This window comes from Xenopus laevis, chromosome 1S, assembly GCF_017654675.1.
Source record: "Xenopus laevis strain J_2021 chromosome 1S, Xenopus_laevis_v10.1, whole genome shotgun sequence".
Lineage (NCBI taxonomy): Eukaryota > Metazoa > Chordata > Amphibia > Anura > Pipidae > Xenopus > Xenopus laevis.
The window spans coordinates 104051065-104339422 of record NC_054372.1 but is presented as its reverse complement, the minus strand read 5'-3'; the positions used below and the strand labels follow the sequence as shown (position 1 = coordinate 104339422).

Below are 288358 nucleotides of genomic sequence, written 5' to 3'. Positions count from 1 at the left end.
CAGTTGCCAGAAAAATTATGCCATATAAATGCTGAAAATATAAATTTTTTTGGTTGCAGCCACTGAAGCACAGAGGCCAGAAAAATTATGCCATATAAATGCAGAAAATATGCATTTTTTTGGTTGCAGCCACTGAAGCACAGAGGCCAGAAAAATTATGCCATATAAATGCAGAAAATATGCATTTTTTTGGATGCAGCCACTGAAGCACAGTTGCCAGAATAAATATGCCATATAAATGCTGAAAATAGTCATTTTTTGCCATACGTTGACCTTGTAGACATTGTTTGCCCAGTTTTTTTGGTTGCAGCCACTGAAGCACAGAGGCCAGAAAAAATTAAACCAGTAGGGTTTGCACCCTAGTTTGTAACGGTGGCGGAGGGAGGAGGAGGACGCTAAAGGACAGCTGTGTGTGGAGTCATGAGGCTTGAAGAGAAGGACAGCTGCATAGAAGTCAGAACAAGTCTTCCGGCGTGCAGTAACCCTCCGAGATCCACCCCTCATTCATTTTAATAAAGGTCAGGTAATCGACACTTTTGTGACCTAGGCGAGTTCTCTTCTCAGTTACAATCCCTCCTGCTGCACTGAAGGTCCTTTCTGAGAGCACACTTGAGGCTGGGCAAGACAAGAGGTTCATGGCAAATTGTGACAGCTCTGGCCACAGATCAAGCCTGCGCACCCAGTAGTCCAGGGGTTCATCGCTCCTCAGAGTGTCGATATCTGCAGTTAATGCCAGGTAGTCCGCTACCTGCCGGTCGAGGCGTTCTTTGAGGGTGGATCCAGAAGGGTTGTGGCGCTGCCTTGGACAGAAAAACATTTGCATGTCTGACGTTACAGACTGGCCAAAGGGCTTTGTCCTTGCAGGTGTGCTCGTGGCAGGATTACTGGCACCTCTGCCCCTGGAATGTTGATGAGTTCCTGAAGTGACATCACCCTTAAAAGCATTGTACAACATGTTTTGCAGGCTGGTTTGTAAATGCCGCATCTTTTCGGACTTGTGGTATGTTGGTAACATTTCTGACACTTTATGCTTGTACCGAGGGTCTAGTAGCGTTGCGACCCAGTACAGGTCCTTCTCCTTAAGCCTCTTGATACGGGGGTCCTTCAACAGGCATGACAGCATGAAAGACCCCATTCTCACAAGGTTGGATGCAGAGCTATCCATCTCCGCTTCCTCATTATCAAGGACTGCATCATCCACGGTCTCCTCCCCCCAGCCACGTACAAGACCAGGGGTCCCCAAAAGGTCACCACTAGCCCCCTGGGAAGCCTGCTCCTGTTGGTCCTCCTCCTCCTCCTCCACAAAGCCACCTTCCTCCTCTGACTCCACTTCTGGCACCTCTCCCTGCGTTGCAGCAGGTGCCTGGGTTCGTTCTGGTGATTCCGACCAGAAATCGTGCGCTTCCAGCTCCTCGTCACGCTGGTCTACAGCCTCATCTGTCACTCGTCGCACGGCACGCTCCAGGAAGAAAGCGAAGGGTATTAGGTCGCTGATGGTGCCTTCGGTGCGACTGACCATATTTGTCACCTCTTCAAAAGGTCGCATGAGCCTGCAGGCATCGCGCATAAGCACCCAGTAACGGGGGAAAAAAATCCCCAGCTGTGCAGATCCAGTCCTACCACCCAGTTCAAAAAGGTACTCGTTGACGGCCCTTTGTTGTTGCAGCAGACGTTCCAACATAAGGAGCGTTGAATTCCAGCGAGTCTGGCTGTCAGAAATCAAACGCCTGACTGGCATGTTGTAGCGCTGCTGAATGTCAGCAAGGCGTGCCATGGCTGTGTAGGAACGTCTGAAATGGGCCGACACCTTTCTGGACTGGGTGAGAACGTCCTGGAATCCTGGGTACTTGGAGACAAAACGTTGGACTATTAAATTTAACACATGTGCCATGCAGGGCACATGTGTTAAATTGCCTAGTCTCAACGCTGCCAACAGATTGCTTCCATTGTCACACACCACTTTTCCGATCTGCAGTTGGTGTGGGGTCAGCCACCGATCGGCCTGTGACTGCAGAGATGACAGGAGTACAGATCCGGTATGGTTTTTGCTTTCCAGGCACGTCATCCCCAAGACAGCGTGACAACGGCGTACCTGGCACGTCGAATAGCCTAGGGGGAGCTGGGGGTGCACAGGTGTGGAGGAGGAGAAGGAGGACCCAGCAGCAGAGTAAGAAGAAGAAGAAGACGAGGTAGAGAGCGATGGAGGAGTAGAGGTGGTGGCAGAACCGCGTGCAATCCGTGGCGGTGACACCAACTCCACTGTTGTTGTTGAGCTACCCATTCCCTGCTTCCCAGCCATTACCAAGTTCACCCAGTGGGCAGTGTAGGTGACATACCTGCCCTGACCATGCTTGGAGGACCATGCGTCAGTAGTCATATGGACCTTTGGCCCAACACTAAGTGACAGAGATGCGGTAACTTGGCTCTGCACATGTTGGTACAGGTGTGGTATTCCCTTTTTAGAAAAAAAATTGCGGCTGGGTACCTTCCACTGCGGTGTCCCAATTGCTACAAATTTGCGGAAGGCCTCAGAGTCCACCAGCTGGTATGGTAAAAGCTGGCGGGCTAAGAGTGCAGACAAGCCAGCTGTCAGACGCCGGGCAAGGGGGTGACAGTCAGACATTGGCTTCTTACGCTCAAACATGGCCTTCACAGAAACTTGGCTGGTGGCAGATGACTGGGAATGGGAACAGGTGGTCAAGGTGGAAGGCGGAGTGGAGGGTGGTTCAGACGGGTCAAGGAGAGCAGAGGTAGAGCAGTAAGATGCTGGACCAGAAGGAGTGTGGCTTTTAGTTTGCCTGTTGCCTTTGAGGTGTTGCTCCCAAAGTGCTTTGTGCTTGCCGCTCATGTGCCTTCGCATAGAAGTTGTACCTATGTGGCTGTTGGGCTTACCAAGGCTCAGTTTCTGACTGCACTCATTGCAAATTACAATGCTTTTGTCAGAGGCACACACATTAAAAAAATCCCACACTGCTGACTTTTTGGAAGTGTGCGATCTGGCGGTAACAGTAGAAGTTGGCGGAGTTGGCGGTATTGGCGGCAATGGCGGGTGCGTTGGCCGGCTGAACACAGGTGCCGATACATGTTGTTGCCCTGCTGATCCCTGCGGGCTGTCCTCCCTGCTTCTTCTAAGTCTTATTCTCCTACTGCCTCTCTGACTCTCCGTCTCTCCATCTGAACTACCCTCCTCTTGCTCTCTTCTACTAGGCACCCACAAAACATCAATCTCCTCATCATCATTCTCCTCAGATGCATCAATTTCTTCTGACACATCACAGAAGGAAGCAGCAGCGGGGACCTCCTCCTCATCACTCATTATGTCCATCTCTATCGTGTTCTCTGCCAGAATTAAATCTGGTGTAAGGTCCTCATCTCCTTCATCTTCTTCTGGCAATAATGGTTGCGCATTACTCAGTTCAAGAAACTCATTGGAAAATAACTCCTCTGACCCCAGTGAAGAAGGGGCACCGGTGGTGGAGGAAGTGTTACGTGGGGTGGCCATAGCAGTGGAGGATGAGGAGGATGTTGTGGTAAAGTTAGAAACGGTAGAGGATGGGGTGTGCTGTGTAAGCCAGTCAACTACCTCTTCAGCATTTTGGGAGTTCAGGGTCATTGGCTTTTTAAAACTGGGCAATTTGCTAGGGCCACAGGATTGCATAGCAGCACGGCCCCTAGCACGGCCTCTGCGTGGCGGCCTGCCTTTGCCTGGCATTATTTTTAAAAAAAACAACAACAACAACAAAAACTCAGTTGGTTTTTCTGGAAACGATAATACACACAGCTAGATGGCGGGTTGAAGAAAACACTGTGCAAATAATGCCTACAAAGTCAACGTATACACTACTACAGCGGTGGATACGGATTACGTAAAATATATGAATGCTGCTTGAAAAAAAGTAACTCAAGTGGTTTTTCTAGAGACGATAATATTATCAATATTTAGACAAAATGTGAACAAGGTCACACAGCTCGATGGCGGGTTGAAGAAAACAGTGTGCAAATAATGCCTACAAGGTCAACGTATACACTACTACAGCGGTGGATACGGATTACGTAAAATATATGAATGCTGCTTGAAAAAAAGTAACTCAAGTGGTTTTTCTAGAGACGATAATATTATCAATATTTAGACAAAATGTGAACAAGCTCACACAGCTCGATGGCGGGTTGAAGAAAACAGTGTGCAAATAATGCCTACAAGGTCAACGTATACACTACTACAGCGGTGGATACGGATTACGTAAAATATATGAATGCTGCTTGAAAAAAAGTAACTCAAGTGGTTTTTCTAGAGACGATAATATTATCAATATTTAGACAAAATGTGAACAAGCTCACACAGCTCGATGGCGGGTTGAAGAAAACACTGTGCAAATAATGCCTACAAGGCCAACGTATACACTACTACAGCGGTGGATACGGATTACGTAAAATATATGAATGCTGCTTGAAAAAAGTGACTCCGGTGTTTTTTCTGGAGACGGTAATATTATGGATATTTAGACAGAATGGGAACAAGGTCACACAGCTCGATGGCGGGTTGAAGAAAACAGTGTGCAAATAATGCCTACAAGGCCAACGTATACACTACTACAGCAGTGGATACGGATTACGTAAAATATATGAATGCTGCTTGAAAAAAGTGACTCCGGTGTTTTTTCTGGAGACGGTAATATTATGGATATTTAGACAGAATGGGAACAAGGTCACACAGCTCGATGGCGGGTTGAAGAAAACAGTGTGCAAATAATGCCTACAAGGTCAACGTATACACTACTACAGCGGTGGATACGGATTACGTAAAATATATGAATGCTGCTTGAAAAAAAGTAACTCAAGTGGTTTTTCTAGAGACGATAATATTATCAATATTTAGACAAAATGTGAACAAGCTCACACAGCTCGATGGCGGGTTGAAGAAAACACTGTGCAAATAATGCCTACAAGGCCAACGTATACACTACTACAGCGGTGGATACGGATTACGTAAAATATATGAATGCTGCTTGAAAAAAGTGACTCCGGTGTTTTTTCTGGAGACGGTAATATTATGGATATTTAGACAGAATGGGAACAAGGTCACACAGCTCGATGGCGGGTTGAAGAAAACAGTGTGCAAATAATGCCTACAAGGTCAACGTATACACTACTACAGCGGTGGATACGGATTACGTAAAATATATGAATGCTGCTTGAAAAAAAGTAACTCAAGTGGTTTTTCTAGAGACGATAATATTATCAATATTTAGACAAAATGTGAACAAGCTCACACAGCTCGATGGCGGGTTGAAGAAAACACTGTGCAAATAATGCCTACAAGGCCAACGTATACACTACTACAGCGGTGGATACGGATTACGTAAAATATATGAATGCTGCTTGAAAAAAGTGACTCCGGTGTTTTTTCTGGAGACGGTAATATTATGGATATTTAGACAGAATGGGAACAAGGTCACACAGCTCGATGGCGGGTTGAAGAAAACAGTGTGCAAATAATGCCTACAAGGCCAACATATACACTACTACAGCGGTGGATACGGATTACGTAAAATATATGAATGCTGCTTGAAAAAAGTGACTCCGGTGTTTTTTCTGGAGACGGTAATATTATGGATATTTAGACAGAATGGGAACAAGGTCACACAGCTCGATGGCGGGTTGAAGAAAACAGTGTGCAAATAATGCCTACAAGGTCAACGTATACACTACTACAGCGGTGGATACGGATTACGTAAAATATATGAATGCTGCTTGAAAAAAAGTAACTCAAGTGGTTTTTCTAGAGACGATAATATTATCAATATTTAGACAAAATGTGAACAAGCTCACACAGCTCGATGGCGGGTTGAAGAAAACACTGTGCAAATAATGCCTACAAGGCCAACGTATACACTACTACAGCGGTGGATACGGATTACGTAAAATATATGAATGCTGCTTGAAAAAAGTGACTCCGGTGTTTTTTCTGGAGACGGTAATATTATGGATATTTAGACAGAATGGGAACAAGGTCACACAGCTCGATGGCGGGTTGAAGAAAACAGTGTGCAAATAATGCCTACAAGGCCAACGTATACACTACTACAGCGGTGGATACGGATTACGTAAAATATATGAATGCTGCTTGAAAAAAGTGACTCCGGTGTTTTTTCTGGAGACGGTAATATTATGGATATTTAGACAGAATGGGAACAAGGTCACACAGCTCGATGGCGGGTTGAAGAAAACAGTGTGCAAATAATGCCTACAAGGCCAACGTATACACTACTACAGCGGTGGATACGGATTACGTAAAATATATGAATGCTGCTTGAAAAAAGTGACTCCGGTGTTTTTTTCTGGAGACGGTAATATTATGGATATTTAGACAGAATGGGAACAAGGTCACACAGCTCGATGGCGGGTTGAAGAAAACAGTGTGCAAATAATGCCTACAAGGCCAACGTATACACTACTACAGCGGTGGATACGGATTACGTAAAATATATTATGGCTGCTTGAAAAAAGTGACTCCGGTGTTTTTTCTGGAGACGGTAATATTATGGATATTTAGACAGAATGTGAACAAGGTCACACAGCTCGATGGCGGGTTGAAGAAAACAGTGTGCAAATAATGCCTACAGGGCAAATAATGCCTAAAAGGTCAACTTATACACTACTACAGCGGTAGTAAAATAAAAAAAAGTAAAATAAAAAAAAAAATGAATATTAAAAAAAAAAATTAAAGTTGGTGCTGCTGAACTACTAGGAGCAGCAGATTAGCACACCAGTCCCACTCCCCAACACTGCTAGACTAATAGCACTGGGCTCTTATAGTAGTAGTAGTAGTAGTAGTAGTAAAACAACAAAAAAATAAATAAAAGCAGTCCTTACAAGGACTACTGTTATTGCAGCAGTCAGCAGATGAGATCAGAAGCAGGACAGCTGCCCACTGCAGCTACATACAGAGCACTGCAGTAGAAGGTAGATTACTAGCCAGCAAAGCTACCTAAGCTTAAATGTCCCTCAAACCCCTGCAGACTTCTGTCCCTCCAATAACAGAGCAGTATCAAAACGATTACTAGCCAGCAAACTTTCAACTGTCCCTGAAATCACTAACAGGCAGCAGCTCTCTCCCTACACTATCTCTTCAGCACACACAGGCAGAGTGAAAAAACGCTGCAGGGCTTCGGTTTTTATAGGGAAGGGGAGTGGTCCAGGGGAGAGCTTCCTGATTGGCTGCCATGTACCTGCTGGTCTGGGGTGAGAGGGCAAAAAAAAAGCGCCAACAATGGCGAACCCAAAATGGCGAACGTCGCGCGACGTTCGCGAACTTCCGGCGAGCGCGAACACCCGATGTTCGCGCGAACAAGTTCGCCGGCGAACAGTTCGCGACATCTCTACTGCTGAATAAAAAGCTAAATAACTCAAAAAGCACAAATAATTAAATATGAAAATCAATTGCAAATTTTGTCAGAATATCAATTCACATTAAGGGGCTTATTTACTAAAACTCAACTTTGTCTCACTCACTTTTTAATGAATTAATTTTTGAATTAAAAAAAATCGACCAATCGGCAAAAACCGAATTCCCTTAATTCAGCAATAAATATTTTCAATAAAATCACGTCAAAATCAAGACTTTATGAAACTCAATCAGAAAAATTTGAGACTTGATAAATATGACTGTAAAAGTTAACTCAAAGGCGAACAACCCCATAAATAAAAGACCTCGATTTGTAGGCAGGTCACAAAGGCCTAGGGTGGCAAAAAGCTGGGGAAGGCACACCACCAGCTGGCTGCATCTCCAAGAGGGACTGATTTTATATCTATGCTATTAACCAGGGTGCTCAAGCGAGCAGTTTTCTCTGCGCTCCCCTACAATTAGTTTTAATGTGTTCCACCACATGGGAGCGCAGGACGAAACACATTGTTTGATTATTTCTGGGGTTGTGCTCAAACAGGTGAATGTAAGCACCGAACGCAGGTGGAATGCAACATACTGAGCTCCACCTGTGTTTGGCGCTTACATGCAGGGCCGCCATCAGAAATCACGGGGCCCGTTCAATAAAAATTTCTTTGCCCCACCTAACATCACAGGCCCCGCCCTAGGCCCCCCCCCCACACCACAGTAAAAAGGACACCAAACATTTTCGCTAAAAACCCATTGGTGGCCAGGGTCCCCCCTACAAGTTAAAAAACTACTGGTGGTCAGGGCCCCCCCCATAAATGTTACAGAAATGCCATTGGGGGCCAGCCCCCACCCTTACAAGTTAAAAAAACCATTGGTGGCCACGGTCCCCCCTAAACAAAAACAATTGATGGACCCCCTATAAAAGTTTAAAAAAATGTCACTGATGGCCAGCCACCCCCCTACAAATTACAAAACCATTGGTGGCCAGGGTCCTCCCTACACCTTAGCAATTGGTGGACAGGGGCCCACCATAAAAGTTACAAAAAACTTTAATGATGGCCATGGCCTGCCCTACAAGTTAGAAAAACCTATTTGGTAGCCAGAGTCTTCCTCTACAAGGTAAAAAAAACATTAATGGCCACCCCCCCCCCTTACAAGTTAAAAGAAAATCATTGGAGTCAGGGGCCCTTAGAAAACTAAAAAAACAAAAAACATTGGTGGTCAGCCCCCCCTTACAAGTTAAAAAAAAGTTGGTGGTCAGGGGCCCCATAGAATATTTTTTTAAAAAAAATGGTGGCCAGGGGTTTAATAAAATAATACAAACACATTGGTGTCCATTAGAACTTACCTTAGGTTCTTCTTCCTTGTTCTCAGTGATGGAAACTTCTTCTGTTTTCTTCAGCTCCTTTCGTGGCTGAGGGTCTTTTCTGGGCTTCAGCTTGGGCTCCTTTCGTGGCTTCGGTCTTTTCGCGGCTTTGAGGCTTCAGCTTTGGCTCCTTTCATGGGTTGGGGTCTTTTCCAGTTTAGGCTTCATTCACGGCTTCTGGTCTTCAGCACTTCAGGTCTTCGGCGCTTTGGATCTTTGGCGCTTCAGGACATCGGGTTCAGTTCAAACACTGCCCCTTTAGGCCCTGGCCCGGTACAACTGTGCCCCCCTGATAGCGGCCCTGCTTACATGCGTCTGTGTGAGTATATCCTGGTTTAAAATAATTGATTGCATTTGGTCTTGTGCTCCCCTGCAATGGAACGCATTAAAGCTGAACTCAGGCGAGTGCAGGGGAAACCACTCGTCTGTAAGCGCCTTTACACTAAAAGTAAATTACCTAACCCTGTGAACAACCCATATAGAGGGTCAGATTGCATCCTTTTGCAGTGCGGCCATTTGCCATGATTCAGCTCTCAGACACTTTTTTCAAATTACTTAAAGGCATCTGATTCCATGTTTTGTTGGGATTTTGCCTCAATCACTCTCAAGTTTAACTTTAATGCACTGTATCTGACCTGTGTAGAAATAACTAGGGAGAAAAATGTTGATGTAGTCTTCACTCTTCGCTTGTTGTTGAACATTCTGACTGAGAGCAACTGGAACGCAGTTAATGGAACCGATTATAAACCTTTAATTTAGATGTTCCTAAAATTTAAGCCATTAATTTTGAAATGTGCTGGCAACCTTGTTAAAAATGTAAGAATCTGTACAACCACTTGAAGAGTTGCTTCAGGGCAAATAGAGAAGTTCCCTAAATTAGGCATCAGTGTGTTTCATTATTTTATTGATTTATCCTCTGTGGTTTATCAATTTATGTATAAGGAATGCAACACCAAAAAACATTCATCTGTGTATCTGTGAAAAATGATACAAAATTGTATGAATTCCAATTGCTTAAGAAAAGAATCACAGGGCCAGGCACAGCATAGGATGGAAGGTTTATAGCTCAACACAGTGACAAAATGAATTTGGAACATTTGCTAGTCAAGATAATCATCAACCTCTTGCCTCTCAGGGTGAAGGTTCCCAGCATGACTTGGGTTTATAAGGGTAGAGTGCATAAGAAACCAACGTCAATGTCAAAAGTCAACGCAGAATTCAGAAAGCTATATAAAGGCATATATACATATAGGGGTCACTTTCTCACTATTTTCTGAAAACCACTCCGTCCAAATCCGCACAGACTTCCTCCTCCCCTATTTATTAATAAATGTTCACTAATTATTCTTGTGTGCGAAAAGTCACAATAAAATTGCAAAAAAAATCTGAATCCTATGAGTTTTTCAGATTTTGCTCTAGAAACCTCTGATTTTTTTTGGAAACCCAGCTCAACTTCCAATTATTAACGGGACATCTGTCATTGACTTTTACACATTCTCAACAGGTCTGAGTTGGAGTACATTTTTTTTTTTAACACCATCTGACTTTTTTCGTTTTTTTTCTCTTACAAAAAAATCTTATTTTCCCCTTTAAAAGCCTGACCAGAACAATTGGGACTTTAGTAAATAACACACAGTGTTGTTTATTGGGAATATAACCTTACAATGTGTGTATTGTAATTAACTGGCCATGTGATATCAGAAAATGTATAGCTGTAATTTTATGAAAAACAACAGTAGCAGTTTTTCTAGGAGTGATAGAGATGAGCCAATTTTTTCACCTGATGCAGATTTGCTCGAATTTCAAATTTTTTTTAAAATCTGCACAAAAGTTTTGTTTCACAATAAAGACATATTTTTTTCATAAAACTGCAAGAAAAAATCGATTGACTCCAATGCATTTGAAAAAAATATGGCAAAAATGGTTGTTGGCTCCAATACATTTGGTGCAAGAAAAAAAAACTCCCATTGATGCCAATGCATTTGGCACAATAAAAATGTCCACTGTAGTGATGGGCAAATTTCTCCAGTTTCGCTGAAAAATTTGTGAATTTCCCGGGAAATTAGTGAAACAGGCAAAAATTTGCGAAACTCGAATTTTGACGCCCATGTTAAATGAAAAAAATTTTGACGACAGCATTAAAGTTGATGGGCGTCCGAATAGTGTAGATGCGCGACGGTTTTGAGGCAAGCTACTTTTCCAAATTTTTTTGACACTGTCGAATTTTCGAAAACAAACTTTTGCGGGAGTTTTGTGAATATATTAGCCAACGGCGAATCGCTGAAATTCACAGCGAATTCGTGCCTGCCGAATTTATATGCCCATCACTAGTCCACTGGTGAAATTGTGCCATTTCAGGATTGTTTTCAGCAGTATCAGGCCATAAGGTAAAGATGCCCTAGGCACACTACTGCCCCAATCGCTCCTCACCCAGATGTCATTAGCAGTTTTATAGAGAGAACCTTCCAAAATACCTAGGGATCAGTTACAAAGACAGGGGATAGAAGTTCATGAGCACAAAGGTGGAGAAAAAATGTGCTCATGTAAAAAGAAATTCTGTCCAATAAACTTTGCATCTCGTGCTGAATGAGAAATCCCACCTCAGGTCAGACTGCAGCAACTGCAGGCGCAGGCCAACCTAGTTCCTACTGCCTACCATTGCTGGCACCCCCTAACATGCATGTCTAATTGATGGGTCAGGTACAATGAGATTTCTTTACTTCTATCACTTACTTTATATCGGTATGGTGAAGACAGATGCCCGACTCCCCCTCTTTTGACAGTTTTGCCAATCAAGTCATGAGTGCCAAGTGCCTAAGGTGTAACAATCAGCTTGAGTGTTGATTTTAGACCCTATTGACTGAATCTCTGTCACCACTGTGCATGGGGAATGTATTATTGGTTAGGTATTGAGAATTAATTAATCACATGTTCTACCCGGAAGGGGAAATAATGAATAATTAGTTTGATTAATTGTATGTGTTCCAGTTATTGATCAATGTTCACACTAGGGAAAACTGTAATTTATTTCATTTGTTTCATATTTGTTTCATATCATTTGTATGTGCAAATAAATGTATACATTATATTTCCAAGCGTTTGTATTATAGGGTGTACCTTAATAGATGCCTATTGCCATTTTGCTCATAACTGCAAGTTATGTGTCTGTTTTACTCATATTTGGTCTACATTAGCTTTATTGGCAACGGGTGCTTTATTATAAATAATGAATGTGTCACAATGTAGAGTTTTGGCTAAGACCTGGTTATGGTCGTACATGTAGTTTTGTGGTTATATCTGTCAATTTCTGTCAAAATTCTGTTTGATGTCCATGGCTAGTATTTTTTATATTTTTCATCTGGAAACAAATATATTTATCTATGGGGTATTAGCTAAATGTGGTTGCCCAGCAGATATCAACATTAAATAGGAAAAAAAAACTTTTGAACTACTTAGGACTGAGGGTTCTTGGCCCTGATTAAAGACCCACATGGATCAATGGGAGAAATATACAGTATTTATAAACTCAGCAAGAGCTTAAATTGACCTTCTTGGGCCCACAGTAAAATAACTTATAACCCCTATTCCACACACTTGGGACTGCTGACTGTCCCGCCTATTCATTGGTGGCAGGGAATAGGCCAAGTGGGTTGCAGGGGTATCGCAATTACTGGACTCCATCTGCATTGATTGACCCACAATGGTATGCAACTAAAAACAGATAGACACATTTTATACTGACATTTTTTACTTGAGACAAGAATTTTTATAATAAATATTTCATATTTCTACCGCTGTGCAGCCAAAAGGAAAAAGACTTTTCATATCTCACCTAGATAAAATAACTCTATAAAAATTGCTTCAGAGTAATTGTGTTGATAATTTATACAGTTAAATGGAAATCCTTTGTAGCTACTGTGGCAATTTGAAATCTCATCTCTTCCATTAGCAACAGATCATTGTGTCTGCCAGTCACAGAAAATAGGATGCATGAGCTTAGGATACAAAACGGAAGATGGTATACTTGACCTTAGTGTCACATTCATGGAGATTACATGCAGCATGAGGCATGAAGTATTCCAAAAGTGTCAGAAAGAATAAAGCCAAAAAATACAGACCACTAATGGGATTCTTACCAATCTTTGGCACAATGAGATTTACATATCAACACAGACAAACAGATACAGTTAAGAAATTAATGCTGTGCACTGAAACATGATCTCCTGCTTTTGTTTTTAACTATTGCTCGTTATTAGTTCTCTTAAAGGGAATCTCAATGAATTGATGTAAAATTACTTAGGGGCACATTTACCTAGGGTCGAATATCGAGGGTTAATTAACCCTCGATATTCGACCGTCGATGTAAAATCGTTCGACTTCGAATATCGAAGTCGAAGGATTTTGCGCTATTCCTACGATCGAAGGAATAATCGTTCGATCGAACCTTCCCCATAGGCTAACATTGGCCTCGGTAGGTTTTAGGTGGCGAACTAGCGGGTCGAAGAATTTTTTTTATCGAATGGTCGAATAGTCGAACGATTTTTAGTTTGAATCGTTCTATTCGAAGTCGAAGGTCATAGTCGAAGGTCGAAGTAGCCCATTCGAACTTTTTTTTCCTCTATTCCTTCACTCGAACTAAGTAAATGGGCCCCTTAGTGTGCTGATCTGAGATATTTAGCATTTTTAGATAGGTAATATTAAGCTGGCCATAGATGCAAAGATATAGTTGTACAAATTAAGTTTTGTAAGATTTCCAGACTGTATGTGGATTGGTCGTTTAGTCAATCGGGCAGGTTAATGATAATTTCTCTGCATGTATTGCTTATCTGACGATATCAATGGCCGATTGTCACTACTATTTGTCAGACATAACTAACGTACGATTGCTGTCACAGGCAGATCATCGTCTGATTTGTTCTTGTTCATCGTCTGAATGGTGAGTAGCAGGTCGGAAGATTGTGACGTCTGATCGTTCGTCTGATAAAAGGGTAAAATCTGCATGTCTATAGCCAGCTTTAGGCTTTTTTCTCATCCTGTCATTTAAAGGGGGTGATGTACTTGTATGTTATAGAAGTATGTTATAGAATGGCTAATTCTAAGTAAATTTTCAATTGATCTTCATTATTTACCTTTTATAGCTTTTTTAATTATTTGCCTTATATTGCCTGTTGTTGCTGTTTTTATTACTCATCTTTCTATTCAGGCTCAATCCTATTTATATTCTAATCTCTTATTCAAATCAATGTGTGGTTGCCAGGGTAATTTGGACCCTAGTAACCAGACTGCTGAAATAGCATACTGGAAAGTTGCTGAATAAAAAGCTAAATAACTCCATAAATAATAAAAGCCAATTGCAAATATTACTCTCTACATCATGCTAAAAGTTAACCCAAAGGTGAATATAGAAATTGAATAGAAAAGACATAGACAGTTAGTTTTGCTGACACTTTAAATTTTACATAGTTACAAAAGTCTATCACGTTCAACCCCCTAGAGCAGAGAGTGTAGTTGATCGATCAATGCACTAATATTCCATATTAATAATCTGAATTTTTGTGGCTGTTACCAGGAGTGGCCTTTTACCTTTGATGTTTAGACTGTTATGCTATACATGTCTATTCTTTGTAATTTACACTTCCATGGAAAATATGCCCAGTAATTTTTGCTATAGTACTATTCTTCTTCCACTTGCAGTTCCACTGAATAAATGGCAAGAAAGAGAAAGAATAACTAGCTATGTGTGATATAACTTATTGCTAGTGTACTAAACTGCATTTAACTTGATATACGTCTGTTTAAAGTAATTTGGTGAATATCACTAAAACATATGCGGGAAACATATTGATTATTTATGAGAAAGAATGCTTTTAAAGATTCAGCTTTGCATTTGCATTAGGCAGGCAGGCATCCTTGTACACAGTTAAACAACAAGTGACAGAGCAGGAAAGTCAAGGCCATATATAGTCCAAGAGAAAAACCTGTACAAATGCCAAGGTTAAAAGACTTTCTGTGTATACAACTTTTTGCAGTGGTTAGTGAGTTGTTGACAGATGGGATTTACATCAATTGTAACAAGCAACTTTCATTTGGTTTATAATTTGCTTCATGGTAATTGTAAAGATGTCTAATCTGTATTTTTATTTGCAAGTTAATGGGGAAATAAAAAAATTGGATGGCAATGTAAAACTGTGATTGTTTTCATTTGTTTTAGTGAGCTACATACTGTCAGGTTATTTGCCTCTAGCTTGACAGTTAAAGGGATCAGAAGGTTACAAGTACTTTTATATTTCACTAGTAAGCATTGGTCCAACTAAATTACAGTTAAAAAAGATATTTCCTCTGGAACCCAGAAATGACAGACAGCAATAGCCCAACTACTTAGAAAAGCAAGAACAATTGACTCAAGTCACCACTTACACCCTTGTCAGTGACCCTGGAACTTTCTGCTGTGATTCCAACAAAGAACCCACTTCACCTTAGACTAAGAATTAACACAAGCAAGGTACTGATCATTACCAAGGACACACAAAGATCACACCACAGACAAACTGGATTAGAATAGAACAGTGTGATGGTATGTACAGTATGGGGGTTATTTATCAAGGTCCGAATTTATCTCAGTATTTCTAAGTTAGAAATCCAAGCAACTCCGATTGCCTGAATGGACCTTATTGATGAAGAGTTTTGCGCAAAAACTACTATTTTTTCTAGTTTTTTTGTGCAGAAACCACAAACTTATCGGAGATCGGTACGAACATCAGCACAGACACTGGAACTTTCCCCATTGACTTATACAGGACCTCAAGAGTTTTTAGATGTCGGAGTTTTGGATTCTGAGTTTTTAGTCCATCTGACTTTTTTTTTTCCTCTGAAAAGTATGAATTATTCGAAGTTTGGATATTCGGACCTTGATAAATAACCCCCTTTGTGTCTGTACCTACGTCACACAGATCGGGAATGTTGGAGACTAAGCAAAAGCAGGTCACCTGCTGGTTGCTGAGTTTATTTGTTACTGGACCAGGGAAATCATAGGGGGTAAAATTAAATACCTTATTTTTCCTTAAAAAATTGACACTTGTTTTTCTAGGGCCTCTTTTAATATTGTTTTATGTATATAGCACTGACATATTCTGCTGCACAGAGATTATACATCATTCATACCAGTCTCTGCCCGTGTACAGATTACAGTCTAAGATACCTATTACATACACAATAAAGTACATTTTCTTTATGTTTTTAATGTGTGGGAGGAACTCAGAGTAAATCTACACAAGTGCAGGGAATCCATATAAAGTTTTTGCAGGTAGTGCTCTGGCTATAATCCAACCTAAGACCCAAGCTCAGCAATGGCAGCAATGCCCAACCGTGCTGTCCACTTTTGGAACACCTAGTATTTTTTGACAAATACAGACTTCATGTATTTCATTATTATAGCTTCCAGTACAGACTTAATAAAATATATATATATTAATTAGCTGTCAGTGTCACAAACTAGCAAAGCCCTGTCAGGAACAAGTTCCATCTCCATACTTTATGGCACTACAGGAAATCAACTGTGTTACTGTAGGTTCATTTTGTTCCTGTCTTCAGAAGTCCAAACACTTGTCAACCATAACTAATTCGAAACACTATACACATGGTTATTTTTTACATCCATATGCAAATTGAAGCATATAAATACCTGGACGTTTGCTACCATTAGCCTGCAATTAAATAGCAATGTTTGCCATCGATATCAACTTTTGACATTCTGAAAAATGAGCATGCGTTTTTCAATAATGAGAGATGCGTTCAATGGAATTCATTATAAGTTTAATTACTTGGGCAGCAATGGAGGTGTGTGCAATTCGATCTTATCTTGAAACATTAGATTTGCTTGAACCCTCGCTTGTTAAATGAAACCTTTCATTGGCTAGCATCTATATCTAAGTTTGGGATCTACATAAGGGAACACATTCAATAACAGTAATTGCCTTTCAAGGCAGATATATTGTGTTATTGTTGCATGCTCTGCTCTCCCTGTATGTTTGGACCTATGCATTGCTATTTTTAACCTTCAACCTTGTAGCTGCAGTTGTATGGAGTTCGACAGGAACTCAACATTGTATTTTCAATGTAAGTTGGTAACTGAGACACAGAAGGATTTCACATGCCACATGATTCAGACTCAGCCCTCTCTGAAACTGAAACTTAAAAGGCAACTAAAGCCCTAAATGAAGTTGGCATGAAATGGATGTGTTACCTTTCTCTACCATTCTGCAGTCACAACTTACCTTTCTGGCTTCTCCAACAAAGCCCTTCTTGAAGTCTGGAAGCATGCCCTTGACATTCAAGTGGCCATTTACAAGTCCAGCCTTGCTAAATAGACATAATGTTGCACAATTGTGTCCATCCTGCCTCTTCTGCTGCATCGTGTATAAGTGTGCCCTTGACTCTGTGGAATCCACAAAGAACATTTCGTAATTCAATGGTTCCCAGAAAGTGTTATACTTACAAGCATAGCAATAGCAGACTTGTGACAAAAGAATTACACTTAAACATCATTTTAATGCAGAGCACCTGCAGCTAAGGTGAATGTAAGCCTTGCATTTAAATAGGCTTTTCTGAGGTTGTAATAAACCTTCAAGGTTTTCCTTTACTGTTACTGCATTATATTGCTTCTTTGCTTCCCTAGATATATGCTTGTTATATTTGCCCCTGGTGTTTATTTTATTTATAAATCATAACACCTTGTACATATCATGCAGTACTCCATGATCTCTATATTGCCCATTCCCAATCCCCAGCTTTATTTTAATGTAATAAATTACTGTGATCAAATAGCACAATAATAAAATGAATTCCCTTGCCATAATCTGTTGTCTCCATAAATGCTGCTGTCAATGAACTTTTGATTACTGCTGTGATGTGGTTTGACACTAGCTAGACAGTTATGTTTCCACCCCCTCCACCAACTCCAGATCTCATTGACCTTCTATCCAAAACCAATCATTCAGTCAGCAGCACAAGCAGTTATCAATACTGTTGACCTAGTGATTTATGGTTTAACCTCAGTATGCTTTGCTTTGTTTTGTATCTGTTTTTATTTTTATCTTTATCTGTACTATGCATTCAAAGATTTTCAGCAATTCATAAAATTAATATAATGTTCTGAAGATAGCTTTCAGGTTGAAATGTTTCGTAGCATATCCAATAAGATATAAAATTACCTTTCAATCTTGACAATTTGCCATTTAAAACACAGATGACACATTAGGTTTCTGGTGTTATAAACTGACCCTAAGCACACATTAAGTTTGAATTTGACATTCACCTTGGTCTGAATGCATGACAATAGCCTGCGAGGATCAAACTGGTACTGTTAGATCTGTTTTCCTACTGTACCACAGTTTTCTCAATACTTCCTTGTATTTATTTATGTATTTTGGCATGGTGTCTTACTATATCTAATACCATATTAGCCAGTAGCATAACTACATGTTACTGGGCCCCTCAGAAAATTCCTTTAGGACCCCTTTATATATCCAGAGGTTGACCTTTTTACCAATATATGTTCATATGCAATTTTTGTAGTCAGCACTCACCCACTTATCCACCTCTTAATGTTTAGACGGTGCACGTGTCCAGTGGCCCACAGTACAACCGGCTTCATAAATACTCCAATATATGACACAGCTCCGTTCAAGATATTCATTTAAAAAGCCTTTATTAGCATGTGGCTTTTAGATCTGCAACAAGCATGACGTTTCAGGCTCACTTACAGCCCCTTTTCAAATAAAAAGGGCTGCAATAAAGGCTTTTTAAATTAATATCTTGAATGGAGCTGTGTCATATATTGGAGTACCAATATATGTTGAAATTGCTCACTAATTAGGGCCTCATGGGCCCCTATACCTCCTGACCCCCACCCCAGCAGCCGCAGGGTCTGCTTCCTCTGTAGTTACACCCCTGGTAACAGCATAGGTAAAAGTCTGTGCAAAGTAATATGAGCACAAGATGGCAGTTCTTCCACATTGTTCTCATTGGATCATCAGCATGCTTAGCCAAGCAGCAAGTCAATTATCTTTTAATCAAAGAAAGGTCATATAAGGGTAGATCCACTGCAAACAGGTATTTTTTTCTGTCAAAAATCTGTATACATGATGCCTCAGTTACGGGGGCTTTTTTGCACAAAAGGTAACCTAAATAATTTGTGCTGTGATTTATAGAACACAAAGGCAGAGCTTAGAAATTGTATAAAGGGAAATTATAACCACCACCAATCCCCCCCCCCTTTTCACATAAGCACATAGGTTTATGTAGAAAATGTGCATGACCTCTCTCTGAATTTCCAAAAATAAATATATATTTTTTATTTTTTACACAAACATACCACATATTATATGATTCCACATATTAAAAAGGAAATCATGATGCAGATACCAGTTCCCCATCCTGCTTTAGTTTTGGAGTGATTCAACCCCCCCACCCACCCCCTTATTCCATTGTGAAGTGATGGATTCTGGGACTTGAATCTCTCTGCTCTGCTTTGAGCTTTGAAAACCAACCAGTATAAGCAGAGGGACTTCAAGTCTCAGAATCCATCACAATGGAACAAGGTGGGAGTTGGAGTTGCATCACATGGTTCTTATGGTTATGGTTCTTAAGAGTTATATGTTTTTTGTAAAAAAAAAAAAAATATATATATATATATATATATATATATATATATATATATATATATAGGATACAAAATGATGGCACTCGCAGGATTTTAGCTAAAACAGACAAAAAGTGTCAAAAAAAGAAAAGGTTTATTTATCCAACGTTTCGGTCCCACACAGGAACCTTTGTCAAGGAAACACAGTGCAGAGTGAATGTTCAAACTAAATAGCCAGAGAGAGGCTGGGTGGTGATAGAGCCCACCCACCACAATGACATCATGGGAAACACACCTGTAGGAATAAAAAAAGACCCTCTGGTTGTAACAATGGGCTCCTGCATGTAAAACAATTCTTTAGGTCCATTCAAATAGACTAACCCACACTTATTGTGGGACCATGGAATAGCGTGTGAAAAAAGGGTAATCAAGTGCCTTCTACCCTTGTAGTACAGTAGAGGTGGACAAGTTTACCGTAAAGGAAACAAAAGACACGGGCATCATGCTTGAGCTCATCCCTCATGCATCGGGAGGCTTTATAGATCCCTATCTGCCTAGTAGGCAGTCAAGCCTGTATACGCCAATATTGTATATACTAGGGGGTTACTGAGACACTGGAACAGCTTGCCAGCCGGCACCCACCAATTATGCAGAGGCATAGGATCAAAGGGGAAAGTGCATTTGCCGTTTTTCTCGGCCCACATAACTGTACAATGAATCAAATCACCTGCTACAAGGTCCATAGTCTATATATAGAATGACCAGTCCGACCTACAACAACAGGAGTCACTTAAATGTGTCCTAAACCATTGGGTCAATCAAAGCAAAGGTGCGAGTGAGAAAGCATAAGTGAGGTGAGATAAAAACAATACAGTAAATAGTGGACATATATGTATAACAAGACAGTCCCAGTCCAGCAGAGGTGAGCTACTACAGCACAGGTGGAATATATATATAAAAACAAGTCCCAAAGGTGCACTCCGTTTCCTGCGTAAATGCCCGGGTGCCAGCAAACATGTAATGGTATAACTGTAGGAACAGCGACAATAGATGATTAAGCCTTTGCAAACTTTGCAGCTTTTATTACATAAACCCATTATTTTGTGCTTAAAAATAAGCAGAAGAAAAAAAACCCATTATAGCAGAATCAAGCAGGTGTCATTTTCCCATGCATTACTAGTTTATGTATGTTTTAAAGTAAGTTATACTTGCAAGTTTAAGTTTGTATACAACTAGTTGAAAGATGTATCCATTTCCCATCGAAACAAGAAGCTGCTGATGTTACAGTAAAAAGAAAATTACATATATTCAAATAAAAGGTAGATTTGTCAAACTTGAACTGGGGAACCTACTAGTATTCTCATCAATTCCATATGTGCCCCATACTGTATATTAACGCTATCCTGTCATTGAGGAAAATGTTGAACATACAGGCATTTACAAATGCTCTTATAGGATTAGTACAACGGGAGTCATTTATGAAGCACCACACAGTTTGTGCCATGCAAAGATGGCCTCAGTCGCAGCGCAGTAAAATGGTATTCATTCAAGGTACTTGCAAAGGAGCTACCTTCGTCTCAAAGGTGGTGGTAGCTCCAGGCTTCTTGCACATAAAGAATTGGGCTCAGGTGTCATTTTGGTGCTGATTGCCAAAAAGAATGAAATGTAAGCAACAAAAATTTTAGTGTAATTGAGTTTGATGCACATTGATGTACACAGGCAACTGCACGTGTTTTACCACATTGCTGCCCCCAATGGCATCAAGCACATCATCAACTTATGACCACAATTATGCTGAAGTCGAAAGAAAAAATGCTTAGTTAGCCCAACTAAGCATTTTTTCTTTCGACTTCAGCATAATTGAGCTCTAAGTCCTCTGAATGGTTAATTCAGGCTGCAAAATGCAAATTGGAAAAAGGTAACTGCATATTATTTTGTTCCTGTGTGGAAAACAAATCAGATCTTATTACCAGTTGAATACATGGACATTGTTGTTCAATGAATAGTTATAATTGGATTTAAATTATTAAATTGTGTGGTTTTTGAGCAATAAAGCATTAAATATGTTTTTTTTTACTGGCCACGGACACTGGTTGATTGCTGGAGGCTGGTGGTACCCTTAGAAAACAGTTTGCACAGAGATCTGCTATACTGTACTTCTGTACATATGACAGAAGTACCACTGCACTTTACAGGGGTTGTTCACCTTTGAGTTAACTTTTATTATGCTGTAGAGAGTGATATTCTGAGACAATCGGTTTTCATATTATATTAGTCGTGGTTATTGAGTTATTCAGCAGCTCCCTATTTGCATTTTATGCTTTTTTTCTGCATTTCTGGGTCCAAATTACCCTAGCAACCATGCATTGATTTGAATAAGAGACTGGAATATGAATAGGAGATAGCTTTAATAGAAAGATGAGTAATAAGTAGCAATTACAATACATTTGTAGCATTACAGAGCATTTGTTCTCAGATGGGGTCAGTGATCTGCATTTGAAAGTCAGAAAGAGTCAGAAGAAGGCAGATTATTAAAAAAAACTATTGAAACGAAATAATGAAGACCAATTGAAAAGTTGCTTGGAATTAGCCATTGTATAACAACACTGAATGTTCTTACCAGCTACCTACCCCATATGCAGCTTTGTGTGGATCATCCTCCAGGGATAAGATTATAATTTCTGTTGGGAGAGGTAAATGTATCCTTAAGATCTGTCTGTGTTTTCCAAATATTACATTTGAGTATCTATGTATATGATGTAGAGTGGTTTAGAAACAACGAGCAGGGTGCTTCATCTGTATATTTGACGTGTACACCATATATTGTACAGTTTTGCGGTCTTTGTTGGTGCTTCATAAATATAGGTTTATGTTATTATTATTATTATTGTTGTTGTTGTTGTTGTTGTTGCTTCATACTAGGCCTACAACAAATACTAGTAAAATATATTCATACTAGCAATTTTAACAGATTCAAAGCCTGGTAGACAAATTGTTTAAGCAAAACGATTCCTGGTACTTTAATTACAATTTTAGCATCCACATGAATACATCCTTTAACAGCATAGTCTTGTATATAATCAAAGTGTACAGGATTATCATATTTTTTGCCTGGACTTTTTTCATTCAGCTGGCCTTAAAGCCCTGTGCTAAAGTGAAATGCTGTAAAAATAAACTTGGATCCAAGTGGCTTCAGCAATAACCATTTCCATTTTGGAAGATGAACAATGCTATGCCTCCTTTAACATCTGGATGGACCAATGTTTGGATGCAATTACTGCCTCAAAACGAAAACTTTTTCTAACTTTCAGTATGATAATACTTTATATGATAATATTATTTGTTTATATATTGTTTTCAGTTCTTTATATAATGGTTTTTTTTTAAGAAAGTGGCTTTTATATTACCTAATGTGAATGAAAGGGTATTTTCTATAGCTCTGCAAAGACACTTTGGAAAGGAGTGTTGTATAAGGAACACTATGCAATATAATGGCACTGTAGAAAGAAACTATAATAATGAAGCGTTTTTCTTTGACTTCAGGCAGACTAATGGAGTCAGTTACTCAATAGGAAGCAAGCAGTTAACATAGCTAACTCAAACATGCAGAGTAGATACTCCTACACTCTCCCATCAATTACACTGTGTTGGCATGAATGCAGACACGGATAAAATCGCATAGGAATTCTCAGTGCCTAAGGCACTAATTAAACAGTTCTTCAGAACAGAAGAGCACTAATTCACTGTTTTAAATTATTCACCATCACACGTTCCTTAAAGAGAAGAGAAATACTTATCCGCTATGTCGTGACCATAAGTGAACCTCACAAAAAATGTCCTGCAAATCATTTGGTTCTAATAGACTAAAGGAAAGATAAATAACAGCTACAAGAAGAGGTAATGTAGGAAACTGGCATGAAAAACCAACACAAGTCTTTTAATGTGATTATTATTCTAAGGGAAGATTAGCTGCTTTAGTACACATCAGGGGCAGCCTAAAATATCACAAAATGACTATAAAGAAAGAATGGAAGTCACAAATGTTCATGATATTAATACAATAACATTTTAGACCAGTTCACTTTGAACAATACAATTCTGTCCTGCTTTCTTGCTTCTGAACTTTGCAGAATTCAAATCATAACCGTAACACAATTACTCCAGCTGCTTCCACAGCTGCATCCCCAACCTTATTTACCCATGAGCCACATTCAAATGTAAAAGATCTTGGGGAGCACCACAAGAATGAATAAAAGTTTGTGGGGTGCCAAATAAGGGATATGATTGGCTATTTGCAACCCCTATGTGGACTGGCAGCATATGAAAGCTTTTTTCAGCCGGGAGTTGCAAAATAAGTTCTCACTTTAAAGAAGAACTAAAGTTTAACTAAAGAAGTAGGCTAGAAATGTTGTACATTTCTAGCCTACTTCTTTAGTAGGCTAGAAATGTACTTTTGGTACTTTGGCATTTTTAGCTAAATTTTTTTAAGGGTTTAGTTCTCCTACTGGGAGCAACATCCAATGGGTTGGTGAGAAAAATGCTGCTCGCGAGCTACTGGTTGAGGATCACTGCCATTAGACCATCATGTACAGCCTTGATTACATAATCAAATAGGGCCTTACTATTACCATTTGGATGAAATCACGTATTGGAAGGACGGGGGGGGGGGTTAGTTGGGCTGCTTTGCCTGCCTGTCCATTCTGAAGATTAATTTTTTTGGTGTGGGGCCAAAAGCCAAAATTTTGATTATTTGGATTAAATGGGGTCTATGGGAGATGCCGTTCCATAATTCTGAGCTTTAACATACCAGTTCCCATACCTGTATTTCCTTACATCTTTGCAAAATAAAGTGAATCATTATAAAGGCTCACACAACATATGCTTCATAGGGTCTATAAAAGATAAACAAAGTAGGTGAAGAAATGTGTAAAAAAACAGGGTTAATTTAAAAGGCATTATACAGTTGTTGTTTTTTTTTTTTGCTCTTGCTGAAAAAAAAAGTAAATATTGCTTGTCTAATATTGAAAACAATGATAGCATGTTAAAGTCCATTAATTTCCTTTACAAAGCTATTTTAAAGTAATTTTTTTTAATCATTTTTTTTTTTAATTAAAACCTCTGATAAATATCTGCTTCCAGTGGTGAAAAGATTACCATAAATCAGCAGGAGCTAAGCATTCTAGCTGTCAAATTCTAATAAAATGTTAAAATCAAAAAGATGGATTTATGACACAGCAGGCAGTATTTAATCCATTTCCAGTTTCACACCCCAGAAATGGTGTAAGTGTCACAGTTTTACTTACTCCCAGCTCACCCTCAATGCTTACTAGCAAACTCTGCTTCTGTTAATTTATTCTGCTTTTTCACACCTTCTTCCAATCCATCTCAGCTCGTATTCTGATCATTATTTGCGAATATGTATAATTCCACATGTTAGCTCACAAGTTTGGCTGAACATGCAGTATCTTGTAGGTTTTATGTATTGATTTGGAAAAAATTGGAAAATTATGAAGTGATGCAGTTAGTAAATAATACAATTTATATTAAACCCCCTTTTATTTGGTTAGTCTGTATTGTTCTTTACCCAGAGATTCGTCAAAATATAAAACTATTAAATATATATATATATATATAACATTTTATTTTTTAAATTTTAATATTATAACATAAGAAAGGGTTGTCCATGTCAAAGACTGTTATCTACTAGTAGATTTTGAGCTAGTGACCAGTAGATTATATGACCCCAAAATTGTCAACAAACACCTCACCCTTCTGAGGACTTCCCTTTCAGATTTTTAAAACAAAGGCTTGAAAAAGGGGTCCTGCTTTAATTTTAACATGTTATCATATAATGATGTAATGCATTTTTATGGCAGCAAAACACTTAAGTAGGGAAAGCATAATGTGCTAAAGTAACTCAAAATATACCCCACATTTATAAAGTCTCAGTACTCAAATATATGTGTTTTAAAGAAATAATACCATCATGCTAGAATGAAAAATCGACTGCAGCATGGCACTTCCCGCGAGGGAAGCATTTTTTAGGGAGATTAGTAGCCCCAAAGAAGAGGCGATTAGTCGCCGGGCGACTAAATCTTCCTGAATCTCCCAGTGTGACCTTACCTTTAGATTTTATTTTAGAGAGTCAGAGGGAAGCTAGAGCACCTGCTATTAGAGACAAGATATCAATTCCATAGGAACCTCTTTTAATTTAGTTTTTAGCTTAGGGATAGTAGTTTCATCATTATCTGCATCAGATATAAATCTTTGCATTTCTAGGTGAGACCATAAAGCTAAGACTGGTATGCTTCACTCTCAGGATATGCGGTGAAACAAAGTATATTGTATTTGTGTTTGTCTATGACAAACAATGCCAGAAATGAGAAATGAGAAAGGTTAAGGGCAATGGTACACACCTAATGTGGGCAAATATTATCCTCCGAATGATTTCCCACCAGTGATTTACATTATTGGTGTTTAGTTTTTCCAAAGTCATCCAAGGGAAAAACTTTGGTTGAGGATGAGGCTGGACTTGGTTGGGCCCATTAAAGATTTTTCTTCTCTAAAAAAGCCCATTCAGGGAATCATACAAAGATTGCAGAGTTTTTTCGGCATGAAACTCAGCATGAGTAAGTAAACTCACTTGGGGTTTCATTAAAGGAGAAGGAAAGCTATGGAGGCATTTTATTGCCAATAGATTAGCTGCAATAGTGCAAGCTAGAATGCTATATTTATTCTGTAGAATATTTTACCATACCTGAGTAAAAAGCTCTAGAAACTCTCTCTTTGTTTAGAATAGGAGCTGCAGTATTAATGTGGTGTGACATCACTTCCTGCCTGAGTCTCTCCCTGCTCTGGGCTCAGATTACAGTAGACCAGTGATCCCAAACCAGTAGCTCGTGAGCAACATGTTGCTCTCCAACTCCTTGGAGTGGCCTCAAAGCAGGTGCTTATTTTTGAATTCAGGGCTTGGAGGCAGGTTTTGGTTGTATAAAAAACAGGTGTACTGCCAAACAGAGTCTCATTGTAGGTTGAAAATCCACATACGTAGGTGCTACCAAATGGCCAATCACAGCACTTATTTGGCACCCCAAGAACATTTTTCATGCTAGTGTTGCTCCCCAACTCCTTTTACTTCTGAATGTTGCTCATAGGTTCAAAAGATTGGGGATCCCTGCAGTAGAGAATGGAGGGGTGGGGGGAGAGGAGCAAACTGAGCATGCTCTTGCCCAGGGCAATGAGGTTTAAGCTGAAGGCAGGAAGTCTGATACAGAAGCCCATGTGTACACAATAGAAGGAAAGAAATGCAGTGTTTCTTTTGACAGGGGACTCAGAGCAACATTACTTTGGGGGTTTACTGGTATATTTAGATGGACCTTTCTGATAAGGCTTACTTAGTTTTAACCTTTCCTTCTCCTTTAAAGATTTCTCGTGTCAAAAATGGGCCTCTTAGCCTTCAGCTGAACCAAATCCGAAACCATAATAAAAGTCATGCAACTTTAAAGTAACATAAATCTGAAGGCAACAATTTTCCCACGTGATGCTGTTTATCTATGCAATTTCTACTATTAGTGATCTTCTACTAACCTCTAATTGGAGTTTGGCACCGCTAACCTGGAATATTGTGGACAAGCTGATGGAAACTTGCAAATGTTTACAAATGCCATTTAATGTGCAACTGTAGCTTGTTAAAATGTAATCTACATTATACATACATCAAAAAGCAAAATATACATTTAGTAAGTTTCTGAAGTTTCTATTTAGGATACATGAAAGCATGTTGATGGCAGCCCTGCCATCATTTGTGTATATTTAGTCTAGTGAACAGTGAAATCATTTCAACTAGTTTTTTTTTGTGTGTACTTTTTGTAAATTAACATTTTTTTAAATGACTGTGTTCTCTATCTCTGTGAAAAGTACATGCTTGACAAAGGGGTATAGCCCTGAAACGTTGCGTTCCTGTGAATAAATTACGCACGGGGTCCTCCCTGCTTGAATTGCCGTGTGTACTTTTCTCTGAGATTAATTGGGAGGGTGCCGACCCCTCCAACACCGAGCACCAGGCATCCAGGATTGAAGGCCAGGGTGTGCGAGCGGACCTACTATCCAATTCGCTATCTCTGTGTCAGTTTAATTGCATTCCAGATTTACTGCATACAATTTCAATGGGCAGTTTCAGCATTATCCTTTTCATTTTGCCTCAAACCTAACTCTATTTGTACAGAGTCCCATCAAAAAGGCTGCAAATAGATTTGAAATACCGGTACATAATATTTCAATATAAAGCAATATGAGTGTGTAGAGCGAGTGCTCTAAACACTGGCATGACAAGCTCTTGAAAGCAATAGATACTTTGCTAATCTGACCCAGTGGCAAGATATCCCAGTGGGGAAGATGAATATTTAATAAAATGTGCATCTATTAAATGTGCTATCTTTCAGTTACAATATCCTAAAGGCCGCCAGAGGAATGCAAATTAACACCAAGCAGATGGCTAAGGCAAATACAAACCCTAGAGAGGAGTCTGATCAGGTATAGGTTCTCTGGCAGTGCTGCTATCAGGGGACATGCCTTTATTGGCCCACTTTCATCACTGGCATTTGTAACAATAATTGTATTTGTAATTCTCATACTATTACTATAAATATGCCATATAATGTAACTGCTATTGATGTAAATGATATCTCCAGACTGTGAACCAGAAAAAAAGCCATTAGGAGCCTCATACGCCAATAGAAGATTTTATAGCATGGACCAGTGTGTAGTGTATGTGATAAAGTTTCTTTGTACACAAGTTTTTATTTTTGCAGAAAAATACATCACTTCTAAAATGCACTACTCAAGGTTAAAAGAATATTACATTTTAGACTTCCAATGCCAGTAATCATATCTTCTTGATACTATTCTGAAGCCACAGCTGTAGTCCATGGACATCAAATCTGCTGTTCTTTGGTATTCAATTTAGTTTTTGAGTGTTGCAGCGCCTTGGTATCTATGGCCTTGACAGAGCACAGGATTTCTTTACCCCTTTGTTTGTGTATTCCATAGGAAAAGTCCTTTTAGTGAAATAAACTGGAAGCATCTTTCTTTTTACATGTATACAGTAAACACTTAAGTGGCACATATATGAGCTATTAAATACCTTTTGACAAGTGTAAATGTACATATTTGTAATGACAGCTACGATATTATTGCTTTGCTTTAGCAAACCTTGCCTTTAGCACTAAAAATTATGTATGCACGGGAAGGCTAAGATACAGACTTTTGGATGCATGTAATCTCTGCCTGCTGAGCTCCCCACAGGAGTTGGGAAAATCCTAGCTAGCATAATAAGCATGACTGTCACTGGCATAGTGTAGTCCATCTTCCATCAAACTCAATGCAAAAAAAAGTGTATTTTTATTTACTGTCTAGCCTGGCTATGCCTGGGTGCCAATAGTGCTATTGATTCAGTCTTAAGCATATCTGAATAATGCTAGCTTCACTACAGGGGTTTGGCTGAAAAATAAAAACATTAGGCTCTCACGGGCAACAAACCCAGCCAACCATGACGAGCTAGAATTAACCGCTACCCAACCTGAGACTCGTCTATGCTACATCAGAGAAAAAAGAAAGGATCAGGAAATAGTGGCATTTCAAAACATTAATGTTGATCCTACCAAAACTGTAGGTAAAATGTAACTTTAGGTATCCTTCAAATACAAATGAGTTTATGACAATTCTGGCACTTGTAGTTCACCTACAACTGGATCAACAAAGACTAGCTATAAATTCTAATCCAAAATCTAAACTGATGTGATCTAAATATCATCATTACTTGAAACAGAATCATGCATTTTTATATAATAAATTTAAAAATGCATATTATTCTTATTATCTTTTATATACTTGCATTTTAATGTATTGTACCAAGTTTCATGGAGGGTCATTTATCAAAACTGGGCAAATTTGCCCATGGGCAGTAGCCCATGGCAACCAATCAAATTGCTGCATTCATTGTTCTACTTGCTAATGCTAAATGCTAATGCTTGCTAAAGCTAATCACTGATTGGTTGCTATAGGTAACTGCCCATGGGCTAATTTGCCCAGTGTTGATATTTATTGTTTGTTTAAAAGGCAAATGCCATTACAAACACCACGATAAATAACTTGAGCAGAGAGAAGTGATGGAGAAAAGTGAGAAGAAACAATTTAATGTAATGCTTCTGATTTCCAATTTGTTTGTAAGTCTTTTGCACTTTACAGTTAGCTGAAAAATGTGTGTATTAATTCTATAAGATACATCTCTGGCAGGATTCTTTAAAAACTAAAAACATTGGATTTTTGAAATAATAACCGGTATAGGTTATCCAGAATGCTCAGGACCTGAAGTTTTCCAGATATGGGAGCTTTCTGTAATTTGGATCACCTTAGCATACATCTACTAAAAATCATTTAAACATTAAATAAACCCAGTAGAAATGGTTTTCCCTCAATATGGATTATGCAGGTTAGCTACCATCAAGTACACGGCACGGTTTTATTATTACATAGAAAAAGGAAATTATTAGAAAATTTAGAATTATTTGCTTAAAATAGAGTCTGTCGGAGATAGCCTTCCAGTAATATGGAGCTTTCTGGTTAACGGATTTCCAGATAATAGATCCTATACCTGCATTACCTTGAAAAGAAATGCAGCAAGCAGTGAGTAGATTTTTCACCTAAGTTTCGCCCCAGTCCATCTTCGCACATGAATACAACACAGCAGATGCTAGGAATTCTTCTTTTAATATGTGTGTTTCTTTGAATAATAGGCATCTCTGAAGTGAAGAGGTCTAGAATCCATGCGTAAGAATGGAGCACCCTACGCAAATGCAAAGGTTAACGGAACTACCTCTTTAGAAACCAAAATTTAATTTTCAACCTAATAAAGTAAAACCAAAGAGGATGACATAGAAGAAAACACATTTCCAGCTTGTTCCATTTTTTCACATTCTGTTTGCAGTAAAAACTGTTTACTTATTTTGCATTGTTGTGCATTGTGCCTTTGAAGCAGAGCCAGTTATCTGTGCAGTGTTCCGTTTCTTTCAATTCTGTGACTTTAAATTGCTCTGTGGTTTTTGCATTATAAACTTGCTGCATTTCCAGTGAAATAGGCTTAAGAAACAGATGAAAACAAGACAATTAGTATTGACATCTTTATTTCATCTCACTTTACTGCTTGTCATTGCTCACTTTCTACATTTTCATACATACTACAGTATATTTTTCGGCAGACAGGCAACCGTGTTTTCTTCACTAGGAAACATGATCACTGTACTATATGCTGGGAAAATAAGAATTCATTAAAATGCTCACTATAGGTTTGATAATTTCAGATGCATATGTTTTTTTATTGCAGAATACGATATTGGATTCTGAGCAGAGTTGCAGAATATATATATTGCTTTATCAAGCAAAATTGTAAGTAATGTTCTAAAAGGTAAAAAAGAAAAGCTCTCCAGATGCTGAGGCTTTGGAAGCTTCATTCATATGTGAGCACCAGATGTGCCAATAATATTGAATGGCTGATTATGTAAAACCCCCCATGGCGATGTCAATCATACTAGCACTGCACACATATGCATATTAGCCTCTCTTAGACAAAGTTCGTTTGGCCCTGATTAGTCAAGCTGCTATCACTTTTCCGCAATATATAAGCAGTGCTGTCAGGCGGAGGAAGTAGTCCTTTCAAATTAAATTAGCTGAAGGAACAGAGGAAATTCAATAAGTTACTTTGTAATTAAATTAAGAATGACACGTATGCATAAAGCAGCAATCAATGTATTATGGTAAAACAATGTCCATGTAAAGGAATGGAACAATTGTGAATACTATACTTTAGAACCTCCTTTTCTCATGTGTTGGGCCATATCTCTTATACAGTGTCATATGTGTCAGGGTAAAGTTATGTGAAGACTGTAATATAAAGTAGTAGTTTGATTGAATAAAAATTGTTGAATGTAAAACGCTTCTATAGGCCATGTTTATAAGTCTGATGCTTCTGCGGAAATAACAGTTTTTCAAACATGTTAATGCAACAAATGCATTATCATTATTATGCTTTCTTTATGTAGTGCCAACATTTGCCAAACCTCTTTGCAGAGACTATACATCATTCACAGTGTGTGTTCCAGTGGAGCTTACAATCAAACAAGGTCCCTATCACATTCACACACACCCTATGGTCAGTTTTATCAGAAGTCAATTAACATGCCCATATATTTTGGGTGGAAACCAGAGTATTGGAAGAAAATGAATTCCCAAGTCAATTCAAATGTAATGAATAATTTATCAACCCAACAGGCCCAAGTGCTGGAGCAAAACTGAGCCATCCATAGAGCACTTGCATCTGTGGAAGAGATATGAGCTTCACTAGGTGCAGAAAGAACTGCTGTCAGGAACTAGGGAGCCATGTATTTAATGACTGTATTTTGCCCCTGGTGCTCCCTAGCTTTCCAACGCAGGTTACATCCATATTCTCACTACAAACTCTAACTATAGCACTTACTTTAGAGTGAGGCATAGCTATTCTAGGAGCACAAAGAGCTACACATTTGGAGACAGATATCTGCAAATAAGGCATTTTTAAGGTATCTTCTAATTAAATTAACCATAAAACACTAGGGGTGAATTTGTCAGGCATGGCCCAGTGACTAAAATCATTCACCTGTTTTCCCCTAGGCTCAATAGCATATTAATTATAATAAAAAAATTGGGATACTTTACCAAAAAGACCAGCAAAAATCGGACTTTGATAAATAACCCCCGCAATGTTTTGGTTCTCAGTTTCCATAAAGCTATATATTCTATAAACATATAAGGGTGCATTCACTTACCAAGGCACAGTGAGTAACGCCATATTTCTTCTTACAAAGCATATTTTCACAGAATTCAGGCACCATTAGGTGATTCCCATGACACTATAGCATAGCACATATTGTCACAAGTTAAGGTGGCCATACATAGAGAGATCCGCTCGTTTGGCGATGTCGCCAAATGAGCGGATCTCCCTCCGATATGCCCACCTTGAGGTGGGCAATATCGGGCTGATCCGATCGTGGGCCCTAGGGCCCAACGATCGGATCCTAGCAAACGGGCGGTCAGATCGCGGGACCGCATCAACGAACAGATGCGGCCACGATCCGACGGGATTTTTAATCCCATCCGATCGAGATCTGGCCGAGTTACGGCCAGATCTCGATCGGGGAAGCCCGTCGGGGGCCCCCATACAAGGGCCAATAAACTGCCGACTCGGTGTATGGCCACCTTTAGACACAATTGCGCAGAAGATCATCAGGCATCATTTCCAGTGTTCACTGTGCGAGTGACATCTGTACCTAATTCTTTAAGCACAAGTCTATTAATGCTGGGTACAAAGGGAACCCTTGGAGTTACTTCCCTTTTTTTCAGTAAGCAACCGATTTGGGACAGAAAGCAAGAAGGACTAAGCGGCACCACGTGCAACTATACAGAAGTGCAAGAAGGGAATTTTTATAAAAGTACTTTTTCAAAAAATAGTTTTACACTTTGGGAAATTGTAGGGATCACAACTGCACTTCGGCTGTAAATGAGCCCTATAATCATGTTAGGCCTATAAAACATAGAGCACAATATATGACTGTATAAACATAACAGTCTCTTTATGAACCAATGTTTAATCCACTGATGAATGAATACCATCCTGATTTGTATTACCTATCCCAAATGGGTGTGGTTGTATGTCTTACTATACCACTTACTATACCATGTTCATCCCCAAATCAACTCTACATGCAAAGTAATGCTTCGTTTGTGACGGTCAGTGTTCCAGCAGTAATTTAGCTTGAGTTTTCAGAATGTGTAATGATAGACATTTGGCCAAAATGATCCAAAATGTATTCCGAATGCCTCATTTGCATTCATGCATCCATTCATTCATGAACAGAAAGTGAGCGAGTTCTAATCTCACACTTGATAAATCTGCCCCTTAATGTATTGAGATCCAAAGTACGAAAAAAACTCTGATCTGGAAAAAACCCTTAGTCCCCAGCATTCTGGATAACAGGTCCCTATAAATGGAAAATTCAGCCTTGATTAGACACTGATTTTTCTAATCTACTTATTTTTTAATATTGAAGACATAATATCCTGGCTGTTTGAAACACTATTACTGCTAAAGGGGCTCTGCTTCATTCTGTACAGAGAGATCTCGTGCTTAGGAGAAATAATTAGTTACTCGTTATCTTTCAGCTGCTCTATTTAATCAGATATTTGTTGTGTTTTGGGAAGAGGGTTGCCTTTTTTTTGCTCTTCCTTGCAAAACAAAACCCAAAACTCCCCCAAAATCTCAAAGGCTTGCATAGCACCTTCACAAATCTCCGCTTCTTCGGGGCGACTAATCTCCCAAACTGCCTTCCCGCCAGCTAGAATGTAAATCACTGGTGGGGTGGCACTCGGAGCCTCACGAGGAAACTTCGGAAAATGAAGAGCTCAGATTGCCATCCTGTTGGCGATTTATATTCTATCTGGCGGGAAGGCAGGGAAAGGCAGTTCGGGGAGATTAGTCACCCCGAAGAAGAAGAGATTTGTTGCCGGATGACTAATCTCCCCGAATCTGATCATGTGTCTCTGCTCTTACAGGGTAAGCGGTCAAAATTATGCATGAAAACCACAGAATATCCATGTATCCCGATTTTTCCACGGAAGGAAGCAGCGAGCCAAGTTTATGGAAGTAAAGGCAAAACTGTGACAAAGGCACATTCCCTACACTATGATCTTCCCAGCTCGCCTACGGATCACAGATGATGGAAGAACACATTTTTTTTCTTCACCAGACAATGCTTTTTCTTGGCTGGAGGCAAGGCCGCATAGAGCACAGCAGCGCAACTGATTCAAAGTGACTTAAAGTTAAACTAAGTTTCTACCAGGTCACTACCGGATATCCCCTTTATATTTACCTGACCTAGAATTGCCAGACTACACTTCTTCACTATAGCGAGGACATTAAGCTGGGAATGATTCCAACAAATTCATTGCAACAAGCCTTAGGACAGGTAACATTTGCACTGTAAAGGAATGCTAATTGATGGGGACAGCAACATGATAGACCTGTTGCCCTAAGAGCTAATATGCCACCAGGCTCTGACGGAATAGCTACTCAAACCCTTGTAGTCACTAACCCCTACATCAGTTTAAACCAAGTTGTACTTTTTGGGTATCCAACTCACCCTACTGATAGAATGGAGTGGGTGGGGAGGGGGGAGAAAGGGACAGGGGTGTTCATAAGTTTTTGTTATCTTTTCTCACAAGCTCACGGAGTATACCGTGCTGCTAAGTGTCTAAGTTTAGGATACAATACTGTTTTAAACAACTTTTACTTCCTAAGAATGGCTATGGTTAAATGTTTATCATGGAATATCAGGGGTCTTGGTGATGCGATCAAGCGGAGACTGGTCCTTGACTTTGCTCACAGAACCAAACCTCACTTTATTTTATTGCAAGAGACTAATCTGGTAGACAGCAAAATATTGGCACTCAAGAAGCCATGGATAGGGTCAATGTACCACTCTCTCTATTCCAATTATTCAAGGGGGGTGACTATACTGGTCTGCAAAACGTGTCCCTTTGTGTTTGAAAGGGTATTAACAGATAGGTACGGTAAATATGTGATTATTCATGGTACATTAATGGGAAAGAAATTTACATTAGTGAACGTATACATCCTGCCACCTTTTGCGGACGAAGCATTATATGAGGTGATGGAAAAAATTCTTACTCTCCCCCCCTCACCTTTGCTCCTGATGGGAGACTTTGGGCTAACCCTGAATTAGATAAGCTGCACCCTCCTAAGGTTGGTACTCCAGCATTTATCAAGTGGTGCTCACTGTTTAAAATGGTAGACTTGTGGAGAGTCCGTAACCAGTATGAGAAACAATATACATAGTTACATAGTTAAATTGCGTTGAAAAAAGACAAAGTCCATCAAGTTCAACCCCTCCAAATGAAAACCCAGCATCCATACACACACCCCTCCCTACTTTCACATAAATTATATTATCCATACCTATACTAACTATAGAGTTTAGTATCACAATAGCCTTTGATATTATGTCTGTCCAAAAAATCATCCAAGCCATTCTTAAAGGCATTAACTGAATCAGCCATCACATGCTACTCATCAAGTCATAATAACCTCTTTAGAATAGACCTAGCTTTAGGATGTGAAGAAATGAACGAATTGGTACAGAGTGTAAAAATCCTCACAAGAGGAATCTCGGACCATTCCCCTCTGCTTCTTAAGTTGCAAATCTCTATGGAATCTACAGATAGGATATGGAGATTGAGTCCCTACTGGGTGAACCACGAGCAATTGACTGAAACTATCCATAATAGTATAGAGTCATTCCTAGCAATAAATAAAGAGGAAGTTCCCTTAGACATAACTTGTGATGCATTTAAGGCCTACATAAGAGGTGAATATATTAACAATATCAAAGCATTAACAAAAAGCTTTGCAGCAGACATTATGGCCAAAACTCAGAAGGTGGTTGAAACAGAAGCTGAGTATGTACAGCAACCGATTGATTTAAATCTTAAGGACTGGCAAAACAGCCAAAGATCTCTGTCACTAGCCCAAATGGAAATTATCAAAAAACAAGCCCTCTACCAGAAAGCTAATGTCACGGTGGGCACCCAACACCAGAACAAATGCCAAGCACCCTGGTCTCGGCTCGTGCTTCACCTGTAGTGTGACCACCGTTGGCCTTGGGAGGAGCCCTCAGCTACTTGGATGCCACCAGGACTTAACGAGAGGTGCAAGGCTAGAGGTTCTGGATAGACAGAGGGGCACAACTGTAAGCTAGAGTCTTTAGGCCGAGGATCATGGTACAAAACAGGAAACCGAATCGTAGTCAGTACAGGTAGGGTCGAGGCAGGCAGAAGTCAATCGTAATCAGGCAGGCAAAGGTCTGCAGGGGAAGGGGAAGGTCCCCATAGGCTTCCTAACAATTTTCTGATCGAAGGAATATCCTTAGATCAATGGATTAAAATCCTTTGTATCATTCGATTTGAAGGATTTAATCGTTCGATCGAACGATTATTCCTTCGATCGTAGGAATATCAATAAATCCTTCGACTTCGATATTCGAAGTCGAAGCATTTTACTTCGGCGGTCTAATATCGAGGGTTAATTAACCCTCGATATTCGACCCTAGGTAAATTTGCCCCTTAAACAACATTTCTCACTTCCCAATTACATGTTTTTTCGTTACCTCCAGCGAAGGCATGCAATGGAAGCCCAATTTGGAAAACTGCCCATAGAACACCAAAAAGTCTGGAACTGGGTATTCATTCTCTAACTTAAATAAACCTCTGTCCCAATTTTATGCGCTACTAATCCAGGCAGACAACACCCCTCTTAACCAGTTATGTCCGAAATGGCAACGGGATGTTCCGCAGATTACAGAAGAAATCTGGGAAGATAAACATGACACAACATTTGAAGGGGACATTAGTAGTAGTGACAGAATGACTCAATTGAATTAATTGCACAGGATATACATTACCCCGCAAAGGCTTAATAAATTTAAACCTGACCTAGTACAGAATGCCCTAGATGCAAATATAACCCAGCAGGCTTTATGCACATGGTGTGGAACTGCCCGCTAATATATTAATATTGGGAAAAGGTACTACAGATAATTCGCACAAGAATAGATATCTCACTACCAATAGACCCTATAGTGCTAATACTAAATCAGACAGAGGATCTATCCCTTAGAAGGGCACATCGTACCCTCATATCAATTCTTTGTATGTATGCTAAAAAGATGATCGCTATGCACTGGAAATCAGACAGAGGGCCTACCTCGCAATTGTGGGAACAACATATTGAGAACATCATTCCACTATACAAATTAAGGTATATAAAAAGAGGGTACCCGGAAAAATTTAATAAAGTCTGGGATCTCTGGACAGAGGTAGGGACACCTTGAACTGGATACGTTTGATACTTTTGCAGGTTACTCTGAGTATAAACGGTTTAATATGTGTTGGTTTCCTCTCTCTTTATCTGGCACTGGTTCCCTAGCTCAGGACCTGGGGGGAAATGTGGGAAAGAATGACACCATGCTTTTTGTTATAATTTATGTTATTTTATTATGTATAGTTTATTATGTTTGAATTAAATAACTACAGAACATGTATATGCAATCTTTAGCATAATGTACAACTGTTCTGACAATGTATGTATAACAATGCTTTCGTTTGCTAAATAAAAAAAAATGTTAAAAAAAAAAGGAGGGAGGGTCATGCTCACAAGAGTCAACAATATGAAAGGGAGAGGAAATAAACATAATGTGGGAAATTGTGGTTGTAGAGGTTCTGTTGGTTAAGATAGTAATGGTAGGTGTAATAAGAGTAAGGGGTTAAGGAATGTGGTCAGATTGTTGAGGGCTTATATTATAATGTTGAATGACATAAAAGTAATGTTTCTGCATTTATAAGAATTCAGTTGAGTAAGAATTTGAAATTAGTAGTGGTCAATAGTTTAAAGGATGGATGGAAAAAATATACAGGGTAGTTGAAAATGTATCTAAGTAACTTTCATGAAAAAGCTGAATTCCTCAGACAATTTCTCTTGTGAATATGTCCTTGCACTTGTCGAATTGTTATCAAAAGTTGTTGTACATCAGATGTTGGATGAAGGTCAAATAGGAAGAATGGTCAATATCTTGTTGCGTGAAAGTCTCTTGATAACAAAATGCAGGAGTGATGTAGCGCAGAAGCAATGCTGGCTTTTTATTCTTCCTATTGATGTTTCAGAGATTGAGTACAGAAAGATCTCTGAAGCTTTTGAGAATTCTTTTAGGTGACCGAACGATTTGTTAGCCAAGAAAATGTCTGAGTTGACCCTAGAGACCACCATGATTTTTGAATACTGTAAACACACGGCATTTAGAGGAATTTAGCGGACTTATATGCATGCAATTACAAAATACTTTGTTTCTACAAATAAGCTGCTCCCACTCACAATAACCATATGGTCTACGAATGCATAGTCATTGCTAATTTTGGAATCCAATCTAAAGCAGATGTTAGAGTTACTTTCTTTCTTTCATGCTTTTGTATAAAGATCTTTGAAAGCTTTATACTGCCCAGCAACTACGGTTCATCACTGCCTTCTTTTAATGTATACACCAGTTTTTGTCTAAAGGAATTTCTGCTTGAATAAATAATGATGAAATGCCAGACAGTACATCAACAATACATTATATACCCAGAATAAGTAGGTACTGTACATAAAATCTTGTATGTGGTATAACACATGCTGTAACATATTTGCACACCTGCTGTTCTGTGGAGAGAGGGAAAAAAATCTATCAAAATAAAAACTAAATAAATATTACTATGAATATGAGTTGATAATCACTGACTGTGACCCTTTTTTTTGACTTAGGTGATCTATAATGTAAAGTCTATAAAAAATACTTACCCCAGTGTCAGGAGATAGTACTAAAGCCCCATCCTGGGATAATACAGCTAATTGAAGCAGAAGTCACCTAAAACATACCTAAAATTAGTTATGTTCCCAAACACCATCAGCTAAAATTAGCTTATTGGGGGAAAAAAAGGTATGACCGAATGCTGACTAGGGGAAGAAAAGTAAAGTGATAGTCCAAATGCAGAAATCAATAAAAAGTGCTTAGTGGCAGAGAGGGAATAACAAACGTCAACAATGATACTGACTGGAGCTGACAAGAACAACACTGGGAATTATAAACAAAGTAGGGAAGCCAAGCAGATATACTGTCAGTAAGTTGAAGAACGGGTTCAGCAGTTCTGTAATTGACAGAAGAACAAAACAAGGGAAATTGTGTTAAGCTCAGTAGAGGATAATAAGATAATAAGAGAGAAATATTAAGCTGAGTGAAATATGTTTGTGCACACTTAATATCTGTTGAAATTAAACAATTATACAGGTATGGGACCTGTTATCCAGAATGCTCGGGACCTGGGGTTTTCCGGATAACGGATCTTTCCGTAATTTGGATCTTCACACCTTAAATCTACTAGAAATTCATGTAAACATTAAATAAACCCAATAGGCTGGTTTTGCTTCCAATGAGGATTAATTATATCTTAGTTGGGATCAAGTACAAGCCGCTGTTTTATTATTAGAGAGAAAAAGGAAATCATTATTAAAAATTTGGATTATTTGGATAAAATGGAGTCTATGGGAGATAGCCATTCCGTAATTTGGAGCTTTCTGGATATCAGGTTTCCAGATAAGGTATCCTATACCTGTACAGCTATGAGATCTGTTATGCAGAGTGATTGGGTCCTCGTGGTTTTCAGTATATAGTTTTTTCTGTAATTTGAATCAAAATACCTTGATTAAAAAAAAAACACTTAAACATATGACTTAAACACTTAAACCATGATTACCGTTTTATTATCTGTATGGCTTTCTGCTGGTGTAGTTATCTTCATGTACAAGGTACTATCTAATTATTACAGAAAAAATAACCAAATGAATAAATAATGAACAACTCCTTGTTTAAATAGAACGCTATGAAAAAAGTCATTCACTTATTTTGGAGCATCCTAGATAACGGGGTTTCTAGAAAATAGCTTGTTATCCCTCTATAACAGACAGGAGCTTCACTTCCATACAGTTATTGGCTGGCATGGGATGACATTTTGACCACAAGTATGTGCAACTTCGCTACCTTTCGCCTCCCTGAGCGCAACTTCGGATTTTAGTGAATTAGCGGCACCCTGACGAAACTTTGCCTGGCGAAGTGCAGCCAAGCCAATGCTGGCGCAACTTCAAAGCTAAGTAAATTTGCCCCAATGAGCGTCTGATTAATTTTGACACGCGACAATTTTATGCGTGCAATAAATTTTTTTGTCACGGTGGATATTTCTCCAACGATATTTCGCAAATTTAATCCCTGGCGGCGAAACGCAAAAATTCTGCGCTAATTCATGCCTGCCGAATTTATTCGCCCATCACTACAGATAATTCTACCAAGGTTTACATATAGCGTGCACACAGATAGGCCATTACAAAGTATGTGCATTCCTTAAATATTATGCACAATTAAGCCACAGACACATTTGTCGTAAGAGTGCCTTCAAATGCCATGTCATTATCTTACAGATGATAAGGAGTTAATTGATGACTTTGGTGAAGCAAACCTCTACAAACAACACAGACAATGTGTATTCAGTCAAGTCCTAAATGACTGGATCCGAGTATTTATTTTCTAAACCATCTGCTAAACTTCAGTTGGAATAGATTAGTTCATGCAGAAAATGGTGCTCTAAAAATGTCTTAATTTATGGCTGCTGCACATGGGCACAACATATCTTCTTTAAGAGTTAGCTCTTTTTTTCCCAGCATGGCAACTGTTACGTTAATAACCAAAGTGAATTGCAGAGATCCAAACTAAGGCTAAACTGTCAAATTCTAACTTATAGATGAAGATACTACATCCAATGCAATTTGGGAATCTTCACTTCTGTCTAGCACAAACCATGGTAAGAAACACAGAAAAAAAAGAGCAATAGGAGGAACATTTTTCTGACTTTATCATAGAAATTGGATAGTTACCCTAGATCAATGACTACCGATTTTAAAGGGGAACTAAAAAAAATGAAAATCTAATATTAGCTTCAGCATACTGAAATAAGAAGCTTTCTAAATACAAACAATTAAAAATTCTGTACTGTTTCTGAAATAATTAAGTTTACCTCGCCTAGAAGATGCATTAGAGCTCACTCTATTTAAATCACCAGAAATCCTGTCTCTCTACATGTTAGATTTTGTTTGTACTAGAATCAGTTATTTGAGTGAGCTCTAATACATCTGTTAGGGAGCTGCCCTATAAAATATATTGGATCTTTCATCTGATACCCAACTGCAGCTTGAAGACAGAATGAAGAGAAACAGATGCTGAGAGAGGGATAGTGAATATAAACTTGATTATTTAAGAAACAATGCAGAATTTTAATTGATTGTATTTAGAAAGTTTCTTATTTCAGTGATGAAGATTATATTAAATTTTCATTTTCGCGATAGTTCTTCTTTAACAAACCATAGTTACTTGCTGTTTATTAATAGAAAGGAATTAAATCCATTTTGAAACCTACCAATGAATCGTTCACATTGGAAGGGAGTTCTAATACCTGACCTTCCATCCCACTGTCACTTGTACTATCATATGGAAGAAAAGCTCATTAAAATCCTAAAATTTGTATTCAAAATGTATTGCCTTGACATACCAGTTCCTGGTTAGATCATCTACTAACAAAGTGATCATTTAATTTCCTTCTCTAAATTTGCTATAACACATAGTCAAATGTATTTACAACATGCAAGGCAGGATGCACAGTGAATAAAAGAGGCACAGTCCACCATGTTTTAGTACTTTGCATCCTGCCATGTACACTACATCAATTGTTTTAGTGATCTTTCTTTGTTGGTGGTTTTTACATGCCCTTTGAAGCATACAGGTATTAGACCTGTTATCCAGAATGCTCAGGACCTGGGGGTTTCCACATAAGGGGTCTTTCCATAATTTAGGTCTTCATATCTCCATATAAGTCTACTAGAAATCACGTAAACATTAATCAAACCCAATAGGATTATTTTGCCACAATAAGGATTATTTATATCTTAGCTAGAGTAAAGTACAAGGTACTGTGTTATTGTTATAGTGAAAAAGAAAATCATTTTAAACATTTGAATTATTTGATTAAAATCGAGTCTATGGGAAATGGCCCTCCTGTAATGCAGAAACTTCTGTATAATGGTTATGATAAAGGATCCCATACTTGTACTAATAACTAATATGCTCTCACTATTTGACACCTCTGGTACAAAGCATTTGTGACTAAAAAGTGCCTGTATCTGAGATTTCAGGTATTTGCCATTCAAGTGAATGGTGGAAATATTATATGTTGCTTTGCAGCTAGTCAACGTGTGTCAGGACATGGGCCCATGTCCTTACTATACACATACTTAATTAAAGCTTAACCCATGGCCTCACCATAAGGTAACATTTTAAACTGCTGAGAATCATGTTCACATACTGTATTGTGTTGATAGTGCTGACAACATGTAGTGGGTGTCACCCGTCATGTTCAAAAATGCATTTTTCTGAAACCACAAACTATTGATCGGTTTCAAGATTACTTTCTGTTTTATCCTTCATCTTTCCAAACATAAAGATTAATTGCTCTTTGACTTGGCACAGAGTGAATTTTAAGGTAATCCACCTCTGATATTACAACATGTCTCGGAAAAATAATTATGCCATTGATATGGAATGCAAACTTAGCAAAAAGAAGATCATCTGGAGGACTGTTATTGTCTTTTCCCACATTCTAGCTTTTGTCAGTGTTTCTGTGTTTCAAGAAATATTTCTAGCTAAGCTCTTTACCATGCACTGCAAAGCCTGTGGGAAATACTGTATTAAAACAGGGGGAAACAAAAAAAAAAAATATATATATATATGTGTGTGTGTGTGTGTGTGTGTGTGTATATTGTGTATAAAAAACTTGGAAACAACATATTCAAAAGATAAAATATAGAAATATATTCATGTCAGTTTTTACCTATGCTCCATCACTTTATGGCATCATCTCAAATTGTAGATAATTTATGCACACAACTCTTCATTTAAATTACACCACAATTTTGGTGCTACAAGTTAAAATTTTGGTGATACAAGTTAAAAAAACTATTGGTGCCAGGGTCCCCTATAAGTTAAAAAAACATTGGTGGTCAGGGCCAGGAGATTCCTATTTGCAGTGTCGGACTGGGATGCCAGGGGCCACCAGAAAATCTTAGGCCATGGGCCCTCGTTCCAAACTATTATTCCTTCTATCCTCACTCAACCTCTTTATTCTCCTAGTCTCTTTTCTATTCATACTATACTCTATTGTTCCATTATTAAACCTCTTTTTTCCCATAAAGAAATAGGGAATGACCATGAAATAGCCCACATGGATAGAGGCAAGAGGCCCACTGACACCTAGGCCCACCGGGAATTTTCCTGGTATCCAGGTGGGACAGTTTGACACTGCATATTTGGCTAATTGGTGGCCAGGGGTTTAAGAAGTTTAAGGTAAGGTAAGTTCAGTGAAACTTACTGTTTGGCAAGTGGCCTTCATCCTCCTCAGCAAGCAGTCTTCTTAGTTTTTCTCCAGCGAAGGCTTCGTCGTCCTTCACCAGTGACAGCTTCTTCATTCTTTTCCGGCAAGGCTTCATCATTCTTCTCCGGGGTGGCTATTTCTTTATTTTCTGGCGCAGCTTCTTCTTTCTTTTCCGGCAAGGTCCTTTGTTCTTCTCTGGAGCGGCTCCCTCTGCAGCATGCCTGTGCCTCCTTAAAACCAGAAATTCCTCCGGCCCGGGACACCAGTCTCCCTTGTGCCCCCCTGATGGCAGCCCTGTTATCATGGGCATGGTCTGCTGAATCCCTGAGTTTCATTAAAGGCAATTGCTAGAACTGATGCAATAGTTGCTAATATTTCACACATTAAGATGTTGTGGGTTAAGAAATACACATAACTCCATTCTGAAGACTGCTAAAGTGCAAAGAAACAGGCTAAAACACTATAGTTTAAAAGACATCCATTAAAAGTCTTATATCAAAAGGTATTCACATGCTACTGCCTGTTCATATGAGGCCATATTTTAAAAGCAGGTTAAGTTATAAAAGTAAAAAGATGCTGCAAAGCCTATGTACAAACTGTTCCTAGTGCAGTAAACTTGTGTATCTAGTAAAACTGCATAAAATATGCAAGCACTTAAGCCAATTTTACTAACCACACTGGAACCTATAAAAGCATTCTAGACTTGAGTTGATTTCTTACTATACACTTTAACAGACTTTGCCAGGTCCATTGAAGTGTACGCTGTTGACATGAAATTCAGACAAAATATACTATTTTTAATTTTATAAATGGTGCTCTCAAGGCCTCTGAATTGGAATTTATGTTTAATGGGAAAGTTCAGGCATTTTCTTTATTTAGGGTTTAGTTTTATGCCAAATTTTACATGTTTTGGTTTCAAATGAGGTATCACAAAAAAGAACTATGGGAATAATCCCCATTTGGAGGCTAAATAAATATGACCCATTAGTCTAAAAATAGCTCATTCATTTATAGAAATTGATATATACATTTGGAGCCAGAGTCAGCTATATACAGTACAATAAATGACTTCACTTGTATTAAAAAGTCCAAACAGTAGATTCCCATCTGTTGCTAAAATATTCCTCCAGATATTCGCAGCAAACTAAACAAGAGAAGGTAATTAACTTACCCTATCTGTTTCAAAGCCCTTGGGAGTTTTTACTTGTACATAGAGTTTAGTTGAATATGAAAAAAGTGAGTCAAAATATGACATGCTTTCCAAAGGACACTGGTTTACCCATGTAAATTTGATGGGTGTTACAGTCACAGATTTGTAGATGTTTGTGTTTAAATGTGAATTGCTTATGACTGTGTCAGATGCTCTGCTTCCATATATTAGTACAACACTCACTGTGAATCGCGATATATGGAGAGGAAATAAGAAGTTGCTCTCTGCCCTTTCAAACAACCAGAATGATAAGAGGAGGGAAATGGGGTTGTATTAGTTCCCAGTCTGCAGTTGTGCAAAATGAATAGCAAGTGAGAGACCTACAAATTCTAGGATAGTGTTTAATGCCTCCTTGAATGGAACATAGACTTCTTATTAACTAGAACAGGGTTCCCCAAGACAGCCACACTCAAATGTAAAGGAGTTGGGAAGTGACACAAGCATAAAAAAAAGTTTCTGGGGGTACGTTGCAACCAAAACTTTTCTCCAAGGCAGGAATTGAAAAATAAGCACCCACTGGGAGCATTGTCCAATGGGTTGGTGAGCAACATGTTGTTTGTGGGCCACTGGTTGGGGACCCTTGGACTAGAAAATAGCATGCTTAACAAGCTGACTTATTCGGATTTCAAATGGCACTAGACAAGGGTGCCCCCTGTCGCCCTTAATCTTCAACCTAACTTTAGAACCACTTGCCAGGTCGATTCGGAAAGCGGTAGATGTTGCAGGTATACAGGTAGAAGGTATCACCCATAAGATGGCTATGTTTGCGGACGATATTATTCTCACCTTGACGAATCCAGAAATATCATTACCGGCAGCTATTCAGATTATACATGATTTTAGTGCAATTTCCTACTACAAGCTCAATGATTCCAAATCGCAGATCCTTCCACTGGGGATGTCCCCTATTGCTGTAGCACGCTTGCAGGCAAACCATCCATTTCAATGGCAGTCCCATTCCATAACTTACCTGGGAATCGAATTAAGCAGTTCTATATCTAAGACTTACGACGCCAATTACCCTAAGATGCTGTGTACAGCACAAGATCTTTTGTCGAAGTGGGCCCCATTATACACTTCTTGGCTTGGAAGGATTGCCACTGTCAAAATGATGATCTTACCCAAATTTATATACTTATTTCGGACTTTACCCCTGATGGTTCCACGTCCCTACTTCCATAAAGCCCAACGAATAATCCAGACCTACATTTGGGCCAATCAAAGACCGAGAATCCAGCAAAAATACCTTCAGAGAGCGACTGCTGCTGGGGGCTTTGGAGTCCCTAACTTGGAGGCTTACTACCAGGCTACGATCCTAGACCAAATCAGGGCGTGGAACCTTCCCGCTGACAATTTACACTGGCTGCAGTTGGAACAAGCTTCTATTAAACCGCTGCCGCTTAGAGGACTGTTGTGGGTACACCCTCGAGCTCTCCCCATCAAACACACTCTAACCAATCATACCCTCCAGACGGCTCTACATATTTGGTCCAAAGTTAACGGTAAACATTCCCTTATCAGGTCTCCAGCCCAAAAGGCGACTTTAGAGATGCTAGAGGTGGTTATCCCTCATCTTAATCTGTCGAGATGGCGTACTCATGGTTTGACAACCATTGGTCAACTATATGCGGACTCCTCTCTCAAGCCCTTTGACACACTGATGACGGAGTTTGATATCCCAAGGCAGGAGTTCTATAAATATTTGCAAATTCGGCACTTCTTGAAAGACACGGAGAACTTTGCTGGACTCCAACCTACCAGCTTTGAGAAGCTTGCTTCTCAGTATCCCCGTAGCAAACGTGGAATTGCCACAATCTACAAACTACTAACTGAATCGTCTACACTGGAGAAACCGGTTCACGTTCGGAAATGGGAGCAGGAGCTAAACCTAGACTTGGATTCAGACCAATGGACCAAAATGGCAAATATGGCGTTTAAATATTCAAAATGCACTAATCATCATAAAAAATGCGAGGAAACTTTTCTATAGGTGGTACAAAACTCCACACTTGTTACATAAATACTACCCGGGTGCTACGTCTGCATGCTGGAGGGAATGCAACAGCATTGGAACTTTAACCCACATCTGGTGGCACTGTCCGCGGATCTCTACCTTATGGTCCCATACTGAAGACATACTAAGGCAAGCAACTCTCTTAAATTTTACATTGTCTCTACCATTAGCCTTGCTAAACCATAGTCTGGATACCTTCCCTAAAGCACTTCGACATTTTATATTTCACGTTTTAACAGCAGCCAGACTTTTGATACCAAAATACTGGAAGACAACGAAAGTCCCTCATAAACAGGAATTAGTTGCACTTATCGACTCTAATCTTATGTATGAACAGTTGTCCTTGGGGCCCGGTAAATTGAACAAAAATTGTATGCATTCCAAGCACCTGTGGGATAAATGGAAAACGTCCCACTACTTACCTCCTACTCCCTAATCCATGCAAGACTTCCCGGTTTCGACAGGGCCATGGTTCTCCAGACAATACATGATGCTCAAAGGAGAGTAAGGACACTATTCGACCCTCCATCTACTGATGCCCGTCTCTTCATCCCTCACCTATGTCGGCGATGCCATATCCAGCTGGTGGCTACATCCCTTCCACTCCCTTTTCTTCCCCCTCTTTCTTACCTTTCTGCCTTTTCTATATCTTCCTAACTATCTTTCCCTTCCATAGACATGGCTCTTCATATTGTTTTACAGTTGATTCTGTCGCTGCTGGATTGTAAGAAATTTTATGATTCTATGTCTATTGGAATAACTTGTTAAACCAAATAAAAATCTTTCATATTAAAAAAAAAAAATAAGCTGACTTAAACAGCAAAAATACATAAATGCTGTGCACTTTCATTTCATATTAGTTACCTAGTCCAGAGCTGTCCATCTGGAGGCACAGAGGCTGAATGTGGCAAACATGTTTTTGCCATGTTTCAGTTTTGCTATATTTGGGGATCCTGACACCTGGTCAAATTACTGGCAACAGTGCTGTCCTAGACTATAAAAGTTAAAGTCAATCCACTTCAGATGTAACAAAGCCTTCTTGGTTATTGTTGATGATAATAGTGGAAGCCACCAACACTCACGTATTTATGTATAGTAGTCCACTGATACTTGCTGCCACTTGGAATATGTAAACTCATAAAAGCTTGAAGATTGTCCCAAACTGAAGAAATGGTACATGGGGTGGCTGTCTTATGGTGGAAATATCATTTGCTGGATTTGCTGAAAGGTAAGAACAAAGAATGTGCTGTTAACACTAACCTCAGGAAACCAAAGCTGAGCACACATGTCAATAGGTCACCCCACGAAGGAAAACACTGCCATATTTAGCGGCTCTACGTATTCAGAGTTAAGCATTGAAAAAAGTTAAAATGCAAATTGTAGGCATTACATTTAGAAAAATATCCCTCTTCCAAACATAAATCAGAAATGTCTGACAATATATTTTTGTAAGAAGTAGGATAAGAATGAGACTGAAACAGATATAAAAGTAATCCTCAATTTTCGACTAGAGGCAGTTGTTTACACAAGATATCAGGTCAATAAACCATCTCCTGATATTTCTTTCTCAAGGTGTTTGTTGTGGAAATGTCAGAAATAGTTAAAAACTTTTGCAGCAGATTCTGACAAGATCATGCTGTTTTAGCTCAGCTTTATATGTCGTTAGGGGTAAAAGGCAGCTTCATATTCCTCCTGCACTGGAACCTTTAGCTTTCAATACTTACATCACCACAGCATGGAAAAAAACAGATTTGGTAATCATATATTAATGACAGACACCTACCTAAGACCCTTGTGTAGGCTTGTTATTTTCAAAAGGCTGTAGGCAATACAAACCTATACAAACATAAATGGATTAGTTTAAACCAAAACAAATATCTACAAATATCTCTAGGCAAACTAAAATACAGTTTTTATAGGTAAGGCAAATATAAATCATTGTGCCCTTCCCATGCAAACACATATTATTAATATTATCCCTGATATAGTGCCTGACATAAGAGGCATCTTTTTTTTTACAGTCAACAAAATAAAACTGTGACCGTTTTTTAATGGGTACATTAATTTGCCATACATCTCTCCATTTCACTACTCAGCCCAATAATTTATTATTATTTGTTAATGCAATAGCTCCAATCACATTGTCAGCCTTCCTGCTTTTATGGACAGGTTGGATCCTGTGCAATTTTTGATTTATTCCACCAAACAACAGTATATATGTCTGGACTTTTTTGTTTGTTATATAGCAGGACAGCTAGGAACATAGTGCTCCATGATACGCTCCACTCCAGTTTGTACAGATATATATACATATATAGTATATAGTGTAGAAGTTTGGTGATCGATCAAAAATGCGTTTACCGTCTCCAGGAACAATTCAGAGTTGGCATCATTCTTGCCAGATATCTCTCTTACCTTTGTGGAGTATCCAGATGTCTGGACTCATGGTACCTAACAGTCTGCCCCTGTAAGTCACATGTACAAGGTACAATGTCGTGGGGAGGGATACCTGTGTAAAAAACGTTCCCAAATGTAGCAAAATTAGGGCTACAATTTGCAGTTCCTCCACACAAAACGGTGTCCAGGAATGAAATAACAGAGCTCCTGCTGTGAGGCCATGGAACTATGGAAGCAGTATCAAAGAGGGCATGACATGTTGCTCACAAGCAACAGGTTGAGGGTCAGTGGAATGCTTAATGAATTCTTTCCCCACTATTTGGATCAGTTCACCAGAGAAGAATTCTAAAATTCATTTTTTTCTCTGGCAAACTGTTTACCATAATATTCAAAATATTCTATAGTCCATAGAGGTAACCACAATGGGTAACAACCAGCCTAATCCAAATAGCACCTCATGCCAATCCCACCAAAACTCCATAGCATGACCTAGAAATGTTAAAAGCCAGATCATGAGTCAATAGGTTTAAAACACAATGTTTATTAGTTCGTATTAAAAACATGTAACTACCCAAACCTACCCAGTTAGGTAATTATTAGGTAATGATTGTATAGAGCATTCAGTTACTATATATATTTATATATATATATATATATATATATATATATATATATATATATATATATATATATATATATATAGATTTGTTGCAAAGATCCGCACACCAATGTTCATTTCATCAAAACAGTGATTTTATTCAGTACATTAATCCGAAGTTTCGGCCCACATGTGTGTTAGTGCAGTGTATGAGTAGGTATGTCTAACATGCAGCTGGTAATAGGCGAGTATAAGTAAGCCTGCAAATTTCGTTTTTTAAATGTCACTGCAGTGTTATGTTGGAATCAATGTAGTGCCTACAGAATGTTTAATAAGTAAATGAAAAAGTCCTTTTAAACTGGCCCGTAGTGAGCCCTAATGAAAAACAAGCCGAGCTGAGCAGCCCATTTGTCCTCTCTCTTGACATATTCAGGGCAGAAATCCCACAAGCTTGTCCTTTATGAAATATATGTTTAGTCTCTATTAAAGATACATCACATACTTCAATATTCATTAACAATTTAGATTGCTTCTGACAGATAACAGAAAGCCAACCCTAAAAGCATACATTTATCGTACAAGTGTCTGGTTTTATTGTCTAGTGAAAGCATTTTTCTACTCCAAATCAAAAAGACAATCATAGTCCCATAGCAAAATGAAGGGGTGTGATCACCAGAAAACTTGTTAAATTGTAAAGGAGGGGGCAATGGCCACGTGATACATACAGACAACATAATCCGCTGCACTCACTCATATCATAGATTTCTAGTATTCCATTATACAGGGACTATGTTTTATTTTTCATTGGTTAAAATGCCCAAATTGCACATTTTGGGTCCATTTCCACTCTGATGCATGCAATGACTAAAATCCCATGATAAAATAGAGGCTTCTTCCCTCCAATGAGGGCAAAAGTAGAGGCCAGAAAAAGGACAGGAGAAGATTTCTTTGGGGGGGCTGAAGGTCATGCAATAGTTTGACATTTAAGCAGGGAGTCAGGCAGTGAGTGATATTACAATCTTTTGTACTAAAAACAAAAATGATTAAGGAAAAAATGTTTATTTTTTTCGAGCAAATTATGAAATATATTTTTGCATTCACATATAAATCCATGTTTAATTTGAAGTCTTGCATGAAACCAGATCTTTGTTGCTACCGCTAAAGAACATGGACTATAAACAGACACAGGTAATGTGAGCTAGATTATTTTTTAATGGAGACATTTTTTAATTGTTGAATTATTTTTGAATTCTTTGATCTTGGACTGTTTTCTGCTCCTGAGGATCTTTACTTCCAATGTTGATGTTAGTCCATTAGACCAACTGTCTAGTTCATCCCTGGGCACCATGTTTCTAGCTGTCCGGCTAATCAAACTACATATTAGTTATAATTATTTCTGGTAAAGGTGCAAGTGGGCTGCAAAAATTTCAAATTAAAATGTGCACAATGGCTATGTTACTGAACTGGGATGTCTATTCCTATAAGGTACCTGTGCCCTTAGGAAAGAAAGTTACAGTATCTGTTCCCACATAACATCTATTGCTCTCTCTATATAGTGTTGTGCATAATTACTAATAACTATGATGTTTATCTCTTAATAATATCCAGCATTTTTTGTACATGTAAAGCATAGTTTTATACTGCATACATACCTGCTTCGCAAGCTTACAAGGAATATTTAATAGTTTCATCCATTATTGATCCCCAAGCAACATGTTGCTCTCCAACCTATTGGTTGTTTCTCTGAGTGGCCTCAAGGTGATTCTTTTTTAATTTCTGGCTTGAAGCCAAGTGTTTCATGCACAAAAACAATGTGTACTGCCAAACCAATCCTTCTGTAGGCTTCCAGTCCACATAAGGGACCCCAATGGCCAATTACATTCCAAATTTGGCATCCCCAGAAATGTTTTGCATGTTTGTGTTGCTCTGCAATTTTTTTTGCATTCAGATTCACAGGTAAAAAAAGGTTGGAGGCCCCTGACATAGAGGTTGCCCCACTATTAACCATTAGAAAAGGTATAACAGGGACCATTTAAACTATTACCAGCCAATAATCAGATGCATTACACAGAACTGTGTTGTGCATAAAGGTCATGTAAAGAAGCCTTGTGTGATCCACTTTATCATCCTGTAGTTACAAATGTTTTTGTCAGCAACTCCTGCAGGGCATTGCTGCAAGGTCTGAGACCTCCTGTGCTGATGCAGCAAAGGGTTACAGCAGTGGATACCCACAGGCATGGAAAAAATTGCCAAAGTAAATACATACTAAGAAAAAGTGGTTTCATTCCTTTAATGACTTTCACAGTCTCTAACCAAGTTGGCCCTGGGGATAGGAGATCACCATTTACACCATTTCTCTTTGTCTTACCTACGATCTCAAGAAAAGTACCTTCTAAGCTATAAGTAAAAAATTCAGTCTTGGAAAAATTTAAATGTTTCTTTTTTTAATTTCTGTACCATTTCGATTCTATTGCAACAGGCAGATATCAAATGAATGAAAAATTGCCAGAAAATAGTATAAATCCATGTAAATCAATTTTACTGGAAGCATAGCTATAAAAATTGGCATGTTAGCTTTGAATAAAGATGGACTCACACAGAACTATCACATTTGCTAACAAAGTTCTTGTCTGGCACTGATTCGCAGTGAACAACTGACTCTCAGGGCTTAGGTAGGCGCATATAGAAGACAGTTTTTATGCATATTTTCCTTTAGTAGTATGGGATTATACATTCAGTGTTATGATGAACCAATCTTAAAGTCGACAATGAGTAAAAAACATTATTCATCAAAAACCCAATTCCCATATACATTAAATTTAAGCTTAGAGAAGCACCCAGATGTGCTTTGTTTGTATTCATGGTTTATTTTTTCTTTCTAAACGTTAGGAGTTAAGTTAGAATTTCGTACGGCTTTGCAAGAAATGAACATGAACTTTGCCATTTCATTCACTAATTCATTTAGGCATTTTTATAGTTTTCAGTTTCCAGTGCTGCACATTACTATACAGTGCATATATCATGACATCATGAAAAAAATATATGCAAAATCATTTTTATTTTGCATATTCTCAGTTCAATGGATGGGTCACCTTTGCTAGCTTCTAAAAAGATGAAAAGCATTTCATAAAGAATAACAGTCTAAGGTATTGTGAATGCTATTTTCTGTCATTAATTTTGTCTAGAAAACCTGTCTAGAGGTTAAATAATATTTCTAATGCATGTGCATCTCTGTGCTCTAACTCACCTTTGACCAAAACCAGCTTCCTTCTCTCAGTAATCATGTTGCAATTCATAATAAGCCATCGTATTTCAAACTAGATTTATGTAATTGGAAATGACAGCAAAAGAACATCATCATTTGATTTCTGCATAAGGAAATAGATGCTTCTGTGAATCAAAAGCAAACCTTATCTGTCACCCCAGCTTTTCATTGAGCCAACAGTGCTCATGCTATTTCAGTATGCATGTCTTCATAAGTTCTGCTTGCAAATTAGTACATGCCTTTTGGGTCTTAGCATAACATTGCACTTTAATATCATCCTAACTGTGCACTTCTATAACCAAACCAAACACTCTTATGTATTGCAAGTAGTCCACTTCATTCTTAATACAGATATGGATTCTGAATAAAAAAAAACATTTGAATAGGAACAACTTTCTTAGTTGATCATAGTTACATAGTTAAATCGGGTTGAAAAAAGATAAAGTCCATCAAGTCCAACTCCTCCAAATTAAAACCCAGCATCCAGACACACACCTCTCCCTACTTTCACACAAATGATATATACCCATACCTTTACTAACTATAGAGCTTAGTATCACAATAGCCTTTGATGTTATGTCTGTCCAAAAAATCATCCAAGCCATTCTTAAAGGCATTAACTGAATCAGCCATCACAACATCACCCGGCAGTGCATTCCACAACCTCACTGTCCTGACTGTGAAGAACCCCCTACGTTGCTTCAAATGAAAGTTCTTTTCTTCTAGTCTAAAGGGGTGGCCTCTGGTACGGTGATCCACTTTATGGTAAAAAGGTCTCCTGCTATTGGTCTATAATGTCCTCTAATGTACTTGTAAAGTGTATTCATGTCCCCTCGCAAGTGCCTTTTTTCCAGAGAAAACAACCCCAACCTTGACAGTCTACCCTCATAATTTAAGTCTTCCATCCCTCTAACCAGTTTAGTTGCATGTCTCTGCACTCTCTCCAGCTCATTCATATCCCTCTTAAGGACTGGAGTCCAAAACTGCACTACATACTCCAGATGAGGCCTTACCAGGGACCTATAAAGAGGCATAATTATGTTTTCATCCCTTGAGTTAATGCCCTTTTTATGCAAGACAGAACTTTATTTGCTTTAGTAGCCACAGAATGACACTGCCCAGAATTAGACAACGTGTTATCCACAAAAACCCCTAGATCCTTCTCATTTAAGGAAATTCCCAACACACTTTAATGTATAACTTGCATTTATATTATTTTTGCCATAACCTTGCATTTATCAACATTGAACCTCATTTTCCAGTTTGCTGCCCAGTTTTCCAGTTTAGACAAATCAATCTGCAAAGTGGCAGCATCCTGCATGGAACCTATAGTTCTGCACAATTTAGTATCATCTGCAAAAATAGAAACAGTACTTTCAATGCCCACCTTCAGGTCAATAATAAACAAGTTAAAAAGCAAGGGACCTAGTACAGAAAATGTTCCATTTAAAATCTATGTATAAACATATCTTTCAGAGTAAGATTCTTGAAGCTGTCAGGTCTTTATTAGAAGGATAAAAAGTATCCTCTTTACCTCTCAGACAATTTCTTTATTACAAATTTCATATCAAAAGGGGAATACTCAACTGCTAGTCAATACAGAATGTATTCTTTGTCTACTTGGAAATTCACCGCAAATTCGCCCATCACGAATTACTGTAAATCAGGACTAATGCAGTGGTGGAACTACCGGGGTTGCGAATCTGCCACCAACATTGTTTGTGGAGGGCAGCTGCACGGACTGCACCCATGCCCCACCATGTTTATTGGTCTACTTTCACATGAAAACAAGGGATATGCTAACTGTGTGATTTTAGATGAGGCTGCAAAAAAACTTGAATTCAACAATCCACTCAAAATTTGTGTGTAAGTGAAAGTAGCCTTACTGACCAGCTAGCTGACCCAGAGGAAGGGGGATATACAATAAAGGCATTATGCTGCAGTCTAAGCTGTAATACAAATGAAGGCAGCACCACAGTAAGAAGAAATCGCATATTTATTTGGTAGGCAGCTAAGGATGCAAGGCATTCAGGAAACAGTTACCAATATCCAATCACAATGGTTCCATTGAACTATTCAGGGGCGTTTGATTGAAACTCATGGCTACTTCATGTCTTAATAAAGATTTTTTCATTTTATCATTACCTTGGCTACTGCATTATTATAATCTAATTATATTTATAGTTAGCTGAAACTCACATAGATGTGAAAGTGTGATCTAATCACAATTGTACCATAATGCCATGGTCACACCTTCACACTTTTCTTAAGTTTAAACAAACACCTACCTGAATAGTTCAATGGAACTACTATTGGCAATGGTATTAATGTTTTGTGTCAATAACGTCTTCCAAAACCACCTGTCCAGGATGAGTTGAGATGTAATGTAAGCAATAAACAATCCCCACATACCAGACAAGCAGGTGGAGGATTAGCAGCTGCTTTATCAGTTAGGGATTTTTTTTATAAAGACACAAGTCAGCAGCACCTCCCCCCAGACAAGGTCAAAAAAAAAAAAATCACACCTGATTCCAGAATCCATTGAATAGGGTATTTAATACTGGGGTTCAGGGCTTCTGAGCAGAGAGATGAACCAGACCTCATAAATTAAATGGATAAGCTGGCTACACTCTATGTTCCACAGATTTGAGCATTGCTCTGTTGTTTGTTGAATACGAATTGTTGGAAGATAGATTTGCCATTTTTGTCAGAAATGGTTATTGTAGATGCTGTCTGTCTAGGACAAAATGGTTCATGAAGATTAGGTGAAAAACAGAAGTAAGCAAGACACAAAAACAAGGGGAAATTATTGTGAGGGCTACCCTTCTGTTTTCAGTTTATACACACAGTGATGGGTATAAAGATAGACCTTATTTATTAAGAAATATATATTCTCTACTTATTCAGTCATTTTTTTAAACAGTGCTCTAAATAACATAACTTTGAATGAACCGTCTAAATTATTCATGGCTTTGTGCTCAAAAAAAAGTTTTTTTCATGGACACTTAAAATCAAGGGTGCACTTAAAAATAAAACTGATGTGTGCAGGTCAGAATAAGCACAAAATGATGTGCTTTCGAACAAAATGAGTTGTGCATACCACATTTTATTGTGCACATATTGTAAGGAAAAGTGTTTAATGTCTTGCCTTAACAATATAGGCTTGCCAAATCAGTGTAAGCGTTCTCTCTTTGAAATGTAGCATTTTTTAAAGAGGAAAATTTTTACGACTAAAAAAGCTTTTCATAGGCCATGGCCGTAGAGTTGACAGTCAGACTGAAATATTATTTCCCGCACACAAAGAATATTTGTTGCTATGCTACATAGCAGTCCTACATAGCAGGTGAAGTTATCTTTCTATAACAAGGCACCTTTCCAGTTTCATTCACTTAACTGGTTAACCTTCTCTGCTCAGTATGACTCACTCCTGACAAGAGCATTTTTTATGGTACAAGCAACTCCTCAAACAATCAGATAATGTCACACATTGACTTCAATATCCAAAGTTATTTTTAACCCGGTTATGCGAAATCCCTTTTTTCTGGATACACTTGTTAGGGATATTACATCTGAGCAAATTATAACTGCATACTTCTGGCTGTTGTGAAAAAATAAAAAAGAATTGTTTTTCGGGGGGCGTGGCCTGATGGTGATCTGACTATGACGCATTTTGTGGAGCTCCGGCACACTTTTATCCTAAGCTGGTTATATACCTTTCTTAACTCGCCTAAATGAGGAGAAACCAGAAAGCCCCTCCTGTTAGCAATACCCCTAAGGCTGCTGCCGGTAAACGGACTCGAGATATCGAGGAGTTTTTTGAGAGACCGAATGAAGAAGCTGAGAGATCCGGTGATTCCAATATGGCGGAGGATGATGATCTGCGCCCCGCCAGTGTAATCGCTAACAGCGCTTCTGACACTACGGCTCTCCAAACGCTTCTGGCTGATCTACCGAATAAAGCTGATCTAGCCCAGCTCTTATCGGACATCAAGACTTCTATAAAGCATGAGGTCACCGGCTTGCAGGCAGAACTGACCAAAATGGCGGGTAAGCTAACTGCCCTTGAAACTACGCAGTCGGGCCTGCTTGATAAAACAAATCATTTATCTGCAAGAGTTACTAATCAAGAGAGGCAAATTTACATGCTTAAGAGGGCTACGGAAGACTTAGAAAATCGCAATAGGCGCTGCAACATTCGAATCAGAGGGGTCTCAGAAAAGGCCGATCTCCCGGAGGCCCACCGCATAGTTGAAGGCCTCTTCCGACAACTGTTAGGCATGGCCGCGGAAGAACCGATTCTTATTGAGAGGTTCCATAGAGTTATGTACGGGAGACAAGGGAAACCTAGAGATTTACTGTGTTGCCTACATCGCTTCACCCAAAAAGAGGAAATTCTGCGGAAAGCGCGGGAGGCAGGAGAATTACTTGTCGATGGTGATAAGATCGAGCTTTATCAGGATTTGGCTCACTCCACAATTGTACAACGTAGATATCTGAAAGAAATCATAGAGGCCCTTAAGTCTCAGAAAGTTGTTTATCGATGGGCCTTTCCGTTTGCCTTGGCGGCCAGACACAATGGCGTATGGCTATATCTGCGTGAACCCTCTGACGCAACCCGATTCTGCTCTACACTTAACATCACAGAACCGGACCTCTCCGCATGGGCCCATTATGTCTACGGCCCGGCTCTGAAGAAGTGCCCAGTGTGGGGCACGATACGCGTCAGTTTTTGGCACTCCCACTACTTTGAAACCACTATGTATGTTTAAATAAAGCCAGACATTGATATTATTCCTACCGTCTCCCGTGGATACGTTTTCCAGCGCTGCCAGCGGTAAATTGGTTGTGTGGCCATTATGTCTACGGCCCGGAGGAATTGGAACCAGATGGTTGATCGGTTTGTGCCTATTCCTAGTCACTCTCGTTCTCCTGATACTCGGGTACCTCTACCCCGAGTCACCCCGTGATCCCGCCGGAAGGCTAACTCTGGTAAAATATTCTCTCAACCTGTCTCTACTTATACCTAACAATGTTGGTTTGAAGTGAAGAGTGTTCTGTGCACTCCGAGGTCCCATGACCCATTTGTTATTTGTATTATTATCCTGATAAAGGGAATTTTTTTTTTTTTTTTTTTTTCTCTCTACGGTCCACATGAGGAACTCATACGCAGTCTTTTGCCACGTGTCTTGATACTCTGCTGGCTATTAGCGGTGGCTCCTTTTTCCTAAATTTTTTTTTTTTGCATATGCACTTATGTCAACTGCGGTTAGTTGGGATGCATATCATCTGGAAGCCCATACTCAGTATCAAGAACCCTTGGCGGCCTGGGCCTCTTTCCACGGTCGTGCCTTTACCACCGACTGTTCCAGAGGTTTGATTACTTGGTTTGACTTTCTGGACTCTGTACTATATACTCGGCTAAAAACATATAAGTGGTTATCTGTTTCGCTCTTTACGTTATGTTATGTAGTTAGAATCTGTCCTGCTGTTTACTCTAGCCATAGGCTCATTGCGGTCACTTGTAATTCCTTTTTGACAGTATGGCTCTTATGTATATACTTCTGTTTTGCTTTTCAGGTTAAGCTTCCCCCTTTTTTTTTTTTTTTTTTTCTTTGTGTTTAGATACATACTTTGGGGCTCTAGCAAATTCCCAAATGTACACCTGTTAGTTGGGTTTTCTCCTCATTTTCCCACCTAGATTAGTTTATGGTATAAGAATTTGAAGTTATTTTGTGCCGGAGCGACACGTTGGTCAGTTTACTCTTGGACACTCTCCCCCCTCCACGCTCCATAGGCTTCCTCACCTAACCGGGGGTAATAGTTTGCCGTACCCTCGCTAGGAAGAGCGTAATCTCCTTTAATGGGGAGAATCTCTCCCTCCCCCTACCTGTTAACTCCTCTTGCTCTCTCCTCCACTTTTTTTTTTTCTCCTTTTCTACTTCTCCTTTTTTCTGTAAACTTTCTCTTCTTTCTTCCTCCTTCCCCTACCTTACATCTCTTCCCTCCCCCCCCTTTTTTTTTTTTTTCTTTCTCTCTCTCTTCCCTCCCTGATCCCCATTTCCCCTATTCCTTTCCTTTCTACTGCACCTACCCCTACTGGGTCTACCAACAGTACTAAATATAATGCAGCCCCGACAGCGGCCAGCGCTTAGAGTGGGTACTACCCTGGTTAAAGTTGTTAGCTTGAATGCAAACGGCCTCAACTCTCCTAAAAAACGTATCCTACTTAGTGCTGAACTAAGACGGTTGAAAGCTCAGATGGCTTTTATACAAGAAACTCACTTCAAATTGGCTTCTGCCCCCCGATGGTCAAATAAATACTTTCCAGAGATTTATACCAGCGTTCCCCAAAAGTCTAAAACTAAGGGGGTGGCCATCCTCTTTGGGAGAAACTTTAATTTTAAGGTCATATCCTCGAAAAAAGACCCGGATGGCAGGTATGTCTTTGTTAAAGGCACACTAGGCACTCAGAAAGTCACTTTTGCAAATGTCTACTTGCCCAATGACCACCAAGACGTAGCGTTCCACGCAATTTCAGAGGTCCTACTAGGTTTCACAGAGGGCCTTTTAATCTTGGGAGGGGATTTAAATGTTCCTCTTGACCCAAGGGTAGATTGTTCCTCATGCAATTCCAGCCTACCTAGGAGTATCACTAGAAATATCATTAAGGATTTACATCGCTTGCAGGTGATTGACTCATGGCGTCTCGTCCAACCCTCAGGAAAGGACTATACCTTTTATTCCGCTAGACATAACCTGTATACTAGAATTGATTACCTGTTCATATCCCAACACCACATTGGTTCCCTAGGCAATGCGGAAATCTACACGCGCACGTGGTCTGACCATGCTCCGTTGTCCATAACGGTTTCTCTGAATGCAGATTCCCCTAGGGAAGGCACTTGGAGGTTAAATGAAGCTGGGCTGAAAGATAAGGCATTTCTGGACGAGCTTGAGGTAGCCCTAACAAATTATTTTAAGGAAAATGTGACAGAAGATGTTAACCCAGTCACGGTCTGGGAGGCACATAAATGTTATATTAGGGGCATCCTTATCCAACTAGGCTCTAGGAGGAAACAGGCTCATAAGGCCAAACACGAGAAACTGCTTCTTGAAATTCAAAATTTGGAATCTGCCCATAAGAGTGTCCCGGATGCGGCACAGCTGACGAAATTAGTTGAACTACGTTCAGAATTGACGAACCATCATGACCTCTTCACAGAGAAAGTCATAATGAGAATGAGGCATCGCTTTTATGAACATGGGGATAAATGTGGTAGATTGCTTGCACGCCTCTTACGTTCACAAGTCTCTAGAAATCATATCCATAGCATTCAAGCTAAGACGGGTAGGGCATTACACCACAGCCCCCTTATAGCGCAGGAATTTCATAGATACTATTCGGAATTATACCAGCTTCAATCCCCTACACTAGTTGATGGAATCCCTCATAATGACGCCATAGATACATTTCTTAATTCCGTGACTATCCCCTGCTTAAACTCAACTCAGCAATTAGCTCTAGATGCAGACATTACAGCTGATGAAGTTTCTCAAGCGATTAAATCTTCCCCGACAGGCAAAAGCCCAGGGCCAGACGGATACACTATAGGTTATTACAAAGCATGCTCTGATTCCCTCATCCCCCATTTGACCAAAGCTTTCAATGCCCTGCAAAATGATGCTCACTTTTCATATACCTCCTTGGAGGCTCATATTTCACTGCTATTGAAACCTAACAAAAACCCGGAGGATCCTGGCAGCTACAGACCCATCTCCCTCATAAATGTCGATGTAAAGCTCTTAGCAAAAATAGTCGCTCTTAGAATACAAAAAGTACTTTCCCCCTTGATTGGGCTAGACCAAACTGGCTTTATTCCTGGTAGAGAATCTAGAGATAACACTAATAAGTTAATTAATATACTTCATTATGCAAAGCGTACCAATACTCCCCTCATGCTACTGTCCACCGATGCCGAGAAGGCTTTCGATAGAATCAATTGGATTTACATGTTTAGGTGTCTCACAAAATTTGGAATGGGTGAACGCATTAGCAAATGGATCCAGTCTCTCTATGATGGTCCTGTAGCTAGAGTCAGGGTTAACGGAGTGCTCTCTGATTATATGCATATTAAAAACGGCACTAGGCAGGGTTGCCCTCTCTCGCCTACCTTATTTGCTCTTGCCTTGGAACCTCTTCTCCTACATATCAGGTCCCATCTAGACATTTCTGGCATTGAGATTCGGAATAAACAACATAAAATAGCTGCTTATGCGGACGACCTACTCCTCTTCATATCGAATCCTTTAATCTCAATCCCCAATTTAAATAATTTATTTGATCTATTTGGAAAGTTAAGCAATTTCAAAATAAATTACTCCAAGTCCTTAGCTCTGAATGTATCTATTCACCCTCAGACGATCCAGGGGCTCTCTCAGAATTTTCCTTATAGCTGGGCTCATAAGCAGCTTACTTATCTAGGCATCACGATTACGAAAGACTATGACGAATGGGTGGAAATCAATTGTAAGAAATTACACAACGCTTTAGTTAAAGATCTTCGGACTTGGTCTAAGCAACCTCTTTCTTGGGTGGGTCGCATTAATGTCATCAAAGTGAATGTTATGCCTCGTTTGCTTTATCTGTTTCAATGTATTCCACTCCACTACCCTAGTAATTGGTTGCAGTCCTTTCAGTCCTCCATTAACAAATTTATATGGAACGACAGACCCCCAAGGATTAAATCAGCTATCCTACATAGGAAAAAAATTGAGGGTGGCCTGGCTCTACCTGACTGCACACGATATCTTAAAGCAGCCATCCTTACTAGGATACTTGATTGGTCTTACCATGTAGACAACAAGGGGTGGGTGGAAATTGAACAACAATCCACGCGCACACATCTTATACACCTGCCCTGGATAGATAAGATACATCGGAGAGTATTACATATCTCGCACCCACTAATCAAAAATACCTTGAAGACATGGGACCAAGTAAAATGTAACCCTAAAATTACTTCCTTTCCTTCGCCTCTAATGCCTATTACGAATAACCCGGCATTCCCGGCCGCTCTTAGGCCTAATGCGTTCCGCGCGTGGTTGGTAGATGGCCACCTTCAATTTGTACATGTATTAGAGAATGGACATATCGCTAGCCTGGACCTCCTTAAGCAAGCCAGACCTAATGAAAACCTCCAAGACTATAAATATTGCCAAATCAAACATTTTTACACCTACCTGGGGGGTGAAAAAATGATGGGAAGACGACTTACAGCGTTTGAAACTCTATGTAATAAGACAATCCCTCCAAGACATACGTTATCGCTTATTTATGATATACTGGGGCTGGTAATGGATAGGAAGCAACTGCCCTTCATAAAGGCTTGGGAAAGGGATTTTGGCTGGGACATCTCAGAAGATTCATATAGGAAGGGTATAGCAAACCTTATGTTCAGTTCTAGATGTTGTAAAATCCAGGAGTTGAACTATAAAATCATGTGTAGGTGGTACTATACACCGGTTAAGCTGAACCACATTTATCCTACTGTTAGTAACTTATGTTGGAGATGCAAAGCCAATGTTGGCTCTCTTCTGCATGTCTTCTGGGAATGCCCCGGTCTAGCCGACTATTGGGCCGAGATTCTACAGCTCTGCTCTATTGTATTAGGGAGGATATTACCCGACTCCCCTGCTCGAATACTATTATTTTGGGAAATAGAGAACGAAGAGGGATCCCCGGATATGTCATTAGAACGACACTTACTTAACGCCGCTAAGGTACTTATCCCCAGACTTTGGAAATCTACCACCCCCCCCTCTGTTAAAGAATGGGCTATGAAAGTCGACGAAATTGCAAAATTCAAGGAGCTATCCACCTTCTCTAGCAAGCAACACACTAAATATAGCAACACATGGCTGCGTTGGTTGCTATTTAGAGATACAGACGATTATAAACAACTTCTGACGCCTTAAGACGGCCATTTCTGATACGCATCTAGGCCCGATAGACCCCATAAGGTTTAGATCCTCCTGGGAACCCTGATTCCCCTAATGATATGGTACGCTGGAAAACTTTTCTGTAGTGATATAGTGATCATTCTCAATCGCTTGTGTCTGGAAACATTCCTTGTTGGAGTCCTCTGTTGTATGTATTCATATGATGCATTGTATTTTCATATAAGTGTATAGTGAGATCTGGATATTATGTACTTTGGCTCAGACCTACCCCCTCCTCTTCCCCCCCTTTTTCCATTCTGTACCCCCCCCCCCCTGTTTTGCTTTTCTTCAGAAACCAATAAAAATATATTTCGAAAAAAAAAAAAAAAGAATTGTTTTTCAATGTTTGATGAATTTAAATAGATTGTAGATAGAAAACTAGATGTGCAGATACAATTTAGAGGAACTGAGATACGTACATTACTTTTAAAATGTCATGTTTCAGCTAATAAGAAGACATGAAGCTCAAGGCCCGCAAAATTCAATGTTTTCAATTCAACGCAATACAGATTATACATGTTTTTACAAATGTTACACTAGGGGACTGATTTATTAATGTTTGTATATTTTATCTTTTTCACAAATTGCATTTTTTTGCCCTAAAAATCGTGGTTTATACTGAATTACTCTAAACCACAAAAAAAGTGTAATCTAATAAGTGTAAAAACCACAAAAAGCACCATCTAAAAACTGGCAATGTAGAAATCAATGGGAACTGTCCATGGTTTAAGAGGTTATCAGATTTTTTAATTGGTAAGCTCAAATAAATTTGTTTTTTTTTTGGTTTCAAAAACCACTAAAAACCACACAAATATGAATTTTGATAAATGGATCTCCCCAGGAGAGAATACAATGAAAGAAACATGTAGTGGCTCACATTTCATATTTACCTTTTTCTCTTCAAGTAAAATCTTATCCACAAACCTGCTCTCTACAGATTTCCGAAGTTGCCTCATGAGGAAACTTCGGGCAACTTCGGAAATTGAAGCGCCACGAGTGCATTGGTGCAGCCGTTTTCTCATTATAGCAGGCGGAAGGCAGGGGGGAGGCAGTTCAGGGAGATTGTTGCCATGCAGAAGAGGCAATTAGTATTCAGGCAACTAAATCTCACCGAATCTGCCCGTGTGCAACTGCCCTATATATTTCACTCCTGCAACAATGTTTACATAGACAGCAATGGACAAAATGTAATGGCAGGTAACATCCAAAAGTTTTTTTTTTTTGTAAATGTATAGGGTTCATCTGTTCATCCCCTACAGATAAATCTCTTGCCAACAAATGTCTTAAATTTTGTCTTGAATGTCTTGAATGTCTTGTTATTTGAATTGAGAAAGGTGTTCAGTCTGTTGTCCTGTAGGGAAGAGCCATGCATGGTAGTTGACCCTGATTATTCCTCCTATTGTATTCTAAGATCTTACCTGTAATCTGCTATGTAAACATGGACCTTTTTGCATATTCAACTTGAAGACTGCTCCCATGGCCATGTAGGATCTTATTTGTATAAACTATAGCAGTGTTTCTGAAACAAACTTACAGTTATTTAGCATTTAATTCAGCAGTTTGTAATGTCAGGTTTCTGGTTGCTAGGGTCCAAATTACCCTAGCAATCATGCACTGAAAAGTAAACTATATAACAATACATTTGTAGCCTTACAGAGCATTTGTTTCTTAGATGGGGTCAGTGAATTCCATTTGAAAGCTTTAAAGGAACAGTTCAGTGTGTAAATAGATAGGCTGTGCAAAATAAAAAATGTTTCTAATATAGTTAGTTAGCCAAATATGTAATGTATAAAGGCTGGAGTGACTGGAAGTCTAACATAATAGCTAGAGCACTACTTCCTGCTTTTCAGCTCTATAACTCTTAACTAGTCAGCGATTTGAAGGGGGGCACATGATACATATCTGTTCAGCGAGTTTGCAATTGATCCTCAGCATTCAGCTCAGATTCAAAAGCAACAGATGTGACCCATGTGACCCCCCTCAAGTCTCCTATTGGTTACTGCCTGGTAACCAGGGTAACCAGTCAGTGGAAACCAAGAGAGCTGAAAAGCAGGAAGTAGTGTTCTGGCTATTATGTTAGACATCCAGTCACTCCAGGTGTTATATATTAAAGTTTTGCCTAAATAACTAAATTAGAAACATTTATTATTTTGCACAGCCTATCTATTTACCCAGTTTTTATTTTTATACTGAACTATTCCTTTAAAGAATCAAGATGTCAACAATCAGGTAGTATTTACTGGTCCCCCATCTGAAAGAAAGTATTGACTTGCATGGGTTAAAATAATAAATGTATACTGGAGAACTACTCATAATTATAGGTATACTCTGAGTTGCTCAGAATTTTCTTTCTTAATGCAAAGAATGCTTTTTAGGTGGAGTATCCCTTTAAGGGAGCTGAAAGCTTAGACATATGGCAACATTAACCTTATCCAACAAAATTAAAATCCTAGTTAAAAAAACAAACAAACAAACTTTAGACTATAAACCCTATAATCTATTAAGAAAAAAAGGGACATAAATAGCCAGTCACATTCTATTAATTGCATCTGACAAATGACAAGTTACTAGACAGGTTTTCATTCAGCATTACTCACAATGTGACATATTAAAGGTGATTATGGTAATGTATAAGTAGCTCAACAAATACACCCAAGAAATCTAATCTGTAAAAAACAACGTATTGCACCTAAATTGGTTTTGAAAATGTAATGCCACTTAAGGTGGCCATACACAGGGAGATCCGCTTATTTGGCAATGACGCCAAACGAGCGGATCTCTCCCCAATATGCCCACATTGAGTTGGGCAAAATCGGGCTGATCTGATCATGGGCCCTAGGGCTGAACGATCAGATCAGAATGGAGGTGATACGAGTGGTCAGATGGCCCCACACACGGGGCCAATAAGCTGCCTTTAGATTTTGTAGTTACACCCAGCACCCTATATGGCTCAGTACAGGTTTGCACTTTCTAAATTCTGCAATGCTGTTCCTTTATTTTATCATACAAAGAGATTTGTCTTAATTAGTTACCTACACCTTACATAGTTACACATAATAATAAAATAATATTAAATAATCATTACTAAAGAAAAAATTAATGATATAGGTGAAGTACAGACATAAGTCAATACAGTGGTCCAACAGATCTCAGTGTTTACCTGTCTAAACTAACATTTCTTTTTTAAACTGAAAGTTTTATTAAGCAATTTCTCATATGCAACAACATACATAGACATATATCCAGGGAATAGGGGGAGTGGGAGTGGGAGGGAAAGAAAAAAAAAAAAAAATGAAACACAAGCGTTTTGGCTGCAAGTCCTGAATTCAAAGAGCAGAGTCCATAAGTGAAAGTGTCCATCATAATCTATGGAAGGGATAACTGGAAAGTGTCCATCCTTCTTTTCATGGAGGCGTGCCTACGGATCGAGGATTCCCCCCAGTCGGAGTTAAACATGTAGAGCCAGTAATAGTTGTGGATCTTGTTCATGGGCCAGCCAGGGTAGCCAAATTGCGTCGAAAGTTTCCATGTCTTCTTTAAGGAGATGTGTAAGTTTTTCGCTTGCTGCGATGTACATTATTTTAGTTCTCAAGGTTGCCAAAGAAAGTGTAGGCTTTTTCCAGTGGCTAGCAATGATGAGCCTGGCTGCCATTAAGATGTGTTGGCTCAGTTTATGAGCGGTATTCTGAAATTTGTCTGGTTTTTTTCCCTAATAGTAAGGTAGACGGGTCTTTGGGGAATGTGGTATGCAGTATCCTAGAAAGGAGGTGAACAACTGAGTCCCAAAATCTGGAAACCGTTGGGCAGGACCACCAAATGTGTTTCATAGTTCCAATTTCGGAGCATCCCCTGAAGCAGTTCTGATCACAGGAAGGGTAGATTTTATGGAGACGTGCCGGTACCAAATAGGTTCTATGTAGCAATTTAATGGAGGTCTCTCGAATCGAGACACAGGTACTGCCTTTGTTAGCTGTTAGACTGCATATTGCCCATTGCTTAGTTGTAAGTGATGTTCCTAGGTCTGCTTCCCATTTCAGCATATAGGGGAGCTTTAGGTTGTGTTCGCCAGGACGAATCAGTGATTGGTAAAGAAGGGAAATCAGTCCAGGTGCCAACGGTGAGTGCATGCAGAAAGTCTCAAAGCCAGATGCAGTGATCGTTTTGTGTTCGCTATCTTTCAATCTCAGGTTGGCAAAGTGTAGAATTTGGTTCGCTCTATATATTTCTTCAGTGGGTAATTGGTATTTATCACGAAGTTGGGAAAGTGACATCAGTCGGCCAAAGCTAGTTAAAGCCTTTAGTGTAGTTATTCCCTTGGCAATCCACCATGTAAAGGGACGGTGATAGAGACCCGGCTGGAAATTAGGGTTATTCAGTATTGAGCTTAGTGGAGATGGAGAGGAGATTAAAGTGTATTTTGTTCGCAACCTCGCCCAGAGTTTAATAGACTCCAGTGTCAAGGGTGAGGCATTGATCAGGTCTTTGTTACTGATATTTGGGAGCCAGATGGCCTGATGTAATAGTTTGGGGTAAATCAGATCATTCTCAATTTGTACCCACAGTGGCGTGGCGTCCGCTGCATGGACTGGGGCGAGCTGTGCTATCCTTGCCGCCCAATAATATTTCGTGAGATTCGGGACTGCCAATCCCCCATTTGCTTTGGACATGTACATTATCTGTTTTGAGATTCTGGGGTGTTTGTTGTTCCAGATGAAGTTATTAACTTTGATTTGCAGCTTCTGGAGATCTTTCAAGATAATGGGGATGGGTAGAGATCTAAATAGATAGAGTATTTTTGGCAGAAGCACCATCTTAGTGCAATGGATTCTACCTATCCATGAAATTTTATGTTTGTCCCATGTTAAGAGATCCTGTTGCAGGGATTTTATCAGAGGAGGAAAGTTGGCTCGCTTTTCTGCGTTAATGTTCAGGCCCGACATTGTTGCAAATTCTTGCAATGTTTTAAGAAGGTTTGGTAGGGATAGCAGGGGGTTGGTAAGGTTAACCAGGAGGTCGTTTGCGAAGAGTGATAATTTGTATTCCTTTCCTTTCACTACAGAGCCCTTGATGTCGGGATTCTGCCGGATGGCCCTCGCCAATGGCTCCATGGCCAAGGCGAACAAAGCTGGGGAGAGCGGGCATCCTTGCCTCGTGCCCCGTTGAATTTTTATGGTATCGGGTAAAGAGGTGGTGGGCAGATTGAGTTGGGCCGTCGGTTGGAGATAATAGATTTTATCATATTGCTAATGTTAGTTCCCAGTTCCATCTTGTCAATGACAGAAAATAGGTATGGCCAATGCAGTGTGTCAAATGCCTTCTCTATATCTAAAGCAAGCAGACACATGGGTGTGTTGGACCTGTTAGCTTGATCAATGATGTTGAGGATTTTCCTTATATTATCTGGTGCCTGACGAGATGGTATAAAGCCAATCTGATCTTTATGGATGGACGTGGTCAGAACTCTGTTTAGCCGCAAGGCCATTATCGATGCCAGGATTTTTATATCCACATTGAGCAGGGATATTGGCCGAAAGTTCTTTGTAGAGAGAGGGTCCCGGTTTGGTTTGGGAATCACAGAAATCTTTGCTTCGTTCATTTCTGGTGGCAAGGGTAAGCCTTGGGTGATGTGTTTAAAAACTCGGAGAAGATGAGGAAGAAGCTGGTTCTGGAATTTTTTATAGTAAAGGCAAGTGTAGCCATCCGGCCCTGGTGCTTTGCCTCTTTTGAGGTGCTTAATGGAGTCCTCTATCTCTTGGCAGGTGATGTCCTCATCCAGCATTTGTCTCATTTCCGAAGAAATTGGATTAGGTGCATATTTGGTTAAGTAAGAGTCCAGGGATTCTTTTTTCCGGGGTTTTGTGGCTGTGTAAAGTTTCTGGTAGAAATTGGCGAACGTCTTGGCAATTGTATCCGGGTTGGTTGAGACTCTGCCGTCTGATGTTCTAATCTTATATACTGTTTGTTGGCGGTTGCGATTGCGTAAAAGGTTAGCTAACATTGTGTCGGGTTTGTTGGCATAGAGGTAGAATCTGTGATTCATTTTGCGGATGGCCTCCTCGGCTTTCTCTAACAGGCAAGCTCTCAGTTTCTGTCTTTTTTCATCAATTTGGCGGCGTATGGTAACGTTGGGGGTCGCTCTGTTTGCAGATTCCAGGCTTGTAAGTTCATGTTCTAGTTGTTGTTGTAGTGCCAGCCTTTCCCGTTTCTTGCGGGAAGCGTAATGGATTAGGCATCCCCTGATATAAGCTTTGTGTGCAACCCATGTCCAAGTCGGGGTCATTCCGGGTGTCGCATTCTCCTTAAAGTAGTTTTTTAATTCCTGAGATATGTATTGTATGCATTCTGGGTCTGCTAGTAGCCTGTCGTTCAATTTCCATGTAGGGCGAGTGGTGGAAGGTATCTGGAGCGACAGTTCTGTTTGTACCATGTCATGGTCGGACCATGCGCACTGTAGGATCCGGGAGTCCCTCAGAACAGCTGTGTCTTTTGAATTAGTGAAAATGTAGTCAATCCTGGAGTAGCTGTTGTGAGGGTGCGAATAGAAAGTGTAGTCACGTCTGTTGCCGTTTACTTCTCTCCAGGTGTCTATCAGACCATTAGTTTGTAAAAGTTGTTCAATTTTCGTGGACGCTTTGGAGTGCGGAAGATTAGGTATATTGCGTGATCTATCCAATGTTGAGTTAAAAGGAAGGTTGAAATCTCCGGCCCAAATCAGTCGGTCTGATTGTATAGAGGATTGTTTGGTGGCTAAGTTTTGAAAGAATTGCAGCGGAGCTTCTGTTGGTGCGTAGGAGCATATAATTGTGTAGGAGTTATCGTAGAGTGTGCCTTGTAGGATGGCATATTGTCCCTCTCGGTCAGTCGTAATGTTCGTTGGTACTAAGGGGAAGTTCTTGTGTAGAAAGATAGCCACGCCTCTGTGTTTGCTGGAGGCCGAAGAAAGGTAAAAATTAGGGTAGTGTTTGTGGAAAAATTTTGGAAACGACCTTTTCGTAAAGTGAGTCTCTTGGAGGCAGAGGATGTGCGGGGATAGGCGTTGGTATGCTTGGAATGCGGCTCTTCTTTTGCTGGGGGAATTAAGGCCCTGTGTATTGTGGGACACTATTTTGATCATTTGTAAATAGGAGTCATCCATTTAGGAACACTAGAAGAAGTGCTGCTGTTCGCATCAGGGAATGATTAATGATGGATCCATATCCAGGTTTTTCAGCTGTGTGGCTTGTGAAATAGAAAAACGTAAAAAAAAAGGTAAAAACAAACAATCAACTTGAGTAACAAGTTCAACAGTGAGCATGGTTTCCCCACAAGACCCCGTCACAGACAACGTGTGGGGGGATGGGGGGTTTGCTCGGATTGAGGCAGCAAAGTCCTGATACTGCAGGTTCTGTAGTTTCTCTTTTTTTTTTTTTTTCTTTTTTTTTTTTTTTGTCTCTTTGTTGCTTTGCTCTTTCTTCAATTATTATTATTTATTTTTTTTTCCTTTTTTTCAAGTTTCTTTTTTTTTTTTTTTTCTATTTATTTATTTATTTATTTATTTTATTCAAATTTTTGTTGCTCATTCTCACTCAGTTGGAATACTGCATCGACAGACTTTGCAGGGGTCTAGGAGTGGTAAAAGCAGCCGTTATACCCCGCACGGGCGAACCTTTCTGGTCTGGAAACTGCGGTTCAGGTTGCAGGGGGGTCACTCTCCGGTCTGGTCCTTGTGTGCCGTTGAGTTTTGGGCGACATGTCCCTTTGCTGCTTAGTCTTTTGAGTCCAATCAGGACCTTGCCTTGGCGAAGCAGATGGGGAACGGCTCACGTGTGAAGTCGAGGTGCGTGCCCCTTCCATTAGTGAAAGGCCCTCTTCCAGGGTGCGTACAGTACACTGCTTGCCTTCCCAGGGGAACATGAGGGAAAACGGAAATCCCCATTTATATTTTATCTTTTGTTTGAGGAGAATTGCAGTAATAGGTTGCATCTGTTTCCTCTTCAGGAGGGTAGATGGCGCCAAGTCAGCGTACAGCTGCATGCCATGCGGGAGGGATTCCCTTGGTAGTCTGCGGGCTGCTTGTAAGGCCATATCCCTCACCTCAACATGGTGGAGTTTCATAACAATATCCCTTGGCAGGTTATTTCTTGGGCGCCCCAGGGCTCTATGTAACCTTTCAATATGTAAGTGAGCGTCAGGGAGATCAGGCAATAGTAGACGGAGGAGCCCCTCCGCCATTTGAGTTAAATCACTTACAGTTTCAGGCACTCCACGGAGCCGCAGATCTTCAATCTTGTTTTCAAGACTGAGGAGCTGTGACTGGTGCAGGGTCAGCTGGGCCTGGTCTTCTTGCAGGGATATGGCGTGGGCGTCGGAATTCTGTTCCAGAGTGTCCACTCTATCACCCAGGTCCCGCAATTGCCTGGCAAATTCAGCAACAGCAGCCGAGAGTTCCGTTTTGAATAAAAGCTGCACAGCTTGTAGTGCTGCTTGAGTGTCGGAACCAGAGGCCTGGGGCTCAGGATCCTCCGCTTGTTCGATGCGGGGGGATAAAGATGGCGGCCGCGCTGTATCAGCCGTGCGCCGCTGGAATATTGGCGGCGTTTGTAGCTGCGGTTTTTTCTTCGTCGCCGGTGGCCCCATCCTGTTTGTCCAGGGGCTCTCCGGAGTCAGTTAGCAGAGTTTCGGGTGTATTCCGATGCTTTTGACTGCTGGGTTCACTAATTGCTGCAGTTCAGGAGCGGAGCGGTCACTAGCACGTCATGCCAGGTCAGCCACGCGCATGCGCCTCTAAACTAACATTTCTAATTTTTTAGAATACAATAAAACTGCACATGTTCATAACAAAAAGAGCCTAAATAGTGTATTACCATAGGTATGTAAATAAAGTATGTGTGATCATGGCTGCAGAAATGGCAAAAGGAATCATAGTACATAATGTGCAAATTGGAATAAAATGTATTAAATGTATTTAAAAATCACATATTTGTATTCACAATTGGGTTTAAAGACCAGTAACAGCAATTTGTTTTTAACATTTGATATTTGTATCTGTTTCTTGATCACCTACAAATGACCTATTTATTGGCAACAATAAATAGGTCCATTTTTTATAACTGGTTTCCGGAAAATGGATCGCATAGCTATGTAATGTTTTTAGATCAACCTAAGCTTTCAAAATATGCTAAAATCTTTGCGTAATTCCACTTCTGTAACAATATAATTAACACAACTAGTATGGAAAGGGTTCAAGCTGTTGTAGCAGCAAAGCAGGAACCAACTTCACAATACTCTTGGTTTGGGAGCAAAATGTTCAAAACTTTTGTCCATATAGTGTATTTTCACCAGGACTTTTTAAAATATCAAAATAAGGCAGAACATCTACACCCACTGAATATGCTGAATAAGATACATGAGTCATGACCAGTTCTACCTTAGCACATCCGTCTTCAATTCCATTTTACCTACTGATTAGCAGGATCATATTTTCAAGACCAATTATAAAAGTTCTCCATATATGTCAGCAAACCTTCTGAACCAAGATCCTAAGTCAAATTTAGGAAACCAGATATGTATACTTTAGGTTTGGAATCATTACAATAATTATTTTGTAGCCCATGCACTCTCACATTATAAATATATTATATATAAGGCATAGGTGAGAGGTGCACCATCCACCCAAGAAATACCCTGGAGTTGCCTTTACACTTTGAAATCTCTTTATGAAGCTTAAGTAACCTGAGGTTTCCTGGCAAAACCCCAGGAACAGTTTAAATATTTGTTTAGTGTAAAATTCCTTCCACTGCTTTACAGATTCTGTGTTAAATGTATGTACATTTTTACACCAGGCTTAAGGCATTTAAATGACCTTGGCTCCAGTTACCTTTGATTTTGAACGATAACACATATGAACCATTTGTCATGGTATGGGTTTTCCAACTTTTTTTTATAGTGTTAACAATATCCTATTTTGAAAGGAAATTGGGAAAGATTTTTTTTCTTTCTTACCAAGGCTTTAAATAAAAGCCAGTTCAAAAGCAAATATTACAACATTTTTTTAAAATAAGTATCCAGATAAGAAATAATAAACAAGTGTACAGTGGAATGGCAGGATAGGCATAAATTCCTTCAATTCAATTTCTGGGATACTTAATTTTGTGTTCCTATTTTTCCAGGTTGAAAGTGATCCACTTTTTTGACTTGCATATTTTGTGCGGGGATGTATGTTCCACAGGCCAGAAAATGCTGCGGTCAGCTAAGCAGCTGCTGTCGGAATTAATTCAAATGTCTTCAATAGATATATTGGATTTCTTTTTGAAAGATGCTATTAAAAGCATGGTAAATGCCTGCTATCTGTGCAGATGGTATGCAAGATTAAATTATTGCCTTTTGCGTGGGTTGCAGAAAGAACAAATCATTTTCTGATGAAATTTCTTTAACAGATATTTTGTTTACTCTGAGGAAAATAAATATAATATGTAGAGCAGAAATCCCATTGTGAGTTGGTGTCTGAGGCGTAGAAATAATCTATCATCATTAGGCTTACTCCGTTAAACTGTTGCTCAGGTCTGGCAAAACATTAGAGCTAAAACCGTCACAGTACAGTAGTTTATATTCAGTGAACATGCTTTCTTATTAGGCAGCCTTTAATAAATATGTATTTGTTTTGTTGATATATATATTTTCTCCCACTGTAGCTTTTTTAAACTAAGGCCGTGTAAGGTGTTGCATATATTTTATAAATAAGTTATCTACTTATTTGCATCATATCTGTTTCAAGACATGTCTGTTAGCAATTGATAAAGGGCCAATTTTATAGAGAATATTGTTGCCCTTATTGTAAATGATTGCATATTGTTACCATTAGGATCAGTTTTACTGAGGTTCGAGTGAATTTTCGAAGTACAAAAAGTTAGAATTTTGAAGTAATTTTTTGGATAATTCGATCATCGAATAGGATACTACGACTTTGAATTTACTTCGACTTCGAAGTAAAAATCGTTTAAATATTCGACCATTCGATAATCGAAGTACTGTCTCTTTAAAAAAACTTTGACTTCAATACTTCGCCAAATTAAACCCGCCGAATTGCTAGGTTAGCCTATGGGGACCTTCTACAAACTTTTTCTTTACACATCGAATAAAAATCCTTCGATCGTACGCTAAAATCGTTTGAATCGTTTTTATTCGATCATAGGATTGCCAAATTCGGTGAAAAAACTTTGAATTCGATATTCGAATTTGAAGTTTTTCAATTCGATGGTTGAATTTCGAAGTTTTTTGTACTTCGAAATTCGACCCTTGATAAATCTGCCCCTCAATGTTAATTGTAAAGAATCAATTGTAAAGAATCAAAAAAAATGTAAGCGCAGAAATTTTATGCTCGCAACAAATTTTTCTCACTCCAAATGCTTTAAAGTCAATGGGGCAAATTTACTAACGGGAGAAAATTCGCCAGCAACCCATCGCAACACTTCGCCACACTTTTTTTCTCAAATAGGAACCACTTGCGAAGAACTGCTGTTTTCTATTTTCTTTTGTCATTGAGACAGGTAGCTGGTAATTATGTTATATATTAATGCACAAGAATATATGGTACAGGTATGGAATAGTGTCTTAAGAAATAGTGTTCCAAATTACAGAGAGACCCCTTATCTGGAAAACCTTAGTTCCAAAGTATTACAAACAATAGATCCCAAATCCATAGCGCAAAAGGTGTATATGTTTATTAATTTCAAAATATATATATAGTCAATATGTGCATCTGCACTCACCACATGTCCATCGATTCTTGGGTGCTCCTCATTTGGAACATGTATTAGAAAGCATTAGAAGCATCAGGAGCACCAGGCTGACTCCCAGTCCAGACCTGAGGAGCACTCACGGATATAATACAGAGTGAATTTAATAGAGTTTTATAAACTTCCCCACATCAACGCGTTTCGGTTCTCCTTGAACTGTCGTCAGGATGCACTCAGAAGTCATCACATGATGCATAAATTCAAACAACCACCAATCAGTGAATAGTGTTAATATATACAGATATGGCATCCTTTATTCAGAGAAAGCTCCAAATTACAGAAACACCATCTCCCATAAACTCCATTTTATCAAAATAATCCAATTTTTTTAAAACAATTTCCTTTTTCTCTAATAATAAAACAGTACCTTGTACTTGATCCCAACTAAGATATAATTAATACTTATTGGAAGATCCAGGTATCCCATACCTGTATATATATTTAGAAGAGGCAGTAATGTGTTTAACTAAGATTCATAATTTCTGCACTCTTGCATTTTTAGACATGCAATATTATGTATTCAGTTCACTTTCATGGCAACACATTATTCTTAATTGGATTAAAGTTATTTTCCTGCTTTATATATGATATATTGGTCACTTAATTATGTTTTATGCATAAGCAATTTCTAGGATTTAGAACAGTTTCTAAATTAAGTCATCAGGAAGGCATTAATTACTAAATTAAAAGGCGGTCTTCTGATTATAATATTCAAAGGTATTAAAAGATGTAAAGCAAGTTTTCTTATTGTGCAGCATACAAAGCCAGGAGGTAAAAGTGATTTGTCTGCAGTTATTTCTAACTGCAAGTGCAGTGTACAAATGGCTATTTGAGACACAATTTGCTGTGCTTTTTACCCACAATTCCAACATAATTGTGGCAATTGTGATAATTTGGATATAAGCTGTGGTCAAAATTATCTGGAGTCTGGATTGCTTAATTTCCAGCACTTGCTGTGAATATTATGTTTGAGCATTATTCTTGATCTTGAAGTCTACTGTGCCTATTGACAAAGTACACTGTGAGAACCCTGGAAATACCATTATGTTCAAGGTGGTAGTCAGTGGCGTAACTAGATATTACTGGGCCCCACAGCAAATTATTTTTCAGGCCCCCAAAATGTTTAGAGGTTGACTTGTTTCTCCAATATTTATTGAAATTGTATATGAATTAGGGCCTCATGGGGCCCCTATACCTCCTGGGCCCCCTGCAGCCGCAGGGTCTGCTTCCTCTGTAGTTACGCCCCTGGTGGTAGTAGCTCCAGGGTTCCTTGATTGATAGCTGCACTTACACATCATTTATCATCATTTATCATTAGATCATTAGATTCCACTTGCCACCAATATGTGGAAGTGTGTTTGAACATAAGTACCTTCAGTTTACATCCATTTTAGCACAACGCCACTTGCATCTGTGTTTGTAAATTAGCTCTACTGACTTGCTACATCTAGCTCAATTCATAAACATATATTTACACTTACCTTAAAGGAGAATTAATGCCATATTTTATATACTGAACTTTTTGCACTAGCCTAAAGTTTCAGCTTCTCAATAGTAGCAATGATCCAGGATTTCAAACTTGTCACAGGGTGTCGCCATCTTGGAAAGTGTCTATGAAACTCACATGCTCAGTGGGCTCTGAGGAGCTGTTGAGAAGCTAAGCTAGGCTAAGGGGTCGTCACAAATCATCAAGCAGAAAAGGAGGTTGGTCTATAAAATAAGCTGATGCTGCAAGGATGATTATTAAATTGTGATGCTAGTTGTACTGGTGTCTGTGCTGCCATGTAGTAATTATCTATATTAATTACTAATCAGCCTTATATTGTGACATTTATATTCTATGTGTACTGTATATTGTGAGTCAGTCAATTAGCTCAGTAAGTGACAGCAGCAGAGAGAATGTCCAGTGAATAAGCAGAAAAGCAGATGGGGAGCTACTGGGCCATCTTTGGAGACACAGATCTTCCCTGCTAAAGGGTTGCGGTTGCCTTGGACTGGTAAAGAAGCCCAAAACATAATGTACAACATTTCTAGCCTACGTCTCTAGTTAGTTCTCCTTTAATATATACCTTTACCTATACTGTATACCTATTTTTTAGTCAATACAGACTAACTTGTGTGAAATCATATGAAGGTATAGAAAAGAGATACCATTTGCTTTTGCTTATTGCAATACCACCCATATCACCTTTTAATCTCCTATTTATTTAAAATTATTTGTGGTTTTATGAATGTAGTACTCTGTGCTCCGTGCAATGGAGCCCTGAAATAAGTGCCTAGGCTACCACATTGAAAGTGAGGCAGCCTGCACCCAATTGACCGCACAGCTTTATCTCTGGCACTGATGCCTCAGGTGCAGTGTTCCCTTTAAGCTGTGTGCAGGCCCGGATTTGTGGAAAGGCCACCTAGGCCCGGGCCTAGGGTGGCAGGATTTTAGGGGGGCGGCATACTGCCCAACCACACCCACATTGATTCAAAAACAGTGGGAATGTGCTGGAGATACAACCATTTTGTTAAATTTCCTATGCGCCAATCCCCATTGCTCCGGTCCAGATGATAAAAGGGGAGGGGACAGGGGCGACAAACGGCAATGGGCCTAGGGGCGCCCACTATGTAAATCCGGCCCTGGCTGTGTGCATATGCACGCTCAAAGTTTGACTCCAGTGCACACAACAAACTGTGATGTGCTTAAAGATTTTTTCACTTATGATCACAAGCTAACCCACAGCCCGTAGTGTGTAAAATCAAATTCATAAATAATTGCGGCAAAATGCAATCCTTGAACTTCATTATAGGCATGCTTGTCGCTGATCAGTGCTTCTGACCTCCCAAGCGCAGTTGTATCTACTGCTGTCTAGGAACCCTAGAGCTACTGCCACAGATCAGGTGGTAGCTCCAGGGTTCCTTCAATGGGCACAGCAACTTGCACTAAAAGAAAAGGGTGCAAACATCACTCCTACACTGAACACCAGAAATGGTATCAGCCCTATTCATTCATTTTGACACAATAGCCGCAATGGCATTAAGCATGATATCCTGATATTCCCTGGCACACAACACTGCTGGAGTTCTGGGGAAAAACATGATCATTGCACTTGAAATTGCACTTTGTTCATTGCACTTACAGTTATAAATGACCCCTATGACCTAATATTGACAGTTTTTAAAAGTGCACACAAAAGAACATTTTGTGAAATAGTGAGTAGTGAAATAAATTGGAGAGAACATGTATTAGATGAAATGTCAAACAAAACATTTTGCTTACATACAATTATGTTGGAAAGCTGGGTAAGAAAAGTGTATTGTGGGTAACAGAAAAGTTGAATAGTTTTTTTTCACTTTGCTCTTGCTCCCATTTAGTAAAGGAGTTATAATAATTGTTCATAAATTATTAGCACAAATGTTCAGGTCATATGAAATCTAGTCATATACTATACCATCATGTATTTCTATTTGATATATTAGAAAAACAAATGAATACTGGGTCAGTAAATACACTAATGTTACATACACATAGCATCTTTATTGTGTTTAATGTGCATTTTGACATAAAGCTTCTGTTTGCTTCATTATCAGATAGAGGATTTTCATTTTATAGTACTCCATGCTTGTAAAAATCTGATATACAGTACACAATCAGTATTATATCCCAAGAAACCGAATAACTATTTATTCCTGTGATTATAAATTTATACTATAAATCCCTGTGATTATCCTACTTTTTTCCCCCTTTGCTGAAGCCCTATTCAGTGTGTAGTAATCAAATGTAGTTTTTCCCAAAATCTTGTTCTAGTTACTAGAAATCCATTGTAAGTGAGGCAGTGCTGACCTGACTTTTTTTTCATACATATAAAATACCATCTTTATGCATATAGACAGCTGCATCTTCTAACCCAGCCATCTGGATCAACAATAAGAGGATCTGGCAAAAGGTCAAATTTGGAGCACTTGTTTAGATGTTAGCCTCATCAGCTATATAGCCCATAATCCTGCACCGCCCAACTTTACTGATTAGTTCTAAGATTTAAAATATAAAGACTGTCCATAACAAATGCAGATATTATCTTATCTTAATCCTACTTAAGCACAACCCATATTGCTCGAGTTTCTAACCAGTTAATATTTCTATCAAATTTCTTCCGTTTCCCAGGGTAATTTAAACTGATTCATTCTCACACTCAGTCATCTGTAGTTTGACTGCTTTTAATTTAAGTTGTAAATGCACATACAATATATGTAGGGAATGGTTACTTTAACCTTTTAAGATAAGAAGATGTATATTCCATAAGTTTAGAAAGTGCAGTAGGAAGATTGTATATTAGCGAGAGTGCCACTAGAAAAAAATAAACAAAACAATAGTAAATTCAGAAGTGCTCAGGAGAAGTGATTAAACGTTTGCTTTCATTTCCTGGTTTCTTTTTGTTCCCTTAAAGCACATGGAGAAATAGGAACATGTTGTTAGAAACTTTCCATGTACGACCCACAGTGTCCCTGCTACAGTATACAGCAATTTTCCTTAAATTTATATAAGGTAATATAATGTATAATACTAGAGAAAATAACATGTTAGATAGGTCCATAAATTAGATCCTATACCTTCTGTAACTTTCTGGCACCAAATTCAAAGATCTATAACAAAACGTACCTAACATGCCTATTGGTTAACACATGTATCCCAACAGCTCAAGATCCAAAAGGCATCTTTATTTTGAGGGATTCATTTAATAGTAAACCTTAAAGTTCCCTGACAGAACACTGTCGAATATAAAAGTAAACATTTTGCAATACAGCTCTGTTGACAGTTCTAAACAGACAACTCTGTTAACTCTAAATTGCCTAAAACCAGAACACATCTACAAATGAGAAAACAGGTTAAACGAGTTAAAAAGTTTCTTAAGAAACTGCATATACAGTACTTGCACAGCAGACCTGAGAGAGACTTTTCTCTAACCTATCGATGTAATTATAAAAACCCCTTCTGTTTCTGAGTGTGAAGCATAGAAACTCCTATTAATAGGCTGAGCCCACAAGTGAATCCAAGAGGGTTTTATGATACTTTTATTTATATTAAATAAATCTAATATTCTAACAGCTGATCTAAATGTAATGGTTAAATAGTTTCCACAGTTTAGTATAATTCAGAAATATTTTCATTCCCAAATAGCCTATGGCTCGAGAAAAGAAGATACAGTTACCATAGGTATTAAAGTTGCTTCCCCAAGGTGATAAAAGAACAAACATAAAATTTCAAATAATTTTAATTCTCTAGTAACCCTCCAGCTGTTTGGAACTACAATGAAAGCATTGTTTGGCTGAGCATGTTATGTGGTATGTATCCTTTTTTAGGAATAGAGTTTTTTTTAAAACTCAAATCTTTCAAAATTTATTAAAGCTCAACGCAGCAAAAAGCCTGAATCAGAAAATCCGCCAACTCAGACCTGCTGAGGTTGTCTATAAGTCAATGACAGAGGTCCCTATCCTATTTTGAAGTTTTTGTGGTCTATATTCTAAAGCAAATCAAAACTGCATGGAAGGTTTTGTTGCATGTTCTCTCATTAACACCTGTCCTTAAGTACTAAGATAAAATATCCTATATCCATAAGATTACAAAAAAGTATGTTGCATGTATCTACTGCAAAATGAAAATGCTGCATATGAATTTTCATGGACACTACCTACTGCAAAGACATTAACTGCCATAGGAGCCACCAACAATGAGTTGACCAGAGAAAACACAAATATTTTTGGAAAGTACACGTTTTGGCAAATTTAAAATAAATAAATGTGTCTCTCAGCTGCATTGCTCAAGTTAAAGAGAACTTTGAAAAAGAGAACTTTAAAAAGAAAACTGCTTTTAAAAACATTTTTTTAAACTGATTATGGTTTTTAAAGTATAAAGCAATACTGACATGTGTACCCTATGAAGAGCCATAGGAACACGTCAGCTTTGCTAGAAAATATCCTGTAGCATATTCTCCCCCCTACAGTGGCAAAACTACTACTGAGTGGGCCCATGTGCAGGAGAAAAGTTTCCCCTAAACCAGGGGTGCCCAGACTTTGTTACTTGATCTACCTTGATAAAAATAGTAGATTGTCTACCGCACGGCACAAGAACAAGTACCCCAAACCCATAAAATAGTTATAATAAAAGGTTAATTTAAAGGTGAGCAATCCCTTGATGTAATCTGTATTGTAAAACACTCTCCGGGGTAGTAACCACTGACCTGTACTTGCAATATTTTGTCCAACCTGCAGTAGTTAAACTACAAGTGACAGAATCCTTGAGAAAAAGACTTCAAACACAGCCGTATTTTTTTTTAAAGTTTGCTTTTAGTGCATAGTGACATATTCATCCTTAAAGGAACAGTAATGTCAAAAGATAAAAGTGTTTTAAAGTAATGAAAATATAATGCAGTGTTGCCCTGCACTGGTAAAACTGCTGTGTTTGCTTCAGAAACACTACTATTGTTTATATAAATAAGCTGCTGTATTGCAATGGGGGCAGCCATTCAAAGGAGAAAAGGTTCAGGTTACACAGCAGATAGCAAATAAGATCTGTCTTTCTAATGGTGTTATCCATTCGTTAACCTGTGCCATTGCTACACAGCAGCTTGTTTATATGAACTATAGAAGTGTTTCTGAAGCAAACAGATCAGATTTACCAGTGCAGGGCAACACTACATTATATTTTTATTACTTTAAAACACTTAAATTTTTTGGTGTTACTGTTCCTTTAAAGTCTGAGGCCTGCTTTCCTAACTCTTAAAATCTACCCTTCCATCTTCATGAATCAGCAGTGCACACCAACTTCATACCTCCCAACAGTCCTGATGTTGACAGATCAGTCCACAGTTTGTTGCTGAAATGTCACGACTTTCTATTTGCTCTCCTGCACTCAACAGCCAGAAAAAAATACAAAGTTTCTAACTTAATTGGCTTTGGATACTTAGATACTTTTGTAACAATATAAGATAAGTAGGTCTCTTGGGGAAACTGACATAATTAGCAAAACAGTAATAACACATAAAAAACACAGAAATGTGTTCAAAACTTTCATAACCTGCCAAATTTTGTAAAATTAACATTGTAATTAGGGGGTGTGACCACAAAAATCAGCGTGGTCAAAACAACCGTCCCTCTTTCTATTTCCAAAATGATGGTATGTAACTTTAAGATGCAACCTTCTTATGCAAGATTCTGATATTATCCTACAAGACAAAGGAATCCATTAAATTGATGCCTAAGGCAATGAAGAAATTTGAAAGACATATTTCTAGCAGAAAGATTGCATTTGCATAACAGAACACATCTTCACGCAAAAAAAAAAAATGTATAGTAAAATCTGTGGATGAAAAGATATGCTTTGCATACTAAGCAGGGATGTTATTAAGGAACCTATTCAGCTCATTCACATAAGCAATGCAGGATTCACATGCTCATTTTCTGTTTCTCCTGCCCAGAAGCTATCCAATTAAAATTACTTTACTTATGTCTGATGAGTTCAAAGCCAGTGCAGTAAGTACAGTAAGGCGTTCTATAGATTTTTTTTTAATTAAATGTAAATATCCAGTTTGCTGTTATGCAAATCATTTTCAGCTTTTTGTTCTATTTTCATGCCACAAATTCAAATTTGAAAATAATTTTCAGTTAGGTAAATCTCCATCAAATATTTATTTGTTTTACTACCTTTTTATGCAACACACACTCTTTTTGAACAGTTTTCAACTATGCAAATTTTGGGGAATATAGAAAGAAAATGTTAGTAATACTTATTATTGTTTTATCAGGAGGCAGTTATTTAACCCACATGTTTGCTTTGGAGTGTGGAAATAAACACAGACATGAGGAAAATATATTAACCCCTTGGAGATAGTGACCAGGTAAGAATTCAGGACCCTTGTGCAGCAAAGCAAGTGCCAACCACTCAGCTACTGCATAGCTGCATAACTGAACTAGATAACATTATAATATTATTTGATTTCTTGATAAAAATTGTACTATTATAAAGAAATATAAATATAACAGATTTTTCATTATTATTGTTGCACAGTGCCAACACAAGTACAATTTAATATATACATTTTATGGAACTTTTCTTGTGTGTGTGTGTGTGTGTGTGTGTGTGTGTGTATGTTTTGTTCTTTTTTACAATATACAGTATCCTTGTTCAAATGCTTTAACTGTAGAGATTGATGGGAATGAGGAATTTAGTGCTCTCATTGCTGCTAACTCCTGCAGTGCAGCCAACCATATAGTTTGTGCCTAAACCTTTTGTACTCCCGATTGTTTACTGGCATGTAAATTGGCCAAATGCACCCTATGCTGTGACATAGGCACTTGGAGCAAAGATATTTATTTACTGCTCATTATTATCTATATCATGTATCCATATGTTTATCTATAATATCAAGTAACTGTGTGCTATTTGCATTTCAAAGTTTATTGTTTTCAGGTGCAGAGTGTTTGTATAAAGTGTAAGCTTTTTTGGTAATTTTTCAAAATATTTTCTGAGCAAAGTACAGCATATTGGCATTTATTTATACTTGTATTCACAAGGAAATGACACAGAACCCACATTGTGCACATTTAGGGGAGCTAGCTTATTCCTATTCCCCCAAAAAAACATTTGGTTCTATTCATTTTATGCCCTGAATATTTACAAATGAGAGAGAGAGAGGAATAGGGAGAAGTAGGATGTTTACAGCAAAGTTTTTCATCAGAGGAAACATGTCTGTTATATCCACAGGCACCAAATACAACTTAATAGGAATAATTTGTTCCATTGCGACTGCAGTCTCGTGTGTGAATCAACTGCCGTACAGTCAAGAACTGTGCCACTGATTATGTACTTTTTGCCAATACCTACCGGAGAGACGTGAGAAATTGTTGTAGTGCAGTTCTATTGTGCACACCAAATCTAGTGGAAGTTACAGATAAACACTAAAGGGTATTTTATTTGTGTGTGTCCATGTGCAAAGCTTCTGCTCACAACATAAATGCATAATGTACTTACACAGGGGTCCCTTTTTAATGCTTCTGTTTAGGCATCTGTAATGAACTTAAGCATGTCACAATACAGAGTGCACATCATAAATTTTCAGCATGTCTAGTGGTTACAGAACTGGCAAAGTTATAACACTGTCAAGGTTTTCATAACTATTTGCTCCAATCTGATAATAGATAATAGCTGTACAAAATAAATCAGCAATAACATTTTGCAAGCCCTGACAGTGTGGCCCTTTTTTACTGATTACAATCCAAAATGTATACGATTCCTGCCATTTGTATGGGACATACAGTGATCTAAGGCCATGGTTTAAGATACTGCTTTTAGCCAGGTTCCCTTGGCACATGGAAATTAACTTTTATAGTTTACTAGTTTACTGATAACTGTCGGTGGATTTGACACAAGGCCTTGGTTAGAAGCTGTTTATTGGGGTAGTCTATTTTGCCAACTGGAGGGCAAAATGTTGTTGCACAAATCACCACCATTTATTAAATGTGCTCATTGAACTTCTGCTTAGTTGAGGTAATGCCAACTGCATTTGTCCAGCCCCAGAATTGTGTGCAGGTGAGAAGTCCTGGTGCTATATCCACCTCAAAGGTAGCAGTAGGTCCAGGATTTCCACAGTAGCCAAATATCAATAGACACAAAGCAATTGCACCTAAAGTATGAAGCATACACTGAATTTTACCACTGATCACCAGGCATCAGCACATAGAAGTGCATTTGTTCATTGTGCATTTTTTCTGTATTGGACAAAATTGCATCAAGTTAGAGCTGTGCTTAGATAATGGGAGTATCTTTCTTTGGAACCTTTGTATATTGGGGCAGGAAAAATGTATGTAAGACATTATGACATCTGAGGCAATAAAAAAATCACAGTCAGTTTTATTTAGCATGGTAATTAAGCTCTTCGCTCTATTCACTGTAAAAACAACAAGATGACTGCCACACAACATATACTCAGTAAATCAATATTGTCAGTAGGATGGTAGTAGGAAACATGGTAGAGCATACCCATCATAATTGAAAGTTGTTGATACAATGCTACACTTTTCACTGCTGTCAATGGAAAGTAAATCATGCTGATTCACAGAAGCAATATTCAAAATGCCTAATTGATATTGCAACAGCAAGTTGCCATCATTTTAGGATATCTTTCTGTACAGGCTATGAACAAACTTAGGCTATTGTTCCTGTTACATCTGTGTCTGGAGTGTTAATTTTCCTGTCATGCCCCATTGAGACATATTGTATGACGGCACCCCCCTGGGCTCCTAGGCAATATCCCCTGCTGGCTTCCTATCATGGCTGTTTGGGGTTGTCTGGGAGGTGTTAGGCCTCAGCAGTAGTCCTTTGCATTTCATTCTGAAAGAATAAATGATTCTGTCTTACTCCTAGGCAGACATAATAATAATAATCTGCTCACTAGTAAGATAACTACAAGCATGGGTTTCAGTGTTAAAATTTAGGGCTAAGATAGTCCTAGTAATGATGAGATTTTCTAATGCCCAAAAACCATGGGGTCTATTTATTAAACCTCACATTTTTCCAGTTGAATGTTTAAAGGGGAAAAACTAAAATTTTTAGAGGATTTTTTTTTCTCGAGATTTATTATGTTCTGAAGCTGCTACTCCAAATACTCCAGCTTAAACCTGTCGAAACCATGTATCAGTCAATGGCAGATGGTCGCTTTAACAATTGGAACATGTTTTCTACCTTCAGGATTCTTTATAGTTTTGTACAGTCAAGTTTTCTGAGCTACAATTTGAAAAAGTTGCACAATTCGAATTTTTTTGCGACTTTTTGTTGAACCAATTCTTTTCGAGAAGTTTTATTGGTAAATTAAGTGGATTCGGGTTTGGGGGTTTCGTCGAATTTTTGTGAGGAAAAAGTTGAGTTTTAGTAAATAACACCCCATAAGTTACTGTAGCCCACTGTATCTTCCATTAGGCCTTATACCCTGAATGCATTTTTCACACTGCTTTACATAAGCACACGCTAGATGCAGTATCATCAGAAGCCTATAAATGTGCCTGTAAGTTTTTGGAGTGTAGAAGAAATATACTGTATGCAGACATTGGAAAAATAATACATCAGATAATGCCCTTGTCGGAATCTAACTCAGAACCACTCCTCTGCAAGGCAACACTGCTAAATATTCACACATATACACAATAATAATATAATAAGAAATAGTATTATTGTGTTTCAGAACAGCAAACCCATTTTCGTTTCTTTTTAAGCAGATTGTGCTTTATTAGTTACCAGTAAATAATGAGAGTATATCCTTGTTCTGCACACAAAGACATTTCCACTAGTTAGTTAAAAGCATAGCTCATATAAGAAGCAATCAAACTCATACATCCAGCTAAAACTCTGCATTTTGGTGTTTCCTTGTAAGATCCAGTCAGTTTACTATACAGAAATGCTACCATTGTACATTGTACAGCTCCCATATGTTAGAAACTTTTACACAAAAAATCACTACTATTTGTGATTTTTATACAACTGTCATTTTTTTTACTATGCCATTTTACTATACAGCTTTATACATAGGCACTTTAGGTGCTATACCCTTAGATGAACTGGGTTGTTGTCAGTGAAGGTCATACTACAAAGAATGGGCAAACTTAGTACATACCAAGAAGTGTATATAGTACATTAGTCAGCTATCATCAGAGAATTTACACTACTGATGTAAAACAGATACACGTTATCAAAGGACACATGTTTGGAGATTGCCAGCAATTAGGCTTAGTTAAGATTTGATAAATTCAACGTGTGTGCAGTAATATTTTTTATGGTAAAATGAATTAAAGTAGGAACACATTAAAGGTCACTAGTATGCGCCTATCAAGTGTGAAAAAATCACCATGTGAGTGACTAGTGACACAATAAATACCTAGTGGGGTTAATTAGGTCTTATAATAGGGAGAGATATAAGATTTAGAAGTGACGGGGGAGAAAACACCATTCCGCTGTCATTCACCCCATGTTCCATCAGCATAGATAAGTATGGCATCTGCAGACATACAGAGTACACACAAAGTACAGTTTTACCTGGATGACAGCTGCTGGCACCATGTTTGATTTTAGCCTAAAACTACAAAATTGCAGCATTGCTACAGAAAGATGAGGGATTGTCTGTTGACAGAAAACTCTAGAGACAGCATTTCAAACAGAGACACTGGCTTATCACAGGGCAATGCAACACTTCCATATAGAAAGGTTCAATAATGTCTAAAAAAAAACAGGGGCAGTAGTCATTCATTCATTAAAGGTACTTGTGTCCAAAGTCGCCCAATGAACTGCATAGTTGTGCTCTGCACTGGTGCTCCTGTCCCATTTCCTGTTGCAAATTACACACAAGTGTACCTGCTGACAATGAGGAACCCTGGAGCTACTGCCACCATCAAATTTAATAGGCAAACATATGTGCTCCTAAAAAATCACCCCAAATGGTGCAGTCCAAAAATTTTTATCACAAATATGCTCAAATTTTAATGTAGTGCCCACAGTGGCTTTAGATGCAGCTTTCCCTTGCAGTTGCAACTGTGCTGGAATTATGGGGGAAAATACTGCAGTATGGGTGGAGGAAAACATACAAATTGAGTCAAAAATTGCACTTTGCACATTGCACTTGTGGTTGTGAATGACCCTTGTAGTCTTTATGGATGGCTATGGGCAAGTTCTAGAATGTAGTGCACTGCGTATTGCTATAAGCACAGTCAAAACACTTGTTGCTGGAGGCAACACTTAGCATACTATCCCTTTGTCATTGCTTGTCATGGCCAGCTGGAAATAGACAGAATGTAGTTATTACTGACATAGCTGCATCAGAAAAATCCCTTAAAGGGCAACTGTTGGCTGAAAACATTTTCTTTAATCAAAGGTGGGGAACTCCAACTGAGGGATGATGATAGTTTTTTTTTTGTTGCACACTCCCCCTCCCCCTGCCAGCACTGGGACACTTGCGCCGTAAAGGAAGCTCCCGTTTCGAGCAGTCATGTTGGGGCACACACATGTGTATAATGAGCAAATGGCACAACTTGCACATTATGCACATGATACACAATAAATATAATGACAATACTTAAGGATAAGTTAGTCCTTTAAATTAGCTCTCTCCTGCCGTTCCTTTGCAGTCTACCAGCTGTACGAAAATGTCACATATAAAAACACAGGTTGTTTGGAGGCGGAAGTGAAGTCAGCGCAAGCTGTGGGAAAACACCACAAGGAAGGAGACGCCGGCAAAAAATCTTCTCCCTAAAAGAACATCTGGTGATACCTGCGAAAGGACTTGCATATATATGACTCATAACTATGAAAAAATGTGAGTGAAATATTTTAACAATGCTTTTCATTTTTTTAATAAAACAGTATTACACAATGGATTTTATTTGCCCTTATGTTGAAGCCTAACAAGCACCTGAGAAGTAAGGAAGGATACTAGATGTTGTATTTTACATGCGATAACCCTACGGTAATCTTGTAAGTAGGCATTTTTGCCATAAATCGGTGAAGACTTGTTGGGATACTTGACTATATAAACGCGATAACCCTGTTGTAATCTTGTAAATAGGCACTTTGGCCATAAATCGGTGAAGGCTTTTTGGGACACCAGACTAAATTACAAACAGCATTGGAATACTAAAAAAGGTTTTACACATGCTGTGTCTGCTTATCATATGTAAGATTTAAAATGTATCACTACAGAGTCAACTGGCCCCTGCACTGTTTAAACCTCAAATTCAGACCGTAATCCCCTGTATTGTTCACACTTGTAACACCTCTATTGTTTATATCCTAAAATCCTGTATTGTTCACACCCGAGACCCAGACTGAAACTGCCCACATTGTTCACCTGTTCACACCTTATTCAAAATGCTAATGGGGCACCAGCACTGTGTCACTGTATGTAGTACAATGATAGCTTTCCCTGTCTCCTGCTCTGTTCTGCCTTCCCTCCTTGTGTGTGCCATTCTCTGCTTGCCCAGTGCTGCTTGTGTGTGCCATTCTCTGCTTGCCCAGTGCTGCCTGTGTGTGCCATTCTCTGCTTGCCCAGTGCTGCTTGTGTGTGCCATTCTCTGCTTGCCCAGTGCTGCTTGTGTGTGTCATTTTCTGTTTGCCCAGTGCTGCTTGTGTGTGCCATTCTCTTCTTGCCCTACACTACCTGTGGAATGTAAGCCTGTTAGGGGTTTGTTCTTGGGGATTGTTAGCATTTAGAAATTGTTGTTAAGGGCCCCTAAGGTGTTTAATCATGTGTTGGGGGGTTGTTGTATTATCCACAGGGGACAATGAGGCATATGGATTAATGTTTTGTTATGTTTTAACTTAACTTAAATTTTCACATATGAGTGATGAGGGATTTCCCTGCAGTGAGCACCAACCATTTGGTTTTTGGTGTGCTACCACTGTTAATGTGGATATGATCTTAAAGTTCTTGTGGTAACATGGGTGTGGTTTACAGTGGGTGTGGTTTAAAAGGGGGATTGGCCAACACAGACTTCCATATAGGCCAGCAAAATTTTGGCCCTCTGTACCACAGAAGTTGGACAGCACTGCTCTATAGTATAGAAATACCCCTCCACAGCTGCCCTCCTAAACGGGTGGGGAGCTGGGAATGCAAGTGGACAGGAACACTGAGGTTGGGGGATTGGGTCTGGGTAGGGTTGACTGTTTGCACCGGGCCCCTCCAAAGATTTGGGGGGGGGGCCACAAGCACATAGTTGTGCTGCTGTTAAATGCTCCTTTATCCACCGCTGTATCCCTACTTGCAGGAATATGTGCTGGACCTCTTTATCCAGTTCTGTAGAGATCTGATACTTTTCACCCAGGGTACTATACCCATAGGAAGTTGAAAGCTCTGAATGCCTTCCTGTTTGTACTTCTCAGGCTTACTGGTGACCTTTGATGTGCTTGCAGTATATGTGTAATGTGTAGTGTTTGTGTTACTTTCCATCTATAGTGGCAGCATGGACAGCACATCTATGAAGCTACATAATAAATCTCTCCATCAGTTATAAGAAGGTATTATTTTGTACTGTTGTTGCAATTCCCCCCATGCAGCCAGAGCTGTACTGTACAGGTACTGTCTGTAACAGTAAAACCAAAGATCTGTGTGTTTTCTCTATCTAGAATGGTCAAATTACTTTACCAGAAAATAAACAGAGCCTGTTATAGCTTTCAGTGATTTTTGGCTGCTGAGTTGCATTATTGCGAGGCAGGAAGCCTCTCTGAGCAAGCAGAACAATAGCATACTCTACACTATAATCTTTTCTTAATCAAATTAATTTAAAAGGCAAATACCTTGTATTTGCAGCATATACTTGTGTATTCTTTTCCATGCTTGTTTTCTGAATGCTTCAACAACGTCAGATATTACTATATCAACAGCCTCTTCCCTCTTCCATGCTGCACAGTCATCACTCACCTTTATTTCATAAAGCCTGACATGCTACTTCATAGCCTGTTATGCTAGGTTGCTCACAGATAGCATGGCCTTACATTCATTCCTAAGAAGCACTCTAACAAAACCTCCTATGTGAGCAGTAAACTATCATTGTCTTCACCTTCAAGATGCACTAAATCCTGAATGAAAACGTATATATATCTTTCCTGTATCGATGACTAAACGCAACTCCCAAAGTACCACAATGGAAGCTTTGTGCACAAATGTTATAAATACTCAGGAAAAATGTTTTCTCCAATTTATTAAATGAATTGCTCCAATAATTTCATGTTTAGGTTATGATGAGCCAATTGTAGACGAAAAATAAATAGCAAAAATAAAAACATTGTGCAATGAGGATTTGATCATATAATTCTTACAAAGACAAGAGAACTTTGGCAATTTATACAGTACTAGACATTAAGCCCGTTAAATTAACGGGCGCTAGAACATATGTCGTCACATACCTCCCAACATTTCAGAATGGGTAACATTAGTAGGCAGGGCCCCCTTTGTAGCACTGGTGGCCAGGGGGTTAATGCTGGTGTCCAGGGGGTGTTAACATTGGTGGCTAGGGGGGTTAACATTGGTGGCCAGGGGGGTTAACATTGGTGGCCAGGGGGGGTTAACATTGGTGGCCAGGGGGGTGTTAACATTGGTGGCCAGGGGGGTTAACATTGGTGGCCAAGGGGGGTTAACATTGGTGGCCAGGGGGTGTTAACATTGGTGGCCAGGGGGGTTAACATTGGTGGCCAGGGGGGTGTTAACATTGGTGGCCAGGGGGGTCAACATTGGTGGCCAGGGGGGTTAACATTGGTGGCCAGGGGGGGTTAACATTGGTGGCCAGGGGGGTTAACATTGGTGGCCAGGGGGGGTTAAAATTGGTGGCCAGGGGGGTGTTAACATTGGTGGCCAGGGGGGGTTAACATTGGTGGCCGGGGGGTTAACATTGGTGGCCAGGGGTGGTAACATTGGTGGCCAGGGGGGTTAACATTGGTGGCCAGGGGGGGTTAACATTGGTGGCCAGGGGGGGTTAACATTGGTGGCCAGGGGGGTTAACATTGGTGGCCAGGGGGGTGTTAACATTGGTGGCCAGGGGGGTTAACATTGGTGGCCAGGGGGGGTTAACATTGGTGGCCAGTGGGACTTACCTGTCAAGTTCACCGGGGCCCTTTCACTCAGTTTCTCCTTAGTGACGTCTTCTTCCTCGGCGGTGGCTTCTTCTTCTCCTTTGGCGGCGGTGGATCCTCTCTTCAGGCGGCGGTGGATCCTCTCTTCAGACGGCGGTGGATCCTCTCTTCAGACGGCGTCGGTGGATCTTCTCTTCAGACAGCGGTGGATCCTCTCTTCAGACGGCGTCGGTGGATCTTCTCTTCAGACAGCGGTGGATCCTCTCTTCAGACGCCGGCGGTGGATCCTCTCTTCAGACGCCGGCTGTGGATCCTCTATTCAAACGCCGGCGGTGGATCCTCTCTTCAGGCGGCGGAGGATAGTGATGGGCGAATCTCGTTTTTGATGCTGGCGCCCGTTTTTGACGTCCGTTTTTTCAAAAAATTTTGCAAATTTATTCGCTGGCGCGAATCGCACGAATTCGCGCCTGGCGAATAAATTCGCCCATCACTAGCGGTGGATCCTCTCTTCAGGCGGCGGTGGATCCTCTCTTCAGGCGGCGGTGGATCCTCTCTTCAGGCGGCGGTGGATCCTCTTCAGCCGGCGGTGGATCCTCTTCAGCCGGCGGTGGATCCTCTTCAGCCGGCGGTGGATCCTCTTCAGCCGGCGGTGGATCCTCTTCAGCCGGCGGTGGATCCTCTTCAGCCGGCGGTGGATCCTCTTCAGGCGGCGGTGGATCCTCTTCAGGTGGCAGGCGGCGGATCCTCTCTTCGGACAGGTAATTCCAGCAGCTAACTCTTCTTTCTCCTAGGCGACAGGTCACACACAGGCAGGGTTGCGCCCGTGCGTACTGATGTCATAAGTACGCACGGGCCGCGCCAGAGACGGTCCGTGGGGCACATGCGCAGTAGCGCAATTCCACGGACACAGGGACTGGACGCAGAGACACTTGAACTTTATTATATAGGATTTATATATATATTAAAAGGCAAGCGACATATCCTTATTTTAACAGGAATGTGTCATTATGCCTACATAAACTCTAGCACTGCTATTCTTTTCTAATGAATGTGCCCTCTATGGGGTGCCGTTTGTCCCAAATACATTCTGTATACAAAACTATCCCTAATACACACAATGAATGTCTCTCATGTTATATAAGAATTTGTGACCATACACAGAGAAAAAAAATATACAAAAGACCTATATCTATTAAAGAATGAAAACAAAATCTGGTTAGTGCACAAAAGGATGTCATTATATCACAAACACCATTCTGTACAGTTTAACAAGCAATCTGTCTCACAAATGTATAACCTCCATGTAACGGACACACTTATGTGCAAAGTTACTTACAGAATGAATTATGTAAAAGCAAAGTTGGACATAATATATAATAGTGTAACTAACTAGTGCTTGTCAAGCTAGATTTGAATGACAAAATAGATATCTGTGACAGAAAGCAAGATTTTATAGCACAGGATTCATTCTTTCCACAAAATGACAGTTTTGTTCACAAAACAGATAAAATAACCATTCTGTGAAGCAACACTGTCAGTCACATTCCTGAACCAATAAGAACAAAGCTTATTGCCATATACAAACAAGATGAGAAGTGGCCAGCTCTGCTCCACATGGCAAAGTATCTGACCTGCTATAGAGTGTGCCCTCTAATGTCCCCTGTGCTGCATAGTAATAAACATGAACAAACCTTTCCTAAAAGAGCTGCTGTTAAACACTACAGGTTCATAAATGGAAGTTTTTACAAACGGCTGAGAAATATAATGCTGTACTTATGATTGTAGAAAATAAAAGTATGCAAAACATAAATATGATCATTTTAGGTGATATGGCTATTCTTATTGTAGTAACCTGCTTGTGTGGCCATTTTAGTTAAGGGCATTCCTGCTGTTTTGCCATTATCTTATGACTCACTCCTGTTCCTCTTCCTGTCTAAACTGAGAGCAATAATGGGACAGGCCACACCCACCTGCCATCTTCTATTAAATGTACCAGAAGTTACTGTGCTTGTCTGGCTGCTTTGCCTGACTCTCAGAGTCAGTTATAAGTTTTGTATATGATAGTTAGACTCCAATGTCTCCTCCTAGCTGTAATCTTGCACCAATTAGCTTGTAGTAGTCTCTTAATAATGTGCTTACCTATAGTTTAACTACTACATAATAGCTTTAGCCAGAGACTTGGGACTGATCATGTGCACACATACCTCCCAACTGTCCCTTTTTCAGAGGGACAGTCCCTCTTTTGACAGCTCAACCTGAGGTCCCTCATTTGTACTGGAAAGTCCCTCTTTTCTCTGCACTGAACAGCCAGAAAAAGAAACAAAATTTCTAACTTAAAAGAAGTCATCTGTATTGTATTTCAATGTGGTAAACAAATTACTCACCACGTAAGGGAAGTGGCCCAGGTGCACTGCCCTGAGCCCTCAGCATAGGGGGCGGACAAACCGAAATGTAAAAAGGAGCAGGCACTCAATGTATGCAGACTTCCAGCAGGCACCAATTCAAATTGTAAAGATCTTTATTGTGTCCAAAATTTCTAACTTAATTGGCTTTTGGCAGAGAGGCCAGTACAGCTAACAGGTGCAACTAAGATACTTTGTAACAATTTTGAGATAAAAAAATAAGTAATTTTAACAGTTTAGATAAGGAGAAATATTTTCAAACTTTTATAACCTGCCAAACTTTGTAAAATGAACATGGTAATTATGGGGTGTGGCCACAAAAATGGGTGTGGTCAAAAAAAATTGCCGCGCTACATGACAAAAAATTTTTTGTCCCTCTTTTTACTTATTACCAAAATGTTGGGAGGTATGACCACGCATTCTGTATAGTATGATGTGTAGGTTATATGAGCAGCCACTCCTGAGTACTGTGTGTAAACAAAAGGGGGTCATTTAGGCAGGGGCAATTTTAGGGGATCATAATCTATTTATATAGAAGCAAGAAGCTATACAATGCTTTATATTTATTTATAACAAAAGACTCTAATGATGCCGTCCCCTTACCTGCCCAGTGCTTAACCCTTTCACATCAGAGTGGGTCAAGGGGGGCACAACACTAGAGCAGAGAGCACAACTGCGCCCATGTCACATGCATGTCCAGGGCCGCCAGCAGGGGGGGACAAGTGTTCCAGGCCTGAAGGGGGGCCCATAAGTGCTGCATTTTTCAAAGAGCCGGGTCCCCTTTAAGAGCGCCCAAGCCGTGCGGCCATTGCACATATTACCGAATGCGGAAGTGCCGAAAAGACGAAGCTGAAGTCCCGAAGCGGTGAAAAGACCCGAATTCACGAAAGGAGGTGAAGTTGAAGTCCTGAAGCCTTTTGTTTACACACAATACTCAGGAGTGGATGTTCATATAACCTACACATCATACTATACACAATGTGCGATGCACATGATCAGTCCCAAGTCGCTGGCTAAATCTATTATGTAGTAGTTGAACTATAGCTAAGCACATTATTAAGAGACTACTACAAGCTAATTGGTGCAAGATTACAGCTAGGAGGAGACATTGGAGTCTAACTATCATATACAAAACTTATAACTGACTCTAAGAGGCAGGCAAAGCAGCCAGACAAGCACAGTAACTTCTGGTACATTTAATAGAAGATGGCAGGTGGGTGTGGCCTGTCCCATTATTGCTCTCAGCTTAGACAGGAAGAGGAACAGGAGTGAGTCATAAAATAATGGCAAAACAGCAGGAATGCCCTTAACCAAAATGGCCACACAAACAGGTTACTACAATAAGAATAGCCATATCACTTAAAATGATCATATTTATGTTTTGCATACTTTTCTTTCTCTACAATCATTATAAGTGCAGCATTATATTTCTCAGCCATTTGTAAAAACTTCCATTTATGAACCTGTAGTGTTTAACAGCAGCTCTTTTAGGAAAGGTTTGTTCATGTTTATTACTATGCAGCACAGGGGACATTAGAGGGCGCCCTCTATAGCAGGTCAGATACTTTGCCTTAGCCATGTGGAGCAGAGCTGGCCACTTCTCATCTTGTTTGTATATGGCAATAAGCTTTGTTCTTATTGGTTCAGGAATGTGACTGACAGTGTTGCTTCACAGAATGGTTATTTTATCTGTTTTGTGAAACAAAACTGTCATTTTGTGGAAAGAATGAATCCTGTGCTATAAAATCTTGCTTTCTGTCACAGATATCTATTTTGTCATTCAAATCTAGCTTGACAAGCACTAGTTAGTTACACTATTATATATTATGTCCAACTTTGTTTTTACATAATTCATTCTATAAGTAACTTTGCACATAAGTGTGTCCGTTACATGGAGGTTATACATTTGTGAGACAGATTGCTTGTTAAACTGTACAGAATGGAGTTTGTGATATAATGACATCCTTTTGTGCACTAACCAGATTTTGTTTTCATTCTTTAATAGAAATAAGTCTTTTGTATATTATATTTATCTGTGTATGGTCATAAATACTTATATACCACGAGAGACATTCATTCTGTGTATTAGAGATAGTTTTGTATACAGAATGTATTTGGGACAAACGGCACCCCATAGCCCTCTGCCCTGCCTTTCTCCAACTCCCTTACTAACCTATTTAGGTTTCCAAAATGCCCTGAAGTTGAGCAGCTTCCTGGTTTATGCTGCTCTGTGGAAGGGACAATATTCTCATAGGCTAGGGCATTGCTTACATTTCTCCTCTCAGAACATTGTTTGGCCCACAAGCATGCCATCACTCACAAAGCTGTTGAACTTGAAACTGTGTCTGCAGACTGACACAGGTTAGTAATGGGTGAACTGGGGAAGGAGGGAGCACTTCTGGTAGAAAGAATAGCAGCACTAGGGTTTATGTAGGTATAGTGACACATTCCTGTTAATACCTAGAACATGTCACTATCATTTTGAGGAAATTAAGGCATTGTCCTTAATCTAGCAAAAATGATATCCCCTTTAAACAAAACAGGGATTGTTTGTGCATATATTGCAATATATTCAAGATGGTTAACTACGTCTAAGCAATCCCTGGTCTGTCCTACACTGACTTCAGCCTGATTCATCAGAGGGGAACTATAGCGAAAATGAAAATTCAGTATTAGCTTCATCATACTGAAATAAGAAACTTTCTAAATATAATTAATTAAACATTCTGTGCTGTTTCTCAAATAATTAAATTTATCTTCACTATTCCTCTCCTAGAATCTGTTTCTCTTTATTCTGTCTTTATGCAGGAGTTGGGTGTCAGATATTCATTGACCGTTAGATCTAATATACAGTATCTTATAGGGGGCTCCTTTTGCTTAGAAGATGTATCAGAGCTCACTCTATTTATATCACCAGATATCATGTCTCTCTACATGCAGAATTTGTGCAAAAGGCAGTTATTTTGTTAGATTTTTGTTTGTACTGGAATCAGTTATTTGTGTGAGCTCTAATTCATCTGCTAGGAAAGGAAGCCCCCCTATAAGATTTATTGGATCTAACTTTCAATGAATATCTGACATCCAACTGCTGCAAGAAGACAGAATAAAGAGAAACAGATGCTGAGAGAGGGATAGTGAAGATAAACTTTATTATTTCAGAAACAATGCAGAATTTTAATTGATTGTATATAGGGAGATTCTTGTTTCGGTATGAGGAAGCTTATATAAAATTTTCGTTTTCGTGATAGTTCTCCTTTTATGAATTCTGCTATTTCATTGTAAAATTTTCACAGGGACTAAATTGTACCTACAACTTGCTTTCCAAATTTGAAACTCCCAAATGTTTGCCCTTTTGTATTGGCCATAAGGCATTTTAAATATATGTATGTGAAACTGTAGAGCACCCACCGCAATAAAAAAAAGTTAGTGGCACCCTTAGATAGATATAGGGTTATTTTGAACTGTTGTTATATTGACCAGGGAGCACTATGGCACAAGGAAAGTAAACTGGCTGGTGACCTTAGCTATAAATGAGTTACTTTTAAATTAGTTTCTCCACCAAAAGATTTAAATAGATGGGGGTTCTCATCCCCATGGATTTGAAACATAAGACATAAATTAGTTTTGCATGTATTTTCTTTTTGCATTATGTATGTAACGAACATGCACAGTAGAGTAAAAGGCTGAACTTTAACCCAAAAGCCAGCCATTTCACTTTACTGCGCATGAAAAAAGAAGTGAAAGAAGAGGATCGCTCTGTGGTGCTTGCTGAGAAGTACCCGAGACCAGGGCAATTTTCTGCTAGGAATACCGTCCCAGGGTATCTGGTAAGTGATGACAATCAGGCCCGGATTTGTGGAAAGGCCACCTAGGCCCGGGCCTAGGGCAGCAGGATTTTAGGGGGGCGGCATGCTGCCCAACCACACCCACCTTGGTTCAAAAACACTGGGGATGCGCTGGAGATGACTTTTCTTCTCCTTTAATTGTAGGCATTTATATAATAGGGTTGAGTGTGCCCAGACTCTGTGGCCTACCCCCACACTCATGACATCACTGGAAATGCTCAGAGTGCACTAACCAGCACATCTTCTGGGCAACTATGCAGCTGTCTAGACTGATAAAGCAGTGTAAACTGACTACATTGTATCATTAACACAATTAATATTTATAGGGCATTTCTTACCTTTTAATAGAACACTGATTTTCTGTAAATAATATGTATAATTGTATGTATAATGTGTTCAATTATATTAAAGATAATAGTGATATGCTAGTGAAGCCATAAGTGCATTACTTATACATCCATTACTAATGTACACTATTATATAATATGTAAAAATAGAATAGGAATGTTCTGTGACTCTTAACAAAGCAAAAGGATTTTGTATTGTGTATATTACTTTGCATATGGCCACACTGCATAGCTCTAAAATTGCTCGAACAAGACATCTCATTTTAGACTAAGCTGTCAATCTTTAGCATTTATTGCACAACATGTCCCTAAGGCATTTCACTCCATACCTATGTGATTGATGAACAATGCTAGGACACGGCATAAATCTTAAATCTAAAGGGGGAATGGGGGGGGAGGAATTTGTCATTCCATGATAAAACTATAAAGCCCATGCATTTGAGCTATTACTTTAGGTGAGGGACATAAGGTTATGTACAACCAGCTCAACAATTTTAGTTACAAACAGCCCTATTAAATAAAAACCCATTCTGCTGTTGCAGTAAAGGCCTATATAAATGTGCTAGCAAAACTGCAGAACAAATTCAATTATATTTTTATTTCTGCAATTTGACTGCAATATTATTGTGTCAGTCTGCCATTTCTGGGACTGATTATAGTATTACATACTGAGGTTTTGGCTCTGCGTAATGCTAATAGAGGCAAGAGATACATGATTCATATACCAGGAATTTGCTTGACCCAAGCACCCCAGTAAAAAAAATGTATGCGTAATCAATAAGAGAATTGAAAAATACCTTCCTGTATGTAAATAGTGCTTTACTGGTAAAAAGAGAAGGTCAAGGATCTATTGTGACCTAAAATATTATACAAGGCAACAAGAAATACGATGTACCAAAGGATTCATTCCTGTCAAATATAATGCCTCTTTGACATATGTCATATTTAAATCAATATGTGTTATACTTTACTGAAAATATTTGTATTGTTTGTCCCCTAATCATTCTTTATTGTGTTTCAAGCAATTAATAAACGTAATTTGCTTGAAATGTTAAAACATGGACATTGTGATTGTATACAGTAATTCTGAGCCACCTAACCTCATTACACAATGTTCCAGTATAAGAAAAAATGATTGATCCTGTTTTACACAGATAACTTAGGTATCCTTTCCTGATATCTAGTGAAGTTTGGCATTGTTTGATTGTTTGGACATTTGACATTTCAAGGCTTAAAGCCTTCCGGAGTTGCTAACCGGGCAAGGTAGGACTGTAGGGTCTAGAGGCCTCTGCATATGCAAATTAGGGTCAGGAAAGGAAAAAGTGAAAAAAAATCTTCTTTTGTGACGAAAAGTCATGCGATTTCCCTACACGCCCCTAATTCACATATGCAAATTAGCATTCGGATTCAGTTCAACCGGGCAGAAGGATTCGGCCGAATCCGAATCCTGCTGAAAAAGGACAAATCCTTGTTGAATCCCGAAGCAAATCCTGGATTCGGGGCATCCCTAATTAAAACCTCAAATTTTACCACTGGCTTATAGCTCCACCAACCTTTATTGCAGCCACCTCCTGAAGATCAACTCTTCTCTTAACCCTACAATTTGTGGGTCCGCTCCCAGATGGACCCAAATAAGTGGATGGGGGGGGCCAAACATGGAGGCCTATTTATTAAGGGTCGGCTTTTAGTGATTTTAGAGGTTTCCAAATGTTAGCGACCATGTTTGCATCATTTTTGACAGATTAAAGACCTTACCGACTTCCTCGCAAAGTTTGCAACCAAATTGCTTTTGCAAACGTTAGCAGTGTATATAATAAAAATTCCAAAAACCTTTTTTGCGACAAAATATTTAACAAAAGTCTAGAGTAGGTGTTAAAGATTCGCAATTAAGATTCGCAATGCAATTAACGAAGAATATTACATTGCGACAGGCAATTTTTAATTTCTCTAAAATCCCAAATGCCATGCAAGTTATAACCTCTAAAAGTTGATTAAAGTCTGGTTTAAAAAAAGGTCCAGGAAGATCAGTGCAGCTCCCATTGACTTCTATAGGACGGAAAAGTTTTCATGGTTTCACATTTAATAGATCTTGAATTATTAGAGAAAAAAATTGATTTGTGAAAAAATAAAAAATCTAATTTTTTGTAAATCAGCCACTAAATATTGTATCTATCAAAACAAGGTTGAAATAAATTCTTACTATTGTTTAAGATGCTCTTAGAGCATGTTGGCCAAAAGACATTTATACCAATATTCTAAGTAGGTGTAACCTTCATATGAGCTAAGTGGGGCTAGACAAATTGGACTGCAAAGGAAGTTCTTAACCCATGAAGTCATTTGTCATTTCCTTTCTTAATTCTCTCCTCTCTTTGTGCTTCTTTACTTTTAACAGATTCTATTAATTGCAACTTGAGCCCTCTGATATGCACGCTAGCACATATGTTGAGTAAAAGTATGGAAGGTCTCTTGGCTGGCCAAGCTGGAATTGTTTACACTGGAGAAAAGCTGCTTAAAGGAGAAGCTACCAAAGCAATTTATTGCCAATAGATTAGCCACAATAGTGCAAGCTATAAGGCTATATTTATTCTGCAAAATGCTTTACCATTCCCAAGTAAACAGATCTAGAAGCTCTGTTTGTTTAGGATAGCAGCTTCTATATTAGTTTGCTGTTACATCACTTCCTGAGTCTCTCCCTGCTCACTCATAGCCCTGGGCTCAGATTACAGCAGGGAGGGGAGGAGGGAGGGGAAAAGGGAGGAAGAGAGGAGCAAACTGAGCATGCTCAAGCCATGCCCTGGAGGTTTCAGCTGAAAACAGGAAGTCTGATACAGAAGTCCATGTCCACAATAGAAGGAAAGAAATGTGGTGTTTCTTTTGAATGAGGACTAAGAGCAGCATTACTTTGAGGGTTTACTGGTGCCTTTCCTTCTCCTTAAAAGGGAAATATTGAAAATATGTATAAATATTACAGGGGACCATGCAGATGCACAGGCAATTATCCAGATTAGGATAAAGGATGTGAAAGGGTATTTTTTTGCAGTGAAAGCTGTGAATTGGTGAAATTCTCTCCATGGTGAATATATTAGATATTTCAAGAAAGGGTTGGATGCCTTTTTAAAAGGTCGAAAAATACAGGGTTACTGAAATTAATGGGGGCCTGTCACCCTAAGAAATAATTCTAAATCCTACTTTATGATACTAGTGAAGCAAAATGGACTTCACTTACACTATATAAATTATTTAAATCTCTTTTCTTTTAGACTTGGAATTCACAAGTTAAGGCAAGCTTTGCATCATGCCAAGGTCTTGTTTACGTGCCAGAATGGGGGACCTGATGCCCATGGTCATGCACTGGCTACATAACTAGATTGTGAGGAGATTGGACAAATATGAGAATGATTGATCCCATTGCCCTCTTGGAGTCAGGAAGGAATGCCTCCCCCCCCCCCCGAGGCGTATTGGAGATATTTCAGATGAGGCTTTTCCTCTGGATCAGCTAGCACTTAGGCAGGCACACTTAGACAAAAATGTTGAATTTGATGGGCATGAGTCTTTCTTCAGCTTCATCTTCTATGTATGAGGAAGAACTATGACAAACCTTGCAGTCATGAAACAGTCTAAGGTCAAAACAGTCAAAATGCAGGAGCTTCAACATAACCTATAGATAAAATTATACCAAGGCAGCAGACAAGGAATCAAATTTTTGCAAGCAGGAAAGAAAGCACAAAGGAGAGCATCCGCTTATAAAGAGGTGGTCTATGAAATGGGCAGCATCTGCTCTAGAGAATGGTATCTGGTGAATGTTGTTGGAGCTGGATCAAATAAAGTACTGGGGATATGTAGAATTTGGTTCCATGTGCTAAACAGTGGGATAAGCCTACATGCAGTATGTGTGTCTGGTACATAAAACGTGGAAGTCTAGTTTTCGGCTCTTACACGTGGCCGTTTTTATGCATTGACAAACACGTGTGGAAAAAAATACACATATATATATATATATATATATATATATATATATATATATATATATATATATATATTGCTACTGAGTTTTTGTTTGTTCCAGATGCAACCCTCTATTCTAAATGCAGCATACTTCATCTAAAGAAAGTTTGTTACACTGTCTACTTATGACCATAGGCCATCAATGAATATGGACATATCAGCATTTGTCAACTGGATAGACACTACGGGACACATTTACTTAGGGTCGAATATCGAGGGTTAATTAACCCTCGATATTCGACTGCCGAAGTTAAATCCTTCAACTTCGAATATCGAAGTCGAAGGATTTACCGCAATTCGGGATTTTAATCCATCGATCGAACATTTTTCCTTCGACCAAAAATTTGTTAGAAATCCTATGGGGTCCTTCCCCATAGGCTAACATTGAGGTTCGGTAGGTTTTACTTGGCGAAGTAGGGGGTCAAAGTTTTTTTTAAAGAGACAGTACTTCGACTAACGAATGGTCGAATAGTCGAACGATTTTTAGTTTGAATCGTTCAATTCGAAGTAGTAGTCGAAGGTCAAAGTAGCCAATTCGATGGTCGAAGTAGCCCAAAAAATCATTCGAAATTCAAAGTTTTTTTTTATTCTATTCCTTCACTCGAGCTAAGTAAATGTGCCCCCACCACTTTTGGTTAATTATACAGTGTGACATATTACATGGCACTGTGCTCATAATTTTCATAATTCATCAGACTCTGGTCAGTATAGTAAACAAATAGAAGTCAGTAGCATATACATAATATTAGCTTACATTTTATTAGGTACCCAGAAACCCACCTGTAAGATTTTGTGCCTATTGTCTGTGTGGGTAGAAACCAAGGAATACAAGTTATGTAATAAAAGATGGAAAGTTTACTATAGGTTTATTCACCAATAGCAACCAGTCAACAGGTAGCATTTACTGGTCACTGTTAAAAAGTAAACATCTTATTGGTTACCATTAGTTACTGCTCCTGGGCAAACGTAGTGCTTTTTATTACAAATGAAGTAAGAATGAACAACCCTAATACATATAGGGCAAATTTACTAAAGGGCAAAGTGAAAATTCGCCAGCGTGACGTCATTTTGCCACTTCGCCGATTTACTAACGAGTGCTTGTGTAAATTCGCTAGCGAAGTGGATCTACTCTAGTACAACTTCACACCCTTACGCCAGGCGAAGTTGTGCTCTGTGGAAGGGACCTAACTCCACTAATTCACTAAGTTGCGGATTTTCGTGAACGTTACCTCTTGCACCAGACTTTACTTGGCCACGTCAGACCAGGCGAAGTGCAATAGAGTAGATAGGACTTTGAGGAGTTTACATTTTTTCTAAGTCCCAAAAAACGCTGGCGCCTTTTACTTTTTTAAGGGTGACAGGCTGCAAAAGATCATACATTTTTTGGGGGGCACCCTCCTTCCCCCCTACATTTCCTAACATATGGTACCTAAACTATACAGTGGGCACATGTATAGGGCAAAATAACAACTCTATTTTATTTTATGAAGCTTTCCCAGGCTTGTGTAGTGTAATGTATTTGCTGCTACATATCCGTCCATTGTATTTTAACTTGGCGTCGTATGCAAATTAGGCATCGCTAGCGTAACTTCGAACCGCTGATCGTTGCTAGTGCAGCTTCACAAACGATCAGTAACTTGTGCGCAACTTTGGATCTTCGTGAATTTACGCAGCCCTGGCGAATCTACGCCTGGCGAAGTGCGGTGAAGCCAATGCTGGTGCAACTTCGCCCCATAGAGCCTGGAGTGACTTTTTCTGAAGGTAACAATAACAACTATATACTGAAGATATTGTAAATATCAATGTCTTATGTTGAACGATATAGTGACCTCAAGTGTATTTGCAGCCACACGGGAAAAAGGCATCATTTTTGCTTGTTGGTGTCATTCATTTATAGTACTTGCACTCAAAGGCACTTCATGCAGTTCAGCATAGTTGCGCTGAGCAGTTGTTTGTTACAAAAATTGTGTGCAACAAGTGTGCCCATTGATGCAGATGAACCCAGGAGCAACTGCCACCTCCTCAGGGATCTCACAGCTGCCTGTGGCAATTGAGACAACGAACTGACAGCTAAACAATTGGGCATAGACGTAACTCTGAAGTAACACTGAAGATTTTCAATGCAACAATGTCTGACTTGTGTCAAAGTGCAACAACCAACATCATCACTTTTGTGGTTTAAAAAACACGGTGACTTGTAAAAATTGCACTTTGCACTTGTACCCTGACGTTTCTTATGTAACTGAGGCATTAGAGACAATTGCGTGTGTTCTCCTGTAGGGGCAGCATGTGATCACTCACTACCGAAAGCGTCATGCCACTAAAGTACAGTGTTCTACTAAAGTTTCTTTACAGTGTGACTGTGTTTAGGACGGCTTTGCCTACAAACTGAAGGAGCTGCATCTCAAACAAGTACAGCTTCGCCGACACATATTTCTGCACATGACGTAACAGCCTCTATATAAACATAAACACGTTTTAATCGATACAAAGAGCAAACAAATCACTCCGCTGGAAAAACCCGTGAATAGCTGCAGTTTATCATACGCTAAAGCGATAGGAATTGCATTTACAGGAAAATTAAAGGGGCGTGGCTATTCCCTGCATTGCCAGTGCGTTCCCCTATCCAAATACTCCAGGATAGAGATTAACGCCCCGCCCACTCGAGTAGTGGGAGTGGCTTAGTGTGAATGTAGGCTGTTTTCTCTTTGCTCCACCCCCTGACTCCCAGCCAGAGGTGAACGCTGATTTAGCAGCTAGAGGAGCTGTCACCGCTTTGCTCTCCTATTCCATGTGGGTTTCACATTGCATTGCGCTGACCTGGAATGGGCTCGTGCCCTCAGTAGCGTGTGAGTGCAGCTGTCCGTGCGTGCCTGGCAAGTTCCTATTGTGACTTATTGAGCGAGCGGAGCGTAGAACCAGAACGTTGAACAAGTGAAAGGGACCGGGTGGTGAGTGAGTGGGATCGTCTCTACTGGCTGCAACAGCTGCTTCCAACCTACTTCTCTGTGGATTTTCTATTTGCAACTTGTGCCGAGTGAAAGTCAGTAAAGGGGACAGGGGTTCGGGGCAGCCCCTGGGAATGGGGAAAGGCAAGTGACCCGGACTGTGTCCCCTCAGGCGCTTGTATTGGCACCCCCTGTACAGCGTGTGAGTGGGAAAGCCCACTGGCATTGCCTTGTGACTGTGTTCCTATGGGCAAGCTGTTAGCTGTGTGATGTGAGCAGTAGCCTGAGAGATCTATCCCATACACACACACTGGACTCAGAGCGGCCGATCATGGCTAAATGGCTGAATAAGTACTTCAGCCTGGGCAACAATAACAACAACAAGAGCAAGAGCCCCCCGCAACCCCCCAGACCGGATTACAAGAGGAATGGGGGCACCGAGCGCTCCCACCACCTGCAGTACCCAGGGGGGCAGCCGCACTTCTACAAACACCACACGTCCCCGCTGCCCGGTCACTGCAGGGAGGAGAGTGATCTGATCCGAGCTTATCGGGCCCAGAAGGACAGGGATTTCGAGGATCCGTATAACGGACCGGGCTCTTCCCTCCGCAAGCTGCGGGCCATGTGCAGGGAGGAACAGCAGGCTGAGGGCAGGAGGGGCTGCAGCAACAGTTTCTTGCAAGAGTCTTACCACGGCGGAGGCTCCAGCACCAACACCACCTCCTCGTCCTCCTCCTCGTCTTCCTCTCCGCACCTGTATCGCACCAACAGCGAGAGGAGACCGGCCGCCGCCAGGCAACAGCTGTCAGGGGGGTCGGAGCACAAGTACACGATGTCCCCCAAACACCGGCTTATCAAGATAGACAGCTGCGGCTGGGCGGAGAACGGCACTGCGGGAGGAGGTGCGGGTAAAGTTGGCATCACCTGGAGCCCCGTGGTCACGACTGTAATCAACAAAACCGAGGAGCAGGGAAACCCCGCAGCCAAGAAAGAGAAGGTAAGGCTGTCACTGGGAGGGAAGCCATCACAACAATTGTATATATCATTAAATACATGGCACCTCATTCCAACATCCTTCCTTAAGAGCAGCCCTGGTGCTCACTTACTGCTTTAACCTCATGACATGGAACAAGAACTTGACAGAAACCATGCATGACTTCTTCCTGCTGGGCAACATTGCCATTATACTGTTCACAGTGTTGTAAATGTTTTTCACTGCTAAGGGCACACACGGTTAGGGCATACTCCTAATGGTGAGCACAGAGTTGCCACAGATAGCTATTTGTGTAAGATGCACCCTGGCAAATCATGTTCTGTTTTGTCCCAGTTACACAGGTATGGGATCCATCATCCGGAAACCCGTTTTCCAGAAGGCCATCTCCCGTAGACTTCACTCTAGGCAAATAATTACATTTTTTAAAAATGATTTCCCTTTTCTCTGTAATAATGAAACAGCGCTTGTACTGGATCCAAACTAAGATATCATTCATCTCTATTAGAGGGAAAACAATCCCATTGGATTCATTTCATGTTGAAATGATTTTTTAGTAGACATAGGGGTATATTTATCAAACTGTGAAGTTAGAGATCGCCACAGTCCCCTAGAGTGAAATTCCACCACTCTCCATTCATTACTATGAGATTTCGAAAGGCGTATTTATCAAAGGACGAACTTTCACCCATTGATAAATACTCTTTTTCACTCTAGAGGACTGTGGCGATCTCTGACTTCATAGTTTGATAAATATACCGCTAAGTATGGAGATCCAAATTACTGAAAGATCCCTTATCCAGAAAACACCAGGTGCTAAGCATTCTGTATAACAGGTTCCATACCTCTGTAAGCAGTATCCACCTTGGATCATAACTCCTACCTGTACATGCCCCTCTGAATCTGAATATAATTTTTGTACTGTTTAGTATAGTGATGCCCATCAGGCCCTAACCATGCACTGCTGTTGCCTATTCTAATTGTGCAAGGAATATTTGTTATATTTCATTTAGGTGAAAGTCATTGTATTGCCCTGCCACCAAAATTAAATCTGATGCATGTCCTTATTGGGTAGAGATTTGCCCATCACTGAGCAAATAGAAAGGAATAAACCAGTGTCTCGCCAATACTTTTTGAGCCACTGCTTTACAAGTTTAAAATGCAAGTTTAATGAAATGTCCACCCCTTTAAAAGGCATTTTTTCTCGCTAATAATATTTGAAATTAGGTCTATAGTGTTCATTCATGTCTCAATCTCCTGCAGTTTTTTGGTGATTTTTCTTAACTTGTAGTTTTCAATTGAGTAATGACTAAATATAGTTGTGAAAATTATTTAACCATGAGGACATTTATGCAAGGGAGTTTTCTGCTTGTGTTTGTTATGGGATGAATTTTGGTCGTGTTCACCCCCTGCCTGCTCACCATTGAACTCAACAGCTATATATGCAGTAGTTAGTCGATTATGGAGAGCTGCAGTGAGCATCATAGTGTTTACTGACCAGCTGACAGGCAATGAATGCATCAGGAATGCACCTCCTGTCAAACACATGAGCATCTGTAGATGATCGTAGAAGTATAAATGGATTACACAGTTGTTACTTTCTGCAAATCCTTACAAAAATGTGATTTTGTTGAATTACTTAAGAATACGGTACGCGTTCACATGTTAAGTAGCCACAGAGGAATTAGCTTCCACACCCATAGCTTACTATAAACCCCCTGGTCCTGTTTATTTTGTTTAAGAACCCCTCCCTGTTCTGACAGACTTTAGGGTGGATGACTGTCAAACCAGCCATTCTTTTTATGCCATTCACAGAGAGCATTGAACATGGTTAGTAAACTAGAACACGGGGGGGGGGGGGGGGGTGGTAACATTTTGAAATTCAAAGCTATTTGAATATACATAAAGGATTCCCTTAAAGTGCAGTTTACTCTGGCTATATGGGACTGAGTTTTCCTTACCCACTGTAGTGTCTACATTTGGTTACTCCTCAAAATGCTTGACTTACAACACTCCAAGGTGGACATATAGTATAAAATTCTGCCTTTGTCCCCCCCTGCCTTAGCTAAAATGCTGTATAGCTTTGCCCCCCAGTTGCATAATTCCCATTCAGGGAATTGGAAAATGATGTTGGGAAGGCAGGAGTAAAGATGAAGCCAAAGGGGGTGAGGCACTTCAGTAACTGGAATTGATTCAACTTTTAGTGTATGACAAATTTGGAGCACCTGGTATCTATGCAGATTAAACAGTTAGAATGAATTATGTATTCACTTTGAGAGGCATATTTCTTGTACACACAATTGGCTTCGGAAGTGTTGGTCTCATTGGCTGCTCCTGTCATCACGTTAAGAACTCTGTTTCTTGTGCTCGGTCGAATACAAGAACACTGAACTGCTGAGTGAAAACAGTCGGTAAAAACACAATGGATGAAATACTCATAAGAACAGCAGAAATACCTGAATATTTTCACTTAATCCCTACTTGACCTTTCTGCATCTTAATTCGTTGACCCTAGAAAGCCATCTTTGCAATTAGTACAACAAATGTATATTTCATCCTTCATCCAAGTGGCTAGCTTTGATTATTATTGAGCTTATTATTTAGCTTTATTTCAAATTAATAAGGAAGTGATTCTGCTAGACTAGGGTATGTATCCCAGAGCTTTTTCACGGTGCAATAACAGCAATTAGCTTAGCAGATGACAAACACAAAGTGATAATACTAATAGCTTGGGCACTTTTTATTATTCTGTCTGCAGGTTTTCAGGCTGTGGCCAGTGTTCTTTATAATTACATTTTTGTTGTGTGTGCAACAAATATATGTTGTATGCACTTTCTAAGCCTTGTGCAAAATGATCCTTTGTATACACTTTTAAAAAGTGATGTGGTCTGACAGATAAGTGGACGATTCAGAATAACCTATGAGTTTTTCCACAAAATAAATTGTGCACACCATTGTGTTGGCCTTGTACGTCTGCGTGCACACGGCTTTGAGGGAACATTGACTTTGATGAAGGTATTCTCTTACCTGCCTTGGGGTTTTTGATGTGTGATATATAACTTAATTCACACTTTAGATTTTTGCATTATTTTTCCAATTCTCAAGGTTGCCTTCAGTACTGCAATTCTGCTTGTGACATATTAAAATGAAAAATCAGATGTGCATTTAAGTATTTTTAGATAATGTAAAATGTCACTTACTATGATCACTGATGTATTTTGAAAATTATCAACATTTATCATACCCTTTTCTGTTGAGAAAAAAAAAAGTGCTTCCATGTTGAAAGATGTTTCTTTTAAAGGCATTGTTTAGTGCAATGAAGCAATCTTTTTAGAAAAAACGGCCACTGAAGTCTCTAATTCACTGCAGAAAAGGTAATTTTTATTGAGGACAGTCCCTCACATTCAACAATTAACTTGAGTGGAAGATAGTTGGCATAGGCTTAGCTTTTAAGTAGGTTGTGGATACTCAGAAAGAGAACATTTTTTTAATAACCTAAATCCTATGGTTAATGTAGAAGCTACTACAGTATTAAGAATGCCCAACCAGCATCCTTACAGGTGTTGATAAATTACTGTACAGTGTTCTCCTCAGACAAAAAATATCCTTGGAGAATGATGAAAAATTAGCCAGAAGGGAAAAGAATATATTGCCCTTCAAAGCCTGCCCAGCTGTATTAGACATTAGACAATAAAAGCTGTTCTGCTGCAACTATAGCATATGGCAAATTTATAGAGACAGTTCTATTGGCTGCTGTAAAAATTGTTCATTAAGTAAGTTTGGGGCATGAAAGGAGGGTGCAGAGCCAAGTAGCTTACAAAAATGCTGGATAAAAGAGGCTGAGCTGAACACCGATCAAGCAACTTGGTTATCCATTATCTTGGGGTTTATAGATGTTTTTTCTTATTATCAGGTTGCCAACCTGAACATTTGAATTGCTCTTTGAATGCATTTCCCCGAATTATTGATTATGGACTTTAGGTGCGGTTTTGAGTTCCAGCTATAGGTGTAGAACTCCCTGCCTTATGTATAATAGATGCACAGTGGATTAAAAACTCACAGTCATTCAAATCATAATTTCTTCATAAAGCAGCACCATGTTATGTGGCACTTTACATTATTACTATATAATCCAGGAGATTAACAATAGATTAACATAGGAGGGGTATGGGTTGAAACAGGAGCATTAATAGGCCCAACAACACTTGGTGCAATTAGAGACACACTGTGGGTGACACTTTATATAAGGACAAATTACCCAACACTCTTTTCCCCCAATTTCCTTCAGTGGCAGTCACCCTAAAGCACTTTCCACATGTTCAGATTTCACCCAGACAGCACGGTTTTTGCTGCCTGGGTAAAAAGAGCCCGTCCGGATTTCCAAATTAGGAAATTCGGACAGGACATTGAAGTGACTGACCTCACCGATTCTGTCCCTGATGTCATCCACCCGCCTGACCAACCACCCACGTCACCATCCCCCCCCTGCCCGTTTTCAAAGAAAAGGTGGCAACCCTACCTATGAGTAATGCGAAAAGCCTTATTACCCTTAACACAGGAATTTGACCAAGTGTTTGACCTTGTTCAGTGTCTGTCAGTTGGGAGTGACAGGAGCTAGTGTGATTCTTTTGGGCATGTCCACATAGTTCATATTTTTTGCACACATATTTGAATATTATTCACAATACACTGTTTAGAAATAAAGCAAACTGACATAAGAGCAATCAGTTAAATGCTGAGCTCTTGACAGCCCTGTGTCTATTTTACTTGTAGAAATCTTCTTATTGTTGTCTGAAGCATAATAGTCATTGAGGAGGACTAGCTGCATCATGGTCTGATTCATTGCTTTCTCCGAAAGATGTGCTGAGGTTATTATGGCCACTATTGCATATAATTACATTCATATATCCTGATGAAGGTCACTAAGTAACTGATATGCCGAAAATTTTGTGAATTTTGCAATATTTGCCTATTTTATGAAGTGATCTGTTTTTTAAGTGTGAAAATGGGCTCTTCTGCTTGCTTAAAATAGGACTGTGAGGGTTTGGTTTAATGAATGTGTGCTTCCTCTGTTTCCTGAAATTCAGAATTCTTGTTCGGTGTGTGTGTTGGCAAAAAATGTTGCAGGAAAGTATGGGAGGAATTCTTTGTACTGTTGCTCACATTGCCTACTAGTACCAAACCTGTAGAATTAAAGCAGATATTTATGTCCTGCTGTTGCTATACAAGTTCTACAGCACTGCCAGTTTAAATATGACAGCTGGTTTAGAAGCAACATTATCTACCTCATGGCTATTACAGGCACTTTTCTCTCAAGCCACCTCACCCCTATTAACCTTTGAAATGAAGAAAAGGTCTGACAGAATCAAATTATAACATAAAGTATGGCTTTCCAGCTTGGCAGGTATGCCTTGGCTAAGTCCTTAAAAAATACTGATTACCAACAAGGATTCTGCTATGTTGATGGGTGCAGCAGAGCCTTTTTTTGAGCCAAAAAGACAAATTTCCTGCTCTGCAAAGCTGTTCGCCATCTCTTTTTTTATTGGGCTGGTTCCTTTGTAAAGTGTCAGATGAGAGGCATTGTAAGCTGAAAAGTATGCAGGCCAGATGGACAATGGTTAAGTATGAGTCTGGAATGTGGACACTGAAGCAGATTTTCAAACCTGTTGAAGCAGAACATCGCTTTATATTGCACTATAACTCCTTATGCCATAAACTGAAAACAGGGAGCATTTATATTTGCTGAAAGCAGAGTTAAAGTAAATGTTTTTTTCTGGCATAGACATTGCTTGCCCCGTTTTGATTTTAATTCTGGGAATCTCTGCAAATCACCACTCATTATACCAGACGACAGTCATAAAGCTTAAAGCACACTCATTCAATCTTTTGTCCATGATATCCATGAGCCTTAAGGTGGCCATACACGGGCCGATAAAAGCTGCCGACAGACCGTGTCGGCAGCTTATTGGCCCGTGTATGGGGCCCCCCCCGACGGACTTCACCGATCGAGATCTGGCCGAAAGTCGGGCAGATCTCGATCGGATGGGACAAAAAATCCCGTCGGATCGTGGCCGCATCTATTCGTTGATGCGGTCCCGTGATCCGACCACCCATTGCAATTCGTTAGGATCCGATCGTTGGGCCCTAGGGCCCACGATCGGATCAGCCCGATATTGCCCACCTCAAGGTGGACATATCGGGGAGAGATCCGCTCGTTTGACGACATCGCTAAACGAGCGGATCTCTCAGTGTATGGCCACTTTTACTTGTTTTTCATATAGGCCTATCCAAATTGATTATACTAGAGGATAATTTGCAAAGGACCTCAGTTTTAAACACAGTTTTTATATGAGAAAATATATGACATATGAAAACTATGACCAGCAAATAAACTTATTTTAATAATTTGTTGAAAAGTATTCATCATGCCTTAATTTGCTGGACCTATAAATTTAAATAATGAATAATCCGTATGATGTACCATCTGTTAAATTATAGTTTTCCTAGAACTTGCATTGCACACATTATTTCATTGCATATAAATTATTTTATTTGGAGTCCCCTTTATTTGATTTTTTCTTCTATTAACAAACTCTCCACCAGTTCACTTTGACACTTTCACTTTTAACATCATTGCTTACACTCTGATCTTAATTCCTTCTCCATTTTCAATAATATATATTTTGCTAACCCTTGGCCATACTGCTGTGCTCCCAGATCTTGCAAATGGCCCTTTGTTGTCTTAATCTGATCATTATTTAGAAATTGCTTCTTATATTTCCTCTTGTCCTGCTAATACACTGCATCTACTAATAGTCTTCCATTCCCTCTTGACCTGTGCAACCTTTTAAGTAATGTCATACCAAGATACACTGGTTGCTTAATGTGATTTCCAAGCACCAACAATGTTGTGTCTTCTTACTCATGAGTTGCAGTAGGTTTGCAGTAGAATGTTTGAGATGCTGCTACCAAAAATAACTTGGTATCTTGCTAATCCATTTTTTTTCAGCTTTGGCAACTGCAGCGAAGTAACCATTTTGTGATGTTCCCTTTAAAGCACTGCTTACATAATTGTAACTTTATAAAGCTATTTTGCCCCTACTATCACTTTCAGTATGCTGTCAGAATTGGGTGGTTGATGTTTTCCTCCATAAAACAGATATTTGCAAAAGCAAATGCCAGAACCCAGCCTCCAGAGTCAATGATGTTCAGATTTAAATCGGCAAGTAATCGGTTAATTTCTAACTGGTTTGGTTTTCAAGTATAATAACACACCTCTATTACCAACCCTGACAATTAATCATTAACTTCCTAATAGTTCATTATTAAGTAGTTCTAAGTGGGAGAGTATATTGTTTTAGGTCAATTGTGCAGACCAAACTGTGATTCTGCATACAATTATTTGGCCTTTCATTTGGAGACCTCCCGTTATGCCCACCAAAGGCAGGGAAATATGGGCTAATCTGATCGTTCAGCCCTAGGACCAAATGATCAGATTACAACAATGGTATTGGGCGCTGATTGGATGGGACTGCATCAATTAGCCAAACAAAACCTGCCTGATCGATATCTGGCCTATTTTTGGGCTATGATCAAGCATTAAAGGGAAGCAGGAAATGGAAGCCAAACAAAAAACCCACATTTTCCAGATGCCTTTCAGTATTGGGTTGAACAAAAAGATTGCATAAAAATGTGAGGAACTAAAGCCTTTATTTAACACAATCACTTCATTTCAGGGGCTCAAAAGCAATTGGAAAAATTAAAAAACTGAAAATAAAATGTTAATTTGTAATACTTGGTTGAAAACTCTTTGCTGGCAATGGCAGCCTGAAGTCTTGAACTCAAGGACATCACCAGATTCTGGGTTTCCTCCTTTTTAATGCTCTGCCAGGCCTTTTTACTGCAAAGGCTTTCAGTTGCATGTTGTCTGTTCACAACTAAATCTTCCATATTCAAGCACCCCCCCAAATCAATTCCAGGGCTTTTATCTGCTTCATTGATAATGATATAACGATGGAATAGCCCACACCTGCCCATGAAATAGCCTTGAGTCAATTGTCCAATTGCTTTTAAACCCCTGAAATGAAGTGATTTTGTAAAGAAAGGCTTTAGTTCACATTTTTATGCAATATTTTTGTTCAACCCACTGAATTAAAGCTGCATCTGAGTTGTTTCATTTAAAATTCATTGTGGTAATGTACAGAATCAAAAATTTAAAAAAAAATGTTGTTTCTGTCCAAAGATTTATGGACCTAACTTTATATATAATGGTCCCCTTAGAGCCTGCACGCCAATGTGTGATTCAAAATCAGGGTGTACTGTCAGTTATAGTATATATCACCAATTAGTCCAATGACAAGTACTCCCTGTGGAATGTTAATGTGTTTTAACACACTATACATATATCGAACATTTGGATCCTCATTGGGACCTTTATCAAGGATCCTTTAGAAGGTAATTCAGCCCCCAACTAGAGGAGACGTTATAGAGAGGCTAAAAGAAATGATCATTATGGAATTTATGGCAGCAAATAAGAGAGGCACTGTTACCCATTTTGGAAAAGAATGAGAGGAACTACACAGATATTTTGAAATGCAAGATAACTAACACATAGCTAAAAATAGTATAGAATAATAGGAAACCGTGATCATGCAATTGTCTTGCCAAATATTATCTTAATTATTTTATGGTTTCATGTTGTTTTCTTTTCTTTCTTTTCTTTATTATGTATATGTATGTTCCATAGCCATGAATGCTCATTGTTACTGTTTGGAAACTATTAGAGATGATTCTGGTGATTATGACAGTGCCTGCCTTACATCACTTTATATACTGATCTGTATATGGCTGAAAAGTAATACACATTAAAAGACAGAAAAAAATATATAAAAAATATATATACAGCAATGTCTAGTTTATGCATCATTGTTCTCGTCATTGCATTATGGGATTAATTTCCTGTATAATAAATGAATCCATTTTGCTTTAAACATAATGACTAAGCATATTTTGCAGTCCTTGAAAGCGTTACCTATCTTTAGAAATTGTACAGTTACCAGTCAGGCGAAGCAATCTGAGCTTTTGAGATAGGACTCGTAAATAACTTTAAAGTTAATTCCAGGCATTGGAGCTTGTAGTGCCCAAGGCAGGCCTCATGGGAGTAAAGGGGTCATCTTTATACTAGGCAATAAGAAACAACACATAGGGGCCGATTCACTAACTTCGAGTGAAGGATTCGAAGGTAAAAAACTTTGAATTTCGAAGGTTTTTTTGGGCTACTTCGACCATCGGAATGGGCTACTTCGACCTTCGACTACGACTACGACTTCGAATCGAAGGATTCGAAGTATATATTGTTCGACTATTCAACCATTCGATAGTCAAAGTACTGTCTCTTAAAAAAAACTTCGACCCCCTAGTTCGCCATCTAAAAGCTACCGAAGTCAATGTTAGCCTATGGGGAAGGTCCCCATAGGCTTGGCTAACTTTTTTTGATCGAAAGATATTCCTTCGATCGTTGGATTAAAATCCTTCGAATCGTTCGATTCGAAGGATTTTATCGTTCTATCTGCGCTAAATCCTTCGACTTCGATATTCGAAGTCGAAGGATTTTAATTCCTAGTCGAATATCGAGAGTTAATTAACCCTCGATATTTGACCCTTAGTGAATCGTGAATAGTACTCCAAGTGATAGATGACATTATTCCAAAACTCTTGATATATTGCAATCCATAAATTTATATCTCCATCTGTGGCTGATTTAAGGACACATGAAAGATAACCCTGAAAAGTCAGAACACTGTATTCATATATACTTTGCTACTTTTGGGTAATATTTGCTGTGATTTTTCTGGTTCATTTTTCATTGTTGTTTATGGAGAAAAAATTTACTTAACTTTTTTTTTTAAAAGAATGGGAGCTCAGAACAAAATGCTATGGAATTATCAATGCATGTACGTGAAAGTAAGAAGAATGTTGCACTGAAGGGGATAAGAAAAATGTTGCACTGAATGGGAGCCCATTTGTATGGTGCTGTACCTCAGATATTTGCCATTGCATTGTCTTTTGTGACCAGCCACCGTGTACTGTATGTAACTTTGTTGGTTTCTGTTGAATGGTTACACACTGTGAAATAGTTCTAAAAAGTGGAGAGTATACTGTCTAGATCAGTTGTGCAGGCCAGACTGTGATTCTGCATACAATTATTTACCCTTCCATCCTATATGATAAAATTATCTTTTTTTTACTTTAAAAATGTATCTTACCAGCCATCATGTAGTGCAGGGATCCCCAACGTTTTGAACCCGTGAGCAACATTCAGAAAAAAAAGGAGTTGGGGAGCAACACAAGCATGAAAAATGTTCTTCAGCTGCCAAATAAGTGCTGTGATTGGCCATTTGGTAGCCCCTATGTGGATTGCCAACCTACATTGAGACTCTGTTTGGCAGTGCACCTGGTTTTTATACAACCAAAACTTGCCTCCAAGCCTGGAATTCAAAAATAAGCTCCTGTTTTGAGGCCACTGGGAGCAACATCCAAGGGGTTGGAGAGCAAAATGTTGCTCACGAGCTACTGGTTGGGGATCACTGATGTAGTGTATATAACTTTATTGGTTTCTGTTGAATGGTCAAGTATAAAGTATAAATGGGAATTCTCCTTTTAAAATACCCAACTCAAATTGCAAGATGAAAAAATGAATACTTTTATAGCCAGGTCTGTATTGGTACTGTATACCTCTCCATGATTCTTATCTCTTAGAGGTAGAGACAGGGAAGGAAACAATATACCAGAGAATCCTCAAGCACTGGAGTGTTTATTGCAACACCTGTCTCTTATGTTACTGAGCAGGAATTTCTCTCCTACTTGTGAAATCCTTTTATTCTATCTACTGTGGTTGTTTGCCGAGTCTGTGGCGCTTTGCATTTGGCTGTTGTCTACAGGAAACAATGGCATTAAAGAACGTTTCACTGACCAATTAGGGATTTTGAAAGCAAATATTTAGTTGGCTTTTCATACTGAGTAAAAGAAGATTATCTTCATGTTTGAGAGATTGTTAAATGGAACGGTTAAGACTATTGCTTCATCATGCTAAGCGAGTAGATCATTGTTTCTGTCCTAGGCAAGTTTGAGGTTTTTTAATGTCATTTTTAATGAGCTCCTATTTATACTACAAATATGCATATAAAGGTACATGAAAATCTATAGTTTGCACTGAGGGTTCATCTCACTAAAACGTGTGTCCATGTATCTTAACACTAAAAATTATACATGTATACCTAAAGGGATATCTTTGAACTCATTTACAAATGCAGATTTGCTGTGGTGCATATTTGTTATGGTGCAGTTCAAGTATTCAACCACTTTTACAAATTTGTACCAGGGCTTTACCTGCCAGTAAATACATAGGTTTTGGGAGGTATGGTGTTGGGTAATGCCTTAAACAAAATGAGTATTTTTGTGACAGTGTGATCACAGATTTTATAACTCTGTTTTATCCTATGTACGGTAGATGTGCCTCAGCAGTTTAGCTTAATCTTTTCCCTTTTATTCAGGGTGTATCAAGCATGGTGTTGCCCAGAGGTTGATTATGAGTCACTAGTAGATAAGCTATGCTAGTGGATAGATCTGCTCTCAGCCTCGTCAATTTTGTTTTTTTTCCCCTTTGACATAGGTTGTTTATTTTAATATAAGTATTCCAAAATAGAAATATTTAAAGCAATTGTTACATTTTCCATGAAACTAAACTTTCAATCAATGTTGTTTATGTGATAAATTAAGAGGCAGAGCCTCTTGTTATAGAATGGTATTGTTACATAGCTTGGTCTAGTGTCTGTATTTCATCCTGCCTTCTTTTCTGATTGACAGTTGTAGTTGCACCCATATGGATAACCAGGGTATTGACACACACATATTTTTTATTTAGATACTTCTGTCTTGTAGACTTGTTTGTAGATTTTTAAGAATATATGAGAAAAAGTTCTGTGTTTTTTTTTTATGTAACCAGGAATGAATGTGCTCTTTCTTTCCTACGGCTGCTTCTTTCTTACCTAAGAATCTCAGTACTAGCCCATTTAGGTGGAGGAAACCATGAAGATTTGTCTCATGTGTCAAAACAATTGCTAGACATTGCATTTTTCCTGACAGCTCAGTTGTAATATAACCCGTAGTAGACATTTAGACTTAATGAAAAGCAACCAATTAAATGTGGCCGCTCTCAATTGCCTCTTTACGAATCACTTGGTTTGACAAGTATGGTGTTATTCAAGGTCAGTTAAAAAAAAACTGACAACTAAATCCATCTTCTTTCCCATTTGCAGAGCAAATCCAGATATAGTATTGTTTCAGTGCAGTCCCGGGAACAGGTTGGAAGGGAAACTATTTTGCAATATGTGTAGATAACATAGACAGGCTAGGTAGCCAGATGCGCTCAGCATAAATACAAATCTTGATTGCATTCTATATGGACTGGCTGCTTTAATTGTTTATTAGTAATATAGAGAACCTTTCTCTTTTTCAGTGGACATTAACATTTTAATTATCCTTGGTCTGTGTAGGCGACTTACTGGTTCACCTTCCATGGTTTTTGTACATGCTCTTTTCTTCTATAACTGCACCCCGTATCCTTAATTCAGGCTGAAAGTGTAATCTACTCTCTCATTAAATTAAATCACTGTTGGATCCATCGTGTCTTGCATGTGTGCATGAGCATTGTTGGAAGGAGTAGCACTCAATCCACCACTTTCATGCAGTTCTCATTGAAGTCAATGGAAGCTATGAGAAGCTGTCAAATGGGACATTATCCTAAACAAACATTGTAATAGCAAATGTTTATTTAAAAGAGGGAACATGAAGCTGATTTTATTTTGAGGTCGGCCGTGAAGAAACGTTGGATCTGTACTAAAAAATAAATAAAAGTTTATTGCAATTACAAAGTCCTGAGAGTGAGATATGTGCTGTGTTTGCACATGTGTGTGAACTTCCCCGGCCCCAAGGTAATACTGCATAAAAAGGAAACTAGTCTAGTGTGGTAAAGGTCAGATCTTAACAGCACTCACACACACCTTGGCAGCACTTATGAACTGCTTTTTTGTTTTCCCTACCTTACAGGAATGCTGTTCATTTCAAAGAACAATAGAGAGGGGCCAAGATCACAGATGTCCTTATGGCTCCAACTGATAGAATCTAATTGTGAGCTTCATTGTCTTACCAATTTAGCTTCAGCACAGCCAGCCAACAGTAGTAGGTTACTTGCTATTAATATTTTTTGCCCTGCAACATATAGTATGATTAGCACCCATTGTTATAATTTTAAGGTCTTGTTTTATGTTTTACTTCTGACATCTCTGTGCCATTTCCCAGCATCCTTTAGCAAACTCCACATATAGGGCAGATTTATCAAAGGCCGAGGTGAATTTTCGAATTCAAAAAATTTTAGCTATTTTTTGTGTACTTCGACTAGGGAATAGTCCAAATTCAAGTCAAAATTGAAAAAAAATCGAAAAATTCAACTTCGACCATTCGCCATCTAAAACCTGCCGAATTGCTGTTTTAGCCTATGGGGGACCTCCTAGAACCTATTTGGAGTCAATTGGTGGACTTTGAAAAGTCGAAGTTTTTTTTGGGAAAACTTTGATCCAAATTAGATCGAAGGCGCTATTACTTCGATTTGTACATTTCAAATTCAGCCAAATATGGACCTATTATATACGATGGAAAACTGACCTATTCAGCCAAAAAAAACTTTGACTTAATTTTGGTTGGTTTTTTTGAAATCAAAATTCGACCCTTGATAAATATGCCCCATAATCTCCATGGGTTCCCAATGTTTTATAGTGTCATAGGGACTGTGCTAACTTCATTTATTGCATGTGGGTCATTGGTTGCATGTTTTTAGTGTGCTAAAAATACACACATATAAAGACAATCGCTCAGTTGTACTGTATAGGTAAAGGTACATGAAAAGGGGAAAAAATAACACATAGCAAAAATGTTACCCCAAGGTACCTTGTATTTTATATTTTGAATATGATCTCTGCTTTAAACATGTTTGAGCCCATTGTGCAGCCAGTTATGTTCTTATGGCAAATATGTGCTTCAGAACATTCTGTAATTACTTAAGTAAAGTTAAGGTGAGTTGCAAAGTTTGTTTAGGTTTGTCAAGGTTTGTGTCTATTTTAGAATTCGGGTCACCTGTTCAGTTTCTCATGGAATACTGAGCCAGCCATACTACAAGGTCCCGTGCCTTATCAAAAGCCAAGCTGTGTGTATAGCATGGGGTTGGTTTTATTGGGTTCAGTGCCTTCTCCAAAATTTCTCTTTCTGAGTTCATAAAGAATGACATTACTGCTTGTGACCAAAATTATCTTGTGTATCTCAGGAAAATGCTTTGTTTGTCTTGTCTGGGAAAACAGTTTGTTGCTTTACAGCCTTGGTGTTACTAATACTGTAAGTTCTTCTCAATAATTAACTCTTGCCAATTTTGTTGAAATAAGATATTTTAAGTTTTAACTAGTGTCTTACTTAAATTTTCCCAAGTAGCAGATAATGTATATTTTCTAAAGGGCTATTTTATTTGGATTTTATTTATGACTACTTTTATTACCAGATTATTTTCTTTTGTATTTGAATTGTTTTGAATTTGAATGTTTGTATTCACTCCAAAATTCATGATAAGTTGGTCCATAAAGCAAAAGTTGAAAGAAAGGACAGGAGTAGTAAATTTAATAAAATCTGCTAGTAAATGAGTGATCGTGCTATAGCATGTGCTTACATGAAATATAGTTCTGCATTCTAATTTTCAAGATCTGCAGCAATCGCAAGGCAATAATTTATGGTTAAAGGAAATGGTTATGGAAAACTGGAAAAGAGAGGGAAATTTTCAGTGAGCGACAGCTACATAATTACATTAACATAAGAATAATAAGTTTATTGGATTTTTCACTCATCTGAAGTAGAGGGAATCTTATTGTGTGACTAGATTTGGAACGATATATGTTCCTTTAGAAATGAAAGGCTTACGTGTTCCAGTGCCTTCATTCTTTCCACACCTCCTTTAAGTGTGAGGCTCTCTAAAGAATGTAGCTGCTTCTGGGGTGGGATAATTATTTTTTTACTTTTTAATTCTGAAAATCCTTGTTTATAACCAGTTAACACCCTTTCCAGTTTAGATCATAGAGGGCAGTGCCAATTAATGGAGTTGGTTTTGTTATATTAGTTTACAGTCAGTTGTTAAGTGGGCAGAAGGGTGTGAGAATTATGTGAGATGAATTATGAGGTTAGGCTAATGCCTTTGGCTTGAAACCAGTTTATAGCTGTCCATACTATGACTCATATATATGCTTTTGCTCCAATTGAAACAGTCATCAGATAACTTACTGGAAAGCTGTTGAATAAGCTTTATTCTCCCTTTTCACGCTGCAGAGAGTCAAAGACCATGGCAAGTAAATATGATTCACTTCAGTTATTACTATTGAAAACATGACTACAAAAGAGAAAGGAGAACCACCACAAGATGTTTGGATAAGCTAATATAAATTAAAGGGGTTGTTCACCTTTAAATTAACTTTTAGTATGATTTAGAAAGTTATAGTCTCAGACAATTTGCAATTGATTTTCTTTTTTTTATTATTTGTGGTTTTTGAGTTACTGAGCTTTTTATTCAGCAGCTCTCCAGTTTGCAATTTCAGCAAACTGGTTGCTAGGGTCAAATTTAGCCTAGCAACCATGCATTGATTTAAAAAAGAGACTGGAATATGAATAGGATAGGGCCTGAATAGAAATAGGTGTAATAAAAAGTAGCAATAACGATAAATGTGTAGTTTTACAGATTATTTGTTTTTTAGATGGGGTCAGTGACCCCCCATTTGAAAGTCGGAAAGAGTAAGAAGAAGAAGGCAAATCTATAATTGCTTAGAATTGGCTATTCTTTAACATACTAAAAGTTAATTTAAAGGTTAATCACCTTTTCTATATGGAGATGTAAACAATATAATCCATGCCAGCAGAGTATCCATAACTCTTGCAGCCTATATATGTACTTACAATCTCGGACATAAAACATGACATGATTTGTTCATTTTGATGAAAGTAGACACAAAGCTAGCAGTATTAATCATTGTTGATATCCCTGCCATCCAACTTTTAGCCCTCTCCCAGGTCTTTTAAATCTTCATATGCTATGAAAGGTAGCAGAACACGTACTTCTTGCTGCAGTGAATATGTGGTGTGGAGTCACATTGGAAAGCAATCAACAATAATGATAGGTGTATTTCCGTATTCCACCACCGGTGACAATTAATAGATGCTGATTGACTTTAATGTGCGTCGGAATTGTCGCTGGCATCAGAATTGTCGCCAGCGTCAAAATTCACGTTTCGCAAATTTTTCACTGTTTTGCTCATTTCACTGGCAATTCACTAATTGGCGAATCAAAATTGCAGAAATTCACCTATCACTAATCAGCAAGTGTTCTGGCCTCTCAGTCATCAGATTAGTGTTTAGGTGTTTATATAGGGAAGCAAAGCTTAGAAACACTATACAACAATTCAATTTAGGTCAGCAGTATTAATGCTAATATGGTATACAGTACTATATGGAGTGTTGATATGATGTATCTAAAAGAGGAAATCCATATAAAGTATGCATCCAGCTGTATATACATAAATACATTTATTTACAAAGTAGGTTTGTTGGTATTGTTATGAAACCTAGAAAAACTTACTAGAAAAAAAACAGTAGCTCCAAAATGATTTGCTGTATACTTTTGTTGTGCCCTGTGTCTATTGATCACATTAAAGCATGATTTTTTAATGCATTTTGTTGTACAGGAATTCTTGGATTTAGTATTATCATTGAGTATTTATTTTACATGTTTTTTTTCTTCTTTACATTAGAGTATGGCCTACAAGGGACCTTAAGCCCCTGCACTTCTGTATGCCGACTGCTGGCTACCAAATACAATTTCTGGATTTTGAATGTGTAGTGTAACCTCAGACCTTAATGGTTGGCTTTCTGCCATGTCTAGAATAGTGTTTAGTTGACTGCAAGCATTTCAGAATTCCATTACCATATAAGATTCCTGTTGGGAGTGTGGCACCACCCTTCCTCAAATCTCCTTTTAGACAGCTAGTGAAATGCTTATATGATCTGGTTGATTGATTGCATTTTTTAACATTGACATATAAACATGTTTTTTTATCATGACAATGACTGTTACTCCAGCAGAGTTAGCTAAAAGACAATATATTGATTAATATGGTATCTGTTATTTCAATGACTCCTGAAAGTAAGGCCACCTATCACTCTTGCTGTAATATGTTTCTCTGTATATTGAAATCTGTAAATAGTTTACCAGAAATAAATACTGTGTGTGACTGTTTTTCTAATATTGTAAAATTAAATTTTTCACCTCCTTATGTCTTTCTAAAGTATCTATGGGAGAGGCATCACTGACTCTGTAACTGTTTTAAATGTATACATTTATTATCTTTGATCCTGCTGAGCAGAATCCCCGAGTTTCAATAAAGGCAGCTATTAGAATTGATACAATAGTTGCTAATATTCCACAGGTCCTGCTGAGAAATGTATCAACTAATGTAGCAAGTTGTAACAGTTCAGAATTTGTGCCTGGATCACTGAGCTACCAAACTGAAACACCAGAGACAGGAACATTAAACTTAAATTGTGGAAAAACACAAAAAAAATAATGAAAAAAGTATCTATTTCTGGTGAACAATCTGAAAACAACTGAACTGAAAAAAGAGTTTTGAAGGTGAACAACCCCTTTAAGAAGCTAAAGGTCAGCTCCCTTATGATTCACTGTACTTGCAAGATCCTTACTGGTTTTGAACCAAGAAACCACTCATTGGTTAAGTTACTGAATCTAGTGGAAGAATCTTCAGTAATCACACTTTGCATTTAATACTTGGAGTTGGAGGCACATTTATCAAGGGTTGAATTTAAGATTCATGTGAGTTTTTTAAAATCCCATAATTTCAAAATTCGACTAGTCGAAACGTATTAATAAAATCTAATTTTGTAAACTCGAACAAATGTAAAAAACCCAAAAACTCGAATTCGAGGTTTTTTTCTCAGAAAAAAACTTGAATGTCAGGAAGGCTGCAAACATCACCAAATTGATCCCTGGACCTCTCCCATTGACTTATACAGTAATTTGGCAGGTTTTAGGTGGTGAATAGTTGAGTATATCTCGAAATTTGAATTCTAATTAAAACCAACAAAAAATTCAGAAATTAGATTTTTCACTTCAACCCTTAATAAATCTGCATGGTGTTGTGCTTGGGACATTTAATAGTTTGAAAGTAAAATTTTTGGTTTCTTCCAGCAACTCTATTTCGGATTTACATCCTTTTACCTTAGAAGCTTTTAAATCTAATTTGATTATTTTCAGTGCTTGTATTTAAGTTATTAGGAGTTGGAGTCAGATTTGGTACATTTTTGGCAACTCTGACACCAGATACCGAAAATTGTTTTTGACTCCACCACTCCGACTCCACAGCTCTGCATATCTTTACATAAACATTTTTGCTTTATATTAGTAAAGCATAGAAAATTAAAACCTTGGACAATATTGGATGTAGGAGGAGGCACACTGTCAGAAATCATAATGTTTTTCGCTCTGAAACCCCAGCTGGCAAGTCACTTAGCCACAAAGTTGTGTATAACGTTTCATTATCCAATTGTGTCTAAGTTGTATATTGCTGATTTGGATGGTAATTGCATGGCAACAGAGAAAACATATCATCATGTAAACTTTGCGATTTTCTCTTCCAAAGTCAGATTGCTTAGACCTTTTTTTATGTCAGTGTTTTTCTAGTACAGGGCTTCACTGCAATAAAATTTACAGTTCATGGACATCTATAATTTAAATACCAAAAGAAGCAGCATACTAGATTAACCCCAAAGCATTTAAAGTGCAAGTTGTCAGTGCTCAGTCTCAACTTGTCGTTTTAGTCATGACTCTTCCACCAACAGCTGAAGCCACGTCCTGGAATCATTTCCTCAGAGGAATCTGTAATATTAATATATGGTTTCTAAAAGCATAGCTGTCAGTTTTACAAGTTTGACGACAGGCCATTTTCTCTTTGACACATTTCCTCTCCACTCTTGGCAACTAAACGGGTGTTAAACTGCCAAAAATGTTATATATAGAACCTTCAAATTTAGTTGTTTTGGGGATCTTTGGCCACAGATTATATTTATCTCAGGCTTCTCAAGTTTAACTTCAGGCTCCCTGTCTCCATACCATTAAATATGTTTTATTTACCCACCATGCATAATAGCATGTACCAAGTGCATAGTACATAAAATTGCAAGAAATGTATTTTGATTTGTGACACCTTGCCCAATGCCAGCATCAGTTTTTCATTTTTACTTAAAATTGCAATACTGAACTATTTTGTTGGAATCCAGAACAAGAGTTTTTCTGCTCTGCTGCACAGGCGAATATTCCTGCTTCATGAGTTAAGTTAAATCTACATACAGCAGCTGTTAAACAGTACCACCTCATTTCATTGAGTCCTCCACTTAATGAAATAAAAATATAATTACTTCATTGCAAAAGATGTAGATTTTCGTATTCAGTGAATGAGAAAACTGCCAGTGCAAGGTTATAGGAGGCCATCCCATGCTATAGTCTGTTGTTTAATGCATATAGGTGATATTGGATAGTTGGGCTATACAGATATGATTAAATTACTTGGTGGAAATGCCGGCCTGAATAATTTCCGCCTCTCACTGTTGATGTTACCCAGGGTGTGTTTCATTATTTCTTGCTATAACAGGTAGTGCCTTAGGGTAATGGCACACAAGACAATTTGGAACTGGGCAAAAGTCTCCAAAATGTCCCTGCATTAATTTTACAGGGGGAAGTGTCCTGTTCAGTTTGTATTAAAAGCACTTTATAATAACTGCACAAAGTTGATGAAGGGGTAATATGAAGCTTTTTTTTTCCCACCCACATAGCTATAAAACTGAAAATATTTAAAAAATGTTTTATTTAGTTTTAGTTTTAGGTCAAATATATGTTTTCCTTTGGATTATTCTTTCTGAGGGACCCCTTTATCCTAAAATAGTCCTTTGCTTTTCCTCCATTTAAATCCAATGATGAACTGCTGATGAACTGCTTTATAAGCAATGATTTGTAGCACCACAAGAGGAATTCATCAGGCTAACATGGCAATACATTGAGATTCACCATCACATCTTCTCGGAGCATCTTACCATTAGAAGTGATTTATTTTTATGTATTTCTGTCAATTAGTGCCTTACTCATTTATGTTCAGTCGTTAATGGATGACTAATTATTTTGTAGCCATCTGTGCCAAGAAGAATGGTTTTGTAGTTAATACTAAAAAGGAAAGGAGGAAGAAAATAATCTGTTGCACAAATGTGTGCTTACCAATGTTGCGATGTTTGTGTTATTGTTTATTTAGCCAAAGAGCCAAGGAGGGTAAAGGAGAGTGTCCCGCAAACAGCAGATGAAATTCAAATTTAAAAAAACTATTTCAGGCTATGTTTAAAACAACGAACAGGCATCACCATGAAACATAATTCCCATTGTATGACATCTGCAGTCACCTATTGTTTATTTATACTGTATAATTCTGGCATGGCACTTTAGTATTTATAGTCTGCTAGTCATTGGTGGTAGAATTTTTTTTTAAAAAATATCTTGACTGCTACTGTATATTTTTTTTTATATAATTGGCTTTTCTTTTTCCCTATGGCCCTGGCCAAGATTTAATTGCAGGTTGTGTTCTGTTGATATATGGGCATTTTGTTGCTGATTGCACTTTGCACAAACAATGAAAGAAACATCCTGTACAGGTATGGTACCTGTTATCCAGAATGCTCGGGACCTGAGGTTTTCCAGATAATGGATATTTCTGTAATTTGGATCTTCATACTTTAAGGGGCAGATGTATCAAGGGTCGAATATCGAGGGTTAATTAACCCTTGATATTCGACTGCCAAATTAAAATCCTTCGACTTCGAATATCGAAGTCGAAGGATTTTGCGAAGATCGAAGGAATAATGGTTCGATCGAACGATTAAATCCTTCGAAACGAACGTTTCGAAGGATTTTAATCCATCGATCGAAGGATTATCCTTCGATCATAAAATTGTTAGCAAGCCTATGGGGACCTTCCCCATAGGCTAACATTGGCCTCGGTAGGTTTTAGGTGGCGAACTAGGGGGTCAAAGAAATTTTTAAAGAGACAGTACTTCCACTATCGAATAGTCGAATAGTCGAACGATCGTAGTCGAAGGTCGAAGTAGCCAATTTGATGGTCGAAGTAGCCAAAAAAACCATTAGAAATTCGAACTATTTTTCCTCTATTCCTTCACTCAAACTTAGTGAATGGGCCCCTAAGTGTACTAGAACATCATGTAAATACTGAATAAACCTTATAGGCTGGTTCAGCTTAGGAACTGCAGGTGCCAGATCTTTTGTGGTCTGTTACAGGGAAACATTGTTATTCTCAGGAGTCTCCTGTATGCCATTGGACAGATGGCCTGTTACTGTCATATGACTTCTCCTTTAAAGGATAAAAATCCTCAAATCTGTTTCAGATGTTTAATAAATAAGTTTCATTAATAGTCATATATATTCTTTATACAGTATGTATGTTATATATATTCTTTATATGTGTATGTTTTATCACTTGCTTCTTTCAACCGAACATGTTTTTGGTCACTGCTCTAAGTCAAAGATTCCAGAATGAATCAGCATTGAGTTAGCAATTTGCAATGCACTGGTATAGTTTCTACTTGAAAAAAAAAGTTTAAGGAAGAACACTGATAAACCTTTTATCTCAAAAAATAATTAAACCTGTTTGTGAAAAATAATTAAACATCCAGTTCAGTACCTTTAAAAGGTAAAGTAAAGTTATCTGCTTGTAGGGGCCATTCAACACAAGGATTGTGCAAAACAATTTAGAAAAAAAACAATTGATTAGGAAAAAAAAAAATTTCTGTCTTTTTAGCAAAAAACAACTATAATTATGCCCCTTTGTGTCCTAGCTGGAATCTAACTAGTGACGTGAAAGCTGCAGAGCAAAAATGCTAACCATTCGCAATGACTGGGCATGCTTGATTGGGTAGGTTAATGGGCAAGTTGGGGACTAAAAAGTGGGAGTGCTTCCATTTGGACAGCCTTAAAGCATGTTATCAAAAAAGAAGAACAAAGATAGTGAACATGCAAGAATCTAATTGCTTGCATTTGGGAAAGGTGCATCACCTTCATATAAAGTACTATAGCACATGCTTTTGTAAATGCTATATAATTTTAGAAAATAAAATTATTATTTATAGATAGATATCTAAATTGTACTTGAGTTGCAATAATGTCAACTATGTCTAATTTGTACTGTTGGTCTTTGGAACCTGCTTAATTGCAAATAGACAGATCAACTTAATATCCATTTCAGGGTTGCCAATTCATTTGATAGGTATCAAAAAGGAAATAACTTGCATGAAAGGACATTTTATCTATATAATATATTCTATATATTCTATAATTATAGAACCAAAAAACATTTAAGGGTTTTATGACTTCATTACATTTATGTATCCTATGCTGCATTAAGGTGAACAGATTATCCCAGATTTTCTTTATGGCAAATGAAATAGGATTAAATACCCTCATAGCAGGCTCTGAGCCAGATGTTTCCTTTTGCATTTTGCATTTTTTATGTGTAATATGCTTCATGTGTGATATTTAGTATGATAAGTTCACAAGTAATTTTTTGTTCAATATTGATTTGCAAATAGTTATTTAATATTTGAACCCATAATAAGGTTGCAGAATTGGTTACAGCTCCTCAGTCCACTGGCCTTTTACTCATTATATGTTTTGGGGGTTATGCAATGAAAGGTGCACACTGCACAGTTTGCAACAGGTATCATCACCAATAGTTTTTAGTGGGTTACCTGCCTAATTGGTTGCTATGTGTTACTGCCCTGGCAAACTTTGCCCCTTTCATTACGTACGGGGGATGTCTTATGTTTTTTAGTACCATCTGCACTCACTGAAATATAAAAAAAATATCACATGCTATTGCGGAGTGTTGGTGAAAAATACAAGTTCTGTGCCAGAAAGTATGATAAGATTAGGAGCTAGAAGCTCACCTTGAGAGATGTCTCTCTTTTTTTTTTTTCCCTTTTAAATTTGCTTTTAGTATGATGTAGAGAGGGATATTCTGAGACAATTTGCAATTGGTTTTCATTATTTGTGTTATTTAGCTTTTTATTCAGCAGCTCTAAAGTTTGCAGTTTCAGTAATCTGGTTGCTAGTGTTCAAATTCCCCTAGCAACCATGCACTGATTCGAATAAGAGACTGGAATATGAATAGGAGAGGCCTGAATAGAAAGAGGAGTAATAAAAAGTAGCAATAACTACACATGTTTATCCTTACAAAGTATTTACTTTTTAGATGGGGTCAGCGACGCTCATTTAAAATCTGGAAGAGACGCAAGTCAGAAGAAAAAAGCAAATAACTATAAAAAATGAACCAATGAACCACCCCTTTAAACAGCATGCTACTTATCAGTTCACTTTAGCATGAATCTCTTGTGCCTCCAAAGCTGTAAGCATATTTACCCAGGGGCATTTTCCTTGTGTTTGTTTTCCGCTGTATAGCATCATCACACATGTTCATTTATTTGTCTGTTCTTGCTATACAGTAGAATGCATTGAAGTCCACAAGCACAGCAAATGTGAATAAAAACACCTGTGGGTACATACCCATACAGACTCCTATAACATTGCAACAACCAGCAATCACTAGAGCTTTACAGTGTGAATAGCTAATAAAGTGCTTGCATGACTGAAACATTTGGCAAATGTATTGATAAGATTTATCTTGGAATACAAAAGCATGGATCGCTAGTTTATCAGCCTTTTATTCCAGGGTCACGTGGCTTATTTATTGTGACATGCTCTGGTGTGGTGTACTGTTAATTTAGCACTTGACAATGCAGACTGGAGGTGGAATATGGTGAAAAGTTACCCCCACAAGAATTTTATATGGTGATATTCTACCTTTAAAGGAATGGCGTTATCCTCTGGACTTCTATTTATAACCATTCTTTCTGTCTTCCTCCTTATAATGCATTGTAGTTAGTAGTCCTGTTGGCTTTGATTGCATAATCCATTAAAACTGTGCTGTCCTGACATCATTCGGTGTTACTGAGCTGCTGCCTGACAGACTTTCTGATGATGCTCGAGCTCCTGCACAATAAAGGACAATTTGAAAAAGGTCTGAGGATATATGTAGAAAAAGCAATAAGTAGATCTTGAAATGCTCTTTATTTTACTTAATCCCCATATATTTAATCATTTTCTAATTGTGAGCGAATTTTGTTTCTTAAAAGGAGAAATTATGAAAGTAATAATTTGTTTTACATTTCGCTCAGTGCTACTTGTCAATATCTTAATTCCTTTGTAAGATTCAATGCAAAAATCTCCCTCATTATAGATTTTGCTATGGACTACTGTAGCCTTTTCATGATTAATGGGTAAGCTTATCATACACTCCCAATATTTATTGTAAACAATGGTTGCAATGTTTAAATACAAGTTCTTTTTTTTTTTTTTAATTATTTAATTTATTTTAATAGTAAATCCTAAATTATACAATTTTAAATATTAGTAAATATGCAAGCAAATTGCAAGCATTCAATACACGTAAGGTTTCTTCTTTTAATTCAGAATTCTTGAATAAAAGCTCTAATTTACAGTGGAAATGATACAGTACATTTAGCAATCAAGAAATTGCCAAATCACCAATATTATATCCCTTTTTACAGGTACCGATAAAATCTTGTTTAATAGAGGAGAAACTTGAATTGAACTGTAGGAAGTTTAGTACATGTACCCTTCTTGTCTCACATAATTCCAATGTCATGAATGGTACCAAAGATAATATGTGCTTACCTTTACCTAAGGCTGTATTTATCTCTACAAGTGAGCTATTAATCAAACTGCCTTCCTGCCGGCTAGAATGTAAATTGCCGGCTGGATGGCACTCTGAGCACCTCGTTTTCCGAAATCGCCCGAAGTTTCCCCGTGAGGCAACTTCGGGCGACTTTGGAAAACAAAGTGCTCCGATTGCCATCCCATCGTCGATTTACATTCTAACTAGCGGGAAAGCAGGGGAGGCAGTTTGGGGAAATTAGTCACCCAGAAGAAGAGGAGATTTGTCCCCGGGCGACTAATCTCCCCGAATCGCATCTGCCCTAAAGGTGCTACAAAAGTCAGCCTTAGTTACTGTAGCTATTGGTTTTGCATTAACTGGCATTCTTCTTTATCTCCCTCAAAGTTCTAGCCCTAATAACTAATTTGTGTTGCTTCTATTATTACTGGTGTTGTGGGCTTGACAGAAATGGCCCCTCTATACAGGTATGGGACCTTTTATCCAGAATGCTCGGGACCTGGAGTTTTCCGGATAACAGATTTTTCCGTAACTTGGATATTCATGCCTTACGTCTACTAGAAAATCATTTAAACATTAAATAAACCCAATAGGCTGGTTTTGCCTCCAATAAAGATTTATTATATCTTAGTTTGGATCAAGTACACAGTACTGTTTTATTATTACAGAAAAAAAGGAAATAGTTTTTCCAGATAACTGATCCTATACCATATCTGCGTGTCACTGGAATGATTTTATGAGCATTCTATTTGGAGCTCAGAGATAGCAATTGACTGTTTGTCTGATACAGAGCTCAGCAAGGCCACATTGTGTATGTGTACGCCTAATTCATTTCAGTCTAGTTATATAGGTCACGGTAGTAGCTCACTAATTTAAGCTGCAGCACATGCTGTGATATGAATGCTGATAATATGGTCCTTCATATGTTGCCCATTATGTTGCTGTAGCTAAATGACTTGTATCTTAAATCATACAGGTCATTTAATACAAGTTTTCGAGTGATGGTCTTCAAATACAGTGTTTGTTGATGCTTTCACGCAATGCCACTGTCAAAATATAATTCGATTTGTATGCTGTTTGTGCAGTAGCTGAATGTAGACCATATGGAAACGTGATTTCCTAGCAGGTTACTGATGTGCAAGCAAGAATAAATAAATAATAGCAAATAATAAGCAACTGGAACCTTGAGTGAAAATAGGAAAAGTGAAACTTTTAATTGAAACTCTGCCTCATCAGAGCAATGGCAATGTCTTTTTTTAAAGCCTTGGAAAGGGATTCTTGGTCCCCCACACACCTGTGCACCTCATTATTTAGTCTAGTGCATGAAGTATCTATATACATTATTTTTAAAAGCTCTGTTCAAACAAAACACCAGTTGTATACTTTGTATCCTATGCAACATGGAGCCCCATTGCGTTTTTAAAATTGTTATAAACAACTACCTTGCTCCATAAAAGAAGAGTAATACCTGCATAGCAAACTAGATTTTTTTCTTTTTTATCAGTTGACAATTGGGTCACACCTCCTTCTATGTATTATCTATGAGTTCAAACTCTTTCTGTATTAGTTAAAGAGATTGTTCACCTTTAACTTTTATGATGATGTAGAGAGTGATATTCTGAGACAATTTGCAATTGCAATTGCAATTTTGCAATTTTAGCCTTTTTGTTTTTTTTATTTAGCTTTTTATTGACCAGCTCTCTGGGGTGAAAGTTATGCAATCTGGTTGCTGGGGTCCAAATTACCCTAGCAACCGTGCAATGATATGAATAAGAGACTGGAATATGAATAGGAGAGCAATAACAAAAAGGGGGTTATTTATCAAAGTCTGATTTTTTTCAGTTTTTTTTCTCACCCTGCCTCATGGCAGGAGTGGCCCTGCACAGAATACTGTGTTGTAGTGATATGCGGCCTGGCCAGATACCCACGGGTCAGATAGGTTCGGGCCGACCTCGCACACTGCCAGATTCCAACTTCTTCCATTGTTATAACTGCACCTGCTCGACCAGCCCCTTTTGTGACGTCATCGGTAGTAAAAGGAACTGAAAGTCGGGTGCGGGCGGGTGAGGATGGAGGGAGGGCGTGTCGGTTTACACCCGACCTGCACATCACTACTGTGTTGCCAGCTTATAAATGGATTTGGTAAAGGAGAAGTCCAGCTTCCAAACAAAAATTTGATAATGAGGCCCACATAACACAGAAACCCTAATATATTCATCACAGTTACCCGTTTCTTCAAAAAGTAGGAATAAATGCCATTTTCTATGATGAAATCCAGCTGTTTAACAGTTCTTCTCTTTATGCATCATTTGAAATCCTGGCAGGGAAGGAGGGACTAAAACACTGATGTTACAAATTGTAACAACTACTCCACAGCTTACAGACAGCATGCAGGAACTACATAACCTACAATGCATTGCACTGTGATGTTCCTTTCCTTATTGAAATCACATTGTGGGGTTTGGAGGATGCAGGCTAAGGACAGCTGGCTGTTGATACAAAGTAACAGTAGTCAGCCAGCTCAGCAAAGTAGTCAGCCAGCTCAGCAGGAGAGCAGGGGGCTAGGCTTAGGGAACTGTCAGAAACAATTACAATTTGAATGTTGTATATTGCAAAGTTGCTTGAAATCATGTTTACTTTTCAAAAAGCTTAAGTTATGTTTTTGTGGCGTTCCCCTTTAAGCTGTACATGAACATGATTTCTAAAGCAAAACTTGCCCTGTATTTTTGGATATATTTTATCAAGTTGTTGTACTTTTTGCAGACTGTGTTCTGTTCAAAACCTGCCCTGTATTTTTGGATATATTTTATCAAGGTGTTGTACTTTTTGCAGACTGTGTTCTGTTCAAAACCTGCAATTTCAAACTTAATTTTCTTACAAAACGGAACTGGAAAATGTTAGTTGAACAAAAAAATTTATTTATTTTACTTCTTGTCATCTGAAACTCTAGCTCATTGTCCATCTGGTATTCCTCATAATTTACTGCAGACAGCAAACCTAGAGATAGAAAAAACAGCTGGGGCAAAAGAGTGGCTATTTCTTGAGGGCATGGTTACATGTTACATTAAATTTTTCCACTGATTAATATCTTATTATCTAATCATTTCATTGGTGCCATACAAATTTTAATTTATATATACAACTTGCAACATTTCTATTTGAATCAGATATTTATTTTCTAAATATACACTGTGAAGCTATGTGTTATTCCACTTCAGTAACATTACATCTTCTACAAATGTCCAGTAGTTAAAAGCTTTGTGTTTAGAAATAATTGAACTCTCCTATTATCAGGCAGCTGTTAAGAAGCCAAAATAATCTGCCCCACTAAAATAGTCAGTGGAAGCAGGTGATGGAAGAAAATAAATCCGTCAAGTGGGTGTGCACCAAAACCCACACAAAATATATATTGCATAGGAAGCGGCATATCAGCACTTGCAAGCCTTCTACATTGTAACCTTAGGCAATATACTTTAAATTTACACAGCAGCCATACATGTTAATACAATCATTCGGCACTGTCATTTCTACTTTTTATCCATTCTTATTGGTCGTGTTAGCTGCAGTAGTTAATGTTTATAGTAAGAGAATTAAAAAAATTGCCAAAAAATTGGTTTCCTGTTGTTATATGTATATACAGGTATGGGATCCATTATCTGTAAACCCATTATCTAGAGAGCTCGGAATTACGGAAAGGCCTTCTCCCATAGACTACATTTTATCCATATAGTCCAATTTTTTTCTCTGTAATAATACAACAGTACCTTGTAGTTGATCCCAATTAAGATATAATGAATGCTTATTGGAAGCAAGCCAGCCTATTGGGTGTTTTTAATGTATACATGATTTTCGAATAGACTTATGGTATGAAGATCCAAATTATGCAAAGATCCGTTATCCGGAAGGCCCCAGGTCCTGAGCGTTCTGGATAACAGGTCCCATACCTGTATTGAAATTGGATTAGAAATATGTTATAAACTGGCAAGGGCAGACTTTTACTGTGTGATGAACCAGGGTTCCTCGGAAAGTGATGGCAATCTGTCTTGCCATTCGCCTAGAAAATGGGCTTTTACCACTGAATTATCTTATTTTCCAGCCCTGTTTTCAAAGTATGTGGAGTTCTTCTTATGGAATCATATGTCACTTTTGCATGCTAAAATGAGAGGCCTGCAGTGTCCAGCTTGTCTGTTCCATTGGTACCAGTCTGCAATGTGTTGTCAGCTGAAGTAATCTCCCTTCTAAAATAGTTCTGAATGTTTACTACAGGGAGTTCACTGTTCCACTGGCTGGCATCTGTCCTTACAGCTTTGCCTCACATTATAGAAACCTGCCTATAGTGAGTACAGAAATCCACAGAGACAGTGAAAACTTTCAACAGCATCGTGTCCATGTTCTATGTAGATCAAAGCAGTGGACAGTGATCTTTCTTTTAAACACAACCTATCAAAAGAACATATTGTTTATTATAAAGTTATTTATCTATACTTACAAAATTAGAAAATGGCATGATATAGGTTTTAGTACCGGTTTATTATTTATTACCTCCTAGAAAGTGTGCAGATGTACTGCTGAATTGTTAAGGTGGCCATAGACGCAAAGATCCGCTTGTTTGGCGACATCGCCAAATGAGCGGATCTTTCCCCGATATGCCTTTAACGGGATTAAAAAGGGATTACGATCTCAGCCTGGCAATTATAGGCCAGTAAAATTGACATCTGTGGTGGGCAAATTATTTGAAGGCTTGTTAAGGGATCACATTCAAAATTTTGTCCTAATGAATGGCATTATGAGCAACAATCAGCATGGCTTTATGAAGGATAGGTCATGTCAGACGAATTTGATTGCATTTTATGATGAGGTAAGTAAGATTCTGGACAGTGGGGGGGCAGTAGATGTGATCTATTTGGATTTTGCCAAAGCGTTTGATACTGTGCCCCACAAACGACTGCTTTCTAAACTAAGGTCTGTTGGGCTTAATGAAGTCGTTTGCACATGGATAGGAAACTGGCTACAGGATCGGGTACAGAGGGTGGTTGTTAATGGGACATTCTCTACTTGGAGTAAGGTTCTTAGTGGGGTCCCCCAGGGCTCAGTATTGGGTCCACTTTTATTTAACTTGTTCATTAATGACTTAGGGGAGGGTGTTGTAAGTAATGTATCAGTGTTTGCAGATGACACAAAATTATCCAGCCCAATTAATTCCATCCAGGATGTGGCATCCTTGCAACAGGATCTTGACAAACTGACAATCTGGGCAGCTAAGTGGCAAATGAGATTCAATGTTGATAAATGTAAAGTCATGCACCTGGGATGTAAAAATATCCAAGCCACTTATACCCTTAATGGGACTGCACTAGGCAAATCCATTATGGAAAAGGACCTTGGAGTCCTTGTAGATGATAAACTTGGCTGTAGCAAGCAATGCCAGTCAGCAGCATCAAGGGCAAATAAGGTCTTGAGCTGTATTAAAAGGGGCATAGAGTCACGGGAGGAGGGGGTCATTCTTCCACTGTATAGAGCACTTGTAAGGCCCCATCTAGAATATGCCGTACAGTTTTGGTCTCCATCACTCAAACAGGACATTATTGTATTAGAGAGGGTACAGAGAAGGGCAACTAAGCTGGTAAAAGGTATTGAAAATCTTAGCTATGAGGAAAGACTGGCCAAATTGGGGATGTTCACGCTGGAGAAGAGGCGCTTAAGGGGTGATATGATGACTATGTATAAATATATAAGGGGATCATATAACAATCTCTCTAATGCTTTATTTACCAGTAGGTCTTTCCAGCTGACACGAGGTCACCCATTCCGATTAGAAGAAAAGAGGTTCCGCCTAAATATTCGGAAGGGGTTTTTTACAGTGAGAGCTGTGAAGATGTGGAATTCTCTCCCTGAATCAGTTGTACAGGCTGATACATTAGATAGCTTTAAGAAGGGGTTGGATGGCTTTTTAGCAAGTAAGGGAATACAGGGTTATGGGAAATAGCTCATAGTCCAAGTTGATCCAGGGACTAGTCCGATTGCCATTTTGGAGTCAGGAAGGAATTTTTCCCCCTCTAAGGCAAATTGGAGAGGCTTCAGATGGGTTTTTTGCCTTCCTCTGGATCAACTGGCAGATAGGTAGTTAATAAACAAAAAAAAAAAAAAGGTTGAACTCGATGGACATGTGTCTTTTTTCAACCTTACTTACTATGTTACTATGTTACTATGTTACTATGGCTATATCGGGGGTAATCTGAACGTTTCTGAATCTGAACAATCCGATTACGATGTGCAATAGGCTCCGGCGGGATCGGTCGGGTCAAAATCAAATCTGTCTGATCGACCAAACGACCTTTCCGCTGGACGAAAGATGTCGGCACTCTCCACACACGATCCGAAAATCATACGAATCCTCGATTCGTACGATAGGATCTGTGCGTCTATGGCCAGCTTTACTGTTGCAAGCTTGTTACAGCACTTCCTTTTGTGAATTCATACATCCATGTATTAGCTGTGCTTCTGCATAAAAAAATGCAATAATGACCATAAAACAGGTTTACCATTTACTGAAAATAAAAATCAATTTATAAGGAAGTATATTGTACCATCCAAATCTTCCTATACCTGGTGGTTATCATTTAAGTATGCACACAATGCTTGGCTTACTCAGATTTCTGCAAATAGGAATTCTTGCTGTTTCACATCTTCAGTACATTAATTTTGAGGCTTTTTCTCATATTCCCTAAGACATTACTAACTCGCAGCTGGCTAGACTTTTTGGCAAATCTTTTCTAAAATCAGCATTTTATATACAGAAACTCCAATGAAAAATAAATACAGTTCAATACTGAACATGACTACACACATATCTAACCTTTTAGGGCAAGCTTACTCAACCTCTACAAGGTCAGAATTCAGATGTTAAGGAAACAGTTATCATTATCAGCATTAAAAGGTTACAAATGTGTACACAGTTTATATATCATGGTCTGCTTTATTTAAAACTGCATGCGTGAGAGAGCAGTATTCTAATAGCAAAGTATTGTAGACACTAGCCTAAATCTTTACTATGGTAAGAAACAAATATCAAAGTAACTATAATGATGTATATTTCCTGAGCCTCAACTACTGTACCTTTGCACAGCTTTGAAAAATATAGGACATATTGTTTCCAAAGATTATCAGTTTGCATATAGATCTGGGACAGCTGAGCATGTGCTCATATAATCCTGTAACAATATGATATATCAGATAGCAGTGCACCACTTCTGACTTCCCTTTGGAGATTAGATATCAGATTACAATGTAGTCCTATATTTGGAGCTGTCTTGTACAGCTGCCTTGTTTAACAGTAATTATTATCAATGAACAAAAGGTTAACAATTGTTAGCACCACTGTGGCAGCCAGTTCAGAGCTAACCAGACCACCCCTCCCAGAGTTGCTTTAGAATGTGAAAAATTAAACTTAACACTTCAAAATTAGAAAAATGGTCACAAATAGAAAATAGAAAGTAATTGGAAAAAGTCTTTATTTCTGGTGAACAATCTGTAACCAACTGAACTGAAAAAAGTGTTTGAAGGTGAACAACCCCTTTAGGCAGGAAATGCATTTTGAGGTGTTTCCCAGGGTAACCAGTCAGTGTAAACCAAGAGAGCTGAAAAGCAGGAAGTAGTGTTCTGACTGACATGTTATACATGAAATCACTCCAGCCTTTATACATTACATTTTTGGCTAACTAACTTTATTAGAAACATTTTTTATTTTGCACAGCCTATCTATTTTATTTTTACACTGAACAATTCCTTTAATGACTTTCTGTTAACTTCACAACATGCCTGATTATTTTGATAGTTGATCAAAATAAGTTACTGTAACTAAAATATTGACTTTCTGTTGCCTGCAGTACACATTTTTAATTGTTTTGCTGAGAGGTAAAACATTTCCATAGGCAGAAAAATGAAAATTTCCTATCATACTTACCGTAAATTTCTTTTCCTGGCCACTTATCATGTCAGCAATACTATGGGTATTCGCCCCGCCCCCATACCCCAGTTAGCATTGTCCCTCCCCCAAAGAAAACGATAAAGGACCCAGCTCCTCCTCACTTACTTGTCTCATAATTTAGTCAACAGAGGGTGGGTTTGCTGACATGATAAGTGGCCAGGAAAAGAAATTTACGGTAAGTATGATAGGAAATTTTCATTTTTCCTGGCCACTTCATGTCAGCAATACTATGGGTTATACCCAAGCAATGACAACTAAACAAGAGGGAGGGCATAAACAGCTTTTAATCAACAGAAAAAGACCGCAGAACTGCGGAAGCAAAATTATGTTGAGAAGGTTTCTTAACATTCAAACGATAGAACTTAAAGAAGGTTCGAGCAGATGACCAAACTGCTGTCTCACAAATTGCCGATTCTGAAACCTCCGCCTCTGCTGCCCAGGAGGTAGCTACAGCCCTTGTTGAATGAGCTTTTAGCCCTGCTGGTGCCTGCTTGCCTTGAAGATTGTAAGATTTTTGTATCAAGATTACAATCCATCTAGCAATTGTAGACTTCGCTGGCTGTTCCCCTTTTCGAGGACCTGCCGGTATCACAAACAGACTTCCAGACTTTCTCAAAGACTGAGTCATAGCCAAATAATGTTTCAGCATCCTCACCGGATCTAGCTTCTGGAGCTTCGAGGAAAGGTTGGGCTCGTCCGGTATGATAGGGATTATTATGTCCTGTGCAAGGTGAAATGTGGAAACCACCTTGGGTAGAAATGAGTCTGGAGGCTTTAAAATTACTTTATCCGGCCAAAAGGAAATGTTTTGCTCTTCTACAGACAGAGCATGTAGGAGACTGACTCTCGCTGCTGAAACTATTGCCACCAAGAATAAAGTCTTTAGGGTCACCAACCATAAGGACGCCTCTTGCAAAGGCTCGAATGGAGGTTCACAAAGGGCTTTCAGCACCATTGGTAGATCCCAAACAGGAGATAAAGTCCTTTTTGGAGGACAAATCTTTAACGTGGCTGAGAAGAAACGCTTTACTAACGGATCTTCTGCCCATCTTATCCCAGTCATCGCTGACAGTGCTGCTACATGAACTTTTAGAGTTCTGTATTGCAAACCTTTGCTCAATCCTTCCTGCAGGAATTCTAAAACCTGAGGTAAAGGTGGTGGAAAACAGGAATTTGCCTTCTCCAATTGCCATAGGAGAAATCTTTCCCAAATCTTATAATATGTGGTAGACGTATTACTTTTTCTTGCCTTAAGCAATGTAACCACCACTGCTTCAGAGAGGCCCAAGGCTACAAGCCTTTTGCGCTCAATCTCCATGCCATCAACGAGAGCGAGTGCGGGTCTGGATGTGACACTGGTCCCTGGGTCAGTAGATTCTCCCTCACAGGAATCGGCCACGGGTCTGCTACTGCCAGTCTTCTGAGCAGAGGAAACCATGGGCGACGAGGATTAGCTCTGCTTCCTCCTGAATAACCTTCAGTAGGACTTGAAGGAGGAGAGGGATTGGTGGGAACACATAGGCTAGACGGAACGACCAGGGCTGAAGGAGTGCATCTGTCCCCTGAGCTAGAGGGCTGAAATGTCTTGCATAGAATATAGGCAGTTGAGCATTGTCCGGAGAGGCCATGAGGTCCACTTCCGGAAGACCCCACTTCTCTACTAGCCGGTGGAAAATGTCTGGATGCAGCTTCCACTCGTGTTTTGACAAAGTCATACGACTGAGAAAGTCCGCTTTCCCTGGAATATGAACTGCTGTCAGATTCTCCAGATTCTGCTCTGCCCAGCTCAGGATTGGACATACTGCTTTCCATAATAGCAAACTTCTTGTTCCTCCTTGTTTCCTTATATAGGATACTGCTGAGGAATTGTCTCCCTTGACTTTTACCGCCATTCCTTTTATATCTGGAGCAAAGGCCTGCAGTGCTTGAAACACTGCTCTTAGTTCTAACACATTTGCGTGCACTTTCAATGGAGACTTCCAGGTTCCTTGAGCCACACTGCTCTCCAGGAGAGCTCCCCAACCTTGGGAGGAGGCATCCGTTGTTATTATCCTCCAATTTATTGGAGCAAGGGGAAAACCCCTGGACAAATTTGAAGGGTTCATCCACCATTGAAGGCTGACCTTGAGTTCGGGAGAAAGAGGAATTAACTGATTCCAATTGATTTCCCATCGATTCCAATGGGTCAGGAAATAACGTTGTGCCTCCCTCATATGGAATCTGGCCCATTTGGTCATTGGAATGGAGGCTGCCATCAAACCTAGGAGAGACATAAATCGTCTTGCTGAAACCTCCCCTTGGAGACAGAAATCTTCCATTTCTTTCACCATGCGCTCTATCTTCCGTTGTGGCAACTGAACCACATTGTCTGCCGTGTTGAATAGAGCCCCCAGGTAAATTAGGGATTGAGATGGCTGCAACTGACTTTTTTCCCAGTTGATTAACCACCCGTGAGATTGAAGAAAAGAAATTGCAATCTCTCTGTGTAACAAAAGGACTTCTGGAGACCCTGCGGATAGGAGGATATCGTCCAAGTAATGCCAGACCGTCAGGCCCTGTTTCCTTAGCTCTGCGACCAGGGTGATGAGTACCTTGGTAAACGTTCTTGGAGATGTTGAGAGACCAAAGGGAAGGGCCCGAAACTGAAAATGCCTGTGTCCAAGTGCAAAGCGTAGAAAAAGCTGATGCTGATCTGCTATCGGAAGATGAAGGTATGCATCTTTCAAATCGATCGACAAGAGCCAGTCTCCTGCCTGGACTGCCGCAATAATGGTGTTTATCGACTCCATTTTGAATTTTTGAAGATGCACCCAGGAATTCAGTTTCTTCAAATCCAGCACTGGCCTCCACCCTCCCGAAGCCTTCTTCACTAGAAAGAGTAGGGAATAAATGCCTTTTTCCCTTTCTTCCTGAGGCACTGGCACCACTACCTCCTGGTCCAACATGATTTGGACATACTCTTCGAGGGCTTTTTTCTTTTCTTGACCTCGAGGGATAGGGGAAACCAAAAAAAAATTCAGAGTTGGAACCGACAAAAATTCTATGCGGTAACCTCTTTTCAATAAATCCAGTACCCACTGGTCTGAAATTGACTGCTTCCAGACCTCGTAAAACCTTGAAAGCCTTGCCCCTACTCGAGCATCCATTACTCCATGATCGTCAGGAGGATTTCTTAGAAGTTGGGGACAGTTTGAGCTTGTTCCCCCTGATAACTGCGGAGTGACCCCCTCTCCAAGATGACTGTCTTGAACTGCCTCTGCCAAAGTATCTATAGTTACTGGCATAACCTCTAGCTCTTCCTGAGCCTCGAAAAAAAAAAAACCTTTAAAGGGTTGAGCCTTCGATTTTTTCCTTTCTTGCGGCAGGAAAGAACTCTTCCCACCTGTCGCTTTTTCTATGACCTCTTGTAATTTAGGACCAAAAAGATTTTCCCCAACATAAGGTAGGTTACAGAGACTTAGTTTAGAAGCCGCATCTGCACCCCAAGATCTGAGCCATAATGCTCTTCTTGCCGACACTGATACTGCCATTGACCTGGAAGCCAACCGCGTCAAATCCACTGCCGCTTCCGACATAAATGCCACTGCCATCTTTAATTCTGATAATCCAGCACTAATGTCAGCTGTATCCGTACCTTCAGCAATCGCTTTATCCAAACTGTCGATCCACAAGGAGACTGCCTTTGCCACTGAAACTAGAGCTACTGCCGGCTTACATGAGGCTCCTGCCACTTGATATGCCTTACGAAGCTCCGTCTCCACTCTTCTATCCATGGGATCTCTTAGTACTGACGAGTCATCAATTGGCAAAATTGTCTTCTTTGCCAAATGAATCACAGGTGAATCCACTGCTGGGGCTGCATCCCAGTTCTTGGTATCCTGTTCTTTAAATGGATATAACTTTGCAAATCTCGTAGTCATAGAAGCAAAAGAAACCTTTTTAGCTGCTTTACCCCATTCTGCCGAGATTAATTCTGCCACTTCCAGAAAAAGAGGAAAAAATTGTTTTGGCTTTGAAGAAGATGGGAGCACCTTAGACTTCTGAGCGTCCGCTACCTCTTCTACCCCCAAGATTAATTTTATTGCTTTAATTAACGGAGGGATTAAGGTCAAATCAAAGGATGAAGATTCTGTCTCCTCTTCTTCCTCCTCAGAAAACAATTCCGACATTGGTTCTAGACTTTCCTCTCCTGAGAAATCAGAGGAGTCGGACTCCTCCCTGGACACTGAAGCCCCTTGGCCTGAAGGGATTTCACTAACAGGCGTATCCTGTAGTAGAAGGCCAAAGCATGATTTACAAAACTTCTTCCCCGGTAAAGGAGCGTCAAAGCAGCCTGCACAAACTTGAGAAGAAGAGCCAAGCTTCCTTCTTTTCCTCTGCAAGGACTCCATAAGGCAAGCTGCAGAGACAATAACCAAAAACCATTTGAAAATGACAGTGAGAAAAAAAAAAAAAAACTGCTAAGAGAAAACTAAGAGGGACATACCAAGCAACAAGGGCAGCTGTAACTGAGGCTGTAAGATCACCAGTACACTTCAGTACCTCCTGGTATGCTACAAGCAATACAGGAGAAAACAATGAAAATTGAGTTTTTACAAACCCGACCTTTCTGTAAGACAGGCATCTGATTACCTGACTGGAACAGAAAAACTGAAGTATCCACTTCCAAATGTATGCACTTTCCAGCATACAAAAATGGCGACCACTTTAAAAAAGCTGAAAAAACATGCGCCAGAAAAACGTGCGCGCGACAAAACGTGCACGCGACAAAAACCGTGCGCGCGACAATACGTGCGCGCGACAATACGTGCGCGCGACAATACGCACGCGCGCGAAAAAAACGTGCACTCGAAAACATGCACCCTAGGAAGTATGTTTGGTAAAAAAAAAAAAACCACCTGGGATCTCACACACCAGTAGCGACTTTTTAAATCACTAACCTGGAGTAACCTGTAATAAGGAATTGGATTCCTGCTGAGGGGGCTTCATGCGACAGTCTTACTGAATGAATAGCCCTCAGAAATCGCCAACCTTTCTGAAGAGTTGGATCTGAACAAAAGCCGCCGCCAAGATGTCCCATGCTAACTAGAATGAAGACTAAGCAAAAAAAGACAAGTAAGTGAGGAGGAGCTGGGTCCTTTATCGTTTTCTTTGGGGGAGGGACAATGCTAACTGGGGTATGGGGGCGGGGCGAATACCCATAGTATTGCTGACATGAAGTGGCCAGGAAATAGAATAGCTTCATGTTAATGATTTGTATACAAGCACATAACCCATGTTTCAAATGCAGTAATTTATATGACTTCATATGAACTTTTGTGGTTTATTTCTCTTTACTTCATAATGCACTTGTGCATTTACACACAGTAATTAAAGGTTTAGGGTCGCTTGCTTCTTATTGATGTCAGCTAGAATAGACACGTGGTGAATGACAGTAGTTTTAATCACTTCTACATGTAGTGGCAATACGTATGCCTAGAGGATTGTAGCAGTTAAAGATGTATGAGTTATTTCACCTATAAAGTGTGAGTTTGTAGAGGAAACTGTAAATTATTTGTTAAAACAGCAGGTTCAGCAAGATGTTGTATCTTAAAAATGTTATGTACATATATGTATAGAATATCTGAAACCTTACAAGCCCTTGATAGATACTGTATGACAAGGGAGACATTCCTTAGTACAAGATTATTTTGCCCATATTTATTAAAAGGTTCAAATAGTGTTTGCCAGATGGGTACACTCCAGTTCTCGATTCAGCTCTATAGGGTTTTTAGGGATATACTTTGTTACCCCTCAAAAATGATTCCTTTTGAGTGATATACCATTCAGCAGAGAGCTGTAGAGATCCTTTTTGGTGGACTGTGAAATACTGGATTTATTTTTAACCTTTTCATAAAGATACCATTTAATGTCCAATTTTGATGACAAGAGCATTGAGGGAGATTTGTATAGGCATAAACCTGAGGCTGTGATACAGTAGAACCCCCATTTTAGGTTTTCCAGGGGAACAAACAAACAATTGTGTAAAATCTGAGAAAAAATAAAATCAGAGAAATGTATTATGCATTATATGTTGGTGGGGTTATTAAAAATGTTGTAAAATGAAGGAAAACTCAGAATTGAGGTTTCACTGTATTTCGTTTTCGTTTCGTTGCCGGTGCAATGACGTCATGAATCGGCACCAGCGCAATGACGTCACGAACCGGCACCAAATTCAAATAAAAGGACGCCCAGGAATCCGGTTTGATGAACAAGTATAGGCGTTCCTGGGTGCTATTATTCCGGATTTATTGATTATTGGACTTTGACCGTTGCCTGGACTGGGAGCTGTTAGGCCCCTGACAACAATATGGTTTATTATCTTGCACAAAAGGATTATTTGGCAGACTATTCTTTGATCCTATTCAGAAGGCAATCAGATGGCACTCACGCAGCAAAATGTGCTTGCAATTTGTGATTTATTTAGATCTCACCCCCTTTCTCAAGTGTGCTTTCCAATCAGATTTCAGCATGAAAAAATCCATTTTGCCATTGTCTCTTAGATACTGTAACAATGGCAGACTGTGAAAGTGAGAGGGCAGCACCACTCTCCCATTTTTGTTCAGATTCCTCCGTTTATCAGACAGTATGTTACCATTCAACCCAAGGGCCATTCACACAAATAACCCAGACTTTGGCCCTTTTATTTGCTTCTTTGTCAAAGGCAACTATAGTGTGAAGCTGACACTGTCTCTGCCTGATTGAGTGATGAGTCTGTCACTCACTCCTCTTTAGTCAGCAGCCTAAGGGTTGGTAATGGGCTCCCAGCAGGATTCCAGCAGGCAGAGAGGTGAGTTGTAATACATGTCATCCAAATACAATTGAAACTTTGCAGTTATTTGTAATGACATTTAAAAAGAAAACTATTGTGATAGATTTTACATATCTGCTCATGGTATTATGCTGTGATGTAGATGTTAACTTTGTCAAGCTCAATGGACAGGTGATCCATCAACAACTTCTGGGTCCCATGTTATTTTACCCCATGCTCTTCACCAAAGATCTCAATAAATGACCCAAAGTTACAACCTATTCAGTATCCACAACCTGTATTGATAACACAGTAAAAATACAGTAATAACACATTAAAAAAAATAAAAATGCAAGTAGTTTGGCAAAGGAAAACTGCAAGTAATTTCATGAAGGTAATGTAATAAAAGATCATTAAACAATTGCCGTGGACTTATAAGCATACTATGACTTAACCACTTACACATGTAAGTGACAATGAATTATCTGGTAGGTACCTCAGTTTGGCTCTCCTGCCTTATCAGGCAGTACTGATATGATCAACAAGATATTTCAACCTGTCTCAGCCACTCCAAATAATGTCTAGACAGGGTTTTGAGCTCTGTCCCTAGGGGTATTTTTTATATGACCTATACATCTCTGCATGTTAACCAAGTGGATTGATGTGTTAATGATTCAGACCTAGCTGTGTTTTGATCCTGGAGAAGAGTGAACATAGAGGCTATCATAATTTAAAGAATGTAATTTATTATCTTCATTATTTTGCTATCTCAGCATACACCAGAGCCCTTTTAATGTAAGGTTCAGAACTTGTCATCATTTAGAAAGATAAAAACAATATTACTACAAATACATAATATTCTCTGTATAACTGGAAGTGATGATTTCCGTTTTTGGTTTGTAGATTACCAGATTTTAAAGTGACCTTATGAATATCCAATCATTATATCCTCCTTGACCTTTTTGTCAAATAGAAACTTCTTTTATGTCTGAAAACATGGTTTAGATAAAATGTTAGATATAATAGAAGCAAATACAACAATTAACAAGCAAAAATGTTATCTGCTGTAAAAGAGAATTCTGCTTATTACTCATAGAGATTCTCAGTGACTGTGAGGGACCTATGGATTATAAAAAGCATTGTGGTCAGGCCCGGATTTGTGGAAAGGCCACCTAGGCCCGGGCCTAGGGCGGCAGGATTTTAGGGGGGCGGCATTATGCCCAATCACACCTACTTTGGTTCAAAAACACTGGGAATGCGCTGGAGATACAATATTTTTTTAAATTTCCCCATTGATGATGAAAATCTGCACGAATAAAGGGGAGGGGACAGGGGCGCCGAACGGCAGTGGGCCTAGGGGCGCCCTCTATGTAAATCCGGCCCTGATTGTGGTGGGCCTTACTCAAACGTAATTTTAATATATTTAGTAACAATCATAAAATCTTCTTATGGTTCTGTGAGAAGAGGGAATGCTGATTTTGTGTGGAACCAAGTAAATTATATGCAGGTTATCTATATATCACCTTCAAACACTTTTTTTCAGTTCAGTTGGTTTCAGATTATTCACCAGAAATAAAGTATCTTTCTAATTACTTTCTATTTGTGGCTGTTTTCTAATATTGAATATATTGAAATTTTCACCCTCTAAAGCAGCTCTGGGGGGGGCTGAATCTTTAAAGGGGAACTCCACAAAAACTTAACTTTTTGAAAAAACTAAACATAATTTCAAGCAACTTTGCAATATACATCAATTAAAAAAATATGCAGACTTTTCATGATTTTTAATGATTTGGAACAGTTCCCTAAGCCTAGCCCACTACTCTCCTGCTGATCTGACTACTTTGCTAAGCTGGCTGACTACGGTTACTTTGTATCAGCAGCCAGCTGTTCTCAGCCTGCATTCTCCAAACCCCACAATTCCCTGCACATGTGATTTCAATAAGGAACTGGACATCACAGTGCAATGCATTGTGGGTTATGTAGTTCCTGCATGCTGTCTATAATAATATAGCATATACATGCTATAAAATGTTCAGTTAGGCAAATACTGCAATGTATTTTATGATAGATTTTTTTTTATAAAACAGAACTTTGGCCTGACATGTTTTATTTATTTTGTTAACTCCTCCATTTTTGCAGGAAAGCACCACATTTATGGATTTCATGACTCAATGACATATATTTCATCACTCAAACATATATAACTATATAAACAAATCATGATTTTATTTAACAATATGCCAGTTGTTTCTGTGTATGCCACTGTTAGGAGAAAGTTAATAGAAAACAGCTTTTAATGCCCCATTTTTTTGAAGTATGTATTTTGGAAGCCTTAGGGACATCATGGTTCATAGAACATTTGATTTTCTTTTACAGTTATTGCTTTCTGAGCACAAGGTGCAATTGCCATACAGTGTGAGTGACAAACCACATCTCCTAACAATTGGATCTTTCAGCAATTTGGCTCCCCAGGTGGATAGCTAAAACCACACAAATCCAGTTTATCTACCAGCTGAATGTCCTGATTGCATGATGATGATGAGAGTGGCCATTAAAAAACTGTTATTTTATCACAGCCCTGAATTGTCAGGAGAGTGCAAGCGACAATGACAGATGGAGTCCTACAGATATGTCTGTGTACTTGGGACAACTGATATATATATTTTACATATTTTTGCTTTTATGATAAATGTAACTGTTCGTCATCTGTTTGTAGGCAATGTATTTAATATATGATGATGAAAACTGCAATTTCATTCTGTCTTTACACTTTTCCCCTGTGATAAATTCAGCTATTTAACGGCTGATGGTAAAAATACACAGCTTCCCACAGACATGGAGGAAGGTGTTGTAAAAAATGAATTAGAGACACATATATTGGATTTAGAAAACTAGCTTCTATTTAAAGAACTAAGCTTTTAGGTGATGTAATGTTTAGTGGAGAAGTTAGTTTCCAAGGCGCAGTGATTCTGTTGCTGTTTGCTATTGTCAAGCTTGTAGTAGTAGTGCTGCTTTTGGCAGAGACCCAGGGCAAGTTAATGTACATTACAGATCTTCAGCAAGTGGCCTTTGGACTTAACCGCACAAGGCAGCTGTGTTGCAGGGATAGTACTGTGTTATTATTATCATTTATAGCTGCCATTTTCTACAGTGCTTTATGGAAATTATACATATAGCATGCCAGTCCCTGCCACAGTGGAGCTTACAATCACTTTTACACTGCTACACAAGGACCCAGTTAACCTGTCTGTATGTTTTTGGCATGTGGAATGAAGCTGGAGTACCTGGAGTCTGGGGTGCTTCGCCAATGAGGCAAGTTGAGGCTGTCGCCTCAGGCGGCAGCGCCCCACTAGGTACCAGGGGCAGCAAAAATGCTGCTCCTGGTACTTTAAGAGCACATTTCCGGGGGAGGGGGGGGCAGCAGCAACTGCTGCTGCCTCAGGCGGCGGAGGGGCCAGGATCGCCCCTGCCTGGAGTATACACAGGCAAGGGATTCTAAAAAAAAAACTTCTTGTACATGGTGCGCTGACCGGAGTCGAACCTTGGACACCAGCACTGTAAGAAAGCAGTGCATATCACTATATCACAATGCTCTGTTTTAAGGGAACATTGTTACAGCCATTCATCTATATATTTGGATGGAATTAACTACATGCAGAACTACAGTCATATGAAAAAGTTTGGGAACCCCTCTCAGCCTGCATAATAATTTACTCCACTTTCAGCAAAAAAGATAACAGTATTGTGTCTTTCATTTCCAAGGAACATCTGAGTACTGGGGTGTTTTCTGAACAAAGATTTTTAGTGAAGCAGTATTCAGTTGTATGAAATTACATCAAATGTGAAAAACTGGCTGTGCGAAAATTTGCTATTTGTAATTTTGCTAATTTGAATGCATGTAACTGCTCAATACTGCTTACTGGCAACACCAAATTGGTTGGATTAGCTTGTTACGCCTTGAACTTCATAGGCAGGTGTGTCCATTCATGAGAGAAGGTACAGTATTTACAGTAAGATGGCCAATTTCAAGTTGTGCTTCTGTTGCAAGTTGCTGTTTGGAAGCTTTGCATGGTGGAAGAAGAACACCACATTCCAAGAATAACACCTGCTACCTACTGTGAAATTTGGTGGAGGTTCCATCATGCTGTGGGGCTGTGTGGCTAGTTCAGGGAGTCACTTCTGGTTGCATATATAAACAGATAGAATTGTTTAGGAGTTAGTAAATTACAGTGGTCATGCATGCTATGAACTGGTCAGGCAGTTATCTCTAGTGAATGTTTGTTTGTATGGACAAACAAAGAGAGAAAAGTCCATCCAATATTATTGCAGTCTGTTTGTCCAAACTGAATATATTTGCACATGCCTCTTCTTCCCAGTGTAGGAATAGGGACTGGCAGATAAGAAAGTCAGCGGAGCCAGAATGTCTTCTTACTTTCTGTTAAGCTGGCCATAGACGCAAAGATCTGATCGTACGGACCGAGGATTCGTACGATTTTCGGACCGTGTGTGGAGAGTCCCGACATTTTTGTCCGGCGGAGATCGATCGTTTGGTCGATCTGGCAGGTTAACAAAATTTTTTGTCGGCTGCCGATAATATCTCTGCATGTATTGCCGATTGTACGATTTTCAAAGGGAGACTGTCACTAGCTTTGGTCGGACATAACTTTCGTACGATTGCTGTCAGAGGCAGAACATTGGCTGATTTGTTCTTTTGTACTTTATTTGATCTGAATGGTTAGTGACAGGTCGGGAGATGGGAAAGTCCAATCATACGATGATTCGTATGATTGGATCTTTGCGTCTATGCCAGCTTTAGACTGCTGCTTTCATCCTGAATGCCCAGAGACTCCCAAACTCTGAGTGAAACTGTTTCCTTTTATGTGTAACATAATATTGTTCCAGCATGGCAATTAAAAACAACACTGTCAAATTCAGGAAACCGTTAACTTCCAAATTCTACCAAATAGGCTATCACACAAGAGCCACGCGTATACTTAATATTGTTTTTCTTTGAGAAGGCATCTTTTAACAGGATGGGACCTTAAAAGCATATTAGGGGCAGTGGGGGAGAAAGAGCACTGTAAACAATGTTGTTTCCTGTTTCACGTATACAGAGCCCCAATGAGGAATGAAAGAGCTATTATTCATGAATGTTTGCTTTGCCCTCATTAGGTGTTATCTGCATCTCTTTGCTGTTTGTGGCTTCTTTGTGTAGTTGCGCTTCAGTCCAACAAAGGTTCTGAAAGCCTGCAAACGGATCTCTTCCCCAGGCTAACTCAGGTTTCTGCAATACATGTCACCTTATCCCAAAAAAAGAAGAATAGATGACAGGCTGCTTCTCCTGAGAGCACTGATGTGTTTCCAACAGTGGATGCTAAAAATGCTGCCATTATTGCTAAACAGAAGCATTTGAGTCATTGTCTAAAGTCTTATTGTGCTTATTTGATTTATCTGCATGCATCTATTCCACCAAACGTTGCTGTAAACAAGAACAAACAATGGCCCTATCCTACTTGCACAATAGCAATAAAGACAGCATTGATAATGCATGAATCACTTGAAGAAGATTAATACTCCAATAAATGTGTTCTCATATGTAAATGAAGACAAATTGTACAGCTGATATCTAAATGGTACAAACATGGGACATTTTGACAGCCTTTGGACCAATAGCAGAAATTGTCATGTCATTTTGTAGATATTTTCTCAGGAATTGAGGAGACAATCACTCACAGAGACAGACAAGAAGATGCGGGGAGAGTTGCCTCACGAGGAAACTTCGGGCGACTTCGGAAAACGAAGCTCTCCAATTGCTATCCCCCTGGTGATTTAGATTCTAGCTGGTGAGGAGGCAGTTCTGAGAGCCCGAAGAAGAAGGTGATTTGTCACCGGGCGGCTAAATTACCCTGAATCTTCTCGTCTGTCTCTGCCCTAACAGGCTATGAGCAGTAGTGGTGGGTTTTCCGGTGTAGGCAGCAGCACAGTATTTCCCACTCCTATTAGGCATGCAAACTTATTAGTCAAATTTGCCAAACACAGTGATTGGAAGATTTAGCAGAGTGTGAGATTAGAGCTCAACACAAAAAAAAACACCCACTTTCTATTTATTCATTCCAATGAGATTTTTAGAAGTTTATATATCAAATGGTAAACACTAACTTTTTGCCTATTGTTTTAATTATGAAAAGTCTATGGTTTTGGTTATTGAACTGAACAGGACTGAACAGGGAAATTGAAGCTACTCCATGTTTGGTCCTTGCTAGGCAGATAATTAGATTACTAGTGCACAAATAATTCCACACACACACATATTAGACGCAACAAAGGGCAAATGGAGGAGGTAATCTAATTATCTAATATTCTACCTGTTTACGTGAGAAAATACTTTTTTATTGTGTACTATATTTGTGTGTGCTAACATAGTTGTAATAGCTGTCATTTAACCAAACACTGCACATCATTAAGAGCACAATTGCTGGAGTATTCAAGGCCAAGTAAATCCTAGAATACATATATTCAAACTTATTTAGACATAGGATATTGGCTGCTGTGTTGCTTACCATGATCAATAGCCTTATGTCTCCTAATTTACAGCCCACCATTAAACCCATCCCTTTGACCAAATTACTTCCTAGAAATGCTCAGTAATGGTATGGGCACATGTTGTTCTGTCTAAAGGTGGCCATAGACGCACAGATAATATCATACAAAACTAGTTTTTGTACGATATTCGGTGTATGTATGGTGGGAAATGAGCCAACCGATATCGGCTGAAGACTTAGATATCAGTTGGCTCGTCGATTGGGCTGGACAGAAAATTTTGATCGGGTGCCTTTGAAGGCAACCAAGCATTGGCCATTGTTAGTGATAAATCATCAGATACAGGTAGAATTCTATTGTTTCTACCTGTATATCTGCTGATTCAGCTCTACACGTGTGTATTGAAACAAACAATCTTTCTTGGAAAGATCTTTTCCAAGAAAGATCGTAATTGTTACGTCTATGGCCACCTTAAGGAGTCCTGGTTTACTGCTTGTAATGTTTACTATAATTAGGAGCTACCATACCTGTAATGTTTCTGATTGTGAGGTTTAAACTGTTCATAAAGACACATGAGATATTCTTGTTGGAAGGGATCTGTATTTCTATCAGTCCAGCAAGTTACACACTGTTATGTATAAAGCATTATCATATTATAGCTACACCTAGGGGCACATTTACTTAGCTCGAGTGAAGGATTAGAATGATAAAATACTTCGAATTTCGAAGATTTTTTTTTGGCTACTTCGACCTTCGAATTGGCTACTTCGACCTTCGACTACGACTTCAACTTCGAATCGAACGATTCGCACTAAAAATCGTTCGACTATTCGACCATTCGATATTCGAAGCACTGTCTCTTTAAAAAAAACTTTGACTACCTACTTCGCCACGCAAAACCTACCGAGCACCAATGTTAGCCTATGGGGACCTTCTAATTTCTGTTGAAGGAAAATCGTTCGATCGAACAATTAAAATCCTTCGATTTTTCCTTCGATCGTTCAATCTACTAAATGCAGTAAATCCTTCGACTTCGATATTCGAAGTCGAAGGATTTTACTTCGACCCATAGTAAATGTGCCCCCTAGTGTGCGCCAAATTATATTACAATACTGCTTTTCATGCTTTAAATGCACCTGTAAAAGTATACTACCTATCCTTGTATTATGTATTAATACTTTTTAATAATGCTCTGTTAACTGTCAGTTTGGTTGAAATCAAGAATCAAATGAACTAGGTAAAGAGACTTTCTGTAGCTGTTCATGCAAGTGCCTGAGATTTTTCTATAGATACAGGGAGTTCTTTAGAACAAATCAGCATTTGTGTAATGTTACTTGATAGGTATATATATTACTTACTGAAAAAATAGACCAATAGACAAATATATAGCAATTCCACAGATGGAATATTTTGTGTGCTTAGCACATAATTCCTTGAGCGTGAAACATTCTCATTTCTCTCCGTTCTGCCCGAGTGCTAGCATGCTTTGCAATATGCTCCTTTATTACTGTATAACTGAGTTGGGAGGGACTGTGTGCCAGAAGTAAAAATGTATAATCAAATTTTATGTAGCAGATGCCACAGGGCACTGGAGGTGTTCATATCCCACTGGTTATCAAATGTATTCCAGCACGATGTAAACGAGATTTAGATTGATTGTTGTCAGAAACTGTCATTTAAAACAAATGCTGCAGAAATTGCAGGCAAGTTACACATATTGTATGCCAGAGGCCGCTTTGCCATGCTTTTCTAGCATAATTTCAATTCAGTGACAGATTCAACAATACTTCCTGTCACAAAACTGTACATTTGTTTTTAAATGCCACTGATTTAAAGTGACCGTGATGTCTCTGACATGACGGAATCAGCAAATACAGGGTATAAAACTGCCTATACAGTAGATCATGTTATTCTGGTCTCTGGTAGCTCCTTCTAAATGCAGTTTTCGTGTATTTAAAATTTCCGCTATTGTGCCTGTTTTACCGATTTCTACCATTTTTATACAGGAATGTATAAATGTCCTAAAATTGCACTGAATGTTAAATAATCAAAATATGCAGGTAAATAAGGCTCAGTTTTCAAAATTTTTAAACAGGATTTTTAAAAACAAGGATCTGCCCTTGCATCTGTGCTTGTGATAATTTAATATTGTTAGTTCTAAGAAGAAATATTGAAAAATTGTATAATAAAAGAAATTCAACTTTTCCTATTTCAGGTTATTATCGCTGATGACTATTCAGATCCATTTGATGCCAAAAGTGAGCAGAAAAACAAAGGATTCAAAACGGAGAGCAATGGTTACATGGAACCTTTTGAAGCGCAAAGATTAATGACGGGTAGGAAACTCTGTTTTTATAGTACCTATTTTCATAGATACTTCCACTGGAAACTATTCAGTGATGCATTAAATCTGCAGTTAGAAAAACAACTGGATCCATGCATTTATAGATGAATGTAGTCCACTTATCAAATTGCATACAAGATGACAGTAAAGTTATAACAGTAGGGGGATCTGTATTTTTGAAGGGCAGAATCACCAGCCCAGGGTAACAGGTAATCAACTGGGATCACTGGACAGTGACACTGCTGAGCGATTTTATCTTTCCTTGTACTGTAAAGGTGAAGAACACCTTTAACTAAGTAGAGTCCCTTCCAGCTTTGAATTAATTTTGTTCAGGACAGGCAATTTTCAGTGCTCCAACTTTAAAAAATAAAACTGTGATGCATGCTGATAAATTGATGATTGGAGCTATTACACTAGAAATAGCCTATATGCTATAGTTGGCATCCAAATAGCTTAGTCACCAGTGTGTGCTTACCTGGCACACACTATATATGAAAGACATAAAAATAAATATGATCAATATGTTGTGGGTTGTGTTAGATTTACATATTTAAGGAAGTTAGCATTGTAGAATACTGATTGCTACAATGTTTTACCTATTGTTGGCCCTTACCTGAAATCATTTATGATACAGAGTCATCTGCAACTGAGTGGTGTAACTGAGAATTTACTGTTGCTGCCTTTGAGATTAGTACAGTTCTAAAGAGAACGCCAACCAATTAGCCCTGCTCTCGCTCTCATTTATCCCTGCCATGCATACAGCCATGTGGTTCTGGCTACAACATTTTCTGTATTAATTCTCTTCTCTTTATTTATAAGACAACAGCTTGTGCTCTGTCCTTTGGCTGGTTATAAAACACAGATCTTTTGGCTTTAGAAAACTACATAAGGAGAAGCCGGTTCATTTTTGGCAAGCAGATGCAAGTGTTGGTGACTTGGGAAACTTTGTGTTAATGACTAGATCTGGCCATAATTTGTGAGTGCCATTTCAAAATTTGCCCTTTGTACTTCGTTCTCTTGTGTTTTCTTTGGTTTAGCAGTTGGCATAACACATGCAAGGCTGCCCAATAATGAAACATATCCACAGAAATAAATACAGTATTGCACAAGGCACATGCGATAAAGCTTATCTATCCGCAGCTGTATCATTTTCTCCGATGTATTCTTATATAGCTTTTTACTGGAGTCAAATTGGCCCTGTAGTAAAGCTGCAAGAATAAGAGTGCTACTTAGTACTTCTTAAAAACACCAAACATCATATGTCATGGATATATTTACAGTAAGAGAGATCTCACTTGGTATCGCTCAAATGTTTTGGTATTGGACCAAGAATGAGAGGAACACCTTATCTCTCTCTCTCTCTTTTTCTCTGACTTGTAGGTTTAGGGAAATATGTAATACAGAGGCATAATTTATGTTATTTTGTTTAATCTCTCTCTTACAAGTCTTGAAATATGTTTTTCTGTAAATGCAGCCCTCATCTGCCTGAAACAAATGCAAGACATTACGGAAATGCTAAATTTGAGTTTTCTGCATAACAATGCATGCCACAGTGTAATTACATTTCACAGTAGTAGTCCAAATGTGACCTACAGAAAAGTTTATTTCAATGCGTCTAATAGCTTCTGGCAGCATTACAGCAAAAACAACATGTTGATTTTATTCCATATAGTATTTTAGCTTATATTATTTGCAGTGGAATTTTAACAGTTCCATGTAGTACTGAGAAAATATTTAGCCATTTGTATGCAGTGGAATCTTACATTGTATATGACTGTTTTATTTAAATATTTAAAAAGATGTTAAGGTTGAATAAATACATTAGTTATATGAATTCAATGGTAGTATTCATTAACGTTTATTAAAATGTATTTCCTTTATTCCTTGGTGGTTACATTTTGTATTCACTTTTGTAACATATGTAATACACTTTCCTGCAATGATGCATGTACAGTCATTTTTTTAAAACTTTTTTTGAGAATATATGGACAGACATATGGCATGAGTGATCACAGCAGGCCTTGTTTTTCAAAACACATAAAACACTTATTTAAAAAGTTCAGTGGGGCTCAGTTATCAACACTTGGCAAATTTGCCTATGGGCAGTATCCCATGGCAACCAACCAAATTGTTGCATTCATTGTTCTACTTGCAGCTGGCTTTAAAAAGCTAATCAATGATTTGTTGCTATCAGGCCCGGATTTGTGGCGAGGCCTAGGGTAGTGCAGTAGTGCGGCCTAGGGGGGCCCGCCCAGCAAATCCGGCGCTGGTTGCTATGGGTAACTGCCCATGGGCAAATTTGCCCAGTGTTGATTAATGACCCCCAGTGGCTCTTACAGATATGTTTTTCATTTCACACATTTAGAGGCACATTTATCGAAGGTTGAATTTCTAATTCATGCGAGTTTTTTTTAACTCCTTTAAATTTGAATATACTCAAAATTCGATTGGGGGGTTATAGAATATCTAAAACTTGCATGGATTTTACCAACTCAAAAACTTGAATCAGATTTGAATCGGATTCGACTAAACTCAATTTAAGTTGTTTCTCTGAAAAAATTAGATGCCAGGAAGGCTACTAATCTGTCCAAATCTCGCATTGACTTACACATGAACTCGGCAGTTTTTAGGTGGCGAATAGTCGAATTTGAGTTCTTAAAGGGCCAGAGTATGATAAATCTCAAAATTCAAATTTGAATTAAAACCTCAATCAGGTTTGGATATTTCACAATTTGAATTTGAGAGTATTGACCATAAAAAAAATTTTAATTCAAATTTTCAATTCGACCCTTAATAAATCTGCCCCCTAAAGAAGCACTTTGTATATTTTTTATAACTTAAAGATTTCTGTTTCCAAGGTATCGATTTTCCTTGAAGAGGTCCTGCATACTAAACATTTGTGGAAAAACACAAAGATGTATTTTATCATAGTTCATACTAGTTCGACCACTGGAAGCAATGTTTCAATGGAGCATGTAGATAACTTATAAATGCTTGCTTTGGAGATGGGTTGTACTTTGTATATTTGTTCCCTCAATCAGCAGTACTTTTCACTGAACTTACCCCAAGGGAATAGAACATGGGTTTGTTCCATGCCTGTAATGTTTGTGATAAACAGCTTCCTCTTATTCACATGTGAGGTATTTCTTTTGGATGTTTAGTATGGGAACTGGGTAAGGAGAAGCAATAAAAATAAAATTATATAGAAAAACTTGTGGAATTTCCGGTATATTGCTTCACTGCTGGCAAAGCAAGCTGTCCCGCCCTGTTGAAGTATGAGGCATGAGCCTAGGTAAGCATTCCCAGCAAGTTCAGCCGCCCTGACACATACCAGCAGCTTATATTGGTGCTGTCACACTAGATAAATTCCTCAGGCAGCAGATTTATCAGAGCAAAAATTGGGCTATTTGCTTTGCACAAAACTGTGTGAGGTGCTTGATTATTTAGCAAACAATGGCTTGACACCCCAGTCCTTCTGAACTACATGGAAATGCATCATGCCAATGCAACCTGCCAGCGTTCTATGTACAAATTATATATATATATATATTTTTTTTTTTCCCTCCCCACTAAAAAAAAAAATAATTTTAAATGTTACTGTTGGTTTTCTCAACATAATGCAAGTCTGAAAAATCAATGGCCCCAGGCAAAAACATGAGTGCATTTTAACTTTAGCATGATTCATTCTCTATAGGAGATTTTTGCTTCACAAGAAATGCAAATCTTAAAGTGTATGGCAGCTTTTGGTCTGCATTCCATTGTCTATCAAGAAGGTGTATGGCTACCACTAAGGTATCAATAAATCTTGAAAGCACTCTGGAAATTGTGCAGCTGAAATGGTAAATGGGACAACTAGGACATTAATGCCCCTTCCAACTGGAAGCATAACAACAACAGCATTTCTACATTACTCTAGGAGGTACATTTATCAAAGGTCGAATTTTGAATTCATGTGTGTTTTTTTTAACTGTAATAACTTTGAATATACTCGAAATTCCATTGGTGGGGTTATTTAATAAAAAAGATCAAATAACTACAATTCACCTTAATTTTACCGAATCGAAAACTCAAATTGAATTCGACTCAACTCGATTTGAGTTTTTTCTCAGAAAAAAACTTGAATGTCAGGAAGGCTAGTAACATGTCTAAATTGGTCCGTGGACCTCTCCCATTGACTTATACATGAACTTGACAGGTTTAAGGTGGCAAATAGTCAAATTAGATTTTTTTTTTTTTTTTTAAAGGGCCAGAGTTTGATAAATCTCAAAATTCGAATTAAAATTCAAATTGAGTTTGGATAATTCACAATTCGAATTTGAGAGTTTTGACCATAAAAAAAAATAGAAAATTCAAATTCAAATTTTCAATTCGACCATTAATAAATCTGCCCTAGATTTCCGAAAACACTCTTCAATGTCCTTGCATGGAGAAGCAATGTAGGTGTGCCTTGGAGAACTATGACTCCTGCAGCCACCAAAAACAGGAAGTAGGTAACAACCAGCTAGGAAATTAATTATCTGAGTTAATCACATGAGGTAGGTGCCAAGGTATCAATTATAATACATAAAAGGCCAAAGCCTCCATAATCCCTTCTGTTTACAGGATCCTATCTTGGAAACTTGCCAGCCAGCATTTTCTGGTTCAAGAAAATAATTAATCATTCTAAAGGCAGGTCAGATATGTTTCAAGGAAGCCAAGCACTGCTCAGGTGTATGGTGTATGACAAAATCACACACCCGTCCTAATGACCTCAATGGGAAAAGTCTGACAGTGCCACTCTTTTTAGTATGAAAAATGCTTTATAAGGCCCTATTATTTGTTAGTGCTGTGTAAGCATGAAATACTTGATATAGTAATATATTTCCCCAACAGCCATAAGTATCCTGTAAATTTTTCTTTTTTTAAAATGGTCTTGGTGATGGTTATCATTTAGAGGCCCATTTATCAAAGGTTGAATTTCGAATTCATGTGAATTTTTTTAAATTCGAATATACCTGTACTCACAGGAGAGAGATTATTTAAGAAAAAATGTGAATGTCTAATATTTGATCGAATACTTTCGACCTTAAAATCCAAATCGTATTTGCTTTGTATTGATTTAATATGAATCTAGTTTTCTCCCAAAAAAACCTTGAATGTCAGAAAGGCTATTAACATCTCCAAATAGCTCAACAGACCTCTGCCATTGATTTATACATGAACTCGGCAGGTTTTAGGTGGCAAATATTCCAATTAGGACTGTTCCCATGGTCGAGGTGTAATAAATCTCACATTCAAATTTACTTTCGAATAGGGGGATTAAAATTCGAATGTGTGAATTTTGAAACTCAAAAATTCTAATTTACTATTCGACCCTTGATAAATCTGCCCCTTAGAGTTGATGCTTAGTGATGTCATTTGTCACATGACTCACTAAACTTGTGTATTACAAAAAAAAATGTACACCCTGTTGTAAAAATCAAAGCACTCTGCCTTCGGCAGCGTACCTTTATATAGTCACAGATCTCTTCAGTGACTATAAAAATGTTTTATCAAAGAGGGTATATTATTCCCTATATAAATTTTGCTATTTAGATGTTTCTGTGTTTCCTAGAATATTTTAGATTCTAGTTTTGTGCCTTCAAGGAGAATAAATGGATGGCCGCTCATTAGGGGGAGGTTGATATGGATTAAAGGATTAGTTACCATTAATGCTTGGCTTGTGGTGTGTCACTGTTTGAATATATGTAGTGGGCACGTTCCCTATGAGAGGAAACGATTGCTTCTCCTTAGATTTTTTTTTTTAATCCCTAAATCTCTTGAAGTTAATTTTAAAATGTAAAAATGCAAATAAAGGAATTCCCAGAACAAATGTCACCAGGCAGGCTGTATATGAATTTTCTAGATTACAGAAAGGTTTTCCTTCACAGTACGGGGTTTTGATTTTTTAATTAGAATATTTATCAGTTCTTCACAGATAAAAACTGGCCCATGCCCAATCCAAAGAGCAACATATCTGCACAATGAGCTGTATTTTAGAGCAATAGATATATGGTACCATTATGGACTGTCTGTGAAGGGATTTGGTACATCTGATGAAGTTTCAGCACAGTTTATTGGCTAAAGGGGAAGACTGACATTGGCATGTTTCTGAGGTTATCTGGCAAGTCAGGGCCACATTACAGCTTCAACAAGAGTGTCAAGGAGCAAAATCTTTTGTGCCCACATTTTAAACAGTGTGCTTTTTTTTAAAAAAACTGTGTGCCCAGGTCAGAATAATGCAAAATTGTGGTTTCACACTTAATTCTTTGTGTGCACCGCAATTTGTTGTGTGCGCTGGCCTCAACATTTGTTTACGTGCGCACAAGCTCACAGTTTTTATTGGCATCAGGTTTTACCTTCATTCTCTACAAGACACGCAACAGCATATTTGGTTCACACACACACACACACATCTTATATATATATATAATTTTTGTTTATCACGTCATTAGGGTTTCCACCTTCTTTACTGCTGAACTCCAGGCAGGGGGCGGGGCCATGGCATATGGGGGCGGGCAATGACACCACGGGGGGAGCCCGTATCGCAAAGGGCATGCCACTGCATCAGGGGCGGGGCTATGATGTGGCGATCGGCAATTGGTCAATCGCCACATCAGTCTTAGGAAATCCTTATTTTCCTTATTTGGAAAACTGGGCAGGCAGTTTTGACCAGGACAGACGGCAACCCTACACGTCATCTATTTTTAAGGCTATACTGCACTTTTTGCAGATTGTCTTGACTGCAGTAGCACAACTGAAAATTGTATTTGATGTAGCTGACCTTTCAAACTTCAGTGGAATTTTTCTTCAGCTATTGATTTTTTATATACCGTAATGAAGCATTGCTATCTGGCATACTCTGTGTACACACAGTGTATAAACTAAATCTTTACCCTGACCTTTATCAGAACTGTTATCTTACTTTAGATGACAAAGGCTCCTTTGTTTCTTGATGCAGTGTGAAGACAGTGTGTTTGCGTTCACTGACTGTGTGTGTGGTTAAATGAAATAACTGTATAACACACCTGTAAGGCAGGCATAAATGAATGAGGATTATTGTGGAGAAAGCAGACTGCTTAATTGTCCTTTCATACTGTAAAAGCATAATTGTCAGTGCTGAAACTTTCAAATGCTAAATGCAGAAGTAGCAGATTATAAAATGACTATATTATTAGTAGAGAAACAGTAAAATGGTGTTTCTACATATTGTTATACCACCAAAGACCAGTAACATTACTCTGGGAAAAAATGAATAGTTATCAGTGCAATGGTTTAATTCCCCTTTCTGATATAGACCCCATGCAGGCCATTTTTATATAGCTTCACAAGCCTCGTCCTTGCACCTTGTATTTAGAAATCCTGTTTACTTTGTGTCAATCTGAAAATAATTTCCATAGATGCTTTGTCACCTAGCCATTGTGCCTTTTGACAGTTGCGTGAGTATAATGTGCTACATTTACTTTATGCTTATGATGTGCTTAGTTTTTATTGTTCTAGCAGTTGCATTATAACCACAATTTGTCAGTATATAGTAAATTAGAAAAATATCTTATATCTGGCCATAAGTTAATTTGATTGCAGTTTGGGTAAATATAAAAAAGCCAAAATGTGGGACTTTCTTCCTGGCAGGGGCAGTTCTAAAACCTGGATAATTGCAGAATGTAAATTTAATATGATTATCACAATGTATCTGCATAGTAAAACATGTTTTGAAATGTTTTGTGCAAAGACTATGCATTAATAGTCACATTTTAATAAAAAAAAAATATATATATATATATATATTTATATATAAAGTCCACAAGGTAGCCAGCACTCTAGAAAAATAGTTTAAATTGCCTGTGTGCAGTATCACAAATATTTAAATTTATATCCAGCAAGAAAGATCCGCACTCTCAGGACTTAGGCAAAAAGTAAAACGTTTTATTGTAACATATGAGCCTAACGTTTTGGCCACCTCCGAGGCCTTTCTCAATGTGTCTAATTGTTAGTAAGAAAGCCATATATACTCAAGAGTTGGCGGGAAGATAGACAAATTGGAAGTGACATATTCACATCATCGAAACGTAACAACAATTTACATAACTCTCATTAAAAACACGTAGGTATAAAATTACATAACACAAGATCCAGAAATTAATCATCACTATATGAATGCATACTCGCGCATTTACATTGGTGGTTGACCTATATATTATCTTAAAGGGAAGATGTAATGTGTTTTACAGATTGGTTTAGATTTGATTTATTTTTCTATATATGCTTAAGTACAGTATCTGCTTAGGTTATACTGCTCAGGAAGAAGTCTTTATCTACTTATTTAGTTCAATGATATGAGTGGCAGCTACTTTTATGTTCTTATCATAGCAACATTGAATCTCATCTATCAAATCCAGTGTGTAGCCATATTAGTATGTATAATTATGGGAAACATTCTAGTTAAAGAGGTGGTTCACCTTCAAACTAATAATGACTTTTTCCAATAACTTTCTATTTTCTATGTGTGACCTTTTTTCTAATATTGAAGTGTAAATTGTCTTTTTTTACCTTCTAGGAGGGGGGGTCGCCGACCCTGTAAACTGTTCTAAATGGATACATTTAGTTGATAGATTTCTTAGCTTTGTCCCTGCTGAGCAGAATCTCTGGGTTTCATTACAGGCAGCTGTTAGACTTGATACAATAATTACTAATACTCCAGAGATGCTGCTGAGAAATGTATCAACTAAATTTTGCAAAATTGTAACAGTTTAGAACAGGCATGTCCAAAGTGTGGCCCGGGGGCCAATTGTGGCCCGTTTTCAAATTTACACTGGCCCTCAGCCTCCATCATAAAAATTATTAATAACGAGGCCCCTGAGCACAGTGCGATCAGGAATCCCATAGCAGTAATATTAAGGCACATTAGTGAAATGATCTGCCACTTGGTCTATACTGCTGCCTGTGTGCTGAAGGTGTTAGCAATAGACACGTACTGGCACGTAGAGACGCGCGGTTTTCGCATACTTCTTTAGGGCTGAAGGTGCAAATAGACATACTGACGTGCCAGTACAGTAAACTAAAGAAGTATGGCGTCACTACGTGCCAGTACGTGTCTATTGCTAACACCTTCAGCACACAGGCAGCAGTATAGACCAAGTGGCAGATCATTTCACTAATGTGCCCAAATATTACTGCTACGATTACTCAATTCCTGTAATTTAATGTTACTGGTTCAAAGAATGTCGGGCTGAATGGTCGGCCCCCACACATTTTCACCTCACCCAATCTGGCCCTCGTTGCAAAAAATTTGGCACCCCTGGTTTAGAGTCTGCACCTGAATTACTGAGCATGAACATTCAACTTTAAACTTAGATTTTGAAAAAACAGTAAAAAATAAAAGATGGAGAGTAATTGAAAAAAGTCTTTATTTCTGGGGAACAATATAAAAACAACTGAATAAAAAAAGTGTTTGGAAGGTGAACAACCCCTTTAACCATGTGTGTGTCTGTAGATTTCAAGGCAAGAACATCATCTGATTTGTTCTTTTTACTACTATATATAATCTGAATTGTTAGCAGTAGGTAGGGAGATTGCAACGCATGATTGCTCATCGAACATAGGATACAATCTGCAGGTCTATGGCCAGCTTTATCAGACCAAATGGTTATTTCTGAATGCAGCCTCTCTTGGCCATGGTATTGCCGTTGAATTAGTCTGACATTTCCCAAACTGTGATCATTTCATATAGTGATATTATTTGTTGGAACAAAAACTGTTGCATTAAATATAGCAAACGATGTTGTGACGGCAGATTGTTTTGACAGCCTATATATTTATTCACTCATGAAATTCTCTGATCTAATGCTCAGAAAAACATTTAAAGGTAGACTATAAACTTTTAGGTACAGGTGCCCACAAACAAATAGGTTCTAATGCCATTTGATTGTTCTTCCTATTCTGTTTTCTTGTATATTACAAACAGTGTAACCTAATAGCGGTCAGCTGTGGAGAACTGGCAGCAAGTATTGTTCACCTTTAAATAAACTTTTAGTATGTTATAGAGTGGCTGCTTTTCAGTTGTTTTTCATTATTGATATTTTATAGTTTTTGAAATATTTGCATTCTTCTTCTGACTTTTTCCAGCTTTCAAATGGGGGTTCGCTGACTCTATCTAAAAGAAATGCTCTTTAAGGCTACACATTTATCTTTATTGCTACTTTTTATTACTCATCTATCTATTCAGGCCTCTCCTATTCATATTCCAGTCTCCTATTAAAATCAGTGTGTGGTTGCTAGGTTAATTTGGATCCTAGCAACCAGATTGCTGAAGCTGCAAACTGGAAAGCTGCTGAATAAAAAGCTGAATAACTCATAAACCACAAATAATAAAAAATGAAAACCAATTGCACATTGGGTATCACTCTCTACATCATACGAGAAGATAACTTAAAGGTGAACAACCCCTTTAAGGTACCATATTCCCCCGGAAACATAGAGGTCACACTGGTGGTGCAATGGTACTTTCATATCAGCACCATAGATTGTATAATCTTTGTCATTCGAATGGGTTAAATTGATGCTATGACGCACAAAAGTGCTCCTTTAGCTTCAATTTTACCCCTTCCAGACAGATGGTCCATATACTCCATGTTTCTTGGTATAATCAGAAGCATGTGTTTGTTTATCTTCCTTTTCAACATATTTGTATGGTAATGTAATAAAAGATTCAAAAGTTGCACCCTAGTAAACCACAACTAGGCAGGTGGTTTTTTTTTTTAACTTGTGACCCATAAATGATGCCTGCTTATGGGTTGCTATGGGTTAAAAAAAACCTTATACAAACCTTGCTCCTTTTATTGCATAGATTATAATGTCCTTAGCTGGAATATTCTTCCTAAACAGTTATTGAAAGAATGCATTCATGTAAAGCACTTGAGGGTACCCTTGGGCTGTTTTACTACAGAACTTCAGCAGCTACAATGTAATGATAATGTCAGTGTACATTTATGGAATTTCTCTGTAAAGATTAGGATCCAGACCTAGGTATTGTTTTCTTAATATGGAGAGAGTGCTTGCCATTTATAGCCAAGGTTCGTATTCAGGCCCTCCACAGCATCAGGCTTCATCATTAGACGACTGGGCAGTGCCAACTTCTTGATATACAGAGTAGGATCTCATAGAAGGCCTAGGCTGCACACTTGCCCAGTAATATCCTCATAAAAGCCTTGGGGAAATAAAGCAAAAAGTAAATATATAAATCACATCCAGCTCTTAATATTTCCATTGGTAAATTCCAAAGTAAATATTACGGTATAGAGTTCTTTAAAGGTTAAATGTAAATTTGAAGACACTAAACCGTAAGCTATGCACTTTATAATATTCTACTCGGCAGGAAAAGTATTAAATAGAAAGAGCAATTTATTGTGGGTTGCTCTGCTGAGATGCACTTCCTATGCAAACTGTAGCAGTTGAGGCGAAATATCAAGCATGCTTGGCAACATGATCCTCATTGCTTGCTTTACAGCCAGTTGAAGAATTATTTTATTGTTTACAATATAACACAAAAGGTAACTGTGCCACTTTGGTCTGTTTTTTTTAATCTAAGATCCCCATGCCCCTGGCAGAGAAAAGCAGTAGTGAAGTTTAGAGCAGCATGGTTTTGTTTGTGGTTTTTGTGTCCTCTGTGATATGACAGCTGCTTCTCTCTCATGTACCAGCACGTTGTCCTTAAGATATTGTTGCTTCTGTCACCCAGCATCAAGTCATTCTTTCAGGACTATTGCAGTTCCATGCTGTACTTATAAAATATGAACGCTAATGAGTGCTTTGTCTTGGCTGTATTTTGCTTGTTTGAAAGTGGATGTGCACCACGCTGGCTCTTTTCCAGTAATATGAGTTTGTTCCACCATTTGCCTTATGAATAAATTAACTGGCGGAAAAATATTTCTAAGAGGGAACATATTTTTTTTAGCAGTGTAATTACAGCCATTATTGTCAAGTTTTCCAAAAGGTACATTTACCTCAGATGGGTCAGAGTCAGATGATCCAGAGAGATATAGATAGATGATAGATAGATAGATAGATAGATAGATAGATGATAGATAGATAGATAGATAGATAGATAGATAGATAGATAGATAGATATAGCAAACAAATAACAAGATAACAAATAACAAATTAGTGTAAGCACTGTGCCTTACAAAGTAATATTGTTGCCTATCTTACAGTAAAAATTATATATAAATGTGCATTAAATTGTGCTTGCGTGAGAGTGCCAGAAACAACTCCAGGTTGTTAGGTAAAAATCTAGGATGGACTCCTTTCTCTACACTGAAGCCCATCAAAAGTACCATTTATATGAGAAGTATATCATTAGATTGTAAGTTCTTTTAAACAGGGCCCTCTTTACCTCTTTTAGTAATAAAATAGTCGCATGTACTTGATCCCAACTAAGATATAATTGATCCTTATTGAATTCAAAACCAGCCTATTGAGTTTATTTAATGTTTAATTGATGTTTTCGTAGACTTAAGGTATGACGATCCAGATTACAGAAAGATCCCTTATCCCTGAGAGATATTATTGTACACACCCAAGTCAGATGCATGTGTGACCCTCTTAGCCAGGTTTAAATATATACATCTGTAAATACTGTTCTAGAGGGTTATTTATTAAAGTCTGAATGCCAAAAACTCGAAAAATTTAAGTTTTTTTAAATATAAAATCTAAATTTTTAGTGGAAAAAGCAAACTTGAACTTTTCGAGATTTAGTATACCCCGTAGATGGAATAAGTCGGAATCCGAAAATCCGGCATCTCAGACCTGCCGAGGTTGTATATAAGTCAATGGGAAAAAAGCCTGAAAAAAAAATAGAGCAATTCAGGAAAAAACTCAGAAAAATCACAAGATTTTATCTAGTTTGTCCCCGATCCGATTCAATCTTGCTTTTTGATAATAAATAAGGTCCAATCTTGGATTCTAGTTTGTTTTTGTATTTAAATACTCCGAAAAATTTGTATTTTGATAAATAAGGTCCTTAGTCTCCTTTAATTATAGATTTCAGATTTAGCCAAAACATGGTATTTTAGGAGTTAAAAAAATGCACAAGTTTAGTATTCTTGAAACCATAACACATATGCAATATTTTGTAAACTTTCTGGTCCAACAGTTATACCAAAGCAACATTATTAGATTGGACACCTTTTCGTGCTTCAGACAAAAACACCAATAATTTCATTGATCTAAGCTGGTTCCAGTTTAAGCTTAAATTTTAGCTGATGTTTTCCCATTGTAGTATCTTCAAAAGCTTAGGCAGATGGTTCAATTTTCAGAATTGGAATCCCTGCCTTGAAAACTCACAACATAATTTACACATACAGTCTCATTTCTGGCTACTGTCAAGTCCATCTGTGTAAAGGGCATCCTGTGTGAACTCCATTTCTCTGTCCTTGGGCAGAGACACTGGGAACCAATAAAAGTCTAATGAGCTGCATGCTTCAGTCAGTAAATGCTCTCAGCAAAACATGGCCCTGATGGCCAGAACAGCAGCAAACACCTTAGCCAAGGACTCATCTGTCTACGATCAGTGTTCAAGAATAAATGCATTCAAAAATCCCACAGTTTTTCTGATGTCCAGATGTCAAAACATGCTAAGCCAAGTACAGCCCACAGGTACAATGTTGGAATAAAATAATATAAAAAGCCAGTGGGAACATTGCTGTAAAAAGGAAGAAACTGAGCCAATGGCTTTGTTCAGCCTGAAAGCTTATGTGTTTTTGTCATCTGATATGATTCTCATTTTCCAAGCCAGGAATAAAGGAAAGTAACAAACTTGTAGCTCTTTGTAACTGCGTGCCAGTGATCAACTGACTAGAACTGACACTGTTATTGTCTTAGCTTCATTTTATATCTGTACCCAAGCCTCTACTATATAGCACAGGGCTCTTAAAATGGTTTTCCAGAAGCCAATTTGGGGGTTGTATTGCCCACAGAATACACAAGATCTCCATAGACCTCTTTGTATGACATAGCTGTTTTACAATGTTTTATAATAATCTGGCACGAAACTGGGAAAATAGATAATGGCAAAACACTAAAAAACATTATTCTTTACAAAAAAAGATACTAAAAAAATATACTTCTTTAACTAAATAACTGAAAACAATCATTTTGTTCGTCAGGTACGTTATCTCAAATGAGACAAATTTGTTTTTTGAGGTACTACTATCTCCCAAGGTGCGTTCCCTGGACTTTGTGACAATGTATTTTTTCCAGAACAGTAACTGTAAAATATGCAGGTAGATATATGTTGTGGATGTTTACTTGTGGCATTGAGAATTGCCACAAATATAGCACAGGCCAAGCCGACCCGGCCGCCCCCCCCCCCCCATCAATCACAACCTTCTACACACATGCGCAGTAGGTGAGGGAAGAGCAACAGAGGGGAGGGAGTTGAGAGCGATGGAGGCATGGGGATGGAGAGCGATGGAGGAGAGAGAGAGAGAGAGAGGAGGGGAGGGAACACAGACTAGAGTTCCGGCCCTGCATGCTAGACAACAAGTCCCATACCTGTATTGTCTAAAAATGTGGCCTGCCTAGTCATGAAAGTGCATGTCAGTAGCTTGGTGGGGCATTGCCTTTTTCTTCATCTTCTGTATAGTATATAAGTTAAATAAAAGCTCCTCACTCTAATTCATAGTTCTTACTATAGCCTGATTTTGTGCATGTAGATAAGACAACACAGATCCTTTCTGTGTGAAAACCAGCATGTCCATAGTTTATCTTAGCCATTTGTCAAATTACCCTGACAGTTTAAATCCTGATTAAATCTTGTGATACGCTCAAAAACGAATACAGAGACCTGAAACTTCAGGTGCTCAATCAAGAATTGAAGTGTTATACATTTTCTGTGTATACGTTCATATACTTTAAGCTATTTTAGATAAGCTCTGGGCTCCAGAATGTCTGGATTTACTATTTGTGTGGATTCGGACTAAAGATCTGTCTATTTTACCCTTTGATGCCATCTGCTACATCCAGTCTTTTATGTGGCACCAGAGGCAATTGATGCCAGTTTAGCTGATGTTTGATTGCGGAATTTCACTCTCTGAATATAAATGTACATGATCCATAGATTGTGTGTGTGGATGGTTGATTTCATATGCATTTATTTTATGAAATTATTTTTTGCTTTTATCTGACGTTTACCTTCTATTCTAAACTTAAACAGTGCCTTGTTTACTCAAAATATTGACTCTTCTCCCTTGTTTATAATATACACACACACACTATTAGTTAATTTTCGGGAAATAGGATTGTATAAATTCTACTTTTGTGATGTCACTTTGTATATTTACCATTTATGACAGCTTCAATATTTTACAGGGAATAAAATACCCCTGCATATATCATTTTTAATGTGTTGCCCTCCAGCTGCTGTTTACACTAAAACTCCCAGAAATCAACTTGATGCCATCGCTGAGTGTAAAATAATAATCAGAATAAAATACACAATCAATTCTAAATAGCTCAATCCCTGTGTAATATAAACTAAGAACTTCACTGTGGTTATTGTTTTAATACCAAGGTTTAGCAATTATTAGGATGGTAACAATTTCAATAGACTGGCTGCCTAAAAATTAAAAATAAACTGCCTGTGAAGATGGAATGGGGAATGAACAGCATGAACCAAAGCTAGTGGAAAAACTTAAATACAGTGTTGTAATTGTTAATGATTCTTAAATTATCCCTAAATCTATCAGCACAAATGAATTGCCCCACCAGATCATTTTCATTTCTTCTGTAGAGTGCCATTTATTATACTCACATACAACTAACTATTAATATACATTGTATGCTGTCTTCTGATCTGTTTGGTTGTAAGTTATAATATGAAAAGTGAGTGATTAAATTGAGTGATTATAAGAGAACTGTTTAATGAGGCCACAAACTAAATATGCTGGAAGACTTATATACATAAACTATGCTTTTGTATTACAGTAGTTTTTACTCACAACCTAATTTTTTTTACTCCTTTCATTAATCGTCCTTGGATTCTTAAACAGTAGATATAAATTGAGTTAAATGTTCATTTACTTAGGATAAACTAGCTCTTGAACTTATAGCAGTGTTTTATGCTTATTCCTTAGTTGCATTATTAATTGTCCCCTTCAGGATACTCCTTTGGCAAATGTCTAACATTATGACCAAGGCAAAAATTGTAATTAGAATATTTGAATTAAGTCTTAATATCCACATTTCCAAGTGAATATTCCCTGAAGGATTTTTATCACATGGCTATGAATATCTTAACAATATACAATCCATATTTAAATGTCTTTTGCAATCTTATCCTTTATACAGGCAAGCCCTTTGCGTTAAGGTTACTCAATAACAAATTTTACAGGGTAGCAAAATAAAAAAAAAAACAATCGGCTGAGGCTGTCTGCAATCCTTTTAACTATCAGGGAAGAGTCATGCCTCTGTTCCCCCTTCTTCTGTGTAGAGCCATTTAGCACAGTATTAAAGCGAGTGCCGGGGTTAGTTCCACAACCATATGGATTTCCTGCCCTGGCTGGGTATACAGGTGGAACTCACTACTGCTGAGGGTTCAACAGTTTGCTTTAAAACCTGTTGAGTAAACAGGAGATTATAGGGATTATGAAAATATTTTAATAATTTAAAGCAAAATGGGACTACCTTACCTGCCCTTTATTTAGTCTGTTTGATACATGCATGGGGGTATTTATTTAAATTCTACTTTTTCTCACTCTTATAAAAAAAATTTGACCAAACTCCCAAACCCGAATCCCCTTAATTTACCAATAATTCTTCCCGAAAAAATAGGTGCAATAAAATCAATTCAATAAAATAAAATTAAATTTTACATAATTTCAGCAGTTTTTACTGGAGTAGTTTTGGATTCCGATTTTAAGCAGCTTTGGATCATAATAAATCTCGGGTATTCCCCTATTTTGTCCCCCAGAAAAATTTGAGGTTTAATAACTAGGTCCTTAAATGTTGTCATCCCACCCCTTCTGTTACAGTAGTTAGCTAGGATAATGGTGTAGCTTTTGGGCCTTATTTATATTTTGGCGACTCTGTATAAGCATTTATAGCACATCCACCTCTAGGTGCCTCCATTAAGAAATCCACTGCACACAACCTAGAAGGCGAGTTGGGATTGCAGGGATTGAAAGCCATATGTATTAATATAGATTTGATAGGTAGGAGATAGCTAGTTTAGGCTTTAGAGGCACATTAATGCACATTCATAAAATAACTGTGAAAATTCAGTTGACTGCCTGTGTTTGAGTCAGCATGTGTTTCTTTGCTGTTGCATTAGTTCAGGAAGAAGCTCAGCAGGTGCACTCAAGTCCCATATTGCATCTTAGAACAGGTGGACTGCAATTTCATATTGACCCCCTCAAGAAACCATCATTTCTTTTTTGTTAAGCACAGTGTTAATGGATTCCTTTTTTTTTATTCACAGAGAAACTAGCAGAATGGTAATCCTTATAGACTGGTTTTGACTTAAAGTGATTTTAAGCTTTTTTTTAAATCCCCATTATATTGGTCAATAAGCTGATTTAAAGATCTGGAGTGAATGCTTTGATGTAAAGATAGGACAGGGCTGCATAGTCTATATCCTTCAATTTCCCATTTGGGTAACATTTGTATACAAGGTTATGGTTCCAAAAAGTAATTGCAAAATGTAACTCTGTTTAACCACTTGTTATTTAAGATGTCATCCTATGTAATATGTTCTTTTTCTCTTTGTTATGCAGTGTTTAAAAAATCAGGAAATATCTGCCCTTGTAATGTTGAAACTAGAAAGAATTTGCTATTTATTTCTTACAATGTAACCAGACACTGACTGGTTTCTTAAAAATAACACTACTAAATATTTCATGTTTATTCGATTGTGCAAGGTTTGCTTGTTGTATGACTAATACCTTGCTTGACTGGTTTCATTACATTTTAGTTAGTTGCCAGAGGTCTAATCCATAAAGCTGTAGGCTGCAGTATGCAATCCCTTTATTGTTTTGGGAGCCACATCTTTTTGATAAATGCTTATTCATTTTAAAAAAATTTTTAGTGTAAGTTTAGCTGTTCTTTTGAAATGATGGTGCTAACAGTAGATATAATCAAATTACAATTAAAGTATGTAACTAAAAAATCTTATGTTTATTGTACCTTTTTTGTGTATGTATGTCTATTTTTAAATTCATATGGAGCTACTTGTGCATGCAGCGCGGTAACATGGAAATTTCACTAGGAAAATCACAGCCCTTAGCATTAGTGAATTTTGTTGAATATTTTTCCATGTTTCTTTCCATAAAGTTTATGAATTAATACCTTCAAAATCTCAGCGCATTCATTACCTGCACCTAATCCAGAACACATATCTGGCCCAGGAAGAATGGACAGTCAGAGGATTGGGAGAGTTTATCGGAGTGCCCCTTTGTTTAGCAGAAGTCCTATACATCAAGCTAGTCAAAGCACTTCCCTGTATTACTGGTTCAGTATGTTAATGCACAGAACGCTATCAAACTGTGCTACTCAAGTACTTTGGGTGTGGCTGATCCAGTGGTATTCTTTGTTTGACTTCTGCATTGACCTTTGCATTGAGTTTTTCCTGCATGTCAATGCAAGCTGCTAGTCACTGAAACAGCACTTATTAAACAGACCATACCCTACATTAACCTTTGCTAAGTCTTAAAAACATGAGGTAATTTAGCCTAAAAATAGAAGTGGGCTTTCTTTTTGATCACAGCATTTTCCTGTGTCTGGTATGCCATAAGAAAAGTGTCACCCTGTTTGGTTTTCTCCTTATGTTGTAACAATAATGCTTAGAAGTTCAACAAAACTTTCCCTCTCCGGATATCCCTTTGTTTGGAGAGATCATGACAGACATCTCTGATCTCTAAAGCTGCACTGTACCCTTTACTCTTCACTCTTTTTCTGCTGCCCTGGAGCCAGCTTTGTAGTATGTTTATATGTATGTATTGCTTTCTGAGGTATAACACAGAATATGGTACTGAAAACTTTATATTTGCCTTCAGTACAGTATAGCTGGTTTGTGAGACTGTATGTGGAACAGCAAATCCAAAGTGATACATTGATTATCCTGCCTGGTGAAATTGGTTGTGTGCAGTAGTCAGTTTGTTACTTTTCAATATCTGCAGTGTTGGACTGGGATACCAGGGGCCCACCAGAAAACCTTAGGTTGAGGGCCCACTTTCCAAACTATTATACCTCCTCTCCTCATTCAACCTCTTTATTCTCCTAGTCCTAGTCTCTTTTTTTATACATACTATTCTCTATTCTTCCATTATTAAGCCTCTTTATTCCCATAAAAAAATAGAGAATGACCATGAAATAGGTCAAAAGATTAGAAGCAGGAGGGCCCACTGACACATTGGCCCACCGGGGGTTTTCCTGGTATCCCGGTGGGCCAGTCCGACACTGAATATCTGTCTCGGATTCAGATATCCAAGAAAACACAGAGGATGTTTTGGCAGAGAAGGAGGGTATTTGTTTGTGGTGGTGCCATCTGGAGATTAAAGAACTTTTTATATTTTACAGTTAACTTTAAAAACATGTATTTTTTTTAAATGTAATAATAAATAATAGACCATGTTTTCATAGATAACCCTCTAAAATAGTCAGCTTCCCAAAAAAACTGGTTCTGTGAAATGTATGTAAAAATAATAGAATATAATTTGTATAATTTCTGTATAATTTCATTGGTATTGTATGCCTCTAATATTCATAACACTGCTTTCTTTATTATTTCCCCTGGATGCAGATATTCAGAAGAATGAAAGTCAGAAGTCACTTCAGAAAAACATCCAGTTGTATGACACCCCATACGAGCCTGAGAGTAATGAGGTGGAGTCAGATTCAGAAAGCATAGTTGAACTTAAGATGCGAGAGAGCAAGTTACCCCAAGACGATGACCGACCTGCTGATGAGTATGACCAGCCTTGGGAATGGAACAAAGCATTGCCAGCCTTGGCAGGTATCTGAACTGTGTATACCATTTCATTCCATTCCACTGTATCCATGGTTGGACTGTATTTGACAGTAAGGCAGAGCACATGTATCCTGCCCATGTGTAGCTGTTATTCTTTTACTTTTGTAAGAGACTGCTACCTTACCTGGGACACTGGAATTAGCATTGTGTGCTATTAACATTTGTGGACAGATTTTGTAGCAGAAGAACAAACATTCATTGTCTTCTTTGTGTGTTTTTTTTATATTTTGTGAAGGAAAGAAATATAAATTTGAAATATGTAACACTGGAGTACTGAAAAGCTAATTAGTGTAGTCCTGGATTTTAAAAAAAAAAACAAAATGTATATTTTCCTGGCTGCTGAACTGTCTAGCCTGTCCAGATTTAAATTCCCTAAACAGGTTAAGCAGGTTTCAAAAGGTAAGATATAGAGGCCCACTAATGTTTGTAGTGCTGCAAAGATTTTTTCAATTAGCAAGAAAAAAAGCAAGCACAAAAGTATTAGCAACCAATGTAAAGAAGACAAGTGGAAGCACTCTCCTTATGTAGCTCTTTACTCACTCCCTTCATACCTGTGTTCTGACTCTGAGATGACCTAACCCCAACCCATTGTGTGACCTAAACCAGTGATTAATGAAGCCCAACTCACAGTAACCGTTGAGTTACCTAGTGTCCTTAGGGTTTGGCTGAGATTTGTTTCATTTACACACACACCCCTCACTGTGTGAAGACACAACTGTAGTACATGCACTTTTGAAATCCTGCAAGCTGTGTTTGTTTAGGCCTTTTTCTTATTTAAAGGAGTGTAAAATCTCCTAAACAGTTGGACAAACCTTCAGGCCAATACTAGGTGTTTAGCCTGGTGTGTGTTGCAGCACTCAAAAATGCCCCCACGGTCTTTTATATAATTAGAGGGGTTATTCATCTTCACAATGTGCATTTCAATGTAAGCATTGGTATGTTTTCCACACCAGCATACAAGTGTTGGAAGGGTTCCTCCTTTCAGAGCAGCGTGTTCCTAGAGCTTACAATTAGCCTGCAATCTATTGATCATTTTTAACAGACATACCATGAAAATCAACTTGAAATTACTTTGTTTGCTACATTGAATTCACAAGTATGAAGATGAGCCACCCATTTAAAAGTAAAATGACTGGAGAAACAGCACTGCCTCTTTTTAGCCTGACAATGTGCACTAGCTAGATCATTTTCAAGAAGAAAGTCACCTGAATGGTACCAGTGCTGACGTTTTATAATTAAGTCTATATTTTACTTGATGAGTTCTAAAGATGCACTATATATATGGCTAAGACAGGTATTGATACCCTGTTAAATTAGCCACAAGGTGTCTCAACATCAGTGTGGGCGTTTCTGTGTATGAAGGACCAGGAAGCCACATGCATGCAATTCAACTGGCATATCTTGATAACATCTGTGGGTCCAATACACACCTTTTGCCCAGGACCATAGTCATCAAAGCAGGTAAAAGCAGCACATTGGAGCTTGAACCTTCATGAATGAGATTTCTTTGGCTGCCCAGTGTTGCACCTACGAATTGTAAACAAGGCCTTAAGTGAATTTTATGGGGCATATTAACATAGGGTCGAAAATCGAGGGTTAATTAACCCTCAATATTTGACTGCCGAATGTAAATCCTTCGACTTCGAATATCGAAGACGAAGGATATAGCGCTATTCCTACGATCGAAGGAATAATCGTTCGATTAAACGATTAACTCCTTCGAATCGAACAAAGGATTTTAAACCATCCATCGAAGGATTTTCCTTCGATCAGAAAATTGTTAGGAAGCCTATGGGGACCTTCCCCATAGGCTAACATTGGCCTCGGTATGTTTTAGGTGGCGAACTAGGGGGTCAATTATGTGTGTTAACAGACCACATTACATTAAAAAGCATTGTCATTTTGTTGGAGCAGCTCCTGTTGGGATTATTTTTTATGCATTTCCTTTTTTTTGCAGTTAAGTAAATTAATTTATTATTTTTTTAGTTAAATGTAGTTTTATTTTGTTAAGTTTCTTCTAAACTGTCCACATATTGCATATTGATTGGTTTTGGTAACATGCACTGCTGTGGTTCAACACTAGTCAGTGCATGTGCCCTTTTTTGTATACCTGAAGTAAGGAAAATGGAAATTAAGCTGCAATGTGCCAAGGATTCATTAAAGATTCTATTTGTATCATTGTGTGATATATGCACTCTATGGGGCAAATTCACTAAAGTGCGAAGTGCCTAACGCTAGCGCAAATTCGCCTGCGTGACGTCATTTCTGTACTTTGCTGATTTACTAATGGGTGCTGGCGTAAATTCGCTAGCGAAGTGGAACTACTCTAGCGCTACTTCACACCCTTACGCCAGGCGAAGTTGCGCTATGGCGATGGGACGTAACTACGCTAATTCACAAACTTGCGCATTTTACTGAACGTTACCTCTTGCACCAGACACCTCAGACCAGGCGAAGTGCAATAGAGTAGATAGGGATTGCTTCAAAAAAAAGTTGAAATTTTTTCTACGTCCCAAAAAATGCTGGCGTCTTTTCCTTTTTTAAGGGTGATAGGCTGAAAAAGATTGTAAATTTTTTTGGGGATACCCTCCTTCCCCCCTACATTTCCTAACATATGGCTAAACTATACAGTGGGCACATGTATAGGGCAAAATAACAGCTCTATTTTATTTTATGAAGCTTTCCCAGGCTTGTGTAGTGTAATGTATTTGCTGCTACATATACGTCCATTGTACTTTAACTTGGCGCCGTATGCAAATTAGGCATCGCTAGTGTAACTTCGCTTTCCTTGACGAATTAATGCTAGCGCAACTTCGCTACTGTTCGCATCCCTGAGCGCAACTTCAGATTTTAGTGAATTAGTGGCGCCCTGGCGAAGTGCGGCGAAGTGTGGCAAAGCCTGCGCTAGCCCAATTCCGCAGGTTAGTGAATTTGCCCCTATGTATACAGTGTCGGACTGGAACTGATTAGACATCATAGGAATTTTATTGTAAAAGGTCCTTGCATTTGAACACCCTTATGCCATATAATGAAGAATGTAACCCTTTTAGTGCTATACAATGTATAATCGATATTGTCCTCGAAAAAATATCTTAGTTCCGGCACTGTAGATTATACACCTGTATTTGGCAAGTTTATTTCACAACAGGCAGCATAAATGAAAGCCTATCACCATGAATTGAGATTGTGTTCACATTTTTACATTGATATTCTATCCTTTAATATATCTGAGGAATTTTAAATGGGAATACATTTCCCGTGCTAAAAATTATTCCAACTGATCAAAAATAGGACTGTAATGGCCTTTAAAGAGAGGCTGTCCTGAGGGCTGTTTTCAGAGTAAAATGCACTAGTCTAGTGTTTTGTTTATCAAATAAATGTGCATATATATTTTAAGGGAAAAAAAAACAGTACTATTGTCTAACATGTCCATTGACAACATATACATGTTTATAATGGCCTCTTGCATACTGTTGTATGAATAGGTGGTTATGAGTCTGCCTGACTGAATATTTTGGTTCATTTGGCCTAGAGCCAAGATAATTTTTTTTCTGGTGATTGGGACCATTTGCAAGGCATGAATGGCTACAAATGCAGTAGGATCTAATGGCTGCTGAAAATGATCACACCAGCATACTACTTAATAAACCTTATATTGTTGTAACTGAAAGAAATCCATATGTGTGCCATGTTTTTTTGTTTGTTTTTTTGGAGCCACAAACAATATATATTAGTTTAAATTGGGTTTTATTAGCACAAAATGCTGTCATTTTAGTAAGGGGTTTATGCATATCTGTAGTGTATGTTAAAATTCCATACGATTCTTACCACACTCTCCTGAGCAGTTGCCATTTAGTTGCCTGATGCTGCAGGAAACCATTACATCTAAAGGCCTTTATATGGCTGTGTAACAATACATAGCTTTGGGCTAAATTGTTCATTTACAGTCTATCTTCCTAATGGTGATGAACACGTGGGGGGGGGGGGTCTGCAAAAAGTCCTCATAATACCAACAGTGGCCATGCTGACTCCGGGGCATGTTCCACAGATAACTCAGGAGCTGCTGGCAATCTATACTACACCAACATATTCTGCCATGAAGGATATTAATTAATCGTAAATAAGATGTTTTGGTGTATGGAACTCACATTAGGAACTCACTTTTTAATATTCAGTTTTGTTTGGACTTTTTATAATGACGTGCTTATTTCATTCTAAAGACATTCTATATTTAATTAGTGCACTGAAGGATTACATTTCTTTCTAGTCTGGCTCATTACTAGGTCTATGCCTATTAGTAGGCATTTATAAAACTAGAAATGATTAACTGTGGAATTGTCATGAATTGTTAAATTAGATTGGAATATATTTAAAGCTTTCTGATAAATCAGGCTAATTTTTTGTATATGCACTCAAAATCTGTTGCATATAGTGGACAGATTTTACTGCCTTGTGGTGCAAAGCAGGCACAATGAGAAAACATACACAAAGTATTTGCACCATGATAGACTGTAGCATTACTGTTGTATCTAAACAATGTGGTTTTGTGGTTAATTTCAGCACAAACACATGAAACCAAACACATTAAAAGAACACGTAGCTTTATACACATGGTTTTTGATTGTGATTTATAAAATAATGTTAATTTTGCACCCAAATTAAAGCCGAGATGAGGAAAAATATTACAGCATCTACAAGGATGCTGGAATTCTAGAGGATAATGATGCATTGTTATTTTTCAAATGTGGCATACTGCGTGGGGCTTGCATTTAGGACTTTGTTATTTATATGAGGGAACATTGATTCAAGAAAAATTGGATTGTCATTAGTGGAGTTAGGATAGATTTTTTCCCTGTAGAACCTTAATTGCTAACTGTATCACTGGGGTGTAGTCTGCCTTATTCTGGATCAATACAGCTTTCTGAAATAGGGACTTTTAGACTGATCAAATTTGTTGATGTGCATTGGCACAGGGCACATTTTTTCCACCAGCATATTCCAGCCAGCAGTGAAGTACCTGGAACTGCCCCTGATACCTCACATACTCAGAAGGCAGATTTGTTAAAAGCTAAATATCCTCCCAAACTCATATCTTGAAAACTCAGTGGTGAAAAATGTGAATAAAAACTAGGGATGCACCAAATCCATTATTGTTGGATTCTTCCGAATCCTTTGTGAAAGATTTAGCTGAATGCCGAACCAAATCAGAACCCTAATTTGCATATTTAAATTAGGGAAGCAAGGAGGAAGATAACCATGCGCACCTTCTAGGGTTGCCACCTGTCAGGATTTCACCTGGGCAGTTCAGTTAGGGTTGCCACCTTTATGTCTGGCAGAGACGGGGCGGGTCAGTGATGTCAGTGGGTGTGTCTGTGATGTCAGTGGGTGGACCCGTGACATCAGTGGGCGGGGCTATGACACACCGATCAGCGATTGGCCGATCGCCATGTCAATCAAGGAAATCCCGCCCGGTTTTCCTTATTTGGAAAACCAGGCAGGAAGTATAGACCGGGGCAGCCCCTCAAAATACTGGGCTGTCCAGATCAAAACCGGACAGGTGGCCACTGGCAACCCTAAGTTCAGTATTTGGAAGGGCTGTCCGGGTGAAACCTTCCTGTCCGGATTTCCAACTTAGGATATCTGGACAGGACATTGAAAATAATGACATGACGATTAAAGTAAAACAGTAAATATAATAATAAAAACCAAGTGTTTTCTCTGACATTTGCAAATACAAATTAGCATACAATGTTATCTTTTCCTTCCAAGTAGAGTTGAAAATTGCTCTGTCCTTTGCCTTCCTCTAAATCCTCCTCCCCTCCCACACAAGGGGAAGTTGTCATGAAGAATTAAAACACAGTTAGTTTTTGGCATTAAGAAGCACAAGAGGCCCCAGGAATAGCCTTTCTTTGCATCACTGCATTTAAAGGAGGTAATTGGCTTTTAATAACCTTTCTATGCAGCTAGAAACAGATATAATTAAATCAGTACATGACTGCAATAATAAGTTTTTTTTGTGGCACGTGTGTAGAGGGCACATTAATAGAACACTGCACTTTGGTGTGATTTTCACCCATCCTCATTCCCTTTGGCCTTTGCAGAGTGAATTCAATGTCACCTAAGTGAGTTATTAATCTCATCTCGTGGGTGTCTGACCCAGGGAAAAATATGTACATGAGTTTCCAAGAGGTGTTGCTGGCACTGACTTACCCACTGCTGTGACATACGCTGTTTAGAATATTTTTATGTGTAACAAAGGTAGCCAACAAACAATAGTTTATGGTTATTAGAAAATGGAGATATGTAGGATAATGGGAGAGAGAACGTAAGAACTTTTTTTTTTCTAAAGCCTTTTACTACATATAAATGTTTGGCTTAAACCCCTCCAAGCTTTATATTGCTCATTTCTTTAGCCCCCAAGCCAGTATGTTAATTTTCAGTATATAACATACAGGATTTCTAGAAATGATCATGTTTAGACTGTAGCAGAAGTTAGCATGTTATTTGGATTAAGATAAAAAGACATTGCTCATGACGTTCTGAATATGCCACCTAGTCTGCATCTGCCTCCTAGATGCTACATTAAACTATAAAACCTTCTAGTTGCCATAAGCATGCATATTGCACAGTGCAGGTCAAGATTTAGCTGCCTTACAATTTATTTACAGATATATTTCAAGCTATCCAACCATTTACTACATCATTTCTACTGAAGACTGTCCCATGTTGATGCAAAAACATTGGCTGCTGTTGAACATTAAAATTAATCTATAGCATTGAGCTTAACTTCATGGAAATAAGAAACCCTCCAAATAAGGTCAATTTAAAATTCTGTGACATTTCTGAAATAATCAAGTAACTCTGTAATAATCCAAAAACTCTGCATGCTGCTTTGAGTTCTTTATTTGGAAAGACTGTTGACATTGTCTACGTAAAGGGAAAACACACCCATGTATTTGACCTAACCGCCAATCAAAATCTCACTCTGGACGGATTTTAATTTTTGTTACAGTTCCCCTTTAAGTTAAGCACCCCAGGACAAGTTATAGGAAAAGCCAGAATCCGTTATTTTCTAATTGCCTTTGCTTCTCATAAAACCTTTTTTAAAATAGCGCTTTGTCGTTTTGAGTCACAAAGCTAATTTAAGAACATTTTTTCATTTCTATAGAATCATTATTTCCAGATTACAATTTTTTTTGCATGTTTTTTTTATGTGTTGCTTGACTAGTTCACAGTGTTGAATGATTGGTAATTATGAGCTATTTCCAACTGATTGAAAATGTACACTGAATCTCTGGTTATTTGTTCTGCACTGTAAAGTCATTGAAGGAAACATTATATAGGATGAAGATGGATCCATGTTGCAGCCATGAAGCTAGAGGCTTCTAGGCTGAAATGTAATTTGAGAAGGAAAGTTGTGCTTTGCTTACTTTAATCAGTAGGTCTCACACTTTTTGTTAAACACAAGGGGGCTCATTTATCTACACTGGGCAAATTTGCCCATGGGCAGTTACCTATAGCAACCAATCAGTGATTAGCTTTTTGAAGACAGCTGCCAGTAGAACAATGAATGCAGCAATTTGATTGGTTGCCATGGGTTACTGCCCATGGGCAAATTTGCCCAGTGTTGATAAATGACCCAAGGTGTCTTGGCTTTGCATAGATTTAGGGCAGAAACACACGCTCAGATTAAGGGAGATTTAGTCGACCGGCAATAAATCACCTCTTCTTCAGGACGACTAATCTCCCCGAACTGCCTCACGCCGGCAATTTATAATCTATCCGGCGGGAGGCAGTTTGGGGAGATTAGTCGTTCCGAAGAAGAGGCACTCTGCAGGGCCGGAACTAGGAGTAGGCAGAAGAGGCTGGGTTGCCTAGGGCGCCCTGCCAACTCAGCCCGGCACTGGGACTCTGAATGCTTCATTTTCCGAAGTTGCCCGAAGTTTCCTCATGAGGCAACTTCGGGTAATTTTGGAAAACAAAGCACACTGCTTGTCATCGCGCCAGCGATTTACACTCTAGCTGTCGGGAGGCAGTTCGGGGATTGTCAATGGCCGACTCCCTGATTCTGAGTGTGTCTCTGCCCTTAAAGTGAGACTTGTTACGAGGCATTAATTTGTGGGGTTCTAAAAAACATGAGATACCATTTATGCATGAAACTGAATATGTAGTTATCTGTAGTTTCTTTATTAACAGGAAAGTCATGTTTATGTTAATGGCAAATGGACAGAGCCATTGCAAGCATTCCCCCCCCCCTCCAGCGATTAGTAACTACTGCACCCTTTTTATAGTGCCAGTAAATACAATTGACTAATGTACATTAATTTATGTCAGTTCATTTAGATGTCAACCTTTTTAATACTAGTTCTGGACTGCCTTATAAAATAGCTTGATTATTTTGTGTTTTAACTGGTCACTTTCAATTGCTACCATATTAGAGGTATTCATGAATTTAAGTGACCCATATAAAATGGTCTTTAGTGAACAAATCTCTTATGTGATTTACAAACGTAAATTCTAAATTGTACTTGTACAGTTGCCAGTAGAAAAAAAGTATCAATTTTCTTTTAACAGGTTACTAGTAAGTTAGGAAATGAAAGCAAAGGCCTGATGGCTTACACATGCATGGTTAACTTTGCATTGTCCTGTTCATTCAGTCCTTCCCAAACAATCAGAACAGCAGGAAGTAGAGAGGAGCTGTAGAAATGTGACTGCCGTTTACCTTTCAGCCTACAATCCACAACGATTCTAGAGTTATCAGTCATGCTTGGCCCCGAAACATGCCTAATTGGGCACTGGGGCCAAAATCCAAAAAAGTGCTTAACCAAATTTGAGCATGTATGGCCAGATTTTGTTGGAAATAAACTTTTTTTATACTTAAGTGAATGAATTAAAAGACTTTCTCTATAAAGGAGTATAGTGAGCAAGGCCATTAACGGACCATGCCTTCGCAGCAAACTCTTTTTGATGTGGCTCTTCAGTTGACCTTTAGCTCCTGTGCCATAATTAGAGTATAACTCCATAAACTGTACAATTTGACTGTGCAATGTATAAATTGTAAAAATAAATGATTAACAGCCCAGACCTGTTTTATTGAAATCCACTTCCTATTCTGATTTTATTAACTTCTTATCTGCAAAGCTTCATAAACTGATTTTAAAATGCACTTTAATCAAAAAGAGAACAATAACTTGGAACTCTCTCTTATAGCGAAATCAAAATAAAACATTTCCATATGTTGTTATTATGCTCTGTTTGTATAGTTGCTTGATAACATTGTGGCTGTGATTCAAATGTAGTAAAAGAAAAGTCCAGATTTCTGCTTCTTTTTTGTGGAGAGACCTGTCTGATTGTGCTCACATGACTTGAAGTTGAAGCTTTAGTTTGGCAATCAAGTGACATCTACCCATGGGTGGGGTGATAGGGAAAGGCAATTCAGCTATGGATATGCTTTCCAGCATTTTATACAGAGTTGTAAGTTTCTATTGAGTCCTGATTTGTGGGCAAGTGGGTGTTGTTTAGCAAAGTTCACAAGGTTTTTAATAATATGTGTTTGGTGTGAAAGAAGGGGGTGTTTTTTATGTGAATGTGTGGGGCAGAGCAAGTATATATTTTGCCTGTCTGTGTGTGGTTTGTAAGATTGTGTGTGTGACTTATTATACTTCCTTGACATGTCTAAACTCTGAATAGGTTAGGTCTTACCATACTTCCAAATGGCCATCTGACGCCTAGAGTAAAACTATTAATGCAATAGGGAATACACATCCAATAAACACCTTTTAAAACAAGATGCATATTGAAAATTTTAAGACCAGGTTATTTCCTTTGATTATTGCTCACTTATTTTTCATTTGGATCTGGAAATGGCCAGTTGCGCAAGTCTCTGGTTTATAATTTGTTCGCTTTCCGTTCAGTTCTTTTATGGAAAGTTCATTTAACTGTAGGACCACCCATGCTTATGTTTGGGCAATTAAACCAAGATATTAAGTAATGTCAGTTTAACCTGCTGCCTGCCGTGAAAGTATGCAAAATTGGCTATTCTTCTAAAGGTGGGAAGGGACAAAATGTTTACCAGATGTGCATCTGTAACTCCATCTGTGTGGGTATGTACTTTACTGTAATTTACATTGCAACTGGTTTATTATTGTTCTTGTCAGTATTTATATACTGATAACGTTTATGCACACAATTCATTAATTTGCTATCATGCATATAGTTGCCTTAAAGAGGTTATTCACCTTTAAAATAACTTTTAGTATGATGTAGAGAATAGTATTCTGAGACAATTTGCAATTGGTTTTCATTTTTCATTATTTGGGTTTTTTGCATAATTTAGCTTTTTATTCAGCAGCTCTCCAGTTTGTAGTTTCAGCTGTCTGGTTGCTAGGGCCCAAATTGTCATAGCAACCGTGTATTGATTTAGAGAGACTGGAATATGAATAGTAGAGGGTCTAAATAGAAAAATGAGAAATAAAAAGTAGCAATAACAATACCTTTGTTGCCTTACAGAGCATTTGTTTTTAGATGGGATTAGTGACCCCCATTTTAAAGCTGGAAAGAGTCTGGAAGAAGGCAAATCTATACTATATAAAAGAAATAATGAAGGCCAATTAAAAGTTGCTTAGAATTAGCCATTCTATGATATAGTAAAAGCTAACTCTACGGTAATCTACCCCTTTAATTCTTGCAAGAGAATACCTAATAGAATTAGGTTTTGACTATCTTTAAATCTATTTCCAGTACTTGGAATCATTTCTTAACTCCAGGCAGATTTTCACCCGGACATCAGCCCAAGGCAACCAATCAGATTTTTGCTTACATTGCTCTATCTGCAGCAGGCTGAAAAAAGTTACTCACTGATTGGTTCCTATGGGTTACTTCCCAGATGCAAATTTAGTAGTTATTTTCCAGGGTGTGGTGAGCTTTCGGTAAGGTTAAGACTAAGAAAACTGCACCTATAATTTGAGAGAGGGGCAATAAAAACAAGGAATATACATACATATTTAGCTGCTATTTCCATTCCTGGGGAGAATAACACATGAATGTATAGTGGCAGTTTAAATATGACACCTAATAGTTATATGTCAGGGTTTCTGTGTGCTCAACTTTATGCAGGGATAATCCATTTAGGTGAAGCAGCCAAAAATAATAATGTGAAATGTGTTTGTACTAGTACACAGTAGTATTTTCATTTGCACCAGTTTTGCTGGCCACTATTTCCATAGGCTGCAATAGAATATCACAGATATTTTTTTATTTTGGCAAAACAACTGATAACTTAAATGGAATAGTACTCGCTTCCCTCTCCAAGTCCAGCTGGTATATTATATTTTTTCCCTTACAAAAGGTTTGTTTTAAAATGCATTAGAGCAATAAGGTAGGCATTCTAAACTGCAGGTGGATATGTTTCTTTTTATTTATTTTTTACAGAGCAGGTCAAACGAAGCTCTATATATATATATATCCCAAGATGAGTGTCTGTAGAGGCCCTGAACAAACTTAAACAAGCATTGCTTGGGGCACAATGGAGCATGTACTTTCCTTTAAGTGTTAGGGGCCGCAAACTATTTTAAAAATCATCTGTATACAGTATTTGCTTTGTGTGTAATAGCTTTCCACTTGTTTTTCTTTTAACATCCATTAACATGCATTTCACTGGCATGTCAAGAATTTTGTTTATAACTTTCAACATAAGGCAGCCCTATAGTTGGTATAAACTACAATTCCCAGAATTCGGTGTTAAAGAGCTTTCATGGAAAACTGGGAGTTGTAGTTCACTGCGCATACAGAAACTTATGTCTAGGGCAAGCTAATTTGAAGCACAAATTCTGGGGTTCTTGTTATCTGTTGACATATAAGATAAATGAGAGCTGAAAATTAATTTTTTTAAATGTTTTACAGATGGGCGAGCATTATTTTTTTTCAGTTCTTTTTTTTTTTTTTTTTTGCAGCCCAATTCAATGGCGGTGAAAAAAGGCAATCGTTATCACCCTCAAATGAAAGGCGGCGACAGCTGAGGGCCCCTGGCGGAGGATTCAAACCTATAAAACACGGAAGCCCAGACCTCTGTGGAATCTTGGGAGAGCGAGTAGATCCTAACATTGTACTGGAAAAACAAATGTGAGACCACTACCACCACTTCTATTTACGAAACAAAATCCATGGTTAATTCAAATGTCAATGTCAAAAACATTTCACTCTGTATCTTGCTTTATTCCCCCAGCGTTACACCTTGCTTCCCCATAAATGAGCGCTATGATGTGCATACTTTTTAACTGGTCATTTTTTAGTACATATGATTTCTTTAAATCTTATACAGTCTTTAGTTGTACATCTTAAGTAAAGGTGGCCATAGACGTGCAAAATTACCTTCACATTGGACGAACAATCGTTTATTGCCATCTCCCGACCTGCCACTAACCATTCAGATCAAATAAAGTAGTAAAAGAACAGACGATGTTCTGCTCCTTACAGCAATAGTACGAAAGATAGGTCCGACAAAAGCTGGTGGACTCTCCCACTGATATCGTCAGATCAGCAATACATGCAGAGATATTATCGGTAGCCGACAGAAATGTTCTAACCTGTCCGATTGTCTGAACGACGGATCAACATGGCACGAAAAATGTCGGGACACAAAGATCAAATCTTTGCGTCTATGGCCAGCTTTAATTGCTAAACTTTGGAATCCAGCTATAACTTTTTCAGCTAATTATAGATGATAATGTTCTAAATATAACAACACTGCCCTTGGTTTTAGATGGTATCACGGGGGAATCAGCCGAACAGACGCAGAGAACCTGCTCCGAATGTGCAAAGAATGCAGCTATCTTGTGAGAAACAGCCAGACAAGCAAGCATGACTACTCCCTGTCACTGAAGTGAGTATGTTTCACTGAATGCTCCATTTGCTGCCAGCCAGTTTGTTTTATATTTTTCTAAGCATTGTGTTCTCAGTACTGATGAATTCCTATGCTACTGTCACTGTGGCACATTGCTGGAATTTATACAAAGTATTTTTTTAATGATTTGAATAAGTCTTTGGCCTTTTGTTGGACTGGAGTTCCCACTAAGATTTCAGTTGGAAGATCTAATTCAGGGATTCTTAACCTATGTGTTCGGACCAAAAATGGTCTCCATGTTGTTAAGGGTATGACCTGATGATCACCTGTAAAACAGTATAATCTGTTCTGCAATAGAAAATTGTTCTCTTCAGAATAAAAAATACAATAATTGTGCTGTTGCATATCAAGTCTTACAGCTTGCCTTGCCCCTAAATACCAGATTAGGTTGTCAAGGAATGACGTCACCAAAAGCATTAGTGTTTGAGGTCAAGCTGCTACTGTATAGGTCACCTGCCAAGCGTTTTAATTGGTCCATCAAAATAAATCTGATGATCTTTTAACATACTGAATTAATTCACAGGATAAAGTGTTGGCATATTACCATACAGGTTAATTGAATTTCTCTTTTATATTTAATCCGTCACCTGCTTTTCCTTAGCTGCTTATTAGATTGCTAAACATGAGAAGCAAAGCCAATTGCTTGATTATGTTAGATAAAGGTAGTAAAAATTAGTTAATGATTTTAGAACAGCGTATTATTGGTTAAAATTTCTGCATATTTTTAACATTGTTTAAGAATATATGTCACCCATTAACCTTGCTTTTAGACAACATGAGCCTTTTCCTCAGTTTGAATTTAGAGATGATGCATGAACATCGGCAAGGCAAAAGTTAAGCTCATATAGTTTATCTTTAATTATGTGTAAATAGTGGAAAAATCTGAGCAATCATCTCATATCACACTTACTTTTAGATTACCTAAAAAACCTGTAATTATTAGAATGTTTTGAATTCCTTGTCATTGCCGTGTCCTGTTTTCATAGTTTTTATTCTCTTAGAAATTTGAAAATCTTGCATAATCCACATTTCACATAGATTTTTTATGCAAACTGGCTTCAGCATCTGAAATGATGAAATGACTTGACTCTGGAAGCCTGAAATTCACATAGAAACCTTGCATTTACTAACCTGAGACTAACAGCAAATTTGGGATATATGGTTTACATTATACAGTATGTTCTCTTCCCACAGTATGCCCATATGTTCCCCAGCCACAGTATGTTCTCTGAGAACAGACATGTAATTCTATATTTCCTTTAGAAGTCAACAAGGGGGTAGTTTTATTAGGCATACTATTATCAGTTGTTTTCAGTTATTGAAGGTGGGGACATTTTTCATTAGAATAATTTTATTACAGATGGGGAAACATTTTTCAATAGCTTTTATTTTACTAGCCTTTTCTTTTAATATCATATCTCCTTCCAATAGCATAGAAAAAAAGACTGTTCACTTAAGCTAGTGGCACACATTGGAGTTTTTCGCTGACAGGGAAAAATTTCACTGGTCCTCTCTGCTCCACTTGTGTGCACACTGTACATAGTGACAGCACAATAATCTGCTTGTCGCTCCATGCAGGTCGTTTACAGTCCTGTCAGTACACACACATAAATAGATGGTGGAGAACTTAACCCTTTAATTGTAATACACTTTTTGAAAGTTTTGGGTGCTTATCTACTGCAGTATGCCAATTACAGTGGAGAAAATCTAGTAACACGCAGTGCAAAAGTGTTTTATTTAGCCCATATACACATGCACAAAAATCAACATTCTGGGCCCTTTATCGATCCTTTTGGCAGTGTCACACTCCTTGTGCTGAGCACTTGGTACTTGTTAGTGCTCGATCTCCACCTAGAGAAATCTGGGAATAAACCTATGTGGAATAATAACACACACATTATTATTAGTAAACCTAATAAGTCTTTAACTTTAAAGGGAAAACAAATACAGGAAACCCTCCTAGCCCAGTGGCAAGGAGGGCCTCACTATCTAACTTTACCAGTGCAAACGATTTCACTAACTAAAGAAATGCTTAAACTTTGTGCCATGAATGCTGTCTTTATAAATCGTTAAAGGAACAGTTGAGTTTTAATAATAAAACGGGCTAAAAAAAAGTTGGTTGTGCAAAAACACAATTGTTTTCAATATATTTAGCCAAAAACATAGGATGGAGTAAACATACAGTAGATGTCAGACAGAACACAACTTCCTTTTTTTCACCTGTTAATTAGCAACTTGAAGGGGGGCCACATGGGACATAAATGTTCAGTTAGTTTGCGTTTGATCCTGACCTTCATGCTCATAAGGGCTGCACATAGACATTTCCTCTGTGCAACTCGTGCATAATTAGGTGGGTAGTTTTACATTTATTTCTTTGTGCAATTTTGTGGGTGCACATGTTTTTATAACTGTAGTACACTACCCTAAAGGTTTGAGAGAGCATTGCCAAAAGCTGTGGGGTTGCTGGGGGTTATAATTAAAAGAAATGTAGAGATTCTACCGTATCTGTTACTTTGATTTGGCTCTGAATCTTTGTGCAATGCTCAGCCCCCCACATCTCTAATGTCTGATAAATCTTATTATTCCAAACAACATTGCCTCAAATTAATTCCTTCGGCCTAGTAAACAGAAAGCACTTGTGGTTTAATTGGGCAATTAGTATGCAAAGGTATAGCATCTTGACAATTTGTAGAAAAAATTGTAAAGAAGGGAGGATAACTTTTTTCTTCAACATAAGATTCTGCTTATGCATGAAATTTGCTGCACCCCCACCCCCATAGTGAAGCTCATTATAAATAAGCTTGATAGTTTTACATAATTATGTTAGGTTTCCAGCCTCGGTTCTCCAGAAGCCATAAAAATAAATAATTTGTGTGAGCAAAATTAGTGCAGATTGAACTGCAAGCAATAAAACAAGTGGATTCAGGCCATGAAGGGGACATCTGGATGTTCAATGGCATTTGGCAGTGGAGAAGCTATTAACCTTTTACAATAGGTCGGAATTCACAGCCATGGTAACAGAAATTTTTAAACAGACCTTGAGCACTCCTTTTCAGCTCTACCTAGCTAGTGTGCCCTTTATTCACTGTTCACCTATTAAAGTGCTAGATTATATCACATTGATCATTTTTAACGTAGAGACCTTGGGCCATAAAAATCTTTTGTTGGTCTAAACCTGTCATGTGTACTAGGGATGCAATCCAGGGTTGTGAATTCAGCCGATTCCAAAACCCTTCCTCAGCACAGGAAAAGCTAGTGCGCCAGCGGAAGTGATGAGCATGGCATGTAGTGTTGGTCGTCTGGAATGTCATTTTGTGCTAAATACCAAAAATGCTTTTTCACTGGAGACAATCATATATGGGCCCCCTTGTTGTAAAATACTATAATTTTAAAAGTCATCATAACGTTACATGGCCATATAAAGGTGCAATGCCAAATGCTATTACACTACAAGCTGACTACTTATATCCTTGTATTTTACAACAGGGCATAAATAATGTTTTTTTTGTGCCACATGATACACAAGTATCACATGGCACAAATCCCATGTAAGCACTGATTAAAAGTGATGACGCCATTTATAAGAATATATTTTACAGAATATGAATGCATATTTGTTTATGGAAAGTGCAGTGTTTTGATTATCTCTGCTTGTGGCAGTAAAGGTGGCTGTCCACTATAAGATCTGCTTGTTTGGAGAGGTCCAGCAAACAAGCGCATCTTTCCCTCGATAAGCACACCTAAAATGGGTGATATTGGGCTTAATTGAATCGTTTGCCCTTGGGCCAAACAATTGGATTATAACAGAGGACTAAGAGCTGTTGGAGTGAGGACCTCCAATGGCTACTATTAAACCTGCCCATTTGACATCTGGCTGATTTTTGGGCAGGTAAACCAGCAAATCAGTCTAAGCTGACAAATGAATCCCACAGTTGCTTTCAATAAATTTAAATGGGAAGCGCCACACGTCATCTGACATAATTTATTAGCACCGAAGAATGCACCACAAAATATATATTTAATAATTAGATATCTAATACTTTATTGTGGTACCTTAACAATTTGTAACTAAATATTAAATACATAATCCTCACAGGCAGCATTAGTGGATGAGTTGTACAAGGACTGCTTAATAATTTTTATTGATAGAGATGATTTTGTTCATTATATTATTCTTTTAATTCTAGAGTTTGAACATGCCTTTTCCAATAAGCAAAATGCAAGACAGTACTCATGTCTGTCTTTTAGGATTAGTGACTGGGAGTCAGTTTTGTGACCCAAAGTATTAGTTTTATTGTAATAGGATATTATATTATATATTATATTATCATATTCAGTGAGTTGTCTTTTTCAACCTGCAAGCCAAGGGAAGTTACCTTGAATGTTTTCCTAGTTGAGTAAAAAGAAAAGCCATTAATTACTCACTTAGTGTGTATGTAAGCCTTTTGTTCCATATCAACATAGCACATAAAGAAATAGTTGCTTGTACAATAACTGTATTGTTCGGTACTATGTCAGATTACAGGGGCTGTCCCTTATTCTTACTAACTTCCCAGTCAATTCCCCTTAATCTATCCTAGGAACGGTAGTTCCTTCTTTATGGCATTTAAAAGAGAACCAACCCCTAAAAACGAATATGGCTAAAAATGCCATATGTTCTATACTGAATTTATTGCACCAGCCTAAAGTTTCAGCTACTCAATAGCAGCAATGACCCAGGACTTCAAACTTGTCACAGGGGGTCACCATCTTGGAAAGTGTCTGCGGCACTCGCATACTCAGTGGGCTCTGAGCAGCTGTTGAGAAGCTAAGCTTAGGGGTTGTTGCTAATTATCAAGCAGAAAATGATGTTTACCTGTAATATATGGTGATGCTACAAGGCTGATTATTATATTCTGGTGCTATTTTCACTGGTGCTGCCATGTACTAGTTATCTCTAGTAGTTACTAATCAGCCTTATATTGTGATATTAATATTCTATGTGTACTGTATATTTTGAGCTGGTGCCTAAGCTCGATAAGTGACAGCCCAAAGCATGTGCAGCGAATGAGCAGAAAAAAAGATAGGGAGCTACTGGGACATCTTTGGAGACACAGATCTTTACTGCTAAAGGGCTGTTGTTGCCTTGGGCTGATACAGAAGCACAAAACATAATGTACAATATTAAATTCTCTGCACAGGACCTGTACTCTATATATTTTAGCACTGGTTTAGGAGTGTTCTGTTGCTTGCCTCTGTATAGGCCTAGAGAGGATGAGAATATTTGTTACTGTTACTGTCATTCTAGGAAAGTTTCAGTGTAGCAGATTCTAACCATTCCCTTTCACAATCATGCTGTGTTTTGCACGAAAGAATCAACAGTCCTACTTATACAGGAATAATGATGATATTATTTAGCATTACAGTGAATTTATGAACTTTGTTGATTTAAAATGGAGTGGGAAATAATCACATCGAGCAATGAATCCCATTTCCATAAAACATAATTTCCATCAGCCTGTGCCACTATAATGACTTTTCAGGGAAAGGGCTTTTTCTATATGGAAACTTGAAGTCAGCGGTTTATTTCATTTGGATTATTTAAGCTTTGCTTTATGATAGGATGGGTATCTTGTGCAAGGATTCTGCACTGCTACTATAAATTCACATTCCATTCAGCACAGCACATTTCTGTAGGTTGTATTTTCCTACTATTTAATATACACAGTATATATCGCTGAGCCCTGCCATACAGTTACTTTTTTAGGGTAGGGGCACACTGGGCAATTCGGGGAGATTTAGTCGCCTGGCGACTAATCGCCTCGTCTTTGCGGTGACCAATCTCGCCGAACGCCTTCCCTCTCTCTTGCACTGGCTAAAATGAAAAATCAATTGTGCTAAAGCAAACGCAGCGATTCATTTTCCGATGTCGCCCGAAGTTTCCTCACAAGGTGTTCGGGGAGATTGCTAGCCGCAAAGATGAGGCGATTAGTCGCCAAGCGACTAAATCTCCCCGAATCGCCCAGTGTGCCCCAACCCTTAATGTTTCCTGATAATGTAACTTGATCTATACTTTTGTAAATAATATAATAATAATATCCAGTCAAGCAATAGCAGAATTAGACACAAAATCTATGCTGAGAAAACGTAAGCACACTGGGGATAACTGAGGGTAGATGTTGGCCCTTGATTTCTGTTTCAAACCACACACATTTTCAAGTGATAATCGAACGCTGTTGAGTATTCTTTGTACTTCTTGTTGATGCAATTAGGAAATGGTCAGTAGAATAGCCAACCATGACTGCCTCTACTGTTTACATAGATCTTATGGGTATATTTATACTATTCTTCCATAAATCCTCCAATCCTACTTAGTAGTATGTTCTGCTTTTTCTGTCTTTAAATTACATTAAACAAAACATTGTTAAGGCCGTTGATTTTTGGGGAGATATCTGTTGGGGAGCCCCAACTGAGGGCCCCATACACTGCCCAATAAGCTGCAGACTTAGTCCACCTTAGGCCACCTTTACTTTCAGCTGTGCTGAATCCTAATGATGTTAACTAGGGTTCAAAGCCAAAATACCAAGCTATTATTTGTGGTACAGTCATTTGTATTTCTATGTGATTTGGTTTAAAAGAAATGAGTCCTTTTCGAGTATGTTCTCTCAACTTCCTTACTAGTAAAGCAATGGTTAAACTGCAGTCCTCATGTCTTCTGACGGTGCTTCAATGTGTCTGAAAGAGCAAATGCCTCACAAGATTTGTGTCATTACAAGTCATCGTCTACCTGCAGTCTCAGGGTTGCCACTATTTACACCCCATAGGAAACCATTGAAGGAGTAGTTCAATTAGTTCTGATGACCTGTGCATTTAAAAATAAGGCTTTGATAAGTGTAACTATTCTTAAAACAGTTTCTTGACTGTAAAAAAAAAACATTCCTCACAGTCGGTAAAGTGTTAATGACTGTGATAGAATTTTAACTGCTGAGAATCCATCAAAATTCAGCAGTTGCGAGTTTTAATAAATTTGCACCCATCTATTGACAATATCTTTTTTAACCACAGATTCTGATGTGAGTTGTCATCATCAGCGGTTGGTTATAAGGCTAGTTAATGCCTCTAAAAGATAACAACTGTACAGGAAATGATATATTATTGCAATGAACATCTAAAGCTGTGAGTTAAAAGTCAGAACTGTAAAACCAAACATCACATTGGTTGCTTTTACAGGAATGGAGGAAACTACCTAGCCCCCTGGATACTTTAGTTTACTTGCATGTGTTTGCTAGATTTGCTGTTTAAATATCATCGGGATTGCCGGGCAATTTTCTAAAAAGCACCAGACATAGGTTTTCAGGTATGTGGAACAAGCTCTTCTATTATTTGGTACCATTTTTCCAAATTGGCAAAATTGTGCAAATAGAGGCTAGACTATTCATAATCATTGGCACAGGACCATAATGGTCGCTTGGTATGCATACTGTCTTTTAATTGAAGCATTTCCCTGTTCATAATGATTAGTAGTAAGCAAGTCATGGCATTTGACAAGTGTTGGAATAATATATACAGAGGGTCAATACTGTATAGATTAGAGGGTCAGCTCAGTTCATATGTTTCCATGCACAGATGTGCCAATGAGATGCATTTCACTTTATTGGTTATATGGCTTACTGACATCTCCTCCCACTGTTGGACTGCAATGAATTTAGTAAAACTCCAGAGACGTTTAATAACGTTAGGAGGTTTGAAACTGAATTAACTGTATCTGGCACTGAGAGTACCAACTCACTGCTCTCAGGATTCAACATGTGCAATTGTACTTTTCCCTGGAAATACTGGCTCTAAATTGTAATCGGAGATGACTTTTTAACCAAATAAATAGCAGCACCTATGACATCAACGTTCATGAGTAAAAACGATTTGTTAGAGTTATCAGGGGAGCAATAGGTCATTTGTTTTCCACCAAATATCATTGAACGATTTATGCTCTCAGATGAACCCTATGTTTATGAGCCTATATATTATAGAAAACCGCTGCCTACAGCTCTCAGTTGCTTTAATCATTTTAATTTTATAAGCCTTTCGGGAAGTAACATGAAGGATAAGTCAGGCAGTCGCAGAGTTTATAGATATTTTTTTTAAAGATGCATGATTTCTTAGAACTGGTTCCAATTACATGGGCCTGTAGGACATTAGCAATTGCTGGCTGCTGACAAGATTTGTGTTCCTTCTTCTGACATTGTTCATTAAATAGACAATCCTGAACTAAATAAATTATTTTATTTCAGTATATATGTAGATATGTGACAGTTAATATACTGGAATACCATATGCAAGTATGCTAGTGTCACTGAAGCTACTATTGTATCTTTCAAAGAATGTCCCAGCCCTAGAGATACATACGGTCTAAATCTGCCTATAACTGAGATAGTGCTCAATGCTGTGGGCTAACTTATGTTGTGCAACAGACACTAACCACTAACCCGATTTCATTTTTTTTTCATTGGTCCAAGTCTCAATAAATAGGAAAAGTATAATAACATGGGACATTGTACAGATCTACAGATCGGAATATTCAAATCACACTTCATTATAGCCTTTACTACTGCTTGATCTTCCTGTCCCTCAAGCACCAAAGCTTGTAAAACTGACCAAATGTGGGTTTATTTTAGGGATGCACCGAATCCACTATTTTGAATTCGGCCGAATCCCAGAATTCTTTGCGAAAGATTTGGCCGAATTTCGAAATCCTAATTTACATATGCAAATTAGGGGTGGAAAGGGGGAAACATTTCTTACTTCCTTGTTTTGTGACAAAAAGTCACGAGATTTCCCTCCCCACCACTAATTTGCATATGCAAATTAGGATTCGAATTCGGTTCGGCCGGGCAGAAGGATTCAGCCGAATCCGACTCCTGCTGAAAAAGGCTGAATCCCGAACCGAATCCTGGAGTCGGTGCAGCCCTAGTTTATTTGTAATGTACTGTTCTGCGGGTCAGTTGGACAATATTAGTTTAAATCTGGCCAAAATGCACTCATGTCTGAGCAGTGCCATGCAAATCAATGATGCTACACATGATCTGATATGTTCTTTCACTTGAACACACAAACTGTTCATTTTTAGACAATACACACAGACCTGGCAGTCATACAGTTTTGTTTAAAAATTAGCAAAACTGTGCACAAATGCATGTGAAGTTGGGTGTGTGTGGGGCCTGCTTATGCTCTGTAGGAAAGAAATTCATTAGGCCTTAATGACTATTCATATAGTTACTTACTCTAATTATGATCACAGCATGGGACACCCCATTTATATTCAAAGCACAGCACGGGAAGTACACCAATGCCAAGAACAACACATTACATAATGCTTTGGTCAGTTGAAACTCATGGAGGGCCAGATTCATCTGTTTCAGATGTTATTAAGAATCACAGAGGATTATAGAGTAAGGACAATTAATGATACAAAATTGCAACATCTATCATACAGAATCACAGCCACCATGGTAATTGTTTATAATAGGAATGTGCACTTCACTATTTTAAAAAATCTAATTAACCTACCGTAACTCACACTCCATCAGGGATCCCCAACCTTTAGAACCCATGAGCAACATTCAGAAGTAAAAGGAGTTAGGGAGCAACACTAGCATGAAAATGTTCCCGGGGTTCCAAATAAGTGCTATGATTGACCATTTAGTAGCTCCTATGTGGATTATCAACCTACATTGAGGCTCTGTTTGGCAGTACACCTGTTTTTTATGCAGCCAAGACTTGCCTCCAAGCCTGAAATTCAAAAATAATCACCAGCTTTGAGGGCACTGGGAGCAACATCCAATGGGTTGGAGAGCAACATGTTGCTCACGAGCTACTGGTTGGGGATCACTGCTCCAGAGCATAGACAGTCTGGAAAAAATGCTTAATATAAATGCTCTCTTTATAATATTGGTTGGTACCTCCACAAAAAAACTATTTTGCAGGCCAGCAGGGCATAGATTCATTTAATTATATAAATGTGTACGGTTTAGTACTCGCAAATAAATAATTTTACATTTCTCGATATTGAGATAGAACATGTTAACATTTCTAATTCTGTTTGTCAGCAGATATAGAAATAGTTTCAGAGGAACCCTTTTAACATCAGAACATTTCAGATGCTAGGTGCTAGTAGACACAGTGCTTTTCAGTAAATGTCACAGTTAAATCATGAGCCAATGATGTATGGGTTCATGTTAGAGTGGCAAGATCTGAGTTGCATGGTAGATCCCCTACAAAGATGCCCCTAAATCCAGAGTGATTTCAGCCTAGGGGCCAGTTAACACAAATGTTATTCCAGTGTGTGCAGCTAATACTAGAATGTAACAACTCAGCCCCACTGATGTGGTTCATTCCTTTGTGACCACACTGCATTGATTGCATTTGCAAGAGATTCTCTAAAGAACATGTTTGGACATCTTCTGCAAAAAAAGGATTAGCAGATAAAAGTATTCTCTCCCCACAAGCTGGAAAAAGCATTTCAGTAACAGCTGGGGTGGCACCTGTTCCCTATCTTTGGACTAGATTGTCAGTGAAAGGGAAGCATATTCAAAGCAAGCTACATAAACCTGCTAGGCAAATAATGACAAATAGCAGGGAATAATATGAAAAAAATCCTATTGTTCACATAAGGCCACTTTTTACTTACTTACCTTTAAATCTTTCAGGTTTGACACTTTGGATTTGAAGACATATCAGTTATTACCATCCTATTTTTGTCACTAAATCCTTAAATTATTTAAAGAAATGGATCCTTAAGGTGGCCATAGACTCAAAGATCCGCTCGTTTGGTGACATCGCCAAACGAGCGGATCTTTCCCCGATATGCCATTAATGGCATGGCTATATCGGGGTTAATTCGAACGTTCGGCCGTATGGCCGAACGATCGAATTACGATGCGCCAAGGGGCTCCGACGGGTCGGTCGGTTAAAAATCAAACCTTCCCGATCTATATCGTGGCCAGATATCGATCGGGAAGACCCGTCGGAAGCCCCCATACACGGGCAGATAAGCTGTCAAATTGGTCCAAACGGCCGATATCAGCAGCTTTATCTGCCCGTGTATGGCCACCTTTAGTCAGCAAGCCTTGTATGGTAGTTGTATGGTAGAAGTGTGCTGCTTGGAGTATTTTAGCCTGGGATTGAAGTAGAAAAATTCTGTTTTGATAGAGAAACATCCACACCGGAGTGTGCAGATTGGACATTGCTATACTGTTTCATGCATTTTTAAAAACCATTTTACCAGTTTTGGGGATTCAACTTGCTGATTTGTTTTACAGTAGACCCATGGGAGCTTTCCATTGCAAACTGTATAAATAAAAGTTATATATCCAATGTTGCTTTTGGGTAACATACTATATTTTATGGATTGTTTTTTTTCCAGAGCTCCAAATACGCTCTCTTTTGTTCTGCAACCTTAAATGCACTCACTGAGTTTAGTACAATCCTTTAGGCTGTATCTATGTATAAATAGCCATCGAAACACTTTCAATGTCAATCTTCCTGAAAAGAATATAAAAAATCTATGCCCTCAAACACTTTCTGTTGTTTATTATTTCCACATAAGAAAAAACAAAGGGGACTAATGCCTAGTTAAACTGGATTAAAGAGAAAATATACAGTTATTGGAGTGTGTTTTGAAATGTGATTCAATAAACAGCAGGCAGAATTCAGGATATCATGCCTGTACTAAACTGTGAATTCTTTATTTGTTCCAAATGTTTTCGTTTGTGTTCAACCTGAGAAAATTATGATGTGGGAATGATTAATGGGTGAACATAACAAGCAATTTCAGCCACCAGCCTTTGTTTAAATTAAGACACCAGCCAAGAATACATGGTATGTTTTTCTATTGCAACAGTAATGTGAGCTAAGATACAGTGTCCACAGCCAGTGTTTGTGTGCTCCAAAGAGATGGCAAATCTTACATCTAGGGGCAGATTTTTCAAGGGTCGAATTTCGAAGTGGAAAATACTTCGAAATTCAATCATCTAATAGAATCCTCCGACATTCGAATTTGAAGTCGTAGGATTTTATTCATCGTACGATCGTAAATGTAAAATGTAAATTAGCCCATGAGTCCCTTTAGGGCTTAATGGCCCAAGTGCTTGCTACTGCGGTATTAGTAATATCTATATGTCTGCTCTCAGGCTTAATATTCTGGCCCTCATGTGGGATATTTGCTGTAAAAGTCTTTTTATTGGACATTTTCCCACTAGCTCTTTAGAACAGTGCTATGAGGGGAAAAGGGTGACAAGGTAACATTGCATGTAATAATGTACAGACGTTGCATGAGGTCGGTTTTGGAAGCTTGGAGTGAGAAGTGTGTACTTAGCATGTGGCATTTTCTGATCTGCTGAAAGCAAACAGTTGGTTACTAGATCTGGAGTGATATGTGTTCCTGTTATAACATAGCCACCAATATGTCTCTTTATTTGCTGTTCAAGACAGACCGCTTCCATTACATTTTTGATAGCTTTGGGAAGTCTTTACAGATGTATAAAATCATGTCTGCTGACAGTATTTAGACTGTTTCAGTGTCATTTGCAAATATGTTACTTGGGTTCTCAAGTTGGTACAGGACTGTCTATATGTGCCCAGGAGGAACTGTATATTTTCACCTATGCTTAAGTCATATGTTCCTTTATTTCACACCCTTAGTGGTCCAAATTTTGGCAATGTCCCCTCCCTCATAGCAAGCAATCAGCAGCTAACATTAAAAGCTTGAAAACAAAGATCTAAGTGGTTTTATGGGTTACTAGATCTAGGCAGACTTTGCTACTTTTGTTACCTAACCCTGTTGTGTGTTTTTGTTCTGATTCTCTACCAATCAATGCACACCTATACTAATGCACTGTTGTACTACAGCAGGATTAGGCATAGGCATTCTTATCCAGGAACAGTTCAAAGGTAGTTGTCTTTCTTTTTTCATTGTTACTAAGGAAAACCAATATTTTCCAAGAATATAAATAAGGAAGTCCATTAGATTAGTGCTAACAAATATTTATAGCATGTCATATACAGGCTATCATCATGTATAAAGCTGTGCCCTGTAATAAACCTGTCCTCATTTATACAGTGGTGTGGCACTGAAATTCAAGCTGCATCAATTTTTATAAACATTACAGCTTAATGGCTACAGTATATGTCATTATTTATAAGTAGAGTTTACATTGACTTTTTTGAGGAAGAGAAGAAGAGGTGGTTAATAATTGAATGGCTAAAGGCCAACATTTGGAAGGCCACAGAAAAACAAGTAAAGTAGCTAGTATTTTAGATTATTAAGAAATACCTTCCTTTAGTCGTAAATGTGTCAGCAAGTGAGATAAAAATGTCTTTAGAGGTAAATGATATAGAAACATGATTGGGCTACTTTCAGTTGGCTTATCTTGCTGTAAGGTAGAAAAAAAAAAGAAATTGGCATTGCATTTAAAAATATATTTGCTACATTTTAAACAAAATGCACAGCTACCCACCCTGCGTTTTCAGTGTCCAATAGTCACATGGCAAGTCCACAGGCTTGTAATTAAAACTATGAATGTTAGCTAGCACTTGTTGAGAGTACAGTTCCTGTGCCATGGGCACTCAACAAAGTGCAAGCGACCTCTTGTCCCACCAGGTATAGGAACCAATTGAATGCGTAGCCGAACCCCCAAAATGTTTTTAATGTCACTTATAAAATGTGCTATATATTTATAAAATCATAATGTTTACCTTTATATGAAATCTTCATTAGTTTTAGTACCTGTACTGAAAAGTTAACTTGTGTATCCATTGCATATCTGTGCCTTGAAAGGAAAAGTATACCTAGAGGCACATTTATCAAAGGTCAGATTTCGAATTCATGTGAAAGCAACCTCTTGTCCCACCAGGTATGGAATCAATCCAGTAAATATTTACATACAGGAAAAAGGAGAAGCTGGGCAACTATACTGTATAGTATGTGCCTGTATCTATTAAGGAACATGCACAGAGTATTCAATAGCAGCAACCAGAAGGCACTTCCGCATGCACTTTTTTTCTTTCGCTGCTTGTTTATGTTGGCTTGGAACCAGCCACTTTAAGGACAGAATTACATCCAAGTGAGATCTTTATTTAAGAAAGAACTGCACTATTCAGTGTATGTTAACTGTGAATTATTTCTGACAGAACTGATCCTCCTGTGTACCACTTGGTCTTTAGCCCAAGCTCTCATCTTTCCAAAATGTCTGTGTGTTTATGTAAAATAACCTTTTATGTGCCTTTCTTTTTGCTTCTAATTCAAAGCTTCAGGTCAAGGAACAATTTCCTTCTACTGCACTCTGAGATCACATGCAGTGCAAAGCCCAATATAAGATATTCCATGAACGCATGGTCTATATTTAGAAGGGAAACTCTAAAATACAGTTAGAACTGGTTTAAGTGCACCTGGCAAACCTATTGGCATTTTTTTAATAAAAGAAGGTGCAGGTTGAAATATGTGCCTATAAAATTACCAGCAGCTTTAACAGTGTTTTGCTAATATATAGTTACATTTGTACCATGACCTTAATTTAACTACACTTGTTAAAGTAAACATTTATACTAGAGTGTTTTGACTCATTATTGGTTAGGCAGCTTAAGTGGGTGGTGTTTATACCTAAAAATTGCTCCAAATTTGACTAAAATGTGCTATGGGGCCAAAGACTCCCAGGGGGTATTTATCAAAGGTCGAATTTGGAAGTTGTGAAATTTTTTTTTAACTCCAATAAATTTGAACGTTCTCATAACTCGAATGAATAGGAACGACCTGAAAATCGTAATCTAATTCTATTCGAGTTTTCCTCCAAAAAAAAACCAATGAGCAAAAAAAAGAGCAGAGAGAGACCCAGGAATAGAGAGAGAGAGAGAGACCCAGGAATAGAGAGAGAGACTTAGGTGTATGGAGAGAGAGAGAGACACAGGCGTAGAGAAGAAAGAGAGACCCGGGGTTAGAGAGAAGCGAGAGAGACCCAGGTGTAGAGAGAGAGTTGGTCATTCTGTGCCTTTTCAATATGGCGGTCATGGGTATGTTGGGATATATGGGGGTTGGGCCGGGGGGGCCTGTGGAAAGTGTATCCTAGGGGCCTCAGGTAGTGTTAATCCGCCACTGCATGCATGCATGCACATTTCGCTGCACAGAGACCGATAAACACAGACAGACAACATGTTGCGTTGGTATTGCACCAGTCCACCGGACCCTATGCCTGGCCACACAAGCCAGACTCATATGCTGACCCTCCAGCCAAAAAGTCCAAAGCTCACCAAGTTCTTAAAAATGACCCTATGGCTAACTAATCTGCTTATGTGCCAAAAGACTTTGTATGTTATAGTTACTTTTATATGTGATTCCCAGATATGATCACACTATCACAAATCAGAGAAAATCTGGGCCTTTCTTGGGTAACCTGCATACCCCTACCTGTGTTCTGGGAAAGTAGTTGTTCTTACTGAGAGTTTTGCTAATTAAAGTGTTGTCCAAAAACGTTTTTCGCCTTGCTCCCTATATATGTCTACAACCTTGAAAGTCTAGTTCTTGTAAGACCAGTATGTTAGTTATTTTCTCAGGCATATCTGTTATGATTCTTCTGTTTATTTTGTCCATTCTTGTATTAAAGGATAGAAACTGGTAGATGCTATGTCTTCAAAAGCACAGACATAATATTTTTGGTGTCAGGAAAATCATTCCCATATCATGCTGCCTGCCAGTAAAACCTGTATTGATACGGAGCTGCTGAGCCATACAAACAAGTTATGCCAAGAAACAATTCCTGGGATTCACATTTATAAATAATTCACTTAACAACAGTAAAACAAATGTAAAGAGGGATTCAGACAGGGTCTACAATTGTAACTCCTCGAGATGGTGTGCAGACCGTTAAAGGGTCAGTAATACCAGCAAACTAGTTATTTATAGACAGTCATTAAAAGCATGGATGGATTTCTAAAAAGCAGACATGCTCTTTCACATGTTCACTTTATTATCTTCCTTCAAGCCTCCTTCAGTATTATGCTTTCATTTTCAGGCTGGGTGGGCAGTATTTTCCCTTTAACCCTGGAGGCCTGTATTCCTGATGAAGTCATAAAAAGGTCATTTTAAAACTTATCTATTTATCGTTTCTTACCCTTTTAGTAAGGACTAATGCAATTACTCATGCAGTGCAACCAATAAATGTAGCGCCAGAGGCTTTCTCAAAACACATGCTTGCAAGTGTAGCCCAGCTGATTCCGTTTTAAAAGTCTGATGGCTCGTGTCATGGGCTTCCGCCAACCCTCCATTAGTACGGCTCCTAAGAGGAAACAGAGATCACTAGCATGGGAAGCATAGGATTGTGTAACGTGTCACATTTGTCAGGCACAGGATTGCCTTGTGCCTGCAAGTCTCTCGCTTTCTCATGTACATCAGGGGCACACTGGAAGCAGTTACTGGGGGAGAGAATAAAAGTCTGTTCCTCTAGTTATGGTTAATAGTTTAAGACGTTTGCAGCTTGAATAATTGGTTTGTTATATTAATTTTCTTTGGTTGAGAGGGCTTGTACAACTTAATAATTATATTATAGTTAGTTTAACATTTTCTGGGTGCAGATACCCCATTTTTCTTTTGAAACATGCCGGCAGACGAGACAGCGGACTGCTGACAACTGTATATGATTTTGTTTAAGCTAGGGCACAACGGATGTAGTTTATCCACTCTGAAATACACTGTAAGCCTTTCTGGCATTGTTTAGGTTAAGCCAAAGACAATGGGCTAAGTGAAGCTTTGATGGAGACACTTTGATGTACAATAAGCTATGGCTGGTCCATTTCCAGTAAAAGCAATACATGTTTCATTCCCTTTGACCCCTTCAAAAATACCCCAGTGTCCTGATAGACTTGCTAAAACTGTATGCCTAAGCAAAGCTGTGCAGAATTATAGAGGGCAAAGCCTCCTTCATTACAGGAGAATCAGACTGAATGAGACTGAAGTGCACCAATCAATGTGAAATTTTTTTTAATTTGACAGCAGTTCTTAGCTTCCTATGCAAGGGTGGTACTAGTAGGTCAGGTTGAAAGAGCACATGTGCTGGAAAATGTGTGGTGTATTATCTGGCAGTGTGTTAGTTATAGAGAACAATGGAATACTGCTTGTTCTCACTTGAGATTTCCATTTGCGCAAACACTTGACTTATTTCTCTGGGCTAACTGATCTGTAATACTGAATGTCTAAATCATTTGCTAACACAACTCCCCAGAACATACTAGACTTACATGATTCTGTCAGTGACTGACTTAATTATATAGCTATACTAACAATCTGCTAAATTATCCATGTATACTTGGTTCTAATATCAAGTCTCTCTTAAAGAACTGAATGACCAAATCCTGCATACTTTTGAGAAGGGCACTCCTTGTCTTGTATAGGTTATTGGTTGTATTTTTTTATGTAATCTGTAGGTTTGCACCGAATCCAGGATTTGGTTCAGGATTCGACCAGGATTCTGCCTTTTTCTGCAGGATTTGGATTTGGCTGAATCCTTGTGCCTGGCCAAACCAAATCCGAATCCTGATTTGCATATCTAAATTAGGGGCGTGTAGGGAAATCACGTGACTTTTCATCACAAAAGAAGAATTTTTTCTACTTTTTCCTTTCCTAACCCTAATTTGCATATTCACATTAGGATTCTGTTCAGTATTCAGCTGAATTTTTCATTCGGTATTTGGCCGAATCCCAAGTAGTGAATTCTGTGCATCTCTAGTAATCTGTATGTTCAATATATACACCCGTTTATTGTACAGCGCTGCAGAATATGTTGGCACTTGATAAATACAGGTATGGGTCCTGTTATCCAGAATGCTTGGGACCTGAGTTTTCCAGATAACCGATCTTTCTGTAGTTTGGATCTTCACCTTAAGTCTACTAGAAAATCATGTAAAAATTAAATAAACCAAATAAGATGGTTATGCTTCCAATAAAGATTAATTATATCTTAGTTTGGATCAAGTACACGGTACTGTTTTATTATTAAAGAGAAAAGGGAAATCATTTTTAAAAATCTGGATTATTTGATAATAATAGAGTCTATGGGAGGTGTTAATTCCGTAATTTGGAACTTTCTGATTAATGGGTTTCTGGATAACTGATCCCATACCTGTATATGTTAATTATAATAATAACAATTATAAAAATAGGTGATTGAAATAATTTGAAATTTGTCACAACAACAAAAACCCACTGTTTTAAAATGGTATGTACTATGCTGTAAAAAGGATGTTTTGTGTTATTTTCTGAAGAAGTCGGATTGTATTTGGTTAAACTGTTATCGCCACAAAACAGTTAACAGTTAATAAAATGTAATTGGTTTTTAAGAACATACTCGCTCCTTGCAAAGAAAATATGTTTGAGTTTCCCAGACAAGCTCAGTGTCAAACCACATTAAGCAAACATGAACTTGAAATTGTCGCTGCTGATAAATGTGCATAATATATAGGGCTTCCAATAATACAGCAATCAAGCTCTCATTAAATGGAGAAGCACAGGAGCCGAATGCTCTATGGGGAATGCTGCAGGATTTCTCTGAACTTTTAAATAGCCCTGTATTGATAAACTCTAGATGTAGAGAGGATGGAGGAAGCAAACTGGTATTCTTTATATATGTAATTGATTTTTAGTTGTATCCATTTATCTTTTCCTAAATGAAGCTATGTGATGGAATCAATACACACCAGTGCACATTTAGAAAAGGGTGTCTTGGGCTCTAATCAGGTGGTAGCAATGATTTCTGTGCCAATATCCAAACAGACAACAAAGTGTTGCCAAAAGTCAAAATGAAACTAAAAGTATTTGAATATAGCAATAACGCATAGTATAAAAATAGTCAGTGTTTTGCACTTTGCACCTTGCTCCTATGCTATTGCTGCACCCAAGTTTTACTTTACATAGCAATGTCTAGTGAAGTACTAAGGAAAATAGTCAGTAGAGGCCAGACAGGCTGGTGTGGATGTGAATAAAACATACATGAACATTACACATCTGGGAACAGGCTGTCGGGAAACTGATAGCACAACAGCCAGTATGGATCTTCTCTCCAAAGACCTCATTACAAAGACAGACAGCTGACCCTTCCGGCTCACTTTTCAGTCCTTTCCAAACATATAACACGCTTGCAATGGTTTTATTACAAGGGACTCTGCATATACCACAAATAGCTTTGCTATCTGCTTTTCTGTCAGAATGATTTTTCATTAGAGGAAATAAAAATAAATACCAGTTATCTCTTATTTATATGTATTAATCCTCCATTGAAGCCATCAGGGTAACACTGCACTGCTATTATTATATATTATTATATATATTATATTATAAGGAGATTTTATTAAAGAAACTACTGGTAATTTGTATGTAATTCAGTTATTACTGTACAGAAACTGCATTAAATTTTACTTCTTTTGCAGCAGCTCTCAATGATAAAACCTACAATTTCTGTAAAATCTTAATACAGTTCTAACAGTGTCCGGGGTATAATGGTGACCATGCACAGACCAGTACTATACAGTGTCTAGCAAATTGGCTGATGTCTTACAAGAGGCCACCTTTCTGTTTCTCTGTCCATTCTTTTTCAGAATGGCAGTTCAGAACAGCTAGAAGTGAAGAGGAGCTGGGGCTCATTTTTACTTTCACACATAGCAATGTACCATGCTGGCCATGTTATGGATTTTCAGACCTGCCCAGTATCCATATTACATTGATATTGGTAGGGAAAGCTGAGCTACCACAAAGATCTGAGCTGGAACTAGGGGTAGGCAGAAGATACACCTGCCTAGGGCGCACCGACATGGGGCGCTGGCAGGTGCCTGTTCAAGATTCTTCTGCCTACCCCTAGTATTTGCTCCCGTCTTCAGTTCTACCCCTGTTGCTCGCCTCACTGTCCCTCTCCTCTGCCCCTCCTCTTCCCTCTGCCCCTTCCCTTCCTTTTCCTTTGTCCCTTCCCTCTCTTTTGTCCCTCCCCTTCCCTCTGTCCCTTCCCTCACCTTTGTCCCTCCTCTGTCCCTCCCCTTCCCTCTCTTTTGTCCTTTCCCCTTCCTCTGTCCCTTCCCTCTCCTTTGTCCCTCCTCTCTCCCTCCACTTGTAAAGATAACAAAAATACTTCTGTGTTTTGTCTATTACTGTGCCCAGAATTTTTTGCCATTCTACTCTGAGTATAATGAACGGTACATGTAGAACAGACTTGTTCAACATTATCTGTGTGTTGGTCCCAGTTCTTCCCCATTTAACATGTGCATTAACCCAATTATATTTAATTGTAATGTTTTCAGCCCCTATGTCTTGGGGACAACTTGGTGTCTTCTTGTAGGTTCCAGACAGTGGTGATTCATTGTTTAATGTTTTCCTACTTATTTGATGTAATTTAAATTACTTACCAGATAGCCGCATAAATGGCATACAATACTCCAAAGTGGTCAAATGTAGACAGGATGTTAATTAAAGCACTCTTTAAACTTATATGGCATTCCAGGCAGTTGCTAGGGTTAATACCAGAGTATTCAAACAAACACCAGAAGAATATTTTGTTAAACAGCTTGTACAAGGAAGATCAAAAAACAGACTGCAAAGAATTAACTAATCTAAATAGATGTTTAGCAAATGTCCTTTTTTTTTGGTTGTAAAAGGATATCAGGAAATATCTGCTCTCCATACAGTTACAGTATACAGTTTTATAGATCTTCAGAGCATAATGGAAACATTGTGCTGCTTTCAGTGAAAACATATACCTTGCTTTTATGTGCTAAACACAAGGAAATCTGACTTTGTTTTGTTCGAGCAGGTGTCTTTTATCCTGATATTCTGTTTCCCAAAAATCAAACAGAATCAAACATTAAAACCTTAATTATAGATAGACAAGAAACAAAGAAAAATAAGCCAGTGCTTGACAACTCCCAGAGCTTAGCCGAGCTATCTCTCTACTTCATCATTTTCAGTTCTTATTTAATAACCAGAACAGCTCAGCTGAAGTGGTTAATGCAATTTGTAGTTTTTTTCATAGGACACAGGAATGTAGGAGATTTTCCACTAGACACAAAGTACATGTGATATAGTGAGAGCATTCCTCCCAATGGGATGCTTTGATTTCTTCTGTCTGTTCTAATGTCTAGCAGCTGGGGATTTGTCCTGCTTTGCATTCTCTAGCAACGTAACCCCTTTGCAGGCAGTTGAACAACCTTGCATTGGCCATTTCTAGATCCAAATTGCTTAATCACTTTAACGGGAGAATATGAAAGCTTTGTTTTAAAGCTTTCACATCGCAAGAATCCAAGCATTAAACAAAAGGGCATCCCTAATACCCAGTTAAAACTTGATTCAGTTGTTCCTCGTTTACAAGGCCGAACAAGGCTTGATCCTTGTTGTATGCAGCTCTTGGATTGCAATGCACGTCATTTATACATGTGCAATTATGTGAAACTAATCTGCCAATTAAGAACTGCATACAACTATTTGTTAAGTAAGCATGGGAAACACAAAGGAGTATTATCACTGCTTGGCCACTGGTTAGATAATGATTCAGTTCTGGTATTTTAAGACCTTTGTTTTGCTTAAAGACATATTGTCCTTGGGGGTAAGCATGTCTCTGGCCTGCTTTAATTACAGAGCTAACAAGCATTTAGTTCTAGGCATGAGGGGTCCCCAAATTAGCTGCCTTAATGTTATCAAGTTCTCATTTTTATTTAGGAGCTCTGTGAAGTGTATATATGAATACGGACTATTTTTAGATATTTATTTAATTGGCCAGTTGTTTATTAATTGGTAGACTTGGCAGTCTACCAATTAATAGCTTTAATAATATGTGTTGGGATCTATCTTCAATTGCATTTCTTGTTACTGTATCTACTTTGGGGGGATATAGAACATTGTATCTGGTTAAATTGCAAATAAGGGCAAGGGCTAAAATGCACAGGAAAATCAGATTTTGTGGGTCAAGCTTTATCCAACCCCAAAATCTTGTCATGCAACAGACCAAGATTTACATATCTTATATATATATTTATATTATATATATAGATCATACTAAATCTGATGGCCACAACTATGATGTAAGTCAGATCAGCATTTCCTTTTAACAGGTGTGTTGTGTAAGATGGCAAAGCTTTTATTTTACACCTCAGATTTTTCTATCAGTCCCATTATATTATATCGTGCAACTACATGCAGCTTGTAGGATGTGATCTGTCGATCCAACGTGTAAACATTTCCTCTGATTGAATCAGTATCTGTAAGTCGCACATGACCGAAACCTGTCTAACCTTTCTCAACCCAAGTCTGACATCTCTACGCTCGCTACCCATGAAAAAATTTGACACTCACTCCACATAATGTGAAAACATGTTTTCTTTAATCTCCACAGATGTCTCTTATATTCTGCCATTGCAGTCATTTCATGCGTAAATAATGCTACCGGTAATTGCATTTGATTTTTTTTAAATAATGTAGGGAATTTCTGTATTAAGAAAATGTCAACAGGTTTTTTTCTGAATGTATCATATTTATGGCAGTAACATTGCTAAGTGACAATTACTTACTGTCTTGGATCAGTAAACAGTTATTAGCAGTTCTAATTTATTGACCAAGCAAAACTGCTTCTGATGCTGTGGCTTCAAGCCTTGGTCTTCACTTTGTCCCAGTACAATAAGTCAGTACCATTTTTACTAGGTACAACAATATTCGTTGAATGCAAATGCTGCTAAGAACATAAAGCAATGTTTTTACAGGCTCACAAATGCCTACAGACTGACACAAAGATGAGAGATTTCTGTGTATTCTGAGGCACATTCATGGTTAGGTCAGTCATCTCCCTTGTGCATTTATGTTGTGGTTTTGGTTTTTCTATGCCACGTAGTAATGTGTGAACACAGAATGAGGTTCGCTCTGTCTGACTTCCCTCTACAAGATAAAGGATAATCGTACTTGTCTTCAGGGATCGTATTTTACAACATCTCTCGCTTTTTTTTTGTTTCAAGGCAACTGAATTAGATATTGCATGTAGGAAATAGCCATGGTATAAGATCCATGGTTATCCAGAAAGTTCTCAATTGTCTCCCATAGGCATTGCATGCTTTTCTTTATAATAATAAAATATTAACTTGAATTTGATCCTAACTAAGATATAATTAATCCTTATTGGAGTCAAAACAATCAATTTAATGTTTGCTATATTTCTTTACTCAAGATTTTTGTTCTTTTCAAAAAATAAAAAGAATCTTTACATTTGCATTAGACTGTTTTACACATGTATGTTTTTTAGTTAAATTGTGCTAACAAGTGTATTGCTTCAACAATCAAATAAGTAAAGCAAAATAACTGTGTAAAGTTAAAGAAGGAAAGTTAAAGGGATACTGTCATGGGAAAAAAATTTTTTTTCAAAATGAACCAGTTAATAGTGCTGCTTCAGCAGAATTCTGCAATGAAATCCATTTCTCAAAAGAGCAAACAGATTTTTTTATATTTAATTTTGAAATCTGACATGGGGCTAGACATTTTGTCAATTTCCCAGCTGCCCCTGGTCATGTGACTTGTGCCTGCACTTTAGGAGAGAAATGCTGTCTGGCAGGCTGCTGTTTTTCCATCTCAATGTAACTGAATGTGTCTCAGTGGGACATGGGTTTTTACTATTGAGTGTTGTTCTTAGATCTACCAGGCAGCTGTTATCTTGTGTTAGGGAGCTGTTATCTGGTTACCTCCCCATTGTTCTTTTGTTTGGCTGCGGGGGGGGGGGGGGGAAGGGAGGGGGGTGATATCACTCCAACTTGCAGTACAGCAGTAAAGAGTGATTGAAGTTTATCAGATCACAAGTCACATGACTTGGGGCAGCTGGGAAATTGACAAAATGTCTAGCCCCATGTCAGATTTCAAAATTGAATATAAAAAAATCTGTTTGCTCTTTTGAGAAATGGATTTCAGTGCAGAATTCTGCTGGAGCAGCACTATTAACTGATTCATTTTGAAAAAATTTTTTTTTCCCATGACAGTATCCCTTTAAATAGAAAGGATAGAAAAGAATAGTAAGAGTTTAGTAAAAGTTTAGAATGCAGTCCCCTAATCTCTTCATTACCTATATCACCAAATAAGGGCTTATTGCCCAACATTTTTCCAACAATCTTAACATTATTGTAAAATACGTTTTTTTTTTTCGTATCTACATAGCTTATCCATGGTGTCCAAATTTCAACAAATGTGTCTGTTACCCTGTACTTGTGCTGATAGATGTTCCATTGTATAGAATATGTTTGTTATATTTTAGTAGACTTCTTTAAATGTAGGTGATCCAAATTACTGAAAGACTCCTTGTGCAGAAAACCCCAGGTCCCAAGCAGGTCTCATACTTGTAATAAAAATAATACTATAAATCTGCACTAAATTGTACCAGTGTTCGTTCCAAGCTGGTACTTATCCATGTGCACACATATTTTGACACTGGACAGAGATTGCATTGAATAGGCACAAAAAATATTCAAATTATATGAATTGTAACCCTTGCATTTTTACTTATTGTTTTGTAATGTATTCACATCGGTGTCAGTTTGTGAAAAGTTGGAGGGCAGGTTTAAGGGGTTAGCAGCATGTCCATACTATAAATACATAACATTGGGGAGCAGAAGGCAGCATCCAGAGGCGGGATCTCCCATGGGCCATAAGAGTGGTGGCAGACAGGGAGATTACTCGTCCATCGACAAATCTTCTCTACTTCGGGCAACTAATCTCCCCCAAAATGCCTTCCCGTCGACAGGAATACGAATCGCCAGCTGGATAGCATAAGAATTGCTTCGGATTCCCGAAGTTGCCTCACGAGGAAACTTTGGGCAACTTCGGAATTCAGAAATACAGAAGTGCACAGAGCAGCCATTGCACTCAAGTACCTTTACCTATAGCATGTGTCTTAATGTAAATATTATATTCCCTTTAAAGGAACCTTTAAATAAGTATAGTTTAATGGGACTTTCCAGTACTGTCAGATTAGTGATTTTCTGACCCGTAAACCTGAATTCTTACTATGCGATCCTGGCACACACTCCTTTACAGGTTGGACACACTGTTAATTTTATCATTGTATCTGCTGTATCTGCTCAAAAATATACAGAACAGGCAATTATGTATGTGTTCATATATGTTGGCAATGCATGCAGATTTTGTTTCACTACATAACTAATATCATTTAATTACATTTAATAGGAAGAAGTATATTTGCAATTAAGTCACTGGCCCGTGAAATTACAATCTCTGCCCCACAGGGAACTCCAACTAATTTTGACCTTCAGAAAGGGAAGAGGCACTGTTAAAGTTGCAGTAACACATGTAAACAAGAGAGCAGTAGGTCAATATTTGATATCTGCAAATATAAACACTGTGCCTTTTTGTTTGCCCAGATATGTTGACAGTTGGCCAATGTCATTTCTGATTTTGAGGGATCTGTAACGCCAAGCATAGCATTTAGGTGATATCCAGCAGGGCAAACAAAACCCCAGCAGATCATTCACCAAAGGAAGAATATGGTAAATGTTTGTCTTCTTTATTTTATATATTGTTTTTTTATGAAAAGCAGGCAGTTTTACTGCGTTAAAAAGTGGGTCATGGAAACCGTATCTTAAAAGCATGGCAATCTACTTTTCCATAATAACCTATAGCTTAACAATCCCTGTTGCCCATAGGAGCCAATCAGATTTTTGCTTTTTAACTTGTAAGTGAATCTTCAAATAGCAATTCTGATTGGGTGTTGCCAGGGTAATATCTCCAGTGTTAGTAAACCCGTATAACATTTTTGGTACAGTATAAAAGATTTGTAAAATAATTTACAGTATTCACATTTTAGGAGTTCATTTTCTGTTTTATTGGGTTATGTATTTGAGATAAAAAAGCTGAGATAGAGAAAAGAAGTAAAGATATAATCTTGTTGATTCTACTGAGCTTTTTGGTCATATGTGCCATGTAATTGGGCCACAGTCATGGAATATTAAATAGTACTGCTCAGTTCTCTGAGGTGAATGAGCTGATAGAAAGGCTTTTTTCTGGTGAAGTAGTAAAGTAGACCATGTTGTTCAAAGTGGTGTAGGCCTTAACAGTACTTGGTTCTGGTTGCCAGCTTAAACCAGGTCAAATGGTTGGAAAGAACCTAGTTCTCAATATCGAGTAGAAACATATTTGAAATGTCATGTGCGTTGATCTGAGTTAACTAATTTTCCATTAAAGAGTGACTATAGAATATCTTCCTTACCATCAGTGTACAGCCCAGACTCTATTTTATTAATCGTGCCTCATGCTATACCACTGGAATGATATAGATAGTACCCAGAGAGCACACTTTGTCTTTAAAATATCATATCTACTTCTATTATCTATATCTACTTGGAATTTCTTGCACTGCGGCACGGGGATTGCAGCCTGTTGAGAAGTACGTATACACGGATTTACACAATAAGAACAACCTTGTATGGACTTGATATCCACTGGAATGATAGGCAACTGTCACGGTCAGCACCCTAAATCCAGAACCAATGCTATGCACCCTGTTCTCGGCTCTTGCTTCTGCCTTTAACAGCCGCCTTTCACCTCGGGAGGCGCCCTCGGCTAATCGGATGCCGCCAGGTCTTATAAAGAGAGTTGCCAAGCAAAGGGTTCTGGACGAGGAAAAGGGGCACGACGGTAAAGCAAAGTCTTTTGGGCAGAAGGTCACAGTACAAAGTGAAGACAGAAAGCGTAAACAAATCAGGTCGGGGCAGGCAGGCAGAATTCAAACGGAGTCAAACAGCTGGGTGTCAAAGCCGGGAGATCAATCAAGAATGGTCGAGACAGGCACGGGTCGGAATACAGATATCAGAATAGTCGGTTACCAGGCAGAAGTCGGGATCACAGAAGTCAGGAAAAATCAGGCAGGGTCAAAACCAGGATCAGAACATTTTATTTACTCAGAAATAGCACCAGGAACTCTCACAAGATGAACCTATAACGGGCAATGGAAAAGATCCCAAGTCCCCTTTAAATAGTTTGAATTTGGCGCCATTGCACGCTGACGTCATTACACCAGCACAAATGCGCCTATAACTAAAGCCGCGCACACAAGGAAACCGGCGCATCAGAGGAAGAAGACCGGCGTGGTGGGCTTCCCCGCCGAGAGCACGTCGGGCATCCCCGCTGGCCCACTAGGCCACCAGGGTGAGTAACCCTCACAGCAACACATCCTTTTGGCTTTTTATTACATAAACACTACAGGAGCCCTGTAGGAAGTAGTAAGCCACATTTGGTCAGCTTTCCAGTGGATTAATGGATGCTAAGGCAGGCAGCTAACAACAGTCTTTCCCAGAAACTTGAATTAAAGGAACAGTAACATCAAACAACAATTTTTAAAGATTCGTTAGTATAGATCGAAAAAAAAACACCAAGACAAATTAAAATTTAAAATAGCAAAGTCTTTATTAAGAAATAACTTACAGAAACTCCGCTTCCGGACCTCTTCAGAAAAGGCGACATGGCGACCATCCATTCTGCGGCTCTTGATCTCTTCATCCAGGCTATTCTACTGACAGCGTGTCCCCCGAGAAGCCCAGCCTCAACTGTCCATTCACAACATTGGGGGAAGTGTGGCTGCCAGCTTGCTCGTGAAGACCATTTAAAATCAAGTGGCCCGTGGTGTCAGCGTGGGCTCCGGCAAAGCAAAGAGACTGTGCTTAGCGCTGGCGGCCTCCGTGAAGCCCCGGTTGCGGAAGCGTGACTGCCCCTGATTCACATTGTGCCCCCTGCAGCCGTGTCAAATTCAACAATTATTTCCTTGAGGCGACTCCTTAGTGAAATCAAAACTGAAGGTATAGTGGCCTTTCATATCCAATCGCTAGTCTTTCACATACCCTCTTTATTATTAACACAGGATTTATTTTTAAACAGTGGGCAAATCAATTTACTAAGTTCTGATTAGCAAATAATATATTTTTTTAGATTGCTTAAAAATTATCATCTGGGGTCACCTATTACTGTGTTTGCAAATTTCGTAATGATTGAGTTGCATTTAAAATAAATAATGTATACAAACCATGATCCTGTGATTCTAGCCTTGTAGTCTCTGCTTGAGGAGATCTTGTGTTGCCCCATGGCATGGTAGATTAGTATTTGTACAGTTGAAGACTGGCATTACTGTTATTTGTTGGTTTGTTTTCCTAATGAATAATTCATTGTGCAATTCTGTGCAGGAGTCAGAGCACATGTGGCGTTGGGCTGAGAGCCCAAACATCTGCAGCAATCTCCAAGCTCTTATTAGTGTGATGATTAGCTAAGTACAACTTCTTTGGATCCGTCGAGTATCATCTAAGCAGCAAATGTAGCACGGCTGGAACTCCTAACTCTGGAGTGACCTTTGTTAACATAATGAGCAATTTCTGAAAAGCACGCTACTCAACAGCCATCCCTTTTAATGCGTTTATTACATCAGTAATTGGGCTGCTCCCGTGGAGAGAGAAGGGCTATAATTTCTCTTCATTTCCTTCACACCTTTGTTAGACTTGGGAGCAGGGAATAGTTGGTTTTTTTATACATAACTACATTTTAGATGGAAATTACATCTCATACATATTAGTTAAAAATATGCATTTAGAACATTGTTCTCAAGGGCTTGGAACAGTCTATTATGTTTACATTATTGTATTTTTGTCAACTTTACTATATGGAGTTTAGGAGTTAGATATGTGGGAGACCTTGGCATTGAAAGTCCTCAAACAAAGGAAAAGGTGATTTGAATAAGAGATGTCCAACTTGAAAACTCCTGTCATTTGTTTAACGTCAACAGTGATATTTTCTCTTGAGTTTTACAGGTGTTTGTGGGAAGCTCTGAGTTTAATAATAGTTAGAGCCAATGTTGATTTGTGATATGTGGGTCCCAGCTATATGCCCTCTGTGCACCCTTAAAATAGCCCAGATATTAGGAGTACAAACCTTCCAGGGGGATAGTAAATATGTTGAAAATTGTAAAGAACAAAATGGGCTACAGCTCTTGTAGAATGTTGCAATTGTGCATCTGATAGTAGTCCTTCTAGGGCGCCCCCATGCTTCTGGGCCGCTGGGTCTGCTGTTGTCCCTCCCGATTTTAAGTCATTTCAGTATGCAGAGTTACAGTTTTATTAGACATTTATGTGTTTACTTACGAGAGGCAACACCTCAAAGCATATTCTTTAAACTGCTCTAATTCCTGTGCTAGTATTCCTGGGGAATAATTGATTGAACACACCATGTAATCGTATTTTTAATTGATTTTGATGAGTTTATTGCACTTTTAAATCTGCATGACAAACTAGAATGCAAGTAGCATAATGTCCAGAATATTAATTTTGTGCATGTACAATACTGACCCTGTGGAACTAAATAACCGTATTACTTCAGCATCACTTTTTTTTTAAATAAAAAGGCCCCTAAAAAGGGATTTTGTTCAGCACAGGAAAAAAACATTAAATCTATACAAAACATTGCAGCTGCAGCAGACAGGAATTTATAAATTATTCCTAAAGCAATAACATTAAAATATTGTGTTTTGGAGCATAGCTAATAAATACATTAAAGGAGACAGACTTCAGGAATACCAGGCAATAATGGCAGATTTGTTTCCTGAAGCAGAAATCTCCAAGAATATTAATTGTAGGATTGACAGTTCTTGATGTAATTGAGGAAAAAAAGTGTACTACTCTGAAAGGATATGCTCTTTCCCAACAAGATGTCTCTTTTCTTTAAAGGACTGTCACTTTCCTGCTTTGGAAAGTATATCTTTGTCAAAATCATGCATCAGCTCTTGCAGGATCTGTTTAATGACTAGTCATTTCTGTATTTATTTCATCGTAATTATGTATGTGAGGATGTCACCTCCACCAAGTGAGCAATCATGTCTGAGAGGCTGGAATAATTCAGATTTGAGGCCTGAGCGTCTATAATTATAGTACTCACAGTGAATCTTCGTATCAAGAAACACTGTGCCTTTTTGGGGGTAGTGGTCTTAGTATAGAATTTAGCAGACCGTATGAATATTCGGCTTTGAAGAAGGAATGTCTACATTGTAATTGTATAGGAAATGTTGATGTGAGACTAAAGGCTGTGGTCTGATGTACAGTATGTATTTGTACAGCACTATGGAATATGTTGGCATTGCTCTATAAATACGTACAGGTATGGAAACAGTTATCCGGAAACCCGTTATCCAAATTATGGAAAGACTGTCTCCCATAGACTTCATTATAATCAAATAATCCAGATTTTTAAAAATGATTTCCTTTTTGTCTTTAATAATAAAACAATACCCTGTACTTGATCCCAACTAAGATAAAATGAATCCTTATTGGAAGCAAACCAAGCCTATTGGGTTAATTTTCTGTTTAGATGATTTTCTAGTAGAAAAGATCATTATAAAGATCCATTATCCAGAAAACCTCAGGTCCTGGGGTCCATTCTGGATAACAGGTCCCATAACTCAACCAATATCTGGCCGATCAACTAGTGGATGAGTCATATATTCTATTAGTCAGACCATGTGTGGCCATCATGCACAAAATGACTAATCCTTTACAGGACTCATTTGTGGAGTGTGCTTCCCACAAGCAAAGTGCCATAATTTCATTAAAATAAATGTTATTTCACAAGATAACATGACTTCAATAAACAAGAGATCTTTTTTACTGAGGCACTTAGTCATGTGATCAGTTATTTGCTGATGCTGTGGATTTCAGCCATAAAACAGCCACGCATTAAGCACAGTTATATCCTGACCATTCATCGTATCCATAAAAAATATTCTTAAATAACATTTGTTGGTAAATGCTTTAGTGGTTTGATCACCAGTAAAGGAGAAGATAAGTCATATCCCACTTGGGGGTGCCAAATGTTGATAGGAGCACAGGGATTTATATAAGTAAATACGTTCGTTTGAGGGTGCTTAACATTTGGCACCCCCAAGTGGGATATGACTTTCCTTCTCCTTTAATAAATACCAGAGATCTCAACAGCAAAGTCGATTCACTAAGTTGTTGCCTTTATGGCTTGCTGAATAAACCTGTACATCCAATATAGTGTTTTGGTAGTGAAGTGATTATTTCCTTTGACAGCAGTGCTGTAATGCTATCTCTATTACAGAGAAACTACAAAAGTCAGCACCTTTCACAATATTAAAGATTTTATAGTGAGCGACCCATAAAAAAACAAGCTGTCATTAACAAAAGAATCTATGCGCAGATATGGCGCAGATTTGCTGGGATTCCAGCATTATTACAGAGTGAGAGAAATCCAAGTTTGTCTTACAGTAACCTATACAACTTTATACAGTGCAATTTATTCTGTAAAGAGTTGCATATTAAAAGACAGATGTTGCAGGTAATTTGTTTTCTTTCTACAATAAATAGGTTTTCCGCTACTGTTATACTACATGTTGTATTTATGTAATGGCTGCCCTTGCTCAGTGTATGTTAAGGGGTCGTTCCTTTACTTTATTTATGCAGAAAACATATCTTTTTGAATGTTTTAAATTGTAGATTCTGTTGTACAAATCTCCCAACAAGCATTACTAATATATATCCTTGTTCAATTCACAGGAGCAGCCAAGGCTTCATGCACATGAAACTGTCGAAAACCAAAGAAAAATACATACTAGGCCAGACCAGTCCTCCTTTTGAGAACATCCCAGAAGTCGTCCACTTCTACACCACCAGAAAACTTCCCATAAAAGGAGCAGAACATTTATCCCTCTTGTACCCAGTGGCTGTGCGGACCCTGTAGAGTGCAAGCTGTATGGACCGGTTCTCCTCCTTCCTATGGACAGGGGGCTATGGAAGCTGTTTGTAGCCAGTATAGCACAGCTGCACTACAAAACGGCAGGGTACTGGAACGTGCTATTCGGGGATCCAGAACTGACCGATTGAACTGTAAGGACCCGCTGGCTGTGTCACAACATATGTACAATATTGCACTATTGCATTCTTAAAGGAGACTGCTTTGAAAAAAAACAGTGGAAGTGAGATTGTAGAAAAAAAACTGTGGATAATAACTAATGTAGCTGTGGCTATGAAAAGTGTTCAAAATGCAATGCTTGTTTGAGTGGAGAAATGTAAACCCCCCTCACTATATATCTCTTGGTGTATGTTTCCATGGAAACCACTATCGAATGTTATTGTACATTCCTGTGTCATGTTTTTTTAGGGTTTTTTGCCGAAAGAATTAGGATGTTGCTTGGTATGTTCTGTATATACGTACTGTCAGCTCTTGTCTGTTTCCGTGGAAAGTAAAACTGTGCCTTTTAGCACCCATTGGCTGGGTGGGAGAATCAAATATATGGTCTGAGAAAGGCATGATGCCTGGAATGTGCTGCCTGATCCTATAGACAGTAAATCAGAAAGAAGCCTGCAGATGTGCAAGAGTAACCCTTAATTTGTTCACAGATTCTCCTCTTTCTCCTGAACAAGGATGTTGCTTATAAATCAGTCCAAACTGTGTCTTCTTATATCCTTGGGGGATTTGTATCAATCTAAGTCAGAGGTTTCTTCCCTTTTTTTCCCTAAAATAACAAATAAAAAAACAAATACAAAAATTATTGTTGAAGTGATACCTATATTGGCTAACAATAAAAATACATTGCAAGCTTTTTTCAAGGCCCCTTCGTCAGGCAAAATACAAATGAAAGCTTGAAAGGCACAGCATATATTCTGTTAGATCAGTGAACGGTATTCATGGGCAATAAATTAGGAAGTTACAGATAAATAGAGATCGATTGTAGAGATAATACAGTTTTTATTTTTCCTAGAAACTGTAGGGCCCCTCATTGTTTGCTGTCTTTTTTCATAGAAGGTATTTCTTTTTCACAAGGATGCACATTTCTCCCTCATTCAAGCAATGTATCATAATAAATTAAAAACGAGCAGGTTCAGGTGATTTCTAGCATGACCCTTTTAGGTGACACAATAATGGCTTTGTTTGCTTTGAGCCAGTCTGCTGAAAAGGGGGGTAGGGCATATTTTTAAAGGTGTGTATATAAAATAGCATTTAATTATATAACAAACATTGGCAGTTTAAGGGCAGAGACACACGCTCAGATTCGGGGAGATTAGTCGCCAAGCAACAAATCTCCTCTTCTTCGGAGCGACTAATCTCCCTGAACTGCCTCCCGCAGACTAGAATGTCAATTACTGGCAGGATGGAAATCGTTGCTGTTCGTTTTCCGAAGTTGCTTCACAAGGAAACTTCGGATGATTTCAGAAAACGAAAACGAGTGCCCGCTGGCTAGAATGTTAATCGCGAGCGGGAGGCAGTTCGGGGAGATTATTCACCCCAGAAGAAGAGGTGATTTATCGCTGGGCGACTAAATCTCCCCGAATCTAAGCATCTGTCTTTGCCCTAAAAGGGGATCTAAAAATTGTAAGAGTGCTCTTCTGGGTATTTTTCAAATTTACATATATGTTCAAGTATGGAACCTGTTATCCAGAATGCTCAGTCTCTACATAAGACATAATTAAAAAAAAAAAAATTATAAGATTAAAAGGGAGTGTATGGGAGATGGTGTTTCTGTAATTTGGAGCTTCCTGGATAACTACTTTCTGGATAATGCATCCCATACCTGTATTTTCTCTTTATATGTTTTCATCTTTACAGTGATAATATAGTGATTTCCTAAAGAAGCTCTATGCCCCTATGCTGGCCGACCCCCAATGATTTACATGATTGCTACAAGCAGCATCTTCTGGATTCCTCTTAGCCCAGCTCTCTTTCCTTGTCAGCTTTAATGTCTATATAACCTGACTAGCAGAGAGAAATGTGCAGAGAAGTGACCTGAGACGCTACCTGCATCAGTCATTTCAGCTTTTGGGGACAGTCCAGGCAGTCCAGCAGCATAGAGTTGCCATTGGGAATCCTGATATCAGCAGTGTAAAACTGTTCATATAAACAAAGCTAAAGAGAATAAATAATGTAAATTTAGAGAAGGGCTTAGAAGAGTACACTGACTTTACTGCCATGCCACTCAATGTGAAACAAAGCAAAGCTATAAAGCTGTGTAACTGCATTAAAAAGAGGTGCAAACTTAAAAATGGTGTTTAAAAAAATGGGACACCGCTTTTCATGCCATAAATTCACGGGCTACTGAGGTCCCATTGATTTCAATGGATTAGGCCACGGTATAAAATAATGGTGTCATTCTAGGCAGAAAATCAATTACATGCCGTTATACTGGAAGTAACTCTTTGTAATGGGTCATTTCTGTGATCATTATGCATGCCATTAATTTACACATCAGAACCACAATGAGCTTTATACACATACCTACCAACTATTTAAAACCAACCTTTTGGGGGTAAAAAAACTTTACACAGCTTTAATAATATGTCTCAGCCTCTCCACTGTGAGAACCAGCAAATAAGATACCACCATATTTTAATAACAATTATTCGAGCAATATCCGATGTTTGCCACTTGCCACGCCCCTTAATGTTAACAGGTTGTTGCCTAATAGCGATTTTTTTGTTGTTGTTTAATTATTTATGAATACTGAATGTAAATAAAAAGGAATAGCATTTTAATATATAAGTATATTTTTCACCCACCCCTTTTTGGTACAAAGAAAGAAAGGTTGTGCACCTACAGTCTGAGGCCTTGAAGGCATTGCTTGTTTTTTTCTGTGTCGTTTGTACAGTGTAACTGTTCTGTAGTTGGAAAGTGTTACACAATTGTTCTACGTTAAATAATCAGGGTATTGACTTGTTCGCTTGTGAAGCCTGTTCCCTTGTTTTCTTTTCTATAGTCCGATGGTTAGCAAACAAAAAGTACAGTATTAAGGTTCCAACCTTTTCATCTTTAATAAATTTGATCTTCGGCATGTCTGTGTGCAGCTTCTTGTATCCTATCCAAAAATGCCGACATTTGGTGAAAAGTCTACCACATATTCCCTGCGACTCTTTATAAGGAGATGGAGCCTAATTGATATTTAAAGCCATCGTTTATTCATTTATTAATGCAGAAGCGACCCACTTTTGCTTCCGTGAGTTTTTGCTTCATTACCCCAGTATTCTAATGCAAATTGCGATCACTGTTGCAAAGAACTTAGCCTAGGAGGTCAGGTTGAAACCATACAAGTGTCCTGACGTGAATGAAAGAAAATGAGAAATCTCTTTGCGTGGAAGCAGCGCTGCCTGACATCTGACATTTAATTACAAGCCTCTCTAGCAAGACACCCAAATTACACTACTTCTATAGACGTAACTGACAAGGACCATACAGCGTTCGTGACTTAAGCCATCAAGAGAGACAATCTCAAAGCATTCGGGCTTTTACATTTATTTATACAGCTTATGTGAGACCTTGATGTTATCGCAGAACAATAAAACAAAAAATCCCTGGTTATTGATTTTTTTTACCAAATGGAAGCAATATTTAATTTATCCAGCTTTTAGCATTACAATGAACCTGTTTCCTATAACAAAGAGCTGGAACCACTAAATGACATTCTGATTTACTTTATTCGTCTGCTACATTTGTCATTGTAATGAGCAGCAAAACAGTGTGCCTGTACTAGCTGCATTCTTACAATACAAGCTATGAGAGGGGGCACTTACAATGGATTAGGAAGCACAGCAATATTTCATTAAATGCATTTTTTTAAAGCAGAATTGTATACATTAAAAATGTACTCTGCATTCAGGCACAAGATGAATGTGGTATAATCTGAAAATGGCAACGGTACTCTGATCTTCATCTGATCTGATCTTCATCTTTTTCTCAATTTAACTAAAAGCTTTATTGCTGAAATATAAACGCCTGCATCAAAATCATAGTGCCATTGTATGCTTCCAGTCAGCTCTGTGATCTATATATGGCAATGCCATGCCAATTAAAGAGTCACTTACCCTGCAAAAAGGGTTGAACCATATTTTCAGTTCTAGGAGAAATTTTTATTGTATTCAGCAGTATCATAATGTTTAGCATAGGTCGCTAGAGGAGCAAATCTGTGACATACCTATGTAGCCTCAAACAACGGGATTTTCAAAACTGTCCAACTTCCAGAATATAGAAAATGATTGTGACCATAAAGGAGAAAGAAGAAGGGTCATAGTTTTACACACCACCAATCCCTCAGGTCCTTTTAGGGACACCGAAAAGTAAATCAACAAAATAAGGCCAGGTAAAGAAATCTGACCACTAGATCATATAAATTCTAATATTTCCCCATATCAACATTAACAAGATTAAATCATCAAATTAAAAAGAAAACCTGGCCAGTATATATAGAGAATAATATCAAAACGTATTGTATATGCAGTAGTGTTATCATGTTTAGCATAGTTGATTTGCGGGTCGGGCTTTTTCCCTGATCCGCCCTCTCTCCACCCGAGCCCGACTTCTGGCTTCTCCTTATAAAGCCGGCAGTTGAAGGTGGAGGGAGGGGAGAGCAGGAGGAAGAACTCGACCCGGACCACCCGCAACATTAATATCATTAATTGTTAAATACAGAAAAAAGTAACTAAACCAGTGGATGTAAAGACAAGTAAAAAGTAAAAAAAAGGAAGAAAAAGCCCATTGTTTCAAGAGAATCAGATTGTACAGTTACCATCCTAATTAGATTTGGAGAAACCTTGAAACTTGGTCTTTGGTATTAGAAACACACAACTCAAAATAAGGACACCATATACATTTGAAGGATTCTTTAGAGCTTCTCCCATATGATTTTTGCTTTTAAAGCTTTTTTGGCAGAAGTCAAAAATAAACTTGTCAGTGTCTTTTTTTCATGGGATATAAATTTTGGTTTGGAAGGTAAAGAAAAACCATCACTCTCCAAATTTAATGAATAATGAATAAGTCTTTTATTAAGACTAGTAGTTTTTCCTTCATAGAAAATAAAAAAGGTATCCTGCTTAAGAAAATCCGATGGTTTAAGCAAGAGTTTAGCCGGCATAAAAGGAGTTATGACGAGAAAATAAATGTTTCCAGGCAAAAATAGAGTCTTGAAAGAGAGGATTCTTTTTAAAATCACAGGGGACGTTACACCATTTGCTATGTAGTACAGATACAATTTCGGAACAGGATTCTTGTATAATTAATCTATACTACAGCCCCTTTGCTAATCCCCAGATGAGGCACAAACAAGTGCGTAGATAGTTTGAGACAAGATGTATAAGTGGACCTCATGAAAGACAATTCACAGCTACAGTATATTCATCTACTGTACTAATGTTGGAGACCAACATTATGAGAAATAATTTCACACAAATGGTAAAATACAAGTGCATTGGTATATAATGCACCCAAAACATTCCTTCTCTACATTCTCACTATTATAAACATGAGTAGGTGTAACCATCACAGGATAGCGTAGCAACAAGAGTATCCATTCTTGTATATAATGATACACAGTTGTGTTCAAAATAATAGCAGTGTGAATGACGCTCAAATCCTTGTAATGGCTTTACAGAAAGTGAAGAAAAGGGAATATTAGGCTGTAGTCTTCTTTACAAACTCAAACATTCACTGTATAAAGTGAAACATGTTTCAAGATTTTGCTTTCCTTTGAATCACTGAACTAATATTTAGTTGTATAATCAGTGTTTCTCAGAACTGCTGCACATCTGTGTTACATGGAGTCCATCAAATTCTGCACCTGTTACATTCCACAATTCTTCTGCATTTTTTGGTTTTGTCTCAGAAACAGCAATTTTTATTTTTTGGAAACTTGTTTTTATTTATAATTAGAACATAATGATTGTACATTTCTATTTAGAAAAACGAAAAATCTGTATAATTACATCGACAATATAAAAAAAAATCGCCTGCGGCATGGCACATGTGTCACTTCGTATTCCGAAGTCGCCCAAAGTTTCCTCGCGAGGCAACTTTGGGCGACTTCGGAATACGAAGCGATGCGTGTGCCATGCCTCAGGCAATTTTTCATTTTAGCCAGCGCAAGACAGAGGTAAGGCATTTGGGGAGATTGGTCGCCGCAAAGACGAGGCAAATAGTCGCCAGGCGACTAAATCTCCCCAAATCGCCCAGTGTGACATTACCCATAGGGCTCCTGGATTGGAGTAGCCAAATCCAGAAGCACTCCCTCTGAAGTAACAAGTGTTTTATTTGCTGTCACTTTTTCAAGGATCTGCCATCGGAGTTGTGCCACCCGTTGGCCATGTGTGAAAAAATGTCTCGCTAATAAAGTTTCCCTTTTAGACTTCATTGTGTCATTTTCTTTAAATTTATAACTTATAGACTGTGGAGGTATGAGTGGCGGTTAGTAGTTACGTATCATGCATTTATGCTTGTTGAGCCTGTTTTTAGCAGGTCCCGTGGTTTGGCCAATATATGCCAGGCCACAAGTGCATTTAATGCAGTATATCACGTCACTGCTGTCACATGTGAAACATCCCTTGATGTTGTGTTTAGAGCCCTGTAGTTGATGTGTTACCATATTACCCAGTATAAAGCCATTGCAGTGTCCGCAATTCCTGCACGGGAAAGTACCATTAGAATTAGATTTAGAGAATGCTCTGATGTCTCCCAGTCCTAGGTTTTATAAGAGCACCAATATTCTTCCCATGTCTATATGAAAACAAGGAAGGTTGTTGAAACAAATAGCCATATTAAGGATCATTACTCACACTGCCCCAATATTTCAGAATTATTATTTTTTATAATTTTATTATTTTTAAGAAAAACATTTTCCAATAATAGAAATGCCCGCCCAAAGTGCAATTAGGATGAACTAATATATATATATATATATATATATATATATATATATATATATATATATATATATATATATATATATATATATATATATATATATATATATATACACACACACACACACACTTATATATCCGTATCATTGTGAGGGGACAAGGAAGGTCCTGAAAATATTGCGCTAAAAAATGAAACATAAAGTCTGAAAGTGGTTTATAGCACATTTCAATCAGTAGATTGTTCCTGACATTTTAATCAGCACTAATGACTAGCACTGAGCTTTGTACACCCATATGCCATAATCCTATTAGAATAGATTCAGAAAGTGTTGATTAGCTCTTTGTAGAAGGAGCAGCAGCTAGTTCCATGTATAACGAGCAAGGAGCCCACTAGGCCTCCCCATGATCACAAGTGAATCTCACGCTTTGAGAAACATTGCACTTCAGGAAACAATGAGGCCTATTAGTAATGTTCAGATTGAAACATTTTGGGTTTTTTTGCTTTTTCAAATGCTTTTTTTTAAATTTGCCTTTACTTTTCAAGTGGAATCTATGTACTTACACTGCTTTAGGTTATGTGTCTTTATACCTAAATGTGTTTGCCTGCTTGGAAACTATTGTGACAGACGCCTTGTTAAATATGGATTTGAAATGTTGCAGATACACAAGATACAGGTACAAATGACTGTTTTAAGGGGTTGTTGACCTTTAATTTAATTAATTTAATTCGTAGCTCGTGAGCAACATGTTGTTTCCCAACCCCTTGGATGTTGCTTCCAGTGGCCTCAAAGCAAGTGCTTATTTTTCAATTCCAGACTTGAAGGCAACTTTAGTTGCATAAAAAAACAGGTGTACTTCCAAACAGATGGTTTTTGAGTTATTTGGCTTTTTATTTAGCAGCTCTCCAGCTAGCAATTTCAGCAATCTGGTTGCTACTGTCTAAATTACCCTAGCAACCATGCATTGATTTGAATAAGTGACTTAAATATGATTAGGAGAGGGTCTGAATAGATTGAACATTTGATTTCAGATGGGGTCAGTGACAACCAAGTCAGAAAAATAAGGCAAATAATTCAAAAACTTGCTTAGAATTAGCCATTCTATAACAACTTAAAAGTTAACTTATAGGTGAACCACCCATTTAAGATCTTGAGATGCTTATTGGGAAGGTTAAAAAAATTCTTTACTGATTTATTTGAATTAGTTCAGTGCTTGATAAAAAAAAATCATGAGAAATAGGAAAAAAGACTGGAATTGTTAATTAATAGCCTAATTTATTTAACAAAGGGCACTTGTTAATGACATTGTAGTGTAGGGATTGGACACATTTTTCAGGGGCTCTGAGAGTAATATTAGCAGAAAGATTACAAATCTGCATAACTATTTGAAACATTTGTTGATCTGAAGAACCACCAGATTAAACCTGGGCATTTGTATTACAGGAGGTTTTTAGGATAAATTATCCAGAAACGCTGCACTTCTGCATTAAATGTGCAAGGTTTTACCTTGCTTGCAGCGGGTTATGAAGAGAAACCTTGTAAATTCAAGCTTGGCAAGGAGAAGTAATGGATTTTAACCAGTATCCCTGGGTATCTAGGTGTTGTCAATTATTGGACATGAAACAAATTAATAACAGGATTTTGAGTATTGCCTTTTTATTATTATTATTATTATTATAAACAGGATTTTTTTTACTATTTTTGAATATGAAAGGATATTTCATATCTACCGTATTTCTAATGTCTTTCCCTCAGAAAAATCATGCAAAGATCTGTTGTCTATAAATCAGAGGATGATGAAAATTTACTGCAATATATAATAAAGTAGGTTCCTAGAACTAATGTTTCTTCACCTGTATCATAACTACAGGAATTATTATGTTTTTGCAGAATAGCTATAAATTAGTGCTGATTCTGCAGCTGAGAAAGATGAATGGCTACATCTGAGAGCAGCATATCAGGTTTAAAGGAGAAGGAAACCCTTTCGGGGCAAAACCCCTCCCCCCATAGGCCCCCCTCCCACCTCCCCCCAGCCTTCCTCCCCCCAGGGCTAATGCCCCTAACTTGTTAGTCACCCCTCCATGCAGGGCCTTTCTTGCCGAGTTCACAGGCGCCATCTTCATCCGATCGCTCTTTTTCCTGTATTTGGCGGCACATGTGCAGTAGGAGGCATTTGCTGGTTGGATCTACTGCGCATGCGCCGAAAGTCACGAAATTTCAGAAAAAAGAAATCAGAAACTTCGTGAAATTAGGGCACATGCGCAGTAGATCCAAGCGGCAAATGCCTCCTACTGCGCATGCGCCGCCAAACGCCGATCAGTACAGGAAGAAGAGACAAAGATGGCGCCTGTGAACTCGGCAAGAAAGCACCTGCTGGGAGGGGTGACTAACAAGTTAGGGCCATTTGTCTGGAGCGGAGGTAGGCCGGAGGGGAGGAGGGAGGGGGGCCTACGGGGGGAGGGGTTTTGCGCCAAAAGGGTTTCCTTCTCCTTTAAGGGCTCTTACAGATGAGCTTTTTTTTAGCTGTTCTTCCCTGCGTTCCGGTTTCATGCATTCAGCCACAGGGGAGCGCAGGAGTAGATGCACTGAATTCTTTTAAATGGGGCTGTACTCAGACAGATGCATGTAAGCGCCGAACGCAGGTTGGGACGCAGCATGTTGCATTTTTCCGTTCGGTGCTTACATGCGTCTGTATGAGTACAGCCCATAAATAATTCAGTGTGTCTACTCCTGCACTCCCCTGCGGCTGAACGCATGAAACCGGAATGCAGGGGAGCGCAGCTAAAAACGCTTGTCTGTAAGAGCCCTTAAGGAATATCTTTGTCTACACCATCCTGCCATAGACTCCTTAAGTTAAAGCCTAATGAGCAATGCCACATGGAGGGATCCTTTTTGGGCACTTAGCATAATGGAAAATAAAAAACCAGCATTGGCAAAATCTCTAAAAATCTCACTGTGTACCATTGCCTTAAGAAGTCTATGAAGTCAATGTCTGATTTATCGAAAGGGGAGTGAAATGAATGCTGGGAGGGCTTATTTCATAGCTGTCTGGAGCCTATAAAACAATGCTATTTTTCAAGGATTTTAATAAAAGGATTTCTCCGCAGAATGCAAAAAGCTATTAAAATATTAATAGGTAACACTAAATAGCATAACACAAAATAATCTGTAAAATAAAAATGTTCCCCCCAGTGTTATTACCATTTGACACTAATATGGGTGCAAGCTCTGGATAAGATTTAGTGACCTTCATGCAGTGGGGATTGCATAGTTTCTCATGTGTGCCATGAATAATGTTTTTATCATCCTATGAACTGGGGCCAATTCAGTTGTATCCATGGATGCAAGACACAGTTGGAACCCTGGATCTACTACCATATCCACTGTAATTTCAGGGTTAGCTAGTATCCATGTGTGCAATTCATGACCCTACAGTCATCTTTGCTGAAAGGTCTTTGTGTCCTTCTCTACTTATTATGAGAAAATTAAGAGAGAATTCTCAGGTTTAACTTGTGCCTATGGTAAGTCAAAACCAGAAATAAAAACAGCCCTTTATACGTACAAGAGATCTGAGAACATTCCCAGATTCTCAGATCCCCATTCCCAGCTGACACTAGCCTAAAGAGAACGTCCTTCAAGCAATTACACCGCAATGAGTTTTATTGCTCAAACAGCATCTTTTGGGCTTGTATCAAGTTACACACTTAATAAAGAGCATGTAAGCCTAAAGCATGTCTTGTGACCAATAAAACCCATTGTAGTTTAATTCTGTTTGAAGGGCGTTCTCTTTACTTTAATGCTTATTGAATGGATCTCAAATATTCTCTTATGCGATGATAGGCCAATATCATGGAGTGCACTAGTAATGTGAGGGCCGGCCCAATACCTGCAGGACCCACTGGTTTACCCGTGAGTCGGGCAAGTTCGGGCCCAAACTCGCTGCTCCTCTTGCAGGTCGCGGGCGGGTTTGAGTTGAGCTTCTGCCTGCTCTCCCCTCCTACAACCTTAGACTGTCGGATTCCGACTTCCAGCTTCCTGTTTGATAGACTCATGCCTGCCCTGCCCCTTTGGTGATGTCATCAGCGGGTTGGGTTGGTCTATAAATGGAAAGGGGAAGTCTGGTGCGGGCGGGTCCGAGTCGGATTGCGTGTAGGTAGAGAAAAACTTGATCAGTAGTGTGCACTCACTAATAGCAAGAACGGCTAATAAAATAAATCACTGTGGGGCTCATTTATCAACACTGGGCAAATTTGCCCATGGGCAGTTACCTATAGCAACCAATCAGCAATTAGCTTTTTGAAGCCAGCTGCAAGTAGAACAATTGATGCAGCAATTTGACTGGTTGCCATGCGTTACTGCCCATGTACAAATTTGCCCAGTGTTGGTAAATGACCCCCAGTGTCATCTGGAAATCTATTATATCTTTAATCATTACGTTTACTCATTGCAGAAAAACTCAATTAAATACATTGCAAAAGCCCTGTTTGACCTTTTTTAAAAGCCATATTTTGTCTGAAAAATTGTGCCAAATATACCAGCCAACTCTAATGCCTGCCTACAGATGCCAACTCTATCAAGTCAAAAAGAAAATAATGTGAATAGAGGAATATTCTGCCAAAATATTATCTAAAGGAAACAGACGCATACACATACAATACAAAAAACTGTTATATAAACGAGGAGCATTAATAAATGGCCATATCATGCAATGTCAAGTGCTTTCACCCGCTGCTTTATCTTTATGTATGTAAGCCAAATACAATTGCTTCTATTAGACAATCTAGATTAAGACATTTGATTGTGTTGTGTAGGACAGAGAAGACATGTAGAAAAAGCTCAATAAGATGTATATGTTTTCCAAGTTTATGTGTTGTCCCCAGACATAGTGTACGTGGTCTATTAAGGTGCTGGTCAATAGTACGTCGTTTATAGGGATATTTAATAATGGGTACATAGATGTTTTCAATAACAAGGGGGTTTCATGCAACTAGACAACTAAAAGTATGTCCATTAAAAACTAATTTTTTAGTCCAGTAAAACCATCACGCCTGATGCATTTGAAACCATTTTGTGATTGCAGTCTTTTTGTCTCCCAAAGTACGAGTTTGGGACATTATGCACCCGTACCCCCACATATTATACTGTATATTGTCAGCATTTGCATTGTCTAGTATGCTATAGCTATTGTAGAAGCTGGGGGGGATATATTGTAGATGACTGATATATATCCCCATTCTTTAGGTTTTAAAATTACCTCTATAAAAGACACCATGGGGTTAACCAGCCAGAGGTGGGCTGGACATCCAAGGGGTGTTTAATGGAGATGAGCAGCATGTGAAAGAGGTGGGAGTTTTTCTCAGGTGTGGAAACTCACTGCTGGGTTAAACTGAAACGTTTGGTTTTCATGTGTGGCTACTCACTGTGGAGTTGGAGAAAGTTCCTTTCTAAAAGACTAGGGAGTTCACTCCCGGCAGACTGGACACTGCAAGTTTTCATGGCAAGTACATGGCTCTTTTGTTGGGACTTATTTTGTTGCTGAACTGAAGCTGTTTTGATTTTTATGCCACTGCTTGTCTGTGAGAGATTTATTTGAACTGAAGAAAATAAAGTAAATGTTTCCCTTAACGTGGAGTGGCCTGCATGTTTGGTGAAAAAACCCCGCTGTGATCCCCCAAACATCACACTATACTTATTTATCACTTAAACCTATGATTGGTTACCACCAACTACCTTACCATGCAGGCCTCTGTCTTCGTAGACCTGCAGTAGGCTCTGATTGTTGGTCCATGGATTCAATGATCAGCCAGATTTTGTCCGTAGTGTGGGAAAATGGGAAGAAATCCACTTTCTGTTGGTGATGTAGCAAAACAAGTCAATCTTCAGGTATGTCGCCAGCTTAAAGGGATACTGTCATGGGGAAAAAAAAAAAATTTCAAAATGAATCAGTTAACAGTGTTGCTCCAGCAGAATTCTGCACTGAAATCCATTTCTCAAAAGAGCAAACAGATTTTTTTATATTCAATTTTGAAATCTGACATGGGGCTAGACATATTGTTAATGTCCCAGTTGCCCCAAGTCATGTGACTTGTGCTCTGATAAACTTCAATCACTCTTTACTGCTGTAATGCACGTTGGAGTGATATCACCCCCCTCCCTTTCCCCCCCAGCAGCCAAACAAAAGAACAATGGGAAGGTAACCAGATAACAGCTCCCTTACAAGAAAATACTTCAGCAGCACTCCGATTATGGTGAAAAAATTGGAACTTTATTCGTGCCTCAAGCTAAGCGACGTTTCGAGCCCTTCCAGCCCTTTATCAAGCTCCCTAACACAAGATAACAGCTGCCTGGTAGATCTAAGAACAACACTCAATAGTAAAAACCAATGTCCCACTAAGACACATTCAGTTACATTGAGAAGGAAAAACAGCAGCCTGTCAGAAAGCATTTCTTTCCTAAAGTGCAGGCACAAGTCACATGACCTGGGGCAGCTGGGAAATTGACAAAATGTCTAGCCCCATGTCAGATTTCAAAATTGAATATAAAAAAATCTGTTTGCTCTTTTGAGAAATGGATTTCAGTGCAGAATTCTGCTGGAGTAGCACTATTAACTGATGTGTTTTGAAAAAAACATGTTTTCCGATGGCAGGATCCCTTTAACTTAAAAAGTGGTCCTCTGTCAAGTTACAAAGATAGCCATCTGGTCCATAGAATATTATTCCAGAGAGATGTTGTGACGTATATCTGTATGATTTATGGAGATCTGCTAGCTAATATCTATGAATAATTCATTATGAATAACCGTCTCGAGTATACGTTTTCCAGTTAAACATTTGGAAATGGCTGCTGAGTCATGATAATTTCATTGAACTTCTCGATTGATAGCTCAACTTCCTAAGTAAATTGGTGTCCAACTGGGCATAATGAGATAAGTGGCTGCTAAATAACCGATCTTACTATGAACTGGCCTAGCATGGGCCTTACCCAGATGACATCTCACCATCCTTTTGTTCAGCTTCTCAATTTATTTTGATTAGGAACAACACTGAAAGTTTGAAAGTGCAGTCTGGCATAAAGACAATTTATATTTATGTCACTGATGCCTGGAACGGAGGAATAGGATGACACACAGAAAGAAAAACTTTTTAAAATTTGAACACAAAGTGGCCGGTCCAGTAGCTGATGTTCTCTTTGGTTTGGGATCACACAGAAACATAAGTAATATATAACTAACTTACAGGAAGTCCACAATCCATACTAAAAGAAATATATTTCTATTAATTATCTACATTCTGTAAACATTTGTTAAAAGATTCGCATTTGAGTTCTGGGCCAAAAGAACAGGCTGCAGATGTTTAGGATAATGTTTTTCTAGGTGGATTTTTGAAGGGTATCTGCAAATGCAAATCCATCTGCTGTTTTTTACAGGGAATAATTAGGAAAGGCAAATCATTTTGAACAATGTGTTTCCTTTCTAAAATACAAATAGGGTATATGTAAATACATCTTCCTTTCTGTGAAATACCCTCTGCTCTATGATCTTCCATCATTGGATGGAGCTGCAACTGCCTTTTTCCTGCTGTAACGCACCTTCTGTGCTGCATTATTTTATAGTAGTATACTGTATATGTAATACCATCTGTAACATCTTTTACTGTTTAAAATATTTATTTGATTTTCACATAAACAAGAAAAATCAGTATGACAGCATATATCAAGCAGACAGAGGATGGTTTGCAATAAATACAATGGCATGTCATTTTCAAACATTAATAACATGAATAGATAAATACAGAAAAAGAAAAATTTAATTAAACCAGTAGACTAATAAAAAGAAAAGAAAGAAAAAAACCATTCTTTCGGGGAAATCGGATTGCCCAATTACCATCCAATTTAGATTTGAAGAAACCTAGAAACTTGATCTTTGGTATTGGAATCAAAGGACTCAAAATAAGGACACCATATAGATTTAAAGGATTCTTTAAAGTTCCTCCCATTTGATTTTGCTTTTAACGCTTCCTGCCAACTAAGTTAGTTTATGTAGGGAATGGTATCTGACAATGAGGGAGACTCTTTCTGTAGCCAAAAATGAAATAAAGCTTTCTTGGCAGAAGCCAAAAACTAAGTTGTCAGTGTCTTTTTTTCATGGAATATAAATTTTAGCTTAGAGGGTAAAGAAAACTCATTGCTCTAATAGAGCAAAACACGGAGATAACTGTATCTTACTTTTCATTCTATTGTTCAAAAAAATAGCGACTTTCCTCCAAAATAAATTAACTTTAGGGCAAGACCACAAATGGTGGAAAAGAGAAACATTAGTCTCATCACATTTAGGACAAAACAGAACAGGATTGGTAATTTCCCAAAAATGTTCCCATAACCTAAGTGTACTAGCTTGAAATGTTGTATCCTCCAGCTTTCTGCTAAGATTAATTTATTATAATTACTTAATGACTTCACCAAATCAGAAGGGGATACTTGGTATTGTAAAAACTCAGACCATTTGCTAGAAACTGCTAGTAGTGGATGTGGGCCTGACCTATGCTCATTCCAAAATATTTGAGAAATAGAGTCGATTGAGAGCAAAGAAGGGAGTTCCATAAATTCGGTCAAATCCTCAGCTAGTTTGTGGTCAGATAATACTAGGTTATTCTTATTATGTATCAAAGAAAGGCCACATTGACAGGCAAGGTAATAAAATCTATCCGACTCCTGAAGCTTATATTTTCTGTAATATCTTTTGATGTTACATACCATGGCATGTTTTAAGGTAAGAAGCCCTTATATTGTGCACTCCAGTGTAATGACACATAGATGCTATTGCATCATATTCTGTGTGCAGTCTCTGGCAACAATGTGACTTAATATTCTGTTATCCTTGTCTATACCCTGCCCAAGCTTCCACATTGTGACCCCTATTTAAGCCTGTAATAGTGTGTTTTTCTGATTTTAGCCACCTGCCCTTGACTCTTTGCCCATCCTCAACTGTAATATTACCTAACCTTAGTTTTGCTGTTTGGGTGTCCCTGCTTAATGGAAGATTAACATTAAAGCCTGTTGTCAACTCAAGGATTTAGTCCGAGAGAAAAGTTACAACGGGGTAACTCTGTTATCCATAACTCTACTATCTAGCCCTGAGGTTGAATTATACATGCTCTGTTCTTTAAAAACTAAGAAGGATAACTGCAGCATGTAGCACATTTTAGTCTTAGGTACCAGTATGTTTGGCAGAAACAAACCATAAAGGCCACAAATCAAAGTATAATTTGGCATAAGTTAAAGCCCCCTTCGACTGGTTCCAACTAAAGACACATATACTACATCAGTTTTAGCGAACTTGAAAATATGTATTCTTAGTTTTTATTGGTCATGTAAAACCCAAACAGAGAGAATTTAACCCACACTAAAGGAATAATCAACTGGGACATACATTTTACTGTTTCTCACCAGGTCAGTAACTACTATAAAGCATTATCCAGCCTTTTAACTTTTAGACTAGGCTCAAATTTTTCCATATAGAGGACCAGTTACTCATTATATGCTGTTTGGGAGCCAGATTATAATAAACTGATAAAATTATCCAATGACTTCAATAAAGTAGTCTAGAGCAAGTCTGCAGGCAATATACTGTAAATATCTTAGAAGGCCTGTGTCTTCTAGTTGGATAGCCCTGTTCAAAACTTCTGCAGTATTTTTATTTCATAGCAACATTTCCTAAAGTTGCAGAGCAGAACTCGATATGAAATTAGCATTTAGTCTGCATTTATAGCAGAGCCCATATTTCTTTAAGTTTGCTGAACCATTCCAGTTTTATTGTAATATTGGATATACACTATATATCCACAGTTACCAACAATAATACTTTCTTCTACTTTTAATCACAGTATTGTACACTGCATGTGTTGCTACACGCTATGATCTTACTCAAGCTTTTCTAGTCATGGAACAAATTACAAACCCACAGTGCTATTATACAGTAGGAAATTCCATTTCCATAGTCTTATCCGGAGATTGTGTGATTTATGAGATTATAATGCCCCCCTGTAGTAAAAAAGTTATTAGAAATCACCGATGAGACTCTGTAAATCATTGCCTCTCTTAGGCAAAAAGGGTAAGCTTAAGCAGCTGTTGGAAGTGTTTCATTTGCACCTAAAAAAGCTTGAGGCTCATCAGTTATGGCATTGCTTTAATAGAAACAGCAAGAAACACACAAGAAAAAAAGCCTTCCGGTCGGCTTTAAATCAAGAATTTCACTGGGATTTTTCAGGCTTTCCCATACTGATAACGTATCATGTGCAGATTATTTTGTTCAGCACAACTTTAAGTGATCAGCTATGAAAAAGACATGTATATGTCAGTGCCGTCATGTCATTATTTAACATAAGGATCAGAACAACAGTTACACTACCTGCATACTCTTTAGTCCTATTAGCTAATGAGCCACGATTCTCTGCTGTGGAGAAAAAGGATGCCATTTTCTAACTTTCCGCCTACTGGTACAGTTAGAATTTCCCATATGTTGTATTTTGTTTTTTTTAAACTGTGGCTTAAATTTTTTTTAGGTTCATGCCCAATAACCTGCAGATAGTATTTCAGAATTTAAAGACATATCACACTTCATTATTAAATATATTTCTGAAGGCTATTTCAATGACAAAACCTTGCTCAGACATTGTCTTTACTACCTTTCTTTCTACTGAACTGCATCTATCTGGGATTTTGAGATTGGGATTTGTCTTGACCTTGTTTTTGGATCCTCTGTATTGCTACTAAGCCTGGAATTGCCGCTCTATTGGTTTTGACCTTCCCCGTTCCTAACTATGCTGGATTGCCACCTGTTCTGATCTTGGCTTAGCTTGTCTAACTTCGAAACCCTTCACTGCGGGGGTTATTTAGCTGCTATCAATTGTATACTCGGCTATAATATCTTCACTCACCAGTCACTCCTCTGTTCAGTTTGAGGATACACCATGTGAGGTTCTGTTAGAGTGGCCTTCCTTCAGCTAATTGGTTCCAGACTCCGGTAAGCCTTACAGTCATGCACCTGGGATGTAGAAATAAGCCACTCTCCAAGCCACTTATACCCTTAATGGGACTGCACTAGGCAAATCCATTATGGAAAGGGACCTTGGAGTCCTTGTACATAATAAATTTGGCTGTAACAAGCAATGCCAGTCAGCAGCATCAAGGGTAAATAAAGTCTTGAGCTGTATTAAAATGGACATATATTAATGGGAGGAGGGGGACATTCTTCCACTGTATAGAGCACTTGTAAGGCCCCATCTAGAATATGCCGTACAGTTTAGGTCTCCATCACTCAAACAGGACATTATTGTATTAGAGACGGTACAAAGAAGGGCAACTAAGCTGGTAAAAGGTATTGAAAATCTTAGCTATGAAGAAAGACTGGCCAAGTTGAGGTTGTTCACACTGGAGAAGAAGGGATCATATAATAATCTCTCTGATGCTTTATTTACCAGTAGGTCTTTCCAGCTGACACAAAGTCGCCCATTCAGATTAGAAAAAAGGAGTTCTGTCTAAATATTCGGAAGGGTTTTTTTCCAGTGAGAGCTGTCAAGATGTGGAATTCTCTCCCTGAATCAGTTGTACAGGCTGATACATTAGATAGCTTTAAGAAGGGGTTGGATGGCTTTTTAGCAAGTGAGGGAATACAGGGTTATGGGAGATAGCTCATAGTACAAGTTGATCCAGGGACTAGTCTGATTGCCATCTTGGAGTCAAGAAGGACTTTTCCCCCTCTGAGGCAAATTGGAGAGGTTTCAGATGGGATTTTTTGCCTTCCTCTGAAAGTAGCAGTTAGTCAGCTTATGTATAGACGCAAAAGTTTTTTTAACCTAACATAATGGACATTGGGCTAAAATTATGAAAACTCTAGCTGGGAACTTCAGTTACTCACACCCTTTCTACTAGGTATGGATGACCTCATACCAACCAAACATGCTAGAATCAGGTACTGCATCCCTATGTTTTGTGGCAAAAAGAACATAGCACTTGACAGAATGGACTAATTGCTCTCCACTGTGCCAAAAATCAGAGACTGTCAAAAACAGGTTTATTTTCTATACAGTCAAATTTGAAATGTTATTAGAATACAAGAACCCTTCCATACAATCCAGGTTAGGATATCATTCTGCACTTGTCAATTTCAGGTATTTATAAATATCCTTCTACAGGTATGGCATTTGTTATCCAGAAAACTCCTAATTACAGAAAGGCCATCTCCCCTAGACTCCATTTTATCCAAAAATTTAAAAATAATGTATTTTTTCTTTGTAATAATAAAACAGTACATTGTACTTGGCCCCAACTAAGATATAATTAATCCTTATTGGAAGCAAAATCAGACTTTTGAGTTTATTTAATGTTTACAGGATTTTCTAGTAGATATGAAGATCCAAATTACAGAAAGATCTGTTATAAGGAAAACCCCAGGTCCCAAGCATTCTGGATAACAGGTCCTATACCTGTATGGCTGAATGGCAAACACATCTTGGCCTTACCACCTCAGAGGACAACAGGAATGAAATTGTCTAATAAATCACCAAACACAGCAAGCAAATAATCTACAAGAATCTCAATTCATGATAAAAGGATTCCATAATCCTGAATCAGAAAAATAAAATGGATTTAAATATTTCACCATTATATTCAGTGGTTCTGGAAATTAGTCTTCAGCATGGTAGCAACGATTCTTGTCAAAATAACTACTATGGCCAAGTCAGTTGCTTAAAAAAAAAAATTTTGCTACAACTACAATGGAATTTTATTTTTTTAAGATTTTTACGCTTCATACATCTTGAAAATTTGAGTTTTGGAAGCTTGAATTTGCTGTTTTTGCATCTGCCCTATAATGTGTGTCTATTCAAATGGAGTTGCACCTTAATACTAACCTTTACTGATCATTGATCGCTGTGTCATAGTCCTAACTCACTGATGTCAAGCCCATGAAACATCATTGTATATCAGGGCCAGAATTAGGGGTAGGCAGAAGAGGCACCTGCCTAGGGTGCAAAAATGTGGGGGCACTGGGCAGGGGCAGTGTCGGTTTGGCCCGGCGGGACACCGGGAAAAAAACAGGTGGGCCCCAACCCTTATGGGCCGCCACCGGGCCAGACCACTCTCCAGATACTCAAATCCTGCAAAATGGGAGGCGTTCTTGCGCTCGAATGTGATGCCGTTTCTTGCACGCACCTTCATGCAAGCGTGCGTCACAGTAGGGGGCGGGGGTTCGGCAGGGGGGTCCCCAGTCCAACCCTGGACTAGGAGTAGGTAGACCCATGTCCAAGGGTCTACCTACTCCTAGTCCAGATTCGCTCCACTCTGCCGCCCTTACCTCCCTCTTCTGTCACTCCCCCCCACTTCGTTGCTCTCGCTCCCCCTTCGTTGCCCTCCCCGTTATTATTAACTAAATTAATGTTTATCTAAAAATTAATGGGCAACTAATACAAATAGCACTCCTAAAAGGTGGCAATAAGGGCCTCACTAACTAACTTGCTCGCACTGTCTGTCTGACTAACTAAAGAAATTAAGTCAGTTTACTGAGTCTCATAAACACAGTCTCTGTAATCTTAAAGTGCTCCTTTGCCATGGATAATGATACTCACATCCCAGGCTCTTAGGATACTTTACAGTCACTCTTCACATACCTCCCAACTGTCCCTTTTTTGGAGGGATTCCAACTGTCCCTCTTTTGACAGCTCAACCTGCTGTCCCTCATTTGTACTGGAAAGTCCCTATTTTCTCTGCAATGAACAGCCAGAAAAAGAAACAAAGTTTCTAACTTAATTGGCTTTTAGCAAAGAGCACAGAACAGCTAACATGTGCAAATAAGATACTGTGTAACAATTTTGAGACACCAAAAAACTGTTTAAATAAGGAGAAATATTTTTAAACTTGCATAACCTGCCAAATTTTGTAAAATGAACATGGTAATTAGGGGGTGTGTCCAGAGAAACGTATGTGGTCAAAAAATGTCACTGTGCTACGTGCGAAAAAAATTTTGTCCCTCTTTTTACTTCCAAAATGTTGGGAGGTATGCTCTTCAGGTGAGTCAAGCACTTATGGATATGCAGTGCGACTCCAGCCCCTTTGGATAGGAATAGGATGGGAATTAATTACAGATGCTGATTCCTCCAGATCTAAATGACAGCTGTTGGTGGGGCCTTCCAGCTCTCTGGGCCCACCAGCAGCAGCAGATCGATCTCTCACCAGCTAGTGCTTCTCTGCCAGGCCTTTCTCTGCCAGGTTCGTCTGTTTCCTCTTCCTGCTGGCTCCTCCCAGGCTGCTGTGTAGCCAGTGTGTAGCCTTACAATATTGAGCCAGACAACATATTTTAGAATTTAATTTACTTATTTCTTAAAATTTTCAGTTAAACATTGAAATAGGATTTTGAATGTTAGTGTTATCACAGAAGATAAAACTGTATTGAATGATTTGTATTTTATCTAAAATGAGAGTATTGGTTATGGACCTGAATACTATAAATACTGAATATTTTACACAGTTGTAAATATTGGAGGCACTCACGGCCATAATCACTGGTGAATTTATTTAAATGTTCACATATTCCCCCACATTAATGCTTTTCAGTTCTCTTTGAACCGTCATCAGGAATGTAAATATGTATTTTTTATATACATAAATATATATAAATATACAGTATAATTTTTTTGTTGTGGAGGTAAAAACCTTAGCTATTTGAGCCAGGGATATATGCATGTGTTATTGTGTCTGCTAATAAAGTACCTATATACAGTATAAATCATGACACCAGTTAAAATCAATCTTATTGTTCATGCACTGGCTTGAGGGCAAAATTGGCTGAGCTTATTAATCAGCATTGATTCTGTGGGGGGCAGTCAGCATCGTAATTAACACTTCTACATGAAGAAATCACTTGCACAGCACGGACATGTCAGTCATACGCTGCCGATAAGGCACTGCAAATAGAACTGCAGCTCTGCCCTCAGTAATTAGGCCAAACCACAGATACACGTCCCTTTTCCAATCTCTGGGATCCGAAGGGAATACCCACATTACAGCTTCAACTGGTTGAGACTGGTAGTGTAGAGAGGAACAATAAGGAGAGGAGAATTAATTGCAGGGCATCCATGCTGACTACAGTGGGATGAATTTGACACAGAAGAGGAGGCGCAGGCACACATTCCATTCAATAAATTTCTTTTCAGACAAAGCACTTGAACGTCAAAGAAGAAGAGCAAATTGAGACGAGATATGATATTTCAAAGACAAAGAACTTACTACTTTCAGTGCAGCACATGGCATGATTTTGTTCTATATAATATATTGAAGAGATGATGTAATGCTATAAATTTCTATTTTTTTCAATTTCATGTGCACTTCTTTTGCTTTGGGAATTTTCTTTTACTGTACTGTTTATACAGTTTTCATAAGATTGTATAATTTAAAACTGACGTGGCAGTGTAGTAGAGCTCAGGTATACACACAATGCAAAGCATAAAATGAGCAATAAATTGCATGTATTTAATAGTTAGTTATAAAGTAATGTAATGAGGGCTTCTCGGGGCGATCCTGGCCGCCTGAGGCAACTTACTGCTGCTATTGTTTATTCACCATCTAGCTATATCTAGTAGAGCTAAGTGACTTAGTAGCTTATGTGGTATTGGTTTGAAAGGGTACATTCATATAATGTTTCTGAAAACAATGTGAAAAGTGCAGTAGAATTGTAATCAAATGGCTTTGTCTATGAAAACAGTGTTAGTGTGTTCCTTACTTCCTTATTCTTTGCTCTGATGCTTTTTTGTTTTGTTTTATACTGTTATAGAAAATATCTGATATATATCTGAAAATAATTGACGATATTATGCAAGTGGTGAAAAGTAATTCCACTGATCAGTGGCGCAACTATAGAAGAAGTAGACCCGCAGTTACAGGGGGCCCAACGGTGGGTCCGCTTTCTCTATAGCTAATAAGAAAACCCCCTCATCCCCAGCTGATCTCTTACCAGTGAGGAAGGATACGCAAGTCGGGCGGGTTGTGGGCAGAGTCTGGGCTGGACATGGGTGGGTGGGGGTGGGGCATGGGAGGGAAGTGGGTGGGAGGATGGGGATCAGAGTGCGCCAGGCCCCTCTGAAGATTTTTTTTCAGGGGTGCCGGCACACTCAAGTTACGCCACTGATCAAAAGTATCAACAGATCAAAGTGTGTTCAGAGCAGCTGGGAAATCATTTTGGGTCTCCCCTCTAAAAAATGAGTGAAAGTAAAAGTGAAGGAATTGTTTATAACAGTCTTTCCTGTTTTTTGTCCTGCACAGTGTAATTTGCCTTACGGGAAGTGACAGTCTGTTTCTGGAATTCACCAAGCCTGGATTTTTACACTTCACAATGACACAAAATGTTTGCTCTGTTTGCTAAAGGTCACATCTACAGTGGAATGATTGTATGTGAACCATCCTTTTGAATGCGTAACCCATTATTGGCTTTCTTCCCATGTTAAGCGTCTTAGGTTTAAGGCTTTATTTTTAGCAAATCAGTTAAATTTTTTGAAAGATAATCAGTTTTAGTTTTTTAATTAACAGTTACTGCTATGTCCGTAGTTACAAAGAGTGCATTTAACACCATAGCTATAGCGAGGGATTGAATTTTTCATTTGCAGGTATAGGATCTGTTATCTGGAGACCCATTATGACACCAGTCAGTTGAACTGAAGAAGCTGCTCGGATGAGTAGTGAAACGTCTTCATTGATTACTCAGCAAGTCCAGTTGTTTTTAGATTGACCTATTCTAGATAAAAAAATAATTACCTTTTTCCTGTAAGAATAAAACAGTACCATATACCTGATCCAAACTAAGATACATGTATTGGATCCGTTATTCGGAAAACTATTATCCAGAAAGCTCTGAATTATGGAAAGGCCATAGTCTCCATTTTATCTAAAGAATGCAAATTTTTAGAAATGATTTCCCTTTTCTCTGTAATAATAAAACAGTATCTTGTATTTGATTCAAACTAAGATATAATGAATCCTTATTGGAAGCAAAACCAGCCTATTGGGGGTATGTGTTGTCTAAAATTAAAATCCCCTTTGCCTTTGGGGAATGGATATAAGCCCTTTTCTAATTGCAATCCATGAAATGAAAAATGAGTAGGCGGTCTTGTTTGCAGACAGTCACTCCCACCATTGCTTGACTGCCTACTCGTTTTTCATTGGTAGGCGAGCGGGAACAGCAGAAGAGGCAGGTGGGTCAAACAGCAGAGACAGCCATGGGCCGTGAAGGTTTTGCTCGCAGCTGAAAGAGCAGGTATGTGGGGGAACGGATTGCGCTCAACTTTAAATTGAAGCACAATGAAAACTGACTGATAAAAAAGAATGGATTGCAATTAGAAAAAAGTCTTATATCCGTACCCCAAAGGCAAAGGGGGATTTTATTTTTAGACAATACATCCCCTTTAATGTTTACATGATTTTCAAGAAGACTTTTGAAGATCCAAATTATGGAAAGATCTGTTATCTGGAAAACCCCAGGTCCTGAGCATTCTGGATAACAGGTCCTGTGCCTATACTCTGTTGTTCAGTTCTCACCTGAAAGATTTCTTTAGGATGACAAAGTGCCCTATCTGCTATTGCCTTAAAGTAATGGGGAGGCAGTATGGGCAGTTTGGCTTGTTTTTCCCTATACAATATGCTTTTACTTGTTTAGCAAGTTTGCCAAATCTTTGAGTGATTTGGCCACCTATATGCTGTGCAAAATCAGGCCTATACAATCATTGTGTGGTCCATGTCCAACAGGACTTTAAAACTTGCTAGAAGATATCTGATTTTTTTAGTTGGATATCTGTTTGGGAAGCAGTCAGGCAAGGTCCGTACACGGGAAGATAAGGCCTAATCTGCAGCTTAAATCATCTTGTCTATGGCCAGCTATAGAAAATGGCTTTAGAAAATATCAAATTTCAAAATGGAATATTAAAAAAAGTTTGACCTTTTTAAGTTCCTGGACATTACTGTGTAATTTTATTTGGATCTGTACTCAGAATAAGAAGCAGACTATGATACACCCAAGCAGATGTAAGCCAGTAGCTAAGTGAGCTACATAAATAAATGATAATGATCCCTAGAAAAGCTATGTGTATTGTCTGTGACCTGGAACACCCCAACTGAAAGGTTCAGAAGGAAAGCTGCTTTAGTGCACTTAATTAAACACTTACCCACCACTGGAATCTGCCTCTGCCTGTCTTTAGTGGTGGGTTGTGAATCAATATACCAAGTAATGAAGAGCTTATTGCTTTCCATTGATTACCCAGCACTGATGAATTACGCAGCCTTGGCTAGCTGGAACCTGTAGAGATGTTTGAATACCAATATTTAGGAATGACAGGCTTAAAATATTAATGGCTGAACAGGCTCAAATTATAGAAGTGCCGGAGTTCAACATATCCGCATTTCATTTTCAACAACTTTGGTTTTTTCAAATTGCATACGAAGGAAATAAGGTAAGTGAATGCATTGTTGGATGGTTGCGTCATGCTGCGCCTGCATCCGACAGTCGTGTCGCGTTGGATCAACACTGCTATTTCATATGACATTTCCATTACTTACCTTATTTTCATCGCATGCGATTTGACGCCGGCGTTTTGTTGCAGCGTGTCAGATCATGCTGAAAATGTCCATGTAGTCCTACCCTAAGACTAGGGTATCTCAGGCCCATCACAGAACCATATACCAAGGGACCCCTAAGTACTGGCTTGACCTTGGCCTCATTATTTGTGTTCAGTATACAGCATGTTCAGCTTTTTTAATAATGCAGTCAATGGCCATATGGATATGTTTTTGGACCCTTAGAGGCAGTGGTGTAACTAGATATTACTGGGCCCCACAGCAAATTATTTTTCAGGCCCCCAAAATGTTTAGAGGTTGACTTGTCTCTCCAATATTTATTGAAATTGTATATGAATTAGGGCCTCATGGGGCCCCTATACCTCCTGGGCCCCCCTGCAGCCGCAGGGTCTGCTTCCTCTATAGTTACGCCCCTGCTTTAGAGGGCCACAGTTTGCAATAGATAGGCATATGTACTATAATGTAGTGTCTGCAAGTATATAACATATATACAGGTATGGGCTGCTTTATCCAGAAAGCTCAGAATTCTGGAAAAGCCATCTCCCATAGACTCCAATTTTATCCAAATAATCTAAATGTTATAAAATGTTTTCTTTTTCTCTGTATTAATAAACAGTATTATAAATACCTGTATAATATATATATATACTGTATATATACTATATAGGCACACTAGGGTACCCCTTAAAGCTTCCATCCTTGGCACAGCCCTGAAAGGCGCATACTACTGGAAAATCTATTTTTTGGATATGGATTCAGTTCAGCCCGGTACTTGGAATAAGCCAAATCCTTATCCTGCTAAAAAAAAGGCTGAATCTTGGCTAAATCACGAATCGAATGCTGGATTTAGTGCATCCTTAATAATTTTAAGAATCTGCAATATTCAGTGTAGATTTGCTTTAAACTGAGTGGGATTTCAGGCATAGAAGGTCGACAAGAATATTCAGTTTCCAGGCTGACAACCACCCTGAACTAGGGCCAGGCCAAGGTATTTTGGCACCCTAGGCAAGGGCTTCAAACAGTGGCACCTACCCAGTCCTGCATTGGCATTTCCCACCTTAACATTCAAATTGCCCCTGTACCTGTGCCAGCACCTATAATATTGCCCCCAATTTGATCATTTTGATACCCCCCCAATCTGTACCTATGCCAGTGGCAGCCAAAAAAATCCACCATATTGCCCCTAATTTGTACGTATGCCAGTAGGAGCCAAAAATCCATCATATTGCCCTCAAACATCTGTGTACCTGTGCCAGCAGCCACCATATTGCCCCATGTACCTGAACCAGCAGCAGCCAATCCCTCATATTGCCCTCAATCCACAATCCACAATATTGTCCCCAAATATGTACTTTTGCCAGCAGCAGCCAAAAAAACCATCATATTGCCCCTAATCATCTGGTTACCTTTGCCAGGCAGCAGCCAAGAGGGAGGTGGGGAGTGCTTCTGCCTGCAGTACGAATTACGGGCAAGAGGGGGTTGGAACAAGCGGTTTATAAAATTGAAAACTATTAAAGGCCAAGCAAACCAGGGTTTAAAAAAAGAAAGAAAAAAGATTCCTCTTAAAAGTATGACCCCCCCCCTAGGCACCCTACATGTCCCCATTGTTTTAGAACCCATTCAAGGGCTGCTGGGTGACACGCCACCCCTAAAATTCTGCTGCCAAGCATTGGCCTTTTTGGCTTTCCTAAAAATCCAGGCCTGCCCCTGTGTGCCATTGCCCTTATATTAGGCAGGAATGGAAATTTTTCCTTTGCCTACTCTGATCCATCATTTACTCTATTCCAGGGATCCCCAACCAGTAGCTCGTGAGCAACATGTTGCTCTCCAATCCCTTGAATGTTGCTCCCAGTGGCCTCAAAGCAGGTGATTATTTTTGAATTCTTGGCTTGGAGGTAAGTTTTGGTTGCATAAAAAACAGAAGCACTGCCAAACAGAGCATCAATGTAGGTTGACAATCCACATAGGGGCTACTTAATGGCCAATCACAGCACTTATTTGGCACCCCAAGAACATTTTTCATGCTAGTGTTGCTCCCCAACTCCTTTTATTTCGGAATGTTGCTCTCAGGTTCAAAAGGTTGGGGATCCCTGCGTCTATTCCTATTAACTATTTTGACCAAGTATACCCCCTTCCCTTTACTCTCAAATGTACGTCACATGCATTCCAACAGCACAGCAGGAAGTGATTTATTTACCCCAAAACCATATAAAAAATGGGCACTGTTTTGGGCCTGTATGAAGCCTTAATGCACTTCAATAACTTTAATTGTAACGAGAAACTGATATCATTTAATTATAATTGTGTCCCTTTGGTACATGGCATTACATTAAAATGGTAATTTCCAAAACAGAATGCAGTGTGCAAAATGCAAAAAAAAGCCACAACAAATCTTTTTTTTTGTACTTTTGTACTGTGTCCTGCTAGAATGGCCATAGTGCAGAGACCTGCCACTTCCCAGATAAATACAAAACCAGCATTGGTCAGCTCTGTATTGGTGAGAGGGAACATAGGTGACCCCCCAGATCTGCCCCCTACGCCCTCCTCATTCAGATGTGCAAGTTGATTGCCAGGAGGTGCAGGCACAACTGGGTGCTATATCACAGGGGAGGCAGTAAAGACAGTAAGAGAACTGCCAGACAGCATTTGGCAAATTATGGTACTATTTTCTTAAAGGTAACTTACATTACCAGTACCAAAGTTACAGAATATTATGCATATATTAAATGTGAACTGGGGTTAAAAATAGATATGTAAATTCCAGCTTTGCACCTTTCTTATATGACCATAAATCTCCCAGTTGTTAAGAGCTCAAGGAAATCTAAGAGTATGTTCTGACAAAAAGGAAACATTCACAATCAGAGGAAGAGCAGGGTGAGGCTTACAATAATAAGAGCTGAAATAAAAGGAATCTTTTTTACCTTTTTACTTTGGCTTGATTAAATCTTCCGTTTTGTGATAAGCCACTTTTTTTTACACTTTATTCACTGTGATCAAAACACATTTTATTAAGAAGAAACCTATATATATATATTCATTTGCACAATGACTGATTTGGCAGAATGCTCAGAAGTGCAAAATGATTCCTAATAAGGGCAGTAAAGGACAGCTATTGTGAACCTTTTTAGTTTCCAGATGACATTCTTTCATCAAAAGCTTTTTATTGAAGGTAGAAAATATGCCATACACAAGGAACAGATGCACAATTCCAAAGATTACAAATATTCTTTGTTGCTCAGGTATTTTGCTTGCTCTTGACCAGGGTACAGAGGAGGAGAACGATTTTGGTTAAAGCGAATCAGCAAACATGTTTTTTTCAAAACACATCAGTTAATAGTGTTACTCCAGCAGACTACTGCACTGAAATCCATTTCTCAAAAGAGCAAACAGATTTTTTTATATTCAATTTTGAAATCTGACATGGGGCTAGACATTTTGTCAATTTCCCAGCTGCCCCTGGTCATGTGACTTGTGCCTGCACTTTAGGAGAGAAATGCTTTCTGGCAGGCTGCTGTTTTTCCTTCTCAATGTAACCGAATGTGTCTCAGTGGGACATGGGTTTTTACTATTGAGTGTTTTTCTGAGATCTACCAGGCAGTTGTTATCTGCTGCTATCTGGTTACCTTTCCATTGTTCTTTTGTTTGGCTGCTGGGGGTGAAAGGGAGGGGGTGATATCACTCCAACTTGCAGTACAGCATAAAGAGTGATTGAAGTTTATCAGAGCACAAGTCACATGACTTGGGGCAGCTGGGAAATTGACAATATGTCTAGTCCCATGTCAGATTTCAAAATTGAATATAAAAAAATCTATTTGCTCTTTTGAGAAATAGATTTCAGTGCAGAATTCTGCTGGAGCAGCACTATTAATCCCATGACAGTATCCCTTTAAGGCTCTGATGCAGGATTTGAGGTTAGAAAATGGTCCCAGGTTTGGATTACACTGACCCATATTGTGGGTTAACCCACAATATAGTATTTTTACCAGCATTCACACAGCATGGATTTGAAGTAAGTGAAGAACCCTCCATGTTACCAGTAACGTAACTAAGCAGCAGCGGGCCCGGGTACAGTCCTTGCAGCTGACCCCCCCCCTCACACCTCTCATCCCCGGTAGTAACGCCCCTGCATGTGCCCTAGGCCAAATAATTGAGGTGCCAAATGTTGAAATCATGGTAACGTGTAATATTTTACCCACAATATAGTATTTATTTTACCAGCATTTCTACATAACACAAGTTTTGCATGTACTGCATAACTATGCTACAACACAAGTGCAAACTTGTGCTCTATGTAAATGGAACATAGTTTGAATTCTCAGTATTATGGGTGTTATTTGGTCAAGGCATGGGCATATACTTTTATTTAATGGGCATAAATAACTGGGAAAGAGCAGGCACATTATGCAGAGGGAATTCCATATGTCGTCCTGGTCAGTAGCAATTTATAAATTGATCCCTGGTGTGTACAGCAGCTGACTGCACATTGTATTTCAGTAAAAAATACTAGGTGCAAAAAACACAGTTTATTTTAAGCCATTTATGGAGAAAGGTTTACTACAACTTTAGGAATGCATTTACCTGATCTACTTTTTAGGTAGATTAAGGATGTAGCCCATGTTTTAATTAAACATTTAGCTGTTTCCTATGTTTTTTTTCATTCTTGTACAAGGTCTTTTTTTTCTGACTTGTGTTGGTCTCTGGAGCTTATTGATTGAGCTGAAAAAAGAATAATGTGATGATTTTTGGCTTTAGCTCAGTCAGTATGTAAACTTAAGACACAAGGTATGGAAGACTTTCTCTTAAACAGCTGAAGTTTATTGCTGTGACTGTTTCATAACAAGTAGACAGCAGCACAACCTTTTCTCCCCGCCTCTCCCTGACAATGACTGCTGTCCCTTCCTCTATCACTGCCAGAACGGCCACAGTATTTCCTTTTCCTGTTTACTTTATTCACTTTTCACTACCAACAACATACACAGTTCAACTTAGGAATCACTGCCGCCTGGTGGCCAAACTAATTATACATTAACTATTTAACAATTCACATTTTGCCTCCATACAAGTATTTGTGTAGGAGAGACGTGTGTGCAGAAGACATTCAATAGAGACATGCACAGAGTATGATAGATGTGCAATAGAACTATGATCAAAGTAGATGTGCAGTACAACTACGGCAGAAGAGACATGTGTAGCAGAAATGTGCAAAGTTTTGCCTCGCCTTTCATAATGAAATGATATTAGGGTTATTAGGAAGTGTGGAGTTTGTAATCAGTCTTTGTTTTGTGCTGAATTTGTTCACATTTCCACTGTATGTGAATTGGAAACCCCTCTTCTTCTTTATTTCAACTCCAATACAGGCTGGGTATGCTTGGATACATGTTAGGGCAGAGGTCCCCAACCTTTTTCACCCCGTGAGCAACATTCAGATGTATAAAAAGTTGGGGAGCAACACAAGCATAAAAAAATGTTCCTGGGGTGCCAAATGAGGGCTGTGATTGGCCATTTGGTAGCCCCTGTGTGGACTGGCAACCTACTGGATGCTCTGTTTGGCAGTACACCTATTTTGTATGCAACAAAAACTTGCCTCCAAGCCTGGAATTCAAAAATAAGCAGCTGCTTTGAGGTCACTGGGAGCAACATCCAAGGGGTTGGAGAGCAACATGTTGCTCAAGAGGTACTGGTTGGGGATCACTGTGTTAGGGCATCTGTAAGCACCTTACTTATATTATTTGACTATAACCCAAGTTTGATATTTGAGAAAATGAAAGCTAATATTTTATTCAGTGCGGAATCTTTTTCTGTTACAAATAACATACAAAAATATGTTTTACAAAGCCTTGCCATATTCCCATCCCATATTCGATATAAACAGATTTCTTTGCTTTGAATAGTTATTACCAATGGATTCTTCCAAACTATGAGAGTTTCCGTTCCCTCTGGTATCTAGATCCTATTAGACAAATTTACAAATTTGAGTCCATTGTAGTGTATATGCAGCTGCCTGAATTTATAGGCCACAGTATCACCCCAATGCCTAAGTATATACTGTATTTATTGGAGCTTGTAGCAAATCAACTGCCTAAATAACTTCATAGGCAATTAGGTATCTATGTTCAGGCCTCTACAGCATCAAAAAATACATCATACCTCCCAACTGTCCAATTTTCTGCGGGACAATCCCAATTTTTTTTACAGCTCAACATGTAAACCTGTGTTTCTTACTGAAATGTCCCGACTTTCTCTTTAACCTTCTGCACTGGCTCTAGAAAAAGATACAAAATTTCTGAAACTTAATTAAAATAACAGGCTTTTGGGCAGAGGCCACAACAGTCAGCTGTACTTGGATATTTTTGTAACAATTTAAGATAAGCAAAGAAACAATTGTTTTTCATTAAACATCTTCAGAAAAGAATAGTGAAATTAAAAAAAAATTAAATCATTGGCCAACATTTGAAGATTTGATTAAAAAAAATAAACACTGGCACTTGGACACTCCAGACTTTATTCCTGATCCTTCACCCATGGAATAACCTTGAATACACACAAATAAAGCATGGTCTCTTGGGTAAGGAACGTTTTAATCTAGCCATAAATGTTCAGATTTTATTCATTGTACGATGAATGCTCAGTTATCAATCATTTGTGCCTGCTTCTTTGTGTATGTTACCCAATAAATATTACACTTCAAATACATGCGGCAGTTTCTGCTATTTCTGCAGTGTTATTCCAGGGCACAATATCTTGGAGATAATTATTTTATCCTTAGCTATAATGGGTCACAGCCAGGTGTGTGTTCCTAATAGACTGCAGATATGTGGAGTTGAAACAAAAAGTTCGTTGCCCAGACTGTGGAGATGGCACAGTGGAAATTCTAATATTTAGAGTAATCCTCTAAACCAGGGGTCCACATTCAATTGTAAAAAGAGTTAGGGAGCAACACAAGAATGAAAAATGTTCCTGGGAGGTGACACATAAGGGCTGTGATTGGCTATTGGTAGCCCCTATGTGAACTGGCAGTCTACAGGAGGCTCTGTTTGGCAGTAAACATGGTTTTTATTCAACCAAATAATTCAAAAATATAATTCAAATATAAGCACCTGCTTTGAGACCACTGGGCTCAACATCCAAGGAGTTGGGGAGCAACATGTTGCTCATGAGCTACTGGTTAGGGACCACTGCTCTAAACAGACAGCTTACTATTTACATATAACATTGACCTCTGCTGCCATACTGCATCTCTTGGATATAGCAATTCCCATAGACTAGTTGAAACTACAGTTAAATGCCTAACAAAATATTGGACATACCTCAATGAGTACAAAAGTGTCACAATGACTTTCCTCTAGAGCCTATCGTATTAAATAATGTGTACAACAAATAACTAAACAGTGTCTCAGTAGATGATCCCTAAGCACTTAGTGAGCTTCTGTAGGTGTCTTGGCACTCATGGAGCTGCACTTGTTGGTATAGGACATGACAGGAGGTACAGAGAGAGCTTCATTAGCAGCAGGAGAATGAAAACTAAGGACGGCTATGGCTGCCTCTCTCATTAAATAGGCAACATTCACTGGAATCATTTTCACACCAGCAAAGGCTGAATCTGTTTTGATTAAGAACCCATACTAATTAAGCACATCAGATTTACATTTAGTCTCAAACCAGAATAAGTGCGAGTGGTTTCTTGCCATAGAATAGCGGATCCTTGGGAGGAATTCCTTGGAGAAATAGAAATAACAGAACAGGTCAAAAGCACCAATAGCAGCACAAAGGCCCACTTGCCTTGTGGCAAAGGGTCTTCAGTGTAGGTGACATACTAGAGTAGTTCAGATAAATAAGTAAAATCTTTAACTAGATTTAAATAAAAAAAAACTTTACACCCAATGACAAAATGCTGGGGTAAAAGAACAGGTTCAGTAAAGTGCCTTTGTGCCATTTTCCTTACAGTCTCCACTCACCAATATTGTACCTACAATTCATCAACATTTGTCTACAATGAAATGGTAATGACTTGGGTGGAGTCTTACCTTCTAGCATCCCCCCCCTTGCACTATATTTGGTCAGGGCTGCCTTTGACTCTCAACAAAGTTACAAATATAAAAGCCATCAGGGTCAGACTGGCGCGGTGGGCCCCTGGCTCTTGTGGGCCCCACTGGCCCAGACCCACATCCTGCTCTTCTATCTCCCCTAGTAAGGAAGGGACAGAGGTTGGCTTTACAGATAAAGCGGATGCCCCCAAGTGGTGCCCATCAGCTGCATCTGATACATCAGTGACACCTCAAACTGGAAGGGCTGCTTCATTTGTCAGGCTTGTTTGTAAATCTGATAAGGCCCAGTTGGAACCTTTGTTGCCCCTTATGCATAGTAGTGATTGCTATTTCTTCTACACAGACTGCTTGGAGAAAAATGCTGTAAACATATGTGTCAGTCTGTGTATGGGCACCGTGTTACTTACCATGTCCCTTTTCATACCATTGGCTTCTACATACATCACACAGTCCATTACAGTGTATAATGGCAATAATTGTGCCATAACTCAGGTATAAGCACAACAGAACCTTTATATATATAATGTATGCACAAAGGGATCTCACCAGTATTTTACCTGATGCACCTTCATAAATATAACATTCATTTTACACTTTTTGCCATAAAAATTAGCCCAGTTTTTCAGCACATTCGTTTTACATCCATGACTTGTTTTGAGAACAAATAATGACCAAGCACTTATATATTTTATAGAGAGTCTTTATTAGTTTTATAAATGAAGAATTTAAATTAAATCAAATAATGAATACAATGATTATTCTGGTAGGGGAATTAAAATTGTCTTTTTCAATAAGGGGAATTAAAATTGTATTTTCAGGCAATATATATTTTTGCTATGAATACTATGGTTTTAGGTTCTTCTGCCATATTACTTTTGAAATATTTTCATCTCATCCTATCCTGCTAAATTGTCTATATTGTAATACAGGTAACGGATCTATTATCCAGAACAAACATTAGAATAAATCCATATTCCCATTAAATACAAAACACTAATTATTACAGAGACAAATATTTTAAAAAATGACTGGATGTTTAAAGAAGAAGGAAAGACTTTTTAACTTGGGGGTGCCAAAAGTTAGGCACCCCCAAGTGATTGTATTTATTTACCTGATCCCCTGGGCTGGTGCTCCTATCACCATGGATCGATTGTCTTCGCTTCTTCATTCAACAAATTTCCCAGGGCAGACACATGCACAGTAGACTGAAATAGCCGGCTTTTTGTTCAAATTTGGCTTTTTTACTCTACTATGGATGCACAGCCGCGAGAAGAAATAAGAAGCAAAGAGGATTCATGGTGCTCACTGGCAGATCCCTTGGTCGGTGTAAGTTTTCTGCAGATAGGAGCACCGGCCCAGGGTATAAGGAAAGTAAATATAATCACTTAGGGGTGCTTAACTTCTGGTCCTCTCAAGCAAAAAAGACTTTCTTTTTCATCAGGCACGTCCAAGCTAAAAAGACTTTCCTTCTCATTTATATAGAACTGACAAATGATAATCCAAAATTTTGAAGCTCTGCAGAAAATAGATCTTATACCTGTATAGTAGTTAATGTTTAAAACTCTATTATTAGCTCAACTTTTCATTCACCTAATTGCTATTTATTTAAAGCTGATCCAGAAGAAGGCGAAAAACCCCCTCTGAGGCAGTGTGAAATGTGCCTCAGAATGGGAAAAAATTCCTTCCTGACTCCAATATGGCAGTCGGACTAGGCCCTGGATCACTAATGTATTATGTGTAGTGGTAAATATAGTCTAATGTTGAGGCCTTAGCTGAATACTATTTAAAATGCCACAGTGAAAAAAGATAATTGAGGTATGGTGTGTTATGTACTATAGTGTAAGGGATAGATTTTGGGGAAGGAAGAAAGGGTAAGTATAAGTTAAGGTCAATTTAAATGGCCGTTAGTGAAGGTCACAGACAGGAAACAGATGCCAGTGGCGAGGGCCAGAGACAGCAGCTAATAACGCAAAATGTTAGGGCCAGGGGCAAGAGACAGAGATAACAGCAAGTGATCTCTGCAGGCAAAGGCTAATTGAATAGGCCAGTGTTGGAGCTGTGGTGATGACCAGAGACAGTTGCCTGTGAATATGAATGGAAACAGAGGGCCAGTGGTGGGGCCAGAGACAGCAGCCGATCTTAAGGGCTGCAGACAGAGGCCGATGGAATGGGCCACTGTTGGGGCCGGTGACATGGGCTAGAGACAGTAGCCGGTGTTAAGGGCTATGGGTAAAGGCCGATGGAATGGGCCAATGTTGGGGACAGTGTTGGGGCCGTTGTTGGGGACAGTGTTGGGGCCGTTGTTGGGGGCCAGAGACAGCAGCCGATGTTAAGGGCTGCAGACAGAGGCCGATGGAATGGGCCATTGTTGGGGCCGGTGACATGGGCTAGAGACAGTAGCCGGTGTTAAGGGCTATGTGTAAAGGCCGATGGAATGGGCCAATGTTGGGTGCAGTGTTGGGGCCGTTGTTGGGGGCCAGAGACAGCAGCCGATGTTAAGGGCTGCAGACAGAGGCCGATGGAATGGGCCATTGTTGGGGCCGGTGACATGGGCTAGAGACAGAAGTCGGTGGTAAGGGCTATGGGTAAAGGCCGATGGAATGGGCCAATGTTGGGGACAGTGTTGGGGCCGTTGTGGGGGCGAGAGACAGCAGCCGATGTTAAGGGCTGCAGACAGAGGCCGATGGAATGGGCCATTGTTGGGGCCGGTGACATGGGCTAGAGACAGTAGCCGGTGTTAAGGGCTATGGGTAAAGGCCGATGGAATGGGCCAATGTTGGGAACAGTGTTGGGGCCGTTGGTGGGGGCCAGAGACAGCAGCCGATGTTAAGGGCTGCAGACAGAGGCCGATGGAATGGGCCATTGTTGGGGCCGGTGACATGGGCTAGAGACAGAAGCCGGTGGTAAGGGCTATGGGTAAAGGCCGATGATATGGGCCAGTGTTGGGGCCGTTGCTATGGGTAAAGGCCGATGGAATGGGCCAATGTTGGGAACAGTGTTGGGGCCGTTGGTGGGGGCCAGAGACAGCAGCCGATGTTAAGGGCTGCAGACAGAGGCCGATGGAATGGGCCATTGTTGGGGCCGGTGACATGGGCTAGAGACAGAAGCCGGTGGTAAGGGCTATGGGTAAAGGCCGATGGAATGGGCCAATGTTGGGGAGAGTGTTGGGGCCGTTGTTGGGGGCCAGAGACAGCAGCCGATGTTAAGGGCTGCAGAGAGACAGGCCGATGGAATGGGCCATTGTTGGGGCCGGTGACATGGGCTAGAGACAGTAGCCGGTGTTAAGGGCTATGGGTAAAGGCCGATGGAATGGGCCAATGTTGGGGCCGTTGTTGGGGGCCAGAGACAGCAGCCGATGTTAAGGGCTGCAGAGAGAGAGGCCAATGGAATGGGCCATTGTTGGGGCCGGTGACATGGGCTAGAGACAGAAGCCGGTGGTAAGGGCTATGGGTAAAGGCCGATGGAATGGGCCAATGTTGGGGAGAGTGTTGGGGCCGTTGTTGGGGGCCAGAGACAGCAGCTGATGTTAAGGGCTGCAGAGAGAGAGGCCGATGGAATGGGCCATTGTTGGGGCCGGTGACATGGGCTAGAGACAGTAGCCGGTGTTAAGGGCTATGGGTAAAGGCCGATGGAATGGGCCAATGTTGGGGACAGTGTTGGGGCCGTTGTTGGGGGCCAGAGACAGCAGCCGATGTTAAGGGCTGCAGACAGAGGCCGATGGAATGGGCCATTGTTGGGGCCGGTGACATGGGCTAGAGACAGTAGCCGGTGTTAAGGGCTATGGGTAAAGGCCGATGGAATGGGCCAATGTTGGGGACAGTGTTGGGGCCGTTGTTGGGGGCCAGAGACAGCAGCCGATGTTAAGGGCTGCAGACAGAGGCCGATGGAATGGGCCATTGTTGGGGCCGGTGACATGGGCTAGAGACAGTAGCCGGTGTTAAGGGCTATGGGTAAAGGCCGATGGAAAGGGCCAATGTTGGGGACAGTGTTGGGGCCGTTGTTGGGGGCCAGAGACAGCAGCCGATGTTAAGGGCTGCAGACAGAGGCCGATGGAATGGGCCATTGTTGGGGCCGGTGACATGGGCTAGAGACAGAAGCTAGTGTTAAGGTCTATAGGTAAAGGCAGATGGAATGGACCAGTGTTGGGGGCCAGAGACAGCAGCTGATGTTAAGGCAGAGGCAGATGGAAAGGGCCAGTGTTGGGGCCGGTGACATGGGCTAGAGACAGTAGCCGGTGTTAAGGGCTATGAGTAAAGGCCGATGGAATGGGCCAGTGTTGGGCCCGGTGGCAAGGGCCAGAAGATGCAGTAGACGTAAAGGGCTGCAGGAAGAGGCAGATGGAACGGGCCGGTGTTGGAGCCAGTGGTAAGGGCCAGAAGTGAAGGCTGTGGTATGGGCCAATGCAGAAACATAGAGTTATGGAATAAACAAGAGACTGGTTGGTGTAACAGACTAGAGACAGTAGCCATTGGAAAAGGCTAGAGGTAGAGACAAGTGTTTAAAAAAAAAACGGTCAAGAAATAAGCGCTTGTGAAAAAGATACAAAGGCCGTTGACTGATGACTGATGAGTCAAAGGCATTGCTGGATAAGTGGCCAGAGGTAAGGTCTCATTTAATAGTTTGAAAACGGGGGAAAATCTTAGGGGCAAGAGATAGAGGAAGATGGTTATTGCAGAGGTGATGGAAAAGGCCAAGGGGTGTTGAAGACATTAAGAGGCTGGTTATGATGGTGAGAATCTGGGAAGAAAGGAACCAACGGAGGTCTGATAACAGGACTAAAAACTGGCTGGTGATAATAAGGAGAAGGAACAGGAATCAGTGGTAATGGCCTTTGGTAGTAGCCGAGATTAGGCCGATATGCAGTGTAAGGCTGGTTGGGGAAGCCAAAAGGACCAAACTGAGCTGATAATGGAGCCTGATGGTATGGATAGTTTGAAACCAGTGCTTGGGCTTGAGGAGGACAGATGTTCCTGGATGTCCAGAAATGGCTTGGCTGTTCCAACGGGGATGCTGGTGGGACATATCTCGAAGAGATGTTGTATTTTATTGACTCCAAGAATGTCAGTGGCTCTTGATAGGTCTTGCTGAAATCCACTGATATCACCTGCAGTATAGCAAAAAAACATTAATCTTTAATTTTCAGTCACAATAAAATAATGTCATAATACTCAACATAGGCTGACACTGCTGAAATGAATATTACAACCATTAGCAGGGTAAGTACCTTAGTATAATGCAATCTTATACTACAACAGGAAATGGTAAGAGATTAAGGGGCACATTTACTATTGGTCGAATATCGAGGGTTAATTAACCTTCGATATTCGACTATCGAAGTTAAATCGTTCGACTTTGAATATCGAAGTCGAAGGATTTACCGCTATTCGTTCGATCGAATGTTCGAAGGAATAATCGTTCGATCAAGCGTTTCGAAGGATTTTAATCCATCGATCGAACGAAATTCCTTCGATCAGAAATTTGCTAGAAAGCCTATGGGGACCTTCCCCATAGGCTAACATTGATGCTCGGTAGATTTAAGATGGCGAAGTAGGATGTCGAAGTTTTTTTTAAAGAGACAGTACTTCGACTATAGAATGGTCGAATAGTCGAACGATTTTTAGTTCAAATCGTTTGATTCGAAGTCGAAGTAGCCAATTCGATGGTCGAAGTATTTTTTATTCTATTCCTTCACTCGAGCTAAGTAAATGTGCCCCATAGTGTTGTGTAATAATTTGTTTTCTAATTAAGGTTAATCTGCAAAAGCTACTTATTTTCACATTTTCAGAAAAAAATTAGAACGTTTTGCTGAGGTTACACATTTTTAGTAAAACTTACATTCAGTGCTACTCTCACATCATAACTAAACCCACATCTGTTTTCGGCTAAAATATTTCCCTGCACTGCGCCCTCTGCCCCCAGTGTCGGACTGGCACACAGGGATACCAGGAAAAGTCCCGGTGGGCCAAGGTGTCAGTGGGCCCTCATGCTGCTAGACATTTGGCATATTTCATGGCTATTCCCAAATTCTATGAGAACAAAGAGGCTAAATAGATGGAATAATAGATTATAGTATGTAAAGAAAAGAGACTAGGAGAATAGAGGTTGAGGGAGGAGAGGAAGAACAATACTACTAAGAGTGGCCCCCTGGTCTAAGATTAATTGGTGGGCCCCTGGTGTCCCAGTCCGACACTGTCTGCCCCTACTGCATCAACCCCATTGCCTAAAACTCTAGTGAGTGGCTGCACAAATGCTGCTGTGCATCTCTGCACTTTTGTTAGCAGGTGCAGGGGGAGGGGTTTATGCAGTTGCGGAAATTGCACTCGCAATTACAAACAAATGGAGCAGTCTTGTTATTCTTTTACTTGAATTTACAGAATGCTGGGTTGCTAAACTTCATATACATGGCATTGCTTTATTACTGCAAGAAGACTCAGTATAAATGTATAACTGATTAATAACATAAAACACAGTGAAAAGCTTTACCAGTATTGTGGGTAGTGTGGATATTTGATCCTATATTTGGCAAAGTAGTAGAACAGTGGTATTGGTGGATGTGCAAAGTGTTACATCCAAAGTTAAATCAGTGGGTTTTCATTCATATTACAGTGTGTACTTACTTCTTTTGGTTTGGAGGGGGGTGGCACGTTCAGCTTTTCCAGTTGCACCCAATCAATGGAGTGGAAAAATGGGTGCTCCCGAATGTTCCCATTGCAGCCAAGACGCTCATCAGGGTTTTTCATCAGAAGCTAAAGTATAAGAAAAATTATCAGTTTTGCATATATTGCTGAAGTTAAGCTAAACACCTGCCATTCATATCTCAAAGAGTCAGTCCATTTTCCTTCAAACTATACTGATACCATGGGTAACCAATAATGTATAAACAGAAGAAGGGTCCTGACCTTAAAATAAAACACACTCCTGATTAACAAAATATAAATCTGGTCTCACACTGAGAGATCAGTATTTCTGCGGATGCGCAGTTGTAGCAGTTTGCCGGTTTGAGACAACTGTGCATGCGTGAAATTACACGGAAATTGCCAAAATCTCTCAATCAGTTTACAGAGATCACTGAAGATGTATGCGTGCAACTCCGCTGGAAGAATCTGCACCAAGGGGTAAGTATGGGGCATTTCCCCGGGGGGGGTATTTAGCCTGGTGGGAGGAGGGAGGGAGTTCTACCTGGGGTGAAGAGTACAGGTTTTTTTCCTGAACAGGTTGAATTCTCCTTTAAAACTAGATCAACACTGTACATTAGAAATTAACATCAACCCATAATATCCAAATAAATAGTTATCAAAAAAATTTAGCAAAATTCACTTGAAACAAGAAGTTGGTGCAGTTCATCATTTATATCTAAAGATTTGGCAACTAACAAAATAATAAATATGGTTAATAAAAGATGATGTTGTTGAATATCACAATTATACAATTGATAAAATGGTTGATTTGGAGAAAATCAATATATATTATGTATTTAATGTGTACCAATCCACTCTTGTTAAAAACTCCTAAGATTACATCTTGTAAGATGTGATTATTCATTTGTGTAGATCACATGCATCCAGTTAGCGCTATAACAAAATCCGTACGAACTGTTATCATCACCCCACCTCCCAGAAATAGATATATTATAACAGAGCTAGCGACATCCTCTGTATAAGTTCCTGTACTCACCTGCTGCAGGAGATCTTGTAGTTCCTCACTGAACCAATATGGAATGCGGGGCTTGTTATACTTAATGGCTTCGATGAACTCAGATACATCATTGCCAGAGTACAATGGATGATCTCCGGTGGCCATCTCGTATATGAGGATTCCGAGGGACCACCAGTCTATTCCTGCATCATACGCCTGCCCTTCTATCACCTGGGAAAGCAAGAAAACATGCTGAGCATCACAATAACCCTGTGTTTAACTTACGTATTGTTGTGCCTCTTTACATAATTAGTTTTTGACAAATTAAACAGGAATTTATTATTCTTAGTGTACAAGGCCAGTGTTACAGCAGCTTTATAAATAATTAATGCTAACTTTGTCTATAGAGGCCTTAAATATTAATTATATTATATACATCTATACCGATCATAACAGAAGCATTTAAAAAATTTAAGCAGAAAAGGCCAACTAACAGGGGCATCTTTGGAGGCACAAACCTTTACCTGTTAATTGGCTTTGCTGGTGGATTAGAGCACATTCAGAAACTCAAAATATAAGGTGCAGTTTTATTAGCCTAATCCATTGTTCAGTATATATATATAATTAGCAACCTACCCATAAAGGACATAACACAAAAAATAATGTTTTGCCTAATAAAAGAAGCTATAATTCTTATTAGCTTTGCAATATAAATTCATTACAAATTCTCTGTCTTTCTTACATTGCATTGTATTTACAAATAACCTTTAAAGCACTAACAATTTTTAAATTGGAAAGTTGCTTATCATTGTGTTTTCTTTTATTAGGTAAAAAAAAACAACTTCTGTTGACATGTCCTTTAAGGGTAGGTTGCTAAATAAATATATATATCTCCAAGCAGCTACGCAATGGTTAAAGCATATGTGAAAGAGAAAGATAATGAGAGGTAACATTTTGGATCAATGAAGGATTATTTATTCATCCTGCCTCTTTACCCCTGGCTAAGTAAGTTAATAAGCACAATCAAATAATTCCCAGAAGTTGTTCTTCATGCTGCATTATAAACTATGCTTACAAAGAATTTGTTGAAATCTAGACTTAATGACGGTACTGTATCACCTGCAAAGATATTTTTTTCCTTTTTTGTACCTGAATGAAAGTACTTACAGACATTAAAACAGGTTAATTAATGTTACATACATCAGAACTCTAACACCTCTAGTGCTATATGCATTTGATTTAAATCTCTTACTTCTGGGGCCATGTAAGGCAGTGTTCCTCTTCTTCCTCTGGCCTTTCTATATCCATAGATGCCTTCGACCGCCAATCCAAAGTCAGCTATCTTTACATGTCCCTCGCTGGTAACTAGGACATTACCTGGTTTGAGATCCCTGCAAAGTTCAGATTAGGGTTGAAAAAGAATGCAAAGCAGGCCAGTGATATTGCAAAGTTATAAAATACAAACAAATATGCAGTCATTTCAAACTGGGGATATGCAAATGGAAAAAAAATGAATAATGGAAAAATAATACAATAACCGAAAAAGTCATCTCCCTCGCCTGCACAGCTAAATGCGTTTGACTGGCACTAATGCACGTGCTGAGCTGAGGGGTTTCAGTCAATGGGACAGGCTCAAGAGGTCACAGCAGTACTTCCAGTACTTCAGTGTTTGAGGGGAGGTAGTTTGGACAGCAAAGTTAGGATAAAATTATCCCACAGATATAAAAGTACTTGGAGTTAAATTATGAAAAGTGCTGTTTAAGGTGGGCGACTGAAAATAGAGAAGAGGAGAGTGCAGAGAATGTAATCGTCACACATATATTGCTTTTAATTGTAATTACATGTACAAATGTAAAATTATGGAAAATATTGAATTCACCGGAAATATTATTTTTTAAACTCTTCTCTGTTTTGAGCAGCATTATTTGTGTTTGAACAGTGGGTGAAATGAACAATAAATATAATAGATATATAGTGACATTTTTCTGCAACATACCGATGGATAATCCCATTTGAGTGCAGAAACTGGAGGGCGCACACCATCTCCGCGGCGTAGAATCTTTGCAAAAAAAAAAAAATCTTAATTAAAATCATTATTATTGATAAATATATTTATTTTATTTAGTCTAGTTTATTGTCCTTCCTTAATCAGAACCTTACTTACTAAATAATTAGGTCTAATGTATTATCCTAAATAAGGAAGTTAAATATAAATATATATATATATATATATATATATATATATATATAATATATATATATATATATATATATATATATATATACATACACACACATACATAGCAGGTAAGGGGGAATGTAGGCATCCAATCATGCTTTATGTAGGCTAGAAGGCACCAATGGTCACAATGCTTAGCCTAGCCCTGTACCTACCACCTAATTCTTCAATTAAGTACTTAACACACAGTTACACACCATGTATGACTTCATAAGAAAAGATACAAATACATCCAGTCTGATTCTGCCCTCACAGTTTCAATTGTGAATACAACTGGCAAGATTTTATGAGAATATCATAACATTAGACAGCTTCATTAACTTTATGCCATTTAAATATTCTGATTTATTTTTGGTTATGGCTATGACTACATCACCAAATATAGGCATTAGAGCGCAAAAAATAAAGGAGTCATGGCAAAGGGAAGAGGACAACCCTTTTTCAAATAGAAATATGTTGTTAATTAGCTTCTCAGATACACATGTAACAAGAAATATTTCTCAAGTCCTGTCATAGAAGGATAGTGGGAAAATACAAAATGGTGAACTTTTCTTTGCCTTTCTGTGAAGTATAAACAACTAGGTTCTCTAGGTTACACCCTGCTCTGCCTGTTATGTCCTATTCCTATCACACGCTTGGCTACTTACCTTATGGAGTCCATCTCCAGAGCTCCTGCAATGTCGATCTGATCATCCATGTTCCCTCCGCTGACATACTCCAGGACAAAAACAGCATGCCGCTGGTTGGAGAAACAAAAGAAAAGACATCTAAATCCCAGACACATGAAGGATTCCAGGTTTAATTTTTAAGGAGAAAGCTAATTTATTGTATTACATGTTCTTTCTTGTCAAATATCCTGAGGCAAATTATCAGGGTGCACTGATTATTATACACACACTAATATTATGGCTGAAGAAAGTACCAACTTGGAAACCTTTAGTAAAAATATCTTCGATTCATTGTTGGTGCAAGGCTCCCATAATGGAGAAGGACCCATATGTATAGATAACCCACCTTCTTGAGCTCATGGTATGCTAAAAAATAGGGCAACTGCCAGTGTCTGAGGAAACACAGGATAAAAAGAGAAATCATGTATAGTCAGATAAATAGACATAGACAGATATAGAGATTAGTGATGAGCAAATGTTTTCACCAGCGGTGGACTTGTGGGGACTTTGTGCAATTGTTTCACAAAACTGCGGGAAAAATTTGCCACAAAAAAAAAAAATTGCCGTAACAAAAAAACGCCTATTGACTTTAATGGATTTGGACAAAAAAAAACAGTCGCCTTAAGAAAAAACACCCATTGATTTTAATGCATTAGGTGTGGAAAGAATTGTTGCGTGGAAAAATATTTCAACACCTGTTGATCGTTCAATGCGTTCAATGCATTTTGCTAATTTTTTCACAGTTTCACAAATTTATTGGTAAAACGGGACAAATTTGCTCATCACTGATAGTGATAGCAGGGGAGATATATTTAGCTTAAATCGATACAGATATGTAATCATAGAAAAACAGATACTGACACAGAAAGACAAATTAATAAGAAAGATAGATCCGAGAGATATGAACACAGACTTGAAGAAACTCAGATTAGAGACAGAAAGATAAAGTAGAAAAACTGGTTGCAATTTTAATTGGCACATTTATCAGTGGAGTTCACAAAAATTTCTCTCTGGTGAATGTCGCAAGTTTTACTTCGTTAAAGAGGTTGTTCATCTTTAAATGAACTTTAGTATGTCGAGAGTGATGGTCTAAGACTATTTGCAATTGGGTTTCATTTTTTATTATTTGTGGCTTTTGAGTTATTTCCCTTTTTATTCAAAAGCTCTCCAGTTTGCAATTTATGCAATCTGGTTGCTAGGGTATACTTACCCTAGCAACCATGCACTGATTTAGATAAGAGACTGGAATATAAATAGGGGAGGCTCAGAATAGAAACATGAGTAATAAAAAATAGTAATAAACTAGCACTACAGAGCCTTTGTTTTTAGATGGGGTCAGTGACTCCCTTTTGAAAAATTAGAAACAGAAGAACAAGGCAAATAATTCAAAAAAACTATTCAAAAAGAAAAAGAAAAAATGAGATCCAATTGAAATGTTGCTTACAATTAGCCATATTATAACATACTAATAGTTAACTCAAAGGTAAGAAACACCTTTAATGTTGTGACACTATATTGTACCTGAGTTAGGAATGATCCATATGCATGACACAGGTGTGGGCATCCAGCAGCCATCTTCAGCACGTTAGCCTCAGTGACAATTTCATTAAGCTGTACCTTGTCACTCTTCTGTATCACCTTTATGGCTACGTGCTGCCTGTTGTTAGGCAGAGATGCCAACATCACCTGAAAAAAATGCAGAAAAAGAGAAATGATTAGAAGGTTATTTATGGGGCCCAGGCTGGATTTACCATTAATATCAACTTAGGCCACTTTTGTAATGCTGCCCCACAAGACAGTAGTGTGAGACATGGCCTGAATCCCACTTCATCCCACCTGTATAAGATAAACATGAATGAGGGATCTAGCAACTGGCAAGTGTTTTGGGATAGACAGCAATAAACAAACAATTATTTTAAATATATACCACCGGCTGCCTCCCAATATGCCTGGGGCTTCCCTACAATTCCAGGCTCGTTTGAGGCACATCAACCAACTGATAAGGACAACCAGTTCCCAGATGTTCATCACTTACCTTGCCAAATGAACCACTCCCAAGCTCTGCGTGGATCTGGCACATGCTCACTGCCACGGGGAGAGGAACTTCTTGGTGCAGCCTCTTCTGGTTACTTCCCGCTTCTGGGAGAAAAGACAAAAGTAAACAGAATAAAGTTAGGTCCAGGAAAACTTACAGAACAATGGGTATGTTTTGCATATTGCCATTTATTTAATCTGAGATTGCAATTCGATGTCCACATTAGTACAGGTTACAAAATAAAGATTGGTTATGAGGGCTAATTTATAGAAGTATATTATTTATTTGTAAGTATATAGATATATGTGTGCATGTATGTATATAATCTTATAAATGTATATATAATAGATAATGTAGACAATGAGTTCTGTGACCATATAAAAGAATGGGGCTGAAACACAATGCTTAACAAGGTGGCTTTAAATGTGACTCCAAATATCTTTAAAAATGTTAGTACAGGGTGCATTATACAGGTATGGGATTCATTATGTGGAAACCCAGAAAGCTCTGAATTATAGGAAGGCTGGTTCCCATAGACTCAATTTCTATCAAATAATTCTAGTTGCTAAAATGATTTCCTTTTTCTTTGTAAATCACAAAACAAAAGCTGTGGTACATGTTAGCCAGTGGCAAAAATAAATAAAAAAACAAACACAAAAGTATTGTAGAAGTGATACCTGATACAAACGACACACAAGGACTGACATAAGATTTAGAGCAAATCATGTGATACACCAGTGGGGCAAAACTCATGCAACTAAAATCACAGTCTGCAGGACATGCAGGTCTTAATTCTAAAAGGGAACTTTAAAACTGAATGAGAAAGAAAAATCTATGAATTCAAATGTATGAAATTATTTTACACATTAAAACAGGGCCTGAATTTAGGGTCGGGTTTAACTATGTGACCTGACTGACTCCAGACCCCTGGACTATTTACTGCCCATCCTAATTTATCTCAAAAAGTTATCTCTATCTATCTGGAACATTCTCATGTATTGTCTGTGAATACTCTTCAATGATCTAATAGAATATATGCTATGCCTTTCCAGCTTTCCTTTGTATTTTGCCTGAGGATGGGTCCTTGGTGCTCCGAAAACATTCAATGTATTTTTATTGTTAGCCAATATAGGCATCACTTCTTCAATACTTTTGTTTGCCTGTTTTTTTTTATTTGTTACTTTTTCTCTGTAATGGCACAAAACTACCTTGTACTTCATTCCAACAAAGATATAATCCTCATTGGAGGCAAAACAATTTTAATAGGTTTATTTATTGTTTAAATGATTTTTAAGGATGTAGAGGTAAGGTATGGTGATTCAAATTATGGAAAGATCCCTGATCAGGAAAAGCTTAGGTCCCGAGCATTCTGGTTAACACATCCCATACCTGTATATACTAATCTACAGTTCTTTATCAGTTCTCCATCCCCTTCTCCTACTGTTTTCACTGCTTAGGCAAACCTTTTTTTGTTTCATTTACCCCTAGCAACAGCTGACTGCTCCCACAGCCATGATGAACCACTGGGGGGGTGAGAAACAACATAAGACGGGTGCCATAGTGAAAAAAAGAGAGCAGTGGTGGTAAAAAAAAGCAACAACAGGGAGGGCACTGAAAGTATGCTCATACCAACAACTTCATGTATAAAATATAGCTAAAGCCTACAACTAAACTATATAAACAGTATTTATCGCATATTTATTACATGATTACCAGGTCTACCAATGTTTTTGACCCAGACTGAAACCAGAAAATTGGTGGAACTGTGAAATATATAATAAATGATTTTATGATTGGTTTTTTGACTAAACAAAAAGCCACACAGCAACCAAAACCAGTTGAGAATGGTCAGTATCCCTGTGAGTGATTTTGAATACACGCAGTGGCTAGTGGTTCTGATAGATCTGGAAAAACAGGCAGATATAGATATAGAAACAGACAGACATATTGACCAGACCAACTGACAGGCTCAAAGATAGAAAGACATCTAGTTAGACTGACAAACAGATTAGGCCAATTTATACATTTTAAAATTTCCTTTGCATAACTTTAATCCCCCCACCCCAAGTTTTCATTAAGATCCACATTACAAACTGTGCTGTTTAACCATAGATACAGGATAAAAGCATCTCAACAATAACTTCATTTTAAATTTCTTGTTTCTACTCACCCTCTGCTTTGATGGAGTCTTCACCACTTCGGTGTCTTTTTCTCCTAACTTCCTTCTTTTCCTCCACCTTGCTGTTGCCACTGCACAGATGTTTCCTCTTTTTATTCCTTTTCTTCCTTTTCTTTCCATTTGCCCTCCCAGGGTTGTTGTCCATCATTCGCTTCATCCTGATGGAATCCTTCTTTTCCATTTCTGCATTTGTAGCAGCAAAAAGTTCTTTTTCCTCACTCCTTATTGGAGGAGTACTCTTCTCCATCGCTGGAGGCAGTTCTTCAACCATAATTAGGGGAATTCGCTTTCCACAAGAAAAAAAAACGCAAGCAAATGCTTCGCAAACGCAATGAGATGTACACTGGTCTGAGTCAAACCAATGTACTGAGACCAACGGTCACTAACTGTAAAAGACTGAGCTGTGACCAACTGACACAGTGGCATGGGCAGATATATATCAGGCCAATTCTGGAGCCAGTAAAAAATATTACCAGTATCAACAAGAACTACAATTATTAAAAGGGAAACCTGTGTTTATTGAAACACCAATTTGATTGAAAAAATATGATAGTTTACCTTGTAATGTAATTTAGTATGTATTTTAGCATTAAGTTATAAGCCCTTGTCTTGCAGACACAACCCCTTTCCAAAATCGTGTTGCAATGAGCAAAACCAACTCTGAGAACAAATACAGTTTCCGCGTATGGTTATCCTAAGGAAAGGGAAGGTAGAATACTGGTCACCCATTAGTATTTTGAAGGGACACTAAAGCCTTGAATAAACTGTGGTTATAAATTATAGGAAGGCATGCTGGTCGTATGTGAAAACAATTAATGAGCTGGTGTATTGGGTTCTATTCTGCAGAATACGAACTGAACTTCAATAATTATAATTAAGTAATAATAATGTTATCCATATATTCCAGATGTCCTGCCCATTATTGACGCGACAATTGTATGTCCTGCAATGAAATTTATACAATTATTTGGCGTGTGTAATGGCCCAACTTATCCTTCTGCTTACTTGTAGCAGCTCTTCTGTCCTGCCCTTCGCAGTTTTGCCTGACTATATTGGCCACAATCATCATCATTTTATTAATATAGCGCTGAGATAGCGCAGTGGCTTTTCAAAGTAATTGCACAATGTATCAGACAGTTAAAATGACTCCAGTCAAGACTCCAGACTCTCCTCAATTCCCTACAGTCTCCACCACGGGAGTCTGCTTATTATCTTCTCAACTTCTTAATAAAGTCTTATGTTCTGCCCAATTTAATTTCTCCTGCCAGGATTCAAACCAATCTTTAAACATTTGATCAGAGATGAAAAGACGTTCGCCCAGTGTAATTCACAGTATCGACATTGACCTGTCGGGTAGAGAGTGACTGGAAAATGGGCATGTGTGTGTGCACCCATTGGAGAAAGCAGGCCTTCCTGATCAATGAGGATGGGAATAAATCTAGTCGAGACCGCTACATTACTGTAAATATTGAGTTTTTTGCTGATAAAAAGAGGAATATTTTGTAAATAGTTCTTAAAGCCTTTCAATGAAATAATTGTTGTTTTAATTGACATATGCCGTTTTGGCCATTAAATGTCTATATACCCCTCCCCCCTTCCCCAGAAGTAAACCAGGCACGCTCCACAAAATAGATGGAATCCATATGTGCCTCTGATATTGAGATGCTTCTGGTAATAGGGGATTAGACACAGTCAGTAAGTACAGACCTTGGGATCTGGGATCTGCTAGCTTCATCTCATTAGCAAACCCTGTGCCATAACCCTTAGCAATCACTCATTATTACTGACAATACAGGTATGGGATCTGTTTATGGGAATCCAAATAATACAGGTATGGGCTCTGTTATCCAGAATAACAAATAATACAGGTATGGGATCTGTTATAAGGAATAATAATGAATCCTTATTGGAAAGCAGAGCTAGCCTGAATAACAGGTTCCATACCTGTACTGTACCTTTTTGCCCTTACTCTTGTGTGTGTATCACTCTAAAGTCTTCATCTAATTTGTAATTGTTGTAATATTTTCACAGCGCTCATTTTCCCCCTTCAACATATATGAATGTCATTGTTTATATATATCTATTTATGTAAATCGCACTACTGTATGGTATAGCAGTGACTGGCAATGCAGCCTTGATTTATTAAAATAGCTTTATTTTCACACTGTGGGGTTCTGGTGGGTTCTGACACCTATAAAAAAACCGGCTGAATTGGCTCCTGCTGAATCTGGCTCCATTCAATGTGTAATTGTACGGCAGCACCATATGAATCAAGTATGTGTTGTCCTTGTGCTAGTGGTGTCACAGTGACACCGCAGTGGATGTTTGACATAAAGCAGTTGTTGGTAACAGTTAATGCATTTCTGTACATTGGCCAGGAAACTATCAGATCAAAATAAAAAAAATATAGTATTATGCCAAAATAAACAATGAAACGCCGAGAAAGAAAACAATCCCACCGCGCTCAATAAACAAAAAACGTGGAAAAGTTATTCATTGACATGAAAGCATCGTTCAGTGGGAAGCACTTGTGACTTGCCTAGGGTCCTGAAATTTGATCTCAGCTTGGCCACTGCTGCATGCCCATTTATATATTCTCCCCATGTCTGTGTGTATTTCCTAACACTCCAACAGGCTAACTGGATCCTGGTAAACTACCGTATTATGGTAAGCAATCCTCTGCAATGAGCTGCAGAATTAGTGCCAGTGCTATATAAGTACAGGTATGGGATCCCCTTATCCGGAAACCCCATTAGTAAGCTCAAATTACAGAAAATGCAGTCTTCCAAATTTTTAAAAACAACTTCTCTTTTTCTCTGCAACATAAAACTGTACACGTATTTTTATCCAAACTAATATATAACAAATCCTTATTAGAAGCAAACCAGCCTATTGGGTTTAATTTAATGTTTAGATGATTCTCTATAGACTTAAGGGATAAAGATTATACAAATTGAAATAGTCTGTTCTCGTGGAAAGCCCCAGGTTTGAGCAGTTCTGGTTAACAAGATCCGATAGCACCTGGATTTAAACCCTTTTGTTAAAAGAGCTATAAATGATGCATTTGCTGGAAGTGAAAATCTCTTCTTTTAGGTCTGGCCTTGTGCCTGTGCCTTACCGCCGTCAGAGTTTCTCTCATCTTGACTAGAGCCTCCCCCCTGTTTCAATTGATACTACTTGATAATATAGCGACTAATTATTATCCATGCCTTCCCCTTCATTGCTGTTCCCAAAGCATACGAACATTTCATTTATTCTGACCAACATGCGCAGAACGTTCCATGCAAATATGTTCACTGACAGCAAATGCTTTAGTAGAGTGAGCAATGATGTTATAGCAGTTATTCAGAAAGCGTAATCACATAAATATTGAAAAAAATAATAGGGTAACTAATGGCATACCAATCACACTAAAATTATTTTCATAATTAAGCTACTGTATGGTCCTATTACAATGGTTCTTATCCAAGGGTAGATGAGTGAGTGAGTAGTGATGAGCAAATTGTTGGTCACTCTCCATAACGACCAATAGCATTAGGAGGTGAATTTGTCTACAGTTTCATGAATTTTCTGCGAAGAAACCGGGGCAAGAGTCAACCCATCACATTTAGGTAATGACTAATCAATATACTATCCTCTCATCAAGAGGCCGTATTATGTAACATTGGAGACAAAACATCACTGGTGATCTTGCCTTATCAAAAATATCAGCAATTCGATTTGAAGCAGTCACCTAAAAGTTAGAGAAACCAAAAGCAACTATCCGATTGGTTGCTAATGGACACGACATCCCGGTGATGCCTTGTTTCCAGTTGTTAATAAATCCACACCTCAGTGGTATTACTACACCAGAGTGGGAAGTGGCTGGTGGGAATTCTGGGCCTTGACCAAAACTTTTTCACTCAATATAGTAGTTAGGTATTGAGAGGCCCCATAAGCCATTGTCCCTAAAGAGCAAAAAATGATTGCATGTTTCTGTGAAAATGTGCAGAATCATCTGGAGATCGAACACCATGTCCCTTTTCAGATAACCCAATGTCATCTGTATTTAAGTAGCTACAGACACGGGATCGGTGCGTCCAACGAGTACACACCGGAAGAAAGCTCAATAACAACAAGTTCAAAATAACTGAAAAAAGAAAAAAATTAAATCGAAAGGAGACAGTGTTAAAGCAAATTTATTCCAAATTTCAATATTTAATTAGAAGGAAGCACAATATGAAAACAAATTCGCAGTGTGTGCATTTAGGTAATAGTGAGCATGGGTCAGCACAAGAGAGACAAGGTGGAAAGCTGAAATTAGTTAAAAAAAAATTCAAACCAACTCAACGCCCAATACCAAAAGAGAACAGTGTATAAAGAATAGTGAGTGAAAATGCACTGTTTTTCTACCCTCGTAGTACAGGGGCCTTAAATAAATACTCACAAAGTAAACCCAAAAGGGAAAGGTCATAAACCCCCACCCAACCAATATGCTAAAGAACTGGAGGCAGCCAGAATGGGGCAAGTTGTGTGTATTTGTAGGGTAAACAGAGAGGTAATAATAATGCATCCTTGGTCCCCTCACTGTACACGAATATTGCCATAAGATATCATTAGACTGAGCTTACAGCAGCTTTCAGCTATATACGAGGCCATCAATAATAAAAGGAGGGGGTGCAGTGCAAGCAGAAATATTGTAATAATAATTAACACGCCAACTCACCACCATGAAACTCGCACTGCAAACAACGACAAAGCAAACTTCCAAACCTTTACCACTTCCATACAACCAATACAAGTCTAGAAATAGGATAGCAATCACCATCATAGAAGATATGTTTTCATCATTAAGCAACATTCGAATGTTATGGCGGTGTAGTAAGGCAGCCTGTGTTCCAGACACTGAGAAAAATCGCTTCTGAGGTAACTTTTCCTTGTAGGCCTCTCCCCTCCTTTCTGAATTGCTTAGAATGAACTGGGAGATAAGGAAGGAATAATGGCAAGCATGGAAATGTCAATGATATATGTCTTGACACACCATATATAGTAGTCGTACCACAGCCTGAGGATACGGTTATTGGGATGGGAAAGACCAATATAAAGGGGTTGCACAAGGAAACTAGTGTAGCGGAATAGTTGCACATTAACGAAAGCAAAAAAGCAGCGCCATTGTGGGGTCAATACATCGACGTCATAGATGATTTGCACCTAAGTGGTGTTCTAATCGTCCCAATTCCCTACCTAAATCTGCTTTGGGAAGCGTGAAACACAATTGAGAAGAGAAGTTTAAGGAGTAACTGTAAACGACTGAGCTGTGAGCAATGAACACAGTGGGCATGGGCAGATATATGATCAGGCGCAATTCTGGAGCCAGTAAAAAAAATATTACGCAAGTATCAACAAGAACTACCAATTATTAAAGAAGGGAACGCTGTGTTTATTGAAACACCAATGTTGATTGAAAAAATATGATAGTTTACCTTGTAATGTAATTTTAGTATGTATTTTAGCATTAAGTTATAAGCCCTTGTCTTGCAGACACAACCCCTTTCCAAATCGTGTTGCAATGAGCAAAACCAAACTCTGAGAACAAATACAGTTTCCGCGTATGGTTATCCCTAAGGAAAGGGAAGGTAGAATACTGGTCACCCATTAGTATTTTGAAGGGACACTAAAGCCTTGAATAAACTGTGGGTTATAAATTATAGGAAGGCATGCTGGTCGTATGTGAAAACAATTAATGAGCTGGTGTATTGGTTCTATTCTGCAGAATACGAACTGAACTTCAATAATTATAATTAAAGTAATAATAATGTTATCCATATATTCCAGATGTCCTGCCCATTAATTGACGGACAATTGTATGTCCTGCAAATGAAATTTTATACAATTATATTGGCGTGTGTATGGCCAACTTATCCTTCTGCTTACTTGTAGCAGCTCTCTGTCCTGCCTTCTCAGTTTGCCTGACTATAGGCACAATCATCATCATTTATTTATATAGCGCTGGTCAAGATATGCACAATGTATCAGAAGTTAAAATGACTCCAGTCAAGACTCCAGACTCTCCTCAAATTCCCCTACAGTCTCCACCAGGGAGTCTGCTATTATTTCTCAACTTTAATAAAGTCTTATGTTCTGCCCAATTTAATTTCTCCCAGGATTCAAACCAATCTTTAATACCCTTTATCAGAGATGAAGACAGTTCCCAGTGTATTCAACATCATCCATTACTGGTGGGTAAATGAACTGGAAAATGGGCGTGTGTGTGTGCACCATAAAGCAGGACTTCCTGATGATATGGATAAATCTAGGAGACCGCACATTACTGTAAATTGATTTTGCTGATAAAAAGAGGTAATCTTTGAAAAGTTCTTAAACCTTTATGAAATATTGTTGTTTTAATTGACATATGCCGTTTGCCATTAATGTCTATATACCCCTCCCCCCCTCCCCAGAAGTACCAGGCAACCTCCAAAATAGATGGAATCCATATGTGCCTCTGATATTGAGATGCTTCTGGTATAGGGGATTAGACACAGTCAGTAAAGTACAGACCTTGGGATCTGGGGATCTGCTAGGCTTCATCTCCATTAGCAAACCTGTGCCATAACCCTTAGCAATCACTCATTATTACTGAACATACAGGTATGGGATCTGTTATGGGGAATCCAAATAATACAGGTATGGGCTCTGTTATCCAGAATACAAATAATACAGGTATGGGATCTGTTATAAGGAATAATAATGAATCCTTATTGGAAGCAGAGCTAGCCTGAATAACAGGTTCCATACCTGTACTGTACCTTTTTGCCTTACTCTTGTGTGTGTATCACTCTAATCTTCATCATAATTTGTAATTGTTATAATATTTTCACAGCGCTCATTTTCCCCTTCAACATATATGAATGTCATTGTTTATATATCTATTTATGTAATGCACTACTGTATGGTATAGCAGTGACTGGCAATGCAGCCTTGATTTATTAAAATAGCTTTATTTTCACACTGTGGGGTTCTGTGTGGGTTCTGACACCTATAAAAACAAACCGGCTGAATTGGCTCCTGCTGAATCTGGCTCCAATTCAATGTGTAATTGTACGGCAGCACCATATGAATCAAGTATGTGTTGTCCTTGTGCTAGTGGTGTCACAGTGACACCCGGTGGATGTTTGACATAAAGCAGTTGTTGGTACAGTTAATGCATTTCTGTACATTGCCAGGAAACTATCAGATCAAAATAAAAAAAATATAGTATTATGCCAAAATAAAACAATGAAAACGCCAAGAAAGAAAACAATCCCACCCGCTCAAATAAACAAAAAACGTGGAAAAGTTATTCATTGACATGAAAGCATCGTTCAGTGGGAAGCACTTGTGACTTGCTAGGGTCCTGAATTTGATCTCAGCTTGGCCACTGCCTGCATGCCATTTATATATTCTCCCCATGTCTGTGTGTATTTCCTAAACACTCCAACAGGCTAACTGGATCCTGGTAAACTAACCGTATTATGTAAGCAATCTCTGCAATGAGCTGCAGAATAGTGCCAGTGCTATATAAAGTACAGGTATGGGATCCCTTATCCGGAAACCCATTAGTAAGCTCCAAATTACAGAAATGCAGTCTTCCAAATTTTTAAAAACAACTTTCTTTTTCTCTGCAACAATAAAACTGTACCACGTATTTTATCCAAACTAATATATAACAAATCCTTATTAGAAGCAAAACCAGCCTATTGGGTTTATTTAATGTTTAGATGATTCTCTAATAGACTTAAGGGATAAAGATACAAATTGAAATATCTGTTATCTGGAAAGCCCCAGGTCTTGAGCATTCTGGTTAACAGATCCCATACCTGGATTTAAACTTTTTTTTATAAAGCTATAAAATGCATTTGCTAAGTAAACTCTTCTTTTAGGTCTGGCCTTGTGCTTGCCTTCACCCCGTCAGATTTCTCTTCATCTTGAACAAGCCTCCCCCTTTTCATTATACTCTTGATAATTGCCGACTAATTATTATCCATCCTTCCCTTCTATTCTGCTGTTCCCAAAGATACGAACAATTTCACTTTATTCTGACCAACATCCAGACGTTCCATGCAAATATGTTCACTGACAGCAATGCTTTAGTAGAGTGAGCAAATGATGTTATAGCAGTTATTAGAAACGTAATCACATAAAATATTGAAAAAATAATAGGTAGACCTAAATGGCATAAATCACACTAAATGAATCCATTGGCCGCAAAATTATTTTCATAATAGCTACTGTATGTCCTATTACATGGTTCTTTCAAGGGATTTTGAGTAGTGATGAGCAAAATTTGTTGGTCACCCATAGACCAATGCATATGGTGAATTTGTCTATGTTTCATGAATTTTCTGCGAAGAGGGCAAGTTACCCGTCACTAATTTTAAGTGATAATAATCAATATACTCCTCTCATCAAGAGGCCTATTTATTAACATTGGAGACAAACATCACCGGTGATCTTGCCCATATAAACAAATCAGCAATTCGATTTGAACAGTCACCTACAAGTTAGAAAACCAAAAGCAAATATCCGATTGGTTGCTATGGACAACATCCCCGGTGATGCATGCTTCCAGTGTTAATAAATCCACACCCAGTGTATTATACAGAGTGGGAAGTGGCTGGTGGGAATTCTGGGCCTTGACCAACACTTTTTCACTCAAAAAGTAGTAGGTATTGAAGGCCCCATAAGCCACTGTCCCTAAAAGAAAAATGATTAGCATTTCTGTGAAAATGTGCAGATCATCTGGAGATCACACCATGTCACTTTCAGATAACCAATGTCCATCTGTATTTAAGTAGCTGGACAGACACGGGATGTGCGTCCACGAGTACACACCGAAGAAAGCTCAGATAACACAATTCAAAATAACTGAAAACAAGAAAAAAAAATTAAATAGAAAGGAGACAGTGTTATAGGAACAAAATTTACTCCAAATTTCAAATAGTTTAATTAGAGGAGCACAATATGAAAATCAAATTCCAGTGTGCATTTAGGTAATAGGAGCAGGGGTCAGCACAAAGAGACAAGGTGGAAAAGCAATTAGTTAAAAAAAAAATTCAAAACCAACTCAGCGCCCAGATACCAAGAAGAGAACAGTGTATAAAGAATAGTGAGTGGAAAATGCACTGTTTTATACCCTCGTAGTACAAGGGGCCTTAATAATCTCACAAAGTAAACCCAAAAGGGGAACAGGTCATTAAACCCCCACCCATACCAATATGGCTAAAGAACTGGAGGCAAGCCAGAATGGGGCATTGTGTGTATTTGTAGGTAAACGGAAGAGGTAATAATAATGCATCCTTGGTCCTCTCACTGTACAGAATATTCCATAAATATCCATTAGACTGAGCTACAGCAGCTTCAGCTATATCAAAGGCCATCAATAATAAAGGAGGGGGGTGCAGTGCAGCAGAAAAATTGTAATATAATTTCACCACCACCATGAACTCGCACTGCAAACAAACAAAGCAAACCTTCCAAACACTTACCAGTTCCATAACCAATACTAAGTTCTAGAACAGGGGTGTCCAACCTTTTGGCTTCCCTGGGCCACATTTGAAGAAGAAAAATTTTCTGGGGCCGCACATGAAATACACAACACTTTTGATTTATAAAAATAAAGGAAATACACAGAAATTAACTACAATACCAGCTAGATAACCATATTGAGCTATACACTGGAATATGGGACAAATATAGAGCAACCTTCTCTGCTATATGATTACTAATTGGGCAATAGGTAGTCCCCCTCCTCCCCTAGCTAGGTCACCACATTGTTACAACCTGGCATAGTAAGCCTATTCCTAACAAGACAACAGACTGAGGTGGTAATGATTACCCGGTAATGATAATCATTACCACCTCAGTCTGTCATATTGTTAGGAATAGGCTTACTATGCCAGCTAATCATGTGTTTGGACAAAAAACAGAACAACAACATGTTATTTCACTCTTTTATTTTCTCCATACCTTTTATTAATTGTTCATTTCTTTCTTTTTTTCACTTACTTTCCTTTTCTCTCTCCACATGCAATGTGAAGCAAATATATGGTTGTACAATGCACAAAAAAGAAGATAGAAGTAAAGTTTTACAAAAAAAAGAAAAGAGAGCAAAACAAACCATCCTAATGGGATTTTTGACATTACACTTGACTTGATAAACTACTGCTCAATGGAACCAGATATTGATGCATTAGATTAGAAGTAGTTGCAATTCTCAGTGAATATTCAAGGTGCTCATCAGATAATTTGGTTCTAATTTTGTGGCAAGCAACTCCAAAAACTACATGGCTCTTCTCCTGCCTAATGAAAGGCTAGCTTCAGCCTGCAGCTTACTGGTAAACGTTACAAAAAAAGTAAAAGAAAAGAGCAAATTAAACCATCCTAGTGGGATTTTTGAGATTGTGTTTGATAAACTACTAATGCATCAATATCTGGTTCCATTGAAGTAGTTGCAATTCTCAGTGAATATTCAAGGTGCTCATCAGATAATTTGGTTCTAATTTTACTCTTAGTGTGCTTCATTCTTCATTCATAAGAAAAGAGAGCAAAATAAACCATCCTAATGGAATTTTTGACATTGCACTTGACTTGATAAACTACTGCTCAATGGAACCAGATATTGATGCATTAGATTAGAAGTAGTTGCAATTCTCAGTGAATTTTCAAGGTGCTCATCAGATAATTTGGTTCTAATTTTACTCTTAGTGTGCTTCATTCTTGAAAAAAGTTGTTCACAAATATAGGTGCTGCCAAAAAGTGATGACAGGAATAAGGCATGGTTGTGAAGTGAGGGATATTTATCTCTGGGAAGATAGGACCTATAAAAGTCCAGTAAAGACACAGTCAAAGTTTTCCTTAAGTTGTCTACACATGCAATGTGAAGCAAATATATGTTTTTACAATGCAAAAAAGATGATAACTGTAAGAGTAAAGTTTACAAAAAAAGTAAAAGAAAAGAGAGCAAATTAACCCATCCTAGTGGGATTTTTGACATCTTAAATTGTTCAATATCTGGTTCCATTGAAGTAGTTGCAATTCTCAGTGAATTTTCAAGGTGCTCATCAGATAATTTGGTTCTAATTTTACTCTTAGTGTGCTTCATTCTTGAAAAAAGTTGCTCACAAATATAGGTGCTGCCAAAAAGTGATGACATGAATAAGGCATGGTTGTGCAGTGAGGGATATTTATCTCTGGGAAGATAGGACCTATAAAAGTCCAGTAAAGACACATGATCAAATTTTTCCTTAAGCTGAAAGTCAGATTGCAGCTCAATGCATTCCATTTGAAAATTGGCAGGTAATATATTTATGTCAACTGAAAATGGTGTTGCAAATATAGCAAAATGTTGTTTATTTTCCCTGAAATCCTGAAAACGTTTTTCAAATTCTTGTATCAAATCATAAAGCAAGGCTGCATATTTTTCAGTGTTCACAGGAATATGTTTGGCCAATGTGTTGAAATGCATAAAATTGTTTGCCTTAATTTGATCTTCCCATAATTTTAGTTTCGTTTGGAATGCTGTTATGCGTTGGAACATTGTGTTGATAAGCTGGTTTTTACCTTGAAGACGCATATTTAAGTCATTCAAATGGGAGGTCAAATCCACTAAAAATGCTAAATCTGTAAGCCAGTTTTCATCATCAAGTGCAGGCACACATTTTGCTTTTGATACCATAAATGAATTTACTTCATGTCGCAAATCATAAAATCTTTTCAACATTTGGCCTCGACTTAGCCATCTTACTTCTGAGAGGTAAATGACATCACCACAGTCAGCATCTATACTTCTAAGAAATTCCTGGAACTGGCGATGATTCAAGCCCTTGGCCCTTATGAAATTCACAGCCTTTATCACTATTTGCATGATGTTATCCATTTTTAAAGCTTTTGCACATAAATTTTCTTGATGTACTATGCAATGATACTTCATTAAATGTGCGTTTTTGGCAGCAATTGCATCATTTTCTATTAATTTTACAAGTCCCTCCCTTCTACCTACCATTGCTGGGGCACCATCAGTAACTATACCAGATATGTTTACAAAAGACAGAGAATATCTATTTAACATATTTTTTACTGCTTCATATAAATCTCTTGATTTAGTTGTGTCTTTTAATGGCACTAAAGAAGCCATCTCTTCAGTAACATTATATTCATTATCAATACCTCTCATAAAAATGGCAAGTTGAGCCGTATCTGTAGCTAATTTTAGAAATATCCCCTTTTTTTTCAGGGCAAATTATGTCTGCCACACTTTCCATACATTGCTTAATAAACTCACCATCAGTAAATGGTTTTGATTTTTTTGCTATTAAATATGTTCCCACATAACTAGCTTTTACAATAGATTCTGTCTGAGTAATAACTTTTTTAAATAAATTTTGTTGAGAAGACAGACTTTTCTTAAGTTCCATTGCTTTGTCCTTACGACACATTCCTTGATACACAGAGAATTTTGCAGCATGTTTTTGCATATAATGCCTTTTTAAATTATAGTCTTTGAAAACTTGCACATATTCACCACAAATTAAGCAGAGTGCTTTATTGTTTGCCTCAACAAAAAAGTATTCTTCTGTCCAATTTTCTTTAAACACTCTTCCTTCCTCTGTAACTTTTCTTTTTCTGTGTTCTTTTTTCGATTCAGAGATTCTGAAAGCCATGCTAAAAAAAATAGGGACTATATTTATTATGTTGTTAATTGTGAAGCATGGCTAGCAATACTTAATGTGCTGCAGATGTACTGCTTACCTGCCTTTCCTAATAACAGGACTGTAGTAGGAGGTTGATGACTGCTATTTTTCTGCACTTTGAAGCTGCACACCACCACATGGGAACAAATAGCAAGAGTTTGCTAGAAGAAAAATAGGGACTATATTTACCAATTATGGCTGCCAACTGTAAAAAAGCATAGCAGGTGATGCATGAGGTGCCACTTAATAATGCTTACCTGCCTTCTAAATAACAACCAAGGCTCACTTGCAGGTTGATAGGTTAAAAATGATAAGCTCTGTGTTTCTGCTATAGGAAGCTGCACGGGAACGAATAGCAAGAGCTATAAGGAAAATATGTACTATATTACCATTTATGGCTGCCAAATGTAAAACATAGCAGGCGATGGGAGAGGTGCCACTTAAAAATGCTTACCTACCTTTCCAAATAACCACCGAACGCTCACTTTCAGGTTGATCAGCTCAGTGTTTCTGCTGTAGGAAGCTGTGTACATCTCACAGGAACAAATAACTGTTTAAAAAAGGGAATGCTATGTAAAATGCCCGTTCATGGATGGCACACATCGCATACAAACAGGGTTGCCAGGTCTAATTTTCAAAACCAGCCCAAAACTAGCCAAGTGGCATTCAAAGGTAGCCCAAAAATAGCTCAATATTTGCAGGAAAAAAAAGTCTAAAAAATAAATGAATGTATGTGAAAATATGCCTTTTTTAAATTTTCACTGTTTTGCTAATTTTCCAATAAAGGTAGGTACAGACTTGACCATCACCAGGGGCGTAACTAAAAGAGGCCCAATTTGTAACTGGCGTATTTTCATAAAAAATTATTTATTTCACTGCACATATTGTGCTATGTTTGGGCTACTTTTGAAGTTGAATAAACAATTTATGTATAATTCATTTTTCAGTTACAAAATTAATTCTCTATTTTTGATACTATGAACTGTGAATTTAATTAAGAAGTGATAATTCATTGCAATGCACTTATAAGCTATTAAGTACATTTACCTCATAATTATCTTAAAAAACAAATCAATTGATTATTGGGAATCACAGGGGGCTTGGGAATTCATTTCTTTTTAATTAATTTTTGTATTAATTCTAATTTATTGCACTGCTCTTTAATTAGCCTACAGACCTACACACAGTGAATTTAGTGAAAATAATAATTCCAGAAAATTGTGGAATAGGTATATGGCCCAGGGGTGTTATTACACAAATCCCTACTTCCAAATTTATCATGTCAAATGCAAAGCACTAAGCCAGACTAAAAACAGTAAAAAATTCTGTACCTGTAAAAATACTGTGCAGGTGTATTGTGCTGAACCAGGGGAGCTGAGGTAATAATAATTGGTTGCTGTGGAGTGCAAGAGTGCCAGACTTGCCAGTAAGCTGCAGGCTGAAGCTAGCCTTTCATTAGGCAGGAGAAGAGCCACGTAGTTTTGGGAGTTGCTCGCCACATAGTTTTGGGAGCTGCTCTCTCTCTGTGCCTTTTATCACGCTGCCAGACAAGAGGGGGGCAGGGCCCAGCAAAGCCAGGAAATTGGCGCCAAAAACACGCGCTGCTAGCTAGCAGCAGCTAGCAGCCGTTGGGGAGACTGGAGAACACAGGCGGTGACGTCATACGCAGAGCACCGGCGCTGAAGTCACACGCAAAGCGCCGGCGCTGACGTCACACGCAGAGCGCCGGCGCTGACATCACACGCAGAGCGCCGGCGCTGTCCTCACACGCACCGCACACACAGCACAGAGAGGCTGCAGCCAGCAAAGCTGTGGGGAGAGGAGGCGTGCCTTTCCTCTGACGCGCGCTTCCTGCTGGGCCGCACGGATCTCCATTCCGGGCCGCATGTTCTAGAACACCCCTGTTCTAGAACATAGATAAGCAGCACCATCATAAAGATATGTTTCATCATTAAGCAACATTCGAATGTTATGGCGTGTAGTAAGGCAGCCTGTGTTCCCACACTGGAGTAAAAACGCTGCTGAGGTAACTTTCCTTGTAGCCTCTCCCCTCCTTTCTGAATTTGCTTAGAATGAACTTGGGAGAAAGGAAGGAATATGGCAGCATGGAAATGTCAATATATATGTATTACACACACATATATAGTAGTGTGAAGCCCATTAATACCATTACTTTGGCACATATACAACAGACTGAGGATACGTTATGGATGGGAAACCAATAATAAAGGGGTTGAACAAAAACTAGTGGAGGATATTGCACATTAAAAAAGCAAAAAAGCAGCGCCATTGGGCTCAATACATCGACTCAAGAGTGTTGCTGTTCCATCTGTCCCATCCCTACCTAATCTGCTTTGAGAAACACATTGAAAAAGAGTTGTGTGCGCTCCTCTATAGCTATAGTTCAGAGAGAGGTGGCAAAAAGTGGATTTATTTCATTTTTACACAGTGCAACATGAAATGGCAAGGCGGGAGGGAAAAGGGTTTGTCACACATGAATCACATAAAAGCATTATTAAAACAAAAAATATTTATATTAATAATTACACCATATTAACAGGATTCAGGGTAAGAAAAATACAAATATAAAAAAGCAACTGGTGATAAGACTGGAGTGATTTCCCTTCTAAGCTTAGCTGGATGAAAGGGCAGAGGAACTTGCAATAACAATCTAAGCGGCTGCATTTAATAAAAAATATTTCTCTGGCCGTAGACATACCCAGAGTATCTTTTTTTGCTTTCTTCTAGGTCAGTTTCTTAAATTTAGATAATATGAACTCCCTCCAACATATGAATATTGTTTAAAGCATGCTGGGAGTTGTGATCCAGCAACATCTGGGGAGCTAAGGTTAAATACCACTGATCAAATCCCTAAAATAAAGATGCCTGGAAGGCTGAAATGGTGCTGGAAAGGGGTTCTGTAGAAACATTGAAAAGTGCAAAGTATATTACCCTGACAAAGGCAGGTGCTGAGATACAGGAGACTGCTCTTCTCAACTCAGAAAAACACCTATGAGAAATAGTAAGTGCAAAGTGACTAATATCAATGAATTGACTGCAACTAATACAATGGCACATGGCCATGATGAGAAGATGTATTGTTGGGAACCTCTTTATACTGACAGATATTTGAGTTTAAGTACATGTACATAGCATTGGCACCAGCAAACACAAACTGAGAAGTAAACAACTATCAGGCAAACAGCACACTAGCCAGTTTCATTGTAGTCACCATAATGTCCTCCATTAACCAGGAGTCAGTTTTTTTCCCCACGGAAATCAATGGTTCCGTGAATAAAAAGCCAATGGAAAGTGACCGGCTACTAGTGAGCACTCGGGGGGGGGGAGTCTGTTTTTAAACATCTCGTGTGCCATTGCCCAGTCACACTACTAGAAACACATTCACTGGAAAGCTGAAGACCGACATTTTTTTTGTATGACTTGCTGGGATTTGTATAGTGCTGGAGAACATCTTAAAAACAAGCTGTGAACATTAAAAAGTGCTGCTTTTAAGGGAATCCCAAAAACAGAGGCACATTTGTTAAAAAAAAAATACTCTGACTGGAACTGTTCAAATGTAAAGTGTCACTGCAGGAGCAAAGGAATGAGTAAGGGTCGCTTTTTCTAAATTAAAGGGTTTTTCTAAATTAAAGGTTTTTTTTCTAAATTAAATGAGAGATCTGCCTTTTAAAGATATTTCATTAGAAAAAGATCAAAGCTACATAACATGAAGAATACACACAGACCTTAGTAAAGAACAAGGCTCACCAGATAATAATCCAGTATCCGTCACACATCTAGCAATGCCAATATCCACCATTCATCTTCTATAATCAGCAATTAACATTAAAAGCATCAATTCACCCAAAATTGACACCAATACCTCCAATGCAACCTATGGGAAAAAAACACACCTCTAACCAAATATTCTATAGATTCCACATTTGCATTTGTGTCAGTGTTTAGCTTTTGGATGGCGAAGTTTTACTTTTTTTTTTTTTGCGCTCAATAAATGTTGCATATGCAAGTTGTTTTACAGCATCATTTGAATTCATAAGTTTTGGAGCAAAATAACGTGATTTGTTGAAAAAATGCATAATTTGAACGTTGATACATTACCTCCTTAGTGTGGGTATTCTCTCCTGAATATTTAATTAGGAGGGGATTTTTTTGTTGCTCGGGAACAAGTCCACCGAGGAGGCTGTTTGGAAGCTGCCATTGGTGTACTGTAAAGAGGTTTAGAAATGTTTAGTAGGCAGATTGCTTACTGGAAATATTACCAGGGGGTGGTGGAGGAGTTCAGAGATAGTTTGATATTTGAGAAAATGAAAGCTAATATTTTATTCAGTGCGGAATCTTTTTCTGTTACAAATAACATACAAAAATATGTTTTACAAAGTCTTGCCATATTCCCACCCCACATTCGAAATAAACAGATGTCTTTGCTTTGAATAGTTATTACCAATGAATTCTTCCAAACTATGAGAGTTTCCGTTCCCTCTGGTATCTAGATCCTATTAGACAAATTTACAAATTTGAGTCCGTTGTAGTGTATATGCAGCTGCCTGAATTTATAGCCCACAGTATCACCCCAATGCCTAAGTATATACTGTATTTATTGGAGCTTGTAGCAAATCAACTGCCTAAATAACTTCATAGGCAATTAAGCTTCTATGTTCAGGCCTCTACAGCATCAAAAAATACAATATCATACCTCCCAACTGTCCTGTTTTCTCCGGGACAATCCCGATATTTTTTTTACAGATCAACATGTAAACCTGTGTTTCTTACTGAAATGTCCCGACTTTCTCTTTAACCTTCTGCACTGGCTCTAGAAACGATACAAAGTTTCTGAAACTTAATTAAAATAACAGGCTTTTGGGCAGAGGCCACAACAGTCAGCAGCTGTACTTGGATATTTTTGTAACAATTTAAGATAAGCAAAGAAACAATTGTTTTTCATTAAACATCAGTAAAGAATAGTGAAATTAAAAAAAAAATTAAATCATTGGCCAACATTTGAAGATTTGATTAAAAAAAATTAAACACTGGCACTCGGACAAACCTCCAGACTTTATTCCTGATCCTTCACCCATGGAATAACCTTGAATACACACAAATAAAGCATGGTCTCTTGGGTAAGGAACGTTTTAATCTAGCCATAAATGTTCAGATTTTACTCATTGTACGATGAATGCTCAGTTATCAATCATTTGTGCCTGCTTCTTTGTGTATGTTACCCAATAAAATATTCCACTTCAAATACATGCAGCGGTTTCTGCTATTTCTGCAGTGTTATTCCAGGGCACAATATCTTGGAGATAATTATTTTATCCTTAGCTATAATGGGCCATAGCCAGGTGTGTGTTCCTAATAGACTGCAGATATGTGGAGTTGAAACAAAAAGTTCGTTCCCCAGACTGTGGAGATGGCACAGTGGAAATTCTAATATTTAGAGTAATCCTCTAAACCAGGGGTCCACATTCAATTGTAAAAAGAGTTAGGGAGCAACACAAGAATGAAAAATGTTCCTGGGAGGTGACACATAAGGGCTGTGATTGGCTATTGGTAGCCCCTATGTGAACTGGCAGTCTACAGGAGGCTCTGTTTGGCAGTAAACATGGTTTTTATTCAACCAAATAATTCAAAAATATAATTCAAATATAAGCACCTGCTTTGAGACCACTGGGCTCAACATCCAAGGAGTTGGGGAGCAACATGTTGCTCATGAGCTACTGGTTAGGGACCACTGCTCTAAACAGACAGCTTACTATTTACATATAACATTGACCTCTGCTGCCATACTGCATCTCTTGGATATAGCAATTCCCATAGACTAGTTGAAACTACAGTCAAATGCCTAACAAAATATTGGACATACCTCAATGAGTACAAAAGTGTCACAATGACTTTCCTCTAGAGCCTATCGTATTAAATAATGTGTACAACAAATAACTAAACAGTGTCTCAGTAGATGATCCCTAAGCACTTAGTGAGCTTCTGTAGGTGTCTTGGCACTCGTGGAGCTGCACTTGTTGGTATAGGACATGACAGGAGGTACAGAGACAGCTTCATTAGCAGCAGGAGAATGAAAACTAAGGACGGCTATGGCTGCCTCTCTCATTAAATAGGCAACATTAACTGGAATCATTTTCACACCAGTAAAGGCTGAATCTGTTTTGATTAAGAACCCTTACTAATTAAGCACATCAGATTTCCTCCTTGGGAGGAATTCCTTGGAGAAATAGAAATAACAGAACAGGTCAAAAGCACCAATAGCAGCACAAAGGCCCACTTGCCTTGTGGCAAAGGGTCTTCAGTGTAGGTGACATACTAGAGTAGTTCAGATAAATAAGTAAAATCTTTAACTAGATTTAAATAAAAAAAAACTTTACACCCAATGACAAAATGCTGGGGTATTGTACCTACAATTCATCAACATTTGTCTACAATGAAATGGTAATGACTGGGGTGGAGTCTTACCTTCTAGCATCCCCCCCCCCCTTGAACTATATTTGGTCAGGGCTGCCTTTGACTCTCAACAAAGTTACAAATATAAAAGCCATCAGGGTCAGACTGGCGCGGTGGGCCCCTGGCTCTTGTGGGCCCCACTGGCCCAGACCCACATCCTGCTCTTCTATCTCCCCTAGTAAGGAAGGGACAGAGGTTGGCTTTACAGATAAAGCGGATGCCCCCAAGTGGTGCCCATCAGCTGCATCTGATACATCAGTCACACCGCAAACTGGAAGGGCTGCTTCATTTGTCAGGCTTGTTTGTAAATCTGATAAGGCCCAGTTGGAACCTTTGTTGCCCCTTATGCATAGTAGTGATTGCTATTTCTTCTACACAGACTGCTTGGAGAAAAATGCTGTAAACATATGTGTCAGTCTGTGTATGGGCACCGTGTTACTTACCATGTCCCTTTTCATACCATTGGCTTCTACATACATCACACGGTCCATTACAGTGTATAATGGCAATAATTGTGGCATAACTCAGGTATAGGCACAACAGAACCTTTATATATATAATGTATGCACAAAGGGATCTCACCAGTATTTTACCTGATGCACCTTCATAAATATAACATTCATTTTACACTTTTTGCCATAAAAATTAGCCCAGTTTTTCAGCACATTCGTTTTACATCCATGACTTGTTTTGAGAACAAATAATGACCAAGCACTTATATATTTTATAGAGAGTCTTTATTAGTTTTATAAATGAAGAATTTAAATTAAATCAAATAATGAATACAATGATTATTCTGGTAGGGGAATTAAAATTGTCTTTTTCAATAAGGGGAATTAAAATTGTATTTTCAGGCAATACATATTTTTGCTATGAATACTATGGTTTTAGGTTCTTCTGCCATATTACTTTTGAAATATTTTCATCTCATCCTATCCTGCTAAATTGTCTATATTGTAATACAGGTAACGGATCTATTATCCAGAACAAACATTAGAATAAATCCATATTCCCATTAAATACAAAACACTAATTATTACAGAGACAAATATTTTAAAAAATGACTGGATGTTTAAAGAAGAAGGAAAGACTTTTTAACTTGGGGTGCCAAAAGTTAGGCACCCCCAAGTGATTGTATTTATTTACCTGATCCCCTGGGCTGGTGCTCCTATCACCATGGATCGATTGTCTTCGCTTCTTCATTCAACAAATTTCCCAGCGCAGACACATGCACAGTAGACTGAAATAGCCGGCTTTTTGTTCAAATTTGGCTTTTTACTCTACTATGGATGCACAGCCGCGAGAAGAAATAAGAAGCAAAGAGGATTCATGGTGCTCACTGGCAGATCCCTTGGTCGGTGTAAGTTTTCTGCAGATAGGAGCACCGGCCCAGGGTATAAGGAAAGTAAATATAATCACTTAGGGGTGCTTAACTTCTGGTCCTCTCAAGCAAAAAAGACTTTCTTTTTCATCAGGCACGTCCAAGCTAAAAAGACTTTCCTTCTCATTTATATAGAACTGACAAATGATAATCCCAAATTTTGAAGCTCTGCAGAA

The 288358-nt window shown here is 38.6% G+C and overlaps 2 protein-coding genes across 3 annotated transcripts; one reads left to right on the top strand and one right to left on the bottom strand.

The window, feature by feature from the left end:
* The first annotated feature begins 104714 nt into the window (after positions 1–104714).
* On the top strand, positions 104715–220157 carry shb.S (Src homology 2 domain containing adaptor protein B S homeolog). Of its 2 annotated transcripts, XR_005964999.1 has the most exons (7): positions 104715–105949; positions 154432–154552; positions 174371–174583; positions 186550–186718; positions 187359–187478; positions 212904–213029; positions 219087–219246. XR_005964999.1 is itself a non-coding variant. In XM_018239868.2 (6 exons), the coding sequence occupies exons 1-6, from the start codon at positions 105284–105286 to the stop codon at positions 219268–219270; spliced, it is 1473 nt and encodes a 490-aa protein (XP_018095357.1). In that variant the 5' UTR covers positions 104716–105283; the 3' UTR covers positions 219271–220157. The 2 variants fall into 2 exon arrangements, 1 of the variants encoding a protein (XP_018095357.1); XM_018239868.2 differs by lacking the exon at positions 212904–213029 and having other exon boundaries at positions 104716–105949; positions 219087–220157.
* A 36560-nt stretch (positions 220158–256717) lies between these two features.
* Positions 256718–268152, bottom strand: LOC121399414 (protein kinase C delta type-like). The gene is made up of 9 exons (XM_041580061.1): positions 267612–268152; positions 265442–265545; positions 264928–265092; positions 263386–263477; positions 262496–262558; positions 261752–261890; positions 260539–260730; positions 259482–259610; positions 256718–257968 (listed from the first exon to the last, which is right to left on the bottom strand). The coding sequence occupies exons 1-9, from the start codon at positions 267889–267891 to the stop codon at positions 257531–257533; spliced, it is 1602 nt and encodes a 533-aa protein (XP_041435995.1). The 5' UTR covers positions 267892–268152; the 3' UTR covers positions 256718–257530.
* Between the last annotated feature and the right edge of the window lie 20206 nt (positions 268153–288358).

Coding starts and splice junctions, on each gene's coding strand:
- shb.S (XM_018239868.2), top strand. CDS start 105,284: ATGGCTAAATGGCTGAATAAGTACTTCAGCCTGGGCAACAATAACAAC. Junction 105,950..154,431: donor CCGCAGCCAAGAAAGAGAAG/GTAAGGCTGTCA, acceptor TTCCTATTTCAG/GTTATTATCGCTGATGACTA. Junction 154,553..174,370: donor AGCGCAAAGATTAATGACGG/GTAGGAAACTCT, acceptor CCCTGGATGCAG/ATATTCAGAAGAATGAAAGT.
- LOC121399414 (XM_041580061.1), bottom strand. CDS start 267,891: ATGGTTGAAGAACTGCCTCCAGCGATGGAGAAGAGTACTCCTCCAATA. Junction 265,546..267,611: donor AGACTCCATCAAAGCAGAGG/GTGAGTAGAAAC, acceptor CTTTTCTCCCAG/AAGCGGGAAGTAACCAGAAG. Junction 257,969..259,481: donor CCCCCTCCAAACCAAAAGAA/GTAAGTACACAC, acceptor GCTATACTGCAG/GTGATATCAGTGGATTTCAG.